Genomic DNA, 285,258 nt, shown 5'->3' with positions numbered 1-285,258 from the left:
GTGCTTGAGCATCTATTAGTAATCTTTAGTGATTTTATAGTGAACTCCCTTGGAAGTGCAAGAGAACTGGAGTACTCTCGATTTGTGAGGGGAACCAGTAAAAATCTCTGTGTTCATCTTCAATCCCTTATCTCTTTTATTGTGTTTGTTTTATCCGCTGCACAAAGTGTTTTTGGATTGCAAAATCTGAAAAAACTTTAGTTTTTAAAAACACAATTCAACCCGCCCTGTGTTTTCACACCTTCACTTACCTTGTCCGACTTTTTCCCCACGCCCTGCACCCCTAAGTAAAACTTTTTTATTCGAGTCGTAGAACTCAATATTCCCATATACATATAACCTTGACCTCTTTTACTTCATTCTTTGAGGTTTCTAGAATAATAAAAAAAACCCAAAATTTAAAACCCTAAAAAACTGTTCATTTTTCTTCGGTTTAAATCATCAATATGTTAGCTTCTTCTAACCACCATACAAATTATTAGTATACATTTGCTCATATGTTGGCTGTTTGCAAGCATTTTTTTTCTTCTAGAATTCTGATTTTGCTCGAGCTCTAGAACTAGATCTCTGTTCTGCATGATTTCAAGTTCTAAAATTCGAGCCATGTGTTTTCTGCTTTGTTTATAACATTTAGTTTCATTGCTTGTCGATGCTTCGGAAATGAATCAAATTTCTGGATAGAGTTATCGGCCACGGCCTTCTTATCCTGCTTTGTTGTCTGGCTTTGTAGAGAAGTGGCACGAAGAGACTAATAACTTTTGTGTGCCAATTAGGGAGATGACAGTGGCACTTGAGAAACATGTTCCATAGACACATGAATGCAGCAAAAACTTTTGAGGAGGATGGGCTCTTGCACTGTTCTCACACTTTAAGGCTATAACATAGTTTCAACAATAGAAACCGAACCCAGTATTTTGATGTAAAACCTCAATTCGAGTTCTAGAACTTGAACCGAGGGTATATGTTAGGATTTCTGAATGTGTAGTCTAAAATGCGCCAATGATTTGTGTGGTTATTAACTCACCTACATTTTGTGTGGATTGTAGCATAAAAACTTGTATAACTAGATGTGTTTGGTTTATTTTTATTTAGAACAATGAACTTTTGCCCAATAAAAATGTACTTTAGCGTAGTTGTAATTTACTACAATGGGAGACTCAATTTGTTAAGGATCAATTTGTGTGACATAAAGCACCAACTTAATCAATTTAAAAGTAATCTCTACTACGCTATACAGAAGGGTGGTCAGTGTTGAATATCGCCGTCCATTGACCGACTTAGATTGACGTGATAGGTTCGCCAACATGAAACTTCGAAATGACGACGGTGTAAGAATCATATTCTCTATTTGCTCCCAATATAGTACAAAGTGACTGATAGAGTTTACATGACTGGTCAAATCAGTTCAAGTTTAGATTCGTCCGAAGACCTTTGATCAAATAAAAGGTGCATGGTTGAACAAGATGAAGATGAGATTTACTAATTTAGCTATTTCATAGTCTTGCCTGTGTTTAAAAAAAAAAAAATAAAATTTTTTGTGAATTTGGAAAATTCCGATATGATTTTTAATGCTTAAGGAAACAATTGTTTTGCAAAATAAATAAAATAATTGTAATTACACACATCTAGTATAGTTAAATTTGATCAAAGAAACACATTTGTTTGTCATTCACCTATCACTACTAAACTATTACAAGGCGATTTTGTAAGATATCGCAAAATTAGGGTGCGCGTTGCACTTGCTTTTCTCGTAAAATGGACTTGGTATTTCTGAAGCAACAAATTGTAGGGTTAAGGCATGTGCGGCATAACAGTGGTTTTTTCTTTAAGATGCAAAATAAACTTTTGTAGAAATGAAACACCAGTGTGCCTCAGCTAAACCTTTTAACTTCATATTTAAATTTGTTTTATGCAAGGCAAGATAATGATCCCTGTCAAATAAAACACATACTAGATTTATGGTTTCTAAATTACATTGGTAATTGCAAAACATAGTTAAGTACTGCGGAAAATAAGTCACATAATCTTATATAGCTTACTCAAAATTTGTATATGTTAACAAGAACAAACAAATTGTATGCAGCAGCCACCGGAATGGATAACGAAAACTTTCCGGTGTTACCTTACACTTTTGTTCCTAATCAAGCTCTTCATCTTTATTATCCTCTGGATCTTCTTCTCCATCTTGATCATCATCCTCACTACCTTCTGAATCTTCGTCATTATTTTCAGTCTTATCGTTAGTTTTTCCTTTGTCATCAGCTTTTCCTGTCGCTGGAAGTTGTTGAACAATAGAAAGTTAGCTAATCAGTTCAAGATGTGAAATATATTTATAACATAACTAAAGGAAATATTTACTATATTGTGCATGATAGAAGCTAATAGCCATTGATCTTTGATCTTTATTTTCTTTTGTGATGAAAAGGTTGAATGCACTACTAACATTATAAATAAGGTTTACACAAATGTTCAAAAATGGCTCAAACAAAGGTTTACACATATATTTGCATCTGAGGCATAAGACAGCAAAAGATAATTGTGGCGTGATATTATATAAATTTTCTCAACGAAAATGAAGTAAAATTACTTGAGGAAAAAGTATAGGATGATGTACCATATGCGTCAAAGAGGACTTCACCGGTACACAGTCCCTTCTCAATCCTTACGAGTTCAAGAGTCATCCTCGGACCAATCTCTTGAAGTCTGACAGCACTTTTGTTGGAAGCACGGTTAACTCTACCAATATTACTGGACAAAGTCACTGTTGCTGCTTCATCATCTGCTTCACTTTCTGATCCATAGCCAGCCCTTACATATCACAAGTGAAAAAAATAAGAAAATAAATAAAGATACATTGGATATGATTAATTATTTTGTATAAACCAATTTTAATTCACTTCTGAATGACTTGGTGCTTTATATGAAATAGGAATAACACAATAAGTCCGGAAACATTTCACCAGAGAAAATAACTTTTGAAAACCATTTGACAAATTTATCAGACAATTTCAAAGGTTAAGCTCATGTTCTTCGCTGAGCAGTTGAGAAAAGAATGAATAACAATAATTATAAGAAGGTAATTCAGGTTATTACTTATGGTTTGACCATATGACTTAGCTCTCTCTTCCAATTAATCATTCAAAAAGAAAGAAAATAAAATGAAATCACATGTAAACGGAAAGTATCTTACTTTGTGACAAAATCACTCACGTCTTGAAGATTCCTTAGATCAGGAACTTGATGGCTTTGCACAAGTTTCCTAATTCTCCGTGAAACACCTATAGGTTGTAACCTAATCGAATAATGTCGAAAATCAATCAGCTTAGTGTCTTTGTTGTAATTAAGTAACACAATCCTTTGGCATGCCGAGAGCTTAACCTGAAATATGATGTGCCATTAGGAGATGGACTTGGATGTCAAGTAAGTCTTTAAAGTGTTCGTGTTTGTAAAACTCACAGTTTTAACGTCAATTGTTGGAAAGATATTCTGGAACATGTTCGTTGTAAGCCGTAGAGGTAATTCACTACTGACAAATCCAGAAAGCACAATCTGGCAAAAAAAAAAATGACAACATCAAACTTGGAAAAAAAACAAAAGCAAGCAAGTTACTATTAATGGTTACTATATAATACATAGTAGATACATTCACCATTTAAATACTAACACTGGAAGAGCCGTTAAGTGACATAGGAAACTAATAATAACACTATTAACACAAGATGGCCATCGCATCACAAAGTGAATAAACAGATTCATGTTTGGTATAGTAAACATAAAAATTAGTGGTACACCCAATTTGCAGTCTTGATTATTCTTTAAGTCTTCAATTTGATTTTGATAGGAATAAAAGGTAAAAAAAGAAAGAAAAAAAAATCCCTTTCTCGCATTTTATAAGTAAATCTGGTGACAATTTGTTCTGACGAACATATGAAAAGTAATTCATTCCAACATTTTGTTTTTTTATCATATAAATTTTAGTAAGCATAAAGAAATACTTTACCAATGCAGAATTTTTAAAAAGATCTTTAGGGCATCGAGGATGCAATTGAGACCGCGCAATATCAGCAGCCAATGCATATTCATGTATCTTAAATGTAAGAGTAGGTCCTTGTGGGGTAGTTGCAACCCTCAAGTAAGGTGCAGATGCAGTTTTTGACAATATGAGGAAATGCGTGACACCCATAGGACCAGCAACATTCAGAAAGTCTCTCAAATTATTCCGTTTCTTTTCCTGCAAAATAGGAGACAGAAGAGTATATAGTCAACACTAGCATATAAGCCCACAGTAGCACATGAGATTGAAACCAGTTAAAAATGTTTATCATATAGTGTGACAACTACACATCCCTACAAAAATAGATTTCACTGTTTACTTATAAATCAAAATCCATCTTATTGTTAATCAATGAATAGGTTGTATCGTTAGAAAGATATCAATGAATAGGTTGTATTGTTAGAAAGATTAATGTTTAAAAAATTTAAGCCTCAAGATCCGTATTCAAGATTTGCAATACAGGTTAATCACTAGGTAAATTTAAACATGCTACCATATTCAAATCTTAAACTATGGTAAAACAGTAATTTTCTCTGCCCATTCAATTAATTTATCAAGAAATTCTCTCAATTTATGAAATTAGGAAACATTAAAGGTCAGTTTGGATAAGCTTCTCAAGAAGAACATTCGAAAAAACAAGATATCAAAAGAATCTTGAAAGATTTATGATATGTTCGAATAATTACTTCTCACGAAGCTCTCATTTAAATTGTCCATGAACACCTATAACATTATAAGGACCTTTTGGCGAGTGTAAGAATCACAGACTTATTTTAATTAAGAAACTGTCATAAGCTACAAACTAACCCAAACTAGGACTATGTTAAGTTGACAAAACAATCAATCTAGATAAGGTAGCACATTGCCAATAGCCTCGCCTTTGTCTTAACAAAAATCCCTGATACTAATACAGAACTTGCAGCATTCTCAAGACACTACATTGTTTTACAAAAGTTCGTCAATCATTCTAAAGGACGCAGGCACATAAATAACTAAACTACTCATCGCTACAATAATTTCATCGTCTTTGAAGCTATATAAATGAGATACACAATGGTCTAGTTTGGATTGGCTTATTTGAGCTTATCTACTAACATAAACACTGATGAGACTATTTGAGAAAGCTTACAGAAAGAGCTTATGACATGTTTACAACAGTTTTCAACTTATTTTCATAAGCTATCGAAATAGCTTATAGCTTATACTAAAACAGTTTAACTTTAGTTTATCTTCTGTTATAGGAAAGCTTATACACATACACACTTATACAATAAACGCTTAATTAAGTTATTTATCCAAACATAATAAAGAAGAAAGGAACATTAACCTTAAGACTAAGAGCAGTATATGGAAGCATCAACTTCCTAAGGTCCATCTGAAGCTGTTTAAGAGGAACAGGCAACTTCCCTCGGCAAAAAACAAAACTTTTCGGTATCTTCTTTCCGGTAATTGGATCAACACTGGGCTGTGCCTCTGGTTGCTTCCCCTTATTCTTGATGATAACAGGTCTTCTAAACCCCTTATTATTCTTCCTCTGTTTCATTCAAAACAAAAGTACCGTAAATTCCAAGCATAACACAACAACATAAAAAAACAAATACAAGTTTCAATTTTTTTGCTGGGTTTGATACAAAATTGCATAAAAACTAAACCCAGTTGAAGAATCGAAATTTGAAAATATATAAAAGTGTTAAACAACAAAGGGCTTAAATGAAGATTGGATATAGAAAAAGAGAGAGTAAACGAGCTTAAGCTAACCATTGTTGTTTGAAGTGGAGTTATCAGAGGTTAACACCGGTGCCGGAGATGGAGAGAGACGGCGGAGTGAGGGAGGGAGAGAGAAATTGGTTTACGGCTGTTGGTGGTAGCTAGGTTTGGTTTGCATATAGCAGAGAATGGGAAATATTTGAAGTGTATCGGGTCGGGTTATGGTTATTTGTTTTGGTATCCGATCCAAAGAACATTATAAAAAAATCAAAGTGCTAAACAGTCCCCGTAAACTTTTTAAGGAAATAAATATAGTAATTTGACATCGGAATTTGTACGGTCAACTCCTCGAAAATTTTTTTAAAAAATATTTTCAACTTAAAATTTTTTTTTTCCTTAACCAGTGCCCCGGAGGCATCGGTTAGCATGACCTATAAAAGAAATTGGGAAAAAAAAACTCAAAATTAATTTAGTCAAAATATTTATGAATTAAATATTATTTTTGTGTTGTCCACAAATACTAGCTCAATTGGCAGAAATATCGAAATTGCTAGTGTCAGACGTCGAGACCGGCGTTCGAACCTCAGTTACTCCACTTTGTGTGTGAGTTTTCAATGACTTTGTCATTTCGTCTATCAACAAAAAAAATATTTTGTTGAATTTTGTGAGCATATGTAACAACTGGTGAACATTTATATGTAGTCTCATCACTTTAACACTATAGTTAATTAGTTATATTCAAGATTTTCTCATATCGTTACCCATGTCGGATGTCTTGTTTGGTATATGTGTCTGAGGTCCGATCCTATAGTTAATTAGTTAATAGTTATATTCAAGATTTTCTGAGATTGCTAATGTTGGGTGTCAGTGAGTTTCTTGTTTGGTGTATGTATGTGTGTTGGTTCTTAATATGTCACACAGCTGCTGCTGCTGCTACTGCAAATTGGCTAAAACTAACTGTTGGAATATTTTATAATATTCCAATAATATTATGTGGGCAAATATCTTTATATATAATTATATTAGCTATTTATCAATTAGGAGCCTTAATTGATTAAGTGATCAAATAAAGTAAAAGGCTAATTAGATTTCTATTTAGAATTAATTAATTAATTAATTGGATATGGGCTCAATATGAGTGGATGTCAGGATGGCCCATTTCGGAATAATGGGAACCCTAATTGGCCATCACACTATATATAGGCTATGGTCCCCAATATACCGGACACACTGCATATTGACTCTTCTCCCCATCAGAAGAGTCCTAAAGGCATAACGAGTCCTGGTTGAGGAAGAACCACAAGCCAACGGATGCTCGTCGTCCGTCTCTCTCTTTATGTTTCGGGATTACAACGGTTAGTTCATTTAATGGATTCGTCATCCAGGTATTCCTATTACTATGATCTTTGATAAATCAACATGTCGTAGATCCTGTTTTATATACATGCTTGTGTTCATTTGACTTCCGCACTAAAGAAAGATTATAGATTTAATCTTTGTTATTAAGAGCATGTATATGATTAAATTATTAAATTAATTCTAACACTAACTACTACGTACATGTAATAATCATATTGTGTGGTGTGGCATTTGTATGCAAAACTTGGATATAGTGTGTTTGACAGCTTTCTTTTAAACACTTTGATTGTCACTGAAATGATTTTCATCAACTTCATTAATGTTGCACTTAAATTGGTCTAAATATTGAGTTGTTGGGCGTAGAGGCAGTAGGTCATAATTAAACACGTTATAGTTTCGTCATGGTGCTTAGTCTGAACAAGATCGAGATTTCTTTCACACGCGTACGTACGCACCAATACTCAAGTTTGAGAATTCAATGATCAGTGAAAGCCCATTTTTGGATCAAGATATGGTTGTGGAATGTGGTTCCTGACCAGAGAGAGGCTCTGGTCCAGAGCTGAAGAGCATAGTTTGGTTTGTACTTTGTTCTGTTATATTACAAAATCAGTGGATTCTATTTATATTTATGACGACGAACAAATTGCATTTATATATACTTCACAACACAATTATACACTTACGAAGATGAATACGAAGAAATGTTAGCAACATACTATTCTATAACACATCATTTTCAACACATGTACTTTATTATTAGAAGAAATTCGCACGGATCACACTAAATCATGCATGTGGGATCCATTGACTCATAAAGTGTTAGATAGTAAATTATTAGCACCAATTTTGATAAATGAATAGTTAACATTCCTGTTTGGAAAAAGGTAGAGTATTGATTGAAGGGGAAAGAGTGGCCCTTTTGGGCTTTGGAATAGCTGTTCAGAACTGTGTCGCAGCTTCCGTCTTGGAACATCACAACTTGCATGTAATAGTGGCCGATGCTCGGTTCTGCAAGCCGTTGGATCGTTCACTTATTCACAGCCTAGCCAAATCTCACTAGGTTTTGATCTCTCTGGAAGAAGGATCAATATGAGGATTGACGGTATAGTAAAATTTACACCGATGCTGTATATGAATTAAATCCAATAGTCCATGGTAGTAATATATATATATATAATATACATATTTGAAGTTTGTGTGCATCACATATTATATATGCTAGTAAAATAACCATGGTTAATTATATTGACCGTGGCTAAATGATTAGTATTTTGTAGTGTTTAAAAACTGCAGTACGAATCAAAGTTCTAATAGCACTTAGTGCATCGGGGCATGTACTTTCATAAAATGTAGAATATAACTGTGCATCACATATTGTGCTTGTAAAGAAAAATATACTGTGCCTAGCAACACTAATGTAACAACACAATCAGTGATCATTCTATAAGCCATGGAACGTGTGTGGATGAATAAGTTGGAATGTTAATTTCTAAGAATATATGAAATATATAAAGATGATATTGATATATGGAATGGAGAATGGGATGCATATTAATATATAGTTTGTTTGTTGTGTTGTGTTGTGTTGTGTGAGAGACAAAATGTGTGATGGTTTGCTAATTAATGGCTCCTCAACCTCTTCTTAAAAATTCTGACCAGTTCTCGATCGTTTTGGACGTACGTTGAAAAATTGTTGCCAATTCTAGACTGATTGATACACATAATTAATACTTTTCAACATTTTCTTTTGAATTTGAAGTCAAAAAATTTCCCTTCTCTCCTAGCTTTCTTACTCCTTTGTTCATTAGAGAGGTTGGGTCATTTTTTTGCCTAGAATAACCACCTCTATATCGGTTTTTTTTTCTTGTAAATATAAATAAGTGATTTTCACATAGATCAAATTTTTTCTTTTGTGTTTCTCGTAATTTTATCGTCTGAATGTGGTGTTATGTATTGTTTGTTTTTTATTAAAAATACTAAAGATAATGGGAGAAATCAAATAATTGTCGTAATGTAAGATAAAATTAAAGAAAGTGCATTAAAAATGCACTGATCAGGAAGTGTTTTGTATGATTTTTTTTTGTAAGGAAGCTATAAAGAAAGCAAAAAAATAAAACTAAATAGAAAAACTATTTACGAAGAAAGAAAGTTCTCATTGCGCCGTTCTTAAGATGATCACGAACACCTTCTAGAGGAGATTCATGCGTCAAGAAGTCGGCATCTGAGGAGGCTCTAAGTTTAGCGAAGAAATATGCACATTGATTCTCTTCTCTAAGTGTGTGATAAAGAGAAACATTGATTTGAGAGAGAAGTTTTTTGATGTCTTGGATCAACACAACATGTATATAATATTTAACTTGGGGACCTTTGATGAGGTTGACACAATGTAAAAAATTAGAGTAGCAGACAAGTTCATCAATACCATGTTTTTGGCCAACAAGAGGCCCTTATTGATAGCATACAGTTCGGCGAGCAAAATGTCAGATGGCCCTTGAATAAAATCTAAGAAGCATGAAAGATAGTGGGCAAAGGTGTTTTTTTTTTGTTGAAGGGCAAATATAATTATATATTTAAAAATAAGAAAAAATAGATACATCAAAAGAGAGTACAAGATGTACCGAGTCTCAAAGTAAAGAAAAACAACACAATTAAAGAACTCATAGATAAAAAAACTCCTAAGGGTTGCCAAAAATGTTTCTAATGCCGTCAAATCCATATCGAGCGGGAGAATCGAGACAACTTTCGTCATTAAGAATGACTTTGTATGGGTATTTTTATATTAAATTAAAAATCCAATATTTTTTAGAAATGCAATGTGTTTATACCATTTAGTAGTTAGGCCCAAATTTTAAATTTGTCCACAGGCCATCAAAATCACACAAACGGGCATAATATCGCATAAGACTTTTTTTCTTCTAGCTGGAACTTCTAATTAACGTTTTGTTTCTTCTCTTTTTTCTCTCCAATCTATTAGTAGACCAGAAAAGTGAAGGCCAACATTAATGGAATGTCTAGTTTTTTCTCGATATCTACACGCTCTTGATTCAATTAAAAAAAATAAAGGAGAGTTATTGATTTGAGTTAACTATTCAATCCATTTTTGTGTGTCGCCGTTTTTTAAAACCATGGATTATTAAACCCAAGTTGTGTATAAGTTTTTCACCACTAGTTTAATCTGGTTCGGGGGTCAGTTCAGGCATCAAGTGGTTCCGGCCCCCTCCCGATCACAGTTTCAGGGAAGTTGTGTATAAGTTGCTAATAGATGAAAATTGCTTTTGCAATTAATCTATTTTGAAACTTAAAATAATAGGCTTAAATATAAAAACGGTCCCTGCAATTACAACTTATTTTGATTTTAGCCCTTGCAAAAAAAGTTTGATTTTAGTCCCTGCAAAATACCAAAACTTTTAAAAAGTCCTTGAGGTGAATTTTTGGCTGGCATGTCAAGTAATTGATGATTTGACAGATGTTAACTATGATTTTTTATGACGTGGAATTAACATGTCATTTTAATTTAAAAATAGAAAAACGGAAAATAACATGTTAGATTTAAAAAAATATAAATTGAAAAATAGAAATAGAAGCTTAATATACTTACCCAATTTTTTTTAATATATTAGATTTAAAAATATATTAAATTAAAAAAAAACAAAATAAATTATCAAATACCGTAGAAGAAAGAAAACATGCAAAGAAGAACAACACAATTTTTGTTCATCTTCTTCAAATCGCATAGTTCTTCTACTGTTATCACTCGTTTCAGAATAGTTTTCCTTGATTCTCATTCGTCTTGGCTTTGTACATCACCATTGGTATTTGACACTCACACATAGGAAGCTTTTTTTCTTATTTGCGTGATTTGTCCTTCAATCGCAGCTTTGATTCAAGAACCCTAATTTTTGTCCATTTCTTCTTTGTTTTTTCTTCTATGCGTTTTTCTTATTTCTTTCTTCTATTTGATAATTTATTTTGTTTTTTATTTTTTAAATCTAATATATTAATTTTTTTTGGTAAGTATATTATGTTTCTATTTCTATTTTCATTTTTTTTATTTTAAAACCTGACATGTTATTTTTCGTTTTTCTATTTTTAAATGAAAATGACATGTAACCAAGTCATGGAGCTCAAGTGGTTAATGAGCTTCACCAAAAAGGACGGATTTCGGGAGAATTCGGGTTCGATTCTGGGTGGAACAATTTCTTGGCCAGACTTTACTTAACTCGCGGCCGAACTCTGGACTATAGGACCCTTTTCCTCTAGGAACCAGAGGGTTATAAACCAAGAAAATGAAAATGGCATGTTAATTCCACATCAAAAATCCTAGTCAAAAATTCACCTCAAGGACCTTTTTAAAAGTTTTGGTATTTTGTAGGGACTAAAATCAAACTTTTTTTGTTACAAGGGCAAAAATCAAAACAAGTCGTAATTATAGGGATCGTTTTTATATTTAAGCCTAAAATAATATTATTCATCAACACTTTTTCCAAACTGTGTTGTTTTGTATTTAATCTTCTTTTTTTTTTTTTGATAGTTTTGTATTTAATCTTAACTCACTGATCAATGATAGTATGAGAATGCCATAAATTAAAATAAAACTCAACTATATGATGAGATCTCTAATTCAAATTATGGATGTTGTAATAATTTTTTAATACGGCATATTAAAAATAAATTTAATTATATTTTTAGTCTCTTATCTTTATTTTAGATTTGAAGTTGGTTCCTTATCTTTTAAAAGTTTCAAGTTGGACCCCCATCTTTTATTCTGTTGCATTAGTTAGTCCCTCCTGTCAAATTTTAGGTTTAAGTTGGTCCCTTATTTGTATTTTAGGTTTAAAGTGGATCTCTTATGTTTATTTTAGATTTTAAGTTGGTACATTATGTTTTAATTTTATTTTTTTTAATTAAAAGAAAATGACATGGACCATGACTGAGACCAAACTTAAGGAACCACCTTGAAACTTTTAACTCGAAATTTAAATAAAAGATAAGGGATCAACTTAAAACTTTTAAAAGATAATGGACCAACTTAAAACCTAAAAATAAGACAGCAAAAGAGTAATTAATCCTTAAAAATATGTCAACATTTGAAATTGTCCGCTTAGCTAAAAACTTAATTCAAATTAGAATAATGTTTTTTTTTTGGGTACAAAAATTAGAATAATGTTAAAAATATATATATTCCGTAATAAATATACGTTCTAGCTTGTTCAAAAAAAAGTTCTTTAGCTAACAAAAATATAAGTGTCCATCCATGATCAACTGACATTGTTAACGAAATTAATAAATAATAAATAATATATGTTTGACTTTATTTTTTTCATTTATTATTTATGTTCTTACTATTTTATTTTATGCACCACCGGTTTATATTCACTTATTAACTTTTGACTCTATTCAAAGAAAATAATAATTTTTTTTTGTTCGGAAAGATAAAAAAGAAAATACATTTGACTTTTATCATAAAAATAATTTAACTTTGATTTTTTCTAATTAAGTAGATCCGTGGCTGTAATTCTACTCTTAAGATGACTAAATATAATATTTTGACCAATCGTTAGTTGGTTCAGTGGTGATTGGCGATTGATTTGGTAGGAAGCATCACGGTTCAATCCACTACAACTACGATCTAGAGGGGGTTGGAACTACTAGATGGCATAATTGAACTCCGAACCAGATTATATGGTCAGTGGGCCGCATACTGATGGTGATCATATATATATATAATATTTGGAGTTTAAGTCTCAACCTCTAAATATATAATGTGTCTCTACTAGAGGTGAGAATAGGTTAGGCTAGTCTACACGGCCTTAAGGCCTAGCCTACATAGGTTCAAGTCAGGCTAGCTTATTTTTTTATAAGTCTATTTAATTAAACATGTCATGCTGCAGGCCATTAAAAAAACATTTTGGCCTACTAGGTCAGCCTATTTAAGTTAATATCAAACTAGAATTTAAATATGATCACATATATGGTCAAAGTCTCTAAAATGTCATGTTAAATATCAAAAGGTCATTGGTTTATTAGTTTATAAGTATATTTAAAAATAAATATAGTTATTTGTTTAAATATGTTCATGTGAAATAGACTTTTAAACAGGCTAACATGTCACACCGGACTTTCAAAAGGCCAGACTCGAGCTTTCGATTTTTTGGCAGACAGACTCAAGCTTGGCAAAAACCTACGTCGGGTTAGCCTATTTATATCTCTAGTCTAGTCTCTACTAACTGATCTAAAATCACGGAGTAAATAATTTAACTTTGACTCTATTATATACTATAATAATAATTATTATTATTATTATTAAGAAGTACTCGTTCAAATTAGGATAATGTTGAAAATTCTAGTATATAATAAATACATCTAGTTAGCTAACAAAAACATAAGTGTTCATGATGAACTGGCATTGTCAACAAAATTAATTAAGGAGAATTGGTCACTTAAATACTATTTCCAAAAGCCAAAAGGGAGGGTTAAGGCATATGCATGCAATGCAGCTTTTAATTAGCAACGCGTTGCAACTTGCAGCGTACTATAGTGACCAATGACATTTTCTAACACACCATGCTATGCTATGCTATAAATTCATCAGAACTCAGATCATCTTCACAATCAAACCCAACCAATATCATCTCTTCACTTTCATTCAACAAAAAATACCTTTTTAATTACCTTTTTTGGTTTTCTTGTGTCTCAAGTTAAAAAGTATATTATTCAACTTCATAAACACAGTACTAACATTCCAATTTGTGTGCTATGGCTACTACTAGAATTATCACTAGTTTTGTTGTCATATTCGTGCTCCTAGGCACAATATGTGATGCACAATTGTCATCTACGTTTTATGATAGTACATGCCCTAATGCACTTAGCACAATTAGAACAGCCATTCGAACTGCGATTTCGAAAGAGCGTCGTATGGCTGCATCTCTCATTCGCCTTCATTTTCACGATTGTTTTGTTAAGGTAATTATTTCATCTATAAAGTTTTGTTTGTCAATTTTCTTGTTACTATTAATTTTTTATATAAATTTGCTAAGTGGTAGATTGGCTAAATTTGAATTAATTTGCAGGGGTGTGATGCATCAATTTTATTGGATGATAGTTCCACAATCGAGAGCGAAAAGAGTGCACGTCCGAATATTAACTCGGTAAGGGGATTTGAAATCATTGATAAAGCAAAATCTGAGGTGGAGAAAGTATGTTCCGGAATTGTGTCTTGTGCAGACATTGTAGCCATAGCAGCACGTGATGCATCATTCGCCGTAAGTTTAAGTTACAGTTAGAATATCCATGCTCAATATATTATTAATACTAATTTCATAAATAATTAAAGCATACACAATAATATAACAAAATAACATCTATATGATGCAGGTTGGTGGTCCTTCATGGACAGTTAAACTTGGACGAAGAGACTCTACCACCGCAAGCAAAACTTTGGCCAATACTGACCTTCCATTATTTACAGACGATCTTAAAACTCTTATATCTCATTTTACAAAAAAAAATCTCACTCCTAGAGACATGGTTACTCTATCTGGTAAATTCATTACTAGCTCATACAAATTTTTAGATTTGTCTATATAACTAACTTTAATTAATCAATGTGCAAACCTTTGCTTGTATGAAAATTAATATTGGTGACTTTTATTTTAACTTAGGTGCGCATACTATTGGACAAGCTCAGTGTTTCACATTTCGTGGCAGGATATACAACAATGCAAGTGACATAGATGCTGGATTTGCTAGCACTCGTCAACGTGGTTGTCCATCGTCTAGCACTACCGCAAACGATCAAAAGTTGGCAGCATTGGATTTGGTTACACCAAATTCTTTTGACAACAACTACTTTAAGAATTTAATTCAAAAGAAGGGTCTTCTTCAATCCGATCAAGTTTTGTTTAGCGGAGGATCTACTGATTCTATTGTTTCAGAATACAGCAAAAATCCTACAACTTTTAAGTCAGACTTTGCAGCTGCTATGATAAAGATGGGAGATATTGAACCCTTAACTGGATCGGCTGGAGTCATAAGGAGCATATGCAGTGTTGTCAACTAGTTTTACAAAATTATTCTTCATCCGCATCAAACAATTGTCAATTGCTATTAATGTTGTGTGTCAATATTTTCAAATTTCATCATTAACTAATTAATTTGTATATCTACAATTGTAAGGTGTTAAATATTTGGTATCAATTTGTCAAAAAAAAAATATTTGGTATCAATTCATTGAATAGTACGTGCATACTATACTATATATTTGTACAATGATCAAGATATTGTATTTTACTTTGGTTTAAGGAATGTCATGCTTTATGTGTATAGTACTATAATTTTTCTTTGTGTAAATGAACAAACTTTTCAATTGAGGAGTAATTAAACACTAACAAAAACATATGTCTTTAATTGTTTTAAATTATTTCAGTTATTCATTTTATAGATTTTTCACTAACTTCATAAGATTGCCATAACATAAAAAATATGTTTTTGTACTGTCATTGGGCCCAGTTTCAATGAAACTTAACTTCCTTGAGTTGTTCTTAGAAAGATCCCCCCCCCCCCCCCCGAAAAAAAAAAAAAAAAGACACTCCCAAAATCCAATTTTATTCTTGAATAATAACACGCTTTCCGAAGTATTTCTAGTTTGGAAAACGCGTTTCAAAGTTTCTATTAAAGACAAAAAAAATTCAAAAAATACATTCCAAAGTTTTTTCGCGAGGACAACAAAGGAATTTCAGGAGGAGAAAAGATATGTGGGGTGTGTGTGTGGAGGGATAAACTATCTTATACTTATTGTACGACTTGTCTTTCTTTGGGGAGGGGCTGCCCCCTTTTAAAATTGGATAAGGCGTCTCGTTTTTTACAAAATGGATCACGGTACTGTGTTAATGCTTCGCGGCTAGGTGTAATTAGCTTCAAATGTTGCAATTGTTTGTCGAATTCTCTTAACTATTTTGGTGATTGTTGCCTCTGCAAAAAGAAGTTTTTCAAAATTCAAATTATTGAAAAACTACTTGATATTGTCAATGTCACAAAAAAAATTGAATGATTTTGCCATTTAATGTATTGAGAAATATATGGAGAAACAATTAAGCACAATGCATTCACGGATCCTTTAAATTTTGTGTTTGCAACAGATAAGTCCTTTAAGTTTTTTAGGTAAAACATATATGTCATTTAAGTTTCTAATTTAATGCATTGTTACCCTTTCAACCTCCGTTACAAAAGCGCTAAAAATAATCATTAACTTGCACTAAAAGTTGTTTTTTGTTATTTGGAAGTCAAAACGCAGTGTTCAATACCATTTCACTAAGTTAATTACTTCAACATTTTTGTAACAGTTCAATAACTTAAAATCTGAAAAGGTTTTATTTGTTACCTAAAAACTTAAAGGACTTATCTATTACGGACGCAAAAATTAAAGGTCCTCTAGATGCATTTAACCAAACAATTATTAGTGGATTTGCAACAAAAATGCTTGTAGGAAGTGTTTTCTATAATTATTTTGATATTAAACTAAAAATTCAATACTGTTTAGGAATTCAATTTTTTTTATACCAATTAGGAGGCTCAACCCCTATGGAGGTGCAGGGTGAGAGCGGCGGCATCGGTTCTCAAAATTTTGGGGGTCTCAATTCAAAATATTGAGATTCTATGATAATAGTTATATATTGTCATTGTTTATCAAATATGTACTTAATAAATTAATTTTGAGGTCATTTAATAATAGTTATATATTAGCAATATTCATAAAATATCATATGTTTTAATAAATAATATCCTAATTAAGTAAAAAAATAATAATTACATGTTTCTTGATTAAGAATTTTCTCTCTTTCAAACCGAATCTCTGACCACATACTTAAGGGAAACAGGACGTTTACCATTTTGACCAATTCATTGTTGTGTTTCTTATGTTACCTTATAATTTAAATAGATGATGATCCTTTTTAATTTTTTATTAAAGGTCCATTTTTAATATCCAGATCACACCTCTAAATAGTTGGGACCGCCCTTGCCATTTAGTAGTTAGGTCCAAATTTTAAGTTTGTTCATAGAACATCAAAATCATAGAAACGTACGGGCATGATATCACATAAGACCTGAACTTTTTTTCTTCTTGAACTTTTATCATCTTGTTTCTTCTCTTTTTTCTCTCCAATCCATAAGTAAATCAGAAAAGTTAGTGCCAACATTATTAAAATTTCTAATTTTTTTCGATGTCTACATGCTCTTGATTCAATTTTTTTAAAAAAAGTAAAGGGTTGTTGATTTGTGTTAACCATTCGATTCATTTTTGTGTGTCGATGTTTTTAAAAACCATGGATTAATAAACCCAAGTTGTGTATAAGTGGCTAATAGATGAAAAGTGTTTGGAATATTTTTTTTTACCCGTATAATTAATCCTACATTAATTATGATATTCCAATTTTACCCTTTATGATATTAATTTAAAAAAAAAACATTATACCTACACACTTTGTATAAGTGTTCAGGTATGAATATTCATACCTACACACTTTTTATAAGTGTTCAGGTATAAATATTTATACCTAAGACTTTGTTCGTGTATGAATATTCATACCTACTTTTTTATAAGTGTTTTAGTATGAATATTCATACCTACAGACTTTGAATAAGTGTTCAGATATGAATATTCAAACCTACAACCACTACAGAATTTTAAACAAGTGTTCCGATTTTGCAAAAATTCCAGAAATTGTTGACGTTACCGGAACAATTATAAAAGTGTTCCGGTTTGTGAAAATTTCCAAAAAAATATTAACCGGAACTGTTTAATAGTAGAGTGTTCCGGTAAATTGGTATAAAAAGATAAAGATAATTCACCAACCGGAAGCAGAGCATTACAAAAGACATTTGGATCCCAAACCACAAAGTTGGTGCCACCTCTGTACCATGGAACAATATTGTTTGGTTGTATTCACGTAATGGTTTCAAGTTTTCTTCTTTCACTGAGTACATATAAGGGTCGTTGAATACTTTAATTTACTGGAACAATTTTTCTTCTTTTACATAATGGTTGGTATGTTACAATAACACAATTAATTAAACTGTTTTTGCAATTAATCTATTTTGAAACTTAAAACAATATTATTCATCAACACTTTTTTAAAACCTGTGTTGTTTTGTATATTTAATATTAATCACTGTTGAATGATATGAGAATGGCATAAATTGAAATAGAACTCAACTGTATGATAAGATTAAGATCTCTAATTCAAATTCTGAATGTTGTAATAAGACTAATTTTTAATACTCTATTAATTTCTCAAAGAGAGCTAGCGAATTGAATATTAAAACAGCACTGTTAAATACAAAGGAAGTGAACAACGAAAAGCAATGCAACGTCAAATCATATAAGGAGTTTGAAACTTTTTTTTTTTGTCAAGTACTAGGAAAATTGTGGAATCGATGGTTCAAATCTCGACCACCGCAATAATGTCTCTGGTAACTACAATTTGAACTACACTTACGGACAGGAGCTTCAAACTTTTATCTCCCTGTATTACAAAAATCATGTGGTGGGTGTCTATAAAATCGGTGCAAATCATTTTTGCCTTTCATTTTTTTTTTCCTTTCTCGTGACAAGTATCTTTATCCATATTAAAAATATGTCAACATTTGAAACTGTCCACATAGCTAAAAACTTAATTCAAATTAGAATAATGTTGAAAAATCTATATAATAAATACACGTTCTAGCTTGTACACAAAAAAAAAAAAACATGTTCTTTAGCTAACAAAAGCATAAGTGTGCATGATCAACTGACATTGTCAACGAGCTTATTAAAAAAAACTGACATTGTCAACGAAATTAATAAATATATGTTTGACTTTATTTTTTTCATGTTCTTACTATTTGTTTTTATTCATGGACAAAAAAAAGTAAGTCACGTGAGCTTAGCTCAATTGGCAGTAACATTGCATTATATATTTAGAGGGTTGTGAAGTTCGAACCTGATCATCCCACTTATTTACTTTAAAGGTGAAAATTTTATAACCACCAGGATACTTGACAAAAAAAAATAAAACTGAAATTCACTTGTTACTATAAAAGTGTTCAGCCTAATCTTATGAAAAAATATAAAAAATATGTCTAACAATATCAATTTTGTTAGTTAAACTATGATGATTATAATTATAATTGATGTTCCACCGGTTTATACTCACTTATTAACTTTTGACTCTATTCAAAGAAACTAATTTTTTTTTGTTTGGAAAGATAAAAAAGAAAATAATAATTTGACTGTTATCATAAAAATAAAAACAACAATAATTTAACTTTGATTTTCTTTTAAATTTAACTTTGATTTTTTTTTTTTTGGTTTGTCACCAGCAGTTTTATCTGGTTCGTGGGTCAGTTCTGACATCAAGTGGTTTCAACCTCCTTCCGATCGCAGTTGCGGGGATCGAACTGTGATCCTTCCTACCAAGTTCAGCGTCAATCACCACTGAACCAGCTAACGATTGGTATTTAACTTTGATTTGCAATAACTTTCCCCCTTGTAATGTGTCAATCATCCCCTGAAATGACCAAACTATCACTCTCGCTTTGTAGAGAGCGAGCTGAGAAGTTTATATGAATCTTGGCTTGAATTTTACAAATACTCATACTTGGTTTCTTTTGAACTGGCCTAGCTCTTCTTCGTTTTAATTAAAAGAAAATTTAACTTTGATTTTCTTTTAATTAAGTGTAGTGGCCGTAATTCTACTTACTAAATATAATATTTGGTAGGGATCGAGCATCACAGTTCGATCGCCCGCAACTACAATAGGGATGAGGAGCTAGAACCATTTGATGTTAGAACTGACCATCTGAACCAAATTAAATGGTCCAGTGAACCGGATACTGGTGGTAAAAACAAAACAAAAAAAAAAAATTTAGAATTTGAGACTCAACCTCTAGATATATAATGTGATATCTCTACTAACTAAGCTAAAACCACCGAAAAATAATTTAACTTTGAGTCTATTAAACTATAATAATTATTTAAGAAGTACTCATTCAAATTAGGATAATGTTGAAAATTATAGTATATAATAAATACATGTCGTTAGCTTACAAAAACATAAGTGTCCATGATGAACTGGCATTGTCAACGAAATTAATTAAGGAGAATTGGTCACTTATAAATACTATTTCCAAAAGCCAAAAGGGAAAGGGTTAAGGCATATGCATGCAATGCAGCTTTTAATTAGCAACGCGTTGCAACTTGCAGCGTACTATAGTGACCAATGACATTTTCTAACACACCATGCCATGCTATGCTATGCTATAAATTCATCAGAACTCGTATCATCTTCACAATCAAACCTAACCATTATCATCTCTTCACTTGTATTCAACAAAAAAATACCTTTTTAATTACCTTTTTTTGGTTTTCTTGTGTGTCAAGTTAAAAAGTATATTATTCAACTTCACATATAGTAACATTCCAATATTGTGTGCCATGGCTACTACTAAAATTATCACTAGTTTTGTTGTCATATTGGTGCTCCTAGGCACAATATGTGATGCACAATATGTGATGCACAATTGACATCTACGTTTTATGATAGTACATGCCCTAATGCACTTAGCACAATTAGAACTGCCATTCGTACTGCAGTTTCTAAAGAGCGTCGTATGGCTGCATCTCTCATTCGCCTTCATTTTCATGATTGTTTTGTTAAGGTAATTATTTCATCTATAAATTTTTGTTTGTCAATTTTCTTGTTACTATTAATTTTTTATATAAATTTGCTAAGTGGTAGATTGGCTAAATTTGAATTGATTTGCAGGGGTGTGATGCATCAATTTTATTGAATGATAGTTCCACAATCGAGAGCGAAAAGAGTGCACGTCCGAATATTAACTCGGTAAGGGGATTTGAAATCATTGATAAAGCAAAATCTGAGGTGGAGAAAGTATGTCCCGGAATTGTCTCTTGTGCAGACATTGTAGCCATAGCAGCACGTGATGCATCATTCGCTGTAAGTTTAAGTTACAGTTAGAATATCCATGCTCAATATATTATTAATACTAATTTCATAAATAATTAAAGCATACACAATAATATAACAAATATCATCTATATGTGCAGGTTGGTGGTCCTTCATGGACAGTGAAACTTGGACGAAGAGACTCTACCACCGCAAGCAAAACTTTGGCCAATACTGACCTTCCATTATTTACAGACGATCTTAAAACTCTTATATCTCATTTTACAAAAAAAAATCTCACTCCTAGAGACATGGTTACTCTATCTGGTAAATTCATTACTAGCTCATACAAATTTTTAGATTTGTCTATATAACTAACTTTAATTAATCAATGTGCAAACCTTTGCTTGTATGAAAATTAATATTGGTGACTTTTATTTTAACTTAGGTGCGCATACTATTGGACAAGCTCAGTGTTTCACATTTCGTGGCAGGATATACAACAATGCAAGTGACATAGATGCTGGATTTGCTAGCACTCGTCAACGTGGTTGTCCATCGTCTAGCACTACCGCAAACGATCAAAAGTTGGCAGCACTGGATTTGGTTACACCAAATTCTTTTGACAACAACTACTTTAAGAATTTAATTCAGAAGAAGGGTCTTCTTCAATCCGATCAAGTTCTGTTTAGCGGAGGATCTACTGATTCTATTGTTTCAGAATACAGCAAAAATCCTACAACTTTCAAGTCAGACTTTGCAGCTGCTATGATAAAGATGGGAGATATTGAACCCTTAACTGGATCGGTTGGAGTCATAAGGAGCATCTGCAGTGCTGTCAACTAGTTTTACAAAATCCTTTCTTCATGAGCATCAATCAATTGCCAATTGCTTTTAATGTTGTGTGCCAATATTTTCAAATTTGATCATTAATTAATTATTTTGTATATCTTCAATTGTACGGTGTTAAATATTTGGCATCAATTCATTTAATTGTATGTGCACACTATACTACATATTTGTACAATGATCAAGACATTGTATGTTATTTTGGTTTAAGGGATGTCATGCTTTATGTCTATATAGTACTATTATTATTTTGCCAAGTTAATTTTTGTTTGTGTAAATGAACAAACTTTTCATTTGAGGAGTAAACACTAATAAAATCATGTCTTTAATTGTTTTAAATTATATCACTTAGTCTTTAATTGGTTGGTTTGTTATTCCTAATCAGTTAGTTTTTTTTCAATTACGTATTTAATATAAAAATATATATTACTTTCGTGTTGTTACGGGTACGGTCTATGGCTAACGGCGGAGCGTCCGTAATCCACATTTTTATATTTTTTTTTTCAAAAATTTCAATTTTAAATTGATTAGCTCTACTCTCGAATAAAGTTCAATTTCAAATTTCTTAAAGATTATCGGAGAGTGACTTTTGGCGTATCCGTCGTGTTGTTACGGGTACGGTCTATGGCTAACGGCGGAGCGCCCGTAATCTAATTTTTTATATTTTTTGTTTAAAAATTTCAATTTTAAATTGATTAGCTCTACTCTCGAATAAACTTGAATTTCAAATTTCATAAAGATTATCGGAGAGTGACTTTTGGCGTATCCGTCGTATTGTTACGGGTACGGTCTATGGCTAACGGCGGAGCGTCCGTAATCTAAATTTTTATATTTTTGTTTAAAAAAATCAATTTTAAATTGATTAGCTCTACTCTTGAATAAACTTGAATTTCAAATTTCATAAAGATTATCGGAGAGTGACTTTTGGTGTATCCGTCGTATTGTTACGGGTACGGTTTATGGCTAACGGCGGAGCGTCCGTAATCTAAATTTTTATATTTTTTGTTTAAAAAATTCAATTTTAAATTGATTAGCTCTACTCTCGAATAAACTTGAATTTCAAATTTCTTAAAGATTATCGGAGAGTGACTTTTGACGTATCCAATTGTCATCAAAATACATTGTCAATTTAATCATAGATTCTTATCAAAATAAAAAAGACTAAAGTGTTTCAAAACAACACCAAATATCATTTTATAACATGATTTTCACAAAATAAGTACTTCGAAATATCAATTGTCATCAAAATACATTGTCAATTTACACACAGATTCTCACGACGTATCCGTCCACAAACTCAACTTTCATTTTTTTTTTTCTCAAAAAATTTAACTTCTCATTTTATTAGCTATGCTATCGGATAAATTTGAATTTTATTTTGTCGGAGAAGGAACTTAGTGTCTCTGTCGTATTGTTAGGGTTACGGTCTATATCTCACGACGTATCCGTCCACAAACTCAACTTTCATTTTTTTTTTTCTCAAAAAATTTAACTTCTCATTTTATTAGCTATGCTCTCGGATAAATTTGAATTTTATTTTGTCGGAGAAGGAACTTGGTGTCTCCGTCGTATTGTTAGGGTTACGGTCTATATCTCACGACGTATCCGTCCACAAACTCAACTTTCATTTTTTTTTTCTCAAAAAATTTAACTTCTCATTTTATTAGCTATGCTATCGGATAAATTTGAATTTTATTTTGTCGGAGAAGGAACTTAGTGTCTCCGTCGTATTGTTAGGGTTACGGTCTATATCTCACGACGTATCCGTCCACAAACTCAACTTTCATTTTTTTTTATTTTTCTCAAAAAATTTAACTTCTCATTTTATTAGCTATGCTCTCGGATAAATTTGAATTTTATTTTGTCGGAGAAGGAACTTGGTGTCTCCGTCGTATTGTTAGGGTTACGGTCTATATCTCACGACGTATCCGTCCACAAACTCAACTTTCATTTTTTTTTTTTTATTTTTCTAAAAAAATTTAACTTCTCATTTTATTAGCTATGCTCTCGGATAAATTTGAATTTTATTTTGTCGGAGAAGGAACTTGGTGTCTCCGTCGTATTGTTAGGGTTACGGTCTATATCTCACGACGTATCCGTCCACAAACTCAACTTTCATTTTTTTTTTTTCTCAAAAAATTTAACTTCTCATTTTATTAGCTATGCTCTCGGATAAATTTGAATTTTATTTTGTCGGAGAAGGAACTTAGTATCTTCTGCATTAATTCTGAGAGTAGAGCTATATGTGCTGCATTAAATTATATATAATCACAGCCCTGTGTGATGTTGGATGGCTGAGATTTATCATATCAACTTTTAATCACAAGCATTAATGTTTATCTGACGGTAGTCACGCCTAGTAGATTGACGCATGCTCTGTACCCAATCATAGTCTCAAATAATGCTATATAAAGACCTCATTCATTCATGTTTCGAAAACCCTAATTTCTCAATACTCATTTCTTCTCTCCATCTAATTCGAATCCCACATATATATTTTTTTCATTTTCCGAAAACCCTAAATTCACAATTTTTCTCAGACAATGTCTTCCTCATCTGTTGCAAACTCAATGGCAGTCCAAATCCCAGAGTGTGGTTGCAATAAACCAATGAGGATGTACATATCCAATTCAGGCGAAAATCCTAAACGACGATATTGGAAATGTCCAACTCATGGGGTAGGTTTGCTAACATATCGTTGTATACTTGGTTATTCTGTTTCGATCAGACTTAAATTTGGTTAAATAAGATTTTGTTGATTGAAATTTAATTTGAAATTACATTTGCAGGGAGTTCAAAGTTGTAATCTTTTTGTATGGGATGATGAAATTGAAGGCCACCCTCCTTATGTGCGTCCAACTGCTCGTCCAAATGCTCGTCCAAATGTTCGATCAAGTGTTCGTCAATCAGAACCTGGACCCAGAAATTTTTTGGACTACAAAGACTCAGAGAGAAACTGTGGGACAAACAGTTGTGGTTGCAACTGCTCAGAATTGTTCCAAGATGTGGCTTCGATTCTTAAAGAAAATCAATTCAATAAGGGGGAGAAGATGAAGATGAAACTACACAACGAAAGGAAGACATCAAAAATGTTTAAGAATTTGTTGTTTTGTTCTTGGATTATTTTCTTTGTTTATGTTATAATGTTTACTTAATTAATTTAACTAATTTTGTTTGAAATTTTTAATTTCCCAAATATTGTTGGATTGTGATAATCGTTTTTTTTTTTTAATCTTAATTTTTACAAGTTTTGGTTTGTAAAATCGAAGTTTAAAATTCAATGAATGTGGACTAAATAAGTGGACATTAGGGATAAGGGACAGGATTGGTTAGAGTGATTATAGGGTTGTGGAGTTATTATAGCGTTTTTCAACTTCCCAAACTTAATAAATCTGAAAAAGTATACATGTTATTTGAGCTTATCAATAGAATACCATCATTAACTGCTAACCAATTAATTTAGACACAGGGGCATGGAATTGGAGTTTACTCGTAAATAGTAGTGAAATTGGATTTTACTCGAAAAGTATACCCAAAATCAGATGTTTATTGAGCTTATCAACTTCCAAAATAGTAGTGAAATTGGAGTTTACTCGGAATCAAATGTTTACTTAATTGAAAACTAAGTAAACTACGACTATTCTGACTCTTAGCGGAGTTGTTTCGATTTTCACCAAAACAAAGTCTTTTTTCCATAACATGGTCTTTTTTTTTTGACATAACAATGAATAATCGATGAAGCAAGTTAACAACATAGATATATCAGGCCAAATAAGGTAGAGTTTAACTGATTGCATTCAAAATACCACATTGCATTCAAAATATGTTGACAAACACATATGTGTTTGTAAACTGATGTCTGGCTACATATAAAAGTAGCATTTTTACACTTAATATTCAACAACAACATAATTAAACATAAAACAGAAATAAACACATTAACCGAGTCTTCTAACGTATCAATGAAACAACAATTAGGTCGTAAGGCGGATTCATAGAAAACTGGAGGATGTCACCAACTTTTGGCTTGTGCAAATCAACGTAGTCATACCAACCATCACCAATGTATCTCTGCAATGAGCGTCCGGAATTTAAAATAGCACACTCATAAGTACGCTTCGTTTGCGCAGATCGCAGGTTAATCTCGGTCTTCCCTAATAGAGCTTGCTTCACAACCCAGCTAGGTATATGCTGAAAAAATAGGATAAATTCAACATTATAGGATAAATTCAATCACTAAAACAAAGTCAATAACAGTTAATACATTATTTTAGTTATTGGTGTTAAACTAAAACAAATTCAATAACAGTTAAACTAATACTAGTGTTTGTTTTTTTTTCAATTTCTGCATAGCTTTAGTTACTGGTGTTATCCATACCACCTTTTCTTTTCTGACCACCTTAGGAGCAACATTCTGAACAGCCGTCTTACCAACCCTCCTAGCACCGTTGTTATCAGCCGTCTTATCAACCCTATTAGCACCGTTGTTATCAGCATTCCTATCAACCCTCCTACAAACCCTCCTAGCAAACCCCTTAGCAACATTATCACCTTCATCGTCTGAACTTATCAATATTGCATCAAAAGGTTCTGTCTTAACTGGTACCACGCCTATTGTCCTAAATAAACAAAGGGAAAAACAACGATTGTAAAAGTTCATAGATCAATAAACGAACACAAAACATACCTAATAAGGAAGCAACAAACATCAACAACTCAGATAACAACAACATCCTCTACAACAAAGACAAAATTTGGTAAATCAACGAACCATCAACGTTTCAGATCTTGATGTATGAAAAAATATAAAACGAACTCCAATAAAACGAACCAACTTTTTTATACTCTTTTTATCAAAAAATCACATGCACATCTTATTGAAGACAATTACAGGGTAACCTATTCAAAACGAACTCCAATAAAATGATAACAAAGCACAATAACACTTAAATCCCAAAAACATGCGATGAAAAGATATTAGAAACAGTAGCAATGAATAAATTTGTAACGAATAAATACAAACTCATGTTGTCGATGAAAAGGGAAAGCGAAAAACAGTGGAAAAGACCAACCTTTGCTTCGATGAGGACGCCGTTCTGGTTGCTCCGATCTTCCGTTTTGGACGCTTAGAAGAGAAGGTAAGGGTTTCGTATCCGTCGTGTTGTTGGAGAAGGGAAAAGTAATATCTTTCGTTTCCCTAGGAAAATATTAAGTACCAACACAAAGGGAAAATCTTTTGGTTTCCACCCATATGTGGTGTGGTTATGGTATCCGTTCAAAAGGAAACTTTTGGTTTCCACCTTTTGGTTTCCACGCACGTGTTTGTATTTATTCAATTTTTAAAATTTTTACTCCTTATTGGGAACAAAAATTACAATTTATAATTTTAAAAATTAAAATTTATTTAATTTATTTTACAATTTTTATAATATTTATATTTTTTAAAAAAAAATTACAATTCATAATTTGGATATCCAAAAACCGATCCAAAGTAAACCGCATAATATTGGATCGTATTAGATCATATTTTTTTTATTTGTCATCCAAAACAGAACCAAACCGCAAATGAATTTATTTTTGGATCGGATGAGTTTTTGCCTCAAAACCGATCCAAACCGAACCGCGAGCATGTAAATTCGAGCGAGGTGGAATATTTGGTTTATTTCATTTTTATAGGGGTGACTCGGATCATAACCACAAAGTTGTTTACTTGTTGAGTGAATCAAGACATACATTAACGCACTTTATCGGTTTCAGACATAATTTAGTATAATTATTAGTGTCGTTGTCGGACATCGACACTGACACGCCTAATCTGAGGAGCGTCGGCGCTTCCTAGTCTGAAACCCTATAGTGGTAGCTAGAACAGCCCTAATTTGTAGCAACAATTACCAATGGTACTTATTAGTTTACACAACTTCCAAAATAATGTCATCTACAAAATGTTTTTCAAAGAAACCATTTTTTTTTTCTTTTTTACGTGGAACAAATATTTTTTTGAGTTATGGGGTGATTTTGTTTCCTTTATGCCTTTATGTTTTGTTGGTTTTGCAACTCATCTCATTTTCACACTTTTTATGATAGCAAAATATATGTTCATACCATAAATAGAAATACCATAATATATTCATAATTGTTCAAAGGTTGTACTTATAAGTTAACACAACCATGACAAGCTTAAAAAAAAAGACATACAAATCACCGAGTCATTAAACATAGTTCATACATAATTAAAACACCATTGATTACAACACCATAGATATCAAAGCAGTAGGACATAGAAAGAGGACGCGGTCCAATCAACGACGATCTTCGCGGCGGATCAACTTCACCATCAAGCGGGTCTTAGAGCTCGACACAATGAAGTTCAACTTGTCACCAATCCTTGGCTTTAGGTCTTCCAAATAGTCATACCAACCATCTCCAAGATATCTCACAAACATCCCTCTGTCGGGCGGAGTCAAAATACTGCACCGATAAGTACGGCCGTTGTCCACTGAATCCAAAATAATATCTTTCTTATGAAACAACGCTGATTGAACGATCCAAGATGGGACATGCTGCACAGTTTGCAAAAATTAGTAATAACAATGAGAGACTAATCTAAAATTAGTAATACATAAAACCATAAACTAAACTCATAAACAAGTTAAAAAAACTCAGTCATACCAAACAGATTACTAACATTTTTTTTTAGTAAGGACATTCTTAATAGAGTTTAAAATAATACGTTTTTTTTTAAGCATATAGATGCGGTAGTTCATAAACTTACCAATGTTTGAGGCTTCCTCAAATTCCCAAGAGCCGCAGTAACCTCCTTTGACCAGCCCCATTCACCAAAAAGATCCTCAACAACCTCTTCATCATCCGAGCTGATGTAGATTGTTTCAATCTCTTCCTCAATGTGGACAACGTTTTTGTTTTTGTTCCTATTTCAAAGCCACAGATTATAGTTTAAATACACCATTTCGGAATAAATAAAAAAAATTAGAGATGCAACGAAATCTACATGCAATCATCATATAAGCAAGTTACAGTGACCATTTCATTATTTTTAATTTTTTCGGCAAATAAACATGAACAACTACATGAACTGCTTACAAAAGTTTTAAAAAAATCAAATCTTTCCTCTTTTTAATTAGAGATCCAACATCAATCAACTATTTTCTCCTTTTTTAACAAAGGATTCTTATAGATCAATATTAAAAAAAAGTATTTTTTAAAAAAAAAAAAAAAGAATCAACAATAAAAAAAACGAGCATGGCATCTGAATCAAAATAACAAAAAACAATAGAAACGGCGTAAACTACATGAACAGCTCGAAGACATGGGTATGATGCAAAAGCAGAAACCTTTTAAACAACAAGATCAGAGGAAAAACGAGTTTTTTACTACGGCGAATGACAAATCTAACCTTTCCTTCGACGATGATGCCGTCGCTCTCGTCGATCTTGTCATTCTTCAACTTCGGAACGGATAGAAGTGTTTGTTGTTTTTTTGTGGACTTAATGGAGAAGGAGAAGAAGTATGGAGAAGGAGTGGAAGTGAAGAGGTTTTGTAAGTGTTTGTATTGGAAAGCGCGATACCTACAGTTACACGCATATACCCCTTCCAATATCACAATGAAACCATTTGGGTTCCACGCACGTTTGGCGTATCCTAACTTCTCCCTATTTATTTTATTTTTAATAACAAAATTTAACACAGATCTAAAAAAAATAATATTCAAAATTTTATTACAATAACGCATTTAGAAAAGTAATATTCAAAAAAATAATATTCAAAATTTTTACCACATTTAGAAAAGTCTTCCGACAATAACGCACGAGTCAAATTCGAGCGAGGTGGAATATTTAGTTTATTTCATTTTAATGTGCAAATCATCTCATTTGATTGAGTATATGTCGTATTGACGAGATAATAGGTCGTAGAGTAGCTCGGGTGAATCGGATCATAACCACATTTAGAAAAGTCTTCCGACAATAACGCACGAGTCAAATTCGAGCGAGGTGGAATATTTAGTTTATTTCATTTTAATGTGCAAATCATCTCATTTGATTGAGTATATATCGTATTGACGAGATAATAGGTCGTAGAGTAGCTCGGGTGAATCGGATCATAACCACATTTAGAAAAGTCTTCCGACAATAACGCACGAGTCAAATTCGAGCGAGGTGGAATATTTAGTTTATTTCATTGTAATGTGCAAATCATCTCATTTGATTGAGTATATGTCGTATTGACGAGATAATAGGTCGTAGAGTAGCTCGGGTGAATCGGATCATAACCACATTTAGAAAAGTCTTCCGACAATAATGCACGAGTCAAATTCGAGCGAGGTGGAATATTTAGTTTATTTCATTGTAATGTGCAAATCATCTCATTTGATTGAGTATATGTCGTATTGACGAGATAATAGGTCATAGAGTAGCTCGGGTGAATCGGATCATAACCACATTTAGAAAAGTCTTCCGACAATAACGCACGAGTCAAATTCGAGCGAGGTGGAATATTTAGTTTATTTCATTGTAATGTGCAAATCATCTCATTTGATTGAGTATATGTCGTATTGACGAGATAATAGGTCGTAGAGTAGCTCGGGTGAATCGGATCATAACCACATTTAGAAAAGTCTTCCGACAATAACGCACGAGTCAAATTCGAGCGAGGTGGAATATTTAGTTTATTTCATTTTAATGTGCAAATCATCTCATTTGATTGAGTATATGTCGTATTGACGAGATAATAGGTCGTAGAGTAGCTCGGGTGAATCGGATCATAACCACATTTAGAAAAGTCTTCCGACATTAACGCACGAGTCAAATTCGAGCGAGGTGGAATATTTAGTTTATTTCATTTTAATGTGCAAATCATCTCATTTGATTGAGTATATGTCGTATTGACGAGATAATAGGTCGTAGAGTAGCTCGGGTGAATCGGATCATAACCACATTTAGAAAAGTCTTCCGACAATAACGCACGAGTCAAATTCGAGCGAGGTGAAATATTTAGTTTATTTCATTTTAATGTGCAAATCATCTCATTTGATTGAGTATATGTCGTATTGACGAGATAATAGGTCGTAGAGTAGCTAGGGTGAATCGGATCATAACCACATTTAGAAAAGTCTTCCGACAATAACGCACGAGTCAAATTCGAGCGAGGTGGAATATTTAGTTTATTTCATTGTAATGTGAAAATCATCTAACTTGATTGAGTATATGTCGTATTGACGAGATAATAGGTCGTAGAGTAGCTCAGGTGAATCGGATCATAACCACATTTAGAAAAGTCTTCCGACAATAACGCACGAGTCAAATTCAAGCGAGGTGGAATATTTAGTTTATTTCATTGTAATGTGCAAATCATCTAACTTGATTGAGTATATGTCGTATTGACGAGATAATAAGAATTTAACCCTTGGCAAAAACCTATCGTTAATAATGCCTCGTTTAATTTGAGTAAGTTGGGATATTTATTATTATTTATATTTTGTAATCCACTTATTTTAAAATGACTTTATGTTTGGTCCTTTTTATTTAATTTAATTTAATGTAATGTAAATGTGTTATAGAAACTAAATATAGATCTTTTTTTTTTTTGAAACATGATCTAAGTGTATAAATATATAATTACGGAGTGAAACATATACAAATGAAATTGTTACAGTCTAGTGGATATGTTATTTCTCCATTATGTTCAGGTCCCTGGTTCGAACCTCCTTCCATTTTTTTTTTTAAATTAAATTTATTTCCACTGCAGTTAACAGTTAAAAACAAATTTAAAAATGTAGCAAACAAGATTCGAACTCATGTCCTGCTTGCAATATGAAACACCTTAAACCACTGCCACACTTCTAAACCATTTGCATTATTATGCATTATGAATCTTAAAATAATATCACATTCAACCTTCAGTTTTATAAAATTTGCATCAATATCTACCTTCCAACCATCAATATAAGCTTGAATCAGTGTTCATATTCAGCAAACAATATGAACTTGCATCAATTTCTCAAACTTTAATAAAACTTGTATAAAATAAATTTAACAAACATCGAATCCCAAACTCTAATTTTGTTTCAATATCTCCAAAATAATTATCCACAAACATTACACCCAAAATCATCCATAAACATTACCTAACTATTACCAAAATACATTCAAATCTACTCAAAATAGTCAATCATTCTTAGCAGATTTCATAACATGTTGTAGCAGACCATAGCATGAACTTTGACCAACATTCATTCCATGTTGCATTCCTTGTTGCATTCCAGGTTGCAGTCCATACATTGGGTATATGGGTTGTATGGGCATCGGCTGAATCATCGGATGTACCATAGGCATCATAGGATACAGTTGTTGATTCATATTTCTGCTTGTGCTCTGTAATTCCATATGTGTAGGTGTCGTAACGGTAGCAGCGCGGTATCTCGGCGGATACGAAGTTTTGTTTTGCACACTTCTTTGAACATTGCAAGCTTCTTTTCTTTTCCTTTTCTGAAAAATCAACATAATTGCTTATATAATTATGCAATATTTAAACCAAAACCAAATCAGTAATTTGGCTTTCAGAATATAATAACCAAATAACAAAAAATACAAATATAATACCTCAGCAATTTGGCTTACAGAATCAGAAATCGACACCGAGCACAAATCGACATTTGGTTCTGCCACTTGTTCTGTCGTTTGTTGTGTACCCTGCAAATTTAACAATATCAATTACAATGCTCGATAACCAGTAAAATATTATATAAAACTGACAAACAAATAATGATTTATTAAAATTACCGAACATCTCTTCGAATTAGGAGTTGTATTTTTGGTATTTGAACGGCGCCTGGCAGATTTTGCGACATTCTTCTTTTTCTTTGGAGCACCTTTACACTTAACCATAACTGGATCGCCTACTGCTGACTTTTGTGTACCGATTGCATCATCATCTTTACTGCAATACTTTTTTTTCAGCTGCATCAGGTCTTCCATTATTTGTGCATAAACACCATCTTTTTTTGAAGCTTCTTTGCAGAACTCTGTTAAAACAGTACAATATGAACCAAAACGAGCTTCGGCAATCGTATTCACATCAACATTATCATTAAAATTGCTGCTGTTCAAAAACTGAATTTTTGCATCCTTGGTCCATCGCGTCAAAACCAAATTGCTTGGGATACGATCAACGTGTTCTTCCTTCATTACGTAAAAAATATGAGAACACGGAATGCCACGGGACTCAAACCTCTTACATAAACACTCAAATGTCGAACCATCATAAACAACACTTCTTTCATAACCATCCTTACAATATTTTGTCAATCTATAAGTCTTCCTACCCCCGACTTCACTTTTCTCCCTAACTATCAATTCACCGGCTTTCAATATTTCATGTCTAACTTCTTTGAAAAGCTCCGCCGTATATATTTTACCAGCATGACTCTCAATCACAGGCAGTTGCGTCGACAACACAGGATCTGTAGACGATGATTTAAAATCAGCAACCAACTCATTATTTCTATAATCTCTCAAAGCCTGATCAAAGTTGTTCATAAATTCAAAAATGCATCCTTGCTTCCTGACATAACTCTTAATTATTGCATTAACAGCTTCGCACTGCGACGTAGTTCTTATACGTCCAAAAAAATTATCTCGTAGATATGCAGTAGCCCACAGTGACCTATTATCGTACGTTTTGACTACCCAAGGATGTCCTTGCACTCCATTTTCTTTAATCATTTGTGACCAATAATCTTCAAATTCATCTATTGTAAAATTTGAGTACATGGCCTTTGAAAAACCGTCCAAAAAATTATTTCTGTTCTTCACATTCTCACCTGCATTCTTATTCAAATGCCAAGCACATAACCTATGGTTAGCATCGGGAAATATCTGTTTTATGGCCTCTCTCATTGCCCCATCCCCATCTGTTACCACCGCTTTTGGTTGTTTACCATCCATACATTCTAGGAAACACCTCAACACCCACTTATACGTCTCCGTCGTTTCATCTGACACCAATGCAGCACCAAAAATTACTGTTTGAGAGTGGTGGTTACACCCTGAAAATACAACCAACGGATAGTTGTACTTGTTCTTCCTGTAAGTCGTGTCAAATGCAAGCACATCACCAAAACAAAAATAGTCGGTCCTACTAATCCCATCAGCCCAAAAAAGAGTCTTCATTCTTCCATTAACGTTGTCTACAGCATACTCAGCATAAAGCATGGGATCACTAGACGACTTCATATTCAGGTAGTTTAAAGATGCGGCAACATCACCATCTTTAATAACAGCACGCATTTTTTTATCAAAATAGTTGTACAAATCTTTCTTTGTAAAACCAACATCAGCATATCCACCCTTCTGTGCAACCATGTACCCCATTATATGACATGTTCTAATGCCACGTTTCTGAAGACCATCCACCTGAGCCTTATCTACTTCAGAAATTTTACGATATACGGGGTGTAAGTGCACAAACCTAGCTGGGGATAATTCATGGTTATGAGTCTCTTCAAAAGCTGAAACTACATATCTATCCTTTTCAGCATTGTATTTCACACGAAGCCTGGCTCCACATTTAGTGCGGGTCAAACGTCTATGTTCTAATTTCCTATCTATCCTAACTAAGTGTCTCTTCTCTCTTACACCGTGTTTGTTGCATACAAACAGCTTCATTTTTATTACTTTATTACCTTCACTACCTCTTACCCTACTATCACCTTTCCTAACAGCAAAACCATTATACTTACCATAACGGTAATAAAAGTCATAAGCTTCATTAAGAGTGGCAGATTCCATAGAACGAATTTCTTCAGCAGTTATGGTATCAAACCTTATCTTCCTATTGCCTCCATCTGCATGTCCATCATCATTGCCATCATCAGTTGAATGATCGCCACCCACTGAACTTTGATCCATATTAGATACCGAATAACTTTCTTCATCGTCCAACTCCACGTCCCATGAAGCACGTTCACTTGAATGAATGTAATCAACATCAACATCAGCAGACTCATCATAGTTTTCCATTGTTATCCTGAATTAAAACAAGATGTCACCAAACAAAACTCAGCTCAGCATCAACTACAAAACCACCATATTACCTAAACACTAAAATCAAAAGGTATCTAACCTAATTCCCAAATTAATTTACGAGTTCCACTAGAAAACCCTAATTCACAAATTGAAATCAAATTTAACAAACCCAAATTAAAATTTGATATCATTATATCTTAATACCTAATTACAAATAAAGTTGTAAATCGTTTACCTTAATACGAGACGAGCATCTGATTTTTGAATGTCGAACTCGAACTTCGTTCAACAATGGTGGAGGAGCATCTGGTGAACGATAGAGTTTCAGATAAATGAGGTTGGGTGGTGAGAAAATAAGATGTTGATGAACGATGAAACGACGAAGTTGAAGAAATCACTTCGTTCAACAATGGTGGACGAAGAACAAACAGGTTGGCTGGTGAATGGGGAAATACGAACAATGAAACAACAGATATTGTGATTTGATTATTTGATTATTTGATTTGATTATTTGGGAATTATGATTAATAAAACAATATTAAGTTTGGGGTAATTTTGTAAGTTTTAATTTGGTAGGGACTTATTTGCAACATGAAGATGTATGGTAAGCCTTCTACACCATATAATCCTATGTGGCAATTGACTAATTCAACTGTTTCATTAATTGGCCACAGTGGCAACTTCTTTCAATAAGTCAGTTTTTTGACTTCTTCCTAAAATTCTCCTAAATATAATTCGTTGAATACTTTAATTTACTGGAACAATTTTTCTTCTTTTACATAATGGTTGGTATGTTACAATAACACAATTAATTAAACTGTTCCGGTTTGTAATTTTACCGGAACAAGTTTTCTTATTTCACATGGTTGGTACTATTCCGGTTTACAATTTATTTAACTGAACACTTTTTAAGTTTTCTGATTTGTGTCCTTGATTAAATATAGGGATGATGCGAAATAATAAAAGGGGTAAATATAAGGGTAGAAAAAAAAATTCCAAAGTGTTTTTGCAATTAATCTATTTTGAAACTTAAAACAATTTGAACTACACTTACGGACAGGAGCTTCAAAACTTTTATCTCCCTGTATTACAAAAATCATGTGGTGGGTGTCTATAAAATCGGTGCAAATCATTCTTTCCTTTCATTTTTTTTTTCCTTTCTCGTGACAAGTATCTTTATCCATATTAAAAATATGTCAACATTTGAAACTGTCCACATAGCTAAAAACTTAATTCAAATTAGAATAATGTTGAAAAATCTATATAATAAATACACGTTCTAGCTTGTACACAAAAAAAAAATATGTTCTTTAGCTAACAAAAGCATAAGTGTGCATGATCAACTGACATTGTCAACGAGCTTATTAAAAAAAACTGACATTGTCAACGAAATTAATAAATATATGTTTGACTTTATTTTTTTCATGTTCTTACTATTTGTTTTTATTCATGGACAAAAAAAGTAAGTCACGTGAGCTTAGCTCAATTGGAAGTAACATTGCATTATATATTTAGAGGGTCGTGAAGTTCGAACTCTGATCATCCCACTTATTTACTTTAAAGGTGAAAATTATATAACCATCAGGATACTTGACAAAAAAAATACAACTGGAATTCACTGAAATTCACTTGTTACTATAAAAGTGTTCAGCCTAATCTTATGAAAAAATATAAAAATATGTCTAACAATATCAATTTTGTTAGTTAAACTATGATGATTATAATTATAATTGATGTTCCACCGGTTTATACTCACTTATTAACTTTTGACTCTATTCAAAGAAAATAATTTTTTTTTGTTTGAAAAGATAAAAAAGAAAATAATAATTTGACTGTTATCATAAAAATAAAAACAACAATAATTTAACTTTGATTTTCTTTTAAATTTAACTTTGATTTTTTTTTTTTTGGTTTGTCACCAGCAATTTTATCTGGTTCGTGGGTCAGTTCTGACATCAAGTGGTTTCAACCTTCTTCCGATCGCAGTTGCGGAGATCGAACTATGGTCCTCCCTACCAAGTTCAGCGTCAATCACCACTGAACCAGCTAACGATTGGTATTTAACTTTGATTTGCAATAACTTTCCCCCTTGTAATGTGTCAGTCATCCCCTGAAATGACCAAACTATCACTCTCGCTTTGTAGAGAGCGAGCTGAGAAGTTTATATGAATCTTGGCTTAATTTTACAAATACTCATACTTGGTTTCTTTTGAACTGGCGTAGCTCTTCTTCGTTTTAATTAAAAGAAAATTTAACTTTGATTTTCTTTTAATTAAGTGTAGTGGCCGTAATTCTACTTACTAAATATAATATTTGGTAGGGAGCATCACAGTTCCATCGCCCGCAACTACAATAGGGATGAGGAGCTAGAACCATTTGATGTTAGAACTGACCCTCTCAAATTAAATGGTCCAGTGAACCGGATACTGGTGGTAAAAACAAAACAAAAAAAAAATATTTAGAATTTGAGACTCAACCTCTAGATATATAATGTGATATCTCTACTAACTAAGCTAAATCCACCGAAAAATAATTTAACTTTGAGTCTATTAAACTATAATAATTATTTAAGAAGTACTCATTCAAATTAGGATAATGTTGAAAATTATAGTATATAATAAATACATGTCGTTAGCTTACAAAAACATAAGTGTCCATGATGAACTGGCATTGTCAACGAAATTAATTAAGGAGAATTGGTCACTTAAATACTATTTCCAAAAGCCAAAAGGGAGGGTTAAGGCATATGCATGCAATGCAGCTTTTAATTAGCAACGCGTTGCAACTTGCAGCGTACTATAGTGACCAATGACATTTTCTAACACACCATGCTATGCTATGCTATAAATTCATCAGAACTCGTATCATCTTCACAATCAAACCTAACCATTATCATCTCTTCACTTGTATTCAACAAAAAAATACCTTTTTAATTACCTTTTTTTGGTTTTCTTGTGTGTCAAGTTAAAAAGTATATTATTCCACTTCACATATAGTAACATTCCAATATTGTGTGCCATGGCTACTACTAAAATTATCACTAGTTTTGTTGTCATATTGGTGCTCCTAGGCACAATATGTGATGCGCAATTGACATCTACGTTTTATGATAGTACATGCCCTAATGCACTTAGCACAATTAGAACTGCAATTCGTACTGCAGTTTCTAAAGAGCGTCGTATGGCTGCATCTCTCATTCGCCTTCATTTTCATGATTGCTTTGTTAAGGTAATTACTTTATTTATATAATGTTTGTCAATTTTCTTGTTACTATTAATTTTTTATATAAATTTGCTAAGTGGTAGATTGGCTAAATTTGAATTATTTTGCAGGGGTGTGATGCATCAATTTTATTGAATGATAGTTCCACAATCGAGAGCGAAAAGAGTGCACGTCCAAATATTAACTCGGTAAGGGGATTTGAAATCATTGATAAAGCAAAATCTGAGGTGGAGAAAGTATGTCCCGGAATTGTGTCTTGTGCAGACATTGTAGCCATAGCAGCACGTGATGCATCATTCGCTGTAAGTTTAAGTTACAGTTAGAATATCCATGCTCAATATATTATTAATACTAATTTCATAAATAATTAAAGCATACACAATAATATAACAAATATCATCTATATGTGCAGGTTGGTGGTCCTTCATGGACAGTGAAACTTGGACGAAGAGACTCTACCACCGCAAGCAAAACTTTGGCCAATACTGACCTTCCATTATTTACAGACGATCTTAAAACTCTTATATCTCATTTTACAAAAAAAAATCTCACTCCTAGAGACATGGTTACTCTATCTGGTAAATTCATTACTAGCTCTTACAAATTTTTAGATTTGTCTATATAACTAACTTTAATTAATCAATGTGCAAACCTTTGCTTGTATGAAAATTAATATTGGTGACTTTTATTTTAACTTAGGTGCGCATACTATTGGACAAGCTCAGTGTTTCACATTTCGTGGCAGGATATACAACAATGCAAGTGACATAGATGCTGGATTTGCTAGCACTCGTCAACGTGGTTGTCCATCGTCTAGCACTACCGCAAACGATCAAAAGTTGGCAGCACTGGATTTGGTTACACCAAATTCTTTTGACAACAACTACTTTAAGAATTTAATTCAGAAGAAGGGTCTTCTTCAATCCGATCAAGTTCTGTTTAGCGGAGGATCTACTGATTCTATTGTTTCAGAATACAGCAAAAATCCTACAACTTTCAAGTCAGACTTTGCAGCTGCTATGATAAAGATGGGAGATATTGAACCCTTAACTGGATCGGTTGGAGTCATAAGGAGCATCTGCAGTGCTGTCAACTAGTTTTACAAAATCCTTTCTTCATGAGCATCAATCAATTGCCAATTGCTTTTAATGTTGTGTGCCAATATTTTCAAATTTGATCATTAATTAATTATTTTGTATATCTTCAATTGTACGGTGTTAAATATTTGGCATCAATTCATTTAATTGTATGTGCACACTATACTACATATTTGTACAATGATCAAGACATTGTATGTTATTTTGGTTTAAGGGATGTCATGCTTTATGTCTATATAGTACTATTATTATTTTGCCAAGTTAATTTTTGTTTGTGTAAATGAACAAACTTTTCATTTGAGGAGTAAACACTAATAAAATCATGTCTTTAATTGTTTTAAATTATATCACTTATTCATTTTATAGATTTTTCACTAACTTCATAAGATTGCCGTAACATAGATATGTTTCTGGAATGTCATGAAATTTTGGGCGGAGTTTCAATGAAGCTGAACTTTCTTGGATTGTTCTTATTGTACGACTTGTCTTTCTTTGAGGAGAGTCCCCCTTTTAAAAATGGACGAGACCTCTCTTTTTTCAACATAGATCACGGTACCGTGTTAATGCTTCGTGGCTAGGTTAAATTAGCTTTTCCTTGACCTAGTATAAAAATTGGGATTTGTTCGGGTCACACACCCCGAACAAACTCCTTAATGTATCTGTCTCTCAAATAAATAGCCTTCCATTTTTTAGGGAATGAATAGGATTATGATCAGGAGTCATCTCATGCATCACTTGTAAGTGGTACAATTAACCTTTAATTTTTTTTTTAATGTCTACAATATGTCCTTTTGGTGTATTTAATACATGCAGCACTTACAATTGATGCATGAGATAATTCACCTACAACTTATACTAGTCGATGAAACTATGCACTCAGTTTCTATACATTACAACATATGCATCACTTTGCATTTAAATGTAATAGTAGCATGACAATTACAGTGTTAAATTGACATAATATAGCTATATTTATAGTGGTGATCATACTAAGCATGACAATTTTCACACCTCACATATTTCAGCGTGACATCAAGGAACTGATTTGATCCAGGAACTTTCTTCGGCGTAATGAGTACTAAGCATGGATATTTAATCTGCTACAAAATTGCAATTGAGTTGACAAACCTGTAAAATTTCAAGTTTGATGAAAAATTAAACCAAAAAGATCACCTTAAAATAATGTTCTAACTTGGACTTGGTAGTTTCTTTCCACTTCTAAATTAATTGTATAAGAGGAATCCTATTCCTGACCCTATACTTGAGGTCCTTGTTAAAATCATGCTTGCATTAGTTGACTCCAAAAATTAATGTTCCCAATGAATGAGGATCAGCAAAATATCACATAAGACCAGAATTCTTTTTCTTCTAGAACTTCTATCATCTTGTTTCTTCTCTTTTTTCTCTCGAATCCATACGTAAATCAGAAAAATGAGGAGTTTCTTAGCAGGCATTCTCAGTTTCAGTATGATTTTAAAAAAAAAATGCTTTCTTTTATCATTTCTTGTTTCAACTAATAATTACATAAGTATAATCTTATTTTAATTTTGTTGTGTTTTTAAAGATTGTATAGGAAACATTGAAAATAATTCTTCATTATTTTCACTGCTTTTAATACAAATTTTTTAAAATAAGAAATACTAGAATGAAAAAAGTTGTAATTTTGCAATTAATAGCAAAAATAAGAATTTAAAGATGCAAAAGAATTTTTCATTCTAAATCACAAAACAATCATAAAACTATACAGACACTCAGACAGTTAAATGATTAAGCTGAAACTATTAGTGACATTGAAAGATAGCTTATGTCAGCCAGAAACAGGAGACTGTTATTTACCATGTTATATCGAAGCTCTATCCAAGGTAGCGAAGCAAGACTCCATCATTTCCCAATACAAATCCCTTCTTTTCATCAATGAACCTGCAGCAAGTAGACCATTACAATATTTTACCCAAAATTTTTACAAACTCTAATCCTCATACTCCTTATTTTATGGTGTATGTTAATAGGAGGGGCAAAGAAGGAAACTAGTGGTATTGGGCCTAAAGAGCAAGACATGCGTGTATAGAAGAAGAAAGTGACAACTGGCTGGTGACTTTGTTACGAACCCAATAATTGGATTCCAAAAACATATCAATATTGATAAGAAAAAGATAAAGATACACCAGAGAACATACTCTCTGTACACTGGTTTGAAACCAGTCAAAACAATATTTTTCATAAGATACTTTCTAAGGGAATGGGAAGTCTATATTTATAGAATTCCTATACACAGGGAGAGGGAAAAGATCAATGACAACTGGCCTACAACAGAAAACTAACTGAACCCAACTAACTAAGAATACTAACTATCTTCTATACCAACTCTTAACTACTTTAATTTCCCTTCATTCTATATCCTAACAGGCTGCAGAAGTGGAAGAAGGAGAAAAGGAGCGGGAAGGAGTAACAGCACGGGAAGCTGGCAGGTATCTCAGTAAAGGGGTACGCCTACTAAGGTGACCATTTTCATTTCTCCAAGGAGATCATCTCCATCCGTTTTATATTTTAGTCCTAAATAAGTATCCATAATGAACATGCTACCTCCTCCGACATTACACACATACACACGCTATTACATTCCACATAATATTATTGATTGGTTTTGTTAGCATCTCTTGAGAATAGGAAAGGAGTAACACAGACTGATACAAGTGGAGAATATATCTACAACATGAGGAACCTGGTTTGGTTGGCACGAGAGATCTACCAATAAATTTGTGGTTTTAAAGTGTACACTCATAATTAAGTACAATTATATAAAAGTAGAGTCTAGTAATAGTTAATACTCACTTTACTGCATATAAATTTGCAGCAATGTTGTCAGCAGCTTTGTCACGGATCCATGACTTGCCACCATTATTAGTTCTCAAGAGAATACCACTACCACCTGCTGCCCAAGCCTCATCCTGTATTCATAATTTTGCAAATTTATATATAAAAGAAAACTAAAATTATTCTCAAAATTTGAAATTAATAATATTGAAAGAACTGCAAAAGGAAATGGTCATATTGCGAATGTTTTTATTCATTTTAAACTGATACAATACAAGCAAGAATTTATTAATTCAACAAAGTGGCATTGTAATTTAGCAATCACAAATTGTTATGAATTTTAATACGAAAAGGGGGAATGCATAATAATACATGAGTGAGGTCTATGTAAAAGTTATTTAGTAATAACTGTATACCCCACTTAAATATACTTAGACATCTTCATATATCATGTAAGACTTTTCCAACAAAACAACATTATCCCTTACCGTTGAACGATAACCCACATCAAGAATGCCAAACCCCCGGCTTTGAACAGGAATTTCCTCAAATTCTTCAGTTATCTGTAACAATAAAGTACTGTTCTCAAAATTATGCAACTAAAATTTGAAGAGAAAAAATGAGGAAGAAATCAGTAGCAAGAAAAACGTGTATGGAACTCGGTTCTGATTGACCAAAAAGAATTCAATGGATATGGTTGTCAAGATCGGGAGTTAACTCCTCAGATCTTACGATCTTACGAGTTGGCCGTCATCCACCGTGCCGGAGCGGTTCAAAACTCCTAAGATACGCTGAAACAGTGAAAGCGCAGAGGAAGAGCGTGAAATCGCAGGATCAGCGATCTTCCACGCATCGTTTCATACCGGATTAATAAAGTTGCAACTCCTTTCGCACCGACCCGACCCGGTTGCTCTGTTTTAACCCGGTTCATATTGCACTTCCCCACCCCGAAACTGAACCGTTTCAACTAGAAACCTGCTCGTTTTGGATCGAAAATTGAGGAACGTTTGTTAACATGGGGAATTGGTGGCTATTTGATACAAATCGCATCCCTATCCCTAATTCATCAACCGTATCTCTAATTTCATTAATAGTATTTACTAATCATTCACTTGTATTCCCTAGTTCAATCTCTTCTATAAATTCTCTTCATCCTATTCTCATCTCTTCAACCTCTCAGAACTGCACTTGTCTCGAAGGACTTGATGAATTAGGGGTTTTTAAGTTTAAGTTTAAGAGTCTAAGCTATTAAGTTTAAGAGTCTATGTTTAGTTTTTAAGTTTAAGAGTCTAAGTTATTTTTATATGTCTAAGTTTATTTAAGTTTAAAAGTCTAAGCTATTTTGATTATGTTAATGACTAATGAAGTTTTTATGTTTTGATTATGTTTAATATTAATGATGTTTTTATGTTTGAGAAAATTTGTGGGATCTTACGATCCTTGTTACGATCCTACGATCTACGATCTGTTTATACCCCAACGATCTTTAGTGGGATCCCGATCCTGGAAGTGAGAGGGTTCTGGAACTTGTACATTTTCTCCCTATTTCTACAAGATGACATTTTGCGGCAGTAGAATCAAAAATGCAGATTAAGCATGATAAATTTGGTGGAGACAACCAAAATGAATATTTAACAACACAACGAAGGAGGATGCAATAAAGAAAGACGTTTGAACGAAGACCACAATTGACTCATTGACAAACAAGATAAGAAAGAGTAAATAAAGTATGTGCAATATAGAGATGGAAATGTCCTGGTGGAAAAGGTTGACAAAATTAAGAAAAAAGCCACAAAGACTGAAATGAGAGAAAAGGAAGACCACATAAGAAAAATAAGACTATCAAAAAGGAAAGGAGTGAAAAGGAAGATGGCCAGTATCATATGGGTATAATAGAATGAAATTCTATAAATTAACTACCCCTGTGCCCTTGCTGAGATAAAGACCACCTCCACGGACAAGAAGCCACAGACCACCATCTGCTCTCCATCCCATGTTCTGGATTCTTCTGGCAACTGCTCTGTTATGTGGCTGCCAGTATGCCTGAAATTAAATAAACATGTAATCAAGCACTATTAGAGCAGAAGAAACATCAACCAAAATGACATCTATGGCTAAATGGAAAACCCATAATCTACACAAGCCAGATACTTGAGACATTAAAACATATATTACACGGAAAAAAGTACAAATTTCACAAGTGCAAAAAAAGAGATCTCTTATTTTTAGTCTGTTGGTAGAATTTTTTCTTCAAGAGGTCTATCCTATCTATGACATCACCTGGATGAAAACAAACAAAGAAGAAACAGAAATGCGTTTTTAAAGTGGTTGGTGTACAAGAAAATTCTTGGCTCTGCACTGTGCTAAAGTTTATTACATCTCGAGTCCTAACCAAAGATGATTCAGTGATAATACTCCTAATAAAACTTTCAATGTATCAAACTATAATGTTACAAGTCACGGTTACAATTTTAGTAACAACTTTCATTAGTTTGGCAATTGCATATAATCTGTTCTACCAGCCTAGTTTATAGGAACTGCTGCCACTGCAGATTTCCACAATGATGAGTTCATTATAGTTGAATGCTTTAGCATAATCGAATTGCCAGGACAGGCATACCAAAAGTAAAACTACAAAGCATATAAAAGCAAAAGGAAATGGCGTTACAAAGTAAAAGCCTCACCTGACCAGGCTCCCAGGTCAAGTAGAAGTTGCCACGACTTGAGACTGCAACATACCTTCCATCGGGAGATCGGTTGACAGTATTAAAAGTTCCAGTGTAATAGCTGGCACCACTAATACCACTAGAAACTGTTCTGAAGAGGCAACATAGCTAGATAAATGTCTTGATGTATAAACCCGAAATATAATATTTGCAGTATCGAAAATGTGAAAGATGACATGACACATTGGAACAGATTTTGAAGCATTTAAATAAGATGTTGAACTTGTTTATTAGTAGCATGATAAAAAAATATTATTTTCCCAAATTTATAATGCTAGACTTTCCATGTTGCTAATATATAGCAAAGAAAAGAGTTTTCTCCAATCAGAAAGTTGGCTTAGTGCACTTCCTAATTTGCAAGAGTTACATTCCTTAAATAGCATTATGCACCCATCCATACACATACATTATGCATTCTCAGACAGTTACATCAATTGAAGTTTGGTTTTTTGTCTCTCGGAAACTCACCTATTAAGAGTAGCCGACACTGATTCCTGAACAGCAGCCTTCCAATTGTATCCTCTGTTTGAGGTAACATAAATCGCACCTTCATCGGTCACCATCTCTGCACTCTTCTCATTAGTTGCCTTTATGTATACCTTAATATTTAACAACTTAGGTGAGCATTCGATGAACATGATTTTGAATAAAATTAATTTGTACAATTGAATTGATCAATGTGATCCTTAAATTTTTTAATCTGAAAGCAGGCTTGATGATAAATTAGAGTGAAGTTTCCAACCATACACAAAAGTTTTTTTCATCATTACCATCATTATTTAATAAAAAAATATTATTACCATTACTACTAATAATAATATTTATGAAACAAGCATTGTATTTAGACGATGCGTATATACCATATCGCCAGGAAGTTCAGCACTGAGTGGTATCCTTTCCCAACTTTCTCCAGCATCAGGAGTGTACAAAAGAATTGCAGGTTTTCCCACAATCCATCCTTCTTTCCCTTTGAAGCTGATAGAATTAAATCTGTAGTTAAAATCTTCATCTTCTGCAGATGGTATAGAACGTGGAGCCCAAGTGTTTCCTCCATCTTTAGTCTCCAAAAGAGTTTGCCTTGTCCCCAGAAGAAAACCTACACAAGAGCACCGTTTCCATTTTACAATACAAATTCAAACAACAAAAACAAACAAAATATGCAAGCATTTCATAAACATAATTTTGAAAAGATAAAATTTTGTAAAATGTAATTTGGTTATAACTAAGTATAAAGTAAATTGATTAATGTTTACATCCTTTTAAATTAGAACAAATTTGATGTAAAAATTAGTGCAATTATTTCAATCCAATACAAAAACTAGTTTTATTATTTCTAGTCGATGTTTGGATAAATAATTTATTTATAGCACAAAACTAATGTCACATAAGTGTTTAAGTATAAACTATGAGCTTGTTTGGATTGGCTTATTTGAGTTTATCGACTGGCATAAGTTTTGTGAGACTATTTGGGAGAACGTATGAAAGCAGCTTAGGACAATTTTCATATATTTTTTCAGCTTATTTTTCATAAGTTCTCCAATATAACTTACGAAAACAGCTCGTAGCATTTACAAAAACAATTTATCTTTATTTTATCTTTCTCTATAAAAATAGCTTATGTAAGCTTAAACATTAGCGCTTATCATGATAAGCACTAGTGCTATAAGAAGTTTACCCAAACAAACCCATTCCTATAACAAAAGATAAGTTAAAGTCAAACTATTTTCATATAAGTTATCTAAAATATGCTTAATCGCTGAAAAGAGCTTATAGTTATGTCAAGCTGTTTCCTCCACATACTCTTCCAAACAGTATCTCACAAGTGCTTATACTCATAAATATAGTCAAATAAGTCAATTCAGCCACACAATGCAGGCAGAATCAATTTTAATTGAAAATAATAAAATTCATAAATCATAATGCATTTTAACCAAAATCACGTTTAAGCGGAAAAAATCAAGTGTGAACATAAATGAAACACAAAACAGTAAGAGAATGAAATGATGATTAACCATGGTTAGGATCTTCGGGAACAAAAGCGATATCAAGAAGTACAACACCAGGATCGATAGGGAGGTAAACTCTTTCCCATTCGGAAAGAGTTTCTTCGGATTTCGCCAACTGAGAAGGAACCAGCACCGATATAGCAGTGGTTTCCGCTATGAACTGTCTTCTGGTTCTGGAAAGTTCGAGAGAAGCTTTGACGACGAAGCTTCGGGTTCGAGAATGAACGCCGGATTTAGAAGGTAGTTGAGATAACGACGGTCGGCAAAGAGTGGTTGAATCGGAGAATGTGAATTGTAGAGTCGCCATTGGAACGAACGAACGAATAAACGAACTCGCTTTATCTATCTGCCTTATCCCAAAGAAACCACAATAACGTCTTCGCGGGTGATTTCACTTCATTAGATTGAGTGGATCATAAACTTCCAACCATTTCAATAATATTTTTTTTATAGGGTGTTGTTAACATGTGGATATAGGGTATTTTAATATAGAAATTTAACTTTTAATGATATAAAATTTTAATGCTTGAAAAGTTAAAATTTAATGCTCCAACATTTAATACTTTCTATTTTTGCTTCCTTAACATGTGTTTTTGGTGCACATGTTAACATTCTCCTTTTTTATATATGTTTTTTACTTAAATTTTTTTTTTAAATAGTCAGTAGCTGAAAAATTCACAAGGTGAATAAGTTAAGTTTTCGGAATTCGTATCCAGTGCCTACACATCTAGTGCAATGTTCCTACCAAATGAACTAAGCTCATGAGGCTTAAATATTTTTTTATAAGCACTTAAAATAATAAAAAAAAACTATTTTAAAGTATTTAACAACTTGTTATATTGTATATATTTAATAGAAAAAATATTATTTTATCATAAACAACTTGTACTTGAGTTAATTAAAAAAAAAAAAAAAAAAAAAAAAAACTTGTACTTGAGTTAAAAAATTGTCGTATGGCTTAATGAGAAATGAAAAAGTACACATAGATTGTTCGTGATTTGGTTTGGATCGGTTTTCAAGCAAAAATTCATCAAGTCGTAATTTTTAGTAAAATATTACATCCTTTTTTTCTAAAAAAAAAAATCAATTATGTAATTAATGTGGTGATTGAAAATTAAGTAGTGTCACCATAAATATTTAATTTAATATAAATAAAAGATGAGTTGGTATATATGTAATTTTTTTTTACACATAAATCCATTTAGGTTGGTCTGGGTTGGTCTGGTCGTATTGACTTAGGATCTAAGTCCTAAGAGTCTGTCCCTCCTTGAAGTCTCAAGTTCGATTTTTTCTAGTACTAATTTAACTTATTCAAAGTCTATATTACCAAAGTCTCTTATCGTAAGAACAAGAGATTAATTCCAAAAATAAATTAAAAAATAAAATTATCAAATGAGTAATAATATAAAGGAAAAGATGATGCAAATCTGTGTTATATGGGCCACACAATATTAGTAGGCCCGCAAATGGAAACCTAACAACAACATATAAATAAACAGGGAGTGGATTCTCTCCCTTGACATAACCATGCAGTGAATTTGTAGCCCTCAGATTGAAAAATTAAAAATTAAAAAATATTAGATATGAAGTTTTAAGGGTAAGGATGATGACTGCTCCCTCTCCAGTGAAAAACACACAGGAGACAATCCTTTTCCAAATAAACAGCACCTGAATTTCCCAACTAAGTCACAACTCACAATCATAGCTCATTCATTGTTACTAAATTAGGGTTTAATCAATCGTCTTCTCCACGATGGAAACTGACTACGATGATTATTCCCACATTGCAGAAGAAGAAAATGGTAATCACTTCTCTGTCTTAACTGAATCTGACATAAAGCTTCTTCAAAACAATGACATCAATCACATTTCATCCATTCTCTCAATATCCAAAGCCACTTCATCCCTTCTACTCTCCCACTACAACTGGAACATCACTCAAGTTATGGAATCATGGTTTGATAATCAACAAAAAGTTCAAAAAATCACTGGCTTATCATCAAATCAATCCCAAATACAACAATTAGGGTTTCCAATTTCATCACAAATTCACACTTGTGATATCTGTTTTGAAACCTTTTCTAAAGATGATATCAAGTCATCATGGTGTGGTCATCCATTTTGTATTGATTGTTGGAATCAATATATCGATACAAACATCGATGATCGTAATTGCTTTGAATTTAGATGTCCTCAACCTTCTTGCAATGCAGCTGTTGATGAAGACATGATTTATCAATTGGCAAGTGAGTCGAGAAAGATTACATATGATCGATTTTTGATTCGTTCTTATGTTGAAACTAACAAAAATCGGAAATTGAAGTGGTGTCCTGCTCCGGATTGTGGTTATGCTATAGATTATAATTTACCTGATTCTAGTTCTAGGTTAAATCATGATGTTGAAATTGCGGTGAAGAAGCTCATGCACCGGTGGATTGTGAAACTGTTGCTAAATGGATGGGAAAGATTAGTTCTGATATTGTGATTTCAACTAATACTTGGATTATTGCTAACACAAAACCATGTCCTAATTGCAAGATACCTATTCAGAAAAACGAAGGATGCCATCTAATGAATTGCAGATTATGTAAGTTTATCTTTTGCTGGTTATGTCTCCGTGATTATACTATATGTCGAAAAGAACATTGCAAAAAATTAAATGTTGAACAAGTTCAGAAATTACAACAAGAGACATATGGTGATGAAATGCAAATAAACATATCAAGAAATTTGGAAAGGGACACTTACTGCTATGAAAGTTGGACTAAAAATGAGATTTCAAGAAAAAAGGCTCTTTCGAAATTGATCGAGATTAGTAGTAAAGTGTATATAAAGAGTTTGAGTATATCAAAGGAAAAGCCTGAAGGTTATTTTGTTTTCATAAAGGATGCATGGAAACAGATTGTCGAAGGTAGAAGAATTCTCAAATGGGCTGATGTATATGGATACAATCTTCCTGAGAATGAAAATGCTAAGATTGAGTTTTTTGAACACATCAAAGGTATGTCACAGGTTGCTTTGGATAAGCTTCAGCATAGTGCAGAAACTGAATTAGGAAAGGTTCTAAATGATGGGTCAGAAAAAGAATTTTGTGATTTTCGGTCGAATTTAATCAATCTGACTAGTGTGACTTAAAGGTATTTTATGAATTTGGTTAAGGAATTAGAGAATGGTTTTGATGTTGTGTCTGTGAAAAAGTATACTGGGGTGAAAAGGGTGTCACGTGAAACTGGCGACAACTCGAATCAAAATCGGAATACTAGAAGGCGAAGCGGAATCCAAGTATGATTATGAACTACTAACCAGACATTGATACTTGACATTTGACAATGTGAAAAGTGTGGAGATAACAATTCTGGCTCTGTCATGGTCCACCAGTGTATTAGCTGCAAACTGCATTTTGATTCCGAGGGAATTTTATTTTCTCACTGCTTTACTTTTAAATTTTAATTTAATGAATTTAGTAGATCTTTAACATGTAATTATTTTCATTTGTAGACACAATCTATTTAAACTTTGTTTCCCTTTGATTGGTCTAATATAATTTTGTTTACCAACTACATAAGAAGGATTGAAGTTACTTGTATCATTCAGGAATGTTTAGATAGATGATAGGAGTCTCTTTTAATGTAATCAGAGAGGTCTCGAAATCGAATTCTAGAAATACAGCAATGCTAAAACTATTAAAAGAAAGTTCATGTAAGCAGAAAATAATGAAGTACAGTCAGTCAATGATAGAATCTGTATTCATTAAACCTTCTATTTGCAACAATGCAAAAAAAAAAAAAAAAAAAACCCGCAAATGCTTGCATGAGATCATCTTCTGTACTAAGTAATAACAGGGGAAACTACTCTGTATCCATGTTGGAAAAAGAGAGGCCTCGTCCATTTTTAAAAGGAGACCTCTTTTCAAAGAAAGACAAATCGTACAATAAGAACAACCTAAGAAAGTTCAGCTTCGTTGAAACTCCGCCCAAAATTTCATGTCATTCCAGAAACATCTATGTTATGGGAATCTTATTAAGTTAGTGAAAAATCTATGAAATGAATAAGTGAAATAATTCAAAACAATTAAAGCCATGATTTTGTTGGCGTTTACTCCTCAATTGAAAAGTTTGTTCATTTACACAAACAAAATATAACTTTGCAAAATAATATTAGTACTATAGACATAAAGCATGACATCCCTTAAACCAAAGTAAAATACAATGTCTTGATCATTGTATAAATATATAGTATGCACATACAATTAAATGAATTGATACCAATTTTTTTTTTATCAAATGATACCAAATATTTTAACACCTTACAATTGTAGATATACAAAATAATTAATTTAATGATCAAATTTGAAAATATTGACACCAACATTAAAAGCTTTCGTAAAACTAGTTGATGAGATATACAAAGCTTTCCCAAAATTGTAGATATACAAAGCAATTGTCAATTGATTGATGCTGCTGACGAAGAAAGGATTTCGTAAAACTAGTTGACCACACTACAGATGCTCCTTATGACTCCACCTGATCCAGTTAAGGGTTCAATATCTCCCATCTTTATCATAGCAGCTGCAAAGTCTGACTTAAAAGTTGTAGGATTTTTGCTGTATTCTGAAACAATAGAATCAGTAGATCTTCCGCTAAACAGAACTTGATCAGATTGAAGAAGACCCTTCTTCTGAATTAAATTCTTAAAGTAAGAATTTGGTGTAACAAAATCCAGTGCTGCCAACTTTTGATCGTTTGCGGTAGTGCTAGACGATGGACAACCACGTTGACGAGTGCTAGCAAATCCAGCATCTATGTCACTTGCATTGTTGTATATCCTGCCACGAAATGTGAAACACCGAGCTTGTCCAATTGTATGTGCACCTAAGTTAAAATAAAAGTCACCAGTATTAATTTTCATACAAGCAAAGGTTTACACATTGATTAATAAAAGTCAGTTATATAGACAAAGGGAAAAATTTGTATGAGCTAGTAATGAATTTACCAGATAGAGTACCATGTCTCTAGGAGTGAGATTTTTGTTTGTAAAACGAGATATAAGAGTTTTAAGATCATCTGTAAATAATGGAAGGTCTGTATTGGCCAAACTTTTGCTTGCGGTGGTAGAGTCTCTTCGTCCAAGTTTCACTGTCCATGAAGGACCACCAACCTGCATCATATAGATGTTATTTTGTTATATTATTGTGTAAGCTTTAATTGTTTATGAAATTAGTATTAATAATATATTGAGCATGGATATTCTAATTGTAACTTAAACTTACAGCAAATGATGCATCACGTGCTGCTATGGCTACAATGTCTGCACAAGAGACAATTCCGGGACATACTTTCTCCACCTCAGATTTTGCTTTATCAATGATTTCAAATCCCCTTACCGAGTTAATATTCGGACGTGCACTCTTTTCGCTCTCGATTGTGGAACTATCATCCAATAAAATTGATGCATCACACCCCTGCAAATCAATTCAAATTTAGCCAATCTACCACTTAGCAAATTTATATAAAAAATTAATAGTAACAAGCAAATTGACAAACAAAAATTTATAGATGAAATAATTACCTTAACAAAACAATCATGAAAATGAAGGCGAATGAGAGATGCAACCATACGACGCTCTTTAGAAACTGCAGTACGAATGGCAGTTCTAATTGTACAATTGGAAACTTAATTCAATAATGGAGAAAATTATTTCAAGGTAATTAAGTTTATACTTTATGGGTTTTTGTTATATACTATAAACATAAATTATTACAAAAGGAAGTTTATATTTTATATGATTTTATGTGGCTTTTTTTTCTTATGAATTAGTGTTTTTACGGTTGATCAAATGGCGAATGGCAATAGAAAGAACAATACTGTATGGCTTTATCCCAAAGTAAGTGTGGTATTCTAACTTTATATATATTTACTTTTTTGATAATTAAGTATTGACTATATATAATTATGTCATCCATTTGTAGGGGAGGAAACAATATAATACAAATGACTGTGGATACTATGTAATGAAAAATATGTTGGACATTGTCACTGCTAAGATAACTGAGTCTTGGATGGAGGTAATAATTTTTATTTTTTATAACATCAATAATTTTTTTTAATCGAGTCAAGAATAGTTTTATATTATTATTTACTTATTGTAGGTATTTAATGACCCAAAAGAGTTAACAGCTGACGAGATGTATGAATTGCGACTACGTTGGTCAACATATTTTTTGGAGTTATTGGAGGGTTAAGATTTATCTGGTGAGTTATAGAATAGTTAATTATTTAATAATGCATCTGATTTATTTAATTTTATTTTGGACTGTTTTGAACTTGGTTGCCAATACTTTTGTGCCTTCTTAATTAGGATGGTTTTATGAAGATCGAGGTGTTCGTTGATTTTGCGATGTTGTTCGAGGTGTTCGAGATGAAGATCCTTGTTGGAACAAAGTTCACATTGGTGTGTGAATTGAAAATAAAATTGAGTCTCATATCGGGTACTATAGCATACTAGTGTGTTGTAGCATACTAGTGTGCATTTTGACGAAATAAATAAATTAAGTTTCACATCGGTTACAAACTTTATTTATTTATTTAATTTATTGTGATTTATTTTCCATCAATTTGTAACTGACAAGTTTATGGGAGAATAATTCTACTTGATGGCTAACTACACTAAGGAAACATATACTTATTTTCACGTAAGTAGTGGCCTCTCTTTTTTTTGGGTGAAAATAACAACAAATATAAGAAATCAGGTGCCACAACACTCAATGAGATTGATCAATTATATACAAAATGAAATGATCACAAGTGTGGGTATAGTGGTGATTCGAAACTCTATCTAAAAATTATATTAATAGGTGTGCTTGCATTGGCAGTAATTTATTCTAATGAATATCTCATACCACAATTATATGTTCGAGCTACCTAATGTTCCTTCAGGTATGCTACAATTTATTTTATTTGAAAATGTTCAAGTGGTCATGTGGAACAAGAACCAAAATAAAATTTGGATATGCACATATATAAGTCGTAATTTAGAATATGCATGTGTTGATATTTGTGTATAATTTATGCACCATTAGAACTTTGAATGTTTCTTATAATATTGAGTTAACTATATTGCTTGTTCCTATTAGAAATATGACCGCTACATTTGATAATATTTATGATTGAAGTGCATAAACCTCCTTAGTCATATTTTTAATCCAAACAAAAAGGTTTTTCATGAATGATGTGTTTAATATTTTAGCTAATGCACATAGATTTTGAAACTCGATTGTTAATATGCTTTTGGTTGTCAAATTGCTACTGTTAGTTTTGATGAATTTGTTTTGTTAAGAATTTGATATCATGAACCTTTTCTATGTCAGTAACATAGATTCTCTTTTAGTTACTTCACTAATTTGAAATTTTGGAGATAAATGAACCTTATTATTATTAATTTGGTTTATATTATGAGTGATAAGAGTATCACTAGTTCCATCAAATTGAGAATGGTCATAGTACCATAATCCCTGGATAGTCTTAGTATCATATTGGAATGGCCTCAGTGTCATTATATTGATTGATATTGTAGTATCATCAATACATGTGGTATTGTAGTACCACATGTGGTATCGTATTCCGTTGATTCATAGATTGAGGTTGTAGCATCAATCTGAGTGGTATTGTAGTACCACTGAATCACCGATGAAACATAGAATGATGTCGTAGCATCAATTCGAGTGGTATTGTAGTACCATTCATGAAGGTGTATTCTTTGACCGATTTCTACCGTGCAGTAGCATATCGGTATACAGTTGTAACTGGGTTGTTTTATCCTAGGGACGGCGTGGTTGATAGTCTGCTTGCACAATTTTGGGCAGTGCCACGAAACGTCTTAAAGAGAGCGACCTAGTCCGCGACTCAACCCAGTAAACTCTTCGGTGGCTGTAAAAATTATTTTTTAACTATTTTTTAAATCCGAATACAACAATTTTAAGACGTTTCTTTCTGCTATGACTACCGAAGAAATTACTAGTTCATATTATTATTATGTCGTTGACTATGGCAAACCATTTTTGGTTTAAAGGGAATCACTTCAAACATTAGCAACAAAATAAATCGTATTTTTAGAACAATAAAAGAGTTGCTAACGTGTTGAAGGATTATATTTCAATTGTATTTGAAACAATTGAACAAGTTTAAAAATGATAAAAAGTCTGAAGAAGATGCACTTGAAAGTCTGATAACTTGTCTTCTTTTGAAAGAAAAAGTTGTAAAGCAAGATCAGAAAAATAACGAAGTGTTTGTTGTCTCGAACAACAACACTAGAAACAGAAAAAGATACTCATCACTTTTGTTGATGAATGTTGAGATTATTTTTCATAAATCTTATGGAAAATAAAAGTGATAAATGATGTTCTTGACATGTTTCAATTCTTTGGAATTGAAATTGAAAATTAGTTCAATAAGAAAGTCAAGTAACTTCATTTTGTTAAGGCACAAAATATGATTCCCACAATTTTTAATGAGAATGAAATTATACATGAAATAACTACAACTTACTCTTTTGAGATGAACGGTAAAGAAAAATAAAATAAAAATAAAGAACCTTTTACCGAGCTAGTTGTTACGGTCATGTTTAATTCCGGCATTGCATATCATTAGTGGGGGAATTCAATTAACGGATTGTTTTGTGCTAAATAGAGTGCCTGAGTGCAAGAACAAAATTCACTTGTGAAATTTTGTAGAAAAGACAATTAACTTGTCTTATTTTTTGAACTTGGAGTAATTTGACGTAGGTTCAAATTCTCGACTCCTAGAGAGTTAAACTGACTAGTAAAGCCCATGGATGTGTATTTGTTGATACACAGTTATCATCAAAGCTTGTAGGTTGTAGCCTAAATGCTAAAATGATCATAGAATCAAAAGATGATTTCTATGAAAATGAATTTCTCTTTAAAATTGGGAAATAGTGGGGGCTCTAGTGGAGGCATTGTACCTGATCACATTCCAGTGATCAGAAGCAGTAATGAAAACATCGAACAAGGTGTAATAAAACCTCAAAGACGTAAGATAGCAAAAAGTTGCTAAAAAGTATGAACCTGATTACATGGTTTATAGATTAGAAGAGAATCCAACGAACCTCCAAGAAACTGTCTTTCTTGGATGCTGATTTATGGTTGTAACCGTAAATGATGAGATAGATTCTCTATGTTGATTTATGGTGGTAGCCGTAAACGATGAGATGAATTATCTATTGTCTAATAAGACTTGACATTTAGTAGACTTGCCTCATGAGTACAAATTGAATGATTATAAATAAATTTTAGAAAGAAAAACAAATATATATCTTTTCAACATGTTTTCTCTAATTACAAGAATAATATCCATAAGGCTAAATGGATGTTATAACTACTTTTCTAAATAGTGAATTGGAAGAAGAACTTTTTATGGAACAACCTAAATATTTTTTTTAACTCATGGGCATGAAAACTAAAGTCGATAAGTTGGATAAGACTTTGTAGAGTCTTAAACAAGTCATATGAAATGACATGAAAAGTTTGACAATTTGATGATTGTCAAATGAATTTCGAAGTAAATGTAATCTTGGAATTCTAGTTTCTTGATTCATGAATGCAAATTTCCTTAAATCAAACTCACTATGATGAGAAAGTTTTAAAGAAATATATTTACGGAAGCAAACTTGTCTGCATACTATATGATCCTAGTGTAAAAACTATGGAAGAACACTGGTGAAAGTGTAAGACAATCAGAATATGAAAGCATATATATGTTGCCGCATTTGATATATCACTGATTGTACTTGACCCGACGTTGCATATGTCGTAGCATTGCATATGTCGTGGTACTGTTATGCCGGTTTGTTAGTAAACCGAAGAACTAGCATTGGTATGCTATTGAGAGATTCATTAGATAAAAATGATAAAAATGACCATGAATCTCATATCATACTATTATTAGAGATTTTCTGATGTTCTTGAAGGATACAGTGATGTAGATTGGAATACATTATTATATGATTCCAAAACAATTAGTGACTATATATTTGAAATATATAATAGAGAAACTGTATCTTGGAAATCAGAGAAACAAACTATATATATTGGCTTAATCCAATATGGAGTCTGAAATGATACCATTAGCCACAACTAGTGAAGAAGCAAGTTGGTTGCTTGCAATTTGAGATTCCTTTATGGAATAATCTTTGCCAGATGTGTTGATCCATTGCGATAGTACCGCAGCTATTGCATAAATTGAACCGTTATTATAATGGTTAAAGACGTCGATTAAATGGAAGCACAACACAGTGAGATAGTTAGTCTCTAAAGGTGTTGTAAGAATGGGTCATGAACACGCTGATGAAAAATTTTTAGCAGATCCTTTGACGAAAGGAATAACTAAAGAGGAAGTCCATTATACATCTGGAAAGATGAGACTAATGCCTAAATGAATTTCTCATGATGGAAACCCAACCTAAATGACTGGAGATTCCAAGAAATAGGTTCAATGGGTAATAACAAGTTGTGAGGAGTTAAAGATGATCATGCAAGTAAAAATAAGAAAAGCATGATTCCTGAAAGCGAAAGGTTGAGATAATAAAACTCTTAATGAGATCTATACTCTGTATGAGTGGAGTACCGAGCTTCAGGAGTACTCTTGATAGACTCACCTATATGAATGTGGAACTGAGGCCGGTTCCTATGGAATTTAGAGGCGAATTCCTAGAGTGTTCATGAAACTGGGATACACGTGCAGGGCCATTAAAGCACGGGCTATAAAGATACACCTTAAGAAAAGGTTGTGTGCGGGTTTGAGAAAAATCCGAGATAGAGTTCAAGACAAGTGTCACTCTTGCTAAATCGGGCTCTTACTTGCTATGTAAAGGTTCAAGTCATAGACACCTTTGCTTATGCACAATCTTTTAGAAGCGTCCTACGATATTTTGGAATTTTCTTTTAAATTCAAGTGGGGGATTGTTGGAACAAAGTTCACATTGGTGTGTGAATTGAAAATAAAATTGAGTCTCATATCGGGTACTATAGCATACTAGTGTGTTGTAGCATACTAGTGTGCATTTTGAGGAAATAAATAAATTAAGTTTCACATCGGTTACAAACTTTATTTATTTATTTAATTTAGGGTAAATAGTGTTATACCCCCTGCAAAATAGACGAGTTTTGCGTTAACCCCCTGCAAAATATTTTTTTGAGATTACCCCCCTGCAATGTCAAAATTCTTTGCGTTACCCCCCTGGCTCAACAAGTGGGCATATGACATGGAAGAATCTTGATGTGGCATGACACGTGGAAATTAATTTATTTTTTATTTATTTTTAATTGCCAACTCATTAATTAATGTGGATTTTTAATTAAAAAAATGAAAAAAAACTTAAAAGTTGTTATATTTTTATGAACTTACTTAAAAGAAATTTTTTTTTTTTGACTAAAAGTTGTTATTATATATATAAAAAAAAAAATCTTATATATATATAATAACTAATAATAGAGTAACCAAAAAAAAAAACGAAGATGAAAAAAAAACTAATAATAATAATAGTAACCAAAAAACTAATAATAATAATAATAATAATAATAATAATAATAACTAATAATAATAGAGTAACAAAAAAAAAAAACTGCAATCACATAGTAACGCAAGAACAATCGCTTTGCCCTAACCCCAAATTGAAATTGAAAACGAATAACAATCGCTGCACTGCATATGAACGGAACGAAAAAAAAAGTTTCTTTAAATAAAAAAAATTCTTTAAATAAAAAAGTTTCTTTAAAAAAAAGTTTCTTTAAAAAAAAGTTTCTTTAAAAAAAAAAGATTTCTTTAAAAAAAAAGTTACCGTAAAAAAAAGTTTCTTTAAAAAAAAAAGTTTTTTTCATTTTTTTTTAATTAAAAAAAAAATAATTACTAAGTTGGCAATTAAAAATAAATAAAAAATAAATTAATTTCCACGTGTCATGTCACGTCAAGATTCGCCCATGTCATATGCCCACTTGTTGAGCCAGTGGGGTAACGCAAGGAATCTTGACATTGCAGGGGGTAATCTCAAAAATATATTTTACAGGGGGGTAACGCAAAACTCGCCTATTTTGCAGGGAGTATGACACTATTTACCCTTTAATTTATTGTGATTTATTTTCCATCAATTTGTAACTGACAAGTTTATGGGAGAATAATTCTACTTGATGGCTAACTACACTAAGGAAATATATACTTATTTTCACGTAAGTAGTGGCCTCTCTTTTTTTTGGGTGAAAATAACAACAAATATAAGAAATCAGGTGCCACAACACTCAATGTTAATATGCTTTTGGTTGTCAAATTGCTACTGTTAGTTTTGATGAATTTGTTTTGTTAAGAATTTGATATCATGAACCTTTTCTATGTCAGTAACATAGATTCTCTTTTAGTTACTTCACTAATTTGAAATTTTGGAGATAAATGAACCTTATTATTATTAATTTGGTTTATATTATGAGTGATAAGAGTATCACTAGTTCCATCAAATTGAGAATGGTCATAGTACCATAATCCCTGGATGGTCTTAGTATCATATTGGAATGGCCTCAGTGTCATTATATTGATTGATATTGTAGTATCATCAATACATGTGGTATTGTAGTACCACATGTGGTATCGTATTCCGTTGATTCATAGATTGAGGTTGTAGCATCAATCTGAGTGGTATTGTAGTACCACTGTATCACCGATGAAACATAGAATGATGTCGTAGCATCAATTTGAGTGGTATTGTAGTACCATTCATGAAGGTGTATTCTTTGACCGATTTCTACCGTGCAGTAGCATATCGGTATACAGTTGTAACTGGGCTGTTTTATCCTGGGGACGGCGTGGTTGATAGTCTGCTTGCACAATTTTGGGCAGTGCCACGAAACGTCTTAAAGAGAGCGACCTAGTCCGCGACTCAACCCAGTAAACTCTTCGTATTTATTCAACTAATCATATATAGTAAGTAACTACAAATTTGTCTGTGATGGCTAATAGAATTATCACTAGTTTTGTTGTCACATTGGTGGTGTTAGCCACAATATGTGATGCACAATTGTCATCTACATTTTATGACGGTACATGTCCTAATGCACTTAGCACTATTAGAACTGCGATTCGTACTGTAGTTTCTAAAGAGCGTCGTATGGCTGCATCTCTTATTCGTCTTCATTTTCATGATTGTTTTGTCCAGGTAATTATTTTATTCATATTTATTTTTTATTACTATTAAAAAAATTAGATATAAATTAGCTAAGAGGTTAATTGGCATATGTTGAATTAATTTGCAGGGGTGTGATGCATCAATTTTGTTGGATGATAGTTCCACAATCGAGAGCGAAAAGAGTGCACTTCCAAATGTTAACTCAGTAAGGGGATTTGAAGTCATTGATAAAGCAAAATCTGAGGTGGAAAAAGTATGCCCAGGAGTTGTATCTTGTGCAGACATAGTAGCTATAGCAGCACGTGATGCATCATTTGCTGTAAGTTTAAGTTGATATATATATAATATACAAAATTAAAGCATACACTTGTTTTTTACGATAGTATAACAAATAACATATATATATATGATGCAGGTTGGTGGTCCATCATGGACAGTGAAACTTGGACGTAGAGACTCTACCACCGCAAGCAAAAGTTTGGCCAATACAGACCTTCCATTATTTACAGACGATCTTAACACTCTTATATCTCGTTTTACAAACAAAGGTCTCACTGCTAGAGACATGGTTACTCTATCTGGTAAATTCATTACTATTTCATACATATTTTTATATTTGTCTATATGACTAACTTTTATTAAGCAATGTATAAACCTTTTGTATAATATTGGTGACTTTTATTTTAACTTAGGCGCGCACACAATCGGACAAGCTCAATGTTTCACATTTCGTGGTAGGATATACAACAATGCAAGTGACATAGATGCTGGATTTGCTCGTACTCGCCAACGTGGTTGTCCATCTTTGAGTACGACCGCGAACAATCAAAAGTTGGCAGCATTGGACTTGGTCACACCAAATTCTTTTGACAATAACTACTTCAAGAATTTAATTCAAAAGAAGGGTCTTTTACAATCAGATCAAGTTTTATTCAGTGGAGGATCTACAGATTCTATCGTTTCAGAATACAGCAAAAATCCTACAACTTTTAAGTCTGACTTTGCCGCAGCTATGATAAAAATGGGAGATATTGCACCCTTAACTGGATCCGCCGGAATCATAAGAAGCATTTGCAGCGCTGCCAACTAATTATACAAATTCTTCCTTCATCGGCATCAATTATTTGCCAATTGTTATTAATTTGTGTGTTTCAATTTCATTATTAAATTTATTATTTTGTTATTTTCTTTGTTGTGCCATGTACAATTGTATGGTTATAACAATATTGCTTAAAACTTTTATATATAATTTGTGTGATGTTGAAACCGAAGAGTGTGTACTAACTCATAAAAAAATGTTTTTCTTCCCGTAATGATAAGCTTATATTCTTATCTTCATTTTATCTAACTTAGTTATTCAATTAATTTAAAAAATAATTTGTACTATATTATAAGAAAACCGTAAAAAGCATTATTTTTTATATAAAAATGATAGTAATTCTCATTCCTTTTGCCATACTTTTAAAATAACTCTTTGTTACTATGATAAAATTTATTTTGTTATTATCGTCATTTTATCTGCCTTAGTTATTCAATCAATTTAAAAGGTAAATTGTTTATTATAAAAAATCATAGAAAGCTCGGTAAAAAAAAAATCATAGAAAGCATTATTTTTAAAATTTAAAAAAAAAATAGTAATTCTCTAGTATTTTCGCCTTACTTTTAAAATAACTCTTCGTTACTATTATAAAAAAAAAATAAAGTAAATAAAAAGAAAAATAGAAACTCTTTGTTACTATAATAAAAATTTATGTGATTAATATCAATCGTTAGTTAGTTCAGTGGTGATTGGCGCTGAAATTGGTATTGAGGATCACGGTTCGATCTCCGCAACTGCGATCGGAGGGGGTTGAAATCACTTGATGTCAGAACTGGCCCCCAAACCAGATTAAACTGATGGTGAAAAGCCAAAAAAAAAATATTTGATTAATTGAAAAAAACTCATTTATTCAAACAAAATGAAAACCATTAAACTTATCATTCTACACTCATTTATTCAAACAAAATGAAAACCATTAAACAAGATGAATCTAAGTAATACAATAGAGAGATTTTATGTGAAATTGTCGAGAGTTTGCTCAGATATGTGTGGAGTGTGTTTAGTTGACGGCTTTTTCTTCGTTTGGAAGGGTTGGTTCGACAATGGTGTTTTCGGTGAGAGATGTTTCTAATCTGCTTCACTTTAGTGTTTTGCTATGGTTATAGGTTGGGGTTGGAGTAGGACGTCAAAAGGAGTCATTTTAGAATTTTACACAAGGGTGGATTCATGTGGTGATTTTTGTACTTTTTAATTGGTTAAGGTGTTTTCATCACCTTATCTTTATTTGTTTGATCCGACAATCTCTTATACTTCGGTGGGAGATTTGTCTATTTTTTGGACCAAATTTGGTCTCATGGAATGCTAAGAAGGGCAATCTCTGGTTGCCCGTTCAAGTGCCAAAGTGAGTATCGTGCTCTTGCTCACACTACTTCTGAACTTATGTGGATTCAATCACTTCTGCTTGATCTCAAAATTCCCATTCACACTCCAGCTCTTCTATGTGATAATGTCAGTGCTGTTCTTATTGCTCATTACCCGGTACTGCATGCTTGCACTAAACATCTTGAGCTTGACATTCACTTTGTCCGTGAGAAAGTTGTTGCTAAGGCTCTCCACATTCAACATGTCCCAGGCTCTGATCAAATTGCTCTCACTAAGCCACTTCCTACTTCACGTTTTCTTGCTCTCAGGGACAAACTTAAAGTGTTTGGTTTTCACCCACCTTAAGTTTGTGGGGGAGTAATAGAGTAGTCAACACTTAGTCAATAGATTGCCAAGCTGGCAGAATAGTTAGAAGAGTCTAGAAGTTGTTATGCTGAGCTGGCTTATAAGATAGAGTTTGTTAGAAGATGTAGCAGAATAGAATCACATGTATATATATATATATATACCTTTCTCTAACCTCTGTAACAAACTCAAGAATTCATTTCTCTATCAATGGAAACAACAGTTGCAGAGAAACTTATTACTATGTGCAATTCTATGTCAAAGCACCTCTGGCTACTGTTTTTCATTTGGTTCTTGAATGTATTCATGGTGCTAAAAAGCAAGAAATTGTTGCTCAATCGATGACAAAGGCTGAGTTCCTAGCAGCAGCTGAATTAGTTAACCAAGCATTGTGGATTAGGAAGTTGTTAAAAGATGTTCAACACAAGCAGAGGCAAAGTACTAAGATTTATGTGGATAGTCAAAGCTGCAATCTCAATTTTCAACAATCCAGTGTTTCATGGAAAGACACCAAGCATTTCAATGAAACTGTACTTTCCGGGGGGGAAGTTCAACAAGAGGATGCTTTCTGTTCTGTTTTAGTAGATTAAGAATTTAAAATATTCTGTTTTAGGAGATTGTTATCAATTTTTGTATTTAAAGATGCTTCATATCAATAAAATTTTAAGTAGAGTTTTAAAAACACATTATTTAATACAATACAATGTCATTATTTTCCTATTTTTAGTTTCTTAACTTGTCCACATTTGCATACAATATGACCTTGTTTATCCTTTTATTGGAGATTAAGTGCATGTTTGGAACCGCAGTGCAGTCCATTTATCGTCTCACAATGTAAGTTACAAGCCTAAGAAGACAGATCTTCCAGTAACATCATCACAGCTTCAAAATTTATTCATAAATCACCACATAATCATCTTCCAGTAACATCATCACAGCTTCAAAGTGCAAGACTAATTATTGCAAAGTCCAGTGTTGGCAATGTTAAAACTTATAAGGAAACAAAGTAACTGGTCTTGTTCTTGGCAACTCAGGAATAGGCTTCTCCATGTTATGCAGAAGCTCTACAACTTGCTCCATCGAAGGTCTTCCTTTGTTCTCATTTAAAGTACAAAGCAACCCTATTTCCATAACTCGAATCGCTTGCTCCAAATTGATCAACGATCCTATTCTTCTATCAACCAGCTTCACTTTCTCATCAGTCTCATGCAAGTTCCATGCAAAATCCAATAAGTTCCTCTCTTCCGAATTTCCTTGATCTGTTTCCTCCACCCTTGGCCTTCCACCAATCACTTCCAACACAACCACACCAAACTCAAACACATCAGCACCATTACACACTACTGCCTCAAACTGTTTTGATTCTGCTCCCAATAGCACAAATCCAAAATCTCCCAAAACAGCTCTGAAGCTGACATCTAGAAAAACACTGCTGCATTTCATGTTCTTGTGAGCTAGTTGTTTACTGTGCAAGAAACTCAAGCCATCAGCTACATCTTCGATGACTTTGAACCGACGCGTCCACGGAAGAACACCAGCTCCGAATAGCCATTTGTCGAGGCTTCCATTAGGGACAAAATCATAGACTGTAATGATTTCATTGTTGTCTTGACACCGTCCCCTTATATGAAGCAAATTCGGGTGACCAACATGACTAGTGACTTTCATTTCTTTCAACAATCGCTTCTTATCGGATCTATGTGTGCTGAAAAATTCAGTTGAGAATCTTTTCACAGCTACTTGGCTTCCATTACTAAGCTTTCCTCTGTAGTATACTCCTCTAGTATCACTTCCAAGTGTTTCTATCTCACTGAATGATCCAGTCGAAGAGGAAATTTCACAGACATATTTTTGAAAGATTATTTGACAGACATGTTTAGAGCTATTAAAAAGTCCCGGAAATTCTAAAATTTGATTAAACATTCAAAGATTAAAAGTTTAAGGATTAAGGATAATTAAACAATTTTGAAAATTAACATGACTAAAAACATGTCGCTTTTTATTTTGGGACCAAAAATAAAATTTGGTAATTTTTTATCAACTAAAAACATATTTAACCCAATTAAGAAGATTTTTTTTACGAGGGAGCAGAACATCGAACCCACGACATCATGCATACTACCCAAATCTCTCATCATTATACCAAACTTGTGGCTTAATAATATCATATTTTGATATACAAAGATGATTTATTTTATTTTTTTGGTTACTAAAGATGATTTTAATTTTTTTTTTTTTTTTTGCTTTCACCACCAGTTTAATCTGGTTCGGATGTAAGTTCTAGCATCAAGTGGTTTCAACCCCCTCCGATCACAGTTGCGGGGATCGAATTGTGGTCCTTCCTACCAAATTCAACATCAATCACTACTGAAACCAAATAATCATTGGTTAAAGATTATAGTTTAAGAACTAGTCTATATTTGTCTATTTTGAGGTACAATTAATAAAAGACGCCTATACTCTACCAAAAAAACAAAAAAGACACCTATATTCACCTAGTAAATTTATTAGAATGATTAACACTCCAGGAGTGTTAAAAGCCAAGTAGTTAGACCCATTTAAAATATTGTTTGCCGGCAAAAGCAGAAGCACCCATCTATAGCTATTTATTTTCATTCTTATATTTTTTTAATTTAAATTCTCATATTCTTTTTTTATTATTATTCTTATATAGTCTCCTCATTCTTTTCTATATATAAAATTGTGTATTATTGATCTAACTATTAAAGAATTTGTATAAGTTACACGGTAGTAAAAATTTTGTACATATGTCCTGGTAATCTTAAAAAAAAAACGTGTATCTTTTTTCTTCATATTATGATTCATCATATTCAATCAAACTAGATTTTAAATTTTCTTCATGAAAAATAAAAATTGAAATTTAATATCTTGAGGGGGGGTTTTATATACTATGATAGTATTAATAAAGAAACATTATGCACGATAGACCCTTCAGTTTACATACACATTGGCACGTCAAAACGTGGGAACCTCTTTCAACTTCCTAATGTTTCATTTATGTCAAATGTCAACCACAACGTGATGCCTACCACACGTACACATTATTTCATTCTTATTATGAACTTATATATAAGTTTGTAATGTTTGATGCATAAGGCAAATCATAGAGTGCAGTCACATTTTCTTAATTATTCATTCAGCCTGCAAAGTAATTAATTAATTAACCATCATGAAGAACATAAACATATCTTTGTGCATGGTTATGACACTAGTACTTGTTCACTTAGGTGGAAGTGTACCTTCAAGTTTCAACTATGGTGATGCTCTTGACAAAAGTTTGATGTTCTTTGAAGCTCAAAGGTCTGGTAAATTACCACTTCAACAACAGCGGATTAAATGGCGCGGTGATTCCGGTCTCAAGGATGGAATTCAGCAAGGAGTGAGTACCCTTTTGAAATTCAACTAGGCATTTTTTGAATAAACAGTTTAGTTAAAGTACTTATAATATAATCACTTATCATATAAGTGATTGTATGTATTTTTATAACAAACGATAAAACAAAGTTGGACTTTTTTTTTGTTAATCCTCTGTTCCCAGAGGAAGGGGGTCCAATAATCCAAAGTTGGGCTGCGAAGTATTTAAAGTCTAGCCAAAAATTGTTCCTACCAGAAATAAAAGTCGGACTATTTTCATCTATGATATAAACTGTTTTAAGAAACTATCCTCCTTAAGAGCTTATAGAAATAAAGCTGAAAACAACTTATGAACACGTCAAACGTTGTTTCCATAAACTCTCCCAAACTGTTTCGGAGTATATATAAATAGTTTAACTAAATTGGATTTTTGTGTGGTTGTTATAGGTGGACCTGGTGGGAGGATACTATGATGCAGGTGATCATGTGAAGTTTGGGCTACCAATGGCATTCAGTGTGACAATGCTTGCATGGGGAGCTATTGAGTTTAGTAAGGAAATGGCAGATTTAAACCAAATGGGACATACACTATGGGCCATTAAATGGGGAACTGATTACTTCATCAAAGCACATCCTCAGCCTAATGTTCTTTGGGGACAGGTAAAACCAGTGCAACAACTAGACAGTATTCATTAGTTCTGTTAATTGTTTGGTCTTTTGGCCAACAATTTTCATCTGCCAAAATTATTATCATTATTATTATAGTATTACTCGCAAATATCAGCAAAAATTGGTCAATAATGGTTGATGTATTTGGAATTTTGGACTAAATACATCAATTTTGTTTGACCGGACTTTTATATTTGAGACTGGAGGGAGTATATTACAAATGTTTTCTGATTAAGACCACAGCTATGTTAATTTCTTCTTTGACATAATTATTTGCAATTTATTGTTACAAAGCTTATTTTACATGGAGAATTTGATGAGCAAATTCAAATTAAGGCGTTGTTCGGATAAACAGTTTAATTAAGCATTTATAACATAGATAAGTGCTTATTTATAAGTTCATTTTATAGCAAAAGATAAAATAAAGTCAAACTATTTTCATAAGTTAGAAGCTTTTTCATAAGCTACATGGAGAGCTTGTGGAAATAAGCTGAAAACAACTTATAAACAAGTCATGAGTTGATTTCATAAACTCACACAGTATCACAAGTAGATAGTAGATGAGCTCAAATAAGCTCATCCAAGTGAATAAGTGTTTCAAAAAAAAAAAAAATGAGTCCTAAATGGAATTTTGGAAATAAATCACTTATTCAATAAGTCGAGCTAGCTGTAGTATCTAGTATGAGAGGACGGAATGAAGATAAAATCCGGCCAGCCTTGTATAAGTTGTTTCCTTATTGTGAAAATAAGCTGAAAGCCTGAAACAAGTTACGGACATATCATAAGTTATTTTAATTATTAGTGACTCTTCAAATGCATTACTAATTTGGTTGAATGTTAAGTGTGCTTATGGTATAGTAAAATATTGTTTTTCTCTGAGAATTTTCTTTCAGGTGGGCGATGGAGCTTCTGATCATTACTGCTGGGAACGTGCCGAAGACATGAAGACTTCAAGAACTGCCTATAAACTTGATGAACAACACCCTGGCTCTGATCTTGCAGGTGAAACTGCAGCTGCATTGGCTTCTGCAGCCATAGCTTTCAGGCCTTACAACTCTTCTTACTCTAATCTCCTCCTAGTTCATGCAAAACAGGTGAGAGGAGTAATCACAACACACGTTTTGATTCGTAGATATCTTTTCAAAATTTACGCTCAATGTGGAGTTATTGACATTCTTCTATCTGTCGCAGCTCTTCACATTCGCGGATAGGTACAGAGGTCTATATGATGAATCTATATCTAGTGCTCACCAATTCTATGCTTCTTCTGGTTATTCAGTGAGTAAACTTTTTTTTTTGTTTTTTCTTCATTTCTATTAGTATCCGATCAAATCTAAATAAACTTCTTTGGTGAAGGACGAATTGTTATGGGCTGCTGCCTGGCTGCATCGAGCAACCGGTGATGAATACTACCTAAAGTATGTTGTGGACAATGCGGTTTATATGGGTGGAACCGGCTGGGCGGTGAAAGAGTTCTCTTGGGACAACAAATACGCTGGTGTCCAGACGCTCCTATCAAAGGTATTACTAGAAGGTAAAGCTGGTCCATATGCATCTACACTAAAGCAATATCAGGCCAAAGCAGATTATTTTTCCTGCGCCTGTTTGCAAAAGAATGATGGTTACAATGTTCAGAAAACTCAAGGTTAGTTGTTGTAAGACATTAATTTAATTCAAAAATCACTTGAAAGAAACATTCAGAGAAAAGTATAATCATATATTTATTTCTGCTTGTGGTTTCTCTTTACTAGGTGGCTTAATATACGTGCACGAATGGAACAACATGCAGTATGCTTCATCTGCTGCATTTCTTTTAGCCGTTTACTCTAATTATCTGTCAGCTGCAAAAGCACAGCTCAACTGTCCTGAGGGTCAAAGTCAGCCTCAGGAACTCCTCGATTTTGTCAAGTCACAGGTATCTATCGGAATCTGTTAATCTCGTTGTCCCTAATTATAAGCATCGTTTGGTAAAAAGTGGGAAAGGGACTTATAAAAAGGGACCGAGGGAGTACCTTCTTATAACTTGCTGAACATTTTATTACTTCGTGATTTAGTATAACTGAAACTGTGAATTTTGGTTGACACAGGCTGATTATATCCTTGGTAAAAACCCAGAGGATATGAGTTACTTGGTAGGATATGGACCAAAATATCCGATTCATGTTCACCACAGAGGCGCTTCCATTGCTTCAATCTTTTCTCTTCACTCTGAGGTTGGTTGCGCACAAGGATTTGACGCATGGTATAACCGTATTGAGCCAAATCCTAATGTAATCTATGGAGGTCTTGTGGGGGGTCCAGATAGAAATGATCACTACTCCGATGACAGATCCAATTATGAACAAACTGAGCCTACACTATCAGGTTCTGCTCCTCTTGTAGGCATCTTCGCTAAACTGCAAAGTTCATATAGGAATCCAGGTGAGGAATCAATATGAATATCGCCATTCTGTACTAAAATCTGATATTTTTGTCAGCTTTTTTCTATATGAAGCCTCAATCACTCTTCTCCTACTTGCTTGACACAGGTTACTACCATAAGGAATCACCACTGCCACAACAACAAACATCAAGTGAGTAAAAAGAAAGGGTCTATACTTTGATTTGGTTTTCGAAGTTTCTAGTCATAAAATTTTTGCACTACTAAACTGACATTCATTGTTTGACAGGTACAACAAGTTCTTACAAAGAACCAACACCTAAAACCCTTTGGAAAGAACCAACACCTAAAACACCACAAGGTGAGATCCAATAGACTAAATAGCCATTACGGCCTTTGAATATGTCAAACGGTGTTGTTATAGTCTTTGAATATGTCAAAATTACAAAACCATCATTCAGTGTATCTTTTGTTAGTAATTCGATGGACCGAACTGACTAATGAAAGACACGCTTAAGGATCAAACTAACTAACAAAAAACATATTTGAGGACCAAACATTAACAAGTGACACATCGATGATGTTTTATAGCAATAGCGCCTGACACATTCAACGACCAATAAATATAATACAGGCTTTCAATTTCATTGCTTTCAAATTTTCTTCATGCAAACAATGGCTTAAAATGATAAGGTGTTGTGTTGTTGCAGGTGCACCAGTTGAATTCCTTCACTCAATTTCCAGCTCATGGACAGTTGGTACTACAACTTATTACCGACACAAGGTGGTAATCAAGAACACTTCTGCAAAGCCAATCTCAGATCTTAAGTTGTTGATTGAGAATCTCTCAGGTTCTGTATGGGGTCTGTATCCAACTGGAGAGAAGAACACCTATGAACTTCCACAGTGGTTCAAGGTCTTGAATCCTGGTTCTGAATGTATTTTTGTTTATGTTCAAGGTGGACCTCAAGCAAAAATCTTGATTCAAAGCTTCCACTAATCATTTTGGTAGATGTCAAGTCATAAAAAGCCTTTTTTTGGAGCATGAGTAATTTGACAGTTAAATTGCTGTCCCTCCATGATTGTAAATTTGTAATACCAACTTGTCAATCAAAGTCAATTTCTTACTACCTATATTTATACATCTAATATCATTTTCAATAATCCTTCCCTATTAACCAATATTCATTTGACTATTTCACACAAATTAAGAAAAGTGTAAAAATGAATGAGAGAGCGATATTTTTACAAATGCATCCTTCAATTGTGAGACGAAAAGAGTATCTTTCAAAGTTTAAGCAAATCTTCAGAATTTGGACTCAAAGCAGTTAGAAAATCCGCAATCATACAATCTCAAGTCTCAACCATCAAACTAAGATCAGACGGTTCATATTTCAAATTGTTACATTATTATTACATTCATAATCATATGACCTAAGTGAAGACTGCGAAATAGATAGAAAGATTTTAAGTCTACAACACAAAAACTGCGAAAAATAGCCTACAAAAAAGTGAAACAAATACTCTAAGTGAAGACTACATTGACTTAGTTGGGAAGAGAGTAAAGAGAAAAAAATGTCTACTTAATGTTGCTCCTTAGGAAGGTCGAGATCTTTAAATATGGGACTGTCAACTCCAACGCCCATAGCATTCAGACCATTGTCAACATATAGAACAGTACCCGTGATAGCTGATGCTAAAGGTGATGACAAGAACGCAGCTGCATTGCCCACCTCCTCTGTTACACATGAAAATTTTGACTCAGTTATCAAAATAAATCAAAGATTGAGGATGAACTGGATATGTCACAAGGACTATTTTGTGACGGAAATATTACCTGCAGAAAGCTCTTTCTGTAGAGGTGCATTGGCTATTGAATAATCAATCATCTTTTCAATGAATCCAATTGCTTTTGCAGCACGACTTCTTAGTGGACCTGAAGGCAAGAGACACGACATGTTAACCACAGGAACTAAATTCACCAACATGTAAACAAAAACAATTAACTTCAACCAATATTCAGGGCTCTAGGCATTAGTGTAAGTATAAGACATGAAGGCGCGAAGAGCATTAAAAAGGGGAGTGGGAAGGTACCAGCAGATATAGTATTGACTCTAATTTTGCGCTTTCTACCAGCTTCAAAAGCAAGCACCTGACAATGCATAAGCCGTAATTTTAAACATCCGGCGACAAGGGAAAATAACCAACAACTGAAAATTATTGTGAGATGGTAAGTTTGGAAAAAAGGTTGAATCTTACTCGTGTATCACTTTCGAGTGCAGCTTTTGCAGAACTCATTCCACCACCATATCTGCATTATCATTTAGTTCATGAATGAATGAATACAGTAATTCTAAATTTTATGATATATAGAACTATAAGGACTTTGTAAGGCATAATCAACATACCCGGGAATGATCCTCTCTGAAGCGATGTATGTGAGAGAGAGTGAAGATCCACCTACAAACAAATCGAAAAGGTAAGATAAAATGATAAACTGAATAAGTTATTAATTAGAATTTGGAGTAGAACTAAATCAACCCCAAAAGCTAGCTCGAGGAGTGGGGAAGATTACCCGAACCTTATACAGAATGGAAGTATTATTAGATAAGGTACATGCCTGGGTTCAAGATTGGAAGAAAATGCTTGAGTAAAGAAACATAGGAGTAACTAGATGCAGATAACGCAGCAAGATATCCATTCCGAGAAGTCTCCAACAGTGGTTTGGTCACCTATAACAAAGTTAACTGATTAATAACAAAGCTGGAGTCCGAAGTCATAAAGAATCTCCAATGCTAATTACTCTATTAACCATACCTCTGGTCCATTGGCAAGTGAGTGCACAAGGATGTCTATGCTGCCAAAATCTTCCTTAACAGATTCAGCAACTTCCTGAAAAGTAAGTGATGATCGTAAGATATAACAAGGCTAGTCTTATGCAGTAAGTCAGGAACCAAAAAAGCTCGAGAATCGGTTCATGTTTATAAACAATACTACTCTTAGTTAATACTTCATTAGAGTTCCTGGATTCTTCAACACCCAGAAAGAAATTACCCTATGCTTAATTACCAAAATGAAAATTACTTAATACTTAAAAGTGAGTTTTGGGGCTTTTGTCTTCCATGACTCTAGATGTCAATTTAGTATGTGACACCAGACAAGTACCTTGGTCCAAGTCCTATTAAAGTAAAGAATACAAAAGTCTCAGAAATCAAAATCTGTCAAAAAATAACTAATCACAATTTTCACCTAAGCTTGTAAGTTGTAATACACTGAATTTCGGTATCGTCCCATAAATATAATTGTCAAGATTTTTATCCAAGACTGTGACCATAAGAGCATTTTGACCAAGCATAAATAAGTCTATATACCTTAACTGTCCATTTGCTGGATCCAGCATAGCGCTTGTTTGTTTTTATCTAAACAATTGTCCAAAAAAAAGAATCAGTATGAGAATAAAAGTTATGACATAAATCATAAATGTACTTCATGTCTTTATTAAAATATTGAAACTAGGTATCTATTGTTTACATCTTCTGGTACATCCTCATAATTGTCAAAAACAGCATCCAAGGGATAAACTTTGGTAATTTCCATTAACGAACCATCAGGTAATCTGAAGGAAAAAATGACTCTTATTAGCAAGGTGATACATCGTGTGGTATAACAAACAAAATCAATAGCAGTAGTTAATGTCATACACGCGTGATTCGTCAAATTTCCCACGTCGTAAGCTGGACTCAAAAATATTCAGAGCCTGTAATAATAGTAAACAGTTCATAAATATATCAATACAAAAGGACTGGAATACATACACAACAGGAAGGATTCAAAAAGTCGGCAGACAGATAACCCCAAGTGAATTTGTATTGACTGATAAGTACCCATTTTTACCCGAAATAACATAATAACTTACAGGAACCCATGTGCCAAGAAGAATTTCAGCTCCTGCTGCAGCAAGAGATTTTGCAATTGCCCATCCGTATCCATTGTCATCGGCCACACCAGCAATAAAGGCCCTTTTACCTATAAAAAGCGCCATTTTCAGTAAACCACTAGTTCTCAATAGTCAGTAGTCAATGAAAGCAATATCTAAGACAAGACAGCCAAATAAATTTTCAGTGATTATTAAAGAAAAGATAAATCTTAATTTAGCTGATTTTATCAACAAGAGTTATCTGGATATTAGCTTGGTATTTATATTTTGTACCAGTGTTATCAATCACATATCAATAGGCGCTGTTTAACAAAATCTTGTACCAAATAAATAGTGTATTGCAGAACAATGGCGAAGTTAGACATATAGGCGGTATATTTTGACAAAAATTGTTAGTTAATGGAAAATAAGAAGGTTAAGTTCTCAGGAATATAATATGTCTCTTAAACAGTAGTTAGACATCATTGTCCTCTCAAAAGAAAAAGTAGTTAAACATCGTTGAGACATATGTAAGTAAAGACATAATAATTACAGTGAGCATAAAAAGAATGAAAAATAACCTTTCAAATTAATTGGCAATCCTGAAATTGGACTTGTTACATTAGACTCAGACGTTGCCTTCGTCACAATTTTAACAGATTTTGCGGATGATGATGTAAAGCTCCTTTGGAAGGGCTGCACCGATGCAACATGACATGCACTTGCAAGTTTATTCCATGATCCCGTCTTGGACTTGCTACCAAGAACCACAGTGCTGACATCGGCAAACTTTTGTGATGAAGGAATGCATGATCTTGACATTGCAATTTGCAAGCTAGAAAACGATGTTGCCATCTTCAATGTGTTTAGTATGGTAGAAGAAATCCTAGATGTACAAAAAGAAACCACATCAATAGTTATACCATATAAAGCACTACAAAAAAGACTTGGGTCTTGTTTGGACAAACAACTCAACTAAGAGCTTCTAGCATAAGTGCTTGTGTATAAGCTATTCTTATAACAAAAATATTAAATAAAGTCAAATTGTTTTCATATAAGATATAAATTGTTTTCATAAGCTATCATGTAGAGCTTATGAAACTAAATAGTTTTCAATAAGATCTCCCAAACAGACTCATAAGTGCTTATGTCAGTGGATTAGTTCAAATAAGTCGATCCAAACAGACCCTTAATTGATTTCTCAATCTTCAAATCCAATACTTAAACATGAAATACACGAAGAGAAGTTCAGGTTACAAGCAGCCTATTACATACAATCGAGGATGTCCAATCAATTCAACACATTGAAAAAGTACAATTTTTTTCACAAATCAGTATGAATTAAAACTAACACATTATGAGTGCACAAGTCATATACACCAGAAAACACACGCATAATGAAATCTGAAACCTTTTACGTATAAGTACAAAAATCAGAGAAAATCACATAATTTATGAAGTACTTGTCAAATAATTTCCAAGATCCAAAGTTTCCACTAACTGAAACTGAACAGAAACAACAATAAACCTTGATACAGTACATAATGCAGCAAAATGCACATCAAATCCAGAAAAAGAACAAAACTTTAGCACATATTATATCACCCAAAGACAATTAAAAAGACCCAATTATGCAAAATGAATAAAAATTTGAATTTTGAGTAAAACCCCAGAAACATTTTGAAACTAAAACCCCACACCACAATTGAAAACAAGAGATGGGGGTGTTAGTTACCTGATGGGGTTGTCAAAGCAGCAATGTAGGAGAAAAGTGTTGATGTTAGAATGGAAAAAGATAAGGAGTAATTAGGTGGGGTTGGATTGAATGAGGAAAATGGTGCAGTGTTATTGTTATAGCCGCTGTTGTTACATAAAAGAAAGAAACTTTGGAAGTGTCGAACAAATGCTTAGTTAGCGAGGTTTTCCTGTGTGTTGTGTTGTGTGGGTAACTCCTGTCTCTCTCACGTGCGGAAGACAAAGCCAGATAGATTTCACATAAGATTTATTTTTGGCAAAAAAAAAAAAAAAAAAAATAATAGTTGATAGCTTAATAGCTGATTACTTTATAGCAATCTCAATTTTAAGTTATGAGACTCTTTTATTCTTTTATTTATTATTTATTGGACTAGTTTTTTTTCGTTATGTTAGTGAAAACTTATGGCTGGTTTATTAATTTATTAATAAATTAACTTATGGCTGGTTTGGTTTGGATTGGCATATTTTTGAGTTTATACGAAATAATTTATTTAAATAAATAGGTTTTTATGCATTAAAAGTTTTTTAAGGTAGTTTATGAGAAAATGGCTTATAAAAATACAATTTTTGTTAGTGAAAACTTATGAATTAACATAAAATTTTATCTATTTGCATAAGTTATTTTCGTATCCAAACGGACCCTTAAATTGGTAGCGAATAGTTTATAAATTAAGTTCTAACTTAGAGTCAATAAGTTAATTGATTGAATTTGTGATATTTCGTAAAATTACTGATTATAAATATGAAATAACATAAAAATATATGTTTAATTAATACTATCTAATTTCAAGTGGGATGACAAGAGGATAAAATTAGAAGAAAAATGATAAGTTATAAGTTAATTGAATAGTTATCAAAATAAGTTATAAGCTAGTGAAAATAAACTATAAGCTTATGAGGAAAAATGTAACGAGATAACTATTTTTTTATCATACGAATTTATAAGCTATAAGTCATAAGTTATAAGCTTAAAATTTGGCATTGCCAAAAACATAATGAACGTTGTGTTTAAATTCTTTTTTTTTTATATATAGCCGAGGGAATAAGCCCAAAGAGAAGAAGAGACTAAATTACAATCATCCTACGGGTAGTAATCCCCATTGCATCATCTAACAATATGTCCTTAATTTCATTCGGACAATCATCATAAAAAATAATATCATGGTCTAGAGAGCAACCAATACTTGCTAATGCATCCGCACACTTATTTGCTTCCCGATAAACATGCATAATTTCCACTTATCAATCCTTCTCTAGCAACCAGCTGATCTTTTTAACCAATGCAAATTCAGTCACTCCTCTGACTCGTCTTGCACTTATAACTTGCACAACAGCATGTGAATCAATACACAACTCTACTTTTGTAAAACCCATTCTATGAGCCATAGTTAATCCCTCTACCACTCCTCACAATTCAGCGGTAAAGGCATTGCAAATACCAATCTTTTTAGCAAAAACCTCTAAGTAATTCTCCTTGATTTCCTCTTATAACACCACCACAGCCTACTTTCCCTTCTTCTTTACAAACACCATCAATATTGAGTTTTACAAAGTTTCCATGAGGAATTGTCCAACCTATATGAGATATAGCCCTCGAGCGCTGCAATATAAGATCATTCGAGCACATAGCCGTCTTGTAATCTCCTGCTAACTTGCTAACATATTGCACTTGATCAATTGGTCTTCGGAAATTGCAATCATGCAACTCCTTATTACAAACATTTGTGTTTAAATTCTATATACTCCCTCTTGTCTCTTTTTACAAACATTTGTGTTATTCATAAAAGTAATAGTAGTATTAGTGGTTTTTAAATTGGTATAGTATATCAAGTTTAAGTTAATAGAATAAAACGACTTATTCAATCCTATAAATAATATGATAAAATTAAAGTGACTACAATACATATGTCTCTAGATCTGCATGGTTGGTGAACTTAATCGCTATGTGAATCAATAGTTGACCAAAATTTATATGCCAATCTGAATATGAACATCGCAACAAGACGAGAGAGCAGACGAACACCACACGAAGATGAGAAATCAAACGAGATACAAAACCACAAATCAAAAACACAATAAACCCAGTGGCGATAGCTTGGAGGTTTAGAAGGAAGAAACAATGGAACCCAAGCAATTGTTAAGAGACACCGATTGGCGAAACAAAGGCAGAAGCTTGAAAAAGGGGTTGAGCAAACCGTGATGGCAAGATGAACCCAAAGAGACACATCACGACGACGACAAAACACAAATCACCGATCTAAAGGTCGATTAATTTGATGTATGGATTTAGACAAAAGCAAGTCTATGGCTAGATGCGGCAACGACTGCTTAGACAATCCCATATGGGGTTTAAGGGTGTCACTGGCCACGAAGATCGTGATGTAACCCCAAGGTGGTGCGAAGGATCTCAACTTGAAGACACCAACACCAACAGAACGCCAAAGGGGCCAAAACAACAACAACTCATAAGAAGCAGCGCACCAAATCCATAGTTAGATATAAAAATTTATTTCTCAAAGCAATCTTTTAGATCCCTGCACCACCTGTATAACAAACTCATACAACTTCTAAATTAGCCCAACTACACCGACAAGAAGTCTGCTTAATTTTATCAGGTAACTCCGTTAATCAATTATCTTATTATTAAATAACACTTCATTCTCCGCCTTCCACAATATTATTTGCCAAATCAATTGAAACCCCTTCCTCGATTTTTTAGTTCGTGTGGTCTCACTCAAACAATCAAAGAGGACAACACATATTTGGAAGAATTGCAATAATAACATAAAACCATAGGAAAAACTCATATCATATAGGACAAGCAAAATCACAATGAATGAAAAGATAACATGAGGTATCTAACTCTTTTACGAAACAAACAGTCTCAACATGCTTCTGGATGTAAAATTCGCCACTTGTCAAGACCATTCTTTATTGCAATTCTATCATAAAATAATGGGTAAATAGTGTTATACCCCCTGCAAAATAGGCGAGTTTTGCGTTACCCCCCTGCAAAATATTTTTTTGAGATTACCCCTCTGCAATGTCAAGATTTTTTGCGTTACCCCCCCTGGCTCAACAAGTGGGCATATGACATGGAAGAATCTTGACGTGGCATGACACATGGAAATTAATTTATTTTTTATTTATTTTTAATTGCCAACTCATTAATTAATGTGGGTTTTTAATTAAAAAAATGAAAAAAAAACTTAAAAGTTGTTATATTTTTATGAACTTACTTAAAAGAAAGTTTTTTTTTTTTACTAAAAGTTGTTATTATATATATATATAAAAAAATTCTTATATATATATATATAATAACTAATAACAGAGTAACCAAAAAAAAATGAAGATGAAAAAAAAAACTAATAATAATAATAGTAACCAAAAAACTAATAATAATAATAATAATAATAATAATAATAATAACTAATAATAATAGAGTAACCAAAAAAAAAAGTTTCTTTAAATAAAAAAATTTCTTTAAAAAAAAAAGTTTCTTTAAAAAAAAGTTTCTTTAAAAAAAAAAGATTTCTTTAAAAAAAAAGTTTCTTTAAAAAAAAAGTTTTTTTCATTTTTTTTAATTAAAAAATAAATAATTACTGAGTTGGCAATTAAAAATAAATAAAAAATAAATTAATTTCCACGTGCCATGCCACGTCAAGATTCGTCCATGTCATATGCCCACTTGTTGAGCCAGGGGGGTAACGCAAGGAATCTTGACATTGCAGGGGGTAATCTCAAAAAAATATTTTGCAGGGGGGTAACGCAAAACTCGCCTATTTTGCAGGGGGGTATGACACTATTTACCCTAAAATAATTGCCACGAAAACACAATGACTTTCGAATGTGTCAGACTTGTCAAATAACTGATTATCCAAAAAGTTTAAACTGTTAGGATAAGGCCACATCAATGATTTTATATTATCTCTAACACATCCCCTAACGCAAGAGCCCACTTGGGCTTGAAGCGTGGATAATGCATAGGTCCACCTACCATATGCTTAAATTACACTTTTTAATTAGAAAGTGAGGGGAGCGAGGATCAAACTCTAAATCACTTAGTCATAGAGGCTCTGATACCATGTCAAATAACCAATTATCCCAAAAGCTTAAGCTGTTAGGATAATGTCACATCAATGGTTTATATTATCTCTAACAAGGCTATCCCTTTTTTTTTTTTTTGAAAACCCCGGACACCACACTTGTATCGTCCCTACCATCTTTTTAGCAAGCAAATTGTAAGTTTATTTAACCGAAAAGGATTTGTCTCCTTCTGACAACCATTTCCACGCATCATCAGTTTGAAAGATATTGACCGGTTCCAACATCTCAATAAGATACCCAACATGGTGCTCTTCCTAAATGAATCTCTTTCCCCGCCGATCAATGTCCCAAATCCACCTCTCCCCATCAAATACTCTAAACCCACTTATCATCGAATCTTTTTGCGTAGACAAGGAAACAACCACGAAAAGTGACATAGAGATGTTTTCCCTAACCAACAATCAAACAAAAAACGAGTTGAGTCTGCATTATCCATTACAGTAATGGGAATAATTGGGAGGAAAACTACAATTCTTCAATCTAACTTTCTACGAAATCAATCCACCTTATTTTCCAACAAGCACTTCATTCCAAAAAGAGTTCATTTGCTTTTATCTCGAGAAATCACTCTCCAACTCACAAAATTTATTTTATTACCTCATTTGACCCTTCCACATAAATTGCCTCTAAATTCTCACCACTTTCTTTCGGACTTGGACCAACGTATAAGGGACAAATAAAAAATTGAATTAGAATTCAACTCTAAGTTCAACAACACAATTCTCCTTCCAAAACTAATATGTTTTAATTGTGACCATTGACAACACATTATCATCACGCTCCTTTACAACATCTTCAATTTCTTCCAAAGTGAATGGTGAAATAAAACTATTATTATCCGCTTCTAACAAGTTAGGGAAAACCGCACCATCCATTTGGTTTGACTCCTCTAAGTTCCGTTCCGCAAAATGCTTCTAAAAATATCCTCCACCTCATTTCTAATCAGTGTAAGAGATTCCAACTAATTATTACCATCTTTTTAACGTCTGAGACATTATTCCTCTATGCTATAATCTTAAACACCTATGGATTTTTTGAGTTAAGTCACATTCTCAAAGTCATTTTGACCTTGATTTTTGGACAATATCTGACTCCTTACTATTAAATATACTATAGACCGATGAACTTAACCTTACGACACACCAATGTACCAAAAGTAATAAAGAGGGTCATAATTGTCACGGTTTGCTAGAGAATAAGACATTACAAAGTGATGAAAAAACGCAAATACTAAGATATTTCATTCCATTGAAATTCTACAAATCAAAGTGGTTAGAATATTTACCGTGTGGTTAAAAGACTTAAATCAATTAGTTAAACCAGTTTATGATTGGTTAAAATATTTATACTTGTAAGTATAATAATACATTTTTTTTTGTTTTTAACCTCTGGTTCCCAGGAAAAAAGGTTATGGCAATTCAAAATTCGATTACAAAGTAAATAAAGTCTGACCAAATATTATTTCCACAAAAATTTGAACCCAAATACTCCTGAACAATTTATCTTAAGGGGGAATTCATTAACCATTAAGTAATAATGTCCCCGTGAGTTTAACTCGGTTGGTAGGGACATCGCAATTTATGTGCAGAGGTCGGTGACCGAACATTAGACACTCTACTTATCACCTTTAAGGTCAATTTCTAGCCACTAGGCTAGTTAAAAAAAAGTAATAGTAATTGGTGTAAAAAAATAGGGTAAATGCCTATTTACCTCCCTGCAAAATTATGGATTTTTCGTTTACCCCCTGCGTGAATTTTTTTTCTGTTTACCCTCTACAATGTCAAGATTTTTTCATTTTGCCCCCTAAATGGACAAGTGGGCATCTGACTGTACATCTTTGCTGACTTGACATGCACACGTGGAAATACATTAAATTTGTATTTATTTTTAAAAATTCACGTCAATTAATATTTTTTAAAAAATAAAAATTATTTTAAAAAAAAAGATTCTTAAAAGTTTATTATTATTTTTTTAATATTTTTTTTTACAGTCAAAAAGAGTAATAATTTTTTTTATAAAAAAAACTCTTAAAACTTTATTATTATACATTTCTTAATAACTTTTTTTTTACTATAAAAAAAAAAAATTTATAAAAAAATAAACTCTTAAAACTTTATTATTATGTTTTCTTTAATAATTTTTTTACTGTAAAAAAAATAATACTAAAATTTTATGAATTTGTAAAAATAATAAAAAATAAATTTTAAAAAATAAATTTTAAAAAATAAGTTTATTATTTTTTAAATTTATTTGTTAAAATTCTTTTTAAATTTATTTTATATTATTTTTAAAGATTCTTAAAAAAAGTATTAAAAAATAATAATAAAGTTTTAAGAATTTAGTTTTTTTAAAATGTATTATTTCTTGAATTTTTCTTTTTTGCATTAAAAAATAATAATAAAGTTTTAAGAATTTGTTTTTTTTTAAAAATAATTTAATAATATTAACTGACGTAGATTTTTAAAAATATATATAAATTTAATGTATTTTCACATGTGCATGTCACGTTAGCAAAGATGCACAGTCAGATGCTCAATTGTCCATCTAGGGGGCAAAATTGAAAAATCTCGACATTACAGGGGGTAAATAGACATTTATCCAAAAAAGTATAGTAATTGAGTGACTAATTAGAGAGGGGAATCAATGTACATATTTTCTTGCTAAACTTAGAACCTCCTCAGATCATATGCTGGCTCCATGACTCATGATTCTCTTCTAGAAGGCGTTCGCGATCTTCTTAGTAACGACGCAATAAGAACCGTATTTCTTCGTGAATAGTTTTTCTTTTTGTTTTGTTTTTTCTTTTCTTTTTAGCTCTCCTAAAAAAAGTGACTAAATACAATAAAAGTTTTCTAAATAAAAAGTAAATATGTGCAAGGATCTTGTACCATACTGGAATTTCATAAATAGTTCAAATTAAATTAGTTTTTATTTATAAAATTAATATTTGAAATTTTTTAGGGTTAAATATGTTTTTGGTCCCTACAAAATGGTGATCTTATAAGTTTAATCCTTACTTAATTTTTATTATATTTTTAGTCCCTGGAAAATTATATAGTATGCACTATATTTTGATCCATACGGTTAAATTATATTTTTGAATGATTTTTTCACAAGAATTAGCTTATATTTTTGAATAATTTTTTCGCAAGTATATTTAAAACATCACAAAAAGTTCCTCCAGAAAAAATAAGGTAAAAATTTAATTTACAGGTCATGATTTTCGTTATGTTTATTTTGAACTTTTGCGGTTTAAAAAATTCATATTTAATTCATATCGTGTTAAACAATTCTAAATTTTAGTAAATAATCTTTATATGACACTAGCGGCCAGACAGGGCGCGTTTCGCGTCTGTCTGTGTCTATTATGCAAACTTAAGTCAAAAAATAAAAAATACATGTCTTATGTTATGATGAGTTTGTTAATAAAATATTTTTGCTGCTAAAAAAAAGAATGCCTTATGTTATGGTATTTATTAATAAAATATTTTTGCCTCTAAAAAAAAATCAAAGATATTGTTGGTATTATGAAAAGTTTACACAATTTTTTTTTGTATCCTCTTTATGTATAATATAGATATAGAAGTATAGATAGGTATAGATATAGAATAGAATAGATGTATAGAATAGATAAATTTGTTTATAAAAATTTTTTGCTGCTAAAAGAAAAAAATACATGTCTTATGTTAGGGTGAATTTGTTAATAAAAGATATAAAAATCAAGGGTATTGTTGATATTATGAAAAATTCACACAAAAAACAATGTATCCTCTTTATATTATGTATGTATACAAGCAGAGAATAAAACTATGTCTAAGAAATATTTTATAAGGACTAAAAATATAATAAAAGTTAAGTAATGACTAAACTTAAAAGATCCATATCAGTAGTATGTTAGAGGTCCCGGGTTCAATCTCGAACTCATTGTAAAAAAAAAAAATATATATATATATATATATAATCAAATTTTTTATTACACAAAACTATACTTTTTCTTATAGAAAAACAGTTTATTTTTATTTTTTTGCAAAAAATCTTTTATTATTATTTAGTTTATTTTTATTTTTTTCTTATAGAAAAACAGTTTTTTTTTTTTGGAAAAAATCTTTTAGTATTATTATTTAGTTTATTTTTATTACACTTGTTTATGAGGTGAGAGAAAAATATCTTGTCACCGGCAAAAAAAACCTAATAGCCAAACCTCATTAGCACGTGCTGTTTGTGTGCCGAAAGCCCAAACCCTAAACCCATAGTGCTACTGTCGTTCGTGTATATAAACACTTCAGCCTCTCTCAAAATTAAATCCTCTCTCTCTGCTATTTCCAAAACCCTAATTCTCTCAGCCGCAGGGTTTTGAATAGCTTCTCCAATTTCTACCTTCTCTTCCCTTTCCAATGGCCAAGTCAAGCAAGAAATCCGCTACCAAAGTAACTCTTTTCTTCAATCTCTTGTTAATTTCTCTTCTCACTCGATTATTTTTTGTTGGTGTTTAATTTCTAATTGTTGTTTGTTTTTGGTTTGTTTTGAAGGTTGAAGATGCTCCCGTTGTTGTTTCTCCAGCCAAGTCTGGAAAGAAAGGTACGGTTGTTAATTTTCGTTGCTTTATTATTCTGCTTCGATTTTTTTTTTTGTTTAAAGATTGTATTTTTACTCTGTTTTGTTTGAAAAAAGTAATATTTTTACTCTGTTTATCGGTTTTGATTCATGGGGTTTTGAATGTTGATTAATCTTTTACATCCATAGAGTCATGTATATGATTTAGTGCAGAGCTGATTTTTCAATTGATTTTAATTTTAATTTTCAGTTTATTTTTGAAGTTAAGTACTACATGTATTATATGTTAATGAATACTAAATTGGTTTTGATTCATGGAATGTTGATTAATCTGTTTCGTCCATATTTATTTTTCAAAATTGGTTCTTTGATTCGTAAAGTTAAGTAGTATATGTATTATATGTTAATATTAATTTTAATTGAGGTGTTATTGATTGGTCCAATTGATTTTATGAAAATTAGAATAAATCTTCTTTTTTTGTTGTTGATTTTATTTTAATTGGATTATTTGACTTTGATATAGGCAAGAGGCAGGCTGAGGAAGAAGCTAAGGCAGTGAGTGCAAAGAAGCAAAAGCTAGAAGAGGTTAAGCAAAAGAAGGAGGCTGAGTTGAAGAAGGTTAAGGAAGAAAGTAGTTCAGATGAATCCTCTGATGAGTCTGAGGACGAGGTACTATTATATTCACTGTATATATATGCTTTGATGTCTTTTTTGTGATTGCTGATCATGGTCTGTTTTATTATTGTTGTTGATTATGTTATGTTATGTGAAATTTACTTGGTCACAGAAACCGGTCGCTCCCGCAAAAAAGACCCCAGCCAAAAATGGGGATGTGAAGAAAGCCCCCAAGCCAGTTTCTAGTTCCAGCTCAGAGGAGTCTGAAGACTCTTCTGATGAGGAAGCTAGTGTAAAGAAGCCAACTAAAGTAGAGGCTGCTAAGGTTACTAAGGTGGTGCCAAAGGAGGAAAGTTCTGACGATTCAGAGTCAGATGATGATTCATCTGAAGATGAGGTATTATTCATTTTCTAAGTTCATTGCATGTTAAGCCTTGAATTTATATCATTGTATCAACATCATTTTATTCTGTTTTTTAAAAGGCTCTTAATAATTTCACACATTCTTCTTTCTATTTGTTCAGAAACCTGCAGTAAAAGCTGTTGCTTCTAAAAATGTGAGTGCCCCAGCAAAGAAAGAAGCTAGTTCTTCTGATGATTCTTCCGATGAAGACTCTGATGAAGATGAAGTGAGTAGTACATTTCATAGTATCTCTTGAATAGTTGCCACCTCCTGATTATTAGTGATTTTTTTTGTTGAGTGGAATACCAGTATACCTTGCTTTCTTTAATCTTGGTAATTAATTTCAGGCTCCAAAACCAAAGGCTGCCCCTGCTGCAGCCAAGAACGGATCTGTTCCTGCAAAGAAGCCTGCTGAAAGCTCTGACTCTGACAGCTCAGAGTCTGATTCTGATGATGACAAGGTAATTGCCTGGTGATTGCTACTTCTCTAATGGATGCATGTTTTGATTTCATATAACAATAATAGTTGTGATAATAATATATGCAATTTGTCACAGAACAAGAAAAAACCTGCAACTACTGTTCCCAAAACTGAAAGCTCAGATGATGATTCAAGTGAGGACAGCTCTGATGAAGAGGTAAGTTCTTTAATTATTAAATAATCTGCAATTAAAAAATCTTAAGCAAATATTCTAACTTATAATTTATTCCGCATCACTTAGGATACAAAGCCTACAAAGCCTGCTGCAACTCCTAAGGCTGCTGCAGCTGCGAAGGAAGATAGCTCTTCTGATGAAGATAGCAGCTCTGACGAAGACACTGTAATAAATACTTTTCTTGCTAATGTGATTGTTGATCCTTATACTTAGCTTACGCTTGCATTAAGAAGTTGTTATGTGATCTATCATTATTTAGTTGTGCTATTTTTTATGTTTCAATTGGCATTCCACTGTTGCAGGAAACCGGAAAATCTAATGGAAACAAGAAAACTGTGGCTGCTGTGAAGACACAGGTTAGTGAATCAGAGAGTGATTCCTCTGATAATTAGATGAAATTTGAAACATGACACTAGCTGAATAAGTCTATATAGACTAACTATAACTATTTTATATATATATATATATATATATATATATATATATAGATAGATAGATAGATAGATAGATAGATAGATAGATAGATAGATATTTTTTATGTAATTATTATGTTATTTATACTGTGATAATGTGTCAATAACAGGATAAAATGGAAGTTGATGATGACAGTGATAGTTCTGACGACAGTGAGGAGGAGAGTGACGAAGAACCCGCCAAAACTCCCCAGAAAAAGGTTAGCATATTGATCATCTCTATTTGTGTAATCCTGATTTTAATTTAAATTTGCAATCCTGGTTAATTTTTTAAAAAATATTTTACTTGTGTAACAGGTTGTCAAAGATGTGGAGATGGTTGATGCTAACAAATCTGCAAAAAAAGCTGTAATTATTTGATACATGCTGTTCTTTTTGGGCTTGAGATAATTTAAATTTAAATTGATGATGTATATGATATTTCAAATTTGCAGCCTGCTACCCCAGCTACACCCAATCAGAGTGGCGGTTCAAAGACATTGTTTTGTGGAAACTTGTCATTTAGTGTGCAGCGAGCTGATATGTACTTATTTTCTTCTTCTCACTCATGTGATTTTTTGTTATTTTATTTTATTTTATTTTATTTGTTATCTATCTAACTTTGAAATTATTCAGAGAAAATTTCTTCGGTGAAGACGTTGTTGATGTCCGTCTTGCTAATGATGAGGATGGAAGGTTTAAAGGATTTGGACATGTTGAGTTTGCAACTGCAGAGGCAGCCCAAAGTGTAAGCTTTTAGCATCTTCTCAACTTTTTGGAATAGATGAAAACTCATTTTGGATTCATTTGTTATCCAGTATTTTTATTTGAATGTTTTTGTTTTTAATAAATAGGCACTTGAGTTGAATGGGCAAGAATTGTTGCAACGTGCCATCCGACTTGATTTAGCTCGGGAGAGGGGGGCTTATACTCCTAATGCTAACAGGTAATTACTATATACAATTATTTATCTTTTAATTTTATTTTTCTTATCACTTGTATTGATTCTATTATTCCTTATTTTTATTAATTGCAGCAACTACTCAGCTCAAAGTGGTGGAAGATCTCAAACAATATTTGTCAAAGGTTTTGATAGTAATCTAGGGGAGGATGAGGTAATTTTATTCCCCACTCCTGGTTTTTTTTTTATTGTTTTGCTTTGACTTCATTTGTTTGTAGTTAACAGCGCTCTTGTTTTGTTATGTATAGATAAGATCAAAATTGGAAGAACATTTTGGTTCCTGTGGGGAAGTTACAAGGGTGTCAATCCCCAAAGATTTTGACTCTGGTTATGTCAAGGGGTATGTTTCATTGGCATAATCTTATATTGAAAACTCTACTCACTTCATGAATTGTTTACCAAAAAAAATGTTATGATCTGACTTCTATAATGATATTTTCAGGTTTGCATACATGGACTTCAAAGATTCTGACAGCATGAGCAAAGCTCTAGAACTCAGTGGGAGTGAACTTGGAGGTTATGCTTTGACAGTGGATGAAGCCAAACCTAGAGATAGTCAAGGTTCTGGGAGTAGAGGAGGTCCTGCTGGAAGGCGTGGTCGCTTTAGTAGTGGAAGGGGGGATAGTGGAAGAGGTCGATTTGGTAGCGGAAGGGGGGATAGCGGAAGAGGTCGATTTGGTGGAAGGGATAGTGGCCGTAGAGGTCGAGGAATAGGTCGTACTGGATTCAACAAACCAGAAGGTACATTTATATTTCCTATGATTGTTATTGTGTACTATGTTCTGCTAATAGGTCCTCTGTTATTTTTCCAACTCTATCTTCTAAACAAACAGATTATTATATGTCAAATGACTTTTCAACAGTAAATTTTCTAAAACAAGTTTTCAATTAACAAGCTTTTAGTTCATTTTTCCTCATGACTATTTGATGACTTCAGTATTTGATTATTTGAACTTGCCTTTTTCAGGAACGAAGAAAACTTTTGCTGATGACTAGAGTGGTGGTATTTTTTGCTGATGTTGAAACTTATCTTCAGTCTTGGGGATACTGAAAACTTATATCTTTATGCATCTTATTATTTTTATTTCTAGTAGTTTTTCTTGCTCAGTTTTGTTTTGGTAATTTGTAGTATGAATTGGAAAAGATGGTTATGTATCGGAAATTTTTGTGATTGATAGTCTCAGTCTTATGGATTTTGGAATTTCTGCGGCTATTTGAATTTGCAGCAGATGTTTGTTTAATTACATGAATTAATCTTATAAATTTATCATTATATTTAAATATTTAACGAGTCCTTATTTCATGTGTTAAGACCTTATTTTAATCATTTGATAAAAAAAAATCATCAAATTTATCATGCACAGTCAGTCCACACCAAATCTTGTTCTCTGTCTAGCTTTTCTCTGTTTTCACTACCAAATCTTGTTTTGTCTTCTCTCTCTTCACCGCTGGCCACCCACCTTGTTGCTAACCATGAAAACACCACCGTTGAAAATATATTCAGACTAAGATTTTAAGAATCCAATCGTCACCTTCTCTCTGGTTTTTCTTTTACCTTAGGCCAGCTTTTCAGAAATTAAACATTTTTGCCCCCTTTTATCTTTGAATCAAAACCCATAACTTTATTTCATTGTTGAAGCACTTCCATTGATGATCATGCTGAAAAATTAACGACACTATTTTATCAACCATTTACGTCTTGGTGGAGTATGTCTTGGTGGAGATATAGAGACGGAGAGAGGTGTTGTTGTTGACTAAAAATTGTAGGAAATGTGAGTGAAGTATTCAGGAGTTATACATTCACAGTTGACCTTCCTTTGCTCTCATTCACCCTTATCTCACCCTACCTTATTGATAGTTTGAGTACAAATTGCAGAGGTGCAAGTGTACGAAATCTATGGAAACTATCAATCAAATGGTTCATAATATTTGTGTATCATGTAACACTTATCTAACTTATGCATCTTAACCAAAACCAATAATAATGGGTCCGATTTTTTTTATAAAAGCTTCGAATAAAAAATTGGTTTGGTTTGAATAGTTTCTCATGTTGTCATAAGTATTGCATTAATTTTGTTACAAAGAAGAAGCTTTTTAAATAATTTTTCATAAAAATTATTTTTAATAGATATTTTTTTATAAAATTGTGAAAAGTTAAAATCTCTACCATCAATATTTAAGTTATTGAATGTCAAAATCACTATTTTGATTTGTAAAATGATAAATTTGAAATAATTTTGCTATTTTTAATTAAGTTATCATAATTTTTTTTAATTACAAAAAAAATTATTTTTTAAAGTCGGAAACAAACGGAATGAAAATTTGTTGGCATTTAAAATTGTGTGAATCTGCGCATAATATTTACAACATCTAATCCAATTCCTGGCTTGTATATTAGGTTGTTTTTCATTTATTAGAGGTGGAGATGTAAATGAGTGGAGTTTGAGCGGAGAACTTCGTATGGTGGCATGGACTCCTCCTCTTGATAACTGTGTTAAGCTTAATGTTGACGGGAGTTCCTTAGGTAACTTTGGTAGATCTGGTTATGGTGGTATCATTCGTAACAATGTTGGTGGATGGCTTTATGGTTTCTCTGATTTTTGTGGCATAACCACCAATCTTAAAGCTTGGTTATTAGCCATTGTTCATGGTCTTAGTTTGACTTGGTCAAAAGGGTACACTGAAGTTATTTGTGAATATGATTCCAAAGTCGCTATCGATCTCATTGATCAAGGGGTTCTGAATACCCACCCTTATGCCCATGTGGTGAACTGTATTCGAAATTACAAGAATAATGTTTGGTCTCTTCATTTTCAACATACCTTGGGAGAAGACAATTTTTGTGCAGATTGGCTTGCCAAGTATGACTCTAATATGGACCAAGGTTTAATGGTTTGAGAATCTTGTCTCATGCTCTATCCATTATCCTTTCGAGTGATGCTGTTGGTCTCATGAGAACTAGACCTTAATTTTTTCTTGTTTATTTTCTTACTGATAAAAAAGAGAGTGAAGATTGAGCGGAGAATACTTTGCCACTATTTTTTTCCTCGTCTAAAATATTCTTCATTCTCCACTTTTTTTTTTGGTTCCTGTCTCCTTAGAAATCAAGGACACAGTAGTATGATCCTATAGAACAGATCCTGTTCAAGTAGATTCTTGCATATCTCCATAGTTTCTGCAGAGGTTTATCAACATTAAAAAATATCAATTTTCTATTATTTTTAATTTGTTATAAAAAATAGTAAAATTTAATTATAAAACAAATAAAAATTAAAACATTATTGTAAATTTTGGGAAAATAATAATTATATCATATAAACAAAATTTATTTACATTGTCTGAACAGCTGCACTGTCATCCTGTGTGAAAGCTATTGCAGTTGAAAACTTGAACAGAATGGGTGATCAACAAAGGGATGCACACACGCGGTGCAATAATTGTTTGTGTTGTGTTGTGTACACTGTGAAGGAAGGAATTCAAACAATTTTACAAAATGTACTTGGTGAGAATCTATCTTAGATTTTTTTTATTTTTTTGGTACGTGAATCTATCTTAGATTTGCAAGGATGACAATGTTTCTTGGGAGAAATTCTTAGGTGAGTACTCACCTAAGCATTAATGATTAGGCACAACCAATCATATAATTACAAATAATTAATAATTAATTTATGAAATAATTACAACTAATTAATAGAGTAGTAATTAAAACCAAATCTCTACCAATAAGGAAAGAAAAAAAACATGTGCACTTTATAAATAAAAAAAATTCTAATCGCTCAAATTTTTTTGTTTCTAACTAAGCTCTCTTTTTTAATTTTATTTATTTATTTATTTATTTGTTTCAATTATTTTTTCTCTATTTTTTTGGGAAATTTATAGACTGCAAACTATTATGGTTTTGTTTTGTAAAAATGAAAGAGTGGATAGTTGATAAACAAATTTATCGATGAGTTCAAAAAAAAAATTATCGATGAGTTCATAACAAATAAATTATAAGGTAGTTTATAGTCAATAAGCTTACTAATTCAATTTATAGTGTTTAGTAAAATTAATGGTTGGACTAACTTATAATCAATAACTTATTTTGTCAATTAAATCATTCTTCACCTAGGTAAACTTAAAATATAATGAAATAGTGCAAAATAACATGATTGGAACAATTTCTAAAAAAAATAAATAATAGGAACAAGAAATAAACGAAAATATTTTCGTAAAAAAAAACGAAAAATATTTAAACAAACCAAAAGAAATAAACGAAAAATATCAAATAAAAAAATAAATAAACGAAAAATAAAAAATAGAGCCGGAACAAGAAAAATATGAGGGATTGGAAAAATAATTATACAATGCACACGTTTTTTTTCCTTATTTTTAGAGAAGAGATTTGATGTACCAAAAAAAAAAAAGAGAAGAGATTTGATTTTAATGCCTACTTCATTAATTACTAGTAAGTATTTAATAAATTAATTATTTATAATTATATGATTGGTTGTGCCTAATAATTAATGCTTAGGTGATGACTCACCTAAGAATTTCTCGTTTCTTGGTGCCGTTTAGCATGCACAAATTGGATAATTTGTGCACAGTGCACAAAAAGTTTTTGCAGGACAGGTGTCAGTCTACACCTTTTTGTACCGGTTATAATGAAAATATAATAATGTTTGCTATTTAAACCCAACTTTCTTGTCCGTATAAAAAGTAATACATACCATACCAAAATATACTTTTTTACCCCTCTTTTCACGTTTTTCATTTACCTTTTTTAATTATTATTAATAAAATAATAATAATAATAATAATAATAAAATAAATTCTAAATTATTTTTATTTAATTGAGTTTAAAAATAACACATTACACTCTCACACGGTATAAATTGTTTGGGCTAATTTTAAGTTTTATCATATACAATCAAACTTTGAATGTATAGATCGATTGAGTCTCATCGGATACCTATTTTTTATAAAAGGGCCATGAAATTTGACTAAAACTACCGGTTTTGACTGGAGATTTCGAATTGACTTAAATATGAAAACAATCCCTGTAATTATGGCTTGTTTTGATTTTGATCCGTTTAAAATAAGTTTTTTTTTTTTACTTTAGTCCCCTCAAAATCTAAAAAATTTTAAAAATGTCCTTAAGGTGGATTATTTGTTGACCTACCAAATTGTTGATGATTATACCGATTAGGATTAGGGTTATTTGATGATGTGGATATTTACATGTAATTTTCATTTAACTTTTAAATTAAAAATTACATTTTTCATTTTTCAGAAAACAAAATATCACTTTTTTTACGGGGACTAAATCAAACTATTTTTAAAGGGACCAAAATCAAAACAAGGTATAATTGCAAGACTGATTTCATATTTAAACATTTCGAATTTTATCAATTCAATTATTCAATATCACATAATTAGACTGAAAAACAAATGAGAATCAAAATTTTGTGCAACCAGATAAATGGTTTCAGAAGCAAACACAATTAATAAATTACTCACTGAAACCATTCTACCAGTAAAATGGTTTCAGAATACAACTATGTGCAACCATTCTACAAACTAAATGGTTTCAGAAGCAAATAACTAATAATCAACTTACTGAAATCATTCTACCAGCAAAATGGTTTCAGATTACAACTCTCTGACACCATTCTACCATATAAATGGTTTCAGAAGGATTTCGGTGTCCAAATCAAACGAACCAAGTCTCTATTTGTAGGGAAAAAAAATTATGAATTTTGGTATAAAAAATAAAAAATAAAAAATTAATTTACGACGAAATAATCGAGTTTAAAGTAGTGAAAAATTGCGTTTTTTTTTCGGTGTCCAAATCAAACGAACCAAGTCTCTATTTGTAGAGAAAAAAAATTATGAATTTTGGTATAAAAAATAAAAAATAAAAAATTAATTTACGATGAAATAATCGAGTTTAAAGTATAAAATGAAAAAAATCACGCAGACCCATTCATATGCTGACACGTGGCTGCCTTTTTCAAAAGCAAAATTTTCTCTCTCCAGCTTATAATCTAGTGTGGCGCAGACAGGATGATCTGATAGATCAGGATGATCTGGGCTGTCTGATTGATCAGACAGTCTTAATGAGATCTCATCTTGGCTGTCTGATGGAAATCAACGGTCTGTAACCATGGTCCTTCCGTACGCGCGCGACACTGGATCCACGTCTATTAATTGTTTAAGAAGGTGGGGCGCGTGTTGTTATTTTTTTTTTATGTAAAATTACAGAAATGCCCCTGTTGCTCTATTCTTTCAAAAATTAAAAGAATGAGTATTTTGGTCCAATTGAAAAGGTGCACCTTGCTAACTTAGACCTAACTAGGGTCTAAGTTAGAAAACCCCTAACCCCTATATATATATATATATATATATATATATATATATATATATATATATATATATATATATATATATATACATACGGAACACTTTCATACATATTTTTTATGTGAGAGGCAACAACATTTTAGAACACTTTCATACAGATTTTTTCGTGTAACTCAACGACAAACGTTTTTTTTTTTAAAGTAATGGAAGGAAGGATCAATTTACTAAAGTATTTATATTAAACATTTATGCCTAACATTCTTTCATATATAGCAAAATAATATTTTCCCTTCAATAATTCATTTGGGCTCATAAATATATTTGGAACCAAACTTCTTAGCCCAAAACACACAAAAAATAACAAAAATTTATATCATTTTAAATAATGGTTTGGTGGGGTCACAATTTTTTTTTTTGTGTATGACCAATAAGTCATAAAAAAGTAACAAGTAAACAATTCAAATTAATTTTAACCATTTGAATATTATATATTATATCCAATGGTCCATATTGAAATACATAAACTTGTGCACCCATGCACAAATTCTACAACTGGACCAAAAAAGTACCAACTTTAGTACAAAGTCAAATTATTTTGAACACATTTTTTTTTTCTATGAAATAAATTACAAGATATACTTAAAACATTTGAAATATATAGAATATTTAATATTAAAAATTTAAATTACTATTATATTCCCTCTCTATTAAAATTTTAGAGTCAAAATAATAATAAAATTGTCGCATATATTCCAAATACTATGTTTTCTAGTTTTCCCGCCGATCTTACTCCACATTTTTTTCCCTTTCTCTGAGGTAAATATTTAAGTCCTCGATTATAATAATATTTTAAAATGAAATTAAGCGGAATGAAATAAGTATAAATTATATTCAATTGTTGAAATATTTTATGACAGAATAGAACAATATTCTCACTCTATTCGTGTGTGTTAGTTAATCTCATCTCTCAAGTTGCACAACGATAAGTATAGTTAAATCGGAGTCTTGTGTGTGACTTGCTTGCTTATTCAATTCTTCTATGCAGAAACGAAGATCTTTAATAATGCCTGAATACAATTGTTGTCGAATGTGTGAATTTGTGAAATGATGATCTTAATGAATATGCCCTTGTTCAATATTAAATAGACACATGTGATGAACTTTATATGTATATGATATGTTAGCTAGTCAAGTAACAAACACAATTTTCTACTTACGTAGAGAACAATGTAAAATCTTTACACGTCCGCTACTTAAGTAGACAACTGCAGGGGGGTGTCGAATTTTTCATTTGAGTTAAATATATTTTTGGTCCATATAAATATCTTAAATTTCACTTGTAGTCCATATAAAAAATTTAAGCAAGTTTTGGCCCCTCAAATATTTTCTCTCATGATTTTTGGTCTCAGTTTTTCAGTCAAGTCGTGTATATCGTTCAAAAGTTTTTTTCTTTCCGCAATCATGTTTAATATGAATCTCTCTTGCAAAAGTTTAATTTTTTTTTAACAAGGATGAATTAAATATGAATTTTTTAGTTTTTCTACGCATAAAAATCATCTTATATATCTAATCATATATATAATTATTTAGATCTTATTGCGAAAGAGGTTCTTATAATATTATAAATATGAATACAAAAATCAATTCAAATATGTGAAAGTACACAAGAGTTTGATTAAAAGTAGAGACTAAAAGTTGTGACCGGAAAATATTAGAAGGACCAAAATTTGCTAATTTTTTTTATAGAGACTATAAACAAAATTCGAGATATATATAGTGACCAAAAACTTATTTAATCTTGCTATTTTTATAAAATTCGCTACTTAAATAACGTAAGGATAAAAATAAAATTTAGCATTCCACAAATCCTAGCTCAACTGGCAAAAATGCCGAAATTGCTAGTGTTCTGGTAAAAAACAAGGGGGTTTGTATTATTGATTAAATGGTATGACTACACTCAGTTCAATCCCAACAACCCTGGGAGTTTTATAAGTCAGACTAAGCTCCTTTTACCAATGAAAGTATGGAGCTATTTATAGAGCCTCTAGTCTTCTTCTCCAAGTAAGGGTTCCTACAAATCCGGTCTTCAGCGCCTTTTCCGGTGATGCAGCGTGAAAGTAGGAATAAAACCTTGGTCTCCAAGCTATGGCGGTTTCAAGGAGTTAGTTTCTTCATTCCCAAGTTAATCGCTGAGGCAGGGAAGGATGAAGATATTTTATTATCGTATACAAATCCGTCTTATGGGCGTTATCCGTCATCACCTACCTCGCCAAGGCCTTATATCGCCAAATGGACGTTTAGAATTTAATTGTTTTGGGCCTGTTTCCTTTCTCATATTAATTGGGCTAGTTTGATTTTGCCTTTAAGCCCATTGCCCAGTCCACAGCCCCCCAAGCATGAGATCCGTAGGAATGAAATGCTTAAATACAATTCGAATTTCCCTCCATAATTCTTGGCGCGTGATATACCGCGTTTCTCTCCCACTCTCTGGCGCACGTTCTTACGTTCATGAGCAACTCTCATTAACCGTTTCCCCACCTGCTGCTGCCACGATGAGATTCTTTGTCTATAAAAGTGGGACTTTGATGAAATAATCAGTTCATCCCTTCTTACCTGCGAAATTCTAAGCTTTCCTTTCAGAGTTATGTCTCCCAAAAATCCTCCCTTTGAATGTGGTCAATCCCCTGCTTCCCCCGTCATCAAGCGGCTTCGCCGTATGTTGACCCTGAGTACGGAGGACTTAATGGACGATTTTGGTGAGTTCTCGGAATTTGTCAAAGAGCTTAATGACTATTGCTGGAGGCTAACCAAGGAAGAGAAGCGTTTTCTTGACAGTGTGCTGCGTCTAGAGAAAGAGTTGAAGGATAGTGCATCCTTTGTGATTGCTGTGGAGAATGTCAAAGAATGCCATGCCGAAGTTACCGAAGCTGTCGACAGCCAGATAGAGATCACGAAAGAGACCATGGGTGTGCAGGAGGAAATCTTAGGAATATGCTTCAACGAGGAGCGGAGAGTGGACGATCGTTTGGCGCTGCTGAACAAGGAGATGAAGCCGCTTGTGAAGAGGAAGAGGGCTCTTCAAGGCGAGATTAGGGATGATGTTGCTAAGTTGATTTCCAGGCGCCACTCTTTGGTGGACCTTTTGGACAAGCAGAGCGAACTAAGAGAGGATCTGAAGCCCATTGAAGAAAACATGGTGAAGGCGAAGAGGGTGAAACGGGCATTGGAGGAAATGCACCGTATCGCCGTTGCCGATGCTGGTGAATTGGGGAGCTCTACCATGCCATGAAGTCTTTTGTTTGCTCATCTTTCCGTTTTGTGCTTTTCTTTCAAGTATTTGTAATTTGCTTCCGCATTTTGGGATCTTTGTTATTTTCATTCTGTTTCTTTGCTTCCGTTGTATTTCCTTTATAAGAATTTGAGTATTAAGCAATTTCCTTTCCTTATGTGTTGCTCTTCTGTTCTTTTTAGTACCGCCTCCCTTTGCGATCTTCGATAACTAAAATGGGTCAAATTTTGACTTCTTGGAAATATAAAAGTGGCATTTCTCGAGACAGTCAAAACTTGGTGGTTACAACCGTCCACACATTTATTACTATCGTTAATAACGATGTTAAGGTTAAGCATTGACTATAAATATCACCTGCTAAAAACTCGAATTTTCATCAATTTGTTTTGAATCTTTATGATGGAAAATAACAATGCGAAAAAACCTGTTGCCAGAAGCACTCCGCCTCAGCGGAGGAAGAAAAGAGTTGAGGTTTCAACCTCTAACTCCACTCGCTCCCGTCGATCGAAAGAGGTCAAGGAGGTGGAGGTTATCGTCCTTTCTTCGGATACTTCTGATTCTGGTAGCACCGACAGGGATTATGCTTCGTTCTTGGAGACCTACATCCCTCCTGAGCTTCGTGCTTCTTCGTCAAGTGGGGAAGAAAGCTCCTACGCTACTGCCGAGTCCAAGTTGACTTTTGCTGAGCCTGCGCAGAAGGATTCGGAGTCTGATTGATAGGATTTTAGGATTTTTCCATGTAGCCTTGGTTTCTCCTCGTTGTACTTTTTATTTGCTGCTAATAATAAAGATTTTCTTTCTTGCTTTGAGTAGAATGATTTACTTTTATTTTTTCTTGACTTTTTGGCTTCTTCTCGTTGGGCGTTGTTTTGGATATCTTCGCCGCGCCCCACGGGCGAATCAAACTTTTTTCGGCGAGATAATTTGTCCTGGCGTGGCCCTTCCTTTAAAGGCGTTATAGTTAGTCATCTCGCCTATAGGCGTTGTAATTAAATATCTGACGATAAATCTTCTATGATTTACTCTTGGGATGTGCGCTTTGACACGTACGCGATCCGACGACTCACATGACACTACTCGTTCGAACCTTACAACTTCAAATTAACTGTTCGGAGTAAAGTCTTAAAAATAGGGGTTTTGCTCTTTCTTTTTCCTTTACTTCTTCTGCAAAATCTTCTACTCCCATTCCGATCCAGTTTACGCTCTCTTCTTCATTCTCTTGATAAAGGTTTTCAACGGTCTTCGTTTTAAGACGACTTTATCTCCCTGCTTCGAGGTCTTCATCTGTTTCATAAGGTATTTCATTTCATACCTTTCTTCTTTTCGTTAATTAGGTCTGTTCTGAGTAGGAACCCTAATTTCTCTAATTAGGTTTAGAACAAATGGTTATTTTGAGGGAGCTAGATGAGGATGAGGGGAGAGTTCCTATTTCTTCTCCTAGTTATCTCGAGTGGGCGCAAGAAGTTCACGCCCACTATACTAGGGCTAACGGCGTTCTTAATAGCCGGGGGTTTTATTCGGAATTGTGGGGTTTTGATGTTGGGAGTAGTAGTAGTGATAGCGATAGCAGTAGTGATAGTAGTAATGACAGTGATTGCGTCATAATCTCCCCTTCCTCTTTCACAGGAAAGCGGAAGAACCCCTGCCGAGATCTGGTCGTTGCTGACTACATTCCAGTCACCATGGAAGTTTCTTCAAAGTATACTAGTGTGGAAATGGTGAGGAGCTTTAGGAAAGCTGTCAAACTCTCTGACTCCCTTCCTCGTGAAGATTTGATTATAACCGAGCCCGTCAAGGAGGGCGAGTTCGTGTTTTCCAAGAATGATACCCCGCCAGATTATTTCTATCTTTATACTGGCGTGATCCAGCCCCTCAATATTTGGTTGCCTTTCACTTCTTTCGAGGCGGAGATGTTGAAGGTTCTTAACGTCGCCCCCACCCAGCTCCATCCTAATAGTTGGGCCTTTATAAAAGCTTTTGAGGTAATGTGTTCAGGTTTTAACCTGGATCCCTCTGTTGGTGTTTTCTTCTCTTTTTACCAAATAAAGAACCTAAAACCTCAGTCTCTAGTTTCCCTTAGTAGTCAACCCAACCGTCGTCTTCTAAGTTTATATGCCTCCAATTTCAAAAACTTCAAAGACTCTTTTCTTCGGGTTCGCAATGATGAGAAATTTCCTGATCTGATGTATGATGAGGTTGAGGATCCTCTATTTCCTTTCTATTGGACCAATAACCCTAGGCTTATCAAGGGAGCCATCTTTGAGGCTTTGAGTGATTTTGAACAAGATACCGTCACCTTCCTTGATTCCTATGCCCTTATGGATACCGCTGACGTTCTTAGGTGTGAGGGTAATAGTGGCGCCTTGGAAGAATATTTGCGTAAGTGATAAATTTGTATCTTTCTTTATTTGTTTTATGTTGATCTCACCTCGTTACTAACTTGTGTTTTTTTTTTGCATTCCTTGTTTTTGTAGAGAGAATGAGAACTATCTCGAATGAGGAGAGATTGGCGTTTTTGGCAAAGGCTCGCCAGCAGAAGGCCAACCCCGCCGTTGCTGTGGTCGACCCATTGAAGCAGCTACAAGTGGAGGAAGCTGCTGCCAAAGAAGGGCGAAGTAAGAAGAAGCATGAAGGGCGGATCCGTGTCGAGATCCCGGGGAAAGCAGCTCCTGGAGCCAAGGAAACCGAGGGTGTCGAACCTCCTCCTCCCAAAAAACAAAAAATAGAGAAAACTACTCAAAAGGCTGGGAGTGCTGACAAGGGCAAAGGCGCGGCTTCCAGTTCTTCTCAGCCTCCTTCTCAAGACGCTGAAGCCGCTGCGCCCCTTTCCTGGAGCTCCTTCGATCCTCTGGAGTTTATTGAGAGAGGAGTAACCATGGTGGGTGACATGACTCGCTTCACCAACACTTCGACGGAGGACCTGAGGAAGAAAGCCTTAGAGTATGAAGTCAAGGGTACTCTCCTTAATTATCTGTTGACAAACCGCCAGGAGCAAGAGGTTATGGAGGCGAGGCAAAAAGTGAAGATGGTTGATGATAACCTCGCTGATATTGAGAAGAGGTATTCTGAAACTAAGGCGAAGCTGGAGGAGGACATCAAAAAGTTGAAGGAGGAACGGGAGGGCGAGGCAGAGAGGCTGAGGAAAGACTATGAAGAGAAAGTGGCGAAGATCAAAGAAAGCTACGCCGCCTCTGAGGCAAAGCTCAGGGAGAATGCTGCTGCCCAGGTTGAGAAGCTTTCCAAGCTTTCCAAGGAGAAGGATGAAGCGGTGCTTTCTGTTGGGACCTTAGCTGATGAGAAAGCTAGATTGGAGAGTGATGTCACAGAGCTTCAGCTCTATGCCGCCAACCAATATGACGAGGGCTTTTCCTTTGCTATAGAACAGGTCAAGCTTCTTTTTCCAGATCTCGATGCTAAGCGCCTTGGCGAAGCTGATGCAATGAATCAAATTGTTGACGGCAAGCTCGTTCCCTATGTTACTCCTCAGTGAATGATCTCTTTTGTAATGATTTTGTTTTTCGTCCTTCTGTGGCTTTTTTGTAACTATCTTGTATGCCCTTTGTGGCTTTAAACAATTTGCCCTTTGTTGGGTCCTTTATTAATTTCTTCATTCGCCCTTAAGTTTTTTCTTCATAACTTCTCGGATGAATTTTGCATTACGTTGTGAGGTAACGCATTCTGTCGTTCTCGTCTAGGAAACTTGTCCTTGCACCTGCGACATCTTCGACTTTCAATAATAATTGTAAATTGATACAAATAACTTTATACCTGTTGTCTTTTGGCGTTATAATGAATCGCCTGCTTTGGTTGTGTATAAGCTTCTTCTGGCGGTGTTGATAATCTTGCCTTTCTCTGCTGTTTCTTTTTCTGACGTACCCAACTCGTAAGACTTACAGGTAACGCCAAGGCCTTGCAACCTTGTTTAATTTTTCTTTTTCTGACGTACCCAACTCGTAAGACTTACAGGTAACGCCAAGGCCTTGCAACCTTGTTTAATTTTTCTTTTTCTGACGTACCAAACTCGTAAGACTTACAGGTAACGCCAAGGCCTTGCAACCTTGTTTAATTTTTCTTTTTCTGACGTACCCAACTCGTAAGACTTACAGGTAACGCCAAGGCCTTGCAACCTTGTTTAATTTTTCTTTTTCTGACGTACCCAACTCGTAAGACTTACAGGTAACGCCAAGGCCTTGCAACCTTGTTTTATGGTTCAGCGCTCACATCTGAGTTGATCTTTGATAAAGATTCAGAGCTCAAGTTTGAGATAACCATTTTCGTTGATTTAGAGCCCGTAACTTAATCAGGTTGACGCAAATATTTTGACATATGCAAGAAGATATAAACTACTAGAATTTTGAAATTCAATGAGCCTCGATAAAAACCCCAGTTAAAACAGGGGAAAAGAGTGTCTCATTGTCTTTTTATTCATTTATGAAAACGGTTCTTATACATCATTAAAAATATTGCTAAAAGAAGGGAATGGTTTTACTTATTCTTCCACCAGTGACGTGATGCCCCGCGATTAGCTGTAGTAAAACTTTAAGTTTGCTACGTTCCACGTCCTGGGGAGGATTCTTCCTTCCATGGTCTCTAGACGATATGCTCCTCCTTCGAAAGCTTCTTGCACCCGAAAGGGGCCTTCCCAGTTTGCCGCGAACTTTCCTCCTTTATCCTTTCCCATAGGTCTTTTCAGCACTAGATCGCCCTCTTGAAAACTCCTTTGCTTGACTCTCGTATTATAACGCCTAGCGGCCCTTTGCTTTATGGCGAATTCTCTGAAATGCGCTCTTTCTCTTCTTTCCTCGATCATGTCTAGGTTCTCTTCCAAAGCTCTGTCGTTCTCTTCCTGCGTCGTGGTTTCTCTGCGCGCAACTAGGAGGATTTATTTCCACCGGGATCATCGCGTCTGAACCATAGACCATTGTAAATGGCGCTTCTCCTGTCGAGGATTGGGGAGTGGTGTGATACGACCAGAGGATGGGTGAGATGTGGGCTACCCAAGCTTCGCCTTTGCTATCTAGCCTCCTTTTTAAGGCTCTTAGTATCACCTTATTTGCTGACTCTGCTTGTCCGTTAGCTTGTGGATGCTCCACTGATATAAAGGTGTTTTTGATCCCTTTGCTTCGACAGAACTTTACGACCTTTTCGCTGGCGAACTGTGTACCGTTGTCGGATACGATATACTTGGGCAGTCCAAATCTGCAGATGATTTTCTTCCAATAAAAGATTTTTACTTGTTCCGCCGAGATGCTGGATACCGGTTCTGCTTCAATCCATTTTGTAAAGTAGTCCACGGCGACGATGATCCATCGCGCTTGTTTATAGCCAACCGGAAATGGACCAACGATATCTACACCCCACATGAAAAAGGGCCATGGGGATAATACTGAAGGCGAAACGTAGTGATTGTTCTATCATAACGCCATCTGGTCCTTCCAGTACTATTCCGGCTCCACTTCCTCGCACATTGGAGGCCCCGTCAACTGAGAGTGTCCAAGACGCCGTTTTCTCTGTTGTTGGCGGAGTAGACATTTCCAATACAAAATCCGCTAGTCTTTGTGACTTAATGGCCCCTCTAGGTGAGAAGGTGATGTCAAATTCTGATAATTCAACGGACCACGCTACCATCCTTCCTGCCAAGTCTGGCTTTTGGAGGACGTTCTTGATAGGGTAATCTGTTCTAACAACTACCTGGTGGCTTTGAAAGTACTGCCTTAATTTTCTGGCTGTGACAACTACCGCGAGAGATAACCTCTCTATTCTTTGATACCTTGTTTCTGCTCCCCTTAGGGTTCTACTTACAAAATATATAGGTTTTTCTTCGCCCTCTATTTCCTGAACGAGAGCTGAACTCAAAGCTCTATCCGAAACTGCGAGATATAGGTAAAGGGTGTTACCTGGTAATGGGCGTGTCAAGATGGGTGGTGATGCTAGGAACTCTTTTAGTTGTCTGAAGGCTTCTTCACATTCTGGTGTCCAGGAGAATCTCTCGTTTTTTCTAAGAGATGCGAAGAAGTGGAAACCCTTTTCGCCCGCACATGATAGAAATCTGGATAGTGCCGCTATTCTGCCTGTCAAGGTTTGTACTTCTTTCACGGATGTAGGGCTCCTCATGTCTATGATGGCTTGGCATTTTTCGGGGTTAGCCTCTATTCCTCTGCTGGTGAGCATAAACCCTAAGAATTTCCCGGCTTGTACTCCAAAGGAACACTTTGCTGGGTTTAGTCTCATGTTGTACTTTCTTACTGATCCCATGATGTCCAACAGATCATCATCATGGCGACTTCCCTCGGAAGTTTTTACTACCATGTCGTCGATATATACCTCTAAGTTCTTCCCTATTTGCGTGGCAAAAACCCTGTCCATTAACCTTTGGTATGTTGCTCCCGCATTCTTCAATCCAAAAGGCATGACGTTGTAAAAATAGTTGCAGGTATTCGACATAAAGGCTGTATGGCAGGCGTCGGAGGGGTTCATCTTTATTTGATTGTATCCGGAGTAGGCGTCCATAAAACTCAGCATCTTGCACCCCGAGGCGCCATCAATTAACCTGTCTATGTTGGGCAGAGGATATGGATCTTTGGGACATGCCTTGTTTAAATCTGTGAAGTCCACGCACATTCTCCACTTTCCGTTGGCCTTTTTCACCATGACGACATTTGCCAACCATGAGGGGTATTTTATTTCTTCGATGAATCCGGCCTCCTTTAGCATCTCTACTTCTTCCGCTATAGCGACTCGTCTTTCTTCTCCCACCTTCCTCTTTCTTTGGGAGACTGGTTTTGTGCTGGGTGATATTGAAAGTTTATGTGTTATCACCCCTTCGTCAATCCCTGGCATATCTGAAGGCTTCCATGCGAATAGATCAGCGTTATCCTTCAAGATTTTGATGATTCGTCTCCTCTCCTCGCTGGGCAACGCTGTTCCCAAGCTGGTTGTCTGGTGTGGGTGATTGCCAATTTGAACCTGCTCCAGGTCTTCTATAGGGCTTACCCTTCGATCTTGAAATTCCTCCCTCGGATCTATATCTGCGCTCTCTATGATGTTTATGCCGCCTGGAATTGCGGCTTGTCTTCTTTCGAATTTTCCGCTTGCGCTGGAAGTTCGGTGTCGTATCTTTAAGCTAGACTCGTAGCATTTCTTGGCGAGAATCTGATCGCCCCTTACTGTTCCTACTCCCCCATTCTCGAGGGGGTATTTTATTGCTAGGTATAAAGTGGACATGGCCGCCCCTAATGCGTTAAAGGCGGGTCTTCCTATAATAATATTATAGGAGGTAAAAGGAGTTTTAACTACCAGATATCGCACTTTGATAGTTTTGGCGTTGCTGCCTTCTCCAAACGTGGTAAGAAGGGAGGCGTACCCCTTACGTCCACTTGTTCGCCAGAGAACCCAACCAGGGTTCCGGAGTATGGTTGCAATTGCTCTTCTGCTAATTGCATGGCCTTGAAAGCTTCCCAGTACATAATGTCCGCTGAACTCCCTGAGTCTATCAGTACTCTTTTTAGGTCACAGTTCAAAATTTGGACTTGTATCACTAATGGATCATCGTCATGAGGTGCTACCTCCAACCCATCCTTTGCAGTGAACGCCAAATCTGGTACGTCTAATGGCTGGGGTTGACTTACGAGGTATATTTCCGAGATGGCTCGGCGTACATACCTTTTCCTTGCTGAGCTTGATTCGCCCCCGCCTGAGAATCCTCCTGCTATTGTATTCACGGAGATTCTCCCCTTGGGAGGCTCTCTATTTGGCCCAGGAGGGTCCCGTGGCTCCTGTCGGGGGACTTTTGGCACGACAACCCGCCCTTGGGCGGCGTCGTCAATGAATTTGCGAAGGTGTCCGCTTTTTATCAGCTCTTCGATTAAATCTCTTAAGCGGAAGCATTTTTCTGTGGAGTGACCTCTACACCTGTGATATGCGCACCAGGCGTTATCGTCCAGCCCCATGGGGATGTTACTGGTTCTCCTTGGGGGTAGGCTTGCCAAACCAGTGGCCAGAATTTCGTTTAAGACGTAAACTTTTGAGGCGTTTAATGGCGTGAGGTCTTCATTGGCGGGATGATTCCTGAATTCTCTTCTGGGCGGTTGGCGGTAGGGCTTCCCATGATGCCTCTGCCATGGGTCTCCTTGGTGGCCTCCCGTTTTTGGTCGTGGGTGTTCGGGCGCTCTAGTGGCACGGCCCACGTATTCCTTCTCCTTAACGTCTCTTTGTCTTTTCTCGGCGTTACTTTCTTCGCCCTTTATATAACACTCCGCCCTCTTGTTCACCTCTTGCATTGACGAGGCTGGCTTTTGGGCTAAGGACTCATTGAAATGTCCTGCTCTTAGCCCATTGTGGAAGGCTGCCACGAACATCTCCTGATTTGGATTTGAGACCTTGATGGTGGCTTCGCTAAATCTGGCGAGGAAATTACGCAATGACTCGCCATGGTTTTGGCGGATGGAGAAAAGACTGGTTGATGTGACTTTCACGTGTTTCGATCCAGCGAACTGGTGAATAAATTTTTTATGAAAGTCAGCATAACTCTCAATTGAATTCTTTGGAAGGTTCATGTACCAACGTAGGGCGACATCCTTGAAGGTGCCGGCTAGTAGTTTGCACTTTAGGTGCTCCGGAGCATTGATTATGGCGGTTTGTGTTCCGATTGCCATCAGGTGCTCCCTTGGATCCGTCTTTCCGTCGAAGGTAGGAAGGTGAGGGACCTTGATTGTTTCCAACACTTGGGAATCCCATAAGTGTTGTGCTAAAGGCTGTACGTCCATGACGCCCTCTCCCTCCTCCTCCTCCGAAATCAATTTCGCTTTCTCTTTTTCATTAGTTCTTTCGGCTTCGATGGCCGCAATCTGAGTTTGTAAGCGCCGTATTTCTACGACGGCGGCTTGCAAGGTGTTAACGCTAGAGTTATCGTTGTTTCCATGCTCTCCAGCCATGTGAAGATGTTTGATTTTTCGTCTAGTTGCTGTGATAGGCTGGGATCAAATGATTTTACCGCAGCCCCACGGTGGGCGCCAAAATGTTCTGGTAAAAAACAAGGGGGTTTGTATTATTGATTAAATGGTGTGACTACACTCAGTTCAATCCCAACAACCCTGGGAGTTTTATAAGTCAGACTAAGCTCCTTTTACCAATGAAAGTATGGAGCTATTTATAGAGCCTCTAGTCTTCTTCTCCAAGTAAGGGTTCCTACAAATCCGGTCTTCAGCGCCTTTTCCGGTGATGCAGCGTGAAAGTAGGAATAAAACCTTGGTCTCCAAGCTATGGCGGTTTCAAGGAGTTAGTTTCTTCATTCCCAAGTTAATCGCTGAGGCAGGGAAGGATGAAGATATTTTATTATCGTATGCAAATCTGTCTTATGGGTGTTATCCGTCATCACCTACCTCGCCAAGGCCTTATATCGCCAAATGGACGTTTAGAATTTAATTGTTTTGGGCCTGTTTCCTTTCTCATATTAATTGGGCTAGTTTGATTTTGCCTTTAAGCCCATTGCCCAGTCCAGCTAGTGTCGAACGTCAGGATCAAGATTCGAACCCTGATCATTTCATTTTGTGTGTGTGAATTTTCAATAGCTTTGCCATTTCATCTATCAAAAAAAAAAACTAAAAATGAGCAAGGCACATGAGAAAACTAAGGGTTTGATTTGTTGAAAAAATGGGAGTGCCCTACATACCAAAGCCCACGAATAAATGGGCTAACACTAAGTTGGGCCTAATATACACCTTGTCCAACAAGATCTAAAAAACAACACAAAGCAAAAACCTATTCGACGCACGAGGAGGAGCGAGTGGAACACACCAGTTACCCTTCCAAACACAAAAACAACATAATTTGTTTGCACTCGATTCATTCATTCACAAACGCAGCACAATCACGAAGTGCTTTTCCTAATAAGTGCTTATTATCTCAACCTTAACGCTTCTCTCGCACATTCTTTCGCTCTCTCTCACCATCTTATGGCCTAACCCTGACCTCGTTCTCTTCACAATCAACCCAATCCTAATAGGTCTTCTTCTTATTCTTCTCCCTTTCCAATGCTTTTCTTTCATTGATTTTTCCTATTAATCTATTTTTTTTATTCTTCTATTTATTCATATTAAATATGATTTTTTTTTTCTTAATAGTTTGAGTTGTTTTGTGTTGGAGCTGTAGCATGTGGATTTTGTGTTTTGGTTTGTGAATTGAATTATTAATTGCTGTGTTTTTGTTATTTTTTCATGCATAGTGTTATGATTGCTATAATATTTAATATTGTATTCAGATCGTTTAAAAGGAAATTTGCATAATTGTTTGCACTTGTTGAACTTGTTGAATGTGCAATTTTTCATAAGGTCTTTTTGTATGAACACATGATTCAGGAATTGTTTCCTTTTCTGCTGAATATGCTCTGAATTCAAGATATTTAGCTTTTTTTTTTTTTGTTTTTTGAAGAAGCTAAATTAGCCCACCCAAATTGGCGTCAGAGAGAATCGAACCTCAGACCTCAAGAGGAGCACACTCCCAGGTCTCAAGCCAATACCAATGCACCAACCCAAGTGGGTTGTATATTTAGCTTTTATTTATATATAATAATGTAGTGTTATTGCTTATTTTGATTATGAAATTATCAGGATAGCCTGTTAATTTAGGTATTCCCTATTTGTTGACAATTGGCGCGGAGGATTGGAACTAGGATTTGGATTTTGTTATGTCATTGTTTTGTTAGTATTGTGTGGTAAAAATATAATTTTTAAGGCTTAAAGTGTCGAAACTAGTATTTTTCATTTTTACTAATCTGTCAAATATGGTTTCAGCAATACCTTGATTTGTACGTGAGTTAGAATCTTGTATAAGAATATTTATTTTCAATGAAGTAGTTTAGTTGCATGATTCAATGTTATTTTCAGTAAAACATTATTTATCGATGAAATTGTAATGCAATATTATGTACTGATATGAACACTATTCACTTTTGTTTATGTTCTGTATGAACACAATAACTCTTTGTTCAAATTCTGCTACGCAACAAAGCTACAGCACTGTTATAACTGCTATTTGACTACAAATTATCTAATGGATGTGTTTCTTTTGCAGCGACAGTTAAAGTTGTAGAAAGGAAATAAATTTCAATGTACTGGAGGAGAATACAGTGCAGAGATCGGAGATGGGCTTTGTTGTTGCAGCCATCAAAATACTTCCTTAGGCCAAAGACCACCGCGAAAGAATATTCTTCACACGGTGGTATTATTAGAAGAGATGTTTTAGGTTCAGGTTCATCTAGTCATGTTTCATCTGGACATAGTTTTACTGGTCTGAACAGAAGGCCTAGTTTTTGTCTTAGGAGTACTCAGATACACGCTTTTAGTTCTAAAAGTGATGGAAGTAATGCAAGTGAGAATAAACAAGTACATGTTAATGTCGGAGCTAATTTTGATAAGAATCAGATAGATAAGTCCAGGGAAGATGTTAAATGCAGCAATGCTCATGCACGACTTGGAGAACAGGATCAAGAGGAGTGGCTTAAGAATGAGAAGCTTGCTGTAGAAAGTAAAAGGAAAGAATCACCGTTTCTGACTAGAAAAGACAAGTTTAAAAATGAATTTTTGAGAAGAATTGTTCCGTGGGAGAAAATAAACATTTCATGGGATACATTTCCTTATCACATACCGTAATTACTTAACATTCTTTATTATTTTTCGTTTCTTAATTTTGATGGCTTCTCCTATCTGAAATTTCCATTTCCATTTGTAGTGAGCATACGAAAAATCTTCTGACGGAATGTGCTGCTTCCCATTTGAGACATAATAAGTTATCTTGTTTTGGCTCTCGCCTTGCATCTTCAAGTGGAAGAATATTGCTTCAGAGCATTCCCGGTCTGTAATTTATTCTACAATTTTGGTCCTCTTTTTTATTTTTCTTTACTATGGATGCTATTTCACAAAAATCTATGACTCACAAGTTCATTCTAAATTTTGGCTTGAGTCTTTATGTTTTTGTTACCTTTCTATATTCAGGCACCGAGCTCTATCGCGAGAGAGTAGTTAGAGCGCTTGCACAAGATTTACAAGTTCCATTGTTGGTGCTTGACAGCAGCATCCTTGCTCCTTATGTAAGTTCCGGAAGAAATTTGAAGTCATTCAATGGTTTCTTATTATAATAGTACTGGTGCTAGAAAGCAAAAAAATTATGTCATCTGAATTTTTATGCAGGATCTTGACGATGATCAATCATCAGACTATGAGTCGGATGATTCGGAATCTGGGGAAGAAGGTGCTCTAGAGTCAGAGAATGAGGATGATAATGATGCTAGTAATGAAGAAGAGTGGAGTAGCAGTACTGAAGCGAAGTCAGATGCAAGTGATAATGAAGATGCACTAGCATCTGCTGAAGCAGCCCTTAAGAGAGTTAAGGCCGCTGTTCAGAAACTTGTCCCTTATAATGTTGAAGAACTTGAGAAGGTATATACAGTTATCAGTTTCCAAGTAATGAGATTTTTTTTTTCTTTGGATTTTGTGGCTGTATTAAGATGAAGTATCTGGCAGCCTTGGAAGCTTTTGGTGCATAGAGTTATACTTGAGATATTGGATGTTAAAAAAAGTGGTATTCTGATGCTAGTGTTAATTCATATTTCTTTGCTAGCTGCTTTTAAAATTCACCCAAAGATTAGTTTAATTTCTACACAATGATGATAATTCTGTATTAAGATGAAGTATCTGGCAGCCTTGGAAGCTTTTGGTGCATAGAGTTATACTTGAGATATTGGATGTTAAAAAAAGTGGTATTCTGATGCTAGTGTTAATTCATATTTCTTTGCTAGCTGCTTTTAAAATTCACCCAAAGATTAGTTTAATTTCTACACAATGATGATAATTTTGTGTTATTTTATTATTACTAGAAAAGTTAATAAGTTTTGTTTCTATATGAACATGTTCAATTTATATGACAGTTAGACAAGTCATAAAACATAAAATTCTTTTTATTGAGGATTTTATGATGGATAGTTTGAGATCTCACCTCGTACCTCGGAATCTTTTGGCAGATGGTGACTGGTGGAGATGACAGTTCTGAGTCATCGAGTTCTAATGATGCGAAGTCTTCTGATAAATCAGAAAGTCAGCTAAGAAAAGGTAACATGTTCAGCTTGGTTGAATTTTTGATCTTACATATGAGCTTGCTGTTTATGATTTTCTCCTTTTTCTACCTGCAACCTATTTACTTTCATTTTCCCATTTGTATTAACATTCACATAATTGTCTATTATTACTTTGTTAAAAATTTTAGGTGACCGTGTGAAGTACACTGGGCCTTCTATTGAACTTACAGACGATGATAGGTAATAAAACAATTCTTTCTTATTTCTTCTACCCCTATAATATGAGATGTTTACTTTGTGGCCATCGTCTCCTACAAATTGCATTTTTTATATGTTGAGACATTCATTTGGTTTATTGAAGAAAAATGTCTTATATTTGTTTGATTCTAGTGTGGATAAGCGTGCTTCCCAATTATACTTTTCTGTCACGCGTCAATATGGCTGATATCGATAAATAATTGCGGTAGGCATTTTGTAAGCAAACTGATGGACAATTTGATAATGGTTAGAACTGAGAACAACAAAATTAGTAGAAAATGAATGGAATAATTGCTTCATTTTTCCATTCAAATAAAATTAAAAACCCTGATAGAGTGAAATGATAATAATGCACCGAGGGATGGTAAATATCTTCCTAAGTAGACAAACCAAAATAAAACAAATAGAGAAAGAATCGGAGTAAATGTGTTAATTTTTTGAATATTAAAAGATAGAGTTTATTGCTTCAAAAAAAAAAAAAGATAGAGTTTATTTGAAACAGAACAGAGCATTGGAGAAATCACATATGCATCAATGGATTTCATAAAATATGCAACGATACACCAGTAAATAGACCCCTTATTAATGCACGTACTGTACACTAGAGAACTGCATAAATGACACGTTGGAAGTGTTATAGACCATACTTTCAAAGATTCTCGATGACTTGTTGGGATTTTATTTTGTGGGACTCAACTCCGTAAATGTAATAGATAAAATTCTTAATTCCTTAATGAACACAATAACGGATCTTCTGTTCATTAATAAGACATATTGTCGTACAAATAGTGCCAGTCGCTGTAGGCATGATGCACAAGTGATTATCATATTGTGCTTTGTTTTATGCCTGTTGTTATGGCTGCGGCAATGTATGTGGTTGTAGTGTTGGTAATCATAGAGGGGTTGGTGGTGATTGTTGAAAGTTCCACATTGACTAAACAATAAAGATATGACTTAGTGCTAATAAGGCTTAGGAAATTCTCACCTACCAAGATGGTTTTGTGGTGTTAGATTAGGCTCCAAGTTTAAATTCTGATATGGTATCAGAGGCTATCTTAGATATTTTATTGGGCCAATATCTCTTTTATTCTACCCACATTTGTCCATGCTCTAGATGTCCAGTTCTGTGTGTGAGGGTGTGTGTTGATATCTATGTTATTCCTACCGTATTAGTCCACATTTCAGATGTCTAATATTGGGCTTAAAGGGGTGTGTTGAAAGGCCCACATTGGTTTTGTGGGGTTGAGTTTGTCCCATGCCCAAATGTTCAGAGCGATACTGTTGGATGGTGGTAGATTTGACTTATATGAATCCCAAATCTAAGTTATTATTCTTTTTTAATCCTCTGAAATTGGAATTCTTTAATCCTAAGAGCTCCAAAGAGGAAATTGTGTCTGAATTGTTTTCATATACTGATTTATTTCAATATATAAGATTTTTAGGAGCATATATTACGAGCTCATAATGTGTTTCTACTTTCTATATTATGAGCTCATGATGTGCCATAGTCTTTTCCCCTCTCCTTTTTATTTTGTGGAATTATTATTATTATTAGAGAAGTGCTATGACCATTCTTTCCAACACTCTAACACTCACTTTCTAATTAGTTGAAATCCATGTGGGTCTCTCACTTTGGAAATACCCACATAAAGTGGTGAGACCTATGTGAGTTTCACCCAATTAGAGAGTGAGTATTAGAGTGTGTTCAAAAGAGAGTGTTGCTAGCACTCCTCTTATTTTTTTTTTTTTATTATTAGTATTATTATTATTTGAGAACTTTGTGATGGAACTATATATGCCAGTGGGCATCCCTTCACAAATTGCCTATGGCATTTTCCGCATGCCATGGCTGCCATATGACAACACTGGTATATGTCAATAATTGGCGAATGCTTATGAGTTTTATGAATTTTGTATAATCTTATGATTAGTTTAATGATTCTACGATTTACAATTTTACTCCCCCTTTCTCGATTTTGAGTAAAATTTTGATTTTAATTACCTTCGCACCCGTTATAACAAGCTGAAAGCTTAGTAAGCTTTTGGTTGGGAGGGAGTGTTAGAATCAAATAATCAAATCATAATATTTATTAGTAGGACTAGAATTAGCAAGTCATATCAGTTAGTATTTATTGTATTTATTATAGGAAAATGCCAAACAGTGCCCCAGGGCACTAGTTAAGTGTAGTCTGATTTAGACACAATCACAAATTTAACAAATAATTTTGTAAAGTAATGTAACTCATAATTTATCTGTCCGATACAAAATACAAAATTAACTACATTTCTTAATTCGTGTACGAAGTGCTCAAGTGACATATTTTGGGACGGAGGGAATATTAGACAATATTGAGCAGGCTCTCAGATATTTTGAGCACTGCAGGTGTGGTTCTAGGGAAGCTTCCCTGGCTGTTTCTTGTAAAACCAATGCATCATCCCCATAGGACTTTGAGTTAGCACTCACCTGACATTGGCATATATAATTTTATCACAGGATTTCACTGGGGAAGATACCGACGTCTGATGGTCCAACTAATGCTTATATTATTATGGAAAGGTGGGTTTTTAAGTTTTTTTCCCTGTGTGTAGGAATCAAACTGTCAAATGCCTCTCTCTCTCACCTTTTGGCATTTTCCTAAAAACTAATTTTAGTTAAATATTTAAACTGATTTTGTTTTGTGCTGATCAAAGCCCGACCTGAAAAAGAAAGTAATTCAACCCATCAAGGAATTTAATAATCATATGAGTATGTTGGAAATCAGTGTTTAAATTGTTGTAAATCCGAGTTAGTGATTGGTTGTATTAGGACCAGGCTTTGAGTTTGGTGCAGTTACTCCGTGTATTTTTCATTTATCATATTTAATCCCCTCTGTTCTGTCCATGTTCAGTCTATAGTTTGCCATAGGTTGGACTACAATTAAATCTTAATCTATTTCTCCTCTCCCTATTATCTATTTGTGCACCTTGTGCTACAACACAATTTAACATCTGGCTAGCAGTAGCTGTTCATGTGATTGTGAGTGCAATGTTTACATCAGTGCCGCTAAAGACAATCTGCTTTAGGCTTCTGCTTCTATTTTGGGTGTTATATATATATATATATATATATATATATATATATATATATATAACTGCTTTGAGGAAATCACGGTGTTCCCCTCGGTGAAATGATGGGGATGGAGTCAAAACAACAGTGAAAGAATGGATTATGAATGAGTTTGTATTAATAATTTTTACATTTTCTATTAGCATCTGTGGGATAGTTTGATTATTTATGTTGTATATTTTATCAGGGTAGATGGCATGATAAGTTGATTGCATTTTGAGATGTATCTCTGGCCATACATTTTTGCAAATCTTTATTCTTGTTTTTCGTTGTTATTAAATTTTCATAGGATGGGAACGTCTTGCCGTAAATGTGACGTGACATTGTGTATTTTATATGTTGCTTCTTTGGTCATCTTGTATGTTTTTTCCTCGTGTATTTTCCTTTTCTGGTTATTGATTTTATATCTGATACTAAGGTGTAATACTAAATACTGATTGGTAGTAGGATGTATAAGATTCATTTTTCTTCTATCTTATGCCACATTTAAAATTATGGTGTGAGTTTCCTTTAATATCACTCTTTAAATAATTTTATGTTGATATAAACAACATATTGGATGCAAATGAGACTTGTAGGTTTCAGATATGCTTATAGCTTGCAGGTATTGCTTTTTTGTCAACTAACCAACTGTATATATATATAAATATTGCAGGGATGTATTTTTAGATATGCTTATAGCTTGCAGGTATTACTTTTTTGTCACCTAACCAACTGTATATATATAAATATTGCAGGGATGTATTTTTAAATAATGGTCAGAGAGGAGAGGTATACGAGGTTAATGGAGATCGAGTTGCCGTCATCTTGGATATTAACGAAGAGAAGGCTAATGATAGTGAGGTTGAAAACCTTAACAACGATCGTAAAAAACCATCAGTTTATTGGATAAATGGTACATTCTTCTCATTCAAAATATTGAAGAACTTCAATCTTATTAACTTTTAAAGTCAGCTTCCTTGTATTTTCTATGTTTAGTTAATTATTAGAGAAATATTTTTATGTTTGCAAATTTAATTTTGAACAATTTAACTAATTCGCCGGATAGGTGTCAGCTCTTACTGTGCAATGGAGTTTTTTTTCTTTTTCTTTCCCAACTGTGCTTTTTTTTAGGAAGTATCTTTTAGCCTAATTGAACCGAATGATGTAATATTTCTAGTCAATGCGTAATGTTATCTTATTCTCTGTTAAATAAGTGCAACTATGCGTCGATGATTAAGTTATTAGAAATTTTAAACTTATTATCAGAGGTTGAATTATTAGTTTCTGTCCTAGGATTTAGAGAAAGTTTCTAGAATATTATACTTATAGCTGCAGCTACTCTGATATAAGTATGTGAACTTCACTCCTCCCTTATGGATAGTAGAATATATTAGCTCTCCTGACTATAAGCAAACTTAGAATTTTTTAATATTCAAACAGTTAAGGACATCGAGAATGATCGTGATGCTCAATCACAGGATTGCTATATAGCAATGGAGGCTTTATGTGAGGTATGGTGCTATGGTAATGTTGTATAATTTGTAATCCCATAATAAGATAATCAAAATATTTTTTTAATGATATGTTGCTTTTGCAGGTTTTGAATTCCAAACAACCTCTTATAGTCTATTTTCCAGATAGTTCACAGTGGTTGCATAAATCAGTTCCTAAGTCAAGCCGGAATGAGTTCTTTAACAAGGTTGAGGAGATTTTTGACCGGTTATCTGGTCCAGTAGTATTGATTTGCGGGCAAAGCAAAGTTCAATCAGGATCAAAGGAGAAAGAAAAATTAGTAAGCTTTAATTGTTATTTTTCTTCATGAAGTAATATATTCTAAAGGTCTGACTCAGATGTATTGATTCCATTTGGCAAATAATATCATTTTAACTTTCTTCCTTGATCGTATGCAATGTTTGTCAGACGATGATACTTCCAAACTTCGGACGTGTTACTAAGCTGGTAGTGCTTTCTATCTTTCTACAAATTTATGCATTGCTTTAAATATTCCATAGGGTTTAACGTTTTTGGGTTCAAATTATGCTGCTGTTGAATAACTATCATTCTGAACTATATAGGCTATAGCATGCCAATAAATGTAACTCTATAATTTATGCACGATTGAAATTGATGTCAGCCTTATCCTTCCTCCCATATGTATATTTTTTCTTTTCCTATTAGTAATAGTAATAATATTTGTTTGTTTACATTAAGAAAAATAGATGTCAACAATCAATATTAGCAATGTTTTATAAGATTTGTGCTAATTTTTTCTGAGTGAATTCTATCTAGAGTAACAAAAGATATAGATGATGAATTTGAGAATTTCATTGCTTTGATGTCTTAAATTGCTTTCATGTTCCCATGCGTTTGATGTTCCTTTGTTATACTATTTTTATTTCGAGTTCTGATTATTCTATTTGTGGACTATTATTTCTTCTGCAATTTTTTACCACCTTAGTGCAATGTAATCTGTCCTGTTGTTTATCAACTGTTGAGTTGAATATGGATTAAGTGATCTGTGGTCAATGAAATCATAACTGAATCATTATGGAAATCACCAAATGATTTTTGGTCCTATTATCAAATTCATTTCATATTTTTTTACAGCCTCTTTCTTTGAAGCACATGACTGATGGATTCAAAGAGGGAAAGATATCAGAAGATGATGAAATTAACAAACTCTTCTCGAATGTTTTTAGTGTACATCCACCTAAGGTAATGTTTTGTATTTGTATCCACATAAGGTAATCATGATGAATCAATCACCAAAAGTAATATTTTTGTCAAAACTACTATGAAGTACTAATACTTCGAGGGTTTTGACACATGCCAAACGGCAAACGCCAATATTAAACATTTAAAGTTTAAATATCTCAGTACATTCATCGGTGTTCCGCTTATATACGGCGCCTGTGTTTTGTAGTTTCGTTTTTCCCGGCCTCTGTTCGTCTTGTGCAGAGACCGGTTATTAATAATATTATATTTGCCGTGCAAAAATAAAATAAAATCTCAGTAGACTATCCCTACCACTACTGTACAGACAATAAACATTAAACGCTGTTTGGGCTTATGCCATCTTGTATTCCAAAAAAATAAAATAAAATGCCAATAAACAAGTATCATGAAAGAAATTTGTATTCTGAAACAAGGAACAAAGTGAAAATAATGCAGCACTTTGCAATTATAAGTAAAAATAGTAAATGAAAATTGAAAACAGAAACATTTTCACAAATTAAATCTTCTTGAAATTAACACAGAAGTCATGTATTAGTTTAACTGTTGATTGGATTTGTGTCGCCTTTAAGGTTGTTATATTGAGGATTATTAAGCTTTTGACCTCATGTACAATTTGATAAGAATGACTCTAATAGTTGCTGTTAATTTGCTTTCTGTTCTGCATATTTGATATTTACTTTGTTTATGTCATGATTTCTCTGATATTCTGTATGATACATTATAGGAGGAGAATCTACAGACAGTATTCAAAAAACAACTCGAGGAAGACAGGAAAATTGTGATTTCACGTAGTAATCTGAATGAACTACGAAAGGTAATTCTAAGTTTTCTGAAGCATTTACTGTTACTTTGATATATATATGTGTGTGTGTGTGTGATGGGTTCTAGAATATGAAATGAATGGAATAGTGAATAGAATAAGGGAGAATATTGCAATTGTATTGATTGAAAGAACAATTACAAAGAGAATGTTTATGGAATTGAAATAACAGAAAAGAAAAGATAACAAATCGATAGCGACAGCTACCAATCCCAAAGCGCACAGGCTTCCTAAAATCACTGAGAAGTGACCCCACAAGTATATCAGAAAACTTGGCTACCTACTCTCATTCCTTCAAGTACAATATATAGAAGCTTCCTTTCCTCACTTCACGCACATGCTTTTCACCCATCAAGCAGCCACATCATTCTTCTTTCTCTTCCTTGCATTCACTCTCCACACCTTAGGCTTTGGGCCATAATCAAGGCCCACCTCATCAGCATTATTTATATCAACACCTCCTCCTCTATCAGTGTGTGTGTAGTGTAAAATATCTTTTTCTCTCAATAAAATTGTCATACTATGATATTGTTTCTGGCTTAATATTTTTCTCTCTTCGTTTTTATTCAAATAAATCAAATAAAAGCACTATTTTTCTTAATGCATGAACAACAAATATAATTTAAATAGAGATATCAATAGTAAACTGGCATTTTTATAGAGGCCAAATATATATATGTCAAATGTGTCGCCCTTGGAGTATTTTTTCTACAAATGAATTTTACAGCCTCAATATTAAGCATTTATTGCGCGAGATTTTCATGTTGCAGGTTCTTGAAGAAAATCATCTATCATGCATCGACCTCTTGCATGTGAATACCGATGGCATCATTTTAACAAAACAAAGTAAGTGATTGTCGTTAACTTCAGTACTGTATCACTTGTTACACATTTTAGTTATGATGGATGTAGTGGTTGTTTTACTGAGTCTGAGTCAGACCACTATTACACTAATCTGATATTGAGTGATGATTAAAAAAGTGGCTACAAAAAAGCTTTAATGTTTGATTTTGTGGTTCAAATATATTTGTTAATGGGTTACTTCATTTAAGAAGTATTGGTAATCCAATTGATCGGTTGGTTGATGATGATGAGAAGGACAACAGAAAATGATAATCTTATTTGAAGTTTTTGTTGTTTTATTCTCATATATTACATCTTTTTCTCTTTCAATGTTGATCAACTCCAAACGGTTTCTACCTATGAAGCAGCACTATCTCTGACATAGACACGACACAGACACCACGACACAGCGAAATCACACCAAAGAAGAACCGTGTCTCTTAAAACTAATAGTTAAGTTATATTATTATATTTAAATATAATATTAGCTGACATTTTAAAAAAGTTATATTTTGATTTAAAATTGAGTAGTGTCAAGCTAAGAGTAGGTGTCGGCTCATTCTCTCTTGGCTTGTATGCAAGCCGTGTCCGAGCCACAATTTTTTTAATTGGACACTGATAAGGAGCGGTCAGCACATGTCCAAGGTGTGTCTAAGGAGTGTCAGTGTCGGAGATGTGTCCAATATGATAGTTTAGAGAGGTGTCTGTGTTGTATTCCACTGTACAACTTGGACATTTTCGTTTTTTGATAAAATATCTATTAGAGCAAACGGGAGTACAATGTTAAACACATTTCAGGCCTTACCTCGTCCAATATGGGATTTTTAACACCCCCTCTTCACACCTAGGACTATAATCTAGAGTGTGACCTGAGTGTGAGTGTCCAGTGAATCTTGGATATGCTTTGCTAACACACTAACAATTAACATGTTCCTATAAAAAAAGCTTCTCTAAGGGATACTGTTAAGGAATTAAAAAAAATCAGAAGGTACTTCTGAGAAGTACAAAATTTAGTACATTGGGAACTTATAAAGCTTTATTTTTACTTAATACATCATACTTTTGAATAATTGTCAGGTTTCATATATAGGCATTTGTTAATAATTGCCTTGATTAAACTTCCATGTGTTTGCATTTCATGATTTGTGTGATTTTTTTTCTTTCTTTCAGAAGCTGAAAAAGTAGTAGGCTGGGCAAAAAATCATCACTTATCATCATGCTTGCATCCTTCTATTAAAGGAGAAAAATTGTTCATACCTCGCGAAAGGTATATGGGTAAATCCCATCATTCTATTGTATATGTATTCAGGCAGAATTTAAAGCTCATTTGTTTGTTCTTTCCATTGCGTGAAGTCTTGAAATTGCAATCTCAAGGATGAAAGACATGGAAACTATGTCAAGAAAACCTTCTCAGAACCTCAAGGTATGTGGTTTATTTCACTTTTACTTATATGTGATCCTAAGTACAGTATTTTTTTTTTCTTACGTAGATTTTGATCACACAAATATGGTAACAGAACCTTGCAAAGGATGAGTTCGAGAGCAATTTCATTTCATCGGTTGTAGCTCCTGGTGAAATAGGTGTACAGTTTGATGACATAGGTGCTCTTGAAGATGTTAAGAAGGCACTTCAGGAACTTGTTATTCTTCCAATGAGAAGGCCCGAGCTTTTCTCTCACGGAAACCTGTTGCGGGTAATGGTCCTTGTTTCTTGTACGCATTCTGAGTGTAACCAATTATTTTGTTCTCTTTTGTTGTGTGTGATAAACTTGAAGAAACTTTTGTCAGCCCTGCAAAGGAATATTACTCTTTGGTCCTCCTGGAACCGGGAAAACCCTTCTGGCCAAGGCACTTGCGACAGAAGCTGGTGCAAATTTTATCAGCATAACTGGTTCGACCCTTACGTCAAAGGTAATTTTGATTATAGTACATCTTCCTTTTTCAGTTGATAAGTTTATTGCAACTAAAATTAGGTGTTGGTCTGAGCAGGTATTAGGCTGTGTGCTCATATCCTTAAGTGTATACTGATTTCTTTGTTACACAACACATGATATACTTTCTAAAGAATAATGCTAGCAACACACTCTTTAACAAACACACTCCAACACACTCTCTTTTATTGGTTGAAATTCACATGGGCCCCATAAAAAAATGTGGACCCATATAACTTTTATGGGACCCATATAAATTTTAACCAATAGAAGAGAGTGTGTTAGAGTGTGTTGCTAGCACTCCTCACTTTCTAAATTTAAGTACAAATTTTTTTTTGGCTTTTGGTGGAGTCTATTGGCATCAATTGATCCATATATCCAACTAGTAATATATTTTTTTAGGAAAAACGAAACACAAAGCTTGCTAAGAGTCTCACATTGGATGAGATATGACCTGAACATGAGTTTATAAATGGGTGTCATCCCTCATCTTACAAGCCGTTTTTTAAGAGTTAGTTATGCCCAACTCCAAATTTTATGATATCAAGGCTTATATAAGATCCATTGGGCCACCCGCTAACAGGCCACTTGGGTCATGCTTCAGATGTCTAGTCCTGAGTGTGGGGGGATTGCGTTAATTGTTCCACGCTGGGTCATATTGAAGTGGATGAATTAGTCACAAGAATGGGAGGGTTTGAATTGTGTCGCTTTTTTCTTTGTTTTAAAATTAGAACCTATACTTAAATTATTTCTCAAGTTGAAACTTGGAAAGATCATAATGTTTGTTAACTTCAGAATGTTTTGAAGGGTTAGTCAAGTAAATACTAAATAAATCAAAATGATTATTTTGTGTGATATGAACAAATACCTAAAGTAAAGAGTCAAAGGATAGAAAAACCAACACACAAAAATTATACTGGTTCACCCAATGTAGGCTACTCCAGTCCTCACCCTTGGTGAGATTTTCCACTATGATGCTTGATTGAGAACCTTCTCAACTTCTGCACCTTACAGTTCTGCCACTTGAGACATTTACAACCTGTATTTTCTAAGCCTCAGCAGGATCACAATCTCCTATAAGTCGCAAGAGACACTATAGAAGTTGCATTTCACTCAACCTCACTGTTACATACTAATAAACGAGAGATGCAAATGTTGCGAACCTTCTAACTTCTGATGTTCATACTTACGAGTTTCTAAGTTGAACTTACTGAACTCTGTTGCGAACCTTCTGAACTTCTGATGTGAACCTTCTGAACTTTGATTAAACTCTTATTTGTTCAATGTCTTTCATGATTCTTGGTGATATTATAATTAAAATCATGTCTTAAGTAACCACTCAAGAGCACACATTAGATAACCAAAAGGATCAAAGTCCTTTAGTTCTTTAATCACCAATGTTTATTATCTTTAAAACGTAATTAAGGATTTTGCCTCAACACATATATCGTCTGAAAATGAGTTTATATGTGGGAATCATCTCTCACCTTACAAGCTGGTGTTGCAAGGATTGATTTTAGCCTAACCCAAATTCTAAGGAAGCCAAAGTGACTCAAAATTGTGGCAAAGGAGTCCAATCTCTCTGTATGTTAGCAAGCAATATAAGTTCTTTTCAAACAATAATGTACCCAGGCAAGCATCACTGAAAAGCTAAAAACACAATCCAGTTCAATAACAAATGTAAGGAAAAGAGATATCCTTGAAAGCTTCACATTCCTTTCTAACCAAATACACTAGAGAACTGCATAAACCATAACTTCCTTTTTCTTGCCATTTTTTTAGCATACGAGGAGAAACAACTTGGCTGTAAGGAACCCATAAGATCTTAGATTCCTTACTTTGCAAAAATGTGCTGGGTACTGGTTCTAAAGTACGCCTTGACATTTACATCAGGAGGACTTTGTGAGTTCTCATAGTCTATAACATGTTATTTGTATTAATCCTATTAAGTACCTCGGTCTGATGAAAGATTTGACCATAGAGGGAGTTTTAAACTTCCAAGTGGTTTCGTCAATGTGGAACAACCAATGACTATAAGAATGGGTTGGACAATTGACGAGTAAGAAAAGACTCCAGAGAATGTAAAGACGAGCGTCTAAAAGCAAATGGGTGTACACTTAACTAGTTTTTCTAATTTGAATTTCCTTCTGAGTTTTTTCATTAATTTTGCTGTATGAATTGTTCCAGCAGTTTAAAGTTCCATGTTATATTATGTGACATTAATTTGTTTCTTTGCTGGTACAGTGGTTTGGAGATGCTGAGAAACTAACCAAAGCGCTTTTCTCATTTGCCAGCAAGCTTGCACCTGTCATTATATTTGTTGATGAAGTGAGTATCTGAATGCATAACTTCTCTCATATTTAGTTTTGCTTTTATAAACATGACAGTTTTATGGAAATAGAATATACTTTTTCTGGTACGTTGAATTTTGCAGAGTTTTCAATCTCTTTTCCTGTTGATATTTTTGTTCTTTATGTTGATTTGATAATGCAACAGAAAAAATGCAATGCAAGACTTTCATTAGTTATTTGAAGTGGAACTTGAAAGACCAACCATGTCTATTCTCCTCTGCACATCTATTGGTGCTTTTGAAAATTTGAAGTGATTAATTGAAATAAAAAGAGAAAAAATTGTTGCAACATAATATATAGCACTTCTCTTTAGCAGTATTTGTGACTTGATTGAATCAGGTTTTAGAGAAACGAATCAAATCCAGTACATTGGTTTTCTCATTCAATTGGTTTGTTTCTATAGATTTAAATTCGATGCAATCTAAAAGTCATACTTAGAAAAAATACACCAATAAATGCCAAAAAACAGTCTCCACTTTCCAGGAATGCACCCTCAAAAGTGAAAAAAAAAATCTGAAGTATACTGTCAATCTTCCTTTTGTTAAATAAGTTGTATTGAAGTCCACGCTTCATCGGTTTATCTACTCTATCACGACTTAGAAAGTTGATTTCTCACTAGAATCTATATCGTAGGTTGACAGTTTGCTTGGTGCTAGAGGTGGTGCTTTTGAGCATGAGGCCACTAGAAGAATGAGGAATGAGTTCATGGCAGCGTGGGATGGATTGAGGTCAAAAGAAAATCAGAGAATCCTCATTCTTGGAGCAACAAACCGGCCATTTGACCTTGATGATGCTGTTATTCGTCGTTTACCAAGAAGGTAAATTGTAAGATTCCTCTTAGAAATATTGGTTGAAGGGTTATGACCATTATCTTCTATTTGATTATCACATTTTTGTAAAATAGTAAAACAGTGTCACTTTTGTAATTATCAGTGAAAACAGGAAATTAAAAAAATAATCTCAAAATGATCAAGTGTCTTTAACTCTGCTTTAGAAATTGGGGGTGTTAAGAATCAAACTGTTGAAGTTATAGGATTTAATTCTACTCATAAAACAAAATTATATATAATGTGACTGATATGTTGAATATTATTACAGCAGACAAAACACTTATCCTTACACCCACACACACACTCACACTAGAGTCCTAATTTTTAATAATAAGTTAATAAAGAAGTGAAGCATGATAAATAAGAATATGAGAACTAATCATAAGAAGTTAACTTTTCGATAAATATATTTTCCCTATTTCCTAATACTCTTCCTTAAGCACAAGCTTACAAAGATTTACTCTTACAATTTATAAATTATGGTCCTATTTGGATAAACAACTTAATTTGCCGCTTACAGCATAAGCACTTATTATATATAAGCATTTATTGTAAGCTATTCCATAACAAAAGCTATAAGCTATAAGCTGTTTTCATAAGCTATCATGGAACTTAGGAAATAAGCTTATGAACATGTCTTTAGCTGTTTTTGTAAGTTCTCTTAAAGTCTCACTAGTGGTTATGTCAGCAGAGAAGCTCAAATAAGTCAATTCAAACAGGCCCTATAAGAAATAAAATATCTTTCCTACTGCTGGTACTATAGCGTCTTCTGGTACTTTCTCAGGGTCCAGCATCTTGAAAAATTGTTTATAACTTTTAGTTTAGTGAAGACTTCCATTAAATATATTGATGTAGCATTGAAACTGTAGAACAGTTTACTTAAATGTCAAGTTATGTTTACATTAGGGAAGTAGGTGATAAGTACGAGAAGTACACCTCTGCTGACTGAGCTTGTATTTTTGTATAGGATATATGTTGATTTACCAGATGCTGAAAATCGAAAGAAGATTCTAAGAATATTTCTTGCAAAAGAAAATCTGAATTCTGATTTTCAGTATGACAAACTTGCTAACTTGACCGAAGGCTACTCTGGAAGTGATTTGAAGGTGAATACTGCTATATTTTACGCACCACTATACTGGATCACGTGAGGGATTCTATGTGGGTGTTGGGGGTGGAGAGGTTCGCTGAGAATGCTCCCTTAATTTACCTCCCATCCCTCAGATTCCTCATGTGGTCGAACATAATGTGTAATATTTTCATGCATTTCATATGCTGCAATGCCTAATATTCTTTGCATATCGGTCCCAAGTCATGTATCTCATACTTCCTCGTGGTTACATTTGGCAGAACCTCTGTGTTGCTGCAGCATATCGACCGGTTCAAGAGCTCTTAGAAGAAGAAAAGAAGGTAATTGTTCTTTCTTAATTAGTAGATGTGCAGTAAATACACGAAACCGACTCGGATTTCTTGTAATATCAAATGTAGGTTAGGGTTCTCACTTAATCACGTTGTTTCATATTTTGTTTACCTTAGTCTGTACTTTTAGATTCAAAGTAAAAGAAAAAAAATAATTCTCAAATAACTTAAAACCGACTTCTCCCTATGTTGATTTCACTGCTGCTTATGTTGTTACTTCAATCAAATTTATTTGCCTGCTAACTAACATGGTGCTATCTTTTGGATTACACAGAGAGACGATGGTACTACAACTTCAGTATTAAGGCCTCTTAATTTGGATGATTTTGTACAAGCAAAATCCAAGGTACATAAAAAAAATTAACTTTTTTTGAACAATAATTTTTTTTAACTGTTATGTTTTAATTTGTTATGTTCCTATCTGAAATAAAAATTGCATCCAATTTGTAGTTCTCCAAATGTTTATTGACTGACACGTTAACATGCGTAGGTGGGTCCATCTGTTGCGTATGATGCAACAAGCATGAATGAGCTAAGGAAGTGGAATGAAATGTACGGTGAAGGCGGTAGTAGAACCAAATCACCATTTGGATTCGGGAACCGATCTTGAAGGAAGGACTCTATTTACTAACTTATCACCAATGCTTCTTATATTATTATGAAAGCAATTTACACAAGTAAACATGGCAAAGGAGCTCTATAGATAGATTTTACTTACACTTCTAAAATGTCCTCTGCATGTTCCAGCTTCTGCCAAATTATTCGGTATTCTCCTTTGATGTAGTTTTTGGTAGAGCAATGTGTTACCATAATTTATTCATATGGTTCAAGGATCCGGATTCTCTACTTCAGATGTGTCTACAGCTATCTGTTTTCGCGCAGAAATATCGACCAGTACAAGTAATAATATATTTGTAATGAAATGTAGGCAGCCTCTAATTTTGTTTAGGAATTTACATTATAAGTTAACAATAGGGGTAATTTCCCCAACTATTTTTTTATGTTAGAATTGTTTAATAATTACATATCTTCGTCTTTCATATTTGTTTTTCGTGTATTGGCAGTATTTTTAAATTGAGGGCTCGATAATGAAATGGGCCGGGGTTTAGGAAGAAAAAGGATCCAAACCGAAGCAAATTATACAAATTAGATTGGATTGGTCAACATTTTTGGTTTCACGAGAGGTACAATCTGAATCGAAATAGGTTGAAAATTATTTTTTAGGCCCCCCTATAAAGTTCACAGGCTCCCCGAATTTTTAAAATTGCACTTTTTAAAATTGGAAGTTATCTTCTGTTCGGCAAATTTCGGAAGATATCTTCTGATATGTTCAATTTCATGAAAGATACCTTGCTTTTAGTAAAAAAAAATATTGAAAGTTACCTTGCTCTTCTCCTTCCATTCCACTTGAACAAGTTACCTTGTATCTTTGTTCAACTCACTCAATTTATACATTGTCATTAATTCATAATTGGATTATGAGAATTATAATAAAAATGAACGAATATTTGGGTAGGTACCAATTGAAAAGTATAAAAACAGTAAATTTTGCAAAGCCACTGATCGGAAGGGACCTTCCTAACTGATTGACATAGATATAGAATGAGCTAATAAAGGAATGAACATACTACTTTAGTGCACAATGAATTGGTTATGAATGTGAAAAAATATACTTTGATGATTTTGTATTAGCGGCAAGAGTCATCGATAGAAATCCAACCTAAGTAAAATAGTAGTTTTAAATGTAAAAAATACTATAAGATGTTTATTTTACTACCAATTAACTTTAAACTTTATATAAACTAAATTTTTATTTAACTAAATTTTACGGTTAGTTTTTATCAGAGGATTATTTTAATGATTAAATTATATAAGATTGTAAATATATTTATGTTGTTGTCATTAGATATCTTCCTTTAGCACTTAAAGTTTTAATTTTTCAATTTAAAGTAAAATATATTATTTTATTTTTTTGAAGGAGTAAAATATATTATTTATAAGTCAAAAAATCTACAAACGCCTTTTTACCCTGTTTGGCATGAGTGGAATAGCTAGTTTTTTTTTTAAACCTGTGATTGGAATATGAAACAACTTGAATCTTGATTCAATTGCTTCCGTTCACTATAGGGAACATAAAAGAGCAATTTTCAAATAAACTGGGTTGAGCAATTGGATCACTTTGCTACCGGAAATTAGCTTCCGGTAAAAGATGTATGAGAAAAGTATATTTTTGGTGTTTTCTTTTTTTTGGGTACATTATTTTTGGTGTTCTTTTTAAATAAAAAACTTGAATTGTTTGAAAGTAAACATTTCGTCGAAATGTATATATTTGGATTGGACAACGCAAGTTGTTGATTTGTCTGGTAATATTTGAATAAGAGTTTTTCTTTTCGCATCTTCCGTTACATATTTTTTTTTTTTAAAAGTTTAGCCATCTAAATTGTTATCAGAGAGAATCGAACCTGTACATAAAAATTTTATTACATAAAAAAAAATGATGATTACAACGTGTAAACCGTTAGACAAAAAATTAGTCAAAATAATTTTTATTAGAAAAAAAATTACATTAAAATAAAAAAAAATAAAGACCAAATGGGAAGACCCACCAACGGATAAAAGAGGTGCATGTTCCTCTTGTCAATTATTTTCCCTAGCTTCCTCTGGTGTTTTCAATTTTAAAAAATTAACATTAACACCAAAAGGATGAGAATGTTCCCCAGCTTCCTCTGGTCCTACCGACATCAACATGGCTACTACTATCTTTCAACTCAGTATCATTGGAAATTCCCATTTGAGTGGCATTGGTTTCGGTTAGTCATATCATTCTTAATTTGGACACAAAAAGTCCGTCGTCGATTACCATACCACTTCCAACTATGGTGAAAAAACAACACTGCTAGAAACGATATGACTAACCGACGACGGACAATCCGACCGTTTAGACGAAACAACAAACAAAATACACAACAAAAATTTAAAAAGTAACAGAATGTGAAAATGGAATAGAAAGAGTAGTGGTGTGATTTTTATTTATGTTTACACTTTACACAAGTAGTGTCATTTTATAGGAAAAGCCAAGTAATCTGATTGGTTGAACCCTATTCACTTCCACTCACGTGGCCAATCACATTTGGCCACATGGTAACACAATTTGACTGCATGGGAAGCTGTGTTTTTTTTTTTTACTCCGACATGTTTGTAATGTGGCATGCGAACATGGTTCACAGTGTAGCATGCAAAAAGTGTTTTTCAATTTGTTGTCATTTTACAGACTAGTATCATAAATAATAAGGGGGCAAAATTGAAAGGCCACGGGGCACGTAAAAATCAAGGGGGCGTGAAAAGAATAAGTCCTTCTTTTAATAGGACAACATACATAAGGAATATTAAAAACAAAAATATCTTTCCTGTAATTAGCCTTTAGCCTTATTCTTTAGAAAGTGAGTTCATGAGAGGAAAGTTAAAAGGCACCTGTAAAAGGTTAAAAATATGTCGATGTCCTTACCTCAGTAACTCAATCCTGTGAAAGGCAACAAACAAATAGAAGAATGACACAAAATCCAAGAACCAACCGCAAGAATCTTATGATTTTATATTGACTTCTTCTTTTCGCATCTCCGAGTCTTACATGTGCCTCCCGACCTTCCAATTATACTCTCTCACAACATAGGATGCAAGTATGTAAATAGCAAAAACTTGGGAAAAAACAGTTAGCATCCTAGAATGCGAACTCAATTCACATCATAGGATGCAAACCTTATAAAATCTAACGTTTTTGTATCTCACCCTTCGCTCCTATTTTATAAAGTTCAAATTATAGAATACGAACTGATGCGGACCCCGTGGAGTTCACTACTTAAATAGCGAGTATGATATTTTTGAAATTTATGGTGGCAAACGAAAACTTCCGGGGGGGAGCGAAAAGAAGCCTTTTATATTTCATAAAAATGAAATAAAGCAATTGAAAGAAAACGTAAACATTGTAATTTGACCGTTAGACAGAGCAAGCACAATGACGCATTTGGGAAGCAATTTGAGGACAAAGACGGCACATGGAAAACAACAACAAAAGAAAAGCAAAGAGAATGCCACCTGGAGGTATTTTCTTAAAATAAAATAAAATAAAAAACAACCTTAAGTGAACAAAATAGATCGTTCCTTAAAGAAACACCTTTATATTTTCCACTTTGTATATTCCATACTAATACAGTAATATACATAGTTGGCCAAAAAAAACCAGCCATTGAAGCATAAGAAATCAGCCACCCACTAAAATACCACCCAAGAGTCAAAACAACGTTCACCAGCCTATGCTAATTTTTTTACTCACCAAACGCAGTAAAATAAGCAAACCAAATAAAGGGGGAACTTATATACAATGATTGAATACCTTTTCCCCCAATGGAATAAATATACTACATACAGGAAAATGATCACTACAAACTAACTTACAAAACAGTGTTTATGTGTAGTGCTTTAAGTAATGAAGTTGCCATCTGTTTAACCAACACTTGCCCATCTCTGCGTTCCCCTATTAAGTTTTGAAGTTTTTCCGGTAGATCGTTCTCCACAATCAGTTTCTTGGGTTGAGGGTGATGCTCATAAACAGACTGCAAGATATACTCCAAAATCATACATATTTTACAATAATAAGCCACGTGAACATTAAAATAAAACAATTTTCCATTCAATCTATTGAATTAGGACAAGATTTGAGATAAAGTAGTCGTTGAGTCTATATAGCTCGCACAGTTAGAAAATCAACACATTTACAATGTTGAACTTTTTTCAGCATGTGAAGCCACACAAGTGAATATTCTTCACTTGTATGCTTACTGAAAAAGATTAACATCTCTTGGGCTTAAGAAACAAAGCAAAACTCGGTTAACTGTATACCATGGAAGGTGTGGTAGTGGTACACACCAGAAACTTTATAACAATATATGCATACCTTTATTAGCCTGAGCAAATTGAGACGAGCTATTGCATCTTGATGATCAAGCTTCGCAATGAGTAATGGCGTCAATCCATTAACAGCCAAAGTGGTATTGATCCGGGCAGATTTTCTGCAATATCATTAATTATATGACAACATTAAATAAAGTCCAGTACAAAAGAAAGTAAAATGATAACATTAGGAGCATAACATAGAAAATGATATTCGGCTCCATAAAATATCACGTAACAAAGATCTCTAGATACTACTATGAACTAATATATCTGGATTTCTGACTTTTCCCCCCTTAGGAAAACATATATCCTCCTCACTAGTAATCTATTCCGTTGCTTCTAAAAATGCGAAATACTTGTCTATCCTATATTCATTAACCTCATAATAGGAAAAAGGATTTTGGTGCAACCTTTGTTTATAACCCATCCGTGCAAAACAAGTTTACCAAATAACAAAAGCATTAAAGGAAACACAAAACCAAATACTTAATTGGACAAGTGAAGAGAAAGGATTTAGAATCTATACGTTATGATTTTCAAGAACGGCTCCAATATGTGTACAAAATGCTGCTCTGGACAGCACTGGAAGAACTTCACAAGCTTCTGAACTGCATCTTTTTTCAGCAATGCTTGTTCAACCTTCCTATTATCATTGTCATGGGCTAAGCAAACAGCAATTGAATCTAGTGCTGTCACAGACCAAAATTCATCCTCAAGAAGGTTCAAATAGACATCCAAACCACCATGAGCCCTTAATTGCTCCCTTGAGTTACGAGATGCATGAGCCATGTCACACAACAGAGGCAATGCATATTGTTTCAGGGGAGAATTGGATGTGATGAATTGCATCAGATGGGGAATGATTCCATTTTCAGCTGCTTGTTCCTGTCTCCTCTTATTTATCTTGCATAAGTTGAACAGTGCATTCAGGACCTATGAAAGAGAAACCAAAGATGAGATTCAAGCCAACTTTTTACACACGGCACAATGCAAGATAAAGGAGTAAAATAATTAGGCATAATAACACACTTCTGTTGACTATAAACAATTGTCACTATTTCCTTGTTGTCCTTGATAATATTTCCTTAGATAGACTAGATAGGATTTTCAGTTACTGCTTTTATTTCCTAGACTTTAGAGATTGATCTTTTCCTTGCATATATTACATGATTTCCCACATGTGATATACGCAATATACTTTTCTGTATTTAGTTTGAAGCACGTCTATAAAATCAAAAGCAACATGTGAAATGAAATCAGAAAAGTCCTCCAAAATAAATCCAGAACATGTTGGACTTAATACTGTGGCCGTAGGTGCTAATTTATTTATTTATTTTTGGAACAGCAAAAGAACATTGCAGTTACTACATGACTACGGCTAAATTTGTTAGGACTTGGTACAAGCGGATGTAGCACTAGTGAGTAAACACGGTACACAACATTCTGGATATGGGAGAAGGGAAAATTAGTTGGGGACAATTAGGGATGAAAAGATGGAAGACATCATTCTGTATATTTGATGGCATGTGTGTGAAAGGAGATAGCCTCTGTGAAGAGGAGACCCTAAGGAAGAATATTATGCTCCATTTTCTGTTCAGTTTTGAATAATACAATTCTATTCTTTCGATTCATTCAATCTTACTTTAATTTCAATTTCACTAGGTTCCTAAAAACAGAAAATTACATGTATGCTTTATACAGTTTATTGCCAACCACTAGTCCACTACCAATCAAATCATGTGTTGAAGTAAGTTTTTAAAATATTGAATAGAACAATAAATAGCATTTATGTCCCACAAATAAGTTTTAACAATAGTAAGAAGGATTGGTAAAAAAACAGGATTGGTAAAAAACAATAGTAAGAAGGTCAATAAGACTCACCTCATGATGTATCTCTGATACAAGAGACCCTTCTTTGAGTTCAAGGTTTGGTATCAAGTATTTTATTGCCTCAGCACGCTGAAGATTTTCTAAGCAATTTGGATCAGTTGACAGGTGATTAATACACTTCAGTATCTAAAAATATGCCAATGCCAAAATGGTTAGAAACTATGCAGTGGAATATAAGCTAAATTACTAAAGGATATATTGTGTGGTACCTTCAATAAAATAGGCGGTTCTACCCTATTAAACATCTGGAACAGTCGACTGAGCAAGCTTTGGCTACACATATAAGACTTCACTGTTGTGTCCGCTTGTGCAAACTCAAGCAGAAGATCTGCTACCTTTTCAAGGTACTCTTTCGCAACTTCTGCATTCAATGATGAAACCATGTGGGAAAGTAGTCCAGATGAATTAGCACTACCGGGTCTAGCATTTAGAACACCTGAACCAGACAATACACCTGAAGCTGTCTGAGATACGATCCCAGATGTGGAAGCAGCTCCTTCACTAGAACCAAAAGTCCCTAACTTCTTGGGAGTGACTCTTTGAGACACTCTAGCACCAGAGTCAAGATTTCCGTTTTCCCTTCCACGTTGAGAAACATCTGCACGACCATAAAGACAACAAACCACATAAAGAAAGAAGAAAATTGAATGTAAAAGGGGTAAAAAAAAGAACGTTTCTGTGTTGGATAGTATTCTAGACTATTCCATGTATTTGCCGTGTCGTATTCTAGATTATTCTACCTCAGTAACTAACTAAACTACATTCAGTTAGTTGCAGTTAGGTATTTACTATTGTAACTAGTTAGTAATTCAACAATTCAATGAAATTCAGTTTACTCTCAGTTATTAGAATTATAACAGGTAGATTTCTGCTATTTATCCATTTAAAACATCATCAAAGAAGTAGATAGATCTTTATTACCTGCAAATTCTGCCATCAAAAAGTCTAGTTCACCATTTGTTTTCTTATCAGAGGCATGTAGCAAAGGGAGTACACTTTCATGTCTTTCTAATGCTGAAAACTGACGTACATATTCAAGCTGTCCAGAGAAACGTCCAGATGGGGGCTCTTTGTCCAACAAGCTCAGAAGAGGCCTAACTTGCTCTTGCTGAGTAGCTCCTGTTACTGATAACCCGTTCGAGGAACTTTCTGTCAATTTTGAAGGCCTGTCTGTTGATGTTCTGTTGGCAGAAATACTAAGACGTTGCTGTCTGAGTTCAACATCAGCTCGAGAAGGATCACTTTTCCAACGATCCACACTCTCTCTCTCTTTCAATGTACCTGCTGAAGATTCCCTGGTTGCAAGATTCAAACTCTTCTCTAGTGGCACAGCTTCAGCTGCTGCATTGCTTGATTGAGGTCTATCAACATCCATTTGGTAGTTAGCATCTGATCTTCGAGGATTGGAGGACGAAGAATGTGAAGGCTCTAAGTGATGATCAAGTACTCCACGCCTTGGTTTAGGAAGATCTTGCTGATCTGCTGAAGAGAGCAGTGCCTCACTCTGACCAAAAAAAGGATGTGTAGGGTCCAAGATACCAGAACGTGGCCGTTGAGTCGAACCATCAACTATAAATCCGCCCCCAACAGACATAGATGCTAAGCGTGTTGACTCATTTAAGCTATAAAGTGTATTTATAAGCCTAAGCAGTATGCCATTTTTTGCAGCTATCCGACAAAAATCATTTCTAGGCGTTGATTGCTGCAGCTTAAATACCTGCCACATGCCATCAATAGCAAGATGAACCATTTCCCTGAGACAGAAGTCAAGTTAGTCAGCTTATGTAGTTCAAAATATGATAATTTTTTTGCAAATTACAAGTTTATACACGTACAGGCTAGAAGAAGCAAATAGAAAAAACAGGAACGTTTGTTTCGTGCTTGTGCTCATATGATAACGGAATAAGATATATGTAGCATCAGACACTCATCATGCAAAAGAGCCTTATGTGACTTTAAGATAATCCCAAATTTAATAATTTCTTTCCCAAAAATAGCATCAGACAAATCCATGCCATTTCCGTTGCGATACCACATCTTGGCATACCCGTAGAACTGTAAACTATAATCTAACGTAAAATATAATTCTACATAATCACATTTTATAAAAATAACCAACCTGTACTTGGCATAATCAGCTTCAAGAAATCCCACCAAAACAGGTATTCCACGGCAAGCTATAAACATTTGTAACGTCAAAGAACTGCATCAAGTGTTAACAATCAATTCAATGTCTTATTTTCAAAGTATCAAATCCACATAATGATAACAAATAAAATACACTTTAAACCTTGACTGACAAAGCTGCTGTAAAAAATAAGCTGCTTCCATACGTATCTCCCGGGGACGATCAGGTACAGCAAAGCTCATGACTGCAGGAATCTACCAAGAAATGTTGCATTAAATATAGCTGATCCAAAATATTTGAGAACACTTGGTCATAAAATTAAGCATACAGAAACACTAAATTGAGGAATTCTCAATTCAGGTTTTTGTTCTCTTCGCTTTTATGCAAAGCTATACATAGTCGGACCCAATCCCAGATAAAAGGAGGGGTTTTGTTAGGCATCTGACAGCCAACACAAATCTTAGTCAAATCAAAATGAAATGGATCAAAGACATAATAATGTTAATGCTAGGGTTGGGTAACAGGACACGTTTAATGTGATTGGTACTTACACATCTCACATAGGATTAAAGGAACACTTTAATGAAATTTTTTGGGGGGATTTAGAAGGCTCCCTTCACGAGATACCACTAGGAGAAAGTTTTTCAAGGAGTATTAGGGTTTTATATTGGGACTAACTCATCCTTACAAAATCATCTGGTAAGGTGAGGAGTGTCACTCTTTCTAACTCTAATCAGGCCTTAGCTTTAGTCTTTTTAGTCTATGTGGGACTTGGGTTTTTCCCAATATATCCCTTCATGTCCAACACTATTGGGCTTGGTGCGTGGATATGATAATGACGATAATAATAATAATAATAATAATAATAATAGTAATAGTAGTAGTAGTAGTGGAACTAACATTTAGACGAACGAGACTCCCTAACATTAATTAGACAAATATTGATTTAGAATTTAATCCAACAAATAAGAAAAATAATAAAATAGTGATATAGGGAAAGGAGCATAAAACATACTTAGGATTTTGTCAATAAAATACATAGGACTTACCAATCCAACTAGACAAGCATTTTCTTGAAAATCAGTGTTGTCTTTAATTATTTGATTTATAAGCTGAAGCACAGAACATATGACCTGAAACATCCCAGCTACTTATTTGTCAGCTATGACATTCAATAATTAAAAGTCAGATAGTATCAAGAAGGGCAGCATACACGTGTTTTAGGAACTTCTAGCAAGTCAGATAGAGGTAGTAAACCATGCTGGGTAACAAAAACAATCTTCTGCTCTGAGCGCTGCTGAAATATACCAATGAGTTTCTGACAAGCAGAGACAATCACATCTTCTGATTCCTCCGGTCTTAATGAACCAACTAATTTGCTGAACTCAACAGCCTACAATATAATGGTAAATACATCACAAACGCATGTCTCACAAACAAAAACATTGGTAGGCCAATTTTAAGATTTTCCCTGCGAAGCATGTTTCACATGCAGAGGATGTTGGTAAACATCTGAGGCTAAAATGAGGCGCAGCAGATAGAATGTCAATGTAAAAGTGGAAAGAAGTTACATAGCAGAGAACAAGTAATGTCTAGAAAATTGGAACTTATAATATTTCGAAATCAACGTGAGATTCTAGAACTAACTCTTTTAAAAAAAAAAAAAATATTCTGAAAACATTAAAGGAAACATGAACTATGGAGTTCAAATGTTGGGAGTGAATAGAAGGTGTCAAAATGCAATTTTAAGTGGCAGAAAAAGCAACTTGAGTAACTTTTTCAGTTAGAAAATAACGAATGTACGCCTAGACCAAAAAACACAACTCAGACATTGTTAAACCAAAGGGTGAAATATATTTTTAGTAAAGGGTGAAATATATTTAGTCACAAAATAGAACTGAAATATGTTAATTTCGGTCCCCATAAAAATTTTATACATTTCTAGTCCGTGTATCTAACAAAATAATATTTTTAGTTCCCCACCACTCCTTTGTCAGGGACTAACAGCACTCAATTTTTGCATATTTTTTTTGGGAGTACAAAATATTTAGAGGAACTAAAATCAACATATTGCTGATTTTATAGAGACCAAAAACATATTTAACTATGAAAACAATTGAAATAAAGGACACCAAAAGGACACATCATTACATTAGACATCACAAGAATCAGGGACAGTATATGGAGTAAAGTGCTTTTTTTATCCTTCCCTCCCTATCTCTTGCCTTCTACCACTCTCTTCCATTTGTCAGATCATTGTACACCAAAGATGTGATGTATGTCTCACAAAATAGCCCTGTGCTAAACCATACCGATGGTGTGTATGCACGGGAGCGGGGGGTTAAACAAATCAAATAAATTTCTTCCAAACACAGGCTCCAATATGCAAGGTATACAAACATTATCCATTTTTTAAGAACGAGTGTATTCTACCTTACATTCAATAAAGATACACCTACATCCATAACCTAAAATATAAACTAAGAAAGATGCCAAAATATGATTAGAGCAGACCACACTACATGAGATAGGTGTATGTTATGTGGAGGACAGAGGAAAAAGCCTTGTTACCTGCAGAGGAAAAAGGTTCTCTCCAGGAAGTTTATCATCAAATACCTAATGAAAAAATGTAGCCACGGAAAGTTAAAAGGATACACGGGATTTTAAACAAAGAAAAAAGAGATTAATTATGAAAACTGACAAACTTACCAAACCATCTATATCAATCACATCATCTTTTAGAACACCTATCATCACTCGGTGTAAAAGATTTCCACCATTGTTTGCTTGTCCAATTTCACTCTCTTTCTCCCATTGCTTTCGTGCAATTGTAGCCCTCAACTCTTTGGCCAGGTCCTTTTCCCCTCCATCAGTCATAGATGCATTGCCTTTTGCCATATGTGAACTGGATGTAGATGTGGATGCCTCACCAACAACCTCCCCAGGCCGTTTGTCTAACGGAAATAAATCATCCAAGTAGGCATCTCCGGGAGGGTCACTAAACTTACTCAGCTCATTTCCTTCCGCAGGGTGCAGTATCTTCATTGCCTTCAGATTGCAATCAGACTAGTTTATAAATTTCAACTTTCAAAAAAGCAAAACATGCCTTCTAGACGAGTTAGAGCGTCAATAATTAAAAGAGTGAAGCTTTAAGCGACCTCAGTAGAGTCGATCCAATCTCGTGTCTAGTGGTTGCAGAAAATATTGTCACATGTGAAAGTATTGCTCAATAGCACTTAATGATTTTATAACTCAATTTTAAGGGGAACAAAACAAAAATTGATGTCTGCAAATTTGTTTCTCTACAATGGTGGATAATATCAAAAGAAGGGAAAGCAAGTTCAACTAAAAAAAGTGCATGGCAAAAACTCATCTAAGAAGATTCCGTCATTTAAGAAGAACCAAGAGGCATAGTTGTACTGTACAAAAGGGATTAAAATGAAGAAAATCCCATTTAAAATGAGAAGAAAAGGACATAATTTTTTTTTGGAGAAACAATTAAAAGGACCATACTCTAGATTGATTTATTGGAAATTTGGTTTCCGATAGAACACTCATGTGTCATTTGATCTCACTTAATGAGGCAAGGCTTGGTTTATTAATAATCAACAAATCGTTCAATCACCCATAACAAATATGAAATACTTTTACCTTTGAGGGACTTTTATCAAGACCTCTTGATCCAAAAGCAAATGATTTTTTGCCATTATTCATAGAACTGTCTTTTCCTCCAACCTTATTAGCCATTCCTCTTGACTGTGGTGATCCAACTTCTCCATTCATCATGTCTTCATGAAGGTCATTAGCATTTGAAATTTCATGATTACCAGTTGGCTCAGAGCTACCCATTTCTCCATCAGAAGAGGGTTTGCTAGAACCAGTTTTTTGAAAGGACTTCTCATGAATGGATAAGGTAAGAACCTCATCCGAAGGGACATCATCTGCCTTTTCTGTTCTTTCGTTGGGAAAATTAGAATCTGAAGCACTTTCATCTTGAGATCTGCTGCTATCAGCAGCCGCAGTGCCCTACAACATGTAAATTGAAGTTGAGAGAGTATACTAAAATTACAATCCAATTGCGTTTCAATTATTAAAATTATCAGCTCCAGCAGAAAAGAGAGAATAGCACGTCCTTAGATTCCCATCAACACTGACCTCTTTCTCCACAGAAGAGTTTTCACCTTCAAGCTTATGATCACCATTAGAAACTTTTCCATCTGCAGAATCACCTTCCTCTATATTTCTGCAAGAGGTAGCACCATTCAACTAAAAAACTATAACAATTACAGAGCTGAAAGTAAATGGCAGTATAAAATAATTCAAAAAAAATCTAAAAGTATATACATCCAAAAGGTAACCAACATTCCATTGAGGAATAGAGTACACAAGATGTGGTATTCTATATTCTCTCACAATGGGCAGCTATCCATTGAGGAATGTCGATGCACACAATTATTATTATGTCAAGCTATCTGCTATAGGAGTGAGACCAAAGTATTTCTTGGGGTTCATTAAGAAAATGAGAAAAGCAGGAGGATTACACACACACACAGACATGGATTTGAGACTAACCCCTTGGATAGGGGTGGGTGTTAGGTAAAGTGCAATCCAATCAACATCTTAGGGAATTATTACTATAAGAAAAGGCTAAGTAGTTCATAAACTAATGTTAACTTGCAAGTTCGTGAGGCGAGGATTTCCCAAGCCTTATAAGGACTAATGTCTCTATATCTGTGCTCAGGACTAGACACTTTGAGGCATCGGCAAAATGTGGGTGGCCATATAAGACAGATCTTAGCACATCTTGTTACGCCCGAGATTAAAACATCAGGAATGAGGAATGTAGACAAATATGGGTGGCCTATTAACAAATCTATGATTGACTCTGATAACATCTTAAATATGGAGTAGGTCTAACTCAACTCTAAAAGCTAGCTCAAAAGATGAAGATTGTCCAAGCCTTTTAGGGACTATTTGGCTATACCTCTAATCAATATGGGGACTCAACACACTCTCATGCTTAAGATTAGACATATGAAGCATGCACAAAAACAGGTGGCCAAACAGAGATCTTAACGACCAAAAGTAGGTAGAAGGGCAACATCACTTATTATGAGTACAACTTCAATAGCAATGATGTGATTCGAAAAATCACAAAGTTAAATAAAATACTTAAGGTTCAACTATTATAAATAACATAATATGGCAATAATATCCAATGCTGTCTACCTTAATGTTCCACTATGACGAAGAGAAGACTGCAGGGCACGTCTACAGTTTTGAATCCAGGGGTGAGACAACAGCGTTTTAGCATCGGGCCTTTGTCTAGCATCCTGACACATGCAACAAAATGACATAAAACAAATTTTAGTCACTAGTTTCATCTGAAATGATTCAAAGTCTGCATCAATAAAAGTATCCAACTTGCCTGTTCTAAAAATCTAGAGTTAGAAAACGACATAGACAATAATGACAACATCATCTCCGTCTATCAGAGGAACAAATACACAAATAATGCAATAGCATTCTTCAAGCTAAATCTGATATCCTCAACATGATCTTCATTTATAAGACATGGAAAAACACATCATGATTCCCCTATGCTACTGCTTACCCATAATTAAAATTTGTTTGTGAAGCAAATGTAAAATAAGTCCTTCAGTAATAATAATAATAATAAGGACAAAGAAATAATATTTTCTAACAGAAGTGTCTCTTGATAACCAAAATAACATTAATCCCTAACCCCAAAAATGGTGACATGCATCTAGCTCATGAATCAAGAGGAAGATAAAATTTGTTTCTCATATAAATTCTGTCACATGTCCCTCAATTTAAGGTTAAAGAATAAGTCAAAGGTTTGAGGTTAACAGTAAAGTAAAAATAGAAGTCAAATCAAAATAAAGTATCAGATAATGACTTAAGCTCCAGCATCTCTGGCACTTCCAATTATTACAACAACAAAAAATCCACTTTGCTCATACGATTCCCTAAAAAATTTAAATTATACAGTCAGACAAGTGTGACCATACCAGAGCCAGAAATTAAGAAACACTTGGTATACACAAACATAAACCCAAAAAAGGATAATAGTGTTTATATGGGCTTTCATTCGTGGCAACCTAATATTACTAGAAATAGTATTACCGTATTAATAGTGGCCTTTTAAGAAATTCTCCTCATTTCCTTCTTTTTCTCCAATCATTCAAATGACCAAGCAGTTCGGTAACAATCCGGTAGCAAAACAAGTTATGTAACTATGAAAACCAATCTAAAAAACTGTGCAGAATTATGCCCAGGTAACGATTGCTATTTCCATTTGGAAAGATCCATATAGTAAAAATCAGTATCTTCTTAACTACCACGTAATTAATGAATAATCTAACACAAACTACATGCTACAAACAAGATTCTAAAGGATAAGTAACAACATCTATCAACTTTTTATTTGGAATATATATAGAGACTAGTACAGAAAAAGATCCTTAAACAGACGGCAGCAATTAACCCATGTCAGATGGTGGATGGGGTTGGGAACAAAGTCCAAGATAGACTGAGAGAACACACCAATAGAATTGATACGCAACCACAATGACATTAAAAGACACCATGTGCATTAAGAAACATTTTCCCATCAACAGTTAATATTCAGTTTACCTTCTTAAAGCATTGATGCAGAAAATCAGTAATGTCAGGCGAAAGGCTATCAGGAATTGGAGGATGCTCATCCTGAGAGAAAAGTCAAGAGATGTGGATCAAATTATAATTGTGTAATTGAGCATATTAAGATTGCATGCTAACAAAAATTACTCCAATTATGAACTCAATAGTTCCTTATCTAGACAAATTCTATAAGAAACCCAGGTCCAAAGAACCTTCATAGATTGAGAAAAAAATGAATGATAGCACATAAGAACCTGGACAATACGGAAAAGAGCTGGCATAGGCTGCAAATCATAGTAAGGAGGCACACATGTAAGAAGCTCAATAACTGTACAGCCAACACTCCAAATGTCAGAAGCTGCACAAACTCCAGACATTTCTATAACCTGAAAAATACACTTTATTAAGTTCTAAATCATCAGCAAGGTGCTCAGCTCAACAAATAAACTGCTTTTTCAAAACAAATGCATTACAAGAATGAGATAAAGAACACAGTACATCTGGGATAATATGAACTTTTTTCCTAAAACACAAACTGAACAGTGAGCAAAAGTTGCTAAAAACTGCAACTAAGTAATCTAATCTCTTCACATACCAGTCTGGCCCTAGAAGACAGTTTAAGTAAGACAATGATTACAAGCTCTAACCAAATGATTTAGCAGAATAATATCACACTGTTCATACCTCTGGCGCCATCCAGTATGGTGTTCCAACAACTGAATGAGTATTAACATCTGCCTCTGTTAATTTTGTTGCAACACCAAAATCAGCAAGTTTGACAAGACCCTGAAAGTGGAAATTAAGCAGATTGTGAACATTAATGCAAATTTTCTAGATAGATTTTGAACAAAAGAGAAAAAACAAAAACTAGAGCATGGAGAAATATGGTGGGATCATGAGTACATCGTGAAAGGAAACACGTGGTGACACTGTATGCAAACATAAAACAGTCTGATGGAAAAATTGTTCATAAACAAATAATTTATCACAGATAATTATAAAAAGGTTGATGGATAAGAAATCCTCAACAAAGACAACAAAAGGGGAGAAAACAGACACAAAATAAGGGCACTCTTAAAAGAAAGTCAAAGAAGAGTTGTCCAGACTCTTTCTATTAATGTCAACTCTTTCCCCGTGCTGTTTTATTTTCCTTTTTACTCTTTAGGCAGAATGCCTTATATATACACAGCATTCTGACTTAATGTAAAATATTTAGAGTGATAATAATGCTCAAGACAATGCAAGGCATTAATAGAAATGTCTTGAGTTTGTGCAGCTTCTGACATTTGGAGTGTTAGCTGTACAGTTATTGAGCTGTTTACATGTGTGCCTCCTTATTATGATTTGCAGCCTATGCCAGCTCTTATCCGTATAGAGTGATACCAACACAAACAAGATACAGTAAAGAAGCATAAAAAAATAATTAGGAACCAAAAAAGTCGATGCAGCAAATAATTAAACAGAAAGGCAAGAATTATACAAAATGTACTTTTCCACAGAAAGATTCAAAATACAATTACACACTGGTGCTCAACATGGCTAAACAATGATTTTATATTACTAAGAACAACCATCTAGGCATCATCCAAATGCAACGCAATTAAGTCATTTATAAAAGGAGGAATTGTTTGATGAAAAACTCACCTATGAACAGATATACCTTAACATAGTGATGCAATCTATCTATATGCACCTAAACAACCACTAAAGTTTCTAAAACGCAAAGCCCAAGTATGCAATAGGACCATAACAAAAGTTACCTCTTTAGTTGTCAATATATTTGCACCCTTAATATCCCGATGGATAACACCTTGCTCGTGTAGGTAAACCAAGCCTTCCAACACCTTTCACATCATAAAATACTTTTAGCATGAAATTCAAAAATAGCCAAATCTTGGAAAGACTTTGATGAAAAGTTAAGCCTACAAACCTGGGCAATATAAACTGCAACCAATGATTCCGGAAAAGGACCAAATTTATTTGGCTTGATAATATTTGCAAGTGAGCCGTTCTCCACATACCTATGAATTGGCAAACAACATGAAGCAAAATCCACAAACTACTATAAATACCCTTCAAATGATGCTATGATTAAATCTTCTAAAATCGTAAAAGGGTTGAGCTCACTTACTCAAGAACTATGTGCAAGTGACTCTTTGTCTTCAAAGATCCAAGATATTTTACAATGTTTTTGTGGTTCAAATTCTGCAAAACAATAATCATTTGGTATCATATAATAAGTTTACTCATTTGAAGAATTATGTATGATGCATAAGAATTTGAGCTTTGTAGCATCTATGTTAGACAACAACAACCAAGCCTTTCCCCATGGTATGGCTAGCAACATGGACCAATCGATGTCATAAATCCCTTTGTGTATGTAGACCATTTACCTTGAAATCATGTATGTTAGAATATTTGAAAAATATCTTACCATGCCATTATTCTATCATAAAATAACTTAGACTATCTCTTAGAATTAGTTTATATCTTTTTATTTTCATAATTCTTTTATGTATTAACAAAGTACTAGTATAAGAATTAGAGCATTGACTTTTTTTTTTTGAGTGCTCTGTCTTTACAATAACATCCAACACATTAGTCACATCAATATGAATATAATTTCATTTTTTTGAGTGTTCTTTTTCCTCCTCCTCTATAACTAGCATAAGTAAAAATCAGTAATTAGTACTTTGTCTTCTATAATAATACCCAATACCCAACACATCATAATAAAACAATTTCATTATTCATCCTTTTCCTCTTGTTGTTATACCCTAAAGACTAAAAATCATATAACTTCAACAATGGGAACTATCACAGGTAAAAAAACAATGTACACTATCAATTAATACCTATTTTTCCCAACTCTGGCAAATAGAGTATGTTCCTATTATTATTCAATTCAAATCTATCAGTTTATAGATACTTTTTAATGAAAGAACAACTGTATCGTGTCATTCAAAATCATTGCCTAAAGCTTCAGGCACAATATATACATAATAGAAATAGGGGGAATAATACCCTGAGAGCTATCAAGCAAAAGAAAAACCAAATGATAACAATGTGTGAATCTAACATTGAGGAAAAGAATCACCTTTAACAAATCAATCTCTTGCTAGAAACATTGAGGCGTCCATCCAAGTCAAAGGTAAACAGCAACCAAATTAGTGGTTACAAAAAAAGCATTGCAAAAAAAAAAAAAAACAATGTAAAGACATTACAAGCTAGAAGAAACGGTATTGCATTTGCTAATTGTTTTTATCTGTCGCTAACGAGATAATATCCGTTGACACCAAGTGTCAAAGTTTATTGACACCAAATCCAGTCCCTTGCTTTAGTTTAATCAAAAGGTTGAGAATTATTCACTTAAAATCTCACGTGATAATTCCTAACTCCCCATGTGCTCTTATCTCTCTGTTTTGCGATATGATTCTAGAAAGCCGGTGGTCTTCCATGGAAAATTCTTTGTGAATCCTGCCTTAATTTCATTTTCTTTTCTTGCTCGTTTCCTTGTACTAATAAGTTTCTTAATGTTTTGTCTTACCCTTTTTTTCGTATTTTTGTTCAAATGTCTTTCCTTTTTAAGCAAAACTGTAATCGGAAATTGAGATTCAATATCTAGAATATTTCTCTCGAGAAACTCATCTTTAATACCATTAATTTAAATACAGTTAAATTGGAAGAGAAAACTTTTCCAAGAAGAGGATTAAAAACAATTATGAAACTCAGTTGTTCTCTGAAAAATTCTAGATCTAACAACAATAGATTCCTACTTTGCATTCGACCACTTTGCTTATGTGGAGTATGTTACTGAAATTTGTCTTTTTGGAGATTCTAAATCATCTTAAACTTCTTCAACTATATCTCAGACTCAGTGTTACAGTTGCAATCGTAATTCCTAAACGATATGATGGTGCCAAAAAAGAACACCTTCGATCTTGTTGACAGCGGTGAGTGCCTCTCGATTACAGCGGTGGGGATATACAGGAATAAAGTAAGTAAATAGGTCACGTGTGACGTGAGTATCTTTAATTTGTGTTTCATTTTTTGATTAAGATGTTATTAACCATAGGATTAATTAGATCTAACGATTCATAGTTGGCATGTGTCTTTTGACTTACACCTAGTGTCAACGGATCTTGACTCGTTGCTAATATATTTTCGGAATTTAAGTGTGCTTCAAAAAACCCTGCATGAAAAGTAATGAACTAACGGACGGCCGTATAAGTGGAATAACAAATGATACTAATGATGGTATTATCATGGAATCAATCTCTTGCAAATAACTCCAAGAACAAACCAAAGTTGGGATTTTGCAGACCCTAAAACTTTAGGGTTTTCCAATTTCATACGATTTGCACATAACTCCCTAGTAATCCAGCTTTAATTGCACATCCCCTAGTGTGTCTCATTTCAATTAGGATCAAAATTAACTCCACCGAGTATGCCATCACCCTAACTACTTATAATTAATAACTACCGTCAAATTTCATACGATTTGCACATAACTCCCTAGTAATCCAGCTTTAATTGCACATCCCCTAGTGTGTCTCATTTCAATTAGGATCAAAATTAACTCCACCGAGTATGCCATCACCCTAACAACTTATAATTAATAACTACCGTCAAATTTAAAAAGAAAACAGATGATATTAAAACACATTGAATACCATGATGATGTTGAGATCCTCCTGGGCAATATTTTCCAAAGAAACTTGTTTAATTGCAACAAAATCTCCATTCTCCAGGTCCAACCCTTTGTATACTCGACCATAAGCTCCTTTCCCAATCTCATCTCCCAGCATCTGCTCCAAAGCTCACATGTAAACAACGTAATCAGCAATTCAGAAATAAAGCTATTAAATAAGCGAACCCCATATGCAATTTCAAAATAATAACATGACAAGATAATATTCAAATATTTGCAAATGATATTCATACTCATGAATTACAAATACAATCCTTCCCGGTGCATTGAAAATTTTAGTTGATCGATCGTTTGTAAATTTTATTAATTCCTTATGTTGCCAATTTGACAATGATATCATATATAAGGTATCATGAAGTCGAGCATACGACGATCTTCATGCGTGAATAGCCGAGAGGAAAGAAAGAGCCGTAAATGATAATGAAAAAAGGAGCCGCGTCTGGACTTTTTTTTTTTAACACAGAATATTTTTTTTATTTCAATTTTTTGACTGAAAGATAAAAAAAACCTATTCCCATCCCAAGTGGTGGCCCGATTCAGCCTGGTCGGAAAGAGATTCACATAGAGACTTTCGCTATCCAGGAATCTCTTTCTATGTTAGCTAGTGGGGGCGGGCCGAAGGGAAGAAGAAAAAGGAACGAAAAAAAGTATAAGTTCCCCTACTACACACTCTCCAACACTTAAAATTTCAACTAAAAAAATCAATCAACAATGATAAAAATTCAAAAACATTTAACGTTCCATTCCACGATTGAAAAAATAAATCAGCAACTTCGACCATCCAAGTCAGCAGGAGTATCCCCACATCCAGTTGACATCACAAGTGACAACTACCTTCAACACCAGCATATTGTAGCGACGAAATTATCTTTACTTCATTATTGCAAGTCGCAACCATCATCACCATTTCAATTTTACTGCCTACCACCGTTCCAAATTACACCGGCTCAATGCCGCTACCAGCTACACTTACCATAAGCTTGCTTCCTACTACTACTCACACAGCACCAACCTAAAGCTTCAACTAATCGAATTTCTCTAACTTAAGTAAAAATCGCGCCTAGAGCTTCATCGCGCATCTTCTAAATTATCATACTACTAATTAAGTAAAAATCGCGCCAAAATTTCTCTAACTTCAACAACAACAACAGCACCAACCTAAAGTTTCAACTAATCAAATTTCAATGTATAATTTAAGAATCTATAGAGCAATAATTAAGCAATCTGGAGTTGAATAAACAACGACAGCAGCATTTTTTTACAATTACGAAAAAATTGATTGAAATCGATGAAGAAACGAGAGTGAAGGGTAAAAATGACATACATATTTATTGTCGAGGGTCTTGGATTTGGTGAAAGCGGAACCCGTCGACTGGCGCGACATCTCTGGAAAGCGGCGGCGATCGGAGAAATGAAACCCTAGAGAGAGAAAGTGGCCATTCCGATTGGGAGAGACGCCGGAGAGAGGAACGTGCGTTGCTCCGATTGGATTAATTAACTAATTGTTTAATAATGAGAACTATTTATTTATTTTTTTATTTATGAATGTGTATGTAATAAATGAAAAGTTAGTAATAATTAATAAAAGAAGAAAATGCATATTTGGTATTTACTGTATTTTTTTATTAATTATATTAAAGTATAAGAAAGAAAGAGTACAAATACAATGCATTTGCTTAGTTGTAATTTTGTAAACAACGGTCAAAATGGAAAGAATGTACAAATTATATCTATCTTTTTAGGGCTGGAAGATAGCTGGCAATGTGATGTCTTTCTCATTCTCACTTTTTTCTTTTCTTTTTTAAGCTTAATACTTAAAAAGATAAAATAGATTTGTTTGGTAATATTACCTTTTCTTTTTTGGAAATGGTTTGGTGATATTACACTTTAAATAATTAATTAATTTTGTAAAGATATAATTACTATTAGAGTATCCACAATAGAGCACTCCATTTTTGAGTACTTAAATGGTCCCACATAGACACATCATCAATTTATTATTTTTTTAATAATAGTACCTAATAGGTACTCAACCTCTCCAATGGAGCATTTCTTAAAAAGTTCTAAAATGGGTCTCATCAATAACTCCACATCATTAAAATTTGAAATTTAATTTAAAATAATATTGCCAAATTAAACTTTTTTGAATATATTAAATAAGGTGAATTCTTCGGTACACATATTATATGGATGTGTACCGGTACACCGCTGATGTGGTTGACAAGTAATATAGTAATTAATGCAGATTTGTCAAAAAAAAAAATTAATGTGATTTTGTTTCTTTATTAAGTTTTTTATATTAAACACTACTTTTTAATATTGACAAATGTATCCTTCCACAATAAATCAAATCATGCATCATATCTTTTAACTTATATATGATTTTCAACAAATTCAAATAGTTTAATATTATTTTAATATCTTATAAATAATATTATTTTAGTATTTTGTATTTTCTTAAAAATTAAAATATGATTTTAATAACTTTTTTAATTATTCAAACAAAAAAAAAACTTTTAAAATTATTAATATGATTGATCCAACTATGATTTTAATATTTCAATTTTTTTTTAATATTATTAGTTTATAAAGATTAATATTCATTTACCACCTAATCATTAGTGCATATAATTATTAAAAAATATTTATATTTTAGTAAGAAAAACTTAAATTTTTTAATATGTTTATATATTTTATTGTAATATTGTTAATTTTTTGTGATTCGTTATATTTTACAGGGTTAAATAAGTTTGTTATCGATACAAAATTACTAAATTTAATTTTTCATCTTCATAAGAAAATGTCATGTTTTGATCCCCACAAAATGTTTATGCATGCAATTTTGGTCATGTTGTAAAGTTGATGAATATTTCTGATGATTTTGCAAATATGTATAGCGCATTATAAAAAGTTTGTCCAAAAGTAAGGAGCACACAATTTGATTTCTAGGTCAAAATATCGGTTACTTTTATCTTGAATATTTTGATTTAGAAAATTCATATTTAATTCGTCTCATATTAAAAAATACTAAAGTTTTGTAAATGAACTTTTGATATTGTTCGACATGCTTGATTGTCGAAATTTAAATTCATAAGTTATTGTTAGTACAATTAAGTGATATTAAACGACTTGATTGAGAAAAATTGAATTCCTTAATATAGTAAGTATAATTAGTTAAGTTTGCATAAGAACTATGTTTCAAGTTGGAGGGTTTGATCTAAAAAAATTTATTTCTGTTGACACAATTGACATTATTAGTCGAGACTTAATAGTCATTTCATTTGAACTAAGTTTTTTTAACTCATAGTTAATCTAACTAGTTGAGGTTGAATTGTTTGATTTTAAAATTTGAATTCTTAAGTGTTTCTCATTCCCACTTGGTCAAGTTGAATAGTGAGATTGCTTATCAAAAAAAAAAAAAAAGTTGAATAGTGAGATTGAGAATGTTTGATCTCCTTAGTTCCTTTCAGTCTAATTGGTTGTGACTTAACAATCCTTTCATAATAACTAGGTTTTTAGTGTAATAATTCGTCCAACAATATGAGATTGAACTATTAGCTAGAATGTTGAAATTCAACTTTTTAAGTGTTTATCATTTCAATTAGGTCAAGTCGAATAGATTAACTGAGATGATTTGATTCCCTATGTCACAGTTGAAAAAATTAGTTGAGACTTAACACTCATTTCATATGAACTACATTTCTTGAGTCATAGTTAATCTAACTAGTTGATGTTAATCTGTTACATTGTCGAAATTTAAATTCTTAAGTTTTTACATTTCAATTTGGTCAATTTATTTCTTTAGTTCTTATCGGTAGAATTGGTAGCAACTTAATAATCCTTTTCTGATAACTAGGTTTTTAATTCACATCAAAATTAGTAATCTAATTAGTTGACATCGAAATGTTATATTACTAAAAATTTAAATGTCATGTGTCTCGTTCTAATTAGGTGGTATTGAATTGTTTAAGAAAAAAATTAAAATCAAACACGTACAATATAACTGAAGTTGTCCTGTCAAGTCCCTTAAGTTTTAGCAGATCAAACGCACCTTTAATCATAGTTGGTAGAATTACTCTTTTTTTTTTTTTTTTTTTTTTTAAGAATCACACACTACATGAAAACCTCAAATTTCTAATAAAACTGGTTGAGGGCATAAGTAAGAAAAGCCCTCAAACTTATTAGGGGGCTTCTATGGTACATATGAAAAAATTCAATCTATCGGTACATTAGATCAATTAATTAATAAATTAATAAGTATTTATTAAATCAAAAAATTATTTGCCGATTATTGTATTTTAGAGATAGTAATTTCATAAGAAAAGACACAATTTCAATGTTTTATAAGCAATACACAAACGTTTTGACATTTTTTCATAAAAAAAAAATCAATATTGACTATCATGAGTGATAAAAATTTTATTTTTTTTTTTAATTTTGATAAATAGTATTTAGTTATTATAATATTTTAAATGATAAAAAATGATTTCTTTCGGAAAAATATTCATTTACCTAATAATTTAATGATCTAATATATAGGAAAACTATTCATTTACCTAATAGAGGTCTGGATAGGGTTCAATTTGAAAGCGACTCGTAGTTGTTGACTGAAGCTATTCAAACGAGGTGTAGTGGTAATTTGGAATTTAGTTTAATTGTTGTTGATATTATCCAAATTATGTTATCGTGTATAAACTTTGAAGTGAAGTTTGTTAGGAGACAAGCGAATATGGTTGCTCATTCATTTGCTCGGGAGGCCAATTCTTGGGCTAATTTTCGTAGATTTGAGATTATTCCCTTATGTATTGAACATTTACTAGTTAATGAAAGACGTTAAGTTTGTTTGATTAAAAAATAAAAAAAAAATTTGAAGGAATATTTTTAGTAAATGGTAATTTTGGTAGAAACTCTCAAATATCTCAAATATTTTACAAAAAAAATATTTGAGAGTTTCTACAAAAAATATATATATATTTGAGAGAGTTTAAAAAAAAAATACCGTATATATAATATTTGAGAGAGTTTTTTAAAAAATATATAACATTTGAGATATTTGAGAGTTTCTACCAAAATTATCCGTTATTACAAATATTTCATCACCTCCCCTTCCCTCCATCTACTTCGAACCAAACATACCCTAAAGGAAAATGCTACTCCATCCGATCCTATATATAAGAAAAAATTTATTTTTTAGATTCATTGTAAAATTGATGTATCTAGATAACATTATAGTCTAGATACATCAACTTTACATTGAATTTAAAAATATTTTTTTTCTTATATATAGGATCGGAAGGGGTATTTAGTAAGAATTTTTTTATGCAAGAAAGAAAAGAATGATACCCACAACCTAAAACAAAAAAAATCCAACCGCCGAAAATTGAAAAACCTCGAAATTGCATATATGAAATAAAAATATGAACTTTACGAGAAATTGAAAGAAATGCTTCAAAACGAGTGGTGCTATAAGTATAAAAAATAATATAAATTGATGAAAAGCAAAAAAACACACATATTAAAACCCTTTTGTCAATTTCACAAAAAAAAAAAAAACCATTTTGAAATTTTTGTAAATTAAAAATCTCATCTCATCTAAAACATCTCATCTTTTTTTTTTTTTTTTTTTTTTTTTTTTTTACAAAACATCTCTTTTTATTTTGACAAAAGGCAATTAAGGAAATTTCTTTAATTTCCATTTTAAAATTTTTGTAAATTAAAAGAGTAATTTAGGAAATTTCTATTTAAAGAAGTCTTGAAATGACATGTTAAATTATTATTACATGTGGACCAATTAAAATTATACACCTTAACAGTGTACCGGTACACGTCCACGTAAGAAGTGTACCGGAGTGCTCACCATTAAATAAAGTGGGTCCCATAAAAAGAAGAGAGAAAGAGTTCTTATATTAGAAGTGGTACCTATTAGGTACTAAAATATTTTGTGCTCCAATGGTAGTACCTAATAAGTACCATGAGTACCTAATAGGTACTACACCATTGGAGATGGTCTTATACACTGATTTCCAAATAATTTTTTTTTCTAACGCCAAGTTTCGAACCAAGTATCCTTAGGTTGCAAAGTGACTCCTCAACTAAGGGGCTACCATACGTCAAAAGGAACATATATAAATGATAGATATTTATTTTTTTACTTTCACCACCAGTTTAATCTGGTTCGGAGGTCAGTTATGTCATCAAGTAGTTTTAGCCCCTTCCGATCGCACGATTTGATTTGAGTAAACCATTAAATCGGTCCCTGACTTTGAAAGACACTATCAAATAGGTTCCTAACTCTATGAATATGATGGATTATTTCGCAAGTGAACGAATTACCACGTAGTAATAAAAATATCGATCCACAGGGATTGTGTGATCAAACTAGTCGAATCGTGTTCATAAACATTAGACAGAAAATACACATAAATTGGGGGTATGTTGAGTGATCAATTGGTAGAAAACGAATGCTTAGAGAATAATGGAAAAATGAGGTAGAATCATCGGAATCATCTAGTCTATAGCTAACCGCATGCAACCTACAATGTCATAGGAACTACTCAAGTGTTCACAACTAGATCGACAAATTAGTGAATCGCAATCTCTTGTCAAAATCCACTCTATTCGTTGTCGATACTCCCCCGATCTCTCGGGCGGAAGCTACCTACAACGAATGATATTAACGCGCGTCAATCGTTCGCTACACTCTATGCCTCAATCTCTCGACCGGAGACACTCGAGTGCTCAATACAATTCAGTTCAGACATTAAATCAATACTCTCGCACGTGACTTAACTCAAAATCATTATAACACTAATGCAGGATTATAAAGCATTAAAATCAGATTGTATTGAATGAACACTATAAAGAGAGTACGATCTTACAACAATTGCAGGTTACATTCAGCTGAACTACATTCTAAACTACCCTAGATCCTACCTCCAAAGGAGTTTAGCTCCTCATCGTTCTTCGTTCGCTTCCTCGCTTCATCGCCATGGCTTGTGAATCCATGCTCTCGATGTGCTTGGAGCTCTCCGCTGGAGTGTTGAATCACGATCTTCAAGTTCCAACACCAGAATGTAGTGAAAAGTTGCAGAATTTTCCAACCCGAAAACAGAATTATGCAGAAAATATATATACAGAAGGCAACCACGCCGCGCGCCAGATCTATCACGCCGCGCGTGGTTGCAATTCCATCAACTACGCCGCGCGTGGTTGCAATTCCATCAACTACGCCGCGCGTGGTAACAGAATCACGCGGCGCGTGATCAAGTCAGAGGGAAATCTTCTTCTTCAACAAGGTTTCACGCCGCGCGTGGTCGAAGCTACGCCGCGCGTGGTGAAGTCAGAGAGCAATCCAGTTCCTGAACAAAGATTCACGCCGCGCGTGGTCAGGTATCACGCCGCGCGTGATCAGAGTAAAAATCTTGGCTCCCTGTGAGCTCCATCACGCGGCGCGTGATGGGCTACGCCCCCAGCGTAGTGAAAATCCTCCATTTCCTGCAATTTTTCCTGTTTTCTTGCAAATCAAGTAATCAAGCTAATGGTTAGATTTCTCTCATATTTATTTCTAAAAACCTACTAAAATGTATCTAATGTTGCTAAAATAGGCATGAATTATAGAGTGTGACGATTCGTCATCAGAATATTTCAAAAAAATCACTACAAAATCTGTTAAATTTTGCTCATATTAGTCCTTCAAATAATATATTAGGGACTTTTGCAAAAAAATAATATATATCTTAGGGACTAAATTGAGAATAAGTGAATAAACTTAAGGACCAAATTGATAATAAGTTTTAAAATATAGGGCCTTAGTTGATAGTAAGCGGTTAGATAAATGGACCAATTTGATAGTATGATCAAGTCAAATGACCTTTTTGAAATATTTGTAAAGTTTGTGACTTAGACTCTGTTTGGCAAAAATAGCTTATGACTGATAGTTTTTAGCTGATAAGCTGATTGAAGTGTTTGGTAAAATTAGCGGTTCAACTGACTGATAAATATAAAATGACATAAAAGGACATCTTAAATTCAATAATTTTTTTTATCAAATTAATACTATTTAAGATACTTAAATAATTTAATAGTTTACGTTTATTTTATTTTTTTGGTACAATATTTTAAGTTTATTAATTCAATAAATATATCTTTCAAATATTATTATTAAACTAATTTTTATATGCTGAATTTTTTTAAAAAAAACTTATTTTCATTATAGCTGATATACTTTATGAAAAAATAACAACAAATATATTAACAATATAATATAATGGTTAATTATAGTAAGATATGTTGTTTAAAAAAAATTATAGTAAGATACGTAACTATGAATTGATAAAAAAAATAATATGTTTTAGCCTTCATATTTGGAAATGGATAATAAGGCAACGTTAAAACATACTATATACATGTGATTTTAAAAGAACTAACGTTAAAACATGTATTTACTTATTTTATTTTAACTTCTAATGATAATAAATTATAAAGGGTAAATGTGGATTTTAGTTAAAATAATAAGGGTAAAAGAGGAAGAAAAAATGAAAAGTTGTAAGCTATAAGCTCATAAGCTACTTGAAATAGCTTCTGAAAAAGAAGCTATAAGTCAGTAAAATAAGCTAAAAGCTCTTTCTGAAAAGACTGTTACCAAACAGGTCTTTTAGTTTATAAGTCATCTTTTATATTATAAGCTTGTATACACAAGCAAACCCTAAACCCTAATTTGTTTTCTTTGTTTTCCCTCCATTTTATCTTGCAATTTTTATTAAAAAATAATACAATTTTGCCTTAACTAGGATTGGAACCCACAACACTTTAGTGCAAGACAATATTTCCAACCACTATGGCAAGTATATCAATTATGATTAAAATTATGTGCAATAATTGATAAGCACCATCAATTTTAAAAGTATATCATATCAAAATTATTGTTGACTATATTATTCATCACAAAATATTTTTATGTCTTTCCCGATCGATGATTTTTTTTCTACCGGATCATATATTTAGAGAATAATTATCATGTGAGATTCGAAAAGTTATTATCACATGTGATTTGGAAAGTTATATATATATATATATATATATATATATATATATATATATATATATATATATATTTTCTCATACTATAACATCTTCAACAATATTGAAATCTATTAAAAGAAAAGCATCTTTCACACTTCAATGTCTCATGTTAACAACTTCACCACAATTCGACTTAATTTACTCGGAGGTGTGTATAAACATTCATTCTGTTTTGTGATTTATTATCTTTTTTATGCTAACTTTATATATATATATAGGGGTTTTCTAACTTAGACCCTAGTTAGGTCTAAGTTAGCAAGGTGCACCTTTTGAGTTGGACAAAAATACCCATTTTTTTTTTTGAAACAATAGAGCAACTGGGGCATGTATGTAATTTGCATCATAAAATAGCGCGCCCCCCAAAATAGCGCGCCCCCCATGCAACAACAACAACTATTACATTTTTTAAATTTCTTCCAAATTTCGACCTCATTTTACGTGCGAATCGAACGCCGATTTCAAAAACTAAAACCGGAAACCTTTGTAAAATTGAAAAACGATCAAAATCCATATAAGGAACGTCGAGTTTCGTTGAGTATTGAGGGAGATCGAACCGGGTCAAAAACCGGGTCGCGCGACCCGTTTCTGCATAAAACGGGTGGGGGGGACGATGAACAGTGCGCGTCGCCCACGCCCACTCTCACCGGAGGCGCGTGGGGGCGCGTGCGGCATCAGGGATGCTCTATTTTTTTTTTATTTTTTCATAATAAAATAGTAGATAATATTCTGGAAATTTTGGTATATTGTATGAAATTTTTGGAGACCGGAAACTATTTTTAGTTAATTAAATGATTAAAAAGGTAATTAAAAATATTATAATTCCATAAAAAATTTCCAAAATTTAATGTAAAGTACTATGAATTATTTAGAACCCTCTTGTGTACCTCACTCTCCCTAGTTCAAGTCATGAAATTATTTTCACAAATTCCGCTGATTATTTAAAACCATTTAACAAATAATAATAATAATAATTTCATAGATTTGTACTCTGAAACCAATTGTTTTTTTATTTGTTTCTAATAAAATATTAGATAATATTCTGGAACTTTTGGTATATTTTATGAAATTTTTGGAGACCTGAAACTATTTTTCGTTAATTAAATGAGATAAAACGGTAATTAAAAACTATTGTTTGCTTCTGAAACCATTTAGCTGGTACTATGGTTTCAGAGAGTTGTACTTTGAAACCATTTTACTGGTAGAATGGTTTCATTGAGTTGATTCTTAGTTATTTGCTTATGAAACCATTTAGCCGGTAGAATGGTTTCAGAGAGTTATATTCTGAAACCATTTTGCTGGTATAATGGTTTCAGTGAGTTGATTGAGTGGTGCGTGTTAAATTACAACACACAAGTAACGTACTTAGTACGATACACATAATTTAAAATGCAATAGAACATATAAATAACGAGATTAAGGAAGTGAAAAATTATGTTTATATATTACTATGAAACCATTTAGCTGGAAGAATGGTTTCAGAGAGTTATACTGTGAAACCATTCTAGCAGTAAAATGGTTTCAGAAGCAAACAATTAAGAATCAACTCCCCTGAAACCATTCTATCAGTGAAATGGTTTCAAAGTACAACGCTCTGAAACCATTGTACCAGCTAAATGGTTTCAGAATGGTTTCAGAAGCAAACAATTAAGAAATTACTCACTGAAACCATTCTACCAGTAAAATGGTTTCAGAGAGTTATACTGTGAAACCATTCTACCAGCTAAATGGTTTCACAGTATTATATAAAGATAATTAAAGGTAGTGAAAAATTGAGTTTTTTTTTTGTGTCCAAATCAAACGAACCAAGTCTCTATTTGTAGACAAAAAAAAATTATGAATTTTGGTATAAAAATAAAAAAATAAAAAATTAATTTACAACGAAATAATTGAGTTTAAAGTATTAAATGAAAAAAAAACACGCCAACCACCCAGCAGTTGACACGTGTCCTGCTTTTTTTAAAATAAAATTTTCTCTCTCCAGGCGCAGATCTAGTGTGGTGCACGCGCTGGCTTATCATGGAGCTGGATGATCTAGACTGTCTGATTGATCCGACAGCCATGATGAGATCATCTCTTGGCCGTCTGATGGAAATCAACGGTCTGTAACGGTGGTCCTGCGGTAGGCGCGCGACACTGGATCAGCGCCAATATGTTTTTTTTTTTTTTTTTATAAAAAGAAAGGGTATTTTTGTCCAACTCAAAAGGTGCACCTTGCTAATTTAGACCCAACTGGGTCTAAATTAGCAGCCCCCATATATATATATATATATATATATATATATATATATATATATATATATATATATATATATATATATATATATATATATATATATATATATTTAAACAGGTCATTTGAATCTCAATCCTTTATCTGATCGGGAGAAGTTGGTTAATGAATTTCAAATTAGATATCGGACCTACTGCGTTGAGTTTTGCGTAACTGAAGTTAGTATAGTTCCAAATTTTTTAATAGACTGTTTTTTACACCAAAATTCTCAATTATTTATATTTAATTTTATTTTATATGTTATTTCTATTAAAATTATGATACCGAGTATTGATATTAGGATTTTCACACACGACACAATTTTGCATTTAGTGAGTGATTTCTATTATATTTAGATTTAGATTGATACTTAACAAGGAATAAATAATATGCAGTATTCATCATTTCATGGAACATTGTTAAATGGAAAAAACTCAAATTTCTTTTTTCTAACATTTCTATTGTTGTTCATTGATTTTATAAGGCGCAGTGATGCTTCCGAAGATGTTTTCTGCTGATTTTCGACACGAAATTTATCGTTTCGCAACTTTGATGGACCCGTTCGCGAATCAATTTGATGTATTAGTCGAAAAAATTAACAATAATATTTATTTAACGCATGACTGGTATGCTTTAAAAGATTTTTACAATATCAGCCGTATCGGGGCTTAGGTTACATTGGTATACACCGGAAGAGGACAATTTGGTATAATTTTAAGGGATAGGTTTCGTGCAGTTATAAATTCATACTCATTATTTTGATTTTAACATTGCAGATTTAATATTAAAGGATGATCAATTGATACAATATGCACTAGCAGATATTGAGATGATGTTACGTAGTTGTGGGAAGAGTTTAAAAGATTATCCTCTAATGCCTAGAGCAGACACATCATTAGTTCCTGATATACAAAATAGTTTAATACACGACGAATTGAATTATAACAGACAATCATTAGCTGATGAACATGTTAGATTGATGTCAACTATGACTTCAGAGCAATGTAAAATATATGACACAATTATGACAAGAGTTAACGAAAACAAACCTGGTGTGTTTTTTCTTTATGGTTATAGCGGTACATGGAAGACATTTATCTGGAGGGTCATGTCAGCCGCATTACGCTCAAAAGGTGAGATAGTTTTAACAGTTGCCCCAAGTGGGATCGCTACATTGCTTATACCTGGCGGTAGAACACCACATTCAAGGTTTTGTATTCCTCTAAATGTTGAAGAGTTTTCAACATGTACCATAGTTCCTAAAAGCCCTTTGGCGCTATTAATACAAAAAGCAAAGCTCATTATATGGGATGAAGCACCAATGATGCACAAACACTGTTTCAAAGCTGTTGATCTAACTTTTAAAGATATTCTCAAGTCTGTTGATGAAAAAAATAAACGCATTCCCTTCGGTTGAAAAGTTGTTGTTTTTGGCGGAGATTTTAGACAAATTCTACCAGTAATACCAAAAGGTACAAGGCCAGAAGTTGTTTATGCTACTATTAATTCTTCGGTTCTTTGGAATTTTTGTGAAGTTTTAACATTGAGTAAAAACATGAGGCTTCTCGGTGGTGCTTCGAGTGCAGACGTTGAACAAAGAAGATTGTTTTTCTGAATGAGTTTTGAGTGTTGGCGATGGAGAAATTGGAGATGACAACGACGATGATTTAGAACTTGACATTCCATCAGATATATTGATTCCAAATTCAGGTGATCCTCTTGCTTCTATCGTTGAAAACACATATCCCCAACTTTTACAAAACATGAACGATATAACGTATTTCCAAAATATAGATATACTAGCTCCTAAAAATTCAATAGTCGACACAATAAATGATTATACGTTGGATTTAATTCCTGGCGAAGAAAAAACATATTTGAGTTATGATACTCCACTCACACAAAATGTAGACGGTCAAACAGTGGATGATGTTCATACTCCCGAATTTTTGAACACGATTTCTATGTCGGGACTTCCAAATCACAAGTTGAGACTTAAAGTTGGAGTTCCAGTTATGCTATTAAGGAATTTGAATAAAAAATTAGGATTATGCAATGGAACAAGACTTATTATTACGAGATTGGAAAAACGTGCTCTTGAAGGAAAATTTATTTCAGGAAGTAATATTGGTGGTCAGGTTTTCATACCTAGATTTTTTCTAACACCATCTGATGTGAGAATTCCTTTTAAATTTCAACGGAGACAATTTCCTATAATGATTTCTTTTGCGATGACTATTAATAAGAGTCAGAGACAATCTTTAAAGCATGTTGGGATATATCTTCCGTCGCCAATGTTTTCACATGGTCAGTTGTATGTTGCAATTTCAAGAGTTACTTCTAGAAAAGGATTAAAAATATTGATCATCGATGACGACGGTGAAGATACGACTAAAACTTCAAATGTGGTCTATAAGGAAGTCTTCCGTAATATAACATAATTTTTTTTGTATAAATATTTATCCAAAATTATTGTTAAACTATCGTTTAATGTTACTAAACTTTTTTCATATACCTTACATTATTAGAATTATCATATCTTATTTAATCTTTATATATCTTACCGCTAATCAGACCCGTGCACTGCACGAGTCAATGTTCTAGTAAGACAAAAGCTAAAAGCTAACTTTTTTGGCTTGCCAAACAGACCCTTAGTATTTGAGAATGTCTTACAGAGTCGTTGACATTAATTGCAGAGAAATGAGAAATTGTTCGTTATAATTGTGTCCCAACATATCAAATGCCAATATAACGGGAAGACAATTGTATTTGTAAGTGGTCATCTTTGTGGCGATTATCCCGTTTAGAATCCCGAAGGCGGATAATCTTTCCCCGAGGCTATAAGGGAGAAAGTCCACACAAGAGAGGTTTGAGGACGTGGAAGGAATTTTATCCCCCATATCCTGCAAAGACTTTGTCTCTTAATATTTTATTAAAATATGTGTATATTCAAGTACACGTGTCAAAGTTTAATTGGGAAGTAAAAACAGTATTTATGTAACTGTACTTAAGTTTTGTCCTTTAAGTATATTAAAAATAGGATTTAATTGATATGCACCGACGGTGTAAAATAATTTTACACTGTCAACAAATACCAACCATGTTTTCCGCCACATCACCCCACTTTCTTGACATGACATGGCAAAATAATGATTATTTATTGGACGATTGTGTAAAACTATTTTACACTGTCGGTGCATATCAATTAAACTCTTAAAAATATACGAGTAGTATTTTATTTATTTATCTTTTTTATTTTTTATTTATCAGATTTTTTTTTATAATATATATTTTATTTATTTATTTACTTGTCTTTTTTTTTTTTGATAATAATATTTATTTACTTGTCTACTATCATCAAAATATTCTTTTATCTGGTAAAATCTTTGAAAGTTTTGAACCAAAAGTAAACATTGAAAGTTTTATTTTCAATTAATAAGATGGAGAATGCATATGTTAATTTTTTTTTTTTATTTAATTTATTAGAAGCAACATGATATTTAATTTAAATTCGAATAATTAAGGATATAAAATTTGTTTACGAATTTTTCACCAATGGTTTTCGTAAGTATTCTCTATCTTGGAATTTACGGGGAATATAAAGTGAATTTTTTCCTTTTAACTGAATTTTCTCTATAAGCAAAATGGTCAAACTCGTGGTTAGTTACTTAAATAGTTCAAATATCTTAGTACTTCTGATGCAATCTATTATTAGTAAACGGAAAAACATATAAAGTATAATACATCACAAGTTATCATCTCATGTGCTATTTTTTTTACTAAATCATCTCATGTGCTATGTCAAGTTACATCTATCTATTACAATATAAGAAAGTTCAAGTACCTGGTAAAGTCAAAAATGACCTTGCTCAAGAAACGACCAAGTGTCCAAAACATGGATATTTGTTGTCCAAATTTTTGCTAACTGGTCTAAATGGAAGTCTAACCGAGTCATATGGCTCAGTAACTTAGCCATATTCCATGTTTGTGAGACAATCAAACTTCAGTTTAACCTCTTGAATTTATTCTATATCTATTAAATTAAAAGTTTTATCTGATTATTTGACATGTTTGTATTTTATCTTTACAGATAATGTAGTTGATTATTTATTAAAATATAGTACTATTTTTTCACATGGTATGTACAACATATCATTTTAACTTTGACAAATAGTTGATCAATTGTCTCATTATGTCATATATTGCTCATATACAAGTTGTATGATACAAGATACATTATTCGTAAAAGACAAAATTCATCAACTTGGTATTTCATGTTGTCTTCTCATTGTCATAAATGTACCAACTACCAACAATGAATATTATGTCTTCTCATTAGTGAATTTTATTTCATTTCACAATTTGTCCCCATGTTTCTTTTTCAACTTTATAAACCGTTCAGTATTCACAATAGAAATCACAAATCTTTCAACTAAACTTCAACTTCATTTCTTCACTTCAAATATCAAAAAATGACTTCAAGTAAACATGTTCTTCAAGGTGAACCTATTGGAGCTTTCTTAACTATACATGTTCCAGATGAGGTTACAAATTTTTCTAATTTAATCATTCTTACAAAGTTTCTAATTTTTCATTTCCTACGAGCTATTTTTTTTTTTTTGAATATCCATATGGAGAAATCGATCCAAATTTCTTTAAGGAACTTCACAACCATGAATTCGAAGATACTTGGAAGTTACAAGATGAGCACGGAAAATGTCATAGAATTCTATTCAATGGAGACTATTGTCATCCATTATTAACTAAGGGTTGAAATAAATTAAGAATGTATTATGCAATGGAAGGGCACAATGAAATATAAGTGGTGGGGTAGAGTGTTGAAATTTTTAGAATTCTAATACTTTAATTTTTTAGACTTTACCAACTGAATTCTCAAGGTATGTTCGCGATTTCAAGTTTAAAAACATCATCCTCGAAGTCCAGGAAGAAACAGTTCAAAAGTACACTTGAAGTATCCACAGAATCCTTCGGAAAATGTCCAAGTTGTTAACGGATGGAAAAACTCCTGCTTTGACAACGACATACAATTCGGAAATAGGCTTTGAGTTGAATTCAAACATATTTATCCTAATGTTGGTCAAGTTTGTAAGGTTACAAATTAATTTGAAACATATTTCTGATATGTGCTACCTAAATGTTTCATTATCAGTTTGAATTTTGCATTTACATTGTTCACTACTTAGAGAAGTATAAGTTGTAATTCAGTTCAAGTTTTGTGTGGTTAGTGAAGTATAAGTTGTAATAGAGTGATTGACATTGACATTTTGATCAATAATGTTGTGAGCATGTAACTTTATTTTGATACCTACTTTAGCTTATGTAAGAGAATGTATGTTTTAAATTTCAACTTCATATGTATCTAAGCATTCATTTATTTGTACTAAACTCTTTGTATTAAACATGACATTTGTGTCTATGCTCTAATTTGTATTAATATGTTACACTACTATTAATGTTAATTATCTTTCAATTAATCATATTATTAATGAATATATACTTTGATTACTTTTTGAAATTTCACTTAGCAAAATGTAACTTAAAAAAATATACACGTAATGTTACAACTCGTGCGATACCAAGGGTCTATTACTAGTTTAGGAAAAAAAATTATAAGTAAGTGAAAAATACTATATAAGCTTGCGAGACAAGTGAAATAAATTCTCTCAGCAATATGTTATGCATGCAACAGTTGAAAACTTGAGAATAATTTCCTAAGTTTAAAGGTTTTAACGTTGCTATATATCTAAGCTCAAACTCATCAAACAAAAAGTTTTAATTAAGTTAGAAGAAATATGCTACATTTTGTCTAAGAACTCTTTGGCTCACCTCTCCAATCTAGTTTCAGGAACCAAGACATAAGTATTAAACTGTGTTCCTATGAGTTTTAGGAATAGTTTAAAAGCTTGCAAGGGGCATGAAATTTTTTTAGTCAACATGTGTAGCAAATCAAAGACAAAATTACTTATCATTTAGTATTTTCTTTCTAATTTGGTCTATATATTTTAAAATGGGTTAAATATGTTTTTGGCCTATAGTTTCTCAGAATTTTGTTTTTAGTCCTTGAAGATTTTTTCGCACTTTTTAGTCCCCGAAGTTTTTTCCATCAGTGTTCTTAGTCCTTACTTTTAATTAAACTCTTGTATACTTTCATATTTTTCAATGGTTTTTTGTATTCACGTTTATAATATTATAAGAACATCTCCGATAAAAATTTAGAATTTTTTAACATGAGATGAATTATTTATGAATTTTTATGTGCCAAAAACTAAAAAATTCATATTTAATTCATCTTTTGTTAAAAAATTTAAACTTTTGTAAGAGAGATTCACATAATGTACTAAACATGACCGCAGAAAAAAAGATCGAATGATATGTACGAGTTGAATGAAAAGTAGGGACCAAAAACCCTGACAGAAAAAACTTCAGGGACTGAAAAGTGCGAAAAAAATCTTCGGGGACTAAAAACGAAATTCTTGCAAACTATAAGGACCAAAAATATATTTAACCCTTTTAAAATTCATTACACCTCTGTAAAAAAAGTGTGGCAATAACAAGGATGACACAAATGTAACCTTCTTTAGCTGAATTTTTCAGTACACATCTTATTTGGATGTGTACTGGTACATCCGCTGATGTGGATAATTTTAATAGGCTCAAAATAATATTTTGTTAATGTTTCTATATTAAAACACTATGTGTGGATCGATCAGAATTATTCACCTTAGCAGTATACCGATGCATATCCAAATAAAATGTGTGTTCAGCTATTCTTTATCTAAAGAAAACCATAGCATAGCTTTGAAAAATAGATTCAATGTCCTTCTTTTAAGCTTGGCCATTTGTTTTAGTTTTTGTGTTTGAATGACTTTGGCCTATTGATGACCTTTTGATAAGTCTCAACTCTCAAGAGAGGAAGAACCATTGATTGAAGCTTCTCAATGGCATGCCTAGTTAACTCCAATGCTTGTGTGCAAAACAGTGGTTGTCATGCCAAGTCATCATTCAGATCTACCTCTTTTGATCTTGATCAATATCAATGGAGTTTATGCTTCCGTTACAAATTCTCAAGCCAGGTTATGTCTCCAACAGTATCAGTCCAATACATACTATTTCGTTTATAAAGAAAAAAATGGTATGCAAAAGCAGCACTATAATACCATGGCCTAAACCAATCCTATGTAGAACACAATACATGGTATTCTTTTTGTTTTTGAAATTCAATACATGGTATTCATATCATAGTAAATAGTTGAATTTTAATTCATAAACGAGAATCATTTTGGGTGCAAAATTGATTACCTAGGCATTTCAAGTAACTAACTGAATAGAATCCAAACATTGAGAGCCAATCCTAGTCCGCATTAATAGACTAGAAAATACAGTACAAAACATTTATGATTTCTATTACATCTCTTTGAAACAAACGAGGAATATGATATAGATTGACTTATGCAACATCACTCCCATTGTTTGACCCTGAGATATTTATAAGTCGGAAATCATCGGTTTAGTTATCATTTTGATTCAACTCTTGTATTGTATAGAAACTAAATGACAATTCAATTCCTTTTGCTTTCTTCCAAACTGACATCATTATTATATGTCTCCAACAGAAGTCAATAGTGGCGATTCAACCGAACTGGATGGCATTTTTGAATCAATCCGCTTCGTCTTTTTGTCACTTTGTTGACGTGGCTTATTTGAAGCTCGGTCAGACTGTGAGACAATCTTCGATACAGTAAATCCTGTAACTTCAAAAGTATTCGATCTATAGGGTATCAAAGAATTGCGATGAACAACATCAACTCCTTCATAAGTCCAAACGCCCAACACAGCTTCTCCTTTAAGTCCAATGGCAAACCAACCAAGGCCAGCAGCAGCAATGTCTACAGAACTTGAGTCCCAACTGTTTCCACCAACATGAAATTCCCTTCTCGCCCAATTCCCCAATTCTTCGACTCTTTTCTCTCCAATTGGTGGCTGAACAAAGGAAAATTCAGACAGGTGTTATACTAGAGGAAACTGTAATGCACAATGACTATGAATCAAAAGAGAAACTTTTGTTTTCTTGCAACATAGATTTGTACATGCACATAAAAACTTCATTATATGCATATTATGGCAATTGACTCATTGACTATCTACTATCTAGATATTGCTTAATATTGTTTATAGGTAATTCTCTGAAAATAAATTCAGCAAACTAGAGAAATAAATAGTAGTACTAAATATTTGGGCAGGTTGGTTGACCAAACATGACCGACGGATCTCAAGGCCATATTAACACCATTTGGTACACACTTTTTTAGTTTGGATGTAATGAGTAAGAGACAAAACAATTATTTGTAACCCAGACAATACTTCAGGAAGGCACTTGAAAATCATCTTAAATGGCTCACGAGTGAGGGATTGCTTAGTAAGTAGTCAATTATAAGGATCAAAGAGAATACCTGTAACTGGTGTCCAAAATGGTCTTGGAACATTTTACTTGCATTTTCTGCTTTACCCATATGCAGAGGAAGGTAAGGCGATGCCCACACCGTGACATAGATAGTATCCAGGGACGTTTCTTCTACATCCAATCTCATAAGACCAGCTATGTGAATCGAATGACCAGCCTACCACAATTAATTGGTAAAAAAATGGAGTTTAACAGATTTTAATAAGACGTAAAAGATGAAACAACACTAGATGCAAATTAGCATGCAGCATACATAAACAATAATATTAATATCAGCCACACAAATTATTATTTAAGTGCACTAACCTTAACTCTATATGTCCTAGGTTTCAACTCTTTGGTCATGTAAACAAGCTTTTGCTCTTCCCTCGTTAACCTTGTTGTTATCTGGTAAGGATGGAGAAGGCCGGGTGTATCAAATAATTTTGCCTGACTTGGAAGAGCACCCTCCACTCTAACAATGCCTAGTGTAGTCCCTGGAACAGGTGCTTCAGTCAGATGTGTAATCTTCCCTCCAACATGCTTTCCTATAGAATTTATTAATGTACTCTTTCCTGCATTCTGTGCCCCAACGGTCCACACATTTCCTCTAGATCCAGCCAATCCTACTATATCATCCACGAGATTCTTAAGTCCCCAATCTCGAAGTGCACTCACCATGTGTAAACTAGTAATCTTAATAATGCCACCCTCTCTAGCTCTTTGCCTAATCCAATGCTCCAATCTTGTTGGTGACAATGAGCTAGGCAATAAGTCAATCTTTGTAACCACAAGTACTACTCTAGGTACATTCCCTGACTTACCCTGCGTCCATGCAGAAGAGTTATCTTCAATTGTCTCAGAAACCAACTTTGCAACCTTCCTTGGAAATGACCCATCAAAATCCACTGCATCCACAACCATAAGTACCACTGAACGGGGCCCACTTGTTGATGCCAACTTCCTTCCCACTGTATGATAGAAGTCGAAATCTGGTAGCAAATTTTCCACAGTTGGATCCTTCACCTTCCCATAGTGCCTCAACGAATGACATCGTGCACATACCACTGGCTTTTCTTGTTTCGTTGTCAAGTTGTCATCACTAGTAAGCTTCTCTGGTTCAATAACAAACCCCTTTTTAACAGTATTAGAGAACTCAGGCTCTTGTGCAACAGGTTCAAGATGGGTATACAATTTATAAGTTATGTCTTTCTCAGATGGTTTAATGAAATAACCAGGGTGTTTTGGGTTGAAATCTTGCATACAAACCCCACAACCAGGGCAGACATGAAGAGATTGGGAAGTTCCTTCATCATAATTACCCTCACGAGAGAAAGGCAACTTTTGTTTTGAAGCTGAATCCGCAGGTTGTGAAGAGAAATACCTAAACAAATTACTTGATGGATGTGGTAAATTTTTTGTAAGGCAATGGTGATGTGGGTTTGAGTCTTGTATTAAGGTTGAAAAAAGATTTGACTGCACATGGTTTTTGCACTCAGAAAGGAGTGATAAATAAACGAGCTGCTTAAGCTTTGAAGGGGAGAAATTTCTAGCTACAATCATTTCTATCTGTTTTTCACTTCTGAATCTAAATAAGGATTCAGATCTCTGGAATTAGAAGCAACTTATTTGCCTTCCGCTATAAAGATATCAAGAAATTAATCCACCACAGTTCCATACACAACTTCTAAGCAGAGGAAAATTAGTCGCTGTATGATGTTCTCGTCATAGAATCTCTCCACGAACGTATCTTCTGGTTAAAATATTTAAAAAATGTCACAAGTTTTTGTCAACCATAAATTCACAGATGAGTAACTTTAGCTGCAATATAAGAACAAATAAAACAGACACGCAAAATAATCAATAACTGTAACGACAAAATAAACGTTCTTAAATTTCAATTGATTTTAAGTATATTAGAATTCCAACCCTCTAGTTGAACCACTAGCTTCCACATAGCAGTGACATCGTAAAATTTCAGACAAGAGCGATAGAGTTAATAAATCTAATTACAGAAGCCAAACTCATGCAATGGCAACCTCTTTAACCTGAACCCCGCCCCCTCAATGTTTTACCATCTGCAACTGCACCAAACTCTACAATGGAGACACTGTGTGGCCTTGGCTTTAGTGATGGATTAAACTCACATTGACTTTTAATGGACAAGACAACTCATAGTTGAAAAACTATGAAGCAAGGATGGACACTCCTTGGATTAATTGTGTAGGACAGATGTCTATGTCCGACACCAACACTTATGATTACATTGAATTATATCAATTTTTCAAATTATTATCGGCGTGGACGTGTCAATGTCATGTCTGTGTCCGACTGTCCGTGCTTCGTGGTTGAAAAACATAATTCAATGTACAGTACCAACAAGAATGTAAGTAAATAATCTTATATAATAATAAAACCAGCTCGATACATTGGTATGTAATTAATTTCAAAAATGTATATTCTAATTCTACTACTATAAGAATATGAATATGAATGCAAAGGTATAATAAGTAAATAATGCAATTCAAGTTCCCTACAACAGGAGCCAACTTTTCAAATAACAACACCTGCGAGAGGAACGCGTGCGAGAGAGAGTGGGCGGTGGTGCTCCCTGCACCGGCGGTTTAAGAGGAAGAAGGGATGGCCGGTGGTGCGGCGGCAGCAGCAATGGGAGTGAGAGAGAGAGAGAGAGAGAGAGAGAGAGAGAGAGAGAGAGACTGTCACAGACTTCAGCAAGAGGAGAGAGAGAGGATTGGATTAGGGCTGAACTGATGGACTCAAAAATCAAAATCAAAGGGTGGGTTCAAATAACAAATGTTGGAGATATGACTAGAAACTACTCACAAATTGCGCTTTTTTTTTTCTTTTTTTTATAGGAGTATTGATGCAATTTTTTTAAAGTTCATAGGAATTTTATTTCCGAAAATGAGTATACCCATATTTTTTTATCTGAGTTATCTTATTTCATTATTAATAATATCTGGTATATGAAGCATCCATACGTCAAAATGATTTCCGAATCGTACCTGACGTACCAATACGCCCCGATATACTGTTGATACGCAGGGACGGACCTGTGTGAGGCTTCAGCCCAAATAATTTTAAAAATAATAATAATAATTTTATAAATAATTTTAAATTATTCTGTATACATATTTGTACAAATATTAATGTAAATATTAGTTTAGAGTTTATTATTAATAATTGTAAGTCTCTCGATACATATTAATTTAAATATTAGTGCAAATATTAGTTTATAGCATTCAACTCTTTGGTTATACATAGTATATTATTTTAAGTTATATACTTTAATTGTATAAAAATCAACTTTAACTTTAACGATTGTGGCATATAAATATGAAATGACATAAAATAATAGGTTTAATTTTTTCGAGCAAGAAGGTATGAGTAAAATTGGAATAAATATTAATAAGTTATAAGTTAATTGAATTAGTTTATCAAAATAAACTATAAGCTGATAGAAGTTTGGGTTCTATATATTTTGGTCCAAGATAGAATCTTGTGATGTATCAAACAATAGTAATATGTATGATTTTACATACAATCAATAAGTTATAGTCTTTTTTTTTCCGAATAGAAACTTTGTAGTTTTCTGGATATAGTTTGTTAGTTTGTTAATTTCTTTTTTTTTTTTTAAATAGAAATTTTCTGAATTGTTGGTTTGTTGGTGTTTTTTTTAGATACACATATTGTATTAATAATAATTTCATATGTTGTTCGTTGTTTAACTGAATTATTAAGATAACGATGATTTTTTTTTTCAATACTGCCTAAAAAAATTAGCCACATCGATAATCCATGTCTGGGTCCGCCCCTGTTGATACGTATCGAAAGAGTATTCGAATTAAAATTTTTTTTTTTAACAAAAAAAAAATCGATACGGCAGCAACACGATGTGATTCGTCGTCAACACGTATACGCATGACTGTTTATTTTTTAAAATCTGACGGTTCATTTCTTTTTTTATGTACATTTAGTAACATTTCCAATTACCCATTCCTTCACATTTAATACGTATCACCAATTTTCTAGGTTCTTTATGCAAATACTGTCTGATCTTCGTTTCTCTTTCTCTCTGATCTTCCTTCACATTTACTAATACATAAGGAGGCATTATCTAATTACTCCTACGAAGAGCAAATAAAATCAGACATATGATCAAGCATCAAGCAATATCTTAGTTACTTTAGAATATAATATCTCAAAATTCTACGATCACTTGGTGCTATTTTGTTGATAGTACCAAGATCCGTAGGTTCTATTACTGTATAGACTATCAACCACCCTCTTGCAATCCATTTCTAAATCAATTTCATTAAGCCGCAACTCATCTGTCCATTTTAGAGCATGCAACCGTCTAATAGCTTCTCCAACTTCCATATCAAGAATAGGCTCTAACCATTATGTTCTTGCAGTCACAAACTTTCCTTGATCATCTCTAATATACATCCCAATCTCCACCTTGTTTCTAGTTGGCGAAAAAGAAGCGTCAATATTACACTTGAGTCGACCTCAACTTGGTTTAGGGATCGAATTTGTTGAGCATTTTGCCAACCTGTAAGCAGATGTTTTGCTCTGTCACACACAGACTGGTTAGACTCGTTGGTATTCTCTCACACTTGGTTATTCAAATACGCTTCCATGAACTCCAAAGCATCACACTGAATAGTTCTTGTTTATCTTTAGGCTTAATTAATAAAATGGTCCCTTAAAGACATTTTTGGTTTCAGATTGGTCCCTTAAAGAAAAAAAGGTTCAAATAGGTCCCTTAAAGAAAAAAAAGTCCGAATAGGTCCCTTAAAGACATCTCCGTTAATCAGTTTGGTCCCTAAAAAGTGGTCTAAATAGGACCAAACTGATTAACGGATATGTCTTTAAGGGACCTATTCGGACCTTTTTTTCTTTAAGGGACCTATTTAGACCTTTTTTTCTTTAAGGGACCAATATGAAACCAAAAATATCTTTAAGGGACCATTTTATTAATTAAGCCTTATCTTTATCATTATTAAGCCTATCCCTAATTGAAAACAAGTTTTATGCAACATTGTTATTCACATTAATACTTGCACTCACATTCGCCCGAAGTCCTATTCGATGCTAGCATTGAACGCTCTTTTGACATAGGAATAACACATGTAATGTATCCTCGTCCCTTCATTACACGCAGAACATTGCACACCACGACTGTTGAGACGCTTATACATTGGTAAGACATTTCGACCAATCCTCCACATGAGTTTTTTTTTTACTTTTGGTGGGATTTTTGCTCGCCAAACTTGACTCCAACTGCTTGCTATACTATAAGCACGGCAAACCAAGTAGACACCATCATGTTCCATCTTCCAGACTAATGTATCATCATGAACAAAATTAAACAAAGGGGTATTCAGAATTCTAGTAGTTGTGTTGCTGTCAAACATACTACAAACTTTATCATGGTCCCAAGCTTTGGAATTACTCAACATGAGGCTCTTAACCTTTGTAATTTCACCAACGTTCTGCAAGTTTGGTGGAGTAGGAATAGACATGTCATCCTTAAGCCAATTTTGGTCCCATATGTTAACATTCTTGCCGGTTCCAATACTCCATTTGCAACCTCCTTTGATAACAAACTCGGCATTCCAAATGCTCCTCCATACATAACTTGGATTGTACCCAACATTTGACTCAAAATAGTCACAATTGGGAAAATATATAGCTTTGAGTAATTTAGTGACTAAATTGTTTGGTTTGACAATCAAATTCCAAGCCTGTTTCCCAAGTAGAAAATTGCTCTTTGGGCCCTCGTGCATTGCTCCTAGGCCCCTCAAACTGACGAAATTGCCCCTAAGATGATTTCGGTAGTTAAGATCCGAACCAACATCACTTCCGCAGATAGAAACCGAAATGCTGCTAAGTGCTAAGCAAATAAACAGACCTTGCGTTCCTTTCTTTTTCCCCTCATCTGATAATCTAATCCAAAGTGAAGCTTAATGAGAGTGCATATGCGTATGAGTATGCAGCATAATCAACAATCAAAGACGAATAACAATTCTTCATTTTTGCCTAAATCAACACGAATTCGGTAATTACGAAACGAAATGAAAGTGTTCGGTAATTATGATACAAAGAAAAGGCCTTGCATAACTCAACATAATCATGCTTGCTTCGTGGATTACAATTTCAGGAACCTTGCATAACTCATTTTTGTTGGAGACCTTTGCTTTGAGTTTTGCCTTCTTATCAACTCATTATACAATTATCAAAAATATAAAAAATATCAGAATAGTAGCTTATTTTTATTAACACGGAAAATAAAATTGGAAGGGAAAATGCAGTAGGTTTATGTGTATTATTTACTGAGAAATAAAAGGCCAAGTTTGACAATATAACCATCTCTAACATGGAATTTGACATTTCAGGAAGCATAATTCATCAACTTTGGAAGTTACAGGAAGCATGAAAGTAAATTTTAGGAATCAAAAGATAGAAACCAAATTCCAGGAAAAATAGAGTTGTTCTTCTCTCATCTTTGACCTTACACCAAGATAAGTTTTCTTCATCATTTCTTTGCTTTTTCTCCATATTTGAGCCTAATTATATGTATCTGAACCTGAAATTGATATTTCAGGACTTCAATTTGACCCTCTTTAATTCTTTCTGAAATTGATATTTCATGACCTTATTTTTGTGGATTTTTGTGTTATTCTATATATGTTGTTCTTCATCTTGTTCTATGTTGTTCTTGTTGCTGATATTCATCTTGTTCTATGATGTTCTTCATCTTGTTAATGTTGCTCACTCACAAACCTGAATTGGTTGAACAACTCTGCTTTTGTAACTATAAAAATCAAATTCGGGTCGCAACTACCGAAACAATGCGTTCTCATCACGCATTTACCGAAGTAATGCGTTTTCGGTAGATACCTTATGAATCAACGTTTTTCTTCTATTTTTGCCAAAATATAGCCATATAACACGACTTCGGTTTGTAGGAACCGAAAAAATAGGTTTTGGTTTGGAGTTACCAAACGAAAAGAGACCAAAAATTGAGGTATTTTGGGATTTTAGGGGGGTTTGAGAGCAACGCAGGGGCCTAGAAAGCAATTTTCTCCCGATATTTTCTCTCCCCCCTCCCATGAATCTTTTATACCCCCAATATTCCAATTTTGCCCTTGCAGAAACATTCGGTTCGCAGAAACCGAAATTTTTCTATAGCAATTTCAGAGTAAATTTCGGTTCTTAGAAACCGAAATTTGTTTTCAAGGCAAAAAAAAACTTCGGTTTCTACGAACCGAAGTTTTTTCAAGGGCAAAATTGGAAATTCAAGGGGGATAAAAGATTCATGGGGGGTGGGGAGAGAAAATATCTTTTCTCCCAAGTAATGCAATATTGAATGCATGAAGATTTTTGTAACCCATATTTGTTGGATTTTTGCTAGTAACACCCCTTAATAATCCAGTTACACCCCAAAATACCCAAAATACCCCTTTTATAAATTTAATTTTCAAAACAACCTATTTTTCTCATAAATCCCTGTCACGTACTCTTCTTCTCCCACTCTGACTCTCCCATTCTCTTCCACAAGCTTCACATTTTAATCTCCTTTCTTCTACATTTGTCTTCTCGTTCAAATATATATCATGAAATTAGCCAACGAGTACTTCCAAGCAAATTAAAAATGCCTAAAAATCAAATTAACAATCATAACCCTTTTCTTCAAATGAATGAATCTCATGGAAATCCAATCTAGACAAATCACGAACTATCGTCACCTAAAAAATTCAAAATTGTATTATTATTGTTTAATTTGCAAATCTTATATTTCTTCTAAAATATGCAGGTTTGTACCTTTGTTGGTATAAATAAAATCATCTTCACTTTAGGTTATACGTGAATTGAATTTACTTTGTCATACGTAAATTAAATTTGCATAGTCATGCTAGACAAAATGAAAACGTAGGATATAACTAAAACCGCAGAAATTCAACTATGTATGAAACAACTTGTGATTCAATGTTTAATCTTTCATAAAGCTTGGTTACATCTCCATTCCATGAATGTTTGTGTGGGAGAGAGGTGGAGATTGAAAAACGGTTTTGGAAAAAATTATATAAACAAGGGTAATTTTGGTATTATGATAAGTTGTTAAATTAATTTGGGTATAACCAGATATTTTTGGGGTGTTATTAGAAAATGTTGTAAGGTTGAGAAAGAATTATTCTCATATATGAAGGTTCCTAAAAATTAGATAACTTCTCATATAGTCCAATATTTCCATGACATTATACCCAAGTGAAAGGGTGGGAAAGTGGATTCCTATGAAATTTTATATACATTTTTTAGAATATATAGTAAAAAATTATAACTATCAATTTTCATAGGAATATTAAAGTGTGTGCCAAACAATTTTCTTTAAAATATCAACAAAGGATAAATTATTCATGGAAATCATTTTTTTACCCCCCTCCCCCCACCTCAATTCAATCCTAAGTAACATTGCAGTTTCTGTAGCATGTATATTTGTGGTTTTTTTTTTTTTTTTTTTTTTTGTGAATATGGCATATAATTGAACATGATGCTTAAATCTTGTGTTTTGCTTTGATGGTTCGAAGATGTTGTTATCAATTATCATGAGACTATTTGATTGACCCAGTGCCAAATATTTATGTTTATGTTGTAATTTTATTTACCTCGCTCTCCTAGGGGGTATCATGGAAATTGTGTTATCATATTCTTTTTGCTACTTTCCACTTTCAACCATGTTTAAATATTTTGGGACAATTCCCCAACTTTTGAATTTATTTATCTAAAACTTATGATTTTAGGAATTGTACGTGCTATAATGATTTGTGAATGTGTTAGTGATATCTTAATTGTTTGGTTTTAATTGTGAGTAGTTAAGTCTCACACCAGCAATCAATTGTTAGTTGGTTCAGTGGTGATTGATGCTGAACTTTGTAGGGAGGACCACAGTTCGATCCCCCGCAACTACGATCGGGAGGGGGCTGGAACCACTTGATGCTAGAATTGACCCCTGAACCAGATTAAACTGGTGGTAAAAGGCAAAAAATAAAAAAAATTAAAAGAACATAATAAATGATCATATAATACTCAACCATACTTAGATCATTTTTTTTTTGACAACCCATACTTAGATCATTTTAAAAAGGGTAAAATGTGCTTTTATCGAGCGAAACTCCTTAGATGTTTACCATGTATCAGACTCTTCTATATTAAAAGTTTGAACCTCATAGAATAATTGATTTCTCTTTTAAACCGGATATAGAAGAATTCTAACGAGTTTCCGACAATAAGCACTAACTTGATAACGTTACGACCAGTGCGATAGCACGAGTCTATTACTAGTTTTTTTAATCTCTCCCACATTCCCATCTCCTTTCTTCCAAAAACCAACTCACAAACAAAGCAAAAGTGTGTTCTGCAACAAACCTACAAATCTTGTATAGTCATCTTTTTGTATATTGCTTCCTCATTTCAAATTCAACTGTTTTGCCATAATTCACCTAAAGATTCCAAAGATCCCACTGCCAAAGACTTTTTTATGATTTGTAAATACCTTGCTCGTTCAACCTTGAGGTCTGCCCTGATCTTTTGATGAGCCCCTAGTCCAACTCACCTAAATTTTTTGTATAAAAAAATGCTATGAAAAATCATAGCTACTTTTCATTTTTGATCATCTTGGATCATAATCTTGTATTTCTCAACCAAACAAAAATTCACAAGTAGGAGAAAATTAATGAGAATATAAATACCATAATTAAAGCTTAGTACTAAACTGAAGCTTAATAGTAACACTTCAGCATGTCTTTTTTGAATCATAACTGTTGGTTGTTTACTGTGACTAAATAATAAATTAATACCACCATATACAGAAACCTATACCACTAAATAACTATATTGCACTAAATGTTTCTAATTTTGTGTGTACATAATAGAATTCCAAGTAAAACCCTGAAGACGATCTGAAGTTTGTAAGGATCATATAATCTCAAACGGAACAATAATCTTTCAGAACTTGCCTAGCAAGATCAACAGCCCCACTCCTTTTGTAGATTAAATGCAGATTGTAAGCTGCTTCTCTACGAAGGTTGCAATATCCAGGTTTATGATTTTCAATGACATCAATATTCTCATTTGGAAGTTTTGGAATTGGATAGTCTCTTTCGCTAATAGCAATCACCTTCTCATAATATATCGCTGCCAGTGTTACAAGACCAACATGATGGTATGCCCGAGCTATGTTGAATAAAGATTCCTGCACGGCTTAGCAATCAATTACTTCAGTTTCAGCTTATTAATGTATGAAGTAAAAAACTCATGACGAGAATCAACCAGTTGTAAGTTTTTTATCTGATAAGCTACCCCAATTATTTTAATGTGCGTTTTTCATATTTCATTCAAAGTGACTCCATGAACTCAAGGATTCATCAGGCAGAAATTTCAGCTTGAACCTTGAAGTGCTAACCACAGCTTTCGCTACCTAAATTCTAGAGGATTTCTTGCACCCCACTAAACACCCACCCTCCTACTCCCGCACATTTGGCTAGTCCTCCTCCTTCCCAAACAACCTTTGGTGAATTCAATGCCTAAGACAAACCTAGTACTTCCTGCATCAGCCCTATCAACCTCTGCAAATTTGAGAAAATTCTCGGTGACGAGAACTTCCTCTTGTGGAAGCAGCAAATTGGGCTAGTTACTATGAAGGGCCATCGCCACCATATGTACTTGTTGGTTAATCCCCCATCCAAATTTCTTACCAACAAGGATAAAGATGCCAGCAAGGAAAATCCAACATATACTTGTTGGCCCTTCATAGTTGTCTTGCTACAATCAACCCTTTCAACACCAATACTCGCAAGAGTTATAGGGGGTATACATTCTTTGCAGTTTTAAGATCAGTTCAACACCAAATTGGAGCAAAAAAATATATAAATACCAGATAAGAACTGGTATAATATGTTGTAAATGAACCAAAATAATCCACTATATAAATAAAGCCAATACATCCATTTTCTTATATTTATTTTAATAAGTGATGAACATTTTCTTCTTAAATGGGCACAAAGAAATCACGTTAACAAACCTGGCTGTTCCCACAGATCTTCAAATTATTGTATAGGAATGCTAAACCTTGTACAACACACCGATGCTTATTTTTAAGTCTGAATCCCAGTGCCAAGTTGATCAAGGCCGTTCCTAAGAAACATTTATGAATAAGGGTTCAATTTCTGCTTGTTCTTGGCTAAGAAAGCACAGTATAAAAAGAGGTTGAAATGAAAGAGCATACCAACACAAAGATTAACCAGTGGATTCTCAGGCGAAAGTTGATAAGCTTCAAGGTATTTCCTTGCCGCGTCTTGATGATGGCTAAATCGAGTAAACTGATGCGCAGATATGAGGATAGGAGGCACACAATCTACGAAACTTGCATATTATGTAAAAATTTGACGTGTCCTGTATCTCGGTTTTCCAATCTATCAATCAGGATAAAATAAGTAAACGAAATTATAGAAAAACTAGGTTCTACTTTTACTTTAGGCCATAACTCTGTCCTACTACAAAAGCAAATTAAGGAGCCTAACTAACGTTAAGTTCCTTGCATCCACAAATTTACCTTGATATGACCTTGTAGTATGAATTCCAAGCAGCAACACTCTGTGCATGTTGCGGAACATTGGATTTTACACAATAAAAACCTTGTTTAGGATCTGTGGTGTTGTATGCCATTTCTGTGAACACAAAATTGCTTTGTTAGCACGATAAGCATTTTCCCACCCTAGAACAACAGACTAATAAATCTCTTTTCAAAATAGATATTCTAAAGCTAAAGAAGGGCAAACATATAAACGAGCAATAAATCCATTTTTTTTTTTTATCTCTTGAAACAAGAAAAGTTGGAAGCATAAAATCAATCTAGACAAAAATACAATCTTGTTGAAGTTCAGGACTTACGGATTCCAAGAGATTGAAGCTTCTCATTCTTCTCAGCAGACGGAGAAGTACGAGGAGTGAGATTGATAATCTCCAAAGCTTCCCTATACCTTTGTGAGGATGCTAATGCATTGCACAACTGTATATTGATGATATTAAGGGGTCACACATTAAAAAGGAAAGGAGATACAGAAAAAAGTGATAGAAGTACTAACATCAATGATTAGCTGGTATTCTTCATCTTTGTGAAGATTACACAAGGGAGATTCTGGGTTTGGTTTCTGCAATGCAATATACACAAAATCTAGTTAAAACATTTACATAAAAAAAATTGTACTATAAGTGAAAGTAGACAACACCAAAGAGCTTTCATTTGATGTGGTGTATTAGAGATGAGAAGACTATGGGTATAAGTATGAATAGGGTTAAAAGAAATGAGGATAAGGGATGTTTTTGCTTCATGCGTTAGTGCCCTCTAGGCCAAGAGTTAAGATGGCAGCCTAAATAGAAGACCCTTTGTATGATTCTATCAAACAAAATCCAACTGACTGACCTTCCACAAAATACATTCCCAAATTAACTTTAAAAGCCAAAAACCTGCCATTACATGCTCGATTAACTGCAAAACTGAAGCATAAAACTCTTCACAAAGCATGGTTATTTATCATCAACCTAAGGTTTCACTATATAACAAACGACAACAGAAGTCTCGCGATGTTTGATACTATGCAATTTGTAGAAGCAGAAGTATATACAATATGCATAGGATTAGCCGCTTCAATGGCATCTCTTATTTTGTTCGGGGGAGAAATTACCAAACGTCTTCCCACATGGAGGGAGGGTGCAAGTCTTTTTTTAAATGCAAAACCAATAAATGCAACTAATTGACAAGTCCCCAGATGAAGAAGATCTAGATGAAATCATATAGTTTTTTCAACAGGTTTAATTTGGACTGAGCGTACATGTACACAGGTGTTTGTGAGCACCCGTATATCTATGTTTAACTCGCTGTGCGTGAAGGTGCTTGTATGAACACGAGAGTATATGCATAAATATAGTTTCTCAAATATTACCTGTTGTTGCGTAAAAAAAATATTACCTGTTGTCTAGGAGTTGCAACACGCAGCGATTCATGTACCAAAGGGAAACTTACATCCACAAAATCATTAAGCATCCCTCTAATCTGAAATATGTTACAGAGCTTAAGTTTTATTCTCACATCAACCCACCATCTATGTGACTTTTCAGAATGTGCTTCACCAGAGTCTGCAAGTACCTCACCATTAGTGTCTCCATGGAAGAAATTCAATCACAAAGAAAAACATTGTTACAAGTACCAGAATCCTTTGGAGGAGAAAGCAAGGAAATGGCTTCCTTTTCTTTCCCTTCCTCAACTAGCAGGGATGCCAAACTTATGCGCGCCTCAACATCATCTTGCAGTGTTTCTAGGGATGAAACAAAATCTTCATTAGAAACTGAAGAATATGAAAATTAAAAAACAAAAAAGTGAAAAGAAAAAAGCAAAGACTGTCCGAGCAGAATAATAATCAGAAATCAAAGAGTATTGCATCACCAGCACATGATATACTCCCTCCGTGACACTTTATAAGCAAAAATCTACTTTCTAGGTTCATTGTATGTTTAATGAATCTGGTCTAATATTTAGACCACATTCATTAAATATACAATGAACCTAGAAAGTGGATTTTTGCTTATAAAGTGTCACGGAGGGAGTACTCTACAAGAATCTATTGTAAATTGCAAGCCTCAGTCAAATGATTGTACAACACCAATGCACCCTCTTTTGGTTCTCTTTTTTCTATTGCATCACCAGCACATGATATACTCTACAGTCTACAAGAATCTATTGTAAATTGCAAGCCTCAGTCAAATGAGTGTACAACACCAATGCACCCTCTTTTGGTTCTCTTTTTTCTATTTTCTTTTTATCCTATCACAAAGCATATAGAAATAAAAAGAGGTTTCAAACCTTCAAATAATTAACCTTAAAGAGAGAATACACGTGTCACTTGAGATGCAATGAAGATTCGCAAATCGCAATGAAGATTCTAGAAGATGCAGCAAAAGTATTTAGAACGATAGCGGCCACGGCCAGACTTGAATCTACGAATACACGTGTCACTCAAGACTCAAAAGCCAAGCAGAGGAGAATGTTTAAGAATGTTAGCTGCAAGACTTGAATCTTCCGAATACTTGAGAAAATTCCCCCAGGAAAAAGGTTGTAACCAAACTCAGATTTTGTTGGGAACTGTTTGAGATCCCACACCGACTAGAGATAAGGTCAAAGTAGTCCTTATAAAGCTTGAGCAATCCTCACCTCTTAAGCTAGCTTTTGAGTTAGGCTAAAAAAATTTAAAATAGTATCCAAGCATATTCCTACATCTATTATTGAGGGAAAAAAAATTTCATTTCATGTATTGAAAAACAAGAGGGGAATGGTTCTCATGAAGTATAATTTCCCTAAATTCCATTTTTAATAAAAATAATAAAAATAAACCTTACCTTTGTAAAAATAGATAATTGCTTGTTTCCTTTCTCCCAAAGATTGATAACATTTAGCAATTTTCAAATACAAAAGACCCTGCAAGAAAGAAATTAAATTTCAAGATTGGATTAACCTGGCAGTACAATATTGTACAATAATGATGATGAAAGATACATTAACCCAATTACCTAATATAACTAATATTATTTTGTCTTTAAATTTTTATTTATAACTAATTACAAGTCGAGTTTACCTAGACTAAAAGAGTTTGACACCCATGGAGTGAGGGTACCTCCCACTTACAATCACTATTCTAGCCATACCACTATTCAATGTAGCACTCTCAACACCTAGGACTAGATATCTGAAGCATGTCCCCGGCCGTGGTGCGACAATTGGCGGCTCAACCAATCACATTATTTGATACTATCTTAGAATTTGGGTTAAGCCTGACTCAACCCTACAAAACCAACTGTGTACGGTGAGGGTTCTCTTCCACTGATAACCAATATCTTGGCCACACAACAATTAAATGTGAGACTCTAAACGGGTATATGAAATCACAATGAGCAAATAAAAAAATAAAACGTAAAAGAATTTCAAACAGTGAAGTATTTCATTTTATTCAAATAACCAAATAACCAAATATGATTCCTCTAACGAACCCTTCATCCCTCCAAAAGACTGGATCAATAATGATATCAGGCAGCCATAAAAATAGATTATGGGAAAAACACAAAAGGAAAGGACAGATTGTAAATTCATGATATTCGTGACATCGGAAGTAGAAATGAGTAGAGAAGAAATGAATTAATTGAAATTGATCTCTATCGCTGTGTTCCATAACATTGATCTTCATTATCAAGATTATGATATGACTAAATGATCCTTATATTCCCCAACAATTAACGTATAAAATATTCATAAAAAACTCCATGGACAGAAACTTTCAGCTTGTTAAAAATATAGAAAAGTCTTCTGAACAAAAGTCTGAAATTGACGTACGACAAAACAAAACAAAATAAAAACCATCAATCTTGCTCAGAATTTGCAGCTGGCACTCAAAAAGTCAAAATCCCATGTCTTTCATCGACAGTTCCCATAAGTCTGCAACCTGCTGATCCTAGCAGATCTTTCCTGACAGTCTCTCAGCTTCTTCCCAGCTACATATTATTGAATATTGATAGTGTCCTTAATTGGGATGTGATTCTCTATAGTTTTTGTGGTGAAAGTTATTCTGTTGGAACAAAATTGATTTAAAAATGTTTGCCCCTAAATCTATAAAGGTTTTGATGATAACAAAGTATTAATAAACAATTGGAAGGACTAAAAATTTACTTTAAGTGCGCAGATATAAGCATCATTTAAGTCCTGAGTGGAGTTCAGAGGATGTGAACTCAGAAGTTCACAAGCGCTCAGAAGATGTTGGACTTCAGAGGCTACAACGTTCAGAGGATGAAGACTTCAGAACTTCTTATCTGTCTACAAGCTTCATCAAACTCTGAAGATCTCTTTGTAAGCTGTGAAGATTCTCTTTTCCAGTCAACTCTTCTACCAATGAAGAAAAGGACCTTTCAAGCCTGATCAGTTCAGCTACCTCTGTTTTGTCTGTCCTAACCTGAGAACGTGGGTCTTCAGTTTTGTTAGCTGAATAAGGAAAGTCTTCTCTGCAGTAGTCAAAGTAACTGAAACTCTTTCTTAGTTTTGGATACAACCAAACTGCATCAAGACAGACTGCTTGAAGACAAAAGGTTATCAACTCCAACGGCTCCTTTTGCAACGACTCTTTTCTAGTGGTATATATACTAGAAGGATCAGCTGCAACTTATAGACAATTATCAAGAATTGAACGTGCGCTGAACAAACTCTGAACTCTGTGATATACAAGCTCTGAACCTTTCTCAAGTGTTTTTGCACTTTAGCCAAATACTCTGTAATATTTGTATTTGCTCTCTTTAGGTTCATCTAAGAGCACTTGTATATTTTTATATACTTTACTATTTACTTGAGGAAACTTAAGCTTGTGTGCTTAAGTGTGTAACTTAAGCTTGTGTGCTTAAGTGTGAAGTCTCTTGCTTGTGTGCTTGAGCATTGTTGAGAAGTCTCTTGCTTGTGTGCTTGAGCAGGTGTAATCTTGTGTGATTATAGTGAAATCCCTTGGAAGTGCAAGGGGACTGGACTACTCTCGTTTTGTGAGAGGAACCAGTATAAATTGCTTGTGTGATCTCTCTCTATCTTGTTATTTATTGTGTTATTTTTCCGCTGCTAACGTAGTTGAGTTAAGAACTTGAAAAAGTTTTAACTTAGCTAAAACACAATTCAACCCCCCCCTTCTTGTGTTTTCACACCTTCAATTGGCATCAGAGCACCTGGTCTGTTACTTTCACTTAACAGTGAGACAGTAAAGATCTTGTGAGAACACTATGTCTGGAGGAGATGATAGTAGTACTAGAACTACTGGTGAAGGTGAGGCCAGTGGTGCTGGTGGTGGTCCTAGAAATGCTTTTGGTTTTGACTACTTAAGTAATGAATCACATGAACATAGTGGCAACAGAAAAGCCCCTATATTCAATGGTGATGCTTCATTATTTGAATGGTGGAAAGAGAGACTGTATAGCAATATTACTGCTATTGATCATGAGTTGTGGGATTTGGTTGAGTTGGGAGTAACTTTTGAAAACTTAAATGAACATGGAAGGTTGTCCATTGAGCATAGAAAGTTACTCACACCAGCTAACCTAAAAATCTACACTAAGCATCATAGAGTAAAGGACATTGTTGTTGGCGCTATTAGACATGAGGATTATGTCAGAATAGAAAACAAGTCTACTGCTAAATCTATCTTTGATTCCATGTGTGCTACCTATGATGGTAATGAAAAGGTTCAAGAGGCTAAAGCTAGTCTTTTGATAAGACAATATGAACTTTTCACTATGCAACAAGATGAAAACATTGAGACTATGTTTACAAGGTTTCAAATCCTTGTATCTGGTCTTAAAGCTCTTAAGAGAAGTTATTCAACCTATGACCATGTTCAGAAGATTCTGAGAAGTCTTCCTATTGCTTGGAGACCTAAGGTCACTGCAATAGAGGAAGCTCAAAATCTCAAGACTCTGAGTCTTGAAGCTCTGATAAGCAATCTCAGAAGCCATGAGATGGTTCTGGATGCTGACTCAGAAACTAAGAAGAAGTCTAAGTCAGTGGCTTTACAGTCAACTAAGACTACTTCTAAGGCTCTTAAGACTCAGCTTCTTGATATTGAAGAAGAATCTTCTGCTGATGGTCAAGAGGATGAGATGAATGAGGATGAGTTTGCTTTATTCACCAAGTTTCAGCAATGGAACAGATTTAACAAAAGAAACTTCAGAGGAAACAGCTCCAGAAATTTTGTCAGCAAAAAGGATGATCAGAAGAACTGCTTCAACTGTAAGAAGCCAGGACACTTTATTGCTGATTGTCCAGAAATGTCTGCTAAAGACAAAAGCAAACGATACAGCTCAAAGAAGCAACAATTCAAAAGCAAATTGAGAAAGAGTCTGATGGCTACTTTTGAAGAGCTATCATCTGAGGAAGAAGTTGAGGAAGAAGAAGAAGCAAATCTAGCCCTGATGGCTTCAACTGACTCAGATGTAGACTCAGACGATGAATCAGAATCAGATTCAGAAGTAACTGATGAGGTATTTTCTGACTGTTCTAAATCTCAACTTATAACTGCACTTAACAAGGTCATTGAGAAACATCTCAGAGTGTTAAGTAAACAAAAAGTTTTACAAGAAAACCTTAACACTCTGACTGAACAAGCAGAACATTTTCAAGGTCTATATCAAGAAACTCTGAATAGAGTAAATGATCTTGAAAAGGGTTGTGCTGTGTGTCACAAACCTACTGATGAGCAAGAAATGGCTCTTCAACAGTTTGTGCATCTCAACCTTGGTAAGAGCAAAGCTGCTAATCTTGTTTATAATGTCATGAGACATAGAGGAGAGGGAGTTGGCTATGAATATGGTAGAACATATTCAAAGCTAAAGACCTATCCCAAAAAGGTTGGAAAATCTTGGGTTTACTATGTTGTACCTCAGAGTGAAGAAGGAAAGAAATTTGGTACTCTGGAAGATGAGGACAATAATCTGAGAGATTTGGGAAATAACAACTCAGAAGAACCAAGTTCCTCAGGATCTGGGAAGAAAAGCTCAGAAGATAAAAGCTATTCAGAACTTGACAGTATTAGTTCAGATGTTCTGAAAGTTTCAAAATCTGAGGCTTCAACTTCTGGAACCAGAGGAATTCTAGTTCATGAGAAAAGTCAACCTAAAAGCTCAGTAGTTTTTAAAAGAAAGTCAAACCTCAAACCTCAGAGGCAACATAGGACTAAGGTTATTTATGATTCTAGAGTCAGTAAATATAACCAGTCAAATCAATGGACTGGTGATAAATACAAACTCTGGAAGCACAAACAATCCAAGTCCTGGAATAATAACAGAACTCAAACTAAGAACCATTTTCAAAAGAGTTATTATTCCAAACCAAAATCTTTCTCTCACACTCAACAACACAGTAAACATTTGTGGACTAACAAGCGTGGACCCAGAAGATGGGTACCAAAAGCTGAAATTATGTATCATTCAGATTTACCAACTAGGAAAGGATATGTCCTACCTAGAGTATGGAAACAAGTCCTATGCAAAGGAAGAAGGGCTTATGTCCTTGACCAATGGCTGACAAGTTCTCAAGTTAACAATCAGAACTTGATAAATGAAGAGGAAGAATATTGGGATGACTTTATCATTAACTGTGATAAAGAGTTCCACCGTAGTGATTAAAGTTGTTTCTCATACAGCCTATCACTCAAAGAAGTATCATGAATCATTCATGGTATCTGGATAGTGGGTGTTCAAGGCACATGACTGGTGACAAGCAACTGTTTTCCAAGCTAACCATGAAAGAAGGAGGTTCTGTTGGCTTTGGAGGTAATCAGAAAGGAAAGATAATAGGTACAGGTACAGTAGGTAATTCCTCCCTATCTATTAATGATGTTTGGTTAGTTGATGGACTTAAACATAATCTATTGAGCATAAGTCAATTTTGCGACAATGGTTATGTAGTCATTTTTAATAAGGAATCATGTACTGTAACTAAACAATCTGATAATTCCGTTATCTTCAAAGGTCTGAGAAAGAACAATGTTTATAAAATTAATCTTTCTGACTTGAATGAACAAAAAGTGATGTGTCTTTTGACCTTGAGTGAAGAAAAATGGATCTGGCATAAGAGGTTGGGCCATGCTAACTGGAGGTTAATCTCCAAGCTTAGCAAGCTTGACCTTGTCAGAGGTTTACCTAAAATCAAATATCACTCAAACACACTTTGTGGTTCATGTCAAAAAGGAAAGATTACAAAATCATCTTTTAAACCTAAGAACATTGTCTCTACCTCAAGACCATTGGAACTTCTTCACATTGATCTCTTTGGGCCAGTTCAAACTGCCTCTATCAATGGAAAGAAGTATGGATTAGTAATTGTTGATGATTACAGTAGATGGACTTGGGTAAAATTCCTAAGAACAAAAGATGAAGCTTATGATGAGTTTAGCATCTTCTGCAAACAAATTCAAAATGAAAAAGGCTACACTATTTTAAAAGTTAGAAGTGATCATGGTGGAGAATTTGAAAATGAACCTTTTGAAAACTTTTGTGAAAAATATGGCATTCTGCATGAATTCTCTTCTCCTAGAACTCCTCAACAAAATGGGGTTGTAGAAAGGAAGAATAGAACTCTGCAAGAAATGGCCAGAACCATGATGCATGAAACAAATGTAGCAAAGTTTTTATGGGCAGAAGCTGTAAACACAGCATGTTATGTTCAAAATAGAATCTATATCAGATCTAAGTTGAACAAGACTGCTTATGAATTGTTCAAAGGAAGAAAACCTGATATTTCTTATTTTCATCAGTTTGGATGTACATGTTATATCTTAAACAACAAAGTCCATCTAAAGAAATTTGATGCTAGAGGTTATAAGGGTATCTTTATAGGATACTCTGAACGCTCAAAAGCATACAGACTGTATATTTCTGAAACACATACTGTGGAAGAAACTATGCATGTCAAATTTGATGACAAAGAGCCTGACCAAGTGTCAGAGCTTGTGGAAGGTTTGTCTAGATTTCAGGTATCAGAGGATCAATATTCAGATATTCCAAACTACTCAGAACATCCATTCTCTGAAGTACCTCTGAACACAATAGTTCCTACAGACTCTGAACAACCAAGAACTGAAGCATCTGCTGAACCTGATGTTGATGAGTCTGAAGATGATGAGCCCCCAAGAAATACATTCAAATACAAGTCATCACATCCAGAGGAACTGATCTTAGGCAACAAGGATAGTCCAAGAAAGACAAGATCTCAGCTAAGAAATGAGGAATCATTAGTGGGTCTTATCTCAATGATGGAACCTTCAAAGATTGATGAAGATCTGAAGGATGATGCTTGGATTGTAGCAATGCAAGAAGAGCTGAATCAATTCCAAAGGAATGATGTGTGGACTCTAGTGCCTAAGCCTTCACACAAAAACATTATTGGAACAAAATGGGTATTCAGAAACAAGCTGAATGAACAAGGTGAAGTGGTAAGAAACAAGGCTAGATTGGTTGCACAAGGTTATAGTCAACAAGAGGGGATTGACTATACTGAAACCTTTGCACCGGTTGCTAGACTTGAAGCAATCAGGTTACTTCTATCTTATGCTGTTAATCATGGAATAACCTTGTATCAGATGGATGTTAAAAGTGCCTTCTTAAATGGTTTTATTTCTGAAGAAGTGTATGTTAAGCAACCTCCTGGTTTTGAAGATATCTCAAACCCAGAACATGTTTTCAAACTGAAGAAATCACTGTATGGTCTGAAACAAGCTCCCAGAGCTTGGTATGATAGACTCAGTAATTTCCTTCTTGAAAAGGGTTTTGAGAAAGGAAAGGTTGATTGCACACTCTTTAGAAAAACAACCAAAGAAGACATTTTAATTATTCAAATTTATGTTGATGATATTATTTTTGGTTCAACTAATGCTGCTTTGTGCAAGAATTTTTCTAAGATAATGCAGGATGAATTTGAAATGAGCATGATGGGAGAGTTGAAGTTCTTTCTTGGAATTCAAATCAATCAGAAGAAGGAAGGAACTTATGTTCATCAATCAAAATACACTAAAGAACTTCTGAAGAAATTCAATCTAGATGACTGCAAGATAATGAATACTCCTATGCATCCAACTACCAACATGGGCAAGTCAGATGATGAAGGAAAGGTAGATCAAAAGGTCTACAGAGGTATGATTGGTTCCTTACTCTATCTGACAGCCTCTAGACCAGATATTTTATTCAGTGTTTGCTTATGTGCAAGATTCCAGTCAGATCCCAGAGAATCTCATCTTACTGCTGTAAAGAGAATCTTTAGGTATCTGAAAGGAACAACTAATCTTGGACTTCTCTATAAGAAATCCAATGATTATGTGCTAAATGGATTCTGTGATGCTGACTATGCTGGAGATAAAATTGAAAGAAAATCCACAAGTGGCAATTGTCATTTTGTTGGTGAAAACCTTATCTCCTGGGCTAGTAAGAGACAAACTACTATAGCTTTGTCTACAGCAGAAGCAGAATACATTTCAGCAGCTAAGTGTTGCACACAACTACTCTGGCTAAAATATCAGTTAGAAGATTATCAGGTAAGCAGTAACAATATTCCTTTATATTGTGATAATACTGCAGCCATTCATTTATCTAAAAATCCTATCCTACACTCTAGAGCCAAACATATTGAAATTAAACACCATTTTATCAGAGATTATGTTCAGAGAGGCATTATAGATATTAAGTTTGTTGATACTGAAAATCAATGGGCTGATATATTTACTAAAGCTTTATCTGTTGAAAGATTTGATTTTATAAAGAAACATCTGAACATGTTTTCAATCTCTGAATGAAAAATATTTGGTTGGCAATTAAAGTGTAAGAGGTTATGTATATCAGAACTTATGATTCAGAACATCTGAAACACAAGCTCTGAAGTACTTAACTCTGATAGAGAATTTTAAATAACTCAGAGGCTCTGAACTATTTAAGTGGGAAACGTTTAGTATTCACTGCTGAACAGTTGTCCATTAAAATAACAGTTACCGAGTAAATTTCTGCACGTGGTCTACGTGTGTCAGGTAGTGGGTGGTTAATGATGATTTTTGGTATTCAACTTTCTGTCAATTAGCGTAACTTCCCAAATTTGCTATTTTCGTGTTAACTGTGTGCATTTAAATAAAACTTATACAATACACTTGCACACTATTCACTTTCACAACCTACACTTTCATATTCTCTCTAAACCACCAACAAATTTTCTTTCTCTCTCGTTAGTCTTTCCAAACCTTACCCTAATCTCCAACAATGGCTGGTACTTCATCTTCTTCATCAAAAAGGATTCCTCCGTTTATTTTCAAGAACCTTCAGATTGTTGGGAACGAGATGGAATTCCCAGAGTCTGAACTCACATTTCTGTCAGAAAAGATAGTTGATTTCGACGGTTTGAAAGCTAATGGTTTCGACGTTAAGCCGTACTTTATCACTCAAGGTTGGGATAAGTACTTCGACATGCTTAACGGTCCTATCTACCCAGATTTGTTGAAGAAATTCTGGATGAAAGCAAAGGTGTTTGATAAGCATGAAGCTAAGAAGGAAGAGCTTGCTGCAATAGAAAGAGATCCTAGTCTGAAAGGTAAAACTAGGAAGGAAATGGGTTTGCTGGATTATACAGGTGTACAGATTAGGTCAAATATCTGTGGGATGAACATGGCACTCTCGCCTATCCATTTCAATGCTCTTCTTGGTCTACCTAACTCTGGGATAGAGTTAGATGTGTTTGAAAAGGATACAAGATTCAGAGATGATCTTCTGCATCTCATATGCACAGACTTCTCCTTAAAAGGGAAAGTAAAGGGTTTGACTGATGAATGTCGAGTTCTTTTCAAGATCATCATAGCAGCTATCAGTCCAAGGGTTGGTGGGACTGATACAATCTCCTGGACGCATCGTCATCTGCTGTATTTCCTTCTGACAGGAAAGAAGGTAAATCTGGGAGATTACTTCTTTGAAAGGATTTGTGAAGCCATTTTTGCAAGTAAATCTCAGAGGAAAACTACTATAGTTTATCCTAGGTTGTTGTCAGACCTTCTGCATCAAGGTCATGTTGTTCAGAACCTAAAGAAATTTCACCCAGAGCTTGTGGAGAAGAAGTTCACTCCTGAAATTCTTCATGCTAGTTTCCTTACTAAGATGCGCCTTATTGCATCTAAGCCTGTTGCACCTCCACAAGAGCTATCTGTTAGACCTGAAGATCGTATGTATGTAGAAGGCTACCCAGTTATATCTGAAGCTGATGCTGAGCATGTGATTCAGGACTACTTAGAAGTGCTCAGAAAAGAAGGTTTGGTTGTTGATAGAAGTATGGTTCCTCCAGCTCCTGTAAACATGTATAAGCCTAAGAGGAAACCAAAGAGGAAAGCTGATTCTCAGGATGAGCAAGTTAAGCCAGATCTTCTTGCTCAGAAGAAGGTTAAGGTTGAGCAATCTATGGCTGAGCAAAGAACTAAGAGGAAGCATGAAGAAACTTCAAACAAGGCTGCTGAAGGAGCTTCTAAAAAGCCTATTGTTATTGAGGAAGACAGTTCATCTGAAGAATCTGAGTCTGAAGATGAGACTGAGTCTGATGAAGAGACTATTGCTGAAAGCCTTCGTAGAAGACCTGCTCCTATTTCTAAAGATAAAGGTAAGTCTTCTAAGTATGTTTTTAATGAAAATGAGATTGGAATAGGTTACACCAAACCTCTCAGAACTATTTTACCAACCTCTGATATTCCAACCTCTGATAACCCCCTATCTGAACTTGAAAAACATCTGAGCCCTGACCCTCTAAACAATCATCCTCCTTCGCATGAAACTCAACACAAATCTACATCACCTCAACCTCAACCTGACATTCCACCATCTGAACCTCAACCAGATATTCCTGTCACTAAACCAACCTCTCCCACAAAACAATCCTCTCCACCTCCTGAACCAACCCCTGAACAAATTGCTCCTGAACCAAACCCTGAATCTAAATCCCCTGAACCATCTCCTGAACATATTCACCCTGAATCAACTTCTGACATTTCATCATCTGAACCAACCCCTGAACCACATCCTAACCCAAGTGCTGAACATGCTTCTCCTGAGCGTATTCACACTTGTGCTCCCAAGCCCTCAGATCCTGAAACACCTACTCTCTCTACCATTCCCAATCCTTCACCCTCATCATCCAACACCTTTAGTAATCTATCCACTCAATTTCATGAAGACTTGCTTAGATTATCTACAATAAAGGACAGGTTCTTAGTTTGTCCTTCTGATGTGGACCTCGAAGTATCACGCATTAAGGCAAGGATTTGCAATGCTTTGGATGTTGCTGCTGCAAAGGTTAAGGCTGTTATTGGTAAGCGGGATCTGGATGGTATAAGCTTCATGAGGAACAGTTTGGCTAGGGCTGAGTTGAAAAGGTTAACGCCGTTCAATCATGAAGAGCATGAGCGTGCTAAGCTTGCTGCTATAGCTGGTGCTGTGAGGCGTCTGTCTGCATTCAAGGATTGCTGGGTTGATTCTACTCTTTTGCAAAGTCTTGAGGATCAACGGATTGAGTATGAACGACTTGCTGAAGCTGCTGCCAGGCTTGCTGAAGAAACTTCTGAGTTAAACCAAGAGGATGCTACAGATGATGTGCTTGCTTCTCAGGATCAAGAGGATGTGCTGATGATAGACTATCCAGAGGAAGGTGAACCCTCTGATAAAGGCAAGGCACCTGTGGTTGAAGAACCAGAACCTGTGATTGAAGATCAAGCTCCTGTTATGGCGGATCAGTTGCAAATATTTCAAGAAGCCCTGAGGGAACAGCAAGAAGGTTTAGAGCGTCAAAGAGCTGCTCAAGAGACATTGGAAACCAAGGTGGATGGTTTAGTTTCCAATGTGGGATCATTGAATGATAAATTCGACCAACTCTTAGCCTTTCTTAAGAAACCCTAGGATTCTCTGCACATGTTTTATGCTTTCTTTTTATTCTCTGTTTTATCCTCTGAACAATTTTTCTTATTATGTGGTTTATTATATGTTTTGTTTGTTTTGCTTGTGATTCTTTTCTTTGTTAAATTAGAACATAAGAACACAAGATGCTTTCTAAAATCAAAATTTTTTATTAATGATCTGATAATGTTGAGTACATTGGTAAAAAGAAAAAGAAAAAGACAACCTAATCCTAATCAGATGGATAAAACTCAGAAGAAATCTCTGATTTCTCCTCAGCATCCTCTGATGATATTTCAATGGGATCTGGGTTTTGCTCTTGTTCTTCTTCTTCTTGTTCCTCTTCTGGAACATAGCCAGCCAAGAACTCAACATAGTCAGCATCATCTTCATTCTCTTCAGCTTCTGAGTCTGATGAGATGATTATTATCTCAGCATCTTGTGGTTTCTTGTTGTCTTTTTTATCCTTCTCTTCGTCTTCGCGTTTCTCTTCGTTCTTCTTTCTCTTAAACTCTGCGATGCGTAAACTAAATCTTTTCATTATTCCTACTTTCTCTTGCTTCACTTGTTTACTCGTGTTTTTACGTGAAGAAGGCATGTTAACTCGTTCACTTTTTATACACCTTTGAGCGCGTTGGTTTTCGTTTTTGAAATTAATTCACCATTGTAACAACCACTCTTTTTTCTTTGACTGTCTTGGTTATATAACTTTGTTTTACTTTTTGATAATGACAAAAGGGGGAGTAGTTACGCATTAATTGATATGTTCCAAAACTGAAACCACGCCTTTTATCTCGCTTTTATCTGTTATGTTAAAAGTTGTTACGTTTAAATTGTTTTACGTATTTCAAGGTGGAGACTAAGTTAGTTGAAACTAAAATAAATTTCATAAGTAAGGATAAGTTAAGAGTGCAATTTTAACTTAGCCTTATGAGACTTAGGGGGAGAGCTTGCAAACCTCTCACTCTGAAGAAAGATATGAAACTTATTTTATTTCAAAATTATCTTAATCTTATACTAAATTAAAATATCATGGATAAAACATAAAGTTCAGACTTTATGAAGTATCAATCTTAGGGGGAGCTTGCAAACCTCATAAACCTAAGAGAAACATGATAAGTTAATTTAACAACAATTGTCAATTAATACTTATGTTTGTCATCATCAAAAAGGGGGAGATTGTTGGAACAAAATTGATTTAAAAATGTTTGCCCCTAAATCTATAAAGGTTTTGATGATAACAAAGTATTAATAAACAATTGGAAGGACTAAAAATTTACTTTAAGTGCGCAGATATAAGCATCATTTAAGTCCTGAGTGGAGTTCAGAGGATGTGAACTCAGAAGTTCACAAGCGCTCAGAAGATGTTGGACTTCAGAGGCTACAACGTTCAGAGGATGAAGACTTCAGAACTTCTTATCTGTCTACAAGCTTCATCAAACTCTGAAGATCTCTTTGTAAGCTGTGAAGATTCTCTTTTCCAGTCAACTCTTCTACCAATGAAGAAAAGGACCTTTCAAGCCTGATCAGTTCAGCTACCTCTGTTTTGTCTGTCCTAACCTGAGAACGTGGGTCTTCAGTTTTGTTAGCTGAATAAGGAAAGTCTTCTCTGCAGTAGTCAAAGTAACTGAAACTCTTTCTTAGTTTTGGATACAACCAAACTGCATCAAGACAGACTGCTTGAAGACAAAAGGTTATCAACTCCAACGGCTCCTTTTGCAACGACTCTTTTCTAGTGGTATATATACTAGAAGGATCAGCTGCAACTTATAGACAATTATCAAGAATTGAACGTGCGCTGAACAAACTCTGAACTCTGTGATATACAAGCTCTGAACCTTTCTCAAGTGTTTTTGCACTTTAGCCAAATACTCTGTAATATTTGTATTTGCTCTCTTTAGGTTCATCTAAGAGCACTTGTATATTTTTATATACTTTACTATTTACTTGAGGAAACTTAAGCTTGTGTGCTTAAGTGTGTAACTTAAGCTTGTGTGCTTAAGTGTGAAGTCTCTTGCTTGTGTGCTTGAGCATTGTTGAGAAGTCTCTTGCTTGTGTGCTTGAGCAGGTGTAATCTTGTGTGATTATAGTGAAATCCCTTGGAAGTGCAAGGGGACTGGACTACTCTCGTTTTGTGAGAGGAACCAGTATAAATTGCTTGTGTGATCTCTCTCTATCTTGTTATTTATTGTGTTATTTTTCCGCTGCTAACGTAGTTGAGTTAAGAACTTGAAAAAGTTTTAACTTAGCTAAAACACAATTCAACCCCCCCTTCTTGTGTTTTCACACCTTCATATTCTCTATAGTTTAAGACAACAGTAGGTTTACACAATAAAGCTAGAGAGGAATAGTGGATTAAAGTATCGACAACATTTGCGAAGACCCTATATGTACAGCTGAATATTAGAGAGTAAGACAGAAAATTATTAAGGCAACTACTAAATCAAATTACCCAAATAAAATCAAAACAGAAAATTGCAATAGATAGGAATGAGCTACCATACATTTTCTTTTTTACTATTTCCTTCAAACATCTTAAAATAATTCAATGCAGAATTATAATGTCCATGACCCATTAATGAGTCTGCGACCTCGGTGATCAACTCAACATGCTTGCTTGCATTCTCTGATTTCAAATCATTAAAGAAAACCTGTTAATCATGTAAAAATATAAGTAATGCATACAACCAAAAGAAAGACTCATATAATTCTGTTTACATTTACAAATTTACAATCAACTCCCTTGATTTTGGGATAATACCATAATAAAATTAGATCTAAATCTATCCTATTTACAACAAAATATTAATACCATATCATAATTTCAAATATCTCAACACTCCCCCTCAAGTTGGTGCATATATGTCACATGCATCCAGCTTGTTACATAAATAAGATATATCCTTCGACCTATAAGGAATAGGTCTGGCTTGATCGATGCATATGACTTTAGTTTTAGAACCATCAGCAACAGTGATGTAATGTGGAGTTTTGGGTTGCGACAATTGCGATAAAAGAGACCGATTACTAGCTATGTATCAGAAGCACCGGAATCCAAAATCCAGGATTCAGATGATCAGTGTGAGAGACAAACTGCAAAGCTACCTGTGTATGCTACACCCAGTGAAATTGTCTCAACTGTAACAGAACTGGTAATGGGAGACTTTGCCATTAAAATTAAATAAATTGAATGAGGCAAAAAACGAACCACCAAGCTGTGCAAACCGGACCAGAGAGTAAAACACAGCAAAGAGACCAGAGGACAAACAAATATGTACTCAAAGGAAGATTGGCAGCAGCTATGTACAGAACAAAAACAAGCACAGCTGTGCACGAAATGAGATATTGGAGACCACGTGACTTGAATGAAAATGGGTCAGACATTTGACCCCCTGAACGGACTAATGAACCTCAGGAAACCAGACCGGGACAAGCAGCACGTCGAACAGCGGCGCGTGTAGCCCACGCTCCGATCCGACGGAACAGCAGATCTGTTTTCACGTGTGACAGGACATGGACCGCGGCGAGTTTCCAACTACGGGTAGATCGGTAGCCTCTAAACCTAAATCTGGTGGCCAAACTTTTGATCTTGGTTGGATGACTTGATGGCTGGGGTTCAGATTTGGTGCACCCTTTTCTTTAATCAGGCCCAGAAGATGTGAGATCTGATACCAACTTGAAATTAGAGCAAAGACTGATTTTGGTTGCTTGAGAGATTAACCCTCAACGTGTTTATCTATACTGATTAGTATTTAGTAGGTACAATACAATACTCTCCCTTGATTTTGGGAAAAGACCATAATCAAATCATGTCTAAATTTATCCTATTTACACCAATTCAAATATATCATAGCATAAATTCAAATATCTCAACAGAAAATAAGAGTTTTTAATTACAAAGCTAAAAGGATGAGATAACAGAATACAAGAAGTCTAATTAAAAAAATTGAAACAAGAAAAAAAAAATCTCCACGACATAGAAACATCGGAACAAATTATGCAAATCTCTTTCAAACTTCAAAAGTGATATACAAGATGTAGATAATTTTGAGGATAATAACAAGCTTTGTTACCTGTAAAATCATACAAGTTACATGCAAAGCTTACCCATTAAAAAAAGGGAAAAAATATCCACAACATGGAAAAATAAGAAAAAGTTACAAGCAAATGTATTTCAAAAATTCAGACTTCAGAAGGAGAGAAAATCAAAGTTGATCGAGAAAGTCCCAACTCAATACCAATGCTAAGATACCCTTGAATACCAGTAAACCGAACAGTATATTCTATTTCTGATGTTTAAACAAGTAATATTAAGCATGCCAATGATCAAGCAAATCAAAGTTAATTCAATTAGAAATACGCATGAAACGCACCTGAGCCATTTCCATATTTCCAAGATGAACATGACAGATTCCAGCTTTGACTTTCAAATTTAAGGGCAATTCTTCTCCGACCACTTGAGATTGTTCTATGTACCGAAGAGCTCTGTCATGCGCCTTAATTTCCATCAATATGCCACCAAGTAGATCAACTACACTTGCATTTACCCTATCTGGTATACTCTTTAGATAGTCTTCGAGAATGCAAATTGAGCGTTCAACTTGACCACATTTATGGTACAACTAAAAGAAAGCTGTAAAAATTTATTCAAATTTCAATATCAAAGTCAACCACCAAATATCTATTTATATAAATTAAAATTGAAAATATGAGCCATTCCAATTGAACGGTATTCTAAAACATGATTCCAGCAGAAGAAAAACCAGTTTTGCCGATGATAAATACCGGCAAGACAAAATTCCAACACAATATAGTTCTGGCCTGATTTCACTCCAACAGTGGTTGGCCTGCCTGATTTAAACGAAAAAATAGTGATTTCAGGAATCATGGGGCCCTAAAATATTTGAGCCAGTCCAACATTTTCTCTGGTTTTCAAATTGTGATTGTGTTGGGATAAAGCTCTAATTTCATTATTGCATAGCCCAATGCTTCATTCATATAAAAATTAAAAAGAAAATGTTATAAACATCAGATTTTGCACGTAAATCAATTTTGAAAAATAAAATTTCCATTTTGCCCACTCAAACATCATCTTTTCTCAAATGGTCGTCCACTACAAAGATGCCAGCTAAACCCCTAATAATAGGTTATAATGATAGATACAGGAACAAGTTATGTGTATTATGAAATTAATCATCAACAAAACAAACAAAAAAGTTAGCAAAGCATAAAATAGAAAACTGAATGCATTTTCATACCAAACCCAGCTCAAAAGCAAACGACTAACCTTAGCTGCTGCTTTTAGTGCATCAACATTTTCTCGACAAAGTTGATCTACTTGTTCATATGCTGCAGCAGCTTTTTGATAATCTTGACTCTCAGCAAGAAGCCTTGCTCGATAAATTCTAAATCTACTATTTTCGGGGTCTGCTTTTATTGCTTTTGAAATATAATCATTGGCTTGACCAATATCACCTTGTTCTCTGCATTTGAAAATGGTTCCCTACTTAGTAACTACTCCCTCCGTCTTATTTTAGGTGCCCCATTTGAGTTTGCCCACTTCTTAAGAAAATGATTAGTTGTGTTGACTTTAATGATAAAATGAGTTTTATTTACTAAAATACTCTTATTTAGATTAGTTAGATGAGTTGAAATATAATAAATAATAATAAATAAAAGTATATTAGTGGAATCAATTAATAAATGTTGCATTCAACTTGGTTTTGTTAAAAGTACACAAACTACAACAACATCAAAAGCTTTTTCTCATTTTAGGCTAACAAGAGAATCGCATAGAAAATGAAAGCTATTGCTACTCGTGAGTTTGATTCTGTTATATAGGCAGTTAATTACAGTTACAAGGCAGTTAGTGTATTTACAACAAATCCAATTTCACATAATTGCTTATTACCTTATTCTAATCCTAATTAGCAACTAATCTGGGATTCTACAGCTGATAACAACATCACATGTGACTAATTACAAAAGCCTTGCAACTCATTATGATTATTTCAAAAGGTACAGAATTATTGTCAGAGCCCAATAATATCAGAATGTGGGTTAACTGTTCGGTCACACATAAATGAAGCCTAAAATATGACTAGTGTATCTAGGAGATATAAGATAGTAAATGGTCGTATTAGTATTCTGAAGATATGTAGTAGAACAATTTTATTAAGTCGTTATTTTAATTATTATTAGAATTTGGGAGGCCTATACTCAACCACAAAAGCTAGCTTGAGAGTTGAAGTTTGCACTACCCTTATAAAGGCTATCTATGTCATATCTCTTAGCCAATGTGGGACTTCTAACACACACCCTCACGTCCAGGACTGAACAAGCTGGAACGTGGAATCAACAACAACGGGTGGCCCAAATATGGGAGGTCTCCACATCAAACAACAAATGGATCTAGGATAGGCTCCGATACGATATTAGAATTTGGGAGGCCTATACTCAACCACAAAAACTAGCTTTTGTGGTTGAGTATAGGCCTCTTAAATTCTAATAATTATGGAATAGGGAAGTTACATGTTAAAGCAGCTATTTAGGAGTTACGTAAATGTATGTGGGATAATTGTAGGGGGATTTGGACATTTTAGCATACGTTTTTTCTATTAGGTAAGACTGAGAACTATTTTCTCAGAGGAGAGCCTCAGCTCTACGGCTGACAGGGAATTTCATTTACTGGATTTGTGTGTTATGTACTCTATTGAATTCAATGGAGTTTCTGTTATAAACATTGCCGTTGGTCCGACCTGCCAGATATGAGATGGGTTGTCTGATGACACTGACAGTAGATACTAAGACACATAAGTAGTATAATATATTATACCACGGCACGGAGTTGACAACCTAGAACAAACAACAATTATGGTCGTTAAACGGAGGCCATGGCAACTCCATGGTAGAATGGGGTGTTTATATAGTGGATGTTTTGCCTTCTATCATCGACAACACTGACAACGAAATAATTTTCTATGAACCATGTCAAATGACAAGTGGTTTGAATCTAAATCCTTAAAAAACAGAAAATAAACATAGTGGAGAGGTATTTTCTGTTCAAAATGAAGTAATTATATTAGAGTAACTGAGTAAGTCAGTAAAAGGCTCAATTAAACAATAGCCAAAGAAGTCCTTATGATTGTAACTACCTAACTGCTGAGTCAGCAGTTAGTTACTGATAGAAACCAACTGATATAGAATAAGGAAATAGGGAAAATCCTTTTGATTACAGAATGATACTGCAAAACTTCCAAGATACCCTCTTTCCCAATCATCCCTTCTATTTATATGCAACACTTATACGACAGTTATTTTCTATAAAAACTACCTATTCTTATCTAACTACAGTTTCATGACAGTTATTTTCTATAGAAACTGCCAATTAATAATAATAACTAACAAGGCCCGTTATAATTGCTATCCTAATTAGTTAAAATATAGATCTATATAAGGAAGCAAGTAGCTTTGGTTGTAACTAACAATCATTTACTGAAACGAGAACTTTGACCCATGCGGTGCATGGGTCTAATTAGGTGTAATATGTAACAATAAAAAATAAAATACAAAAATTCTAATAGCATTTTCAATAAGAGTAGTATAGGGAATTTCATGGACTAATTATTCTATATTTGTTTATGTGTTTATTTTATATTTTATATATTTTTTAAATAATTTTTGAACCCCATCGTTTTGTTTACTTATAAAAAAAAATTGCTGATAACTAAAGGTTAAAAAATTGATGATAATTAAAGGTTAAAAAAAATTAAAGACATAATCAAGAACATAAACTTAAGTAGACATCCATAAATAAATAAAAATTGTGATTAATTCCGCCGTTCAAATTTATTGAAAACAGGGTTAACATATTAGGATTCATAAATTCTTTCATAATTGAAGCACATGTTTTAGCGGTTGAAAGGTTTTATTGTAAGTAAGAGATGCAGGTTCGATGACAAATCTGTATATTTTTAATATAAAGCTGCAATAAAAAGAAAGAGAAAATGAGGGGAAAAAATTTGGTTTAGGGTTAGCTTATGTTAGCAAGCTTATAATATAAGAGATTATCGGTTTTTAATTGTTTAAATTGTGCAATGAAAATTGATGGTGCTTAATTGTCGTATGAAATCTTTCCTATGAAAGTTGATGGAGCTTAACACTTTGTGGACATAATTTAAATCACAATTGGTCTGCTAGTGCATATTATATCAATTGATCATCGGTTAATATTAAATCTGCAATATTAAAAACAAAATAATGAATGTGATTAGTGACATGACTATGGTTGTGTTTGGTTGTATTGCAAAAAAAATTGATTTAGTAGAATTGAGTTTGATAATAACTTTCTAAATTACACGTGATAATAACTTTCCAAATCTCACATGATAATTATTCTCTAAATTTATGATCCGGTAGAAAAAAAATCATTGATCAGGAAAGACATAAAAATATTTCGTGATGAATAATATAGTCAACAATAATTTTGATATGATATACTTTTAAAATTGATGGTGCTTATCAATTATTGCACATAATTTTAATCACAATTGGTATACTTGCCATAATGGTTGGAAATATTGCCTTGCATTGAAGGGTTGTGAGTTCGAATCCTAGTCAAGACAAAATTGTATTATTTTTTAATAAAAATTGCAAGATAAAATGGAGGGAAAACAGGGAAAACAAATTAGGGTTTAGAGTTTGCTTGTGTATACAAGCTTATAATATAAAAGATATCAATTCCAGATTCCTCTCTCTAACTTCATCTTCTTCAATGGATCAAGCTCCATTTATATTTTCCAGATAAGTTATTGACAATTTTCCTCATTAGTATACACCGCACACACAAGTCATTTATTTTAAGGATACATTACTTGATACAGTTTTAAGAAATAACAATGGCAACAAAAATGAATAAACATCTTACATGGATGCGAAACTGTTGGATATTCCGCCTTCATTGCGGTCCGCCCCCATATGCCTAATTGCGGCATTTGAGTTGCCTTCATTGCAGCCTCCAACACCTTCATTGTGTTGGGTGTGAAGGGGTGGATTTAGTCCCACATTGCTAAGAGATATGGCCTGTGTAGTGTTTATAAGCAAAGTGGCAGCCCTCACCTTACAAGCCGGTTTTGTAAGGTTGAGTTAGGCCCAATACTCAATTCTAACATGGTATCAGAGCCTATCCTAGATCTATTGTTGGGCTTCCCGCATCGTCCACGCTTCAGGCCCATTGGGCCTGAGCGTGAGGGGGTGTGTTGGATATTCCGCCTTCATTGCGGTCCGCCCCCATCCGCCTAATTGCGGCATTTGGGTTGCCTTCATTGCAGCCTCCAACACCTTCATTGTGTTGGGTGTGAAGGGGTGGATTTAGTGCCTGTGTAGCGTTTATATAGCTTTGGCAACCCTCACCTTACAAGCCGGTTTTGTGAGGATGAGTTAGGCTCAATATAAAATCTGACATGGTATCAGAGCCTATCCTTGATCTATTGTTGGGCTTCCCGCATCGTCCACGCTTCAGGCCCATTGGGCCTGAGCGTGAGGGGGTGTGTTGGATATTCCGCCTTCATTGCGGTCCGCCCCCGTCCGCCTAATTGCGGCATTTGGGTTGCCTTCATTGCAGCCTCCAACACCTTCATTGTGTTGGGTGTGAAGGGGTGGATTTAGTCCCACATTGCTAAGAGATATGGCCTGTGTAGTGTTTATATACTAGAGGCAATCCTCACCTTACAAGCCGGTTTTGTGAGGATGAGTTAGGCCCAATATAAAATCTGACATGGTATCAGAGCCTATCCTTGATCTATTGTTGGGCTTCCCGCATCGTCCACGCTTCAGGCCCATTGGGCCTGAGCGTGAGGGGGTGTGTTGGATATTCCGCCTTCATTGCGGTCCGCCCCCGTCCGCCTAATTGCGGCATTTGGGTTGCCTTCATTGCAGCCTCCAACACCTTCATTGTGTTGGGTGTGAAGGGGTGGATTTAGTCCCACATTGCTAAGAGATATGGCCTGTGTAGTGTTTATATACTAGAGGCAATCCTCACCTTACAAGCCGGTTTTGTGAGGATGAGTTAGGCCCAATATAAAATCTGACATGGTATCAGAGCTTATCCTTGATCTATTGTTGGGCTTCCCGCATCGTCCACGCTTCAAGCCCATTGGGCCCGAGCGTGAGGGGGTGTGTTGGATATTCCGCCTTCATTGCGGTCCGCCCCCATATGCCTAATTGCGGCATTTGAGTTGCCTTCATTGCAGCCTCCAACACCTTCATTGTGTTGGGTGTGAAGGGGTGGATTTAGTCCCACATTGCTAAGAGATATGGCCTGTGTAGTGTTTATAAGCAAAGTGGCAGCCCTCACCTTACAAGCCGGTTTTGTAAGGTTGAGTTAGGCCCAATACTCAATTCTAACAGAAACGACTCAGGTAAATTTGGATTCAGCCTGACAACTTCATGCAATACAGATATAGCCTAGGAAAACAACCAACATAGCAATGTATAACTAATTTGCAAATAGCCAACATAATAGTACTAATGTCAATGTAGCTTAATTTCCACTGTAGCTTAAGCGAACACGTAAACTGCAGAAAAAACTAACACAAGCTCAAATGCAATCTAACATCAACAAATCCCCTTCTTAATATGGATGTCAAGCCAATTAAAAATGGGAACTCTTAGAATTTGGGTTGGGTCTAACTCGGTCATACAAAACCGGCTTGTAAGATGAGGGATGTCTCTCACTTGTATAGACTTCCTTCAAGCCACATCACATCTTAATTGAGACTCTCAATACATCTCCTTCACGCCTAGGACTGTATATTTGGAGTGTGACCCGAGTTGTCCAATAATGGGTGGCCCAACAAATTTTTGATAGGCTCTGAAGCATCTTATAATTTGTGTTAGACCTAACTAAACCATAGAAAATCAGCTTGTAAGGTGAGGAATACCTCGAATTTATAAACACTTTTTTCAGGGATATATTCGAGTCCAATGTGTGACTTTCAACAAGTATTGTTCAAAAAGCATTTCAATAGAGAGAAAAACGTGTATCTATGTGTTGTTGATGGAGGAAGCCCTGTCTCTTTGAAAAGTTAAACATTGTGTTGTATCCAGATAAAAAAATGGGTTCGTGTGAATATGTAATCAATTTAATGAACTTAGAATTTGAATACTATTTGAACAACAAATGAAATTCTGCTATCACTAAAATGATGTTACCACAGATGTCCCAACAACAGCTTTATGAATGATTTAGAGTTGTCAAAATGGGCTAGCCCGAATGGGCCGGCCCGAATTGCCCGAATTTTTTCCGGGCTTGGGCCTTAAATTTCGAGCCCGAATTCTATCCGGGCTTTTTTAGCCCGGCCCGACAAACCCGGAAAAAATATGGGCTAGCCCGAAAAGCCCGTGGGCAGCCCGGAGCCCGAATAAATTATTGTAAAAAAAAAAAGTAATTAATGATACATTTTCAATTGGGTCAAAACATATCAAGCCCAGCCCAAACAAACAAAACACAAGCAACATAAGTACTGAGAGTGAGAATGCATTCAAAGACAGAACTCAAAAATGGAACCCTAAGCTCAAACGGGTCTTCCGTCCGCCTCTGTTCACCTCCGTTCGCGTCCTTTCGCCTCCGTTCGTCTCCGTTCGTCTCTGTTCGTCTCCGTTTGCCTCCGTACGCCTCGTTCTAGTAAGTTGTTTTTCTTATAAACATTGCCGTAAGTTATTTGTTTGTTAAAATTAATCTTGTTGTTGTGGTTGATTCGTGAGTATGATAAATCAAACTAAATCTGCAGCTTCTCTTTGATATTCATTCATAGATTCCTATTTTGATTTCTATATAGTTATTTATTGGAAAACTGAGTTCAAACTGAGTTTCTCTTTACGGTTGAAATGAGTTTCCTTGATTAATCTTGTTGTGTTTGATTCATGAGTATTCAAAATTTGAAACTTTTCTTTGATATTCATTCATAGTCCTATATATTTTGATCTGTCTATAGTTATATGTATTTAAAATTAGTTTTGTTTGATTCATGAGTATGATATAAGAGCTATTCTTCAGAGTTTCTATTAAAGTAGTAACTTAGTAACAAAGAGAAAGGAAATTACTATTTGTATAATTGATTTTATATAATTGTGTAGGAATTACTATTTGTGTGCTTCTTGCAATATGGAAATTATTAACAACAGTCCTGAAACATCTGATAATGAGGAAGAGGATAATGTTAGTCAAGCTAGAGAAGTTCCACCTCAAAATGCAGAAGAACAAGAAGTGGCTTCTAAACCAAAAAAGGCCAAGAAGCGTAAGGCTAAGAAGTCTAATCAGGATGAGCGTAAGCCTAAGGCCCTAACATCTGATTGTTGGACATATTTTGATAAAGTTGGTTTTGTAGATGGAGTAGAAAGTGCTAAATGTAAGGGATGTGGAAAATTACTTAGTGCGGCATCAACAGGTGGAACTACTCATTTGAATCGTCATAAAGATAGTTGTATGAAGTCCATTAAATATCATGATGTGGGTGATATGATGATTGGTGCTGAAGGAAAATTAAGAAAGAAAAAGTTTGACCCTAAGGCTAACCGTGAACTTTTAGCTAAATTGGTGATTACACATGGTGCACCATTTAATATAGTTGAGTGGAAGGTCTTTAGAGATTACCAAAAGTTTTTGAATGATGATTGCATTTTTGTTACTAGAAATACCATTTCCAAAGATGTTTTGAAAGTTTATGGTGATGAGAAACAAAAGTTGAAATCACAATTAGCTCAAATTCGTGGGAGAGTTTGTTTGACTTCTGATTGTTGGACTGCATGCACTAATGAAGGTTTTATTTCTTTAACCGCTCATTATGTTGATTTGAACTGGAAATTGCAAAATAAGATTCTTGCATTTGCTCACATGGAACCTCCACATACTGGGCGAGAATTAGCATTGAAGGTCTTGGAAATGTTAAGTGATTGGGGCATAGAAAAGAAAGTTTTCTCTATCACTTTGGATAATGCATCTGCAAATGACAGTATGCAAAACTTTCTGAAAGAACACTTGGGAATTTCAAATAGTTTGTTGCTTAAAGGAGAGTACTTTCATATAAGATGCTCTGCACATGTCTTGAACCTCATTGTTCAAGATGGATTGAAGACAATTAGTGATGCATTGCATAAGATTAGGCAAAGTATAGCTTATGTAAGGGTCACAGAAAGTAGAACACTAGCATTTTTTGAATGTGCTAAGAATATTGGTGATATTGACACAGCAATTGGACTGAGAACAGATTGTGTTACTAGATGGAACTCCACCTATACAATGCTTCATAGTGCGATTAATTATCGCCGTGCCTTTTATAGCTTAAGTTTGCGTGATTCAAACTTTAAGTGTTGTCCTACAAGTGTTGAGTGGAGAAGGGCTGAAACATTGTGTGATCTTTTGAAGCCATTTTTTAATATTACAAACTTGATATCCGTATCTTCTTATCCTACATCAAATTTGTACTTTGGAGAAATATGGAAGATAGAGTGTCTTTTAAGGTCTTATTTGAGAAGTGAAGATCCATTGATTCAAACAATGACCAAAAAAATGAAGGAAAAGTTTGACAAGTATTGGAGTGAGTATAGTGTCATTTTAGCATTTGCGACTATTCTTGATCCTACCAAAAAGCTCAACTTTGTGAGATATGCATATTCTAAACTTGATCCAGTCACTAGTGAGGATAAGTCGAAAAATGTCAAGATTATGTTGGAAAAGCTTTTTGCCGAATATGTCAACAATGAGATTCTTTCTTCTAATCCAAGCTCTTCACAACAAATGGTGCAACCTCCTTTAGGAAGAGGACCGCTACCTTCTGTAGATGAAGTAAGTTCATTTATTCTTTCTTAAATATTTATTATGTTATTCTACATTATGATTTACTTTCTTAACAATTAAAAATTGCATACCTTAAATGTTTGTATTCTTATATGATTGGATATGTTAGAACAATAGACATGTTGTACATGAGTTGGTTAATAATCTGAATGGCTAATGTTTAAAGTTTAAAGACATGTCGAAATTTGTTAGACATGTTGAAAGGAATTTGTGTTCTTAACTCACTTTATATTGTAGGAATTTGAAGAATTTGAAAACCAAGAAACCACTGTCATTGGAAAAACAGAACTTGATACTTATTTAGATGAGTTGAGGATGCCTTCATCGACTTGTTTTGATATTTTGACTTATTGGAAGGAAAGAAGTCGTAAGAGTCCCACTCTTGCAAGGATAGTTGTGATATCTTGAGCATTCCTATAACCACGGTGGCATCAGAATCTGCATTTAGTATTGGTGCTCGAGTTCTAACCAAGTATAGAAGTTCAATGAAAGATGAATCGGTTCAAGCTCTCATGTGTGCACGCAGTTGGTTACATGGGTTTGAAGGTAAGCTTATTGAAGTTCTATTATTTTTCAAATGTTTAATTGACCAAAAAATTTATATCTTTATTTTTAACAATCAACTTTTTTATTTTATTTTGTAGAACTAGGTGATGTCAATAATAATGATAAAGATGATGAATCCCATGAAAGTGTACAAGCGTCAAACAGTGTGGAATATGTGAACATTGATTGAGTCATTGAGAATAGATGAACTGTTTTGGGGAATTTGAATTTTGTTTTGAAGAATTTAAATTTAGTTGATTGAGTCACCGTGGAATTTATGAACTTACTTTATAATTTCTTATTTGTATTAGTAGCCAAGAGGCTTGGTTTTTTTGTTGGTGTATCAGTGTATGATCATATGGCTAAGAAATATTGAAACAAAGAAAGCATAATGTAGTAGTATAATAGCAGAATGTTGGCTAAGATCATATGGCCAATAATTATTCAACTGTTGTCATGGAGATCCCATGTTGTTTAGACTTCTGTTTCTAATGCAGGTTATAAATTAGTTACTATAATTTTATAAATACTTGTTGCATAACTCAGAATACTTGTTATATATAGTATTAGTAAGGGAGGTATGCAGAATTCAGAATACTTGTTATTACCAAATTATAATTTTCATTTAGTTGTAATAAGGGTTTTTTTTGCAGCGTTTAAATACATGTTGCTTGCTGTACTCAGAATTCAAGCACTAAAAAAAAAAAAAAAAAAAAAGCGGGCTGCCCGAAAGCCCGACAGCCCGTACCGGGCCGGGCTCGGGCACTGTTATTTGCCGCCCATATTTTATCCGGGCTTTTTAGCCCAGCCCGATGCAGCCCGAAGCCCGACCGGGCCGGCCCGAAATGTGCCGGGCTGCCCGTTTTGACAGCTCTATGATGTTGTACTTATTGTTGGCACATCTGACGTAACATGTAAAACTGACAGAAAATAAATAAATTGCACAGGTAATTGTTAACCCAGTTCAACCAACTGCCTACTCTGGGGGATACCAATCCAGGAAGGAAATCCACTAATAGTTCTAGTCACTAAGACCTCCAGCAAACCCTTGGATTTACGTCTTACACTAAGACCTCCAGCAAACCCTTGGTTTACGTCTTGTAACCTCGACACTACTTATGCAACTTCTGTCTAGGAACTCCTAGACATGAGATCCCATCTCACTTCCCACTAAACCAACACAACATGTGTTGTTCATACAATGTTGGGAATAATGTGGCAACAACTTACCAAGACAATATTTCACTCTTGCTTAAAAGCTTCAAGTGAATCACACACAGTTACCTCCGTACTTCAAAGCTTAGGAGTAACCTTACAAAATAACAAACTCAGTTCTTAGCTCGTGTTATAGAATCCACAAGTAAGAATCACAATTAACAAATACAGACGCTAAGACTCAATAAAGACTCAATGTGTATTTCTAATATTTTCAATGAGATACTTAGTCTTGAACTTAGTCTTCACATATATAGTAAACTAGCACGCTCCCCTTGCTTCAGAAAAGATAGGACGCTCCTTGAGAATCATAAAAGGTGATCTGATTCATTTTCAATCTTCATTAAGGATATATCAAGACTTTCCAAAAGTGTTTGAATGGCTCGAAAGATAAGATAAGTCATACAGCTATTCCATTAAGTTCTGACTTATCTCAAAAAACACCTGATCAGATCAAATCTTCAATAAGCGCGTTCTTAAGTGGATTTCCATATATAGCAGATGCTCATATTAAATGCGCGAGATTTCCTTTAGCAAATAGGATGTTGTAACATGTTTTCCAACATCTTGTTAGCATATTTGTTTTAGCAAAATTAAGCCAATTCAAATATCCAACAATCTCCCCCTTTGGCAATTTTTGGCTAAAACAATTCCAGGTCATTTAATCACCTTTGAGAGATATAAAAAGCGCAATCCTTCAAGTCACCATGATCACTCAAAAGAAGGGTGTTAGAGCATCGTAAACAAAATTTCACATTAGTGTAAAAAAAATAAGTATCAGAGGCAGCAGCAGCGGAGTCATCATCAAATAGCCTCGAGCAAAATAGCACATGTGTTAGCAAAGATGTTTTAACATGTTTATCTAGCGTGGTATCAGAGCAAATATGAGCAATCATAAAATACGTCATATGTTATCAAAGATGTTGTAACATATGGGAGCACAACTTCTAGCACAGGTTCTTCCAATCAGGGCAGCATCCATCTAGCAAAAACTCCCCCTGAATTCATCAGCTCGTGCATCATCTCAGGGTCAAAAATTTACTCCCCCTGAATACTTGCTTACTGCTACTTTACACACAAGTGTCTTTGTCTTAAAACATGTCACAACAAAAGACACAACAACATTGTAGCAGAAACAAACAAATCAAGTACTAAATCAAGTACTACTCCCCCTTTTTAGCCACAAAATGTGCCAAAATAGAAAGGCATAGTATCCAAAGTGCAGAATTAAACAAAGTTACAAACCATGCACTCAGAAGGTGCTAAAATCCAAGGTACAGAACCCAAAAACCAAATAAAAAGTACAGCAATAACCAAATAACAAAGAGTTACATAATCATTCGTCATCACTGCTATCAGAGTCATCATCCTCCGCATCTGTAGCAGTGTCATAAACTTCATCCTCATCAGCATTAAGTGGTTCACCTTCAGTAGCAACATTTGCACTAGCTTTGACAGGTGCATCATCAGCTTCCATACCTTGAATCATCCTTACAAACATTTTCTTCTTCTCCTCAAGCTCTTCTTTCTGTTTATCAATCTCATGACATTGAACTTTGAGAGCAGCAATGATTTCAACTTTAGTCATAGGACAAGCACCATCAGCAGATGTCCCAACATGATCATCAACATTATGATCTCCAAACAGCTTGTGATGAAAAGTGAAAGCACTTTCCCTTTTCTTAGGAGTATCAGTCACAACCTTGATATCTGGGTATTGATCCAAGATGATTCCACACAACAAAGATGGAAATGCTATGGGCATCTTAACAGCAGTGGATTTAATATGCTTAATAGTTTGGTCAAAAATAAAAGAACCATAATCATAGTCAACCTTGGTTCCTACAGCATAAATATACCTACCCAAATTTGTTGCAACATTTGTTGCATGCTTAGTTGGTACCCAGTTTGTAGACCCAATCCTATTGAGGATGACATACTTCACATTCAGCTTACTAGTGGGTATCAGCTTGTTCTTGGGCCAGACCTTGACCTTACCAGCAGTTATTTCAGAACTCACAATATCATTAGCAACCTCTAATTCAGCCTTAGGTTCTACAGACCTTCCTAGGTAATTATTGATCACAGTAGGAGAAAAATTGATACATTTACCTCTGACATACACCTTGTGCTAGTCCTTGCTCAGTGGATTGTCACACTCCTCAGGAATGTTGACAAGAAATTCTTTGACCAGGAGCTCATAGCAGGGACTGAAGTCACCAACAGTCTTCAGCAGACCAGCTTCATTGATGTAGTGAAAGATGTCTTGACATTTCAGGGCATCTTTGGTCAATTCCCTCTCCACAGCTAGTCTCCTCTGGTAAATGTAATCCCATCTCAGAGCAAAAGCAGCACGATGGAATGAAATGTTGTCACAGGGAGCTTCGTCAACACTTTGAGACACTTTCTTTGCAGTAGCTTTTGTCTTAGGTGTGAGAGATGAGATGTTTGGAACATCTTCTGCAGCATCATAATCTGAATCACTTGATGATTCTTTCTTCCTCTTCAAGGTCTCCTTCTTGCTAGTGGGAGAAAAGACTTTACTCACTCCTTTCACTGGACCAACACCTTTTGTTTTGACTCTTGGTGTAGGAGTTTTGCTTGCAGTGGGAACAGCTTTACCTGAACTGCTTCTCAACCTTTTTGTTATACCACCAGTAGTTCTTTCAGCAGTCTTGGTGGTCTTATAAGCATCAACATCAACTACATCCTCTCCTTTTTCTTTATCAGCATCCAAGGGTTTTTCAGCTTCCTTTTCTTTTTCCCTGGTGGGCATAGACTGGTTGCTTTCTTCAAATTGAGTATCTTCTTCATCATCAGAAGTACCCTCTTGTGCAGTTCCAGTTTCTTCATCAGAAGAATCAGATGTTGTGACAGTTGTCTCAACATCTTTTTCAACAGCAGCTTCCTTCATGGTTTCCTTGTCAGCAGTTTCAGCAACCTCAGGTTGATTCAAAGATGTCTCAACATCTGGCATGACATCTTCTTCAGTAACAGCATGGGTTGATTTTTCAGTCACCATCTCAACAGTGGTTGGTGATTTATCAGCAGTTTTAGTATCAATCTCTGTAGGGGTATCATCTGTTTGCATTTCAGATTCAACAGGTTCAGAGGTGGTATTATTCTTCTTCTCAACAACAAATCCCAAATTCTCGGTTGAATTAGGGTTAACAGAAGTTGGGGATTTGGTTTCAACCACTTCAGACACAGATTTAGGGTTCTGAGGTTCACCTTCAATTGTCTCAGATGTTTTCTCAGATGTGTTGACAAAAGATTGAACTCCAAAGACTAACTCAGACATGGTATAAGGAATTTTAGACTTATAATCCCTTCGTTTCTTTTTAGAACTTTCTTTACCAGATTTATCAGCCACAGAAGGAGAAATAACTTGACTTACTTTTGGAGTTTTACTCTTCTTCTCAGCAGTTTTAATCTTCCCTTTCTTTTCAGCAGTAGTTTGAGCCTTGGTGTTGCTAGGATGCACGGTGGTAATAGGAATAGCATCTTTGATGATCTTTGATGCTTCAGCCTTTCCTTTCGATCGAGTGGACCTGGTGGTTTGGGATGATTCAGACATGTTTAGTTGATGATTTTGGAGGTTTGAGAAGATGAACAGATGAGGGTTGTAGTGAGAAGTGGGAGAATAGGTTTCACGAACAAAAACTTGATTTTGGGAAAAAGGAGTTGATTGCGTGTGGTGACACAATTAAGGGAAGTTTGTAATGATTTCCCTAAATTAGCGTGCATTAATGAATGGGAGAGAGAGCGGTTTCCTTTTGCACGCCATAACTGCTGTAACTGCTATGCTTCCTCATGCAGGCAAATTCCTAATTTGCCCCTTAAAAATTCAAATTGATTTGCATCAAGTGCCTTTGTGAAAATATCTGCTAGCTGCTCATTCGTACCAACATGTTTAAGCTCCACATAATTTTCTTCAACTAGATCTCTGATGAAGTGATGCCTGATGTCTATATGTTTAGTCCTTGAGTGTTGAACTGGATTTTTTGATATGTTGATTGCACTCAAGTTGTCACAGTATAATGTCATGACATCTTGGTCGACATTATATTCCTTCAGCATTTGTTTCATCCACATCAGTTGGGAACAACAGCTACCTGCAGCTATGTATTCAGCCTCAGCAGTAGATAAAGACACACAATTTTGCTTCTTGCTGAACCATGAAATTAGATTGTCACCCAAAAAGAAGCAACCTCCTGATGTACTTTTCCTATCATCAGCACTCCCAGCCCAGTCAGCATCACAATATCCTACCAAGGTAGAGTTCTTTGTCTGTGAGTACAAAATTCCATAGTCACTGGTGCCATTAATATACTTCAAAATTCTTTTGACTTGTACAAGGTGGCTCATTTTTTGTTTGGCCTGATATCTTGCACATACACCAACAACAAAGGTGATGTCAGGTCTACTTGCTGTGAGATACAAAAGACTATCAATCATGCTTCTGTATAGGCTTTGATCAACATCAATGCCTTTTTCATCTTTGGTTAACTTCAAATGAGTAGCACCTGGAGTTCTTTTGTGTGCTGCAGTGTCCATCCCAAACTTCTTGACCATATTCTTTGCATACTTGCTTTGAGAGACAAATATGGTGTCTTCCATCTGTTTAACTTGCAGACCAAGGAAATAGGTTAATTCACCTACCAAGCTCATTTCAAATTCTGACTGCATTTGTTGCACAAAATGTTGCACCATCTTTTCAGACATTCCTCCGAATAATATGTCATCAATATAAATTTGGGCTATCATCAGCTTCTGTTCATTTTCTTTAACAAACAGAGTTTTGTCATGACCTTCCTTTCTGTAGCCTTGACTAACAAGAAAATTTGTCAATCTTTCATACCATGCCCTAGGAGCCTGTTTCAGCCCATATAGAGCTTTCTTCAGTTTGTACACATGATCAGGATTGGCAGGATCTATGAATCCCTTTGGCTGCTCCACATACACTTCTTCATGTAAGTACCCATTAAGAAAGGCACTCTTCACATCCATTTGGTATAGCTTAAATTTAAAGATGCAGGCTATACCAAGAAGTAACCTAATAGATTCCAATCTTGCGAATGGAGCAAAAGTTTCATCAAAGTCAAGTCCTTCCACCTGAGTATTGAGCCACTAGTCTTGCCTTGTTCCTTGTAACAACACCATTTTCATCTGATTTGTTCTTGAATACCCATTTTGTGCCAATGACATTAACACAATTTGGTTTGGGAACAAGATCCCACACATCACTTCTTCTGAATTGAGTTAGTTCATCTTGCATGGCTTCTATCCAAAACTCATCAGTAAGGGCCTCTTTTACATTCTTAGGCTCAATTTTGGAGACAAAACATGAATTTGTAACAACCTCATTTGACCTTCTTGTAGCAATTCCCTGATTAGGATTTCCAATGATGAGATCCTTGGGATGATTCTTCTGTATCCTTATTGATGGAACTTTGCTAACAGGACCAGGCATAGGATTAGTTGATTCATCATCTGAATCAGATTCTTCGTCTGCTACAGCTGCATCTGATGTTGGCAAAGTTGTTGCAACATTTTCTTCATTGTCTGATGTTCTTGCAGATGTTAAGTCATCTATCACAACATTGATATATTCTACAATGACCTTGGTTCTCAAGTTGCAAACTCTATAAGCCCTGCTGTTTGTTGAGTATCCAAGGAATATCCCTTCTTCACTTTTAGGATCCATCTTTCTTCTGTGTTCTCTGTCAGTTGAGATGTAACATTTGCTTCCAAACACATGAAAATGTTTGACAGTTGGTTTTCTGCCTTTCCACAGTTCATATAGTGTTGTGGAGGTTCCAGTTCTGAGAGTAACACGGTTGTGAATGTAACAGGCAGTATGCATAGCTTCAGCCCAAAATTGATATGGAAGATGTTTTGCATGCAACATTACTCTGGCTGACTCTTGAATTGTTCTGTTCTTCCTTTCAACCACACCATTTTGTTAGGGTGTAATTGGAGCTGAGAATTCATGCTTGATTCCTTCAGAAATACAAAATTCAAGGAAACTTGCATTTTTAAACTCCTTACCATGATCACTTCGTATTCTCACAATGACAGAGTTCTTCTCTCTTTGGAGTTGAAGGCAAAGCTCTTTGAATGCCTCAAAGCTTTCAGATTTGTCTTTTAGAAACTCAATCCATATGAACCTTGAAAAGTCATCTACCATGACAAATGCGTATCTTTTTCCTCCAAGACTCTCCACTTGCATTGGCCCCATAAGGTCTATGTGCAGCAATTCTAATACTCTTGTTGTGGTAAGATGTTGTAACTTTGGATGCGACATCTTTGTCTGTTTCCCAATTTGACATTCTCCACAAATACTCTCTTCCTCAATTTTGAGTTTGGGAAGACCTCTGATTGCTTCTTTAGCTATGGCCTTTTTCATACCTTTGAGGTGTAAGTGGCCAAGTTTTTGGTGCCACAATTTTACCTCATCTTCTTTGCTAATCAAACATGTGGACAAATTGCCTTCTTCTTTAGGAATCCAGAGATAATAGTTATCTTTTGATCTTACTCCTTTCATCAAGAGCTCTCCTTGATCGTTTGTAACTAGGCATTCAGATTTTGTGAAGTTTACCTTCATGCCTTGATCACAAAGTTGACTGATGCTGATTAGATTTGCTTTGAGTCCTTCTACAAACAACACATTGTCTAGCTTTGGTAAACCATTGTTTGTAAGCTTACCAATTCCCTTAATCTCTGCTTTAGCTCCATCTCCAAAGGTCACAAAACTGGTAGCATATGACTTCAAATTTTCAAGATATTTTTCAACTCCTGTCATATGTCTAGAACAGCCACTATCAAAATACCAGGTTTCTCTTGAGGAAGCTCTTATGGATGTATGAGCTATTAGACCTGTGATCTTCTTTTCTCTCCATTCCTTCTTTGTTGCAACATTAGAGAAGGCAGGAGTATAGAATGCTTGATGAGCTCTTCTTGGATATCCGTGCAATCTATAGCAGAAGGGTCTTATATGTCCTTTCCTTCCACAATGATGACACGTCCAGTTATAGAACCTGGGCTCAGGATGTCCCATATAATGTTGCGACATTCCTCCTGACACAAACGTTTTGTTAATGGGAGTATGTATGGTGGCACTGTTGAACTTCATCTGATGATTTACTCTTTCATGTTCAAAACCAATGGGTTTTGGTTTCCCATAGTTCTGTCTTTGTATCATTTCTTCAAAGGCGTCAGTCCCTTTGGTCATCATTTTGGCTACCTTTTTGATTTGGTCCAAGTCAGTATTTAACTTGGTCACTTCTTCATTTTGTTCAGCAATCTTGCCAAGAAGATTAGATTTCTCCATTAGCAACTGATTGATTTGACTACTCTGATCTTTAACCTTTATGTTGAGCTTATCAATGTTTATGAGTAAATCATTTCTTTCAGCTTGCAGTTTGCCATTGATTTTCTTTTGTTTCTTCAATGCTTTGCAAACCTCTATGCTTCTGCTATGAAGGTTTTGTAAGTGGCAGCCAGTTCCTCATAAGTGACCTCATCATCACAGGATTCTGAGTCAGACACACACACTCTAGTTAAGGCATTGACAAATTTAGCAGACTCTTCCTCTTCTGAATCTGTATCAGACCATGAAACCACAAGACTTTTCTTTTGTTTTCTTAGAAAAGTTGCACATTCTGTTCTGATATGGCCATAACCTTCACATTCATGGCATTTCACTCCTCTTTCATCTTCATTGGTCTTCTTATGATAGCTGGGTTGTTTGTTGTTGTTGAATCGACCATTTGACTTAGGCCTCTGGTCCATTTTCTTCATCAACTTGTTGAACTGTCTCCCTAGCATAGTCATAGACTCATATAGACTCTCTTCACTTTCAGATTCATCTTGTGAATCATCAGCAGTATTCTTTGAAGTAAAGGCTAGATTTTTGTCTTTCTTTTCATTTCTCCTGTTCAAGCCAATCTCATAAGTTTGAAGTGAACCTATGAGTTCATCTACATTCAGACTTGAGAGATCATGAGCCTCTTCAATGGCTGTGACCTTCATGTCAAATCTTTTAGGTAATGATCTGAGTATTTTTCCAACCAGCTCTTCATCAGAAATGGGTCTTCCAAGTGCATCTAATGAATTTGCAAAATCAAGCACATTCATTTGGAAGTCATGAATGCTTTCTTCTTCCTTCATTCTGAGATTTTCAAATTTGGTTTTGAGCATCTGAAGCTTAGATAGCTTTACTTTAGATGTTCCTTCATGTACTTTTCTCAGGATTTCTCAGGCGCTCTTAGTAGTGGTACATCTCTTGATAAGTCTGAACATGTTTGCATCTACACCATTGAAAATTGCATACAAAGCTTTGGAGTTGCCAAGTGCAAGATCATCCTCATCTTTTGACCATTCTTCCTCTGGCTTCTTGACTTCAGTTTTCTTGCCATCTTTGTCAAGAACCATTGGTGGTTCCCATCCACGTAGCACAGCCTTCCATGTCCTACTATCAATTGATTTTATGAAAGCCTCGATGCGAGATTTCCAATAATCATAGTTATCAGGACCTGTCAGTAAAGGTGGTTTAGACACTGAACCTCCTTCTTTATACATTGTACCAAAAAGTGTTTCCCTGGAGCTCACCCAAAATAACAGAACAGGGTGCCTGCTCTGATGCCAATTGAAATTCTGGTATCACTAAAATGATGTTACCACAGATGTCCCAACAACAGCTTTATGAATGATGTTGTACTTATTGTTGGCACATCTGACGTAACATGTAAAACTGACAGAAAATAAATAAATTGCACAGGTACTTGTTAACCCAGTTCAGCCAACTGCCTACTCTGGGGGATACCAATCCAGGAAGGAAATCCACTAATAGTTCTGGTCACTAAGACCTCCAGCAAACCCTTAGATTTACGTCTTACACTAAGACCTCCAGCAAACCCTTGGTTTACGTCTTGTAACCTCGACACTACTTATGCAACTTCTGCCTAGGAACTCCTAGACATGAGATCCCGTCACACTTCCCACTTAACCAACACAACCTGTGTTGTTCATACAATGTTGGGAATAATGTGGCAACAACTTACCAAGACAATATTTCACTCTTACTTAAAAGCTTCAAGTGAATCACACACAGTTACCTTCGTACTTCAAAGCTTAGGAGTAACCTTACAAAATAACAAACTCAGTTCTTAACTCGTGTTATAGAATCCACAAGTAAGAATCACAATTAACAAATACAGACGCTAAGACTCAATAAAGACTCAATGTGTATTTCTAATATTTTCAATGAGATACTTAGTCTTGAACTTGGTCTTCACATATATAGTAAACTAGCACGCTCCCCTTGCTTCAGAAAAGATAGGACGCTCCTTGAGAATCATAAAAGGTGATCTGATTCATTTTCAATCTTCATTAAGGATATATCAAGACTTTCCAAAAGTGTTTGAATGGCTCGAAAGATAAGATAAGTCATACAGCTATTCCATTAAGTTCTGACTTATCTCAAAAAACACCTGATCAGATCAAATCTTCAATAAGCGCGTTCTTAAGTGGATTTCCATATATAGCAGATGCTCATATTAAATGCGCGAGATTTCGTTTAGCAAATAGGATGTTGTAACATGTTTTCCAACATCTTGTTAGCATATTTGTTTTAGCGCCAATTCAAATATCCAACAAGAAACTCCAATGCCAAAACATATAGATCTTTAGATCACAGAATAATGTACCATGTCATAACGGCGATTTGCATAGTGAAGGTTGGCATCACCCAACATTTGTGATAGCTTTTCGTCAAGTTTCTTCTTTGATCCTTTTTGCCTACCTCTTTTTTTAGACCGCGTCTGGAGTATAAAAATATTGAAAAGGTGTAATGTGAGTTATGTTAGAGGCAAATAATCAAGTAAACACACAACATGTAATCCAGAATGCTCGTCATTTTTACATTCTCATCTAAACCCTCTTTCAAGGAAAAAATATACTTGAGAAAATAGCGGACCAAAACCTTAGAAAGAAAGAGGTGTAAAAGTAAACTAAGAAAAACGTATCATCTAAAACCAAATGGAAAAGAACATAAAAAATGCAGCAAAGTCACTTGACATGTAAAAAAATGGAAACTCTCGAGAAAAAGCTATGAGTGGACCAACATAATTGGCTTTGATTGTAAACAATTTTATTCGAAAATCATAATATAAAATGTATTATTCACCAATGCCCATTCCATTGCTAGAGTCTAAAACTTGCAATCTATCTTTCATTAAGAAATTAATGGATGCTAGCATAATATACAATGGAAACTCTCTTACCAAACACAACTGTGATTGAACATGTGTACATCATACCTTTGTTGATCTCTTTCCCTGTTCAAAATTCATGATTTCTATCATATCAGCTGGACATACCCCAGAAATATCATCTTCCCTTGCCTTCTTAGAAGAAGTCCCTTCACTGCATTCAGACACATTCAATACAAAATGTGTCAAACATATATAAGTCGGTTCTAGCAGCAAGTTGTTTGGTTTTCATTCATGCAAAACATGTATAACCATTCAGTTCAACACTCAAATCATCTGAACTCAAAATCTAAACTCATCTTTAGTAACTCATTGAACATTTATTTTATGTTCGTCTTAAGATCCAAGTTTTCTGTTTCTAAAATATTTTAAATTGCCAGAGTTTTACCTAAACTTCTAGGGTCGTTTGATTTACAAAAGGTATTGGACAAGGCAACATAGGACAGAACAACACAAGACAAAGGTATAGAACAATTTGTTGTGTTGTATGATCTTTAGTGGACAAAAGGTTATTTTGGTATTAGACAACTTATACTTGGGACAAAAAGTGTCCGGTAGTTTAGTGAGGGACGAGAATTTCTGTTTTTGTCCAGTCCCTATCTCCCAGTTTGTCTAGTCCCACGAACACTTTAAAATCAAACACAGTATACTTTATCCGGTTTCTTATTTTTTTTTAGGAGATCAAAAGCACCCCTAGTCTCTACAAAAAAAATTCCTATTATAAAAAATAAAATAATTTTTACCACTAAGAATCTTATTCCTTATAATAGAATTCACAGTTGTATTTGTATACATACACAATACTCACAATTAAACCACTGATATACAAAACTAAATTATTAATTCATAACAGGGAAAATTATACTGAAGTAAATTGAAATTTTGAAACCTAGAGACAATAGAAAAGATGAAGTTAGTTACATACCGGTGGGATTGTTCCGGTGCTTTTCGCTTTTTGTTAGGAAGAGCATTGTAATCTAGTAATTTCTGGCACATTTGAACACCGGAATCATTATCATGTAGGAAGTCCAAAGGATTCGTTCCTTCTCTGAACATGAACTCATCTTCATCCACCGTGTCTTCTTCTTCTTCTTCAACTTCCTCTTCGTTTTCTCCGTCGTCTTCGACATCGTCGATGCTGTTGTCACCGTCTTCCATCGCCGTTGGAGGTTCCTCCTCTTGGTTCTGATCCATTCTGATTTTTTAGATTTTTTTTCAAATTTGCCTCTTTATTTAGGGTTATTTATAGGTAACTGGTGGAGCACCGGAATCACTTGGGCCGGGCTGGACCTGGATTGGGTGCAGTCGGCACCCATGACTGCACATGCAGTCAGTAAGATCAAGATCATTTGATCAAGATCAGACGATTTATATTTAAAGATCAAAGGTTTTATATTTTAACTACATTTAATGTAATTCCGATTGATTTTAATCAGACAACTCTGACTGCACCACATCGATCTTGATCGAACCACAGGGTCTATGATCAAACCGCGTGATTAAACCGGATCAAATCGGTGGAATAAACCGGTTTATTTAACAAAAATTATATAGTTATTAAACCGGTTGAATCGGATGACTCAAAGTTCATAACACCTAAAAAATTTGAAAATTTAAAAATGTCTGTATCACAACTCACAAGTTCTTAAGTTCAAATTCTAAACATTGAACATTTAGTTTAGTTTTTTCTATTTACTTTTAAAAAAAATAATTCTGTAAAAAAAAACGACGTCGTTTTGATTTGAAAAAAAAAAAAAGCACGCACAATCAAACAGCTAGATCAGCCTTCTCAGCTTTTGCGCTTTCCTCACTTGATCCTACAAGAATTATGATATTAAAAATATACATAGGATTTCATGCATGAGCAAAATATTAATTAAGGCACAAGAATAAAAAACAGTCAAAAGTGGAACATGGGAAAAAGTATAAAGCATTCATAATAGAAGTTAGAAGAACTTATAATTTCAATAGAAGTTATGATTACTACAAAAGAAAACAAAAAATAGCTTAATTAGAAAAACTTAATTAAATATGACAATATTCAAACCATTATATTTCAATGAGAAAGAAAAAGCTTTCAAAATATACCAAAAACATGAATGAATTTTTATGAGCAACACGAGAAGACCACATCCATATATTTATTTAAGTACCTTGAGGGCTTTCCGTCGGCCACGACCTCCACGGCTAGCAAAAGGAGCCTCCTCCAAAAACAATTCATTGCACATCTCTTCTGCGCAAAATAATGATAACTGGTTTGTACCCCCATTTTTAAGATTATCACAACTGGTTTGGCTCCAGTAACAACCCAAGTAAAAATTAACGGTTTTCACAATTTCTAAATATGTCAAAGGTTTATCATAAGCCTTAATTGCCATCCCGAGAGCTTTCGAAAACAGCGAGCGAGATCCTCCCCATCGAGGAACGTAATCAGTGAGGGCGAGAGTATCGATCAAGGACGTCGCTGTAATCATAGCAACCGACTCTGGCATAGTCGGTATGCCTCGACCCACCCTAGTGTGATAACTGGTATACCTTTTGGAGGCATTACTAAACATGCCTCCAGATCCACATTTTCTATAGAGCAAGACCGCATGTGCCAATTTCACTCAAATGCTCAAATATTGATGCTGCTAACATAGTGTTGTTATCCATCGTTAGAAGAAAAAAATTGAGCGAGTTTCCATAAAAAAAGAAAAGAAAGTAAGGCTTGCAAATAAATCGGTCAGTTCGAAAAATCGCCGGTTCGCCTGTTTTCACCGGTTTGAAAATTTAAAAATGTCATAGTGTCACAACCCACAAGTTCTTAAATTCAAATTCTAAACATTGTTTCTTTTGAGAAATAATGTTTAGGATTTGAATTTAAAAACTTTTGCGTTGTGACACTGACATTTTCAAATCCTAAACATTGTTATCGCGCACAATAAAATAATTAGAAAGTAACAAAACATATAAATAGAAATTAGAAGAAACAAATTATGACGAACGGAGCATAAACACACAGAGCATAAAAAACATGAAAGGAAGAAACAGAATAACAAAAATAAACTCTGCGAGTTGAAGAAAATAATAATTCTATTGTTTATCGGACACGTTTGTTTTAGTTTAGTTTTTTCTATTTCCTTTTATTAAAAAAAATAATCCCGTAAAAAAAACGACATTGTTTTGATTGAAAGGAAAAAAAAAAAGTTTGGGGAAACCGCCGGTTCACCGGATTTAGCGGTTTGCTCCGGTCCAACATTTGAACCAGACTGACGACCCCTCCAGTCCGCGGTTCGACCGGTCAATCCGGTTCGGTTTTTAAAACATTTATAAACCTTATAAATATTAAATATTAAATTATTTACCCTCTTAGAATTGGGAAGAAGCATTAATTTTCTACAACATTATAAGATTGCGATTGCCCATGAAACTAACATTTAAATTTGAAATATGAGTACAAGAGAACTTTCGTAGTTATCACAAAAGAGAGAATCCAAAACATTTGTCTCTAAAAAAATAGAGGAAGGACAAAACTTACATGCATTTTGTGCTAGACATTTCAAGGACCATAAACATCAAAAAAAGAGAAATTGGTTTCATAAAAAAGAAATAGATAATTCTCTATGTAGCGTAGTGTAGAAAACACAATCTGTCGAAAAAATCACAAAATCGTCCTTTTTTTCTTGGTTTACAATGAGCTGGAAACATGGAATATCTTCTATCTTTACAATCTCATAAGCACTTATGATATTTTCATAGCAAATGATAAATTCCTCGTCATCAAGGCACACTCTTGTATCAACTCAAAACTATTCAGGCATTAAAGATTAGAATTCTATTGGACTCATCCAGATTGATAAATAAATCACTTCAAAGTGTCCTCCATGAATCAATAGATGAAATTACAATCAGAATATCTGCATTATCTTTTGCTTCATTGCAATTGTTATTACACGGAACAAATTTGTGATCTTTTTATAGACAGACAAAAATTATTTGCCACCAAAGCACACTTTGTAAAGTATTAGCCCTAAAAATTCATCCAGATGAACAGATTACTTCTAAGTGTTCTTCCCTTCTGAATGATTTATACGGAATATGGCCACAGGATCACACTTTCACCACAAGAATATACTGCATTGAATCAAGTCAATTTCACCGATGCAAATTTCACTGCAAGATCCATAGCCTCATTTACGTGTGATGCATCTGTACCCTGAAAAGGAGTTGTGCATACACAAATCAATATGATATCAACAAAAGTTACCAAACACTGCTAGACAGACAAAATTGATAAACAATTTCTTCATAAATAACCAACATATTACATAATAATTTTATGATAGAAATATTTCTGAAATGTTTATGGTTGATGCCATAAGAAATTCAAAATGACAAAAATCTAGCTATCTACGAAGGCTTTTGGGCAAAAGCATTTCAAAGTAGTTTAGCTAAGCAATATCTATAAGACTACATAAAGTAGTTGACTGAAAATTTAAGTGATTGTCAAATACTCAATACGAAGTTTCCTTATTCTTTCTCGCTATTTCTCTTTTTCAGTATAAAAATTCAAGTAAAGAGATAAGAAGCTTGACAAAACTATAACTGATATTACATTATATTAATTCAAAATCTTAAAACCAAACCAAATTAATGGTAGATAATGCACAAAACCAGATTCAATTCAACGCTTCTGAACCTACATTGTAAGCTATCAAACTACTCCTACCGTCCTCCATTGTGAGGTTCATACAGTAGTTATTAAAAAAAATAAAGTTTAAAATGCAATAAATTAATATGATGCAGCCATACAGTCCATGAAAATATTAAACACAATCATGGTGGATCTGGAGGATTCTCCTATATCCGATAGATTATATATAAAAAAAAAGTTGCTCAAGTACCTATTTAAAGAATCAATTCATTAAAAAATAATGATATGAACCTAAATTAAATCCCCCAACCATTAATTCTCAAATTTGTGATGCTTTGATTAGCACAAATTATTGGACAGCAAAAAAAATGTAAGACAAAGAATTCAAAGTCTGAATGCTATTAGTAGCAGTACTTAATACTTTTTTTTTCTAACAATGCTCTTACTTTTGGTAATCTGCCGGTACAATACATTAATTGATATTAATTGATATTTCTTACTTATGTAAACTATATTTTTCCGTGTGTCTAAATAAGGGCATTTTGATCAAATATATGTTATTTTATAAATCCAAATCAATATTGTTAATATTTTTTTACAAATGTGCATTACCTTAAATGAAATAATATAAGTGAAAATTACAGTCATTGGATAAATACTAACCTGTCCCGTTGCAAGACCTCCTTTTCCTTTACCACATCTACCTTTCAGTGGCCCCAAAGCATTACTCAGCCACTCTGATACATCCAGCTTACCTTTATCTCCTTTCTCCGGCACCCCAGCACAAACTACAGCCTTGTTTGTAGATTCATCCGTGCTAAAAACCATCACTGACAACCCCTGTTTATCAGTAGACATTGCTTCTAGTTACTGTTTGAAATTAACAGAAAATATAATTGCCAAGGACATATGAGACAAATTCAAGGAGCATATTTGCGTACCAAAAGCATATTATGCATTAAACCCAACACATAACAAAGTCATTCAGCTTTGAAAAAAAAGGTCGTCATTCAGCTTTCAAAAGAAAAGGTCATTCAATACAATGCAAGTCCCGACAAGATTCTTCATAAATTATGAATCAGCAAATACCTTCTGATCAATGACTTTTGTAACAGCCTCACGAACTGCTGCAACATCCAGTCCAACATCAACGTGAGATATGCAAAAAGATTTCCCATCTGAAACAGCTAGATCAGCCTTCTCAGCTGTTATCGCTACAGCTTTACGTTTGTTTTCTTCAGCAACACGCTTTTGCGCTTTTCTCACTTGATCCTACAAGAATTATGATATTAAAAATGTACATTAGATTTCACGCATGAGCAAAATAGTAATGAAGGCACAACAATCAAAATCAGACAAAAGTGGAACACCGGAAAAAGTATAAAGCATTCAATGCAAACTTATGCAACATATAATACCTGAAGTAGGGCTATCTTGGTCTTGATTTCAGCTTTCTTAGCTGCAGGAATTGATAACGTTTCCACATTGCCTTTCAGAGATGAAACTTTCTGTGACAAAACGAAAATAAAAAGTGAATTTATTAAATAAAATTGAATAGAAGCATATGTACCTATTTGCTAAGGAAATCGGTGTCAATCATACAGAAAGAGATAGAAACCACGCAAAAAATAAGCATGTTGAGGGTGAGTACCAAGTCCATCTCCAATGGGGGAGCTTACTGGGATACTTTCTTATTAAGATTTGTCGGTTATTAAGAACGCTATTAGAAATTAGAATGGAAAACACACAAGCCTACTATTAGAAATTAGACAAACAGAAACCAATACCAACCTCTTCCAGCAAACTTCCTTCCAGCTTAGCTGCTTCATCTACTTGCTGCTCAAATTCATCTGCCAATTTCATTGCATCAGAAGCACGATCAGTTGTGACAGCGGTTATTCTGCGGATTCCTTTAGCAATTCCCTCCTCGGTTAAAATTACAAAAGCTTTAGCCTCTCGTGTGTTTGAAATATGGGTACCTGGATTGTCAAGTTAAAATGAAAGTCAGACAGAAAGAAACAAAGGAAGGAAGTTTCAAAGAAAACACTGGCTACGATATTCACCGCCACACAACTCAGATGAAACAGATAACCATTTTTCGTTCTTAGGATCAGCAAGGAGATCTTCAACTTTAGGTCCAACTGACACAACTCTAACTGGATCAGGATATACCTACATTAAAGCATAATATTTAAGAATGCGATCCTCTAGATGAGACAAAAAAGTGTACAAAGAAATTACAGAGCTTACTTCTCCAAAAACAGCTCGAAGACCAATAATACCCTTTGCATCGGCGAGAGTTACCTCCTTCGCATTTACATCCAATTCAGCTCCAATTTGCTGATTAACGGTAGACTCAATTTTCCTCAAAGAATCAGCACCAATAGGCTTGCCGTGAGAAAAATCAAATCTCAATTTTTCAGGAAGAACAATAGATCCTTTCTGGTCTACATGATCGCCAAGTTCTTCCTGCATTCATCATATGAAATCACAACAATCAACATGTGGATCAGTGAATGGAATTAGTAAGGCTTAATTCAATAGCATATTCAACATACCCTAAGAGCAAAATTTAACATATGTGTGCATGTATGGTTAGGGGCTATAAGGGAGCGTCTTCCATAATCAACCTGCAAAAGTTATTAACAAACAACCAAAACAAAGCATCAAAAAGTAATGAAAGATAAGTAGATAACTAGGAAAAGAGATATTTTATATAAAAGGGGAGGAGGCAATAAATAATCAAAGGATCATTTGGAGTCATGAAGAAATTCATAGAAGTAAACAAATTTACCTTGCATACTACTTTGTCGCCAACAGAGATACCTGTCCCATTACCAATGTGAAGCACGAAACCTCCGAAAACTTGAACATTATGAATTTGAAATGACGCATGTTGGAAATCAAGTGACCCAGTATCGAAAATCTATGCAAAAGAAAATGAAAAACATATCACCAACTTTCTAGCAACTTGATTGCATTTTCTGGACATGTGAGTTTTATAATTTTAAATAAATTACTAACCTTAGCCATCAATTAAATTAAAAAAAATAAATTTAACATGCAAAAGAACATATATGAAATATTAACGGTGTTGAATACCTGACCACCTTGCTCAGCATAGAAGCTTGTAGATTCCAGAATTACCCCAACATCACCATCAGCATTAACAGAATCGACAAACTGAGAACCAGTATATATGGCTTTTACCACACTCTCATGGTCCTAAGACAAGAAATGGTGAAAAAATAGAAATCAATGGAAAACGTAGTAACTGATTCTGAAAGAAAATTGAGTTAGATAACTGAGAATCCAAAGTCTAATACAGCTGATTAACTGATAAAATTAAGCTAATACATATAATAAAAGATAATTGATCAAATAACTAATTACTAACTTTGGCCGTTTCAAAAAAGATATAGCAGCTAATAATATAGAGAAGATCAAAAGTGACTGCCTTTAGGAAGGTGTTAGGATTTGGGAATACTAATACATTCGGCAAATTGGGTGATTTATCTTTTAAGCCCAATAAAGTAGAGAATTTTGCAAGAACAAGTGGCATAATAAAACTTCACAAAAACGTACTACAAATTTACTTATGTGTAATTGGTTGAAGTGAAGTGCTTGTATATAAGCACCATAAAAGAAGATACATGTGTCCTATTTAAACATCATTTTGTGAATTAGGGCACTTTTGTCATCCTTTGCAATACTTCAATCCTCTCGCAATTTATTGTGTTTAAAAATAATAATAACAACTGTTATTATACCCTTATTATCTTCAACTATTAAATTTTCTTAATGAAAAAATACCAACAAAAAACTCATACCTTGAACCAAACAAATTTGAAACTATCATCTGTTGGAGCAATGCTTCTTTTTTGCAACGCTGATGTAGCATCAGCATCCATGACAATAGCACCGCCAGCTTGCTGACAGAAACAAAAGAAAGTTGAGAAAGGGATAAGAAAAAGACAAAATCAATATTAAAATGTTCAATGGTTTTTATTTATCCTTTAATTTTCTTGGGTGCATTAAAAACTCAGAAGGATTTTTGGCCCATAAAGAGACCCTGAAGCAAACAAGATACCTTATTTTGAGCAGTTCTTGATCTTTGTCTTGCAGCTTCCATAGCACTATTAAAACCTTCGACATCAACTTGTAATTTATTCTCTTCAGCCATAAGCTGATAAATAGAAATGTTAGGAAATACAAAAACAAAAAAGCATAATAGAAGAACAATTTCATACAGCTCACTATTGTGAAGCAATAAGCCTACCTGTGTGAGATCTAATGGGAACCCAAATGTATCCCACAACTCAAACGCTACCTATAATCAAGAAACAACTGTGTAAGAAATAGCTCAACGGAAAACAATATATCAATTAAATTATTTGCAACCAATAGTATTGGATAAAACATCAACTTTGAAATTGGGACACTGAAATTAAGTAAAAGATATTTCGGAAACAAAAACTGAAAATAAAAATAAAAAATGAATACAAAAAAAAAAAATCAAGTTCACAATCTTCGGGAGGACCAATAATATTGAAAACTTAAAATATCATTAAACCCTGGAATAAGAAAAGACACTCTCCAAAAATATCATCATTATTTGCAAAATGGTGTACTTATTAGCTTATCCTTTTTATTATAAGGAAGTCCTGTTGAAAAAAATGTACTTGTTCACACTGACCTAGTGAGACGGAAAAGTTTTAAACATCAAATCATCAACTTCTAGTGACTGCTATACTAAATGCCGTATTTAAATTTTTAAATTCTAGAAATGAAAAGCATTCCACCATGACTTTCCAGCAACAAAATAGCAGAAATTTCACAAATTTTGCATTTTAACATAATTAAAAAATAAGTAACTAAGTAATAATATTGATGAAACCAAGCAAATTAAGTATCTATGAATAAATTATTCAACTTGCCTCCCCGCTCAGTATGTTTCCCTGAACATGTTGAACAGCTGTATTAAATTTTGCAATGCCCTGGAGAAATAAAAACAAGTTTTACTTTATTCATAGGCATTTCATGAGAGAAATATAACAAAAACAAACAACTAAGCAATAAAAAAAAAATCAAGTTTACAAAAAAAAAATAGTAACTCAGATAGCTGTCATTGTGTCACGGAGACCAAAAAAGTGACAACCTATAATAACGTCTTCATACATATATCCTCACCTTAACTAAGGTTCTGCCAAAACTTTCCTCCTCCTCTTTAATCACATTCCTAATGTGCACTTCCTGTTGTTTTAGCTCAGGGAAAACATCACCCAGTAGATTTGCCACAACATTTACAAGCCTGAATTCATCAAGATTGACGACAGAAACACATCAAAAACAGAATATATGTTAACAAAATTTATGCCTGGAATCACTAATCAGATTACTGGTAATATTTTTTTCTTTATAAACAAGTGCATCAAAGTTGACTTGATAGATAAATAAGAATATTAGATATTCAAATGGCACTAAGGTGTGGGATGTGGTAAGAAAGCTTTAGATCTGGGTTCTGACAAAAAATTGAAAAAGTTAACCATTGTACATACCCATTGAAAAAACCCTCTTCAGCTTTTAGCACTTCACGTCCATATCGAACAGCTCGACGGAGTATACGCCTCAGAACATATTCACGACCTTCGTTACCTTCAAAATATGAAAGCATGACAAAATTAAGGTAAGCATTTATCTCTATCATCAAAATTCAAAATATCATAAATGACGGATATCCTAAATTTTAAAGAGAGCGAGAGTACATGGTGTTCACTGAGATAAACTGTTATACAGCTTGCATCACAAAAAATTGTATATAATTCAAAATCCTTAATAGATGGAAAAAAAGTTATCTTCTTTGTGCATCTCCAAAGAGGCTACAACCCTCTGTGAAGAAGATGCCTTCCTCAAGACATGATGAGGGCAAAAGGAAGCTAACTTGATGAAACTAGAGAGTTGGAAATTGAATTTGTGAATCTCATAGGGAAAGTGTGTCAATGAAGATACCAAGTCTACAGTATCCTACCAGGTCGAGATCCATCAGCAATTGCAAATGACAGAGTCCTTATGTGATCTGCAACAACCCTGTATGCCATGTCAACTTTATCTGCATCCTCTGGTCCGACTTTTCCAGTATATGGCCGAGCACCAGTTGCCTGTAAATGAGTTACAGGAAAACAAAATTACATACAATTTAATCATCGTTCGCCAATCAGTTTACAGTTACAGGTATAAAATCAATATGCTAAATGTAAAAGAATTCATAAAACATGCACGCTATGTTAAAAAGGTTCATAGAATAATTCGGATTATGAACACGACATGTTTTAGATTGCATACAAAAGGGATTACAACAGGAAGTTACAACTACTCGAAACTGTTAGGATGTTAGAGAGCCTAGTCTCTCGACTCTCTCCCAAACAACCATAACCAAAATAAATGCCCCCTGTCAGTTCTGTCCCTTCTATTTACTCTACACACTAAATATATTACATAATATTATACTAGGTCGGACTGGGCCATTTATAATCGGCATGTCCTGAAACATAAGTGCCAAATTAGGAGGCCTACTGTAAGTGTATATCATGTAATCCTGTATTAGATATACTACAAGGATTAACTAATCCTATTAGGATAAGATAAGTCTAGCTGCTGGTGTATTAGACACCTTGTATAGGACTAATACACCCAAGGTCACTCTATAAATACTAGGACCTTAACCAATTGTATTGTATTGAAAACAGAATTGAAAATAGAAATGAAATAACAGAAAATCTAAGAGTTTGTTAGAGAATCAGTTATGCACTTTCTCTAAGTTTTACACCTACTAACGAAATACTCTCTCCCCTGTCTCCCATGTGTGTGAACGCTACCTTATAAAGGGTGATAAGCAACAAAATATTACAAGAATCACATTTTAAATTCAAATATCGCACAATTCAAGGCATGATTCTGGTTTAAAAAATATATGTGAAAATATGATGAATTTTAATTCCTTTTTTAACAACCATCATACCAGCTGAATAGCATCAAAGATGGGCATGAAGACATCGGTGTCATAATTGCTCATCTTGTTTTGTAGAATAGAGGTCAATCGTTCAAAACCCATTCCAGTGTCAACATGCTTTGCAGGCAGGGATTTAAGAGAGGCGTCAGCCTCCCTATTGAACTGTGGTGAGACAAACAGAAAGATATCAGATATAGACTTCATGGAGATAGCAAAAGTTTGCATGCTGATTCTTATACTAACTTATAAAGTAGATGTGATTAACAGAAACATATAAAATACCTAAATTATGGGTGAGAAATGGTAGTAACACTATATATCATTAAAATTAAAATACCTGAATAAAGACGAGATTCCAAATCTCAATACAGGTAGGATCGTCATTATTGACTAAAGATGCAGCATCTCGGTTACCAACTCTGTCAAAATGAATTTCGGTGCAAGGTCCGCAAGGACCAGTGTCACCCATCTCCCAGAAATTGTCCTATCCAATGACAAACACCTAATTAGATACGCAAATTGAGTCCAGAAACAATTTACAATATAATGTTAAATAGGTTTTGCATGACTCTTTCAATTGATTTTTTCAGAAAAGAAGAGAAATTATCCCAGTACCCGGCATATGAGCAGCTTAAAAAGCTTATAAATTAAAGTAATGTAATGTCATTTGTTAATCATTGATAACTACCAGCAGTCACATTGTTAATTTGTTATGATAGTTCATATATTCGTCACGAGCATAGAATAACAGAAGTACACATATAAAACATATTAAATTATTTCCTTGTGAGGTAATTGCAACGCCCATTAAGAACGAAGGTAACTTTTATAGTTTTTCTTACCAAAAAATTAGGAAAAACTTTTCCCCAGATTCTCCTTTTAAGAAGACAAGACCCAAAAAAGTAAAGTCAAATACTACCTAATATCAATATAAAATGTAACATTTTTCCATAAAAATTAAAACCCAGACGGCAGACAGTATTACATAAATGAATCAGATTATTAAATATGATGCTTAATATGATAAAAATATATTTTGCATGTCTTATGAAAATATTCAATTCTACATATTTAAGAGAAAACTTAGTGAAAACCTACTTTACAGCCAAAAGGAAGCACGCGTCCAGGAGGCAAAAACTTTAACCATATATCTCTAGCCTCAATATCAGGGGAAAGACCAACTTTCTCATCACCACCAAAATATGTAGCATAAATGCGATCTGATGGTAATTTATAAACCTACAATACAATAAAGAAGTAGATAATGTAAAACACAAAAGATATATTAGTCATGCAATATATCTATTGAGGAACTAAATAACTATCAACTTCTGCATTTGAAGAAATTGCAAGCAAGATAAACACCTAAAAACATAATAACTTATCTAGCTTATTCAAATTCTAATCAACTTTTTCTCTGGATGAGACTATTAATTTATCCACATTTAGAAACCGAAGGCCACATTGGATTGGGATTGGCAGTACCAACAAGACTGATAACTAAAGTCTATTAATTCATAAATGACATTCTTCTTCAAACTGAAACAGTGCAGTAGTGGTAGCCATGGTGTAATTGATGGAATGGAAGTGGTGGTTAGCTACAGTGAGTGATGGTGCAATTTCTAATTGAAAAGTGTTGTTCTTAACGAGGTTTGAACACTACAAATGCAATTTAAACAGCACAAAAACCTAATTAGTATAGAAGAAACAAGCAATATGGGCATATAGCCAAAAATGGGTGGTTTCGGTAATTTCCTTGTTAGCTAGCTTTTAGAGTTTAGATATCATTCCAAAGCACAAAACACCTCCCATAGTGATCTTACCAAACTATACGCATTTATTAACAAAAAACATATGACACGTAATTCAAGAAACCAAGATGCAAAACGCCAATGTATAAAGCATACTTTAGTTAGAAGTTCCCATGCCCAGGTAATTTCCTTGGTAGCTAGCTTTTAGAGTTTAGATATCATTCCAAAGCACAAAACACCTCCCATAGTGATCTTACCAAACTATACGCATTTATTAACAAAAAACATATGACACGTAATTCAAGAAACCAAGATACAAAACGCCAATGTATAAAGCATACTTTAGTTAGAAGTTCCCATGCCCAGGTAATGGCTTCTTCTTTAAAGTAATCCCCAAACGACCAATTTCCCAACATCTCAAAGAACGTGTGATGGTAAGTGTCTTTCCCCACGTCGTCAAGATCATTGTGCTTGCCACCTGCTCGAATGCACTTCTGGGTATTGCAAGCACGAGAGAGTTTGCTCAAGGCAGTGTTAGGATCAGCAGTCCCCAAAAAAATTGGCTTGTACTGGTTCATCCCTGCACATATATATAATATTACCAATGTAAAATATGTGTCTAACAAGATTACTATATTTACCAATCCATCAATGTTTGAGCTTTCCTACATATTTGGAACAACTAATAGAATCCACTTACGATATGTGCTCCAATGGTAGTACCTAATAAGTACCATGAGTACCTAATAGGTACTACACCAATGGAGATGGTCTAAGCTATTTTCAGCTTATTTTTCATAATCTCTACAATAACAGTTTGACTTTATTTATCTTTTGTTATAGAAATAGCATATTCATGAACACTTATATAAACGCTTTGTTTTAAAGCACTTAATTAAATTATTTATCCAAACAAAATCTTAGCTCTATTTAAAAACTTCAACTTAAAAACACTTAAAACCCTAAAAAAGTGAGAAAATTTAAAATTAACAAAAACATTAGTCTGCTAGCAAAAGTTTGAATACGCCAAAAATTAAACTGCACAACTCAATCAAAAAACAATAAAATAGCGAATTTAAATTTGAGATTCTACAAAATCAACATAAAAATACTTCCACTTCAATTTCAATTCTAAGACTCTGCAAAATCTAACTGATTCGGTGAATTCTGTTAAGATTGAATTAACAGTAATAACAGAATGAGAGAGAGTACCGGCGTTAGCAAAGAGGAGAGTAGGGTCGTTGAAGGGGACGACGGGGCTAGACTTCCAATAGACATGATTCTTATCTTCGAAGAACTTGACGAAGGTATCTCTGACGCGCTTGGCAGGCCAGTGAATATCTTGTTGTGTGTCAGGTGCTGACATGGCGGCGGAGGAGGTGGAGAGATGAGATCTAGATGAGAAGAAGGAAACGCCGCAGGAGAGTGAGCGTGGCGGCGCTAATGGAGAGTTTGAGTTGCAGAGAGGAATGAATAAGCTGAAACCTCTTTTCATTCACTCACACTCATATCTATTCTTTTTTTTCTTTCTTAAATCCTGATTGTTTTGTATTTTAGTTTAATTGATATGCACCAATGGCGTAAAATAGTTTTACACAATCGTCCAATAAAAAACCATTATTTTACCATGTCAGATCAAGAAAGTGGGGTGATGTGGCGGAAAATATGGTTGGTATTGGTTGACGGTGTAAAATTATTTTACACCGTCAGTGCATATCAATTAAATCATTTGTATTTTACTGCTTACGTTGTGCAACTCGGTATCCTCTTCTTCTCACCTGAATTTTTTTTTTACTAAAACCTGCATATTTACTAGAACATCGACCCGTGCGATTTATGAGTATGATTAGCCGTGAGATATATAATGATTAAATAAGAGCATCCACAATGGAGCTCCATATTTTTTGGTACTTAATTGGACTCCACGTGTACACATCACTCATTTATAATTTTTTAATAGTAGTACCAAATAAGTACTTAATCTCTTCAACCCAACAATTCTTAAAAAGTTTTAAATAGGTCTCACCAATAACACATCTAACCAATAACTCTATATCATTATAAATGAGTCCCACAAAAAATGATATAGGTACCAAGTCTTATTTTAGAACTAGTACCTATTAGGTACTATTTTGATTTTGCTCCAATGGGAGTACCTATTAGGTACTAGTACTTAAAAAAAATAAGAACCACCAATGGAGGTGGTCTAAGATATGATAAATTCAATAATATAAGGTATATGAAAAAAGTTGAGTAACATTAAACTATAGTTAAACAATAATTTTGGATAAATATTCAAAGAAAATTACAAACTTATAAAAATCACTTTTTGATACAACTTATAAAAGTGATTTTTATAATTACAAACAATTTTTTTTTTTGTGATAAACTTTCTTCTTTTAACATTTGTTTTCTCTCTTCTCTTATTTTATAAGTTAATCTTTAGTTTGTGTTAAAAATCTTAATTGTAACTTATCTAAAAAAAAACATCTTGATTGTAAAAAGTATTTCAAAAAAATCTTCTAAAATCTCATAAAATCAATATAATCTCACAAAGTCTTTTAAAATATTCAATATTTATTTTTGCTAAAATAGACTTGTGAAATCTGAATTCAATACATCCCTCTTAGATTTTTCTCCTTTCTCTTCTATCGATCAACAAATCAATATTTCTGTTTATCCAAAAAAAAAATGTATCCCATTTCTTATCTCTTTTTTCAATTTATTCTCATAACCGAATATAATAATAATAATTACTATAATGTAAGCAAATAATCATTTTTTTTATACTTAACGACTAGGCACGACAATAAAACTCATACACGCAGATACCCGCTCAAACTCTACCCGCTTTGACAGGGGAAACCCGAGTTGAATGAATTTTCCTTGATTTAAAAAGATGGGGTTGAGACGAGTAAGGGGGACATTGATACCCATCTGAACCTGTCCTCGAATCCGCCCCACTTATATTAAAATTAGATTTTATCTATTTTAAATTAGAAACTCTTGTTTATAAAAAAAAATTAGAAACTTTCAAACAATCTCTTAAATTACATTCATATGTTTATTTTTTATTTTTAATTTGAGTATTATTAAACAAATCATTTTTCTCTATTTCTTTTATTTATTTAAAAAAATATTGTTGAAAGAAAATAACTTTGGACATTTAACTTCTTTTTTGAATAAAAAATACTAAAATATAATTCAAACTACCGAACCCCGTTGGACATATCTGATCCCCGTTGAGTATGAGTTTAAGGTTATACTTTTTATCCCTGCTCAAAATTAGGATGAATTTAAAAAAACCGAAACTTTATGGATTTGGGAGAATATAAATTTATTTGTCCATAAGTTCTCCAACAGCGAAAAACAAATACTGTTAGGAAAGGTTTGCTGAAATCCAGCATAGCCCGGCCCGGGGTAATAGACCCGACAACCCGATCCAAAAAGTAGCATATTGCGGCGTCTATGTTTGTTCTGAATCAGTCGGTGTAACAGTAGCACACAGCAAACGGAGCTCCAGCTCAAAACAACGATGAAGCCTCTCACCTCCTTATCCACGACGGCGACGACGACGGTGGTGGTGATAGCAATAACACTAACCCTAGCAACAACAATTTCATCATCATCATCATCATGGCAATTCCTCACAAACCACAATTTCACTTCTCAGATCCAACTCCATCCTCATATTCTCCTTCTCCTCACTCTCCCATGTACTCTCTCCCTCCATCTCTCTCCATTTCATCACAATCTCATTCTCCTCTCTCTAATCTTTACTATTTTGCAGGGTCTGGTGAATCTCGTTCCTTAATGAACGATATCTCGCTTGTAATATCCAACAAGCCACAAGAATTTCCAAATCTTAAACTAATGTATATGCATGTTAATAACGAGAAGACGGTGATGGATTCGATTGGTGTTAGTGTTGATGGAATGATTACTGTTGTTTATTTTCATCATTCTGTGGGTTATAAGTATACTGGAAGATTTTCAGCTAGAAATGTGTTGAATTCATTTCATCGTTATGTTTCCGTTGCGCCCGAGGAGGTTCCTTTTAAAGTGCTTAATAATCCGAGGGATTTTACTGCGTTTGTGGATTTTGCTGATGTTAGTATGGTTCTTGTTGATTTTTGTGGATGGATAGATAAGAGTAAGAAATTCAATAGAACACAAAATGGTATTGGTGAGTCTTCAATGTTTGTTGTTAGTAGCTTATATAAGAAACACTTGTTTGTGAGAACTTATAGAAACAACTTATAACATTATAACAGTGTCCATCTGTTTTCGGCTTATTTTTCCAAGCTATACAAGATAGCTTATGCAAATAGCTTATAGCTTATATGAGAGCAGTTTTACTTCATTTTGGAAAAGTTTATAAAAATAGCTTTATGGGTATGTTTTCTAAGTTGTTTCTAGCTTATTATTTTTTTTGCAAGCTTCTCAAGATTGCTAATGAGCGATAGCTTATGCACAACTAATCCCTTTCCTCTTAGATTGCTGTCCACCCAAAATTTTATTTTAGTTGGGAGAATAAATGCCGAAAATGCAAATAGCTTTTTCTTAGAATTTGGGTTGGACGTAACTCAATCTTACATAACCGGCTTGTAAGGTGAGGGTTGCCCAAGCTTTATAACACTACACAGACCATTTTTTTGTGAGACTGTTTGAGACAACGTATAGAAACAACTTATAACATTATGGGCCTGTTTGTTTCAGATTTTTCACCAAAAAAATCTATTTTTCCCAAAAAAAAAAATCTATTTTTTTTATCTTACTTGTGTTTGTTTCAGATTTTTTCAAAAATCATTTTAGTAAAAAAATCATTTTTTTCATCAAAATGAGAATCTATTTTCAATAGCTTTTATCAAAATCCATTTTTTTTATCATTCACCATCTTAAAGAAATAGATTTTAATGATTGTAAACAAACGGCAAATAACTTTAGATTTTTTTCAAAATCTCTACAAAAAATGATTTTCTTGAAAATGATTTTTTTTAAAAAAAATCTTCTTGTTTTAAATCTCTAACAAACAGGCCCTATAACATGTCCATCCGTTTTTAGCTTATTTTTCCAAGTTCTACAGGATAGTTTAAGCAAATAGCTTATAGGAGAACAGTTTTACTTTATTTTGGAAAAGTTTACAAAAATAGCTTTATAGATATGTTTTCTAAGTTGTTTCTAGCTTATTATTATTTGGCAACCTTCTAAAGATTGCTAATGAGCGATAGCTTATGCAAGACTCATCCCTTTCCTCTTAGATTGCCGTCCACCCAAAATTTTATTTTAGTTGGGAGAGTAAATGCTGAAAATGCAAATAGCTTTTTCTTAGAATTTGAGTTGGACCTAACTCAACCTTGCATAACCGGCTTGTAAGGTGAGAGCTTACCAAACTTTTTAACACTACACAGGCTATTATCTCTATGCAACGTGGGACTAAATCCACCCCTTCACACCCAACACGTTGAAGGTGTTAGAGGCTGCAATGAAGCCAACCCAAATGTCATAATTAGGCGGCTAGGGGCGGACCACAATGAAGGCGGAATTTCCAATACTTTTTGATATTTATATACCACTGCAACTATCTTATTGAATTAAAACACTCATGACACTTGTTATATGATAAGCACCTAGAATTATTTTCTTTATGTAGTATTACTATTTTCTATTTTTTCACTTCACTATTTATGTATGCTTCGCTTTTTTGAATGCTTATCTGTATGTATATATTACTTGGAATGAATTGGCTATAGTAGCACTCATCAGAAGACTAGTAACCATTTGTATGTGGTCATTTTCTTGTAGGGTCTCACCTTGGAATGGGCTTTAGTGGAGAGAATGATAGGATATTGGTGTCTAGGGGGAAGACTAACCAGAAGGTTGCTGGTATTATCTAAGTTTGAGTTTAAATCATAAATACATGATTTCCTTCCTTTCTGTTTTCATATTCTTTTTTCTCCCATAATCAGAGGAGGGCACGTGCAAGGCTGAACACAGCATCAATGAAGGGTTTTGTGAAGTTCCTTTGCTTAGGGATTTTACCTCAGCAAATGATGGCCGTCTGGGGAGCTTCAAGGATCAAAACAGTCATAATCTAAACTTCTGTTCATTTGAAGAGTTTGAGCGTTTCCATTCTTTCTACGAGAAATTCATGAATGCTGTAAAAGAATTCTTTTTGCCTCCTGAACGACATAGATTTGGTCTCGTTTCAGATAGGGCAATGCTTTCATCCTTAGGTGTTGGTGATTCTGGTTCATGGTTTGCAGTTCGCTACCTAGCTGGATGTTCAAGTTGTTCACATATTCTTAAAGAAGAGGGTGACTTGAACTATGTTTTGCAGAGGAATAATTATTTTGTCAAAGAGGTGAATAACACCTTTCTAACTATTGTTACATGTTTTGTGGTGTATATGTCATGATGTTATATTTCATTGCTCCCGTATCCCATCTCCAAACGCATCTGTGTACTCCTCGTGAATCAACTATATCCTGAAAGCTTAATTAAGTTGTTTGGTGAAGATATATGAATGCTTTTAAATTACAATTCCATTCGTATTGTTGTAGACTAGTTTATTTAACTGATGTAGACACCAACATGCAAGTATTTGTCCTTCTTTCAATCAACTAATCATTTTTTGAGATTTACACTGTTTTGTTTGTTTTCATTTAGTTGGAAAGTAATGGACACGATCAAGAAGCCACTATACCAGCAAATAAGCCATCAGTACTTTTGTTTGTTGATAGATCATCCGACTCCTCAGAAACTAGGGGAAAAAGTATGGAAGCTCTTAAAGCTCTTAGAGTATTGGCACAACACTATCATGTGAATCAAATGGATACTAAGAATAATGATAATTACAAGAAAGTTTCAATCCGAGATTATCGTGGCACAAAGAGCAAATCTGATATTCTCAGGTCAAATTTGTTGATGAAAACTCAGAAGATTAAACTAAACAAGAAGATATCTTCCATCACGATTATTAATGAGGGTAAGCAAGTTAGTGTGGATAATGTAGCTTCTGATCTACAGGTGAGTTCTTTGAATGAGTTATTGGGTTACATTGTCCAGCAAAAGAAGGATGGTAAACTAAGTTCTCTAGCAAAGGATTTAGGTTTCCAACTTTTATCTGATGATATTGACATTGGTTCAGCCAATACACAACAACAATTGCATTCAGAAGTTCAATCAAATCAAATTTCAGCAGAAACTTCTCAAGGTCATACAGGTACTGTAATTGCAGATGGCTATCCATATAAATCTGCTATAGAGCTTGGGGAAAGTCCCAAATTGGTTGTGCTATCTTCTCGGCATGATGAACTCAAGAAATCTTCTATTGACACTAGTGAAGAGATAAAAGCCGTGCAATCTGAAGAATCCATTACAGATCACGGACTTCCTAGCGCCAAAATTATTTCATCAGAAACAGATAGTTCCACGGATGGGTTTTCTGATGGGAACAAGAGCGGAGGAGAGCAGGATATTTTTCTTGGTTTTAATGGTTCGTTCTTCTACTCTGATGGTAATTATGAATTACTTAAAAAGCTCACCGGTGCTTGTAGAGTTCCATCTATGGTCATAGTTGATCCCTTTTGGCAGCAACATTATGTCTACCCTGAAGAGAAAAGTTTTAACTTTGCTTCACTGTATGGTTTTCTTTCTGAGTTTCTTAATGGAACCCTGCTTCCATATCAGCGGTCAGAACATGTTCTTCAAGGCCAAAGGGAGGCCAGACGTCCTCCATTTGTTAATTTGGATTTTCATGAGGTGGATTCTATACCTCGAATCACAGCTCATACTTTCTCTGAACTTGTTATTGGTTTCAACCTTTCGAACAAAGAGAATACTTCAAATACATGGAATAAAGATGTCTTGGTCTTGTTTAGCAATAGTTGGTGTGCATTCTGCCAGAGAATGGAATTGATTGTTCGTGAAGTATATCGGGCAGTCAAGGGCTATGTGGATACATTGAAGAGGGGATCTGGGAACGTTTCTAATCATGGTGAGAATTTAGACCGTATGATGCCTGTCCTGTACCACCCTATAATTTACTTGCATAATGTTTAGCTTATTTATTTTAGCATGAGAGTATTTATGGCTTTGCTTTTAGTAAGTTGGTCAGGGGCTTTTATATTGGCAATGGGCTTTTCCGTTTCTCTTATGCACATGGTTCCTAACTTCCTATCATCTGCAATTCGCCATTTCAGTATCAAATTGATTTTACTTTGAACTTAAAATGCTGATTTTTACTTGTAAATTGTAGATGAGTTTGACATTGCACCTCCGGTCTTTTCATTAATGACAATGGTTGTTGTCCTATTTGGCAGACTTGCTTGATGTTGCATGTTGTTATTTGAATTGTTTTTTTGGAACTGATGAAATGGTAGACAGTCTCTAACAGTTTGACAACTGATTGCTACATGGCAGAAGATTTTGATTATGTTACAATGAAGATTCCGACAATCTACTTATTGGATTGTACATTGAATGACTGCCATCTGATACTGAAGTCAATAGATCAGGTACTTGTGGTTGTGGATCTAAGTTTTCCAGGCCTCAATGTTCCATTTCGTTTTTATATTCATTATGGATTATTGTCACACTTTTTCCAAATAATAGTCAGATTACTAGTGGGTTGTATTTGTTTGGCCACTATATTTCTGAGTTGTATACTAGTATCATTATTATTGGGCATAGACTATAGGGACTTTTATTGAACCTAATAGCTATTTGTTTATGACCTATGGTTAATAATGTTTGGTGTATGTTAAATATGCAGAGGGAGGTTTATCCTGCACTGGTTTTATTTCCAGCAGAAAAGAAGGAACCTCTTCTTTATGGAGGAGATATGTCTGTAATTGATGTTATGAAGTTTGTAGCAGAGCATGGAAGTAACTTTCATCATATCAAAGATAAAGGTAAACATTCATGTGATATACCATTTTTCTATGCATGTGTTGGATCATTTGAAAGCATCTGAATCAGTTGCTGTTGATGTCAAACTTGGATCGCACACTTGTCATCACCACCCCATCCGTGTTTCCCATCACTTTATTCTCGGCATCCACTAGTATTAGGCTCCATTTAGACTTCAGAGGGACTTGGCTAGTGGAGTCTTAGACTTGTAGCAAGTGCGACTTCCATTGCTTATTGAAAAAAACTGCATCTTCTATTGACTTTATGCTTTTATCAGCACATTATCTAATTTCTTGTCTACTGATTTGTCAAACCTAAACATTAACAGTTAGTCTAAATTCGTATATTTCATGATTCCTGTAGCAGTTTCGTGGCTGTCTGATAGAGTAGTCAGGAGTCAGAACTTACACGGCACTTTGCAAACTGATGTCAAGGAGGAATCACTTCATACGCGGAACAATTATCATGAATCCCCAGGTCAAGAGAGAATAATGGATCAGGTGGTCAAACCTAACATGATAAATTTACCAGTATCAAATGGATGGGGTGAAACATTGCCTCACGTGGTAGTCGGTTCGGTGCTAATTGCCACAGAAAAACTTTCCGGGGTTCAGCCGTTTGATGCATCCAAGATTCTCATTGTGGCGGCCGATCAAATAACTGGATTTCAAGGTGTCATCATTAACAAGCATTTGGAATGGAGTTTTCTGCCTAAATTGGACAAAGACTCGGAAAAATTGAAAGAGGCACCTTTGTCCTTTGGGGGTCCAGTTGTGAAATCTGGAATGCCTCTTTTATCCTTAACCAGAACAGTTTCCGGAAATAATTTACCTGAAATCCTACCTGGAACTTACTTCCTTGATCACATAATGACAAATCGTAAAATCGAGGAGCTGACATCAGAAAATCAACCAGTTGCTGATTACTGGTTTTTCTTTGGATACTCAAACTGGGAATGGAATCAGTTATATCATGAGATAGCGGAAGGAGCTTGGAACTTGAGTGACGATGGAGTGAGACATTTACAATGGCCCTGACTACCATTTATTCATCATCTTTACTGTAACAATAACATTATTGATATCCTTTGTTATTTATATAATGTAATTTAAAATGCAAATATACTAGAAAGTAACATTCAGCATACTGTGATACATTAAACGGCATAGTAGTGCAGGATTAGGAAAATGCATGCCTTGGTAAGTAATCCAAAATTTTCTTTTGAGTTGGTTGCTTACACCATGCTTATGTGTTCCTTTACATTAAGAGTATTTTGTTATGAATAACTAAGTTAGTGCCTTAATGGATGTCCATCCTTTCCACTTTCCTATAACTCTCACATGTGAGTGGTCTTTAAATGTCTTTGATCAATGATTTGCTTATTTGTGTCCTATAAATACAACTCTTGTCTAGTGTAAAAACACACATGTGAAGGGAATAATACAAAACTCTCATCTCTATTCTCTAGCTCGAAGTTTATTTCTAACTATTTTAAAATTGGGTCATGTTAACATGTGCCCTAAGGGCACATGATAAGATACCTAAATATAGAAATTTAGCATTTAATGATACAAAATATTAAATGTTAAAAGAGTTGATTACACAATTTTCAAGAGTATATTTCCACATTTATCTCATTAAAATGTACCTTAAGGGCACAAGTTAACATTTTCGTTTAAAATTTTATAGTCTCATTGAAGTCCTACCGAAGTCAATAAATTAATATACACAATTGTGTGATAGAAATATATGATTTAAACAAAATAAAAAGTATAAATAAATATTTTAAGTGATCTTAACTGTTGATCAGAACAGGTAGAAGGCCAGCTGGAAGTCCGTTGAGCAGGTGGTAGGCAGCAATCCGAGCAGATGATCCACGGAGGGGGGGGTTGTACCTGCAGGTGCTCCGATGCCAAAGTCAGACAAGGAATAGAGAGCAAAAGAGATACTAGAGAGAAGTTAGAGAGAGAGAGTAATTGTGATAATGAATAGTGTTCTACCTTGCTCTCCCATGAGGGAGAGTATTTATAGCCCCCAGCTCTGGGCCAAAGGTCCTCTTAATGGGCTGGACTAGCCAAGGCCCATTAAGAGGGACTGCCAAGATATTACCCTTAGATAGTGGGTAGAGTAGTAATTTTACCCTATCTTGGTTGAGAGGTTGTGCCATGCTGACATGGAGGTGGTTGGACAAGCCATGTGGACTTTGTGAGGGTCTAGGTGGACTAGCATTAGTCTAGTCCAGAACAGGAGCCCCCCAAGTCGTTGCTCCTAGGCATAGGAGTGATGACTTTAGATGTGTACCCAAGTGCAGAAGGAAATCTCCTTGCAACCTCTCTTGAACAAAAGTGGACGAGGAAGTTGCTCGTCGAAGCCTTGCTCGTAGCAAGCATCTGCGATGTTTTGCTCGAATCGATTTTTCGAGGGTGTTTAAGGTCTTGCTCGTAATTATGGTTACGAGGAAGTGTGTGTTGCTCGTATCAACTGCGAGGAGATAACTTATAAGAAGGAATTGTTGCTCGTTGCTATGACGAAGAAGTTAACAACGAGGAGGTTTTCTGTAAAACGTAGCCTTTTGCTTGAGGACTTGCTCGAGTGAAATTCGAGCAGCCTTTTTCGTTGGGGATGTGAAAGGGTGCATTTACTGCTTTGATTTTTACGAGGGAGTGTAAGGACCATTGGATCAAAGCGTCTCTTCACTTTCCTGGCTTGATCTATATAATAGAGGAGAGTGAATTTCATTTTTACTCTTCACTCTCTCTCTTCAATTGTGAATCTCTCTGAAGTTCCAACTTACTAGTCAAATCGTTCTTCAGATTTTCTTCATATTCAAGGTAATTCTTTCAAATTTTGTTCTTTAGATCCACTTTTTGTTGTTCCTGCCCAGCTTTGGGCGTTTTTACATGAAGATTGTATGAATTTATGAACATTAAGATGAATGTGCCGGGCACCATATGAATTTAGTGCCGAGGAGCTTTCCTCCCCTTTAAAACTTTAGGTTAGACGACTAGTGACGGGGAGCCTATCTCCCCGTTTCAAACTTTGGATAGTTTGTTAAGTGACGGGGAGCCTATCTCCCCCTTTTTTAACTTGGAGAATTTTGCTGAGAATTTGTTGTTAAAATTTCAACCGGGGAGCTTACCTCCCCGTCCTCAATTTAAGAATTCTCATGAAATTCGTTGTTTAAATTTCATGCCGGGGAGCTTACCTCCCCGTTTTTGCCTGCCTTACCCTCCTCGGTTTGCTTTTGATTGCCATTTGAAAAGGGCTTTGGTCGGGGACAGCGTCCTCGTCCTATCTTGCGCCCTTTCACTTGAATTGCGGTGAAAGGGTGGATTTGGTCATCGAATTCACTTTGTTTTTACTGCATTTCAGGTTTTTAAAATGTCAGAATCCGAGGAGGTTGTGGAAAGCCAGGGTGCGGAGAAGTATACGCTGGTCGACCGTATAACTGATCCTGCACTGGATTGGGTTGCTCCTGAGCCCCGGGGAATAGCTTCAGCGCTTACTCCCAAGGATCCTAGATTATATACCACGGTCGAGCAGAGGAGAGCGAACGAGCCCCAACACTGGTCGATCCGTTTACCCGGGGAGGATGAACGGGTGTGCTCGTCTTTTGCCGGGCATGATTTCGCTATGTATGAGTTCGTCTTCAAGGAGATGGGGCTTAGGCTGCCGTTCAGCCCTTTTGCGGCCAGTGTTCTTAAAGCCTTGCAAGTGGCTCCGTCACAGCTGCACCCGAACTCTTGGTCATTTATAATGGCGTTCGAGCACCTCTGCGTATATAAAGGTGTTCGTCCCAGCCTTCCCCTCTTTTTTAGGATCTTCAAGATTCAGCGCAAGCCGATGAAAGAAGTAGGACGAGCACCTCGTCAAAATTGGGTTTCGTTGAAGCATCACGAGGATGTTAAACTTTTCAAAATGTTTGTGGATTCCGTTAAGGATTTCAAGGAGAGGTACTATGTCGTCCGGCCAGAGTCTCCATCTGCCCGGGAGAGTTTAATGGAGCTGGAGGAAGATAGGGACGAGCAAGGTGTTGCTCGTAAGGATGCCAGCGGGCAAGTTATAGTTCGGGCAGTTCCTAAGTTCCCGTTAAGCTGGTCGTACACCCACTTCCAGAAGGAGCCTAAGGAATATACAACCGGGGACGCAGATTTGTCTCCCGAGGACATGGCTGCCTTCGAGAGTTTGAAGACCTTTGTGGCCGGTTTTACTCCCGGGGTCTGGACGACTCGTAAGGGAGTTACAATAAGAGATGAACACGGGGAGCCTAAGGCCTCTCCTCGTTTTATTAATACTAGGACCCTCCTCAAGTGCAAAAATGCCGGGGAGGTTAAACTGTGCTTGGGTATTGCTTCTTTTCTTTTTAACTTAGAAAAATTTATGTTATTGTTGTGTGTATTCCTCGTCTTTTACTAACGTGCTCGTCATTTATTTGCAGACGAAATGGAAACTATTGCCGAGCGCATGTTGAAGGCCAAGCAGGATGAGAAGGCGAGCAGGCCTGGCCGAGGAAAAAAGAAGATTGTTGCCAGAGCTTCCCAGGAAGTGAGGCCGGGGACCCCTTCCGTGCAGGTTATTGGGACCTCGGGTGGTGGTTCGGGCACCCCTACCTCAGCTCCCCGGCCTCCTCCAGCGAAGAGGATAAGAGAAGAAGATCCCCCGGTTGAGGAGGCGGGCATGGGTGCATGCAGCAAGTTTCCAGTTCCCTGGTGTTATACTGTGGAAAAATTTTTTGAAAAATATCCTCCGGAGGTCTTTGAAGCTGAAAGGACTGCTATTCTTGACCAGGAACCAGAGGTCCGTAGGCAGCAGCATGCCCGTGACATGGCTGCTATGGTGCGAATGGTCTCGAGCTCCCTTGTCCTTGGTGACGAGCGGGAATCCTTACTCGAGCAGCTGAACACTGCCCAGGCCAAGCACGAGCGGGCCAAAGGTCGGATCAACCAGCTCAAAATTGTTGTGGATGATCTCAAGGAGAAGCAAAAACGCTGGGGTGACCAGCTGGATGAGCACCGTAAAAGGGGAGAGGAGTTGGAAGCTGCTCGGGCTGAGATTGAAAGGCTCACTGCTGCTATGGCGCCGGGCGAGAACGAGCACAAGGCTGCCGAGGGCTTGACCACCCGAGCAGACTTGGTCAAGGTGATTGCTCAGCTGTCCCATGACTTTGTAGAGGGCACTGAGTACGCTTTTGAGAATGCCGTGCAGCAAATCAAGTGCCTTAATCCTGACGTGGAGCTGGTGACCCGGGGAATGCATGTGAACGGGCAGGTCAAGGATGGGCAGATTGTTATCCCGGTTGGTCTGGCCGACTCTGATAAAGAGGAGGATGATGTTGAAGTGGCGTTCGAGGAGGGTCATGAAGACAAGCAGGGCGACGGGCACGAGCAGGAAGATAGGTGCGAGGAGTAGATGTCCCCGGCCTTTCTATTGTAATTTCTATTGTAATTTATTTTGTCTCTTTGAATTTTTGGGGCCTTTGAGCCATGGTTTGTAATTTTGGAACAAGTGGGCTTTTGTCCCCGTTTGATTTTTATGACAATTCCGGGCAGGTGCCCGTTTTATTTATCTATGCTTGTTTATAACTGCTCGTCTATACCTGCTCGCATGTATGTTTCCTCATTTTTTAACTTAGAAAATTTTATGAAATTTCGTTGTTTAAAATTTCAACCGGGGAGCCTACCCGTCTAATAACTTAGAAAATTTTGCGAAATTTCGTTGTTTAAAATTTCAACCGGGGAGGTCTGGTCCCTACTTTTAACTTAGCAAAATTTTATGCTAATTCCTTGCTCAAAATCTGAGCCGGGGAGCTTGTCCCCATTTTTAATTTAACGAAATTTGTTGTTTAAACTTCGTGCCGGGGAGCTTGTCCCTGTTATTGAGGTGCTCGTCTGGGCATGCTGGTATGCTCATTCGAGCAAGTTGGTGTGCTAAGTTTTGCCTGTTTATTTTTTATGCCTATTTTGTATGCTTATCATATTTTTGCATTTATGAATGCTGCGCTCGTTGTTATTTTGCCTGGGAGGTTTCCCCTGCTTGATACCGAGCATGTTTTATTGAGGGTAGTCTCCTCTGTTTTGACTTAAACAGTTTAGGGAACTGTATAAGCACTTAGAGTTGTTTCTAAGTTACGCGAATACAAGCACGCTAGTGTACCTTTCTTCGCAACCTGAACCTCCCATCGCGAGCTGGGTGCTAGGTCGTGGCACAGGGACGATGGGCTCGTTTCAAGAGTTATCCTCGTCTAGCAGGAGTTCCATTTCCCTTATGGTGAATTAGTTCTCCTGCTATGGTTTTAGATGAGCACGTGTGCCATGGTGCCCTCCGTTGTTTAAGGTGCTCGATTCGTTGTGTTCTGAAGTGCGAGCAGCCTTTTTTGGTGTGGCAATAACTTAGCTGTAATACTGTTTCAATTTCTGAGCGTTCCAAGGTCGAGGAAGTTTCTTTCCTCGAAGGTCCTCGAGATAGTATGCACCATTTTCTGTTTTGTCAATGACACGGTATGGTCCTTCCCAATTGGGTGCAAGTTTGCCATCCTGGGAGTCTGCATTGCGTCTTAGGACGAGGCTGCCCACTTCGAATTCTCTTTTGATGACTTTGGTGTCATGCCGGGCAGCTATTTTCTGTTTCAGGGTGGCCTCCTTTAAGGAAGCTCCTGTTCGAATTTCTTCGACGAGGTCAAGCTCCTCTCGGAGTGCTTCGTCATTCTGTTCCTCGTCTAGAGGTTGCTCAGTCCGACGAGATGGTTCCCCAATCTCTACGGGGATAACTGCCTCCGTTCCATATACCATTCGGAAGGGGGTCTCTCCAGTTGTGGAGTGTGGGGTTGTTCGATAGGCCCAGAGTACATTGTCAAGCTCTTCGACCCATTTCTTTTTGTTTTGGTCAAGTCTTCTTCGTAACCCTCTTAGGATTACTCTGTTGGCTGCTTCAGCTTGCCCGTTGGTTTGGGGGTGCTCGACCGATGTGAAGTGCTGCTTGGTGCCCAGGGCAACAAGGAATGCTTGAAAATCTTTGTCTGTAAACTGTGTTCCGTTGTCTGTGACTACCACCTGTGGTATTCCGAATCTAGCTAGCACATTTCTTTTGAAGAAGCGCAGGATTCTGAGCGACGTTATGTCGGAGAGGGGTTCGGCTTCCACCCACTTTGTGAAGTAGTCCACTGCTACTATTAAGTAACGATTTTGATAAAGTCCTTTGGTAAAAGGACCAAGTAAGTCCATGCCCCACCAGGCGAAGGGCCAGGGGGAAGACAAAGACTTTAGTTCTCGAGGGGGAGCTAAGTGCATATCCCCATGCCTTTGGCATTTGTCACATTTTTTTACGTGGTCTTTGGCGTCCTGTTGCATAGTAGGCCAATAGTACCCTGCTCGTAGAGCTTTCCTGGCAAGTGACCTTCCTCCCAGGTGTTGGGCGTTAATGCCCTCATGGACTTCGCGCAGGATGTAATCTGTTGTGTCCTCGTCCACACATTTTAGGAGAGGAATGGAGAATCCTCTCCTGTATAATTTTTCATCAAGGATGACATAGGAGCAGGCTCTTCGTCTGACTATAGCTGCTTGTTTCTGGTCGTCAGGGAGAGTTCCGTGCTCGAGGAAGTTGTATACTGGAGTCATCCAGCAGTCTTTGTCGCCAATGACATTTATGTCCACAACCTTGCTTGGTTTTTCTATGCTTGGTCGAAGGAGTATCTCTTGGATGACAGATTTGTTTCCGCCCTTCCTTTTTGTACTTGACAGCTTGGACAGGATATCTGCCCTTTTGTTATGCTCGCGGGGAACATGTAATATTTCAACAGAGTTGAACTTGGTGATCTTTTCCTTTACTAGCACTAGGTATTCAGAGAGGTTATCATTCTTGGTCTGATACTCTCCTAGCACCTGTGAGGCGACCAGTTGCGAATCTGTGTAGATTTTTATCTCCTTGGCCTGCAGGTCCTCCGCCAAACGTAGTCCAGCGAGGAATGCTTCATATTCTGCTTGGTTGTTTGAAGTTGGGAAGGATATGAAGTAGCAAAGTTTTTCACAAGAAAGGGGGGTTTGAATTGTGAACCTTTAAAAATTGTCCTTTTTAAAAATTAGATATCAAAACATACGTTAGAATGATCTCAGAATAAATAACATAAGTTAGGAGAATGATCTTAGAACGATCTCTGAGCTGCAAACAAAAACAATAAGTGATTTGTGTGTGTTAGTGTTTGCACAAAATTAATATGAGTTTAAGGGAGAGAAGAGACACAATAATTTTATCCTGGTTCACCCCTTAATAGTATGGGCTACTCCAGTCCCCACGCTCCTGTGAGATTGTCCACTAAGAGATTCTACCGATCTCAAGATACACTTCTTCTTTGATCTAATCCAAGATCACAATCTTCCAAGCTTCACTTGCTTGATCTACCTAAGTCTTTCCTAGACTTTATGAGGTGTCACTCAATCAATAGTTACGTATTGACTTGAGCCAATCTTTACAATATTGATAATGGTTTGGATTTTAAAGCTTTCTCACTCAAACTAAGTTGAAAAGCTAGTTACAATAAAATCTCTCTTTGTTCACTCAAAATGGATACTGATCCTAGTATGATATTACAATATATGGAGTGAAAGAGATCTTCAAAGAAGAGCTTGAAAACTTGTATCACAAAGACAAGTAGATTGATTGTTGTAGCTAAAACTCTTGCTCTTCAATGTTGCCAAAGCCTTCCTTTTATAGTTGAACCTTGAGTCTTCAGTTCCTTGGTCCCAAAGGAAGTTCTCCAACGGCTAGTTGATTCAAAATAGACAGCTCATGCTGAATTGTTGAGTGGATAAGCTCAAACTGATCTTTCTCAGAACGTTCTCCCTGCTGTTCTTCATATTTTCACTTAAAAGGGCCAAAATGACAGCTTGCAATGGGCTGTAGATAGTTGTTCATTGCTTCCTCACCAAGTATATCCGTTATAGATCATTTAGGCACGTTTTGGCCAGCTGTAGATGAGCTTGCAACTTCAAAAGCAAAGGACAGTCATTCTCAGCATCATTCTGAGATCGTTCTCTAATCTGGGCGAATTTTGCACTTGATCTTCAAATGGAGAATGATGCAGACCTGTGGCCAGCTGTAGTGTGAAGGGAATGCAGCTGTGATGTCCTTGCATAACTATTCACTTGTCCTTTCCATGTACTTCTTTTTCTTGATTAAGAATTAATCTCTTGGAGAATGTTCATTACATAATGACATTGAAGGTACATGACAACTATGAGTTGAATGTGTGTTGTCTCATCCTTATTGGTCTATGTAATTCTTGTCCAAATATTCTTGATACACCTGATTGGATGATGCCTTGAGAAATTATCATGTTGCACATGCTTGATCATTAACTTTGTCCAAAGAGGAAAGTCACTTTCTTTCCAACTTATTCCTTGCCTTAAATGTTCATGAACTGTTGTGATCTTGTGAGTTAAAACCAAGATAAAGTGCTTCTTTGTCTTGTATATGGTTGACTTAATGAAATAAGTGCTTTTGCATTTATTCTTGTTCATAAGAAGAATGTTGCAATTAAACCAGAGATCATTCTCAGACTGATCCTGAAGCTTCTCTTTTTGCCAAAACATAATGAATATCATTGAGATTAGAAGCTTAATTGTTCCTGACTAATTAAAACACTCAAGAGCACTTGTTAGATAACAATGAGATCAGAATTACATTTAAAATATAATTAAGATGTTTGTTATCTTTAAAACATCAAATTGGGATTTTGCATTTTGCCTCAACAGGATAGTGCTAGGGACACCTCGATTAGTAAGCCATTCTCATTTTCAAGAATGATACCTGCACCTGCTCCTGTGGCGCTTGATGCTCCATCCACAAAGATTGTCCATTTATCTGCTCCGTCCACTGTAGGGGAGGAGCTCGTCATCTCTGCGACGAAGTCAGCTAGGACTTGGGCCTTTAGAGCTTTTCTGCTCTCGTAACGAATGTCGAATTCTGAAAGTTCGAGGGACCATTTGAGCATCCTGCCCGCCATATCTGGTCGGCCAAGCAAAGACTTGATTGGTTGGTCTGTTCGGACCACAATTGTGTGGGCCAAGAAATAATGTCTTAGTCTCCTCGCAGCATAAACTAGTGCAAGGGCTATTTTTTCAATTTGTTGGTACCTTAGTTCAGGACCCTGCAAGGCTTTACTCGTAAAGTATACTGGTTTCTGCCCTTCGTTTGTCTCACGAATAAGAGCTGCACTTACAACCTCTGAGGCGACGGAAAGGTACAGGTATAATACCTCCTCGTCATTTGGTCGTGAGAGGACAGGTGGCTCTGATAATGCCTTTTTTAGATGTTGGAGAGCTTGCTCGTATTCATCTGTCCATTCGAAGACTGCTTCTTTCTTTAGTAGTTTGAAAAAGGGAAGTGCATGTTGTGCTGATTTGGATACAAATCTGGAAAGCGATGTTAGCATTCCATTAAGAGTTTGTATGGACTTCTTATCGCTCGGAGTGGGGAGCTCGGCAAAAGCTCTGCACTTGTCAGGGTTGGCTTCAATTCCTCGCTCGGTTAGGTAAAACCCCAGGAATTTTCCTGCTCGGACCCCGAAGGTGCACTTCTCTGGATTGAATCTCATGTTGTATTTCCTGGCCTGCTCGAACACCTTTCGAAGGTGCACGACATGGTCGAGTTCCTCGGGGGATTTTACAATCATGTCGTCCATGTATACCTCGAGCATGTCTCCTATTTGTCCTCGGAAGACTTTGTTCATCATTCGCTGGTATGTAGCTCCTGCATTTTTGAGACCGAAGGGCATTACGTTGTAGTAATAGTTGCCCGACTCGGTCATGAAAGCTGTTTTTTCTCTATCTGCTACTGCCATTGGAATTTGGTTATAACCTGAATAAGCATCCATAAAAGACAATAATTTAAAGCCAGAAGAATTATCAACAAGTCTATCAATGCAAGGTAAGGGATAAGAGTCTTTAGGGCAAGCCCTGTTAAGATCGGTATAGTCGCAACACATCCTCCACTTTCCATTAGATTTTTTGACGAGTACAACGTTGGACAGCCAGGTTGTATACCTGGCCTCCGAAATAAAATTCGCCTCTAAGAGGTCTTTTACACATTTTTCTGCAGCCTCCGATTTCTCAGGAGACTGCCTACACCTACGTTGTACAATGGGAAGTGCAGTAGGATCAATAGTCAGCTGGTGACATGCTACGTTGGGGTCCAAGCCGGGCATCTCGGAAGCGTGCCAGGCGAACAGATCAGCATTTTCCTTCAAGCAGGCTTCAAGCTGCTTCCTAGCAAGTTCGGGGAGCTCAGTCCCAATCTTCACTGCCCTGCTCGGGTCTTCTCTGAAGGGCATCAGCTCGAACTCCCCGTCTGGAACTGGACGACGGTACTCTTGGCTTGCCTCGTCGTCTTCCTTCTTCTCTTTACGGAGCTTCTTCTCATCCTTGTTTTCCTGTTTGGAAAAGCGGCTGTCGAGGTCGATGGAGCTGATTTCTGGCAAGGGCAGGGAAGTTGTTGCCTTGGACTTCTTGGACTCGGGGAGCTGCCCGATATATTCATTTCCTTTGGAGGAGGCATTGAAGACTCTCCTTGCAGCTTCAATGTCTCCATGCAGTGTCGCAACTTGGCCTTTATGAGTATAATACTTCATCTTGAGGTGGGCAGTTGAAGGGACAACCATTAAGTCAGCAATAGCTGTCCGGCCCAGGATGCACTGGTAGAGAGAAGGGCAGTCTACTACCAGGAATTTCACTTTGATAGTTTTTGAAGTTTCTTCAGAGCCAACGGTGACTAGCAGGTCTACATAGCCCCATGGCTTAGTTGTTGCTCCATTAAATCCGGAGAGATCAGATCCAAAATAAGGAGTGAGGTAGGTTTCATCTAGTTGCAGAGTCTTGAAAAGTTGGGAATACATGATATCACAGGAGCTTCCTTGGTCGACCAGTACCCTGCGGACGTCCATATTTGCCATGTCCACTCTGATGAGCAGGGGTATCTGGGAGTTTGCAGTTCCACCGGGCAACTCTTCCATATAGAAGGCTAAGGGCTTTGATTGCCCTTTCGGTTTATCCAAAGTTGCACTCAGGTTGGAAGAGCCATCTATCAATTCTTCAAATTTTCTCTTGATTGATCCCACAGTCTGTTTGTCAAAACCTCCACCAGAGATAACCATAGCTTGGGCAAGTGCGTCCCATTTGCTCAGTGTGGGAGCGACATAGGTGTCGTCCAAGTAGTCAGGGACAAAGAAGTCTTCAGGTCTGGAGATGGCAAGGGCAACTAGCTTGTGCCCGGATTTTTCTGGTGCAGCTTCTTCAGTGTTGCTGGTCTCAGCAGCTTCTGCCCGGGGAGCATTGCCCCTCTTCACGTATTGTTTGATTTGCCCATTTCTAATCAAAATTTCAATTGCGTCCTTCAATTGGATGCAGTCGTCAGTCAGATGGCCGTAGCCTTTGTGGTACTTGCAGTATTTGTTCTTGTCTTGGCCAGGCTTTGTGGGTTGTTGTCTTGGAAATTTAATTCCTGCTTTAGTGAACTCAGCTGAGTTGCACTCTTTCCAAATTTCTTCCCGAGTTTTACTAAGGGGAGTATAGTTGTTGAATGTGCTGGGAGGTCCACGGGGTTCTCTAGGCCTTTCGCCTCTTCGTCTTCCTCCTCCTCGGCTGGACTGTTCAGCATTTGAATGAGGAGCAGGCTGGTTGTTCCCTGCTCGCCCATAACGGGCAGCATCTGCAGCTTGTTGTTCCTCATATTGGATGTAGGCTTGAGATTTAAGGAGGAGGTCGCTAAAGGTGCGCGGTTTTTCAATTCCCACGGCTCTTGCAATGTCACTGTTTGGCCTAAGGCCCCTCTGTAGCAGGTACTTCTTCATGTCATCAGTTGTTTCTACTTGGACGGCTTCCTTGTTGAACCTCTCTATGAAACTGCGGAGAGATTCATTATCAGCTTGGAAGATGGCGTCCAGGACTGCCTCAGTCTTTGGTTGCTTGCGGGAAGCGGTGAAGTGCCTGCAGAATTGGTCGGTCAGATCCATCCATGAGATAACGGAGCGAGGAGCTAGGCTGTGGTACCAGGCCATAGCTCCCTTTCTTAGGGTAGTTGGGAAGATTCTGCATCTAATTGCTCCGCTGACCCTTAAGAAGTTCAGGGTAGCATTGACTGATGCGATGTGTTCATCTGGGTCAGTAAGTCCATCATAAGCTGGGAGAGGAGGTGGTCGCTCACATCCCTTTGGAACGAGTGCTTGAAGGATGTCGTGAGATAAAGGGCAGCGGGGATCCTCCTCGTCACTCTCTTGTGAGTTTAGGGGAGGTGAGCCCTCACGATCAGGAGTTGGGCTCCTGGAGAATTGGTCGGTATGATGGCTGCGGCTTACTGGCTGCCCTTGTTTGGTCATCAAGCTGAGTCCCTGGGGAGAATGACGACGAGGAGGTGTTCGGTCCACAATTTTTCCTTTTTTCACATTTGGAGAAGATATACCCTCGCGGGGAGGGGAGACATGGTCTCTTTTCTTGCCAGGTTGCTCAATCCTCTCAAGGGCAGGTCGTCGTTGCCTGACAGTTTCCTGACGAGGAGGGGATTGAGAAGTAGGAGTTCTCCTCGGGGGAGAGTTGTTCCTTGAGAGTCGCTGATTCCTTTCCAAGCGATCGAGTCTCAGATTCTGCTCGTCCATTCGGCGATTCTGGCCTTGGAGAGCTTCGGTGGTTTGTTTCAGGGCAGCAATGAGTGTTGCTAGTTCAGCATTGGTAACTGAAGCAGCGGACAAGTCGGTCTCTGCTGATTTGCCCTGCTCGGACTGGGGGCGCTTCCCTGCCTGCTTCTCAGTCAAGACGACCAAGTCGCCATCCTCAGAAGTCCAGGAAGTTTCTTGCCCGTCTCTAGGGTCTGACTCGGGGAGGGCCTGGAGGTCAGTGATGAGAGCAGGAGACAGACGGGGAGAAGATGGAGGAGCAGCGTCCTCAACGTCATTGTTGAAATGAGATGAACTGGCCATGATGAAAAAGTGATTGATTGGTTTTGTTCTTTGGTTTTCTTGCTCGAAACAAAGAAGGGGAGAACTCAGTTCCCCACAGTCGGCGCCACTGATCTTAACTATTGATCAGAACAGGTAGAAGGTCAGCTGGAAGTCCGTTGAGCAGGTGGTAGGCAGCAATCCGAGCAGATGATCCACGGAGGGGGGGTTGTACCTGCAGGTGCTCCGATGCCAAAGTCAGACAAGGAATAGAGAGCAAAAGAGATACTAGAGAGAAGTTAGAGAGAGAGAGTAATTGTGATCATGAATAGTGTTCTACCTTGCTCTCCCATGAGGGAGAGTATTTATAGCCCCCAGCTCTGGGTCAAAGGTCCTCTTAATGGGCTGGACTAGCCAAGGCCCATTAAGAGGGACTGCCAAGATATTACCCTTAGATAGTGGGTAGAGTAGTAATTTTACCCTATCTTGGTTGAGAGGTTGTGCCATGCTGACATGGAGGTGGTTGGGCAAGCCATGTGGACTTTGTGAGGGTCTAGGTGGACTAGCATTAGTCTAGTCCAGAACATTAAGAAAATAGGAGATACACAAATTTTACACAGTTATCCGATAACCACTATATATTTTGTCAAATTATCTGAATATATTTTAACTTTCATTATAATTATATGATATTATGACAAGAAGGAATATTTGATGATGTCTTGTCAAATTATCTCACTACACTTTAACTTTGATTATAATTATATGATATTATGACAAAGAGGAATATTTGATGATGTCGCAAAATTAAATTACAATACAAAAACAAAAAATTGTTAAAGAGATGTGAAGCACTTAAATAGAGCTCAATTATCTGCCGTTGAGCGAACATATACCTTGTTTTACCAAAAATTAAGTCATACTGAGAGAACATATTCATTAAACTAAAATATTTTATTGGTTTTGATAAATATCTTTTAAAGAGTCCTGTGAGTTTAGCTCAGTTGACAGGATCATCGTACTATATGTGCAAGATCCGGGGTTCGAACCGATACTCCACTTACTCCCTTTTAGGTGCAATTTCTCCTTGACAAAGAAAACCTTTTAAAAGAGAAAAATCTTTTAGTGATTGAATGAAATTGTTATTTTTATTATATTATATGACAAATTTGGAAATTATTGAATTCTTTGGTGTAAATTTGGAAATTATTGAATTCTTACACGTTCTAGGAGCAGCATGTCCGCGGTGACTATTGAGTCGATGATACAAAAGTAACCATAGATAGATAGATAGATAGATATGTCAACGACGACAAGTTTCGATTTCACCCAAGTTTCTACAACTCGACCAAAGTACAGTACTTCTTTGTTTTGTACTTGGTTTTGGAATAATATAAACTAAATAAAAATGCATAGCCATTTGAGGACTGAGGAATTTGTTCCAACTACAGTAGGAATAATAGCAACACCAACACCAACAAGCATGTCCATGGCTTCCTCAACCCAGGTTCGTTGGTTTCTTACTTTTTACTATTTTCTTGTTTGCAAACCAATTTCTTTTCTTTTTAACTATTATGATCCTGTTATATATTAGATGTGTAGTTTTGCAACTGGAGTGTTAGTTATTTAGGAGACTTGGATCACAACTTTTCAATTGTTAAACAGCTTAATCATAAAAACATGATGATGTTTAAGGAGTATTTTTGGTAGACAAGTTTTCAATTGCCTAATACTTGTTTGGATAAACAGCTTAATTAAGCGCTTACAGCAGCATACATGCTTATCATATAAGTGCTTATGCATAAGCTATTTCTATAACAAAAGATCAAATAAAGTCAAACTGTTTTCATATAAGCTATAAGCCTATAAGTTCAAACCAACTTATAGATATGTCATAAGCTGTTTTTTATAAGCTCTTCCAAACAGTCTCACAAGTATTTATGCCAATAGATACACTCAAATAAGGCAACCAATCAGATCCTTAGTGTTTTGATTTCTGAGCAGTAAGGGTTGAGAGGAAGGAAAGTGATCAATGGCAAATTGTTCGAAAATACTTTTGGAGCAGAATGAGAAAAAGAAAGTAATTAGAGTATTATATTCGGGTTCAAGATTTTCCATTACCCCATGCTTGTTTGAGAACTTGAAAAATATGGTATGAACAAAAAGTTTTGATTTTCACTCCTGGTATGAACATGATGTGGTAAAGTCCTTGTTCTTGGTCAATAACTTGTGGCATTTTTGGCTCTCAAAGTTGCACTAGAGACTAGAATTTACTACTAATTTGGAGGAAGGGGTTTTATCTAGTGAGCTTTTGGCTAAATAACGTAATAAAGCGTTTATTCAACAAGTAACGATCATATGAGAGCTTATAGCTTAAGCAACAAATTTAATAAGTTATTATTGTTTTGATGTACCGTTGAAATTATTTGTGTTCTCAATGTTTTCATTGTAAAAGTAGAATCTGAGGGTGGATGAGTGGTAAGGAGGTTAAGCTCAGCATGTACTGTTTCTATGAGCTATTTCAGGGAGATTATTGAAATTAGTTGAAAATAATTTATGGTAATAAACTCTTTCAAATATCATGATATAAGTCCGAATAAGCTCCTCCAAACGCCCCCTTAAAATATCACATATTAGATAACATGTCACATGTCACATGCTTAATTTTCTGTGAATAAGTTTACACTGTAAATTCTAATTGATCAAACCATTAGAAACTCTTGGGATGTGGTTCTTCTTGTAAATGTTGAGCTGTGCCCCTAAGGGGTTTGTGATGTACTCATAAATTTCGGTGAATCTTACCGAACAAAACAGAATAAAGTGTATGCTACCTTGTATTAGTTAGCTGTTTTGGATTGTTAGTGACTTCATGAACTGTATTGATTGCACTATTTTGTACAATTTAAAAATTTGTATTAGTATCTGATCTGAGTCGCATATAGGAGCAATATGTAACTGTGGCTACCGAGAATCATGAGACAACGTGTTGGGGTTGTGGACTACGCCTTTTGCTTCCATCTCATGCATCAGTTTTCAAATGTGGCTGGTGTGGAGCCATAACGAATCAGAGCAAACAGAAATGTGACAAAAAGGGCCTTAGATGGAGACGACTGGGTGATCGATGCATTCTTACTATTGTCCTCGTGTTTATGCTCTTTCTAATATGTAAGCTACTTTTGTTCTTAGGTCTTGCTGCTTTTTTAGCTTTTGTTGTCTTCAAATTGATACTTGATTTTTAAAAGGTTTATCGATGAAGAGATTAGTGATTTCTACTGCATTATTTTTACACTTTTCTTATATATTTAATTTATTTTTTGCAGTTGGCGGGGTATGGGCAGTTTATCCTGTCGTCTATTCTATCAGTCTTTTCGGGATTTTTCACTCTATCATTACGGTAACCTTGGTCGTAGCTACCATTTCCTCTTTCAGCCTTTCAGCATTTCGTTGTGCTGGCACACCACCAAACTTAGTGTGGGGAAGCTACCCCACTGTAGCGAATGGTGACCTTGAAAATTATACCTTCTGTGACTACTGCTCAAAACCGAAGTCGCCCAGAACTCATCACTGTCGCTCATGTGGAAAATGTATACTGGACATGGATCACCACTGCCCATTTGTAAGTTTTCATCATCTTTTAAACTCAGAAATTTCTATTTTCAAGGTGTGATCGCTACCACTTTAATTTTTTTTGTGTGTATGCGTGGAAACTATAATTGCTGTCTTTAAGTATACAATAGATGACTAGACTATGCAATATTATGTGCTGCTGGTTTTTCACCGTACTCTTCGGTATTGAATTTGAATAGATTGAAACAAGTGAGATATGAAAACCTCTTCTATTGTCTCTTTTTTTTCTCCTAATTCCGGTTTTTATTTGTTTTCCTTATTCACTACTAATAAAATGTACCTTAGGAAAACAATATCCTATCTAAGTAATGTTTTGAAATTTGATACAGGAAAAAAAAAAGGAAGAGCTAATGATAGAAGGATTTAAGTTTTTCTTTTAATTTTGCCTCTCCTTAGGGAATTTTATTACTCATATACCATGTGATTAAGCGTCTCTTGCTGGTTCATGTTGGAGACTGTTGTCAATGCTGGATTATGGCGGCTAGCCAAAAATCTGTCATATACACACGGCTTTGCTGCCTATGGCGGATATAAGGTCTTGCGGTCTCTGGCGGTTGACACAAAATCTGGCATGCCATAACACTACCATAACACAATGCCATGCACGGACGGTTTTATATATACTACTACTTATTAAAATTTTTTAGCCCCCCCCCCCCCCCCTCGTCCTATAAATTTCTGGATCCGGCTCTGATGCCATGGCAGAAATTTGATAAGGCTTATAGAATTGTGTTGTGTTGACATGAAAATGAGACATTTGTGGAGAATCTACTTTTCAAACTTTTATTCATAGCTCATCAACTGTGCTATCAACTCTATTGATAGTCAAGTCATTACAGATTTACAGTGTACAATAGAGCTTCAAACTTACTTTATCTTAATCCTAGTCCGGTAACTGTTTGGTAATCCTTTGGCAGATTGGGAACTGTGTCGGCGCAGATAACCACCGCAGCTTCATTGCCTTCCTCATTTCAGGATTGTTCAGCACCATCTATATATCTATAGTGTCTGCACACGCCGGCTTGCATACGTGGCCACCATTGACATACTCCATTGGACGCATACACGGAACAACTAGTGAAAATCTAGCTTGGAGAATTGTGAAAGAAACTATTTTTGCCTTCCTGAGATCTTTGCTGCTTCTATCGACTAGAGGGTTTATTCTTGTTTATCTATTTATCGCAAGTGTTTCAATGATGATAGGATTGAGCGCTCTTCTATGGCAGCAGCTACGTTTTATTTACGAGGGGGAAACTTACTTAAGTCGCTTAAGCTCACAAGCGCACAATGGAGACGGAAAGAAGGATTGCCAAAATCTTGTTAGATTTTTTGGTTTTCCATATTCAGTACAACGATTTTTACTCAAATTTCTTGCTACTCAGAAGAGACTCATAAAGGGAAATAAACATGATTTGTGATCAATGAGTTTCTTACCATTCTTTTCTATTTCACAATTTTGTATCAAAGTAATTTCTTGAGTATATTTAAAAGATTATATCATCAGTCATGTTAATTATTATATTAGAGAATGTGTTGTTAACACTTTGCTTGTTCATGAACATGTATCATATTCTTGTAAAGTGCTTATTACTGTGATTATGAAATCCTCACAACAAATAAATCACTTTTGAACCAAATAATCTTATTATTGATAGACTGATCGGCCAAGCACAAGATATACGAGGACAATAAACTGTAAAGAAGGAAAATGTATAATATAACCTTATAAATTTTGTAGTTAACATCCCTTTTATGGATAAATTTTATTGTTTGTTTGATTCTTTTTAAGAATTGATTTAATTTTAAATGTCGATTTTCTGGAATATTATATAATAGGAATTGATTTTTATTTTTTTTAAAAAAAGTTTTATGTATTTAGAAAAATTTAATTGAATTCAAATGCATGTTTCAATTTTAGTTTTAACTATTATTTTAATATTCAAAAGCAAAATTTATTATTTGAGTTGATAATTTTTTTTTTTAAAGTTGTTTATTAACTTACATACTTCAAATATGTAATTTAATCCATTTATTAAGCTTTAAGCTCAAATTGATTTCCAAAACAATTTACATTTCTAAGCCAAATTAATCCTGTATTTGAATGAGGTCAAAACTATAAAACAATGCAATTAAGAATTAAAAAGAGAAAAACATTTTGAGTCTGAATGAAGAATAAAGGTTGTGAGAAATATGTGGTCCACTACACTTACATAGGAAGCAAGAATGAGAGTCACACAATAAGATAAGGCTAAATATCAAACAGAAATATTATCAAATATTCCATTTTTCAACTTATCACAATACAAACACACTTAACAATTATTAACTTCAGCTCATTGTGAGTGAGATATGGCAAAATCTGGAAATTTGGTATCCCAAAGAAGCTTAAGCTCAATATTCAATCCATGTCACACTGCTGCTAAGGTCAAAACCTTCATGTTGCTCTCTCAGTTTCACACTAACAATAATTCTAGTGTTAGTGTAACTATCACTGCTTCTACCATAAGAAAGGATAACTACTCTCCATTGGTAACTCTTTATTTTAATTCTATGATATTAGCATGGTTTTTCTTATATATATGATTCTGTGATAAGATCACAAGTAAGGTTAATTGTGTAGTCCATGTAATATGAGTTCAATGTGGCCTGCAAAATTTTACTTTGAGATTCTGTCCTTATAATTTCATATTCCTCCACTTTTAGTCCTTGTGACATTTATGCATCGAAAAATGATGCGGTTAGTAAAACCAAGCTAATTAGTGTCTTAAGATTTCTTTTGTATAAGCTACATGCATTCATTTTTTAATGCTATTTCCTCTATATGATCAACTCAAGATTGGCAAGAACACGAGTAGGGCAACCCGCCGTTTGATCACAATATCACCAGCTGACGGAAAATATCAAGGAGAATGGACAAGTAATCATCATGTATCTTTGAGAGACCTACATTTACAGGATTTGATTGAAGTTGAAGAAGATCCACGCAAGAATGCACAAGTAGTCGTCAATCTCTCGGTCCAAAAGGTAGTTTCATCCAAATATTTTATCTTATTCTAGATTTAAATTGTGATTGTAACTAAAGGTGAGGGTTCAAATCCTTCAGAAGCCACTAAAGTCTCTTTTATGGGACAACCTCATCGCGGAGATCACCTGACACCTAGAGTAGTTGCTGGCCAGATTTGGACCCTCTCATGTTCGATCCAACATGACGAAGTTAAATTGATGATCTCACAATTAAATTTCATTAGATTCTACAACTTAAAAAATTAGAACTTTTATGCACTTTATATTTCATTTAAAAATATTTAAGTTAATGACATATGATAATGATACTGTGTTTTTAATGTGTGTCTTCATTGACTAGAATTAATACTCCTAAATTTCAAATTTATTTGTTTAGTTTAGTCAATTGCCAACACTTCTAAATGGTAATGCCATGCCAGCATGCTAGCTTTGGTTTATCAGTAGATGCAAGAATCACCACATCCTTCACTTCAAAGTGCAGCAACTGTGCTTCCCTATATTGCAGACAGGTATTTCTTTTCATTCTGTTGAATTGTGCTACATACATACAAATTTATTCTATGTAGATGGTTAATGACTTTGTGTCTTCGCTAATGGCTCCAGATTGACGCAAAATTTAACGTATGGGTTCTTAGGGATACAACTAGAGAAAAACGTAAGACACCGCTACCTGAAATTGGAGATGACCCTTATGTAAGTCTCACATCGATTAGTTTCAGTCTTTTTTCTGCACATAGATAGAAATATTTGAAATATTTTAAGAACTTGTCATTGCTTTATTCTTTAGGATGCCAGAAATTATTTGAGCATTTTAATAGAATACCTGAAAACATAGGTCAAGTTAATGCTAAAATTTGAGGCTCAGAATGAATTACAAGAAATTATGCATTGTTATTGCAATCTATGTTGCATAGTCTTTTCAATGGATACATATACCAAATTTTTAGTTATGGCATGATTGAAAAGCATAGCATATACTAAATAATCTAACACAGCTCCTCATATAATACAGGTGATATATACCAGACCAGGATTCGAAGTTGAACTTGATTCTATTGTACACGATGCAATCAGGCTAAACTCTGCAATAAACGTATATTTAGCAGAATTGCAAATCATAATTTTTGGAAGTTGTATATTTAGCAGAATCGCAAATCTTGATTATTGTACATGATTTTTGCAGGACACATGCTCGGAGTTGTGCGAGAAATCCGAGGGTACTACTATAGAATGTAAGATTTTTAAAAAGGTTGAAACTTCACGGAAACTATCAAGATCATTGTAATACAAGGATGTAGGAGCAACAAGAACAAACTAACCTTGAAAACAAAATATTCAAGAAAAACTTATCAATGATTGTTTTGTTTTTCAGATACAGATACAATTGGACAAAGTCAGGCTTCTTTTGATAAACGATGGTCGAAACTATTGGAGCTCAAGAAAGCAGTTTTATGATTCATGGCAATACGAAGAATTTAGTGTATAGAATAATTGTCAGGTTACATATATATAGATTGTGTGCATAATAATTCAATGATGAACAATATTCTCCGTTTCGAAATGTAGACCATTACCAATGAATACTTGGATAATCTATTTTCCTTAAATTTGCATATTTATACTTCTGCAGACAGTTTAAATATTAATTTATCAAACACAGCTTTTTGGAGTCTCAAATACAAACGAGATCCTTGTAGTTTAAGCCATGAACTTTTTAGGTTATATAGCTTAAAATTGATTGTCAGAGTCAATTTTTCTTGGAGTAAATGAGAAATGCTATACTACTGTAAATTAATTTTAAAGAATCAGCTATCTGAAATTCTGAAACTAATATCACTGTATTAATTTCAATTTCAAATTTCGACATTGAAAATGGCACTTACAGTTTCGGCCCCAAGAAAATTTCCAACAACGGCCAATTATCATTAATTCGATCTCTTCATAAAAAAATGCTAGTAATCGTAATCGTCACCGGTCATGCCAAAAATGTTGATAATTTCAACTGTTATCCATACTGAGTACAAGACGAGCTTTCAACGAACAAGATCCACAAGGAAGAATCACTGATCCCGGTAAAGTATCAACATTGAGTATAGAAATGCTGACATTGTTTCCATCTCTCGACAAGGAATACCCTATTTTCTGCAATTCCAACGAGTCCACAGCGTAGTAATCACCGCATCGACATTGATAAAACAGTTCCAATATTTCACCAGCATCTTCAACTGTCATATCCTGTAAGCTTAAATCTTCTGCAACTTCAGAAGACAAGAAATCCTCCCGCCTTGAACTTTTGAGCTCCTTGTCATAAAATAAACGAGTAGTTGAATCGCTTAGAATTTCCCATGCTTTGTGTACTTTGAGAAATCTCTCTGAAGTTGTTTGGTTACTGTTTGATGTCTCAGATGTCTTTAATAGTTTATCAGGATGTAAACTGAGTGCAGCACTTCGGTAACTAGCACGGATTTCTTCATAATTTGCATCCTCCTTCACATTGAGAACCTCATAATGAGTTTCCTCAATGTCTTTCTTGTCCAAAATCATTTTTGGTCGTTATTTAATCACCAATGGTGCAAGATTGTCTGCATTCAGCAGAGAAACATCAGAAACAAGCAAATTTTCATACCATTATCAACGCTCACACAAGAAGTACTGGTACTAGTACTAGTACTAGTCTAATTATAACTACTAAAACCATGGAATCTAATTGAATTCTGTCATATAATCAAGAAATACTTAGATGATTGCCATTGTTCTTTCACCAAGTCAAAATGAAAGGGTTATAGTAATATTAAAATCACAGAAAGAACATGCTATCCAACAGAAACCAATGACATCAAAATTCATCATAACCAAAGATCAAACTTTACAAAAGTTCAGATTGAATTATTCGAACTTATCTACTAGCATAGACACTTGTGGGACAGATTGAGAGCCATGTTCATAAGTTGTTTTCAGCTTATTTACATAAGTTGTCTGTGATAGCTTATGAAAACTGCTTATAGCTTTCATGAAAGCAGTTTGAGTTTATTTTATCTTTAGTTTAGAAATTATGGGCATGTTTGGATTGACTTATTTGAGCTTATCTATTGGCATAAGTTTTGTGAAACTGCTTGAGAGAACTTATAAAACCAGCTTATGACATTTTTCATAAGCTTTTTTTTAGCTTATTTTTGTAAGTTCGCTTATGAAAACAATTTAATTTTATCTTATGTTATAAAAACAGCTTATGTAAGCTTATACATCATAAACACTTGTGCTATAATCTGCAAATAAACTGTTTATCCAAACAGGGCCATAGGCTATACATAAGCACTTATTATATTATGATAATAGCTTACTTAAGTTGTTTATCAAAAAACATGACCTAAATATAATAAGAATGACAGACCTTGTCCTACAAGAGTGTCACATACTCATCCTAGATGATGCAACCACTAATTGCGCCATCACAGCAACAACACTTCCAATATTTGATATAAATGGTTGTTGTCTAATTTCATTTGTATAGTCGATTGAATACATAATATAAATCACTATGCAATCAATGAATGAATAGGTAAATAATAATAACAAAAGAGAGAATTAATTGATTAATTCAATAAGCTAGTTTACCTGGTTAGGGTTGGTGTAGATTTGAAGAAGACACGAACGAAGAAACATGAGAGAAGAAGCAGTTAGCAAAAAAATGAAAAAAAAAAAATGGGTTATAGATCCGACCTCAATGAGGTGGATAGCCTTAACCGAGCTGTGTAACAGGAAAGCCCGAAGGCTGTTCCCATCCCTGTCAGGGGAGATGCCAACCATCTCTCCTTTTCACGAACACGTTTACTTTGTGTTTTAGTTCATTTATAAACACTTCATTCTTTGCTTAAATAACCGATGTGGGACTATGTTTTCTCTTAAATGTTCTCATTACATTATATATATATATATATATATATATATATATATATATATATATATATATATATATATATATATATATATATATACTCAAACCCTTCTACATTGATATTAGTTAGCACTACTCTCTGTTTCACTATTAACTAGTATATATTCTGGAGGGTTAGTATGTTATATGACGTGTTGATTAGGACTACTCCATCTGAGACTATTTATTTTGTTTCCACCAACATAAAATGTCTTGGGTTGGTTGGGTGGTTCTTGTATTCACATATGTTTGCTGATATTGGTGATGTATCATATTTAGAAATTTAATGTGATACGAGAACAAGATTACAATGTAATACAAAACTAAAAAACCATATTAGTTTTGATGGATTATATTGTGACAATTATTATGATGTAAGTTAAACATTACCTTAATACATGAAAAATACTATAATTTACTTTTTTCAACGGTACTGTACCGTATGTAAGAACTACCATTGTTCTTCAATTTCTTTCATAATTTAAACATTTTATCAACTATTCCAACTTCTTTCACAAATTGTTCTTCAATTTCCTTGTTAGAACTACCATTGTACCCTTCCAACCGTGTTAACAGCGCTTTGATAGAGATTAACGTGTTTTTGAAGAAGATACAACGCAGAAATTTAAATTGGGTACACACTAAATTGTTCTTTGTTGCCAATTAGTCAATAAGTAGTCCCTTGAATTGATTTGTATAACATATAGACAACATGGTAAGACGATGCACTAAAATGTTCTAGTTTATTTTTGTAAAAGACTAAAAGTTGTAATTATTTATTGTGAAAAACCGAGTCTTAGTTTTTTTGTCAGAGACTAAAATGAATTTTCATTCCATTTTTGAATTGTGCAACTATTCAATATTTAAATTAATCAAAACTTAACATCAACAGCAATCAAAGATTTGAGATTTCTTATAAATCATCGTCATAAGCTAGTTGCATCACTTTCTAATCTGATAGTGTAGGGAAGAAAACCAGCATGTACAGCTTGAGAGCCACATTTTTTCTACACAAAATAGCTCGACAGATCACAAATGAGCACTACGTCTGCATTTCTTTGGGTTAATGATATCAATTGCATGACATAGGCTTTATAGCTTGTGTGAATTAAGATTTGTAGGTTGGATAATGGATATAGCAAATCCACATTACAATGCAAGCTTTATGACAGAAAACAAAGGATTTTCTTCTTTTATTATGAAACAACTAGAGAGGAATGAAATTGACAACTAGTATATAATAGCCGGGAAACTCGGAGCTCTAAGAGTCACACTTTAAACTGTTTCAAATCAACGACCTTAAACAAATGATAACATAACCGATAACAATCCCATCCTATCTATAAATTCTGTTATACCATTCCCCACTTCAAAGATTACAACATTATCTATCATAAGTCTGCAGCAAGGAAGTTCCCGGACAGTGTGACCTGCAAAACAAAAATAATGAATGGTTAATGAAGCGAATGCTACAGAACACACCAAAGAAATGACACCAAACAACTGGCGAGGGAAAGATAGTACCTTCTCGCCCATTTTAAAGGCAGGCAGTCCCTTGTAAGGGCAGGTACTGCACCTAAACGCATCCCCTAATCCACACTGTAGACCAAAGACAAACTTTGAGAACAATGGGCATTATAGAAGAAAATGACTTCGAATAGCATTAGTGAAGATACCGACACAATAGCAACTATTTACAGAGAAAAAATCTCAGACTGCAAGGGAATCCCAAAAATTCACTGTCTAAACTATAATTCAACTCGATCTAAAAAGATCTTCTATAAATTTCATTCAACATAACTACATTTTTTGAAGTGCAAGATACAATCCAGTTGGGTTTATAAAACCAGAAGCCAAATTTAAAACAAGGGTCTTCATCAACAAAGTCAAGTTGGTTAAACGAATTTAGAAAACTATGCTTATTAAAAATTATGAGCTCAGCATAGTTTCCACATGTAAATCAAAAGTATATTGTTCTTCTTTTTGTTTTTCAATTCATTTGAAAACGTAAGCTTTATTAGTCTTCTGTGGCCCTTCAATTTTTATTTTTGTTTTCAATTTTTAAAGGATTGTGTTATGCACATACAGGATTGGATAAGCAACTACTTAATCACTGGCTTGGGACAGTACGGTGCATTTGCTAATGCTGTTTTCAGAAACAACCACTACAGCACCCAGGTGCTAGAATTTGGCTTGAATCCACACCTGCACTACTTAGTGATCCGCTTCCGTCATAGTTAACCCCAACCAAAATCAGGTTAATAATGTCTCAGCCAACCCAAATAGGCTGACAATAATGGAACCCCAGACCGCAAGAAAGCCAACCCAAACAAACTCAGAAGTCAGTTACCCAAAACCAGTTCAATTAAACAATGACCAAATTGGAAAGAGGACGTGTATGAGGGAGAAGATTTTGTGCAAAAAATCCACTACTGCTGCAACAGTAGTGATGACTAAATCAACTGATGAAGTGATGCTTGAATCTGCCAAACTTGTGGCAGCTCCCAATAGGAAGCATGTGAGAAGGAAAAGATTGAACTAGATTCATGCTCCTCCAACTAGAGTGACAGAAGCAAGGATGGATGAATCTAACAAAATGTAAAGTAGAACTTGACCAAAAAAATGTTAAGTAGAACGTTTGAACAACAAATGGAAGTTCTCAAGGCAGAGAACATTTGAATGTACATTTGCAAAGAAAATAGTTTGGTGGTAGAGTTTGATAGGTAATTATGGCATTGAGCGGTGGGATATTGAGTTAGAGTGGGTATGTATGAATTACTAGTATATCATTGCAGCATGTAAACAATCATGCTATTAATGGAATTGGTTCAATAGTTGTCAGTCAAAGTTTTTATTGTAGAAATGTTTGTGCTTCAATAGTCTCAGAAGCAACCAACCCTAAAATTGGGATACCGGGATGGCGGCTATTTTAACATTTTTTTGAACAGATTACATGATTAATACTTATAAGGATTTAATCACAAAGTTTTAACGCTGAAAACACTTTTACGATTAATACTTATAAGGACTTAATTAAAAATTGGATGATCCTATAGGGACCGACAGATTGATTTAACCAAAAAAGAAAAAAGACATACACTGCCACAAGATGATTGAGGATTATTAATCTGTTCTGCTGTCAATCCTAACTTCAACACTTTCTCCTCTTCTTCCGCCCTCCCACATGAGCAATTTTTGCAGGCCTTTCTAGTAGTTCCGATTTCACAATCACCTATTGCATAACATGTTAGCCAAAAGCCAGATATCACACAGAATACTGAGGAACAAAGCTAGATGAGTACTGAAAAGTACTATTTACCAGCTGGCAGTACAGGTTTCTTTAAATCTTCTTCAGACAAAAGACTATTTTCATCAATCAGATCCGAATCAAAATCAATTTGCAGTTTCGGTGAACTTTTCACAACCTTCTTCTTTAGTGCAAAAGATGAGCCAATTTTCCATGAAGGCTTTTTAGCTTTGATCTATGTGAAATATGGAACATATTTACAATTAGAATTTGTACGATGGTCAGAGTAAAGTGAATAAGGAAGAAAAAAAAAAAACTCTAGCTGACTCGTAGCCCGTACTCCACTTGACATGCATTAGGAAAATAAATTTATAATTGTAAGAGACAATAATAATTCTGCACAAAATGAAAACCATCAACTACAGCAATTGTTGTCAAATACCAGTAGATTAGGTTTCAGGACATGTGTGACGTGTCGGCTTATTATTAAACTCATCAGACACATTTCTATTGCATTTTATTCTGTTGTACAGAAAAGAAAAGAAAAATAACTGTTTGATTAAATGTTTCTGGCGTATTCTATAGCACAAGAATTTAAACATAAAAACACAAATAAATACATTAAAGAAAAAACAATGGTGAATAGAGATGGCTAGGAGATAGATACCATATAATGAGACTTACCACAGAAGATTGTAAAGTCTGTATTTCTGAAAATCCAGCCAATAGTAACTTGTTTTCAAGATCAGGTATTGGCTGAAAGGACAATGGGAAAAATGTCAGATCATGTACAACTTCATAAATCACCCAAGCACAATCTAGCTGTTATTACCTTATCATCTGAACCCACAGCAGATTGGGAGAACTTGCGAATAAGGGTTGTCCCACCTGCTTTTAACACTCTAAGGACTTCTTGAGTCAGTTGGGCGACAGGAAAATCAACAGACTTCCAGATTACAACAACTAAATCCACAGAGGAAGACTCCACTGGAAACTTGCCTGAAGTTTGCAATAAATAGATGGTAAAAATTAGTATCTTTGGCCACAATAAAAAGCCACATACACACAAAGGAAAATCATGTATCTGTAAGAGAAACAGTAGTTTCCATCTAATTTATTTCACATCCTTTGGATTGACACGTGCTCAAAAGAATTGAAAGCATACATGAAGAACTGGCTATTTCCGGTCCATTTTTCTCACACACCCACCCCACAGAACTGATGCATTATAAACCAGTACCACATACAATTGTAGAAGTAGAACCAACACTTCAAATTGAGAGTGCTTCCTCCAGTGTCCGACACATAGTTAAGCATTCAATTCAATCACTTCTATTTTGTAAAATTATTATTGGTGGCTATGTGTCTATGTCAATATTGTGTCCAGGGTTAGTGCTTTATAGTTAAGCATACTAAACTGTCGGCAATTTAATTTATACAATTCCATCCGATATGAATCCAGGAAAAAGGAAGTTGACCTCTAACCTTTAATTAAAAAGCATAGAAGCCTAATACTGTATACACTAATGTACTAAATGCATGTTTTGGACGTTATGTGACAAATGCAGCTGGTGATAGCAAAACCCTAAAAGAGGGAAAATCACGGTATTTAAAAATTAAAACATTGCACATAACATAACATATTATAACCTAACTAATAATATATACAAATTCAAAAAATAACGCAAGGAGAGGTAGAATTACTGAGTGATGATGCAGAAGTAATAATGAGAGGATCCAATTTCTCAACTCCTTGATTCCCAAGTTCCCTAATTGCATCAAAAACTTGACTGATAGGAAGAGCCGCTTCATCTGTACATGCCAACACAGAACCATACGTCTTTGCAGAATCCTATAACAAAAATAATAATAATGATTTTAAATTAATCAAAATTAAAATGTTATCGAACAATTTACAGATTAGAAAGAACGCTAAAAAATTCATAGAGAAATTTGAAGATGTTATCGAAATGAAAGAGAGAATAACTAACCATTGGGATGAGATGTTGAAGTTGAAGCAAAAGAGAGAGCGTGTAGAAAGAAATCTGATAGAAGCTTCGAGAATGGTGATGGAGGAGGAAGAAGAAGAAGTTGTCGACTCGCTTCACAAATGTGCGATTTTGATTTGAGAAAAAAAAAGAGGCGGTGTTTATAAATAGGGCAAAAAAAAAAGAGTCTAGGATAACCTCCATTTCTCTTATCTCCATTTCATCCAGTTCCTTAATTAGATTCTGCCACGAAGCAATTAAACATTTCAACGGTTAACATCTGGGTCAAAATTTCAAAATAAGAAATTCAAAATATGGGTCATGCTAACCGGTGCCCCCGGGGCACTGGTTAAGGAAACCAAAAAAGGAAATTTTAAAATTGAAAATAACATTTTTTAGACTTTCGAGGCGTTGACTGCACAAACTTCAATATGATATTACTATATTTGGTTCCTTAAACAATGTGTGCAGGTGCACACCCTCATGCTACATTGGTTTCGCCGTTGAATCTAGTCACTAGGTTGTTCAACAAAATAAAAGAAAGTATTTGAGCTAAAAAGATTTTGAGATTCTCACTTCTCCTCATAATGAGTCCGAGTATCCTCCATTTATTGAACTCTCCATTTACCCAATTACTTTCACTGATATGCAACACGTGGCAGTGAAAATTTTGAATGTTCCAGATTAAAAGTTTAAAATTCATCTTCTTTATGCTAGTTCCATCGTCTTTATCCCATCATCTTCACATGTCGCCGCTAGCGCCGCCCTCTCCCTCTGTGTGGCAACGACGCTCTTCCATATCTTTTTGAACTTTACAAAACTAATCAAATTATAAAATTGAGTTGAATAAAATATATACATCAAACTAGGGGTAAACCCGTGCGTTGCACGGGTTCGATTAAATATATAATTAAAATATTTTTATAAATGAAAAATAATAATTGTTATAAATATAATAATATCATATAGTTAAATGATAGATATTAAAATAGCTTATTTAACTCATCTTCAATGTATTATTGGTCAAAAAATAATAAGAAAATATGAGACATAAGAGCAATTTAAAGTTCGTTTATAGAGATGTCGTAAAATAAATTATAACCTTTAACTTCTAAACTTTTGCATAGGTCATGGATTATTTCTAATGTAGTTGTGATGTGATCCTAAAATTCTATCCCTTAACAAGAAGAATTATTTCGGTCATGGATTAAAAAGAACCAAAGTTGAAGATTATCATCCAAGCATGTGATAGTGGAAAATGAAGAGCTCATCCACTAAGCATATGAAAGTAGTGCACCAAGCAATAAAAGAGCACCACTATCTCTTCTTTTATTTTGCATTTTTCTTGTAATAATTCAGCCCCACTATAATGATAGTTAGTGGCTGAAATCCTTTTGTTTTCTTAGGAGTTACTTTTTGCTTATTACACCATCATAAGTCATTCCTATATATAGGAGGCATGTAACTCTTGCTAAAGGAGATTTTTGGGGATTGGGTAAAAATATGAGATTGATTCTCTTTGGTTCTTTGAACCTCATTTTTAGCTTATCGACTTGCCGTGGCGCTAATCTTTGACTTATCAACCGGAGCCTCCATAGCCGGTTGTGGCGTCCTCACGACTTATCAATCGGTTTTTCCATCCCGATTGTGGCGTCTTTCCACCACCTCTATCATCACAACTCTTGTTTTGTTCCAACCGCTCCGCGATTCTCATCATTTGGTATCAGAGCTCAGGTTCAAATCAGGTGTTATCTATCCTTTTCAATTTTGTTGTTGGTTTTATTTTTGTTTTTCATAGTTTGGAAGAAAAAAAAACGGAAAAAAAAAATGGATGAAGAAATGCTGCAAGTCTTCACCAATGAGTTAGAGAAATTATTTCATAGTGAGTTTAAAAAAATTCATGAAAAGTTCAACCGCATAGAGAGGAAATATAGAAGAAATTATGATAAAAGAGATAGAGAAAAGGAGAGAGAATATAGAAGAAAGAAACGTGAGGAACAAATAAAAAGTCATATGGCAAGTTTTGAAGTATTGTCGGAGAATTATCTCCTCAAAAATCTAGAGAAGAAGGATAAAGAAAATGGGAAAAAAAAATGTGTAAGGAGATACTTGAAAGTGAGGTGAAAGAAAAAGAGATAATTGTGAAAGAGGTGAACAATAAAGAAATTCATGAGCCGTGGCGCTAATCTTTGACTTATCAACCGGAGCCTCTATAGCCGGTTGTGGCGTCCTCACGACTTATCAATCGGTTTTTCCATCCCGATTGTGGCGTCTTTCCACCACCTCTATCATCACAACTCTTGTTTTGTCCCAACCGCTCCGCGATTCTCATCATTTGGTATCAGAGCTCAGGTTCAAATCAGGTGTTATCTATCCTTTTCAATTTTGTTGTTGGTTTTATTTTTGTTTTTCATAGTTTGAAAAAAAAACGGAAAAAAAAAGATGGATGAAGAAATGCTGCAAGTCTTCACCAATGAGTTAGAGAAGTTATTTCATAGTGAGTTTAAAAAAATTCATGAAAAGTTCAACCGCATAGAGAGGAAATATAGAAGAAATTATGATAAAAGAGATAGAGAAAAGGAGAGAGAATATAGAAGAAAGAAACGTGAGGAACAAATAAAAAGTCATATGGCAAGTTTTGAAGTATTGTCAGAGAATTATCTCCTCAAAAATCTAGAGAAGAAGGATAAAGAAAATGAAAAAAAAAAAAAAAAGTGTAAGGAGATACTTGAAAGTGAGGTGAAAAAAAAAGAGATAATTGTGAAAGAGGTGAACAATAAAGAAATTCATGAAGAATAAGAAGAAGTGGAGCAAATAGAAAATAAAGAAAAAATAGAGATCAATGAGAGGGAGAAAGAGAAAAGTGTTGAGAAGTTATGACATGCAACTACACTAGTCCTTCTTCTAAGTTGGTTTGTATGATTAAGTGTTGGGACTCTTCTAATCATATTGATTTGTCTAACATTTCTCGTTTATGTCATGAAGGGAACAAAGTAAATGAAGAAAAATTTCCTCAACCAGTGGAAACAAATTACGATCATTTTGTCTGTGAATCACAATGTATAAAAGGGCAAACATATCTTTTAAATCAAAATGAAAACTTATCAAAGGTGAAAGTTATATGTGATGGATTCTTTAGATTTATTTTTGACCCAGGAGGTATTCAAGCTACAAATTCGAGGTTGAATTCTCTTGAAGAGGGAGGGAATGATGTGATCCTAAAATTCTATCCCTTAACAAGAAGAATTATTTCGGTCATGGATTAAAAAGAACAAAAGTTGAAGATTATCATCCAAGCATGTGATAGTGGAAAATGAAGAGCTCATCCACTAAGCATATGAAAGTAGTGCACCAAGCAATAAAAGAGCACCACTATCTCTTCTTTTATTTTGCATTTTCCTTGTAATAATTCAGCCCCACTATCATGATAGTTAGTGGCTGAAATCCTTTTGTTTTCTTAGGAGTTACTTTTTACTTATTACATCATCATAAGTCATTCCTATATACAGTAGGCATGTAACTCTTGCTAAAGGAGATTTTTGGGGATTGGGTAAAAATATGAGATTGATTCTCTTTGGTTCTCTGAACCTCATTTTTAGTTTATCGGCTTGTCGTGGCGCTAATCTTTGACTTATCAACCAGAGTCTCCATAGCCGGTTGTGGCGTCCTCACGACTTATCAATCGGTTTTTCCATCCCGATTGTGGCGTCTTTCCACCACCTCTATCATCACAACTCTTGTTTTGTTCCAACCGCTCCGCGATTTTCATCAAGTTGAGACATACATTTTTTTTTTTACAAAACATACCAAATCCATGGTTTAAATAGAAGGAAAACTTCCGATCAAATTGACGTGCTCCACAATTATCACACTGCAATGACCACATTTATTCCATAAAGCAATCTTTAAACTTCAGTCCTTAAAAAGGTGAAAAATGGATATTGAAAAAAGAATAACATTCATATATATATATATATATATATATATATATATATATATATATATATATATATATATATATATATACTTAAAAAGATAAAGATATATATAGTGGCTGACTTACTTGTTGAAAATATATATAGACATAATTTGCTAAAATATCTATAAATAGAAAACATACAAAATAATTTAAATACATAAAATGAGAGAGCATGAATAAACAAAAAGTATGTGATACAGGTGAATAGATATTAGTTATATAAGGATCATGATTACATTGAGAAGCATTCCAATAGTCATAAGATTTAATTGTAATGAGTGTTTAGTTATCATTGAATTATATTTTTACAAATTAAATATGCAAAGGTTAATTTATAGCATAAGAAATTAGAACTCTTTATGCAAAAACCACAATAACACATGGAGTTATATTCTTTTCATTTTAGTGTCCCGTTTCTTTTGCAGATAATCAAAAGTCACACTATTAATTGGTGTTTTCAATTATTTGCAATTAAGCATAAAATAAATCTCATAACCGATTTCAATTATTTTTTCTTCTATGGACTAATAATAAACATGTTATATCAATTCTCTTTTTTAAAAAGTCTGGTATCAAATATAAAATTATATTCATAGTTATACAATAACTTTAGTAAAATTACATATTATTATTTTTTTTTTAAGGAAGAATTTTTTTTTTTGTTTATCAGAGAATTTTTTAGTAAAGTTGGACGCAAAAATGTCAATATGGTGCAATTCAGTTTTTGCTCAATTACATTATATACTATCACTTTGTTGAGGCAAAATCCACTTTTGATGTTTTAAAGATTACAAACATCTTTAATTATATTTTAAATGATTCTGATCATTTTGTTATCTAACAAGTGCTTTTGAGTGGCATAAGATTAAATAGATTCTAACAAACCACTTGCAAAGTAAAAATCCTGCAAAGCTGTTTCAAGACCATTCTAAGAACATTCTTAGCAGACAGACTGCAGTTTTGACAAATAAGCACGTTTTGGAATAAGTGCTTTCTGATTTTTCAAGTCAACTAAGAACAAAACAAATAAGCACTTTACAATGGATTTATGGACCAAATCACTACAGGAGATAATCTCTTTTGGGATCAACAACATGTGATGGAATTTAAGTATATGCTTTCCTAGTCACATATCATGAAGAAAACCATGAGCTTGATCAATTGTGGTATTGGCCAACCAATGAATACATCTGATATAATATCATGGACCAATCACAAAGGAACAACCAGATTTTAACTATGAGTTGTATTGTACTTATGCAAAGTACACAAATGGAACATTCTTCCATGGCTTGTCATAGAAGTACAATTTTGTCTCATATGCTATTGTACTATTCCAGCTGGTTTTATTCTCTTGCTAAGGCTACTACTGATCAGTCCTTAGAGCTATCTAACAGCTGCACACCACAAGGAAGGAAGGATGAAGGTTCATCTTATTTGCTGGTGCAGTCAAGACTGTTTCAAGACCAATGCAAGACTGATCCTGCACACAGTTTTTCAAAACCATCTCCAACTGTCATGAGTCCTTTTCTGAGCATCCAAACGGCTATATCTGATACATGACAGTGGAAGGATGTAAGAAACAACTCATATACACTTGGCAACAGCTCATACTTATTTGGATCTTATGGATCAAAGCCAAAAGGAAATCAAGACTGTTCCAAGACTGAACAGAGAATCTGCACATTATGCAGAAGTTGTCTGCTGCATATAGAGCACTGAGTAACAGCTCTATTTTACTCTCTAACTGATATACTTGAAGGCCAAGCTTCAATATCAAGCAAGCATCTATAAAAGGCAATCAAGTCCAAGGGAAAGAGCAAGAGTTTTCAAGCAATTCAAGTGATATAAATCCCATTCAATCTCTTTAGCTCAAAGTCCTTTTTAAGTCACTCTTTTGTATCATAATCTGAGTTCCAATCTCTTTAGAGTGCTTTCATCTAAGCTTCTCTTTTATAGTGAGTCTGAAATTAAGCTTAGAAACAAATCATCTATATTGTAATTGCTCAAGTCAATACGTGACTATTGATTGAGTGTTGATTGGTCAAGGTGACTAGGAAAGTTCAAAGCTCTAGGAGCTTTGTTAAGTTGTTGATCTTAGGTCAAGATCAAGGTGAATTTGTAAGTATTGGATCTGTAACTTTTAAGTGATTCTAGTGGACAAACTCACAGGAGGTGGGGACTGGACGTAACCCAAAGATTAGGGGTGAACCAGGATAACTCTTTGTGTTTATCTTCTTTCCCTTAAACTTTTATTTTCTGCAACTGTTTTTACACAGCACAGATCATTCTTAGAACGATCTCACTGAGCACAAAAACAATTTTATCACTAACTATTTATTTTGTGACTTGAGTTTAAATTTTAAAAGGGTCACAATTCAAACCCCCCCTTTCTTGTGAAAAACTTTGCTACTTCAATTGGCATCAGAGCTCTGCCTCTAAAGGTTGAGCATCTAACAAGTGCTTAGAGGAAAAGATTCAGGAAGGAAGTATGTCAAAACCTGCAAAGTTTATTTCAGAAGGTGGATCATCAACTAGGCCACCACTATTTGAAGGAAATGACTACTACTACTGGAAAGATAAAATGGAGCTATTCCTAAGATCACAAGATAACTACATGTGGTCAGTGATTGAAAATGGAGAATACACACCATTGGCAAAAGATTCTACCACTCCAAAGCCTCAAGCTGAATGGACAACCACTGAAGCAGACAGGGTACTTTTAAATACTAAAGCTCAATTATTTATTAAAAGTGCTTTGTGCAGGGAAGAATATGACAGGATCATGCAATGCAAAAATGCTAAAGAAATGTGGGATACTCTCAAAACTCATCATGAAGGAACCAGTCGTGTCAAAGAAACAAGAATTGATATTGGTGTAAGAAAGTTTGAGTTATTTGAGATGAAGGAAGATGAATCCATTGATCAGATGTATGGAAGATTCACTATCATCATAAATGAACTCAACTCTCTTGGAAAAACATACACCACACATGAAAGAGTAAGAAAGATACTAAGATGTCTACCTAAAGAATGGAGGCATATAGTAACAGCCATCACAGAGTCAAAAACTCTCTCTGAAGTTAAAATGGAGGACTTAATTGGTTCTTTAAAAGCTCATGAAGCAATACTTCAAGAGGATAAATCTCCAAAGAAAAAGATGATTGCATTAGATTCTCAATCAGAAGAATGCTTTCAGCAAAATGAAATCTTCTCTAGCAAAGATCTGATTGATGAAGACAATGAAGAAGAATTTGCACTTCTGTCAAGAAGAATTCAAAGACTCATGATGAGAAGGAATCAAATGAGGAGAACATTTCCAAATAAAAGAAATGGTGTAAAATCTGAAGTTGACATGAGCAGAATCCAATGTTATGGATGCAACCAATTTGGACACTACAAAAGTGATTGTCCAAAATTCAAAAGACCTCCTGCCAAGAAATCAATGATGGCAACCTGGGATGAACTAGATGAACTCCCAGAAGAAGAAGAGCAAGAAGCAAATGTATGTCTTATGACAAGATCAGAAACACAAGAGGTAAACCCTGAAACTTGCTCTTCATGTCAAAAAACTGAACACCTCTTTGATAATCTTTTTTATGATAGCTTGAATCTAAATAAAAAATGTGATCAACTTCAGGAAGAAGTAATCAAAATTTCTAAAGAAAAAGATGAATATAAAACTGAAAATGAATTATTAAAAGACATAATTAAAAACATGGAAATTGCTCATAAAAGAAAATTAGAAGAACTTAAAGAAAATCAACAAATTGACTCTAACATACAAGAAGAAAACAAAATACTAAAGAAGAATGTTTCAAAACTTGAAAATGATATAACCAAATTTGTAAAGTCTACTAAAACTTTTGAAAATATTTTAGGATCTCAGAAAAATAGTTTTAGTAAATCAGGCCTAGGTTTTGAAACTTACAATAATCAAAGAATTTACAATAAGTTTTTTGTTCCTAATAAACCTATATACAAATGCTTTTACTGTCATAAGGAAGGACATCTTGAACCTTTTTGTTATAGAAAATCTAGACAACAAAATTATCATAGGAAATACTTTTCAGAACGATCTCAGAACATTCTTAAAAAACAGACTAGAAGCTCTTCTTATCAACATAAGAAGAGTCATTATAACACTAACCATCAAGGACCCAGAAAGATATGGGTACCTAAAAGCATGCTAAAAACAAATGCAGGAATGTCTTCTCACAGTCAAGAAGAAGCCATGGTACTTGGACAGTGGCTGCTCCAGACATATGACTGGAGATAGACAAAGCTTTCTTTCCTTTGAAAAGAAAGAAGGAGGATCAGTTACTTTTGGTAATAATGAGACAGCTACTATCAAAGGTAAAGGTACAATAGGTAAGATAAACTCTGCTAAAATTGAAAATGTCCATTATGTAGAAGGTCTTAAACATAACTTAATAAGCATTAGTCAATTATGTGACAATGGTTTTGAGGTTATATTTAAACCTGATACATGTGAAATCAAACACTCATCTTCTGACAAAATTCTTTTCAATGGATCAAGAAAGAAGAATGTTTATATCATATATTTAGATGAACTCCCTGATGAATCATGTTTTATGTCTCTTGAAAAAGACAAATGGATTTGGCACAAAAGGGTAGGGCATATAAGTATGAAAACCATTTCAAAACTTTCTAAACTTGATCTAGTAAGAGGATTACCAAAGATAAGTTTTGAAAATGATAAGTTATGTGAATCATGTGCAAGAGGAAAACAAGTAAAAAGCAGTTTTAAACTAAAAGAATTTATTTCAACCAAAAGACCTCTTGAATTACTTCACATAGACTTATTTGGACCAGTCAGAACCACAAGTCTTGGAGGTAAGAATTATGGTTTTGTTATTGTAGATGATTATTCCAGATTTACTTGGGTGTTGTTTTTAAAACAAAAAGATGACTCTTTTGAAGCTTTCAAAAACTTTTGCTTAAAAGTTCAAAATGAAAAAGAAACAAAAATTATCTCCATTAGAAGTGATCATGGAGGTGAATTTGAAAACTCTCTATTTGAAACTTTTTTTAATGAAAATGGTATTTCTCATAATTTTTCTTGTCCTAGAACTCCACAACAAAATGGAGTTGTAGAGAGAAAAAATAGAACTCTACAAGAAATGGCAAGAACTATGATAAATGAATCAAATGTGGAGAAGTATTTTTGGGCTGAAGCCATAAACACTGCTTGCTATATCTTGAACAGAGTAACTATTAGAAAAGTTTTAAAGAAAACACCTTATGAAATCTGGAAGGATAAAAAACCTAACATATCATATTTTCATATTTTTGGCTGCTACTGCTACATTCTTAATATTAGAGATAATCTGGGTAAGTTTGACTCAAAATCAGACAAAGGAATATTCTTAGGATATTCTTTAACTTCAAAAGCATATAGAATTTATAACCTAAGAACTCAAGCTATGGAAGAAAGCATGCATGTAAAGTTTGATGAGTTTGAGGAACAAACAACCATAATTGCTGATGAGGAAGAGGAAACTACAAATCAGAAAAGGAAAACTAATGAAATGGAAGAATCCTCACAAGCTCCTCCAAGGACATGGAAAATGGTCAATTATCATCCACAAGAACAAATCATTGGAAGTACAACAGATGGTGTAAGAACAAGAAGAGCTACTCAGAATAAAGAAAACAATCTAGCTATGATTTCTCAAATAGAACCAAAATCCATAGATGAAGCAATCATAGATGAATCATGGATTGAAGCTATGAAGGAAGAGCTTTTGCAATTTGAAAGAAATGAAGTGTGGAAGCTAGTACCTAAACCTCAAGAAAATTCAATCATTGGTACTAAATGGGTCTTTAGGAATAAACTTGATGAAGAAGGGAAAGTTATAAGGAACAAGGCAAGACTTGTGGCTCAAGGATATAATCAACAAGAAGGTATTGATTATGATGAAACCTTTGCACCAGTGGCCAGGTTAGAAGCAATTAGAATACTACTTGCATATGCATCTCACAAATGCTTAAAACTTTTTCAAATGGATGTCAAAAGTGCTTTTCTAAATGGATTTTTAAATGAAGAAGTCTATGTTCATCAACCACCTGGTTTTATTGACCAACATAGACCAGATCATGTTTTTAAGCTAACTAAAGCTCTTTATGGGCTTAAGCAAGCTCCAAGAGCATGGTATGAAAGATTAAGCACTTTCCTTTTAAACAATGGTTTTTCTAGAGGAAAAATAGATACCACACTTTTTAGAAAGGAAAACCAAAATGATCTTTTAATAGTTCAAGTTTATGTTGATGATATCATCTTTGGAGCTACAAATGAAACAATGTGTGAAGAATTCTCAACCCTCATGCAAAGTGAGTTTGAGATGAGTATGATGGGAGAACTTAGATTCTTTTTGGGTCTTCAAATAAAACAACTTGAAGAAGGAATCTTTATAAGTCAAGAAAAATATGTCAAAGATCTCCTCAAAAAGTTTAAGATGAATGAGGCTAAGATTATGCCTACACCAATGCATCCATCAACAAGCTTGGACAAAGATGAAAAAGGAAAGGATGTATCTGAAAAGGAATATAGAGGAATGATTGGATCACTCCTTTATTTGACTGCAAGTAGACCAGACATTGTCTTCTCAGTAGGATTATGTGCAAGGTTTCAATCATCTCCAAAAGAATCACATCTTACTGCTGTCAAGAGAATTTTTAGATATTTGGTGGGAACACCTGATACTGGTCTATGGTACAAAAAGGGTTCACATTTTGATCTTATAGCATATTGTGATGCTGACTATGCTGGGGATAAATTAGAAAGAAAAAGCACAAGTGGAGCATGTCAATTTCTTGGAGAAGCACTTGTAAGTTGGTGTTGCAGAAAACAAAATACCATAGCACTTTCAACAACTGAAGCAGAATATGTGTCTGCTGCAAACTGTTGCTCTCAAGTGATTTGGATCAAAAACCAACTTGAAGACTTCTCATTAAGGTACACAAATATTAAAATTTTATGTGATAATACTAGTGCTATCAATTTATCAAAAAACCCTATTCAGCATTCAAGATCAAAACATATTGAAATAAAACACCACTTCATTAGAGATCATGTTAATAAAAAGGAAGTTGAATTAACCTTTGTGGATACTGAAAATCAATTAGCAGATATTTTCACTAAGCCATTAGTAGAAGAACGTTTTAATTTTATTAAAGAAAAATTAAAAATAATGAAAAGCCCTGTCTAAAGAACAGTCTTAGAACGTTCTTGGTGTTGATCAAATTTTATGACCTCCTCTGCGTTTAAAATAATTTTTTTTTTAATAAGTAGTTTTAAAAAGAGAGTAAAAACCAGTTGTATTACCTACAGACCTAGGTTACTATGCTTATAATAATAGTTAGTACATTTAAGATAGAATGAGTAAGTTTTAGTTTAGAGTTCCAAGGCAAATAGTACACTTAAGTACACCTACTCTCTTTAGACAACCCTTCTTCTCTTCCCTCTTTAAAATCAAATCAATAACTGCTCATTTCTTTTCATTCTTCCAAAACCATCGATCTTCTTCCATTCTCAATGGCAAGAACTAAGAACACCGGTCGTATTCCTGCTCCCATTCCTTCACCAACTGCTGAAAATGAATCACCATCTCAACCGCCTGTTCCACCTCCTTCTCCCATCTCTGAAACCATCTCTGAACGATTCACAACCGCTCCTAACTCTGATACGGAGATTAACCAACAAAATCCAACAAATTCCTCAGTGGAATTAGGAAATGCTGAGAAGATTATTGCTGAAACAATCATGAAACTGTCTCAGGAAGATGTGTCAAAATCAATCCCTCAACCCTCTAATACTGTTCCAAAACCCTTCATTGTTTACACAAAATCCAAATCCAAATCAACCAAAATCCCTCAAGTAAGAAGATCAGCTAGATTGTTATCTAGTGGTGGAACTAAGAAACCTGTCATAGACAACACCATTTATGAAGTAAATGATAGTGACTCTGAAGAATTGGAAACCACCTCTCTCACTCGTCACACCAAACCCTTATCCCAAATTATTGAACCGTCCAAATCAACTCAAACCACCAAATCTGCTCCTGTCAAAACAAGAACTCCAAGCAAAGCATTTCTTGATCATCTGGAAAAATATGTTGCTGAAAAAGGAAAAACTTCAAGCTCTGAAGGAGAAGAAGCTAAGAAGAACTCAGATGATAATGGAGAAAAAGGGAAATCTCCAGAAACTGAAGAACCAACTTTGACTCAACTACTTCCCAAGAACATGGTAATCCCTCTTATTCACTACTCTGAAAGAGAAGATTTTGATTTATTCTGGAATGGGAAACCTGTCCCTAGCTGTAGGTATTATGACTTTGCAAACCTAGCTAGTGGGGGTATTGATGTGATGAAGCTTACCGAATCACAGGGTTGGACTCACCTGTTTAGAATGAGAGAAACTGTATACCCTAGAGTAGTTCAAGCTTTCTATTTCAATGCCAAAGTTGATCCTGAGAATGATCTAATTAAGTCAACCCTTAGGAATGTTGAAATCAAACTAACCCCTGAGATCTTAGGAAAGTATCTCAATCTACCCATTGATGGAGCCAAGTTGATTGGAGACACTTGGTACTCTGAAGCTCAAGTTAAAAAGGAGGATTTAATTCAGGAGATGTTTGTTGCTGAAGGTACAAAATTACCTCAACCACCTGCTTCTTACCTAAAAACTGAATACAAGGTGCTATTCAATATGGTCCAAAACCATATCTTTCCAAGAATAGGTACACGAGAGAAAGTTTATGATGGAGATTTAATGGTTATGCATCATCTGGGAACTGGGAAAAAGCTGAACCTACCCTATGTTATCATTCACAACATGATAGAGGCTGCATCTTCTGGTTCTAAGAAAATCACTCTACCCTATGGAATGCATCTGACTAAGGTTTTTAGAGAATGCAAGGTAGAGCTCAAGAAGGAAAAGAGTTTTAACAACTCTAAAGTGTTTGATTTGAAAAACTTATCTCACATGAAGAAAGCAGCTGATGAACCTACTGTAGGTGAGAAAAGAAAGAGAGAAGTTTTTGAAGCTGACAAAAATTTAACTGCTACTGGTATTGTAGAACAGTCTGAGAACGTTCTCAACCTTGCCTCCTCTGCAAATCACAGCTTGGAACCTACTCCAACAATTTCTGTTCCTTTTGTTAATCTTGATGTTTCACTAGGCTTTGACTCAAGCTTTGGATTAAGCAACCAACCCACTCTTTCCCAAAATGCTGCACATGTTCTTGAAGGATTATCCACCAATCCAAGATTCACCAACAAAGCTCTTTTCTCTCCACCATTCTATGATTCTCAATCCAGCTCTGATTTTCTTAAGAGCCTGCTTAAAATTCCAAGTCCTGAACCTCCCCAAATTCAAATTCCCTTGTACTCTGCTGGAAATTCATTACCCTCCTTTCCACCACACTTTGGCTCACTAAAATCCTTTTGCTCCTCTGGTCAAAACATTGAAGATGCTGCTCCACCTGCTGATAATCCTGCTGCTGCTGGTCCTAGCACCAGACCTAAGAGAACCAAAATGGAAAAGGATGTTTCCAAAACCAAAAGAGAAACCACCAAGATTTTGGAAGCTATGATGCAGCAGAACAATCTGCTTATGCATATCATGCTTGAACAACAAAACTATCGCACCTGGCTCTGTGAGCATGTTTGTCCTCTTCTCAATATTCCTCATCCTCCAGCTCATCCTCCTCCACACATCCCTGAATTTCCTCAGCCAGAGAATGATCCATCATCTGATGCTTCCAGCCCTACTGTGTCTCCTTAAAAACCTTTGCAGTCCCTCCACTTTTTGTGATGACAAAAGGGGGAGAAAAAGAAGAAGAAGCTTGTTTCAAGAATGCTAGGATTTTTAATATTTCTGCTTATGTATTGTGTTTGTTTTGTGTACTGTGTTTATATTTTGAAAACTTTTGATGACTAGATATTGTAGGAAGTTTTAATCTTAGGATAGAACTTCTAGCATTATGTAATCTAAGTCTTAGGTGTTTGTTTCTTGTTGTTCTGAATCATCTTTTGGTCTTAATCTTGCTGAACACATGGTTTGTAATGCTTACTTGAAGTATGAATGATTAAGAATGTGTTATGATTCAGATTTTTTATCTTGCTCAATTTTATCTTGATAATTTGAAATTGAATGCATAAATTGAGGGGGAGTTTTTTGATAAAAACACTAGTACATTTATCATTTGATTAAATCAGAAATCATTTTTAAAATCTAAATTAAAGAAGTTTGTCATCATCAAAAAGGGGGAGATTGTTGAGGCAAAATCCACTTTTGATGTTTTAAAGATTACAAACATCTTTAATTATATTTTAAATGATTCTGATCATTTTGTTATCTAACAAGTGCTTTTGAGTGGCATAAGATTAAATAGATTCTAACAAACCACTTGCAAAGTAAAAATCCTGCAAAGCTGTTTCAAGACCATTCTAAGAACATTCTTAGCAGACAGACTGCAGTTTTGACAAATAAGCACGTTTTGGAATAAGTGCTTTCTGGTTTTTCAAGTCAACTAAGAACAAAACAAATAAGCACTTTACAATGGATTTATGGACCAAATCACTACAGGAGATAATCTCTTTTGGGTTCAACAACATGTGATGGAATTTAAGTATATGCTTTCCTAGTCACATATCATGAAGAAAACCATGAGCTTGATCAATTGTGGTATTGGCCAACCAATGAATACATCTGATATAATATCATGGACCAATCACAAAGGAACAACCAGATTTTAACTATGAGTTGTATTGTACTTATGCAAAGTACACAAATGGAACATTCTTCCATGGCTTGTCATAGAAGTACAATTTTGTCTCATATGCTATTGTACTATTCCAGCTGGTTTTATTCTCTTGCTAAGGCTACTACTGATCAGTCCTTAGAGCTATCTAACAGCTGCACACCACAAGGAAGGAAGGATGAAGGTTCATCTTATTTGCTGGTGCAGTCAAGACTGTTTCAAGACCAATGCAAGACTGATCCTGCACACAGTTTTTCAAAACCATCTCCAACTGTCATGAGTCCTTTTCTGAGCATCCAAACGGCTATATCTGATACATGACAGTGGAAGGATGTAAGAAACAACTCATATACACTTGGCAACAGCTCATACTTATTTGGATCTTATGGATCAAAGCCAAAAGGAAATCAAGACTGTTCCAAGACTGAACAGAGAATCTGCACATTATGCAGAAGTTGTCTGCTGCATATAGAGCACTGAGTAACAGCTCTATTTTACTCTCTAACTGATATACTTGAAGGCCAAGCTTCAATATCAAGCAAGCATCTATAAAAGGCAATCAAGTCCAAGGGAAAGAGCAAGAGTTTTCAAGCAATTCAAGTGATATAAATCCCATTCAATCTCTTTAGCTCAAAGTCCTTTTTAAGTCACTCTTTTGTATCATAATCTGAGTTCCAATCTCTTTAGAGTGCTTTCATCTAAGCTTCTCTTTTATAGTGAGTCTGAAATTAAGCTTAGAAACAAATCATCTATATTGTAATTGCTCAAGTCAATACGTGACTATTGATTGAGTGTTGATTGGTCAAGGTGACTAGGAAAGTTCAAAGCTCTAGGAGCTTTGTTAAGTTGTTGATCTTAGGTCAAGATCAAGGTGAATTTGTAAGTATTGGATCTGTAACTTTTAAGTGATTCTAGTGGACAAACTCACAGGAGGTGGGGACTGGACGTAACCCAAAGATTAGGGGTGAACCAGGATAACTCTTTGTGTTTATCTTCTTTCCCTTAAACTTTTATTTTCTGCAACTGTTTTTACACAGCACAGATCATTCTTAGAACGATCTCACTGAGCACAAAAACAATTTTATCACTAACTATTTATTTTGTGACTTGAGTTTAAATTTTAAAAGGGTCACAATTCAAACCCCCCCTTTCTTGTGAAAAACTTTGCTACTTCACACTTATCATTATAAGTCTAAATTTCGTAGAAAGTTGAGACAAATAATATAAGAATACATAATTGTTTGTTGATATATCTTCTTGTGAGAATTTCATTTTAGAATTCCAACAATCATGAGAATTTGATGGTCATAGTATCATTTATGTCTCTTTCTAAACCATAACCGAGATATAAATTTGTAGGTATTAGTTGGTCACTTATGCTTAATTGCAAATAATTGAAAACATAAATTCATATATGTTTCCAGGTTGAAATGCTAAAACTTGAGCAGAATTCATTTCTGTGAATCTACAAAATTCATATAGTCAAGCTTCAACTCAGATGATAGCTATGTTGTCAATTGCGCCGCGTTATCGCCGGCAGCAAATGGCGCTGGAATCGCATCCTAGAGCGCGGTACTGGATAAGGTAAAGAAAAATTCGAAAAATTAAATGTAAAAGAAAACCTGGTGGACTTTGTTACTGTTCCTGGTGGAATTATGTGTGTCAATATTTGACAATTATAAATTATAATCACTCTATTTTTTATTTATGGTTAACCAATTTTTTATTGGTCAAATTTCTTATTTTTATATAAGTTAATTTTACAAATATTTCAAAAAATATTTATGAGTTTAATTAGAATACTTTGACAATGTAATTCATTTTACACGGTCAATCAATTAAAATAATTCATTTAGACCAGGGGCGTCTCCGAGTTTTAGGAGGCTCTGTGCAAAATATAAAAGTGGCCCCTTAATAAAAAAAAATTAAAAAAATTATCGATTTAAATTGCATATAATATAAAAAAAACATTCTTGTAAACATATAAATTATCAATATTAAACCTTACATTAAATTAAATGGAACAAGAAATACAAAATAATTATCTTTGAATATAACGTCAAAAAGGAACATCATAATCTAAGATTAAATTTTATGCAAAGATTAAAATGGACTAGAACTATATTTATAAGTATAGATAACTAATATATTGATACTCATGATATTTATGAACATTAACAATATATAACTATTATTTTAGCGCCTAAAAATTAATCTATTAATATACATCTGATATTTTATAGGTATAAATAATATATAAATAATATTATAGGACCTCAAAATTTTGAGTTAAGGCCCTCAAAAGTTTGAGGCCCTATGCCGTCGCACACCTCGCACATGCATGCGAGCCTCTCTGATTTAGACACATTACTCTAGTATTAGAAATAGAAGAAAACAAAATTAAATAAATCTTTCTTGCCTATCAAAAAAAAAATCAAATCTTTCCTAATCAGTAATTAATTTCTTCCCATATTTATTTTAAATTTTGTGTCTCCTATTAACCTTTATACTTAATTTTCTCATCATTTCTCTTGCACCACACCAATATTGCCCTTCCCTTCCAATCTTCCATTACATCAATTTGTGTAAGGTTGATCTCTACTACTACATATCCGGTTATCACACTCTTGCTGTCACTCTCTGTTGAAACAATACTGCTAAATACTTAACAATTGTTAAGTAGCAGTAGTTAATTTTTTTTTTTTTTTTTTGCTTTACTATTGCAATATCCTTGGTTTGTCAGAGTATTTAGATTTTATTATATTATAAGAACTTGATATTTGGATTGGATCCTTTGTACTAGCTTAATGCTCTAATTTTTAATTACTTCCTTCTATTTTTCTATAGTTATGAACTTACACATAATAATTTATATGAATATATTGTGATGACCGATGAGTTCTTATTAAGAATATAGATAGTTAGTTAATCAACTAGAGTTAGTTGGTATGTTACCAAGTTGGTTAAGAGGTTAGAAAGTTAGTTAGGGAGTTAGTTACTCCAAATAGTCCTATAAATAAGCTACTTCATTGTACATTTTACTCATTCTTTTATCAATCTATATTCATTCAATATGAATTTCTATGAGTATCTTCCTCATGAATACTCTTATGCACTCTATCTTGCCGACATCTATGATCTTTATCCATTCGATTCCATGATTCATAACATGGTATCAGAGCGATACCCGAGGGATGAAGATGAAGATTGCGCTTCCGCTCACGGTTCTGAAAATTGTGAAGAAGATCAA

General features: G+C 34.5%; 22 protein-coding genes, 1 non-coding gene and 6 pseudogenes across 39 annotated transcripts; 15 read left to right on the top strand and 14 right to left on the bottom strand.

Moving 5' to 3' along the window:
- Positions 1 to 1,925: 1,925 nt before the first annotated feature.
- Positions 1,926 to 5,957, bottom strand: LOC123917749 (peter Pan-like protein). Its single transcript, XM_045969569.1, has 7 exons — positions 5,813 to 5,957; positions 5,382 to 5,588; positions 4,001 to 4,231; positions 3,457 to 3,549; positions 3,191 to 3,378; positions 2,615 to 2,808; positions 1,926 to 2,274 (listed from the first exon to the last, which is right to left on the bottom strand). Exons 1-7 carry the CDS (start codon positions 5,813 to 5,815, stop codon positions 2,138 to 2,140), a joined length of 1,053 nt encoding a protein of 350 aa, XP_045825525.1. The 5' UTR covers positions 5,816 to 5,957; the 3' UTR covers positions 1,926 to 2,137.
- A 7,773-nt stretch (positions 5,958 to 13,730) lies between these two features.
- On the top strand, positions 13,731 to 15,440 carry LOC123917748 (lignin-forming anionic peroxidase-like). The gene is made up of 4 exons (XM_045969568.1): positions 13,731 to 14,086; positions 14,194 to 14,385; positions 14,498 to 14,663; positions 14,785 to 15,440. Exons 1-4 carry the CDS (start codon positions 13,877 to 13,879, stop codon positions 15,180 to 15,182), a joined length of 966 nt encoding a protein of 321 aa, XP_045825524.1. The 5' UTR covers positions 13,731 to 13,876; the 3' UTR covers positions 15,183 to 15,440.
- A 5,019-nt stretch (positions 15,441 to 20,459) lies between these two features.
- LOC123917747 lies at positions 20,460 to 22,124 on the top strand (annotated as a pseudogene).
- Positions 22,125 to 32,096: 9,972 nt separating this feature from the next.
- On the bottom strand, positions 32,097 to 34,949 carry LOC123914827 (protein FAR1-RELATED SEQUENCE 5-like). The gene is made up of 3 exons (XM_045965996.1): positions 32,712 to 34,949; positions 32,532 to 32,621; positions 32,097 to 32,417 (listed from the first exon to the last, which is right to left on the bottom strand). Exons 1-3 carry the CDS (start codon positions 34,947 to 34,949, stop codon positions 32,097 to 32,099), a joined length of 2,649 nt encoding a protein of 882 aa, XP_045821952.1.
- Positions 34,950 to 37,766: 2,817 nt separating this feature from the next.
- On the top strand, positions 37,767 to 39,494 carry LOC123917746 (lignin-forming anionic peroxidase-like). The gene is made up of 4 exons (XM_045969567.1): positions 37,767 to 38,183; positions 38,288 to 38,479; positions 38,590 to 38,755; positions 38,877 to 39,494. The coding sequence occupies exons 1-4, from the start codon at positions 37,974 to 37,976 to the stop codon at positions 39,272 to 39,274; spliced, it is 966 nt and encodes a 321-aa protein (XP_045825523.1). The 5' UTR covers positions 37,767 to 37,973; the 3' UTR covers positions 39,275 to 39,494.
- A 664-nt stretch (positions 39,495 to 40,158) lies between these two features.
- On the bottom strand, positions 40,159 to 47,252 carry LOC123917745 (photosystem II stability/assembly factor HCF136, chloroplastic). The gene is made up of 9 exons (XM_045969566.1): positions 46,827 to 47,252; positions 45,675 to 45,910; positions 45,283 to 45,413; positions 44,773 to 44,905; positions 44,009 to 44,131; positions 42,577 to 42,651; positions 42,107 to 42,222; positions 41,111 to 41,194; positions 40,159 to 40,402 (listed from the first exon to the last, which is right to left on the bottom strand). Exons 1-8 carry the CDS (start codon positions 47,125 to 47,127, stop codon positions 41,128 to 41,130), a joined length of 1,182 nt encoding a protein of 393 aa, XP_045825522.1. The 5' UTR covers positions 47,128 to 47,252; the 3' UTR covers positions 40,159 to 40,402; positions 41,111 to 41,127.
- Positions 47,253 to 48,529: 1,277 nt separating this feature from the next.
- Positions 48,530 to 50,374, top strand: LOC123917744 (annotated as a pseudogene).
- An 885-nt stretch (positions 50,375 to 51,259) lies between these two features.
- On the bottom strand, positions 51,260 to 52,484 carry LOC123914826 (annotated as a pseudogene).
- Positions 52,485 to 52,623: 139 nt separating this feature from the next.
- LOC123914824 lies at positions 52,624 to 53,974 on the top strand. Its single transcript, XM_045965995.1, has 5 exons — positions 52,624 to 52,704; positions 52,790 to 52,885; positions 52,998 to 53,072; positions 53,179 to 53,271; positions 53,954 to 53,974. Exons 1-5 carry the CDS (start codon positions 52,657 to 52,659, stop codon positions 53,972 to 53,974), a joined length of 333 nt encoding a protein of 110 aa, XP_045821951.1. The 5' UTR covers positions 52,624 to 52,656.
- Positions 53,975 to 59,786: 5,812 nt separating this feature from the next.
- LOC123917743 (lignin-forming anionic peroxidase-like) lies at positions 59,787 to 61,189 on the top strand. The gene is made up of 4 exons (XM_045969565.1): positions 59,787 to 60,036; positions 60,134 to 60,325; positions 60,422 to 60,587; positions 60,699 to 61,189. Exons 1-4 carry the CDS (start codon positions 59,830 to 59,832, stop codon positions 61,094 to 61,096), a joined length of 963 nt encoding a protein of 320 aa, XP_045825521.1. The 5' UTR covers positions 59,787 to 59,829; the 3' UTR covers positions 61,097 to 61,189.
- A 2,568-nt stretch (positions 61,190 to 63,757) lies between these two features.
- Positions 63,758 to 64,696, bottom strand: LOC123914823 (L-type lectin-domain containing receptor kinase VIII.1-like). Its single transcript, XM_045965994.1, has one exon. The coding sequence runs from the start codon at positions 64,694 to 64,696 to the stop codon at positions 63,758 to 63,760; it is 939 nt and encodes a 312-aa protein (XP_045821950.1).
- A 1,103-nt stretch (positions 64,697 to 65,799) lies between these two features.
- Positions 65,800 to 70,331, top strand: LOC123917741 (endoglucanase 5). The gene is made up of 10 exons (XM_045969562.1): positions 65,800 to 66,173; positions 66,596 to 66,808; positions 67,711 to 67,911; positions 68,009 to 68,095; positions 68,174 to 68,462; positions 68,569 to 68,732; positions 68,905 to 69,238; positions 69,346 to 69,390; positions 69,487 to 69,558; positions 69,908 to 70,331. Exons 1-10 carry the CDS (start codon positions 65,964 to 65,966, stop codon positions 70,195 to 70,197), a joined length of 1,905 nt encoding a protein of 634 aa, XP_045825518.1. The 5' UTR covers positions 65,800 to 65,963; the 3' UTR covers positions 70,198 to 70,331.
- Positions 70,332 to 70,525: 194 nt separating this feature from the next.
- On the bottom strand, positions 70,526 to 75,071 carry LOC123917742 (enoyl-[acyl-carrier-protein] reductase [NADH], chloroplastic-like). Its single transcript, XM_045969563.1, has 13 exons — positions 74,849 to 75,071; positions 73,695 to 73,999; positions 73,114 to 73,223; positions 72,899 to 72,954; positions 72,729 to 72,813; positions 72,569 to 72,616; positions 72,015 to 72,089; positions 71,818 to 71,929; positions 71,606 to 71,657; positions 71,457 to 71,508; positions 71,292 to 71,349; positions 71,035 to 71,133; positions 70,526 to 70,935 (listed from the first exon to the last, which is right to left on the bottom strand). Exons 2-13 carry the CDS (start codon positions 73,966 to 73,968, stop codon positions 70,781 to 70,783), a joined length of 1,176 nt encoding a protein of 391 aa, XP_045825519.1. The 5' UTR covers positions 73,969 to 73,999; positions 74,849 to 75,071; the 3' UTR covers positions 70,526 to 70,780.
- Positions 75,072 to 83,126: 8,055 nt separating this feature from the next.
- On the top strand, positions 83,127 to 87,889 carry LOC123917740 (nucleolin 1). The gene is made up of 18 exons (XM_045969561.1): positions 83,127 to 83,402; positions 83,505 to 83,553; positions 84,053 to 84,198; positions 84,317 to 84,541; positions 84,669 to 84,773; positions 84,895 to 85,008; positions 85,105 to 85,185; positions 85,270 to 85,368; positions 85,506 to 85,559; positions 85,787 to 85,876; positions 85,974 to 86,024; positions 86,111 to 86,199; positions 86,292 to 86,403; positions 86,510 to 86,601; positions 86,692 to 86,770; positions 86,865 to 86,956; positions 87,059 to 87,357; positions 87,584 to 87,889. Exons 1-18 carry the CDS (start codon positions 83,370 to 83,372, stop codon positions 87,610 to 87,612), a joined length of 1,839 nt encoding a protein of 612 aa, XP_045825517.1. The 5' UTR covers positions 83,127 to 83,369; the 3' UTR covers positions 87,613 to 87,889.
- A 15,650-nt stretch (positions 87,890 to 103,539) lies between these two features.
- LOC123914822 lies at positions 103,540 to 104,196 on the bottom strand. Its single transcript, XM_045965993.1, has one exon. It carries the CDS (start codon positions 104,194 to 104,196, stop codon positions 103,540 to 103,542), a length of 657 nt encoding a protein of 218 aa, XP_045821949.1.
- Positions 104,197 to 105,940: 1,744 nt separating this feature from the next.
- Positions 105,941 to 124,632, top strand: LOC123917738 (peroxisomal ATPase pex6-like). Of its 4 annotated transcripts, none has more exons than XM_045969558.1 (25): positions 105,941 to 106,250; positions 107,318 to 107,891; positions 107,975 to 108,096; positions 108,238 to 108,332; positions 108,433 to 108,681; positions 109,263 to 109,350; positions 109,505 to 109,556; positions 112,069 to 112,131; positions 113,418 to 113,575; positions 114,103 to 114,173; positions 114,260 to 114,454; positions 114,583 to 114,621; positions 115,270 to 115,377; positions 116,123 to 116,212; positions 116,989 to 117,064; positions 118,232 to 118,328; positions 118,415 to 118,484; positions 118,579 to 118,755; positions 118,850 to 118,972; positions 121,237 to 121,320; positions 121,977 to 122,161; positions 123,141 to 123,279; positions 123,524 to 123,583; positions 123,867 to 123,938; positions 124,083 to 124,632. In XM_045969558.1, the coding sequence occupies exons 2-25, from the start codon at positions 107,353 to 107,355 to the stop codon at positions 124,200 to 124,202; spliced, it is 3,072 nt and encodes a 1,023-aa protein (XP_045825514.1). In that variant the 5' UTR covers positions 105,941 to 106,250; positions 107,318 to 107,352; the 3' UTR covers positions 124,203 to 124,632. The 4 variants fall into 4 exon arrangements, with proteins under 4 accessions (XP_045825514.1, XP_045825515.1, XP_045825516.1 ...); XM_045969557.1 differs by having other exon boundaries at positions 106,001 to 106,250; positions 107,324 to 107,891; XM_045969559.1 differs by lacking the exon at positions 112,069 to 112,131 and having other exon boundaries at positions 105,993 to 106,250.
- Positions 124,633 to 127,731: 3,099 nt separating this feature from the next.
- Positions 127,732 to 145,466, bottom strand: LOC123917737 (MAP3K epsilon protein kinase 1-like). Of its 4 annotated transcripts, none has more exons than XM_045969555.1 (25): positions 145,259 to 145,466; positions 143,897 to 144,031; positions 142,321 to 142,341; positions 141,355 to 141,428; positions 141,154 to 141,244; positions 140,984 to 141,067; positions 139,908 to 140,009; positions 139,478 to 139,621; positions 139,218 to 139,289; positions 137,790 to 137,893; positions 136,716 to 136,803; positions 136,212 to 136,586; positions 135,270 to 135,608; positions 135,132 to 135,176; positions 133,774 to 133,953; positions 133,610 to 133,693; positions 132,723 to 132,814; positions 132,552 to 132,635; positions 131,354 to 132,186; positions 130,887 to 131,030; positions 130,642 to 130,793; positions 130,424 to 130,558; positions 129,069 to 129,475; positions 128,544 to 128,658; positions 127,732 to 128,202 (listed from the first exon to the last, which is right to left on the bottom strand). In XM_045969555.1, the coding sequence occupies exons 1-25, from the start codon at positions 145,316 to 145,318 to the stop codon at positions 128,041 to 128,043; spliced, it is 4,122 nt and encodes a 1,373-aa protein (XP_045825511.1). In that variant the 5' UTR covers positions 145,319 to 145,466; the 3' UTR covers positions 127,732 to 128,040. The 4 variants fall into 4 exon arrangements, with proteins under 4 accessions (XP_045825511.1, XP_045825512.1, XP_045825509.1 ...); XM_045969556.1 differs by having other exon boundaries at positions 139,478 to 139,609; XM_045969553.1 differs by having other exon boundaries at positions 130,642 to 131,030.
- Positions 145,467 to 155,776: 10,310 nt separating this feature from the next.
- On the top strand, positions 155,777 to 157,713 carry LOC123917736 (annotated as a pseudogene).
- Positions 157,714 to 162,541: 4,828 nt separating this feature from the next.
- On the bottom strand, positions 162,542 to 166,706 carry LOC123917735 (GTP-binding protein BRASSINAZOLE INSENSITIVE PALE GREEN 2, chloroplastic-like). 4 transcript variants are annotated; one of them, XM_045969551.1, is made up of 4 exons: positions 166,313 to 166,706; positions 164,073 to 165,495; positions 163,756 to 163,923; positions 162,542 to 163,285 (listed from the first exon to the last, which is right to left on the bottom strand). In XM_045969551.1, exons 2-4 carry the CDS (start codon positions 165,306 to 165,308, stop codon positions 162,902 to 162,904), a joined length of 1,788 nt encoding a protein of 595 aa, XP_045825507.1. In that variant the 5' UTR covers positions 165,309 to 165,495; positions 166,313 to 166,706; the 3' UTR covers positions 162,542 to 162,901. The 4 variants fall into 4 exon arrangements, with proteins under 4 accessions (XP_045825507.1, XP_045825506.1, XP_045825505.1 ...); XM_045969550.1 differs by having other exon boundaries at positions 164,073 to 165,566; positions 165,675 to 166,556; XM_045969549.1 differs by having other exon boundaries at positions 164,073 to 165,566; positions 166,313 to 166,556.
- A 6,869-nt stretch (positions 166,707 to 173,575) lies between these two features.
- Positions 173,576 to 216,514, bottom strand: LOC123914821 (annotated as a pseudogene).
- Positions 200,860 to 204,154, top strand: LOC123917733 (zinc finger BED domain-containing protein RICESLEEPER 2-like). Its single transcript, XM_045969547.1, has 4 exons — positions 200,860 to 200,988; positions 201,441 to 203,148; positions 203,398 to 203,706; positions 203,805 to 204,154. Exons 2-3 carry the CDS (start codon positions 201,469 to 201,471, stop codon positions 203,566 to 203,568), a joined length of 1,851 nt encoding a protein of 616 aa, XP_045825503.1. The 5' UTR covers positions 200,860 to 200,988; positions 201,441 to 201,468; the 3' UTR covers positions 203,569 to 203,706; positions 203,805 to 204,154.
- Positions 216,515 to 219,030: 2,516 nt separating the features above from the next.
- LOC123917732 (alanine--tRNA ligase) lies at positions 219,031 to 230,159 on the bottom strand. Of its 2 annotated transcripts, XM_045969546.1 has the most exons (22): positions 229,804 to 230,159; positions 228,933 to 229,171; positions 227,939 to 228,079; positions 227,178 to 227,324; positions 226,850 to 227,002; positions 225,860 to 225,989; positions 225,390 to 225,486; positions 225,022 to 225,142; positions 224,769 to 224,828; positions 224,111 to 224,161; positions 223,922 to 224,017; positions 223,662 to 223,763; positions 222,934 to 223,056; positions 222,626 to 222,757; positions 222,390 to 222,461; positions 222,082 to 222,300; positions 221,895 to 222,003; positions 221,623 to 221,810; positions 221,250 to 221,339; positions 220,921 to 221,103; positions 220,495 to 220,671; positions 219,031 to 219,393 (listed from the first exon to the last, which is right to left on the bottom strand). In XM_045969546.1, the coding sequence occupies exons 1-22, from the start codon at positions 230,084 to 230,086 to the stop codon at positions 219,322 to 219,324; spliced, it is 2,985 nt and encodes a 994-aa protein (XP_045825502.1). In that variant the 5' UTR covers positions 230,087 to 230,159; the 3' UTR covers positions 219,031 to 219,321. The 2 variants fall into 2 exon arrangements, with proteins under 2 accessions (XP_045825502.1, XP_045825501.1); XM_045969545.1 differs by having other exon boundaries at positions 223,922 to 224,161; positions 229,804 to 230,109.
- A 1,736-nt stretch (positions 230,160 to 231,895) lies between these two features.
- LOC123917731 lies at positions 231,896 to 238,741 on the top strand. 6 transcript variants are annotated; one of them, XM_045969543.1, is made up of 8 exons: positions 231,896 to 232,307; positions 232,382 to 232,777; positions 234,397 to 234,477; positions 234,561 to 234,955; positions 235,261 to 236,590; positions 237,016 to 237,110; positions 237,368 to 237,506; positions 237,871 to 238,741. In XM_045969543.1, the coding sequence occupies exons 1-8, from the start codon at positions 232,127 to 232,129 to the stop codon at positions 238,539 to 238,541; spliced, it is 3,288 nt and encodes a 1,095-aa protein (XP_045825499.1). In that variant the 5' UTR covers positions 231,896 to 232,126; the 3' UTR covers positions 238,542 to 238,741. The 6 variants fall into 6 exon arrangements, with proteins under 6 accessions (XP_045825499.1, XP_045825500.1, XP_045825498.1 ...); XM_045969544.1 differs by having other exon boundaries at positions 231,937 to 232,307; positions 237,019 to 237,110; XM_045969542.1 differs by having other exon boundaries at positions 231,937 to 232,307; positions 237,019 to 237,110; positions 237,868 to 238,741.
- A 13,826-nt stretch (positions 238,742 to 252,567) lies between these two features.
- On the top strand, positions 252,568 to 256,686 carry LOC123917729 (annotated as a pseudogene).
- A 570-nt stretch (positions 256,687 to 257,256) lies between these two features.
- Positions 257,257 to 259,688, top strand: LOC123917726 (large ribosomal RNA subunit accumulation protein YCED homolog 2, chloroplastic). Of its 2 annotated transcripts, none has more exons than XM_045969536.1 (7): positions 257,257 to 257,578; positions 257,885 to 258,073; positions 258,493 to 258,582; positions 258,677 to 258,766; positions 259,086 to 259,166; positions 259,257 to 259,305; positions 259,446 to 259,688. In XM_045969536.1, exons 1-7 carry the CDS (start codon positions 257,399 to 257,401, stop codon positions 259,526 to 259,528), a joined length of 762 nt encoding a protein of 253 aa, XP_045825492.1. In that variant the 5' UTR covers positions 257,257 to 257,398; the 3' UTR covers positions 259,529 to 259,688. The 2 variants fall into 2 exon arrangements, with proteins under 2 accessions (XP_045825492.1, XP_045825491.1); XM_045969535.1 differs by having other exon boundaries at positions 257,289 to 257,578; positions 259,257 to 259,322.
- Positions 259,689 to 259,892: 204 nt separating this feature from the next.
- On the bottom strand, positions 259,893 to 261,990 carry LOC123917728 (DPH4 homolog). The gene is made up of 2 exons (XM_045969537.1): positions 261,689 to 261,990; positions 259,893 to 260,655 (listed from the first exon to the last, which is right to left on the bottom strand). Exon 2 carries the CDS (start codon positions 260,615 to 260,617, stop codon positions 260,072 to 260,074), a length of 546 nt encoding a protein of 181 aa, XP_045825493.1. The 5' UTR covers positions 260,618 to 260,655; positions 261,689 to 261,990; the 3' UTR covers positions 259,893 to 260,071.
- Positions 261,768 to 261,899, bottom strand: LOC123919224. The gene has a single exon (XR_006813134.1). It is a non-coding gene; the product is annotated as a U6atac minor spliceosomal RNA (small nuclear RNA).
- Positions 261,991 to 263,169: 1,179 nt separating the features above from the next.
- LOC123917725 (anamorsin homolog) lies at positions 263,170 to 267,469 on the bottom strand. Its single transcript, XM_045969534.1, has 8 exons — positions 267,246 to 267,469; positions 266,959 to 267,106; positions 266,087 to 266,253; positions 265,939 to 266,010; positions 265,327 to 265,489; positions 265,106 to 265,239; positions 263,532 to 263,606; positions 263,170 to 263,437 (listed from the first exon to the last, which is right to left on the bottom strand). The coding sequence occupies exons 1-8, from the start codon at positions 267,459 to 267,461 to the stop codon at positions 263,399 to 263,401; spliced, it is 1,014 nt and encodes a 337-aa protein (XP_045825490.1). The 5' UTR covers positions 267,462 to 267,469; the 3' UTR covers positions 263,170 to 263,398.
- A 6,180-nt stretch (positions 267,470 to 273,649) lies between these two features.
- LOC123914820 lies at positions 273,650 to 275,500 on the top strand. The gene has a single exon (XM_045965992.1). The coding sequence runs from the start codon at positions 273,713 to 273,715 to the stop codon at positions 275,498 to 275,500; it is 1,788 nt and encodes a 595-aa protein (XP_045821948.1). The 5' UTR covers positions 273,650 to 273,712.
- Positions 275,501 to 285,258: the final 9,758 nt, after the last annotated feature.

This window comes from Trifolium pratense, linkage group LG3, assembly GCF_020283565.1.
Source record: "Trifolium pratense cultivar HEN17-A07 linkage group LG3, ARS_RC_1.1, whole genome shotgun sequence".
Classification (NCBI taxonomy): domain Eukaryota; kingdom Viridiplantae; phylum Streptophyta; class Magnoliopsida; order Fabales; family Fabaceae; genus Trifolium; species Trifolium pratense.
The sequence above is the reverse complement of the archived record's forward strand: the minus strand, read 5'-3'. Positions and strand labels throughout refer to the sequence as shown.

Bases quoted from the DNA above. Each gene is read 5' to 3' on its own strand.
- LOC123917749 (XM_045969569.1), bottom strand. The intron at 2,809-3,190 runs GTAAGATACTTT...GTGATATGTAAG, and splicing joins GTGAGTGATTTTGTCACAAA to GGCTGGCTATGGATCAGAAA. The intron at 2,275-2,614 runs GTACATCATCCT...AACAACTTCCAG, and splicing joins AGTCCTCTTTGACGCATATG to CGACAGGAAAAGCTGATGAC.
- LOC123917748 (XM_045969568.1), top strand. From the start codon at position 13,877: ATGGCTACTACTAGAATTATCACTAGTTTTGTTGTCATATTCGTGCTC. The intron at 14,087-14,193 runs GTAATTATTTCA...ATTAATTTGCAG, and splicing joins TTCACGATTGTTTTGTTAAG to GGGTGTGATGCATCAATTTT. The intron at 14,386-14,497 runs GTAAGTTTAAGT...TATATGATGCAG, and splicing joins CACGTGATGCATCATTCGCC to GTTGGTGGTCCTTCATGGAC.
- LOC123914827 (XM_045965996.1), bottom strand. From the start codon at position 34,949: ATGGAAAACTATGATGAGTCTGCTGATGTTGATGTTGATTACATTCAT. The intron at 32,622-32,711 runs GTAATTTTAATA...TTAAATTTGCAG, and splicing joins CTAATTCGAAGAGATGTTCG to GGTACACAACAAACGACAGA. The intron at 32,418-32,531 runs GTATTATATTTG...TTGATTTTTCAG, and splicing joins CTGTAAGCCAAATTGCTGAG to AAAAGGAAAAGAAAAGAAGC.
- LOC123917746 (XM_045969567.1), top strand. From the start codon at position 37,974: ATGGCTACTACTAAAATTATCACTAGTTTTGTTGTCATATTGGTGCTC. The intron at 38,184-38,287 runs GTAATTACTTTA...ATTATTTTGCAG, and splicing joins TTCATGATTGCTTTGTTAAG to GGGTGTGATGCATCAATTTT. The intron at 38,756-38,876 runs GTAAATTCATTA...ATTTTAACTTAG, and splicing joins AGACATGGTTACTCTATCTG to GTGCGCATACTATTGGACAA.
- LOC123917745 (XM_045969566.1), bottom strand. From the start codon at position 47,127: ATGGCGACTCTACAATTCACATTCTCCGATTCAACCACTCTTTGCCGA. The intron at 45,911-46,826 runs GTTAATCATCAT...GCTCTTGTGTAG, and splicing joins TCCCGAAGATCCTAACCATG to GTTTTCTTCTGGGGACAAGG. The intron at 45,414-45,674 runs GTATATACGCAT...TTAAATATTAAG, and splicing joins CTGAACTTCCTGGCGATATG to GTATACATAAAGGCAACTAA.
- LOC123914824 (XM_045965995.1), top strand. From the start codon at position 52,657: ATGGCGAATGGCAATAGAAAGAACAATACTGTATGGCTTTATCCCAAA. The intron at 52,705-52,789 runs GTAAGTGTGGTA...ATCCATTTGTAG, and splicing joins CTGTATGGCTTTATCCCAAA to GGGAGGAAACAATATAATAC. The intron at 53,272-53,953 runs GTGTGTGAATTG...TGTTCCTATTAG, and splicing joins TTGGAACAAAGTTCACATTG to AAATATGACCGCTACATTTG.
- LOC123917743 (XM_045969565.1), top strand. From the start codon at position 59,830: ATGGCTAATAGAATTATCACTAGTTTTGTTGTCACATTGGTGGTGTTA. The intron at 60,037-60,133 runs GTAATTATTTTA...ATTAATTTGCAG, and splicing joins TTCATGATTGTTTTGTCCAG to GGGTGTGATGCATCAATTTT. The intron at 60,588-60,698 runs GTAAATTCATTA...ATTTTAACTTAG, and splicing joins AGACATGGTTACTCTATCTG to GCGCGCACACAATCGGACAA.
- LOC123914823 (XM_045965994.1), bottom strand. From the start codon at position 64,696: ATGTTTAATCAAATTTTAGAATTTCCGGGACTTTTTAATAGCTCTAAA.
- LOC123917741 (XM_045969562.1), top strand. From the start codon at position 65,964: ATGAAGAACATAAACATATCTTTGTGCATGGTTATGACACTAGTACTT. The intron at 67,912-68,008 runs GTGAGAGGAGTA...TATCTGTCGCAG, and splicing joins TCCTAGTTCATGCAAAACAG to CTCTTCACATTCGCGGATAG. The intron at 68,733-68,904 runs GTATCTATCGGA...TGGTTGACACAG, and splicing joins TCGATTTTGTCAAGTCACAG to GCTGATTATATCCTTGGTAA.
- LOC123917742 (XM_045969563.1), bottom strand. From the start codon at position 73,968: ATGGCAACATCGTTTTCTAGCTTGCAAATTGCAATGTCAAGATCATGC. The intron at 72,814-72,898 runs GTATGACATTAA...TTTTTCCTTCAG, and splicing joins AAATTTGACGAATCACGCGT to ATTACCTGATGGTTCGTTAA. The intron at 71,350-71,456 runs GTAAGATTCAAC...ATGCATTGTCAG, and splicing joins CACTCGAAAGTGATACACGA to GTGCTTGCTTTTGAAGCTGG.
- LOC123917740 (XM_045969561.1), top strand. From the start codon at position 83,370: ATGGCCAAGTCAAGCAAGAAATCCGCTACCAAA. The intron at 85,186-85,269 runs GTAAGTTCTTTA...CGCATCACTTAG, and splicing joins AGGACAGCTCTGATGAAGAG to GATACAAAGCCTACAAAGCC. The intron at 86,957-87,058 runs GTATGTTTCATT...TGATATTTTCAG, and splicing joins GACTCTGGTTATGTCAAGGG to GTTTGCATACATGGACTTCA.
- LOC123914822 (XM_045965993.1), bottom strand. From the start codon at position 104,196: ATGGGGCTGGACGATAACGCCTGGTGCGCATATCACAGGTGTAGAGGT.
- LOC123917738 (XM_045969558.1), top strand. From the start codon at position 107,353: ATGTACTGGAGGAGAATACAGTGCAGAGATCGGAGATGGGCTTTGTTG. The intron at 108,333-108,432 runs GTAAGTTCCGGA...ATTTTTATGCAG, and splicing joins GCAGCATCCTTGCTCCTTAT to GATCTTGACGATGATCAATC. The intron at 118,973-121,236 runs GTAATTTTGATT...TTGCTGGTACAG, and splicing joins GTTCGACCCTTACGTCAAAG to TGGTTTGGAGATGCTGAGAA.
- LOC123917737 (XM_045969553.1), bottom strand. From the start codon at position 145,318: ATGTCGCGCCAGTCGACGGGTTCCGCTTTCACCAAATCCAAGACCCTC. The intron at 133,954-135,131 runs GTAACAAGGCTT...ATTATATTGTAG, and splicing joins AGAACCTTTTTCCTCTGCAG to GCTGTTGAGTTCAGCAAATT. The intron at 128,203-128,543 runs GTATGCATATAT...TATATCTTGCAG, and splicing joins ATTTGCTCAGGCTAATAAAG to TCTGTTTATGAGCATCACCC.
- LOC123917735 (XM_045969551.1), bottom strand. From the start codon at position 165,308: ATGATTGTAGCTAGAAATTTCTCCCCTTCAAAGCTTAAGCAGCTCGTT. The intron at 163,924-164,072 runs GTTAGTGCACTT...TAATTGTGGTAG, and splicing joins CTAGGACATATAGAGTTAAG to GCTGGTCATTCGATTCACAT. The intron at 163,286-163,755 runs GTATTCTCTTTG...TCCTTTGTTCAG, and splicing joins ATTTTGGACACCAGTTACAG to CCACCAATTGGAGAGAAAAG.
- LOC123917733 (XM_045969547.1), top strand. From the start codon at position 201,469: ATGGAAATTATTAACAACAGTCCTGAAACATCTGATAATGAGGAAGAG. The intron at 203,149-203,397 runs GTAAGTTCATTT...TTTATATTGTAG, and splicing joins CGCTACCTTCTGTAGATGAA to GAATTTGAAGAATTTGAAAA.
- LOC123917732 (XM_045969545.1), bottom strand. From the start codon at position 230,086: ATGAAAAGAGGTTTCAGCTTATTCATTCCTCTCTGCAACTCAAACTCT. The intron at 223,764-223,921 runs GTATCTTGTTTG...TGTTTCTGTCAG, and splicing joins CAAGAACTGCTCAAAATAAG to CAAGCTGGCGGTGCTATTGT. The intron at 221,104-221,249 runs GTATTATATGTT...TAATTCTTGTAG, and splicing joins CCAAGATAGCCCTACTTCAG to GATCAAGTGAGAAAAGCGCA.
- LOC123917731 (XM_045969539.1), top strand. From the start codon at position 232,127: ATGAAGCCTCTCACCTCCTTATCCACGACGGCGACGACGACGGTGGTG. The intron at 232,308-232,381 runs GTACTCTCTCCC...ACTATTTTGCAG, and splicing joins CCTTCTCCTCACTCTCCCAT to GGTCTGGTGAATCTCGTTCC. The intron at 234,956-235,260 runs GTGAATAACACC...GTTTTCATTTAG, and splicing joins ATAATTATTTTGTCAAAGAG to TTGGAAAGTAATGGACACGA.
- LOC123917726 (XM_045969535.1), top strand. From the start codon at position 257,399: ATGGCAAAATCTGGAAATTTGGTATCCCAAAGAAGCTTAAGCTCAATA. The intron at 258,583-258,676 runs GTATTTCTTTTC...TAATGGCTCCAG, and splicing joins CTTCCCTATATTGCAGACAG to ATTGACGCAAAATTTAACGT. The intron at 259,167-259,256 runs GTATATTTAGCA...TGATTTTTGCAG, and splicing joins GGCTAAACTCTGCAATAAAC to GACACATGCTCGGAGTTGTG.
- LOC123917728 (XM_045969537.1), bottom strand. From the start codon at position 260,617: ATGATTTTGGACAAGAAAGACATTGAGGAAACTCATTATGAGGTTCTC.
- LOC123917725 (XM_045969534.1), bottom strand. From the start codon at position 267,461: ATGGAGATAAGAGAAATGGAGGTTATCCTAGACTCTTTTTTTTTTGCC. The intron at 266,011-266,086 runs GTAATAACAGCT...TTGTCCTTTCAG, and splicing joins CTGTGGGTTCAGATGATAAG to CCAATACCTGATCTTGAAAA. The intron at 265,490-265,938 runs GTAAGTCTCATT...TATTTCACATAG, and splicing joins AGACTTTACAATCTTCTGTG to ATCAAAGCTAAAAAGCCTTC.
- LOC123914820 (XM_045965992.1), top strand. From the start codon at position 273,713: ATGTCAAAACCTGCAAAGTTTATTTCAGAAGGTGGATCATCAACTAGG.